Source organism: Phyllopteryx taeniolatus, chromosome 2 (assembly GCF_024500385.1).
Source record: "Phyllopteryx taeniolatus isolate TA_2022b chromosome 2, UOR_Ptae_1.2, whole genome shotgun sequence".
In the NCBI taxonomy this organism is placed as follows: domain Eukaryota; kingdom Metazoa; phylum Chordata; class Actinopteri; order Syngnathiformes; family Syngnathidae; genus Phyllopteryx; species Phyllopteryx taeniolatus.
This window is the reverse complement of record NC_084503.1, coordinates 37,835,473-38,049,072: the sequence shown is the minus strand read 5'-3', so window position 1 is coordinate 38,049,072 and position 213,600 is coordinate 37,835,473. Positions and strand designations below refer to the sequence as shown.

The window sequence follows — 213,600 nt, the reverse complement described above, 5'->3', positions numbered from 1 at the left end:
TCTGAGGAAGGCCCTAGTTACAGCTGAAGAAAAACTGCCCCAAAGCACGCAGGTGTGTGCTAACCCTCATTTAACACGAGTTTCAATGTGATTGGTGAATTCCGAACAGAGCCACATCTCAGTATATAAGAGTATATAATTGCTATAAGAAGGTGTGCACACTTGTGCAACCACACTTGTGCAAGCACATTTAAGAAAAAATTTAAATTTATTTAATTGGGTGAAAAAATTATCGAGATCCACAGTCAATGATACCCTTTTGTCCATTTATTGAGACAGGACAAACAGTCAAGAACCGTCCAAGTGCCTCGGTCACTGTAGACACACATACAACACTACACTTTGTAAAACCAGTTTTATTTTCTTCTTTTCACAAGCCATTACTGCAGTGAATTCACAATAGCACTAACACTCCGTCCATACTGCTGCTACATTCAAACATTCATGAATCCGCTGCTAAGGCACCCATAAACTCTGCCTTACTGGTATTTGCACAGTCTAAATTAATATTCTTTAGTATAGCTAATTTAGTATCGCTATAAATGTTGGTAGCTTGATAAACCTGATTGATTTAAAGCTACTGCTGCCACCTCCTGTTGACTTAGGGCACCACACACGCACACGCATATATATATATATATATATATATACTTTTTTTTTGTTGATGGTGAATTTCCTCTCTCGTCCTTTTGAGGGCACTAGAGTGCGACTAAACGCTTGAGACTGCCAAATAACGAAATCACGAAGCAGAAACTCCAAAACTATGGCTGTGCGCGCCACATATTTTGTCTGTGTGCTCACGTAAACCTATTTTAGTCGCCAATATATATATATATATATATATGTTGGCATTAGTGCATACGTGAGCCGTGTAAAATGTCTAGCAGAGCTTTGCGGAGGCTGAAAGGCAAACAGCGGGGTCAGGAGGCGGTTGTCGTGGAGGAGCTAACTTTGCCACATAACCCCGATGAGCTGGCTGAACCCGAGGAAGAGCAGTTGGACACGGCCAGTGTCAGCCCACCGTCACATCGAAAGTCAAAGAAAAACAAGGATCGTAAAGACATCTGTGCCATTTTAGAAATGGTATGGCTATATTAGAGCTCGTCTACACGTTGCTCGGACTGCACGTACGCCAGGACATCTAACATGTTAGCAGTGTGCTAGCTAGTGGTATTAGCCACACATTTAATTTGGAAAAACAAAACGCTTGAAATCAACAGTTATTATTAAGGATCCACAATGAGACCGCTAACCACTTGGTACACTAGCACGTTACCTATCAAGCTCAAAGAATACGAGGTGTGGCGGAAAAATTTCAGGACTGATTGACCTAAACTACGAGTTTTCCCCTTCAATGTGGACCAAACGTCAGCAAAGAGGTCCTGCTGCGTTTGCTTCGTTCAGTGCGCGAGAAGAGGCGAGAGTTGTGGCAGGGTAAGTCGTGACTGCGTCACCATGACAACACAACTGCTCATAATGCCTTGAGCGTCGGTCACTTCCTGGCTGGAGCAAAGTCCCTACTCAATCGATCTGTCTTCGTGTTATAGTTCTTCCCCTCTTTCTTAAGCTCAAGGAAGTAATCATGGGGATCTGTTTTGAAGCCACAGACAACATGAAGACTCCTACAGTGCATTAAGGTGTGATAGAGCAGGCTGGGAATGTGTGTTAAACTCCAGGAGGATTACTTCCAAGGGGAGAACTTTTAGTTTCTAGTTTTGGTCTTAAATATATCATTTGTGCCACCAGTCCTGGAACATTTCTGACACACCTCATAAACTAATGGCAAGACTGCTAACTACTAGTTATTTAGCCTCAGTGCAGCTCTGCGATTCTTAATATGGAATATTGTAGTTATTTTCACAGTTAAACACAAACTTAAATGTAATTGTATATTTGGCCGTTTGGCAAAGCAATAAAATAACTACTGGTTTAAACGAGTGTTTCACTTCAATTATTTACCAGATAAGTGATGCAGAAAAAGTCTCTGCCGATGAAGACCTAGAGAAACTCGATATAAACAAAACAAGTGACACAGGAAACATTGACAGCAAAGCAAACAGCATTCAAAGGCCAAATGAGGTAATTGGCAAGATGGGTGGGTGGGGTCTAATTGTTTTTTTTAAAAATCTAATTATTCTCATGTTTGTTGTTTATTTACAGCCTTTGTCTAGTGTTAACAAAAAGAAGAAGAAAAAGAAGACAAAAGTTAAATCTGAAAATGTACAGGTAAACATGAACTTTTTAAAATGTCTCTCCTTTAAACCAAATATGAATTGGATTTTCTTAAAACAGAAACCCCCCCTAAAGTATTTTATGTTCATTTCTGTCTGCTATCAGGAAGCACGAGCACTAGATGACAACATTGATTTATTGCTAGAAAACATGGAGCAGTCCAATGGTTTGACTTTGCAAAATGACTGTGGAGGCTGTGACAGAAGACTTGTTCTACATGTGGAGCATAGGTGAGCAAACCAGCATCTTTTTTATAAAGATCGACCATGTTCATCGGCTCAGATCCCAGTTAGACATTATTCATCTCCTTTACAAAGAGGATAATACTGTGTTTAGAGGGGTATTCATTTAACCATGTGTATGCTTACTATGATGATAGTACTTAGTATTATAGTATATTTTGAGTATCTTGTTCATCTCCATGAGAGGGACATGACACATTTTAGATTTATATTTAGATTTCAGTGTTGTACCTGAACAAGTCCAATGAACAAAAGTTCATAAACCCGTTCATATTTTGGGCAAACGTGAACTAAGATTTGTTCATTTCTGCCTGATGAAGGTATTTTGAGAAGGCCTCCTTTCTGGTGTCTGTGAACGGTTTTCAAACGAACGTTTATTTTCATTCAAGAGTACCAGGTTTTGTTAGGGACTTCCAGGGGGGGGGGGAATCTGAATTAACTATATACGAACCTCCATATGTCAGGAGAGAAACGCTGTATTTGGGAACCGATTCAGTGCACCAGCCATTCATGTTTAAATGCGCGAGGTGCTTTCAGGGACACTCCGTAAATGGGAAGAATGTATTCTTTGATACATAATTGTAAATAGTGATTACTAGGAACATTATTATTGGTATCAGACTGCTTCTTACTTCTTAAAAAACAAACGAGAAAAGACAGGCTATTCTCCACTAATTGTTCCTCCGTGAATGCATGTCCAGGAATCTGAACCCAGAGACGGAGCTGAAGAAATATTTTGGGAGTCGAGCAGTTTTGGGGGATCAAAGGTATGCATGGATTGGTGGGAATTTGGGGAGCTGTGTGGCATCATCTGTCGTCATCCCTGTCATCATCTTTTTCCAGACCGCGACAACGCAATAGACAGTTTCATCGGAACACGTGGATGACCAGCCCCAAGGAAAGTTGGCCTCGATTCAGCCGCCCAGGTTGTGCTAGCTTTATCTTATTAATCTGTGTAAATAAAGTTTCTCCTTACTATTACAAAGACTGCACTAGATTTATGTCACAAAAAGTTGCAAAAGTATTATTTTGACTGTAACTAATTTAAAATGAAAATATGACAAACAAGCTTCAAACTTTCTAATCAGTACTTAGATACGTTGAACTTATTCATTGTATTTAAATGTTCTATGCTTTAGCCAAACAATTTTGCTCAGTAGAATGTACCTTTTTGTAGTATATGTACTGTAGGGCTTATATCAATAGTATTACCGTAGGTTCCTGTGTATGAATGCGCATCCATGTATAATACGCACCCCCAAAATTAACCTCAAAATTCTGGAAAACCCTTCTACCTATGACATAGGGGGTAAAAATGCATTGTAATAATGCATTATACATAGGTCCGATGTATAATGCATTTTTGCAATGCATGCTTTTGCTTCTACCCATATGATCAAAACATGAAGTATTATCTCTATTTTGTTAATTTTTACAAATAACTCTGAAATTAAGCACACATTTTAACATATAATACTTGCTGTTTTAATTTACTTGGTCTTATTTTGAAATTCACAGCCCTACTTTTATTTAGTAAATAAGAAAACACACAGTTGTGCTCATATATTTGATTACCCAGGACGAATTTGTAAGATGAGTACAATTCTTTAAAGAAAACATGAAGGGCCAGGCGAAACGTTTAATTTTATTTTAATGGTATTCGAACTGTCAAGCATTTCAGAAAAGCATTATCATTAAACAAAACATAACCATAAATGTTGTTCCCAAAAAAATTAAATAAATAAATAAATATTTCACAAATTCTGCCAGGGTATGTAAACTTGGGCGGACGACTGGTTAGAGCTTCTGCCTCACAGTACTGAGGTCCGGGGTTCAATCCCCGGCTCGCCAGTGTGAAGTTTGCATGTTCTCCCCGTGCCTGCGTGGGTTTTCTCCGGGCACTCCGGTTTCCTCCCACATCCCAAAAAAAACAAAAAAAAACATGCATGGTAGGTTAATTGAAGACTCTAAATTGCCCGTAGGTGTGAATGTGAGTGCGAATGATGGTTTGTTTATATGTGCCCTGCGATTGGCTGGCAACCAGTTCAGGGTGTACCCCACCTCCTGCCCGATGATAGCTGGGGTTGGCTCCAGCACTCCTGCAACCCTAGTGAGGAGATGTGGCTCAGAAAATGGATGGATGGATGGTATGTAAACTTATGAGCACAACTGTACATATATCCAGTCATACCTACCCCTGTCATATTGGAAGGAAAGTGTGGGCTACACCTTTTTCATAACCTCTAGGTGGCATTGGCATATTATAATGAACGTGTACACCTTTCTCATAACCTCTAGGTGGCGGTGGCATATTGGAATGAAAGTGTACAGCTTTTTCATAACTTCTAGATGGCGGCTTACATTTATAAAATGTGAGAGGTTTTTTTTCCTGTTTTCCCCTATACCTATGTATAATGCGCACTACTGACTTGACAATTTTTTGGGGGGGGAAATGCACATTATAGAAATTACTGTACATCTATATTAACTTGACTGCAGTTTATACATCTGTATTAATCTGATATGACATCTTTTCAGGAATCTCAATGACCTTACTTGAGTCAAAAGATGGCATTCAGTACTTCACTTTTGAGCATAGTCGCGACTATCAACAAGTACAGTTCAAGTTCCTGGATGCTGTCGAGTCCATGGACCCAAACACCATTGTGGTAATAGTGCATTACTATGCTGTGCTCTTCAGTGAATAATGCAATAACACACAAAATTACCGGTGTTGTGTGAAATTTGCAAATAATAATAATTTTTTCATGGTGGAATCATTCTTCAAATTGTTCAATTAGAGATGATTCTGCTGAGTATCAAAATCTAGATCGGTTTTTGGATGTAAACCCCTTTTTTATTCCTTTAACGGAATGATTTGGTTTTAAATTGTATTCCATTCACTGTTTTAAGGTATAATAATTCAAGTGAAAAGGCCTTTAATTGATAACCCCTGACATTAAGTATCCCCCAAAAATCTCATAACATTCAAGTGAGCATTATTAGCTTTGCCTTAAACCAATTTTAAAACTTGGAAAATTATATTACTCTAAGATCTGCATGTTAGTGTGGGGATAATTGTACATTATAAATAAATCATATGTTGTGGACAAAATTCTTGACACATGATGCTACAACTGTAATGCATATTGATAGAGTGGTGATTAAAAATACACTCATACAGTAACATTTGTACAGTGTATATATCATTTGTTGATGTCTCTTCTTAGGCTCTGCTGCAGCTGAACCCCTACCACATTGACTCTTTGCTACAACTCTCTGACGTCTGCCGTATACAAGATGATCAGGAGATGGCCAGGGACCTTATTGGTGAGGATGTTTAACTTAAATGAAGAACGATGTCCTTCACCCTTGCATTTCAACTTACTTTAGTCCCAAATGTGCCTCTCCCTTTTCCGTAGATGTCGGCGCTCTCCGCTCATTAGCTTAATTTCAAGCAAAAAATATGAAGTAATTCAACCCTAAAATAATCACTTGCTTTGGTCTAATTTAATCAGTGGAATAGCCTCTCTGTCATGCCATAGCTTCCCTGTATCACTTACTTAGGTACGTAGTCTTTATGTTATTAGACCACAATTATTTTAACACAACTACATGTGAACCTAGTGGAAACAATTTGGTTTACTACTTATCCTTACAAGCTGAGACAACTAAAATAGGAGACTTGTGGCTTGTAACTACCTACTACTATCAGGAAGCCATTTTTAAAATCAAATCTGCTGAAAAATAAACATCCTGTTAACTTTGAGGGTGAAAATATGGTGCTAATTCTGATAATTATCTTATGTGCTGTGTTTTAATGGACTAGGTTTTTTTTCCTCCTTTGACAAAAAATAAACAGACAAAATAATGTTTTGTCAAGTCTCTTCCCTGGCTGTAGAGTTAAAAAAAAATTACTTTTTCAATACAAAATGCCAACGCGCACAAAAAATATGTACATGAAACATGCCGCTGCAAAGCATTGTTGGAGATTGTGGTCAGATATCGTTAAAGTATTAAAGTAGGAGGAGCAGGAAGTGGAGGAGTAGCAGCAGCATTAGCTTTTTTTAATGTAAAAAAAAAAACTTACACGCGCGCACACAGCGTCATTACAAAGTGAATACGCTGCAGTGTCCCAAATGTGAATCCTTGAAGGATTCATTCAGTGTTGATCTTTGAAGGATTCATACAAGCAGCGGCATGATCTTAACATTATCTAGTCTACACACATCATACCGTGCATTCTAACTTGCAATGGTAGGGTATATTAAAATGTAATAATTAATAATTAATTCATGTAATAATTTTTAAAAACAAAAAATGTTTCCTTGCGTATGAGGCGGCACTGCTCGTCGAGCTGTAGTCTGCATGTGGGTGTTTTCTGTTTAGGTGTTGGATCATGGTAGAAATGCTGCTGTGGTATGCCAGGTCCACTTTGCAGTGATTGCAGAGGACTTTATTTTTGCCCTTTTTTAATTTAAAATGATGATCCCTCACTGTCGACATCCTGTCGTTTTGGGTAGTCTTCTGAGCATCCATTATTTCAACACTGCGTGTCTGCAAGAAATGTCCCTGTGGAAAACACGGACAGCGGCGAAAACATGCTTCCGACAGAGCTTCAAGACAGAAATTTTGTGTCGAGCTAATTTTGTAGTCGGCTTATCAGATTTTTTTTTTTTTTTTTTTTACATATAATTTTTTTTATTTTATTTTTTTGTAATTCTTATATTTTATATATTTGATGGTTATTAGTTATTTTGCCCAGTCCTAAGTGCATATTTAAATAAAGAAAAGCTGACCTGGCTCTGGTGAGCATCCCTACTAATAATGCACATAACCAATGTATTTTTTTTATAACAAAATGATATTATTAAACCAGATGATACATGAACATAATACAAAAATGTGTGCACAAATTATTTATTTTAATTATTTTTGTTGTTGTTCCAGAGAGGGCCTTGTACAGTTTTGAGTGTGCGTTTCACCCCGTATGGAGTCTGACGTCTGGGACTTGCAGACTGGATTATCTCAGACCAGAAAACAGGTTAGATGGACGTTTGCTGTCGCTCAGTGTAAATGACTTGTACACTTTCGGTGTCTGAACAGAAACTTTAATTTTAAATCATAAAATAATGAATAATTGGTGACGTATTACGATTTAAAAACAAAGACGTTCAGTGACATAATAATCTGCTTTCAGGGCTTTTTATTTGGCTCTTTTCAAGCACATGATGTTCCTTGAGAAGAGAGGATGCCCCCGGACAGCTTTGGAGTACTGCAAATTGATCCTGAGGTAGGAGTAGAAGAGTACAAGTTTTCAAATAAAATAAAAAAAAAAGGTTCATAAGATGTCAAACATTTTAAAGGAGCACTGTTTGTTTATTTCCTTTTAGATAAACAAGAATCACTTTTACTTACTCAAATAATAGAATTTGTTGATCGCATGATAAGGGTTTGTAAGTTTAATTCTGTGTAGTGAGTTGTCACACAATCCCATCAAAAAGTTTGATAAGACCAAAGATAATAGGCTGTGTTAGTTGCCAAATAACTGCAATTATATTCATTCCTTAATTTGCACAAGGGTGAATTCATGAAAATTTATAATTGTTTTCATTCAATTTGGTATAGCAGAAGAGAAACAGTATATGGACTACCGCATATTCGTGGTTCTGCCTTTGCAAAGTCACTTATTTGTGGATTTTTTGTGGGGGGATTCTATCCTTGGTTATTCGTGAAAAGACTTGCCTTTTAGCAATTTTCTGCAACATGGCAGAAATGTCAGTTATTTTCATGGTTAATTACTGTCTACAGTATTTAAGATATTTATTCTACCGTTTCTTTAATGAGACAATGAATGGTTACTGTCTGTCATAACCACACCAAAATAACCCATCAAACTAGTTGTCCACTCAACCAAACTACTGCAGCAGAAGGCGCACTCTCGCTCATCCAATCAAAACGTTTACAGCATCTGTGTTAGATTTGTGATTTACAGTCAGCAGGAGTACTGTACATGGCACTGCCCGTGTCTGCTTTGGCTCATGATACCTTTGCCAAACTAGGACTAAACACAACATAAAAACCAGTGGAATCTGTAACAACAGCTCAGCGGAACATTGCTAAACCCTAGGTCTTAAGCGTTCATCTTTTTTTTTTTCAATAGGATTTTTACATTTATTGTTTTTCAGGCAAATAATTTTTTTCGGTGGAGAAATTGTCTTACCTTCCTGTCAGTTTTGGCTGTCATTCCACCCTTGTCAGAGCTGTCACTGCTTCCTGGTGTGACATTTCTAAAAACAGCTGATCGGTTCTGGAAATCTTAAATAAATTCCCCAACCTGACCTGTTCTTTCTCTTCGCAGAAAAAATACATTTGTCTAAACAATGGAAATTAAATTTAAATTTTTTTTCTTAATAAATGAAATCACCATTTAAAAACATAATTTTACCTGGGTTATATGTCTGATATTTATATTTGTTTGATGATCTTAAACATTACAGTAGGGAAACAATGCAAAAATATAAGAATTTGAAGGGGGCAATACTTTATCAGAGCACCGTATGTACTGTACATTGTGTATGTGCGTGCTTAGCTGTAAACCTTACTGTTGTCTAAAGACGTTTGTAAGCCTTTGAAATCTCGTTGAAGTGTTTTGGGATCATAGCTTGTGTTATATCTGTGTCTGTATATCACTTTTAGAAGCGTGTCAATTATTTGCGGAAATTCAATATTCGCAGTCCACATCGAATAGCGGGGGTCCACTGTAAGTTGACACACATTGGATATGTAGAATATTTTAACTTCACAATTCAACTTTATCAACTGAATATAGTCTTCGAAATAGCTGGACATTTTGAGGACTTTGCTGTCAACTGGCTTAGCGGATGCATTTAAAGATGTCGGATTTCTGACCCAAGTGTCCCCCTACCCCTTTGTACATAGTTTGGACCCAGACTCTGACCCGCTGTGCATGCTGCTGCTCATTGATTTCCTGATGCTACGTTCCAGACAGTACGACCCTCTCCTTCAGCTTTATGAGGACTGGGAGGTAAATTGTGCTTCACGTTCCGCATATTAGCTGTATATTTCATTTTACATGGTCAAGTGCTCAGTGCTAGTCATAAATTGTTTGTCTGAATCTCAGGAGCACAGAAATCTGTCCCAGCTGCCAAACTTTGCATTCTCCACCGCACTCTGCCATTTCCATCTCAGTCAGCAGGAAGAAATCAAGCCTGAAGAAAGTGATCAAGCAAAACACAAAGCTGACCAAATGCTACAGGATGCGCTCATCATGTTTCCTGCAGGTCAGAAATCTACCACTGTCAGACCTCTTCATACTGAGACAAGCATTCACAATAATGCAAGCGTGTAGGGAAAAAAATATTTTCTAAAAAATCTCTTTTTTAACCTTCCCAATGGCAGTGCCATCTCAGTTCAAATTCAAAAAACAACATGCATCAAATCTAGAATGGCAGAACAGTAATTTGTGAAATACTTATAGAAGGCCATTTCCACTAGTCAAAAAATAATAAACAATACGGTGGACCTCCTCATATTTGCAGTTCGGCATCCACGAATTCACCTATTCGCGATTTTTATTTTATTTTATTCTTATTATTTTGGGGGTGAACCAACCCCTGTTTTTTGTACAAACCGTTTATTGGTGGTATTTCCCGCTTAGTCACGTTTCTTTTTTTGGGGGAAAGGGTGATTTAAATTTTTCTTTTTAATTTATTTATTTTTTAATTATTTTTTCTCATGGAAATTATAATGGTCATCAGTTATTCACAAATATTTGCTATTCCCGGATAGTAGGTGAGCGCTGTATATACTGTATATTTTTTTTACTCGCGGTGATGGGACGTCACACATTATGTACCACATTTTGTCAGGCACAAGTACACAATACCCTCTTCATAAATCTCACTTTTAGATTTACATGGAGCACATCATCTACACGGTCCAAAATTTGTTATTGTGGTTGACCTACACCCTAATAAAATAAAGGTTCTACATAGTACAGTGTCCAAATGCAGTTCTTTGGCTTGTGCGCATAAGGGAACGACTTTTGAGTACTATTTATCACCTGTTCGTCGTGATTCTTTATAGAATCATTATTAAATTGTGCTGTTGTATACCGCCAAATCAGAATTGATACTTCGGTATTATATAACATCTAAACAACTCCATGCCACTATACAGAAGCATGGGTGTAAAAAATGATAAGTTAGTCATAATTATAAAACACTACTAAGTCATAATAAAGAGATATCATAATCATTTTTGGGTTACTTGGTCACTTTTGATTAATTGGGGGCTTGGAGGCAAAAGAATGGGAAACAGCCCACTTCAGTCCCTGCTGGTCAGTTCACTTTGTCTGGGTTAGCTTGTTGAAATGTATTTCATTTAAATGTACTGTATGTACCGGTATGTGTTTGTTTAATACAAAATAATTTATGCAATGTTTGTTGACTGGTTAACAATAAAGTCAAACAAAAGATTGGGTTGTATGTAGCCGTTTTTGCACTCCACTGGAATGTATAGGGTGTTTTATAAAGGTGTTATGTAATTGTACATGACAAAATGTGGTTAAAAGTGAATTGCCCCATTTCTGCCAGTTTCCTTTTTTTCTACTGGCAGAAACAGGGTTCCATAAATACTTAATTTTTATCCCAGGAAAACAAACAATGAAGTCATTGCATCGCAACGAATGACGAAATCAGCCCTGGGGGAATGTCAGTGTCATGAATCTGAATGTTTTTCTGCAGTCTTGATGCCTTTACTGGATCTATGCACTGTGCAGCCAGATGCCACCGTCACCTCACATGCCTTCTTTGGTCCGAGCAGTCAGATTGGGTAATGTAAACTTCTTTGTCTATCTATCTCATTTTTGCCAACCCTTAATCTCATCCATCAACCCTTTGTGACATCAACATTTGGTCTCTCTAGACAGCTGCCAGCCTTGGCTGAACTGACTGCTCTGTACGTGGGGAGGATGCACAGCCTTTGGAGGGAAGCAGCAGTTATGCTTTGGTTGGAAGAGAGTGTGAGGGAGGTGCTGTGTCGAATTGATGCAAATGACCCACTGGTGGAGGACTGCCAGAACAAGTGAGATCAAAGCTGGGCTGCTCATCTGACAGAAGTTTTCGTTCAATACAAGCTAAAGTATCCATCTATCCATGTGATTCTTTCCCAAAATTCCACGTTGAATGTTCCAATTTCTCCCATTTCATGATTACATAGAAGCACAGACACAAAAAAGTAATAATAATAAAACATTTATTTATAGAGCGCTTGGCGGCACGGTAGGTTAGCACATCTGCCTCACAGTTCTGAGGACCCGGTTCAGAAGAGAGTAACCAACTTTGAATCGCATAATAGCAGGCAAATTAATGTGTCTGGAGAGAAAATACTACACAGCGATACAGGACACCGTAAGCTCAAAAGTATGTTATTATTAACAAATATACATAATATGAGATAATTAGTTCCACAATGAGGAAACTTACATCATTTCAGTGGCGTTGGTGGATACACGAAATACAAAAACAGTATCCAAGAGAAGACATTTGTCCATTGCACAAATAGTAACCTAATCTATTGGCCGTGCATAAACTATCCAATCCATTCTATCAGCAGTGTTATTTGTTTTTTTGAAAAATAGAGGGATGAGTTTTAATTTTGACTTGAGATCTGATTAACATGAGTTGGTAGACTTGGTTTCTTTACTATGGCTGAAAACAAAATCAGTAAAGGCTCATTAATTCATATACATATCTTTGACTATCAGTCAAATTTTATTTATATAAAACTTTTTATACATAAGGAATTGCAACCCAAAGTACTTCACTGAGATAAAAACAGACAGTTAAAATAGCAAGATGAACCTCCCCCATCCCCACAGATAAATGCAGACACACCTATACAAACACAAATACACTACCTAAACACAACACATATATTGACAAACAATATAGAGATAGCACAGAGACATGACAAGGCGCACTGAGGAACCAGACAACCAGTGGGAGCCATCCACACCAAGAGGTGCCACAGCTCGCAACTCCAGAGGATGCCACCACAGAACACACCACGACCGGCATAGACTCGGTAGGACACCTAACGTTGTGCGAAAACCCCTAGCCCTCATGGCCCCTGGAGGCTGCAGGATGACATCTCGCGGGCAGACCAAACAAACCTCCCGGCGTAGAGGCGCCCATGAGGAGACACTGAAGTAGAACTTGGAAAGAGTGAAAAATAATAGAACAGGGCAAAAAAAAAAAAAAAAAAAACTAAAGTGCCATAAGAGATACTATAAAGGACAATTTGAGATAAAATAAAATGCGATAAAAATGAATAAATGAGTAAAATAAGTAATGAATAAATAGGTAAATGACTAAATGGGTAAAATACAAATGAGTAAATCAGTTAAAACTAAACCAAACATGTGAGTCTTGAGCCTTCTTTTGAAAACATCAACAGTCGCTCTCTGTATTCCTGATGCCCTCTGGCAGACTGTTCCAGAGGCGCAGGCCATAATGGCTCAATACAGCCTCTGTGGGTTTTTGTTCTAGTTTTTGGAATGATTAAAGGGCCACTGCCAGAGGACCTCCGTAGCCGTGAGGGTTGATAAGATAAAAACATATCAGATAGATATGATGGCCCAAGAGCATTAAGACTAATAAAAGAACCTTAAAACTAATAAAAGAACCTTAAAATAAATCCTGAAACAAACGGGGAGCCAATGCAGTGATCATCTAACCGGTGTAATGTGCTCCCGCCCTCTGGTCTTCGTCAGCAAATGAGCAGATGGAGTAGTCTTTTTTGGAAGACCAGAGAACAGGGCATTGCCGTAGTCTAAACGACAGGAGATAAAAGCATGCATCAGCACCTCCGTCTCAGCCTGACAGAGAAACAGGCGGACTCTGGCTATATTCTTACGATGGTAAAAACTTATCATAGTTACATTCTTGATATGTAGAATACAAGTAAGCTCAGAGTCAAAAATAACACCCAGTTTTTAACACATTGTGAGTGTTTAAAATCGTGTAGTTTTGGTAACAGTTTCTCTCTCCTGCCTTCAGGACCGATAACTGAAACCTCTACTTTGTCCTTGTTAAGTTGTAGGAAATTTACTGCCATCCATGACTTAATATTGAAAATACATTAAAGAACAGTATCAAGTGGCCCTGTGTCATCAGGAGACACAGCAATGTACAACTGTGTGTCATCTGCATAACTGTGGTAGCTGAAGACGTCCCCACGAGGAAGCATGTATAAATTAAAAAGCGATAAAATCTCTGCAGGATGCAACTGTGTCCACCATTACAAGGTTGATGCAATGAATACATTAAAATAAATATTGAAGTCTTAATGTATTAACGATGATCGAGTAAGTTGTTGTGCAATTGCACAGTATGTAGAATTCCTTTTATCCTATTAAATCCGAATCAGAATCATCTTTATTTGCCAAGTACGTCCAAAAAACACAAGGAATTTGTCTCCGGTAGTTGGAGCCGCTCAAGGACGACAACAGACAGTCAATTGACAGAACACTTTTGAGACATAAAGACATTGAGAAAAACAGTCACTGAACAATAAAGGGTTGCTAGTTATCTGGTAATGCCGGTACAATGAATATTTATTTATTTATTTTGACAATTGTGCAAAAAGATACAGAGTCCTCTAGCACTTAGAGCAGTTCGAATGACAAATCTCGCAATAGTCCGGTGCAGTAACCATTGTGCAAAGGGCGCCGAGACTTCAAGGAGTGTATGCAGTTTAGAGTGACGAGTAGTGTAGTAGTAGTGTAGGGATGAGAATCAGCATCTCCAAATCTGAGACCATGGTCCTCAGTCGGAAAAGGGTGGCGTGCCCTCTCCAGGTCGGGGGTGAGATCCTGGCCCAAGTGGAGGAGTTCAAGTATCTTGGGGTCTTGTTCACGAGTGAGGGAAGAACGGAACGGGAGATCGACAGGCGGATCGGTGGAGCGTCCGCAGTGATGCGGACTTTGTATCGATCCGTTGTGGTAAAGAAGGAACTAAGCCGAAACGCGAAGCTCTCGATTTACCGGTCGATCTACGTTCCTACCCTCACCTATGGTCACGAGCTGTGGGTCGTGACCGAAAGAACGAGATCCCGGATACAAATGGCCGAAATGAGTTTCCTCCGCAGGGTGTCCGGGCTCTCCCTTAGAGATAGGGTGAGAAGCTCGGTCATCCGGGAGGATCTCAGAGTAGAGCCGTTGCTCCTTCACATCGAGAGGAGCCAGATGAGGTGGCTGGGGCATCTGATTCGGATGCCTCCCGGACGCCTCCCAGGTGAGGTTTTCCAGGCACGTCCCACCAGGAGGAGACCCCGGGGACAACCTAGGACACACTGGCGAGACTACATCCTTCGGCTGGCCTGGGAACGCCTCGGGATCCCCCCGGAAGAGATGGATGAAGTGGCTGGGGGCAGGGAAGTCTGGGCGTCCCTGCTAAAGCTACTGCCCCCGCGACCCGACCTCGGATAAGCGGTAGAAGATGGATGGATGGAGTAGTGCGATAATCTGGGACAATGTTGATTGTGCAAATGTTGCAGATACTCGTCAGTCAGTGTGCAAATGGGGCAGATACTACTCTGGCATGAGTGGCCAGTATTGGTCAACAACAGATATGCAAATAGTGCAGCGTGGCGAGACTACTACAGTTAGTGCACGAGTAGTATATAATTGGCTGGACAGAAATGTGACAACAAACTCAGACAAAAGAAAATGGCAGCATGTTACAATGGAATTGTAAGTTACCTGTTTAAGAGGGTTTAAGAAGTTGATTGCAAGAGGGAAGAAGTTGTTGGAATGTCTGCTAGTTCTAGTTTGCATTGATCGGTAGCGGCTACCTGGGGGAAGGAGCCGGAAGAGCCGGTGACCGGGATGTGGAGGGTCAGAGAGGATTTTGCATGCTCTTGTCTTAGTTCTGTCAGCGTGCAAGTCCTCAAGGGTGGGTAGGGGGGTACCGACAATCCTTTCAGCAGTTTTGATTGTCCGTTGCAGTCGGAGTTTGTCCTTTTTTGTAGCAGCAGCAAACCAGACTGTGATGGAAGAACACAGGACTGATTCGATGACCGCTGTGTAGAACTGCCTCAGCAGCTCCCGTGGCAGGCCGTACTTTCTCAGAAGCTGCAGGAAGTACATCCTCTGCTGGGCCTTTTTGAGGACGTTGTTGATGTTGATCACCCACTTCAGATCCTGAGCAGCGGAGAGAGGACACAACCTCGGGGTGCCCCAGTGCTGATGCTGCGTGTGGATGAGGTGGTCTCTCCCAGCCTCACCTGCTGTGTCCTGCCCATCAGGAAGCTGTAAATCCACTGGCAGATGGCAGGCGAGACGCTGAGCTGGAGAAGCTTGGAGGAAAGGAGTTCAGGAATAATGGTGTTGAACACTGAGCTGAAGTCCACGAACAGGATCCTCGCGTAGGTCCCTCCACTGTCGAGGTGATCTAGGATGAAGTGCAGTCCCATGTTGACTGCATCATCCGCAGACCTGTTCACTCGGTAGGCAAACTGCAGGGGGTCCAGCAGGGTACCTGTGATACTCTTGAGGTGGTCCAGCACGAGACATTCAAATGACTTCATGACCACAGATGTCAGGGCGACAGGCCTTTAGTCATTCAGACCTAAGATTGTAGTTTTCTTGGGGACTGGGATGATGGTGGAGTGTTTGAAACAGGATGGTACTTCGCACAGTTCCAGAGATCTATTGATCTGTGTGAAGACTGGAGCGAGCTGGTCCGCGCAGACTTTGAGGCAGGATGGGGACACATGGTCTGGGCCTGCCGCTTTGTTAATCTTTTGTTGTTTGAAGATGTGTCTCACATCCTGTTCGTGGATGGTCAACGCAGAAGTCAGAGGTGTGGTTGTGGTCGCGGGTGCGGCCGGGTGGGTGTGGGGTGTGAAAGTGTCCTTTTGAAATCTGCAGTAGAAGGTATTCAAGTCGTTGGCTAGTGTGGTATTGTTCTCAGCTTGGGGGGGATCGTCGCTTGTAATTGGTCAGTGATTGTAATTCATGCCAGACTAATTTAGAGTCGTTAGCGCTAAACTGCTTTTCCAACTTTGCTGCATAGTTCCTCTTTGCAATGTTAATTTCTTTAGTCAGCTGGTTTCTAGTGCATTTATACAGGGCCCTATCCCCGCTTTGATATGCGTACTCCTTAGCTTGGTGAAGTTGCTTAAGTTTGGCAGTGAACCACGGCTTGTTGTTATTGAATGTGGGAAATGACTTTGTTGGTACACACATATCTTCACAAAAACTGATATAGAAGAAGAAGAAGAAGAAGATGGAACTCTTTGCTTCATTGGTCCACTTTTTCACTGTTTTCACTGTAGGCTTCACGCATTTAAGTTGCCTGTATGTCGGTATTAAGTGAATTAAGCAGTGATCAGACGAGCCCTGGGCTGCGCGAGGTTTGGCACGGTATGCGTTATTTAGCGTAGTATAGCAGTGGTCTAAAATGTTATTTTCCCTTGTAGGACAGTCAATGTGCTGCTTGTATTTAGGGAGTTTGTTGTTGAGTTTAGCTTTGTTAAAGTCCCTGAGAATAATGAGGGGTGAGTCCGAGTGTTTTTTTGTTCAATTTTGTTTACTTGTTTGGCGAGCATTAGCAGTGCGGCGTTCGTGTGCGCTTGAGGCAGAATGTATACACCAGCCAGAATGAATGATGGAACGCTCGAGGCGAGTAGAATGGCTTACAGTTCAAAAACAGCGACTCCAAAAGCTCTGTGACGTCCGTACACCATTTTTCGTTGATATAGAAGCATATCCCGCCGCCTTTTGTTTTCCCCGATGATTCCATGTCGCGGTCTGCCCTGTGAAGATGGAAGCCGGGAAGCATGACGGCGCCATCAGGTACACAGCCTCACAAAGCCAAGTCTCCATAAAACACCTGGCGGCGGAACGTCCGAAGTCTTTACTGGTCTTTATCAGAAGATAAAGCTCATCCATTTTGTTGGGTAGGGAGTGTAGATTTGCGAAGTGGATGGACAGAAACGCCAGCCTTTATCCTCTCTTGCGGAGTTTCACCTGGATGCCGGCTCGCTTCCCTCTGTGGTGTCGCCTCCGCCTCCATGCGCCAAAGGCCGCGGTCGCTTCGCCGGTCAAAAAAACTGAGCGGATTTGCGAGAGTTGGTGAAAGAAAGTCCGCAGTAGCCTCCTTGATGCTTAGCAAGTCTTCCCTTGTGTAAGTGAGTCGTGTAATGTCTCCAAAGACGAACGAAAAACACAAAAACAAAAACAGTATTAGAGAAGCGCGTAACCGAGGCAACCACACGGGTAGGCGCCATCTTGCATCTTGATAAATACATATATCATATATCAAATCATAAATAATATACTTCAAAAATTTTCCAGCGGTAATGCTCTCGACAAAATTTGAAAAATATGAAAATTAGGACAAATTGTCTGGAAATGAATTACTATCGGTTTGTATCTCAAGTATAAACAATAGTTTCAAGACAGTCAGTTTATTGTAATGGGCTGTGACATTTTTCTGTCATCTCTTTGTTGTAGGAGAAAGCAGAGATACCAGAATGCTCCACGGAACATCCATCGCCACGTTCTGCTGTCTGAAGTCAAAGAAGCTACGTCCAGTCTGCCTCTGGTAAGATACACAGCCTTTCATTCAAAACCGCTACAAAGTCTTCTCTACTGTCTACTGTAAAACCACAAGTGTTGGACATTAGCAGATTCGTACTGATACTTTCTCTCCGTTAAAACATTGAAGCCTCTTTAACATCCTTGGCGTTCAACTATTATGATTCGAAGAAGACATTTGGGGGAAAAAACATGGGGAAAAAAACAAAAAAAGGAATTACAGTAAAGTATGTCAATTCTGGGGCAATAGTGGCACATTCATCACCAACCATGGCATCTTGTGTCACAGTTTCTTAATTAGAAAAGCTGCATTAGGTACGATTCTTATTGTCCCACTTGACATTTTACATTACAAAGTTTGCTGTATAGAGGAGCAACAAATACAAAGAAATGAATACATTCATCAGTTACATAAGCATTAAATACAATTGAGCTGTATCAAAATCGTACATTGGCAAAGAGGGATGCTGAGTTTGTTGTATATGTGACTGTTACAGTGATTGACAACAATAGAAGTATTCATTGAACAATAATAGGGCTGAAACGATAAATAGAATAAATGGAATCATTTGATTACAAAAAAGTCAAAGCAAAATCTCTACCTTGAAACTTCGCAGGGATCATTTTTCCACATGGACTAACGTTACTTGGAGACTCACACACCACTGTGTGCAGAAATTAGTTGGTGCGTTGGTGGCGATCCAGGAGGAAAGCATGTGCAAAAGACAGAGAATTCCAGAAGTTTGGAATCGTTATCCTTATTTTTGATTTATTTATTTTAAACGCAAAAGAAAATAATGGTGCATGTGTCAACTGCAAAGCAAAACTAAGTATCGTACCGCAGCAGCACGTCTACGATACCCAACACAAGGTATCGATGTTAGCTAATTTAATACAGCCTACCCCACCACTAGTTACAACGCATTGTAATGCCCCCACAAGTGGTCAAGGATCGAAACAGCTGCCACTCTATTGAACAAACCGTAACAGAATAACCACATAATAAGCACATTCATACACAAGCTGCAATGGCCACAACTGATGCCCTCAACACGCAGACAGGATAACCTGAGCCAACAACACTCTCATTCACTGGCACAAGCACCACTCACCAGCCCAGGCCCGCCTTTTAAAGCCACACACATTCAAAATCACAGTAACTGCAGTGTAGAACGTGAGGATGGCAATCTGAGGCGGACAAAAATAATACTGTACAACATGGTGTCAAAGGTACGGCCCGCAGGCCAGAACCGGCCCATTAGGGGGTCCAATCCGGCCCGTATGTTATTTTTCAATAAAAGTAACTTCTGTTGCTAATTCTGTCCACAACACTTAAATGGCATTTCAGGTTTTAGGTTCAGTTTCAGGAGCACACTAATATAAAATGGGGTGCCATGTTCACACTGTTTCACTTCTTTGAAAATAAATATCTCCAGTAGAAATGTTTTAAGACACTGAATATTACAAAATTTCAGTCAAAAGCTTCACTTCAAAATAGGTTGGTTTATTGGAACCTTTTCTTTGTCTTTCCTCCATACACTGCCACAACTTAAATTTTGATGCATGCAATTACAAAGGATGCATACAGGTAACTGAACGGTGCATGCTCACTGATTCATAATATTGTTAAAAAAATATTTGGTTAAAAATTTCCGACTGCTCATATGATTTGCAACAAAATTTGTAACAAGGTCATAATGAATAAATGTGAATATTTTCCGAAAGTACTTGTAATTATTTGCACTAAAACAATGGGGAAAATTTTGAATAGCTGTTATTTATGGATTTTTAAGCCACAAATATTGTGGTCCGGCCGCTTGAGATCTAATTGGGGTGAATATGGCCCGCAAATTAAAATTAGTTTGACATCCCTGCTGTACATGCACCTCACGTACATGTTTTGCATTGGCGTTGTTGTTTAGTAATGCATAATAATTTTTCAATCAGCTGAATCAACGAATAAGCAATAATTAATAATAATTTATTCTGATGCGGCCATTAGAGTTCAACTGGCCTTTCTCTACTTTATGGTGAGCATTAGGCCTTTCACTGCAGGAGACAACTTTGACCATGCTTCTTTGCTCTACACTTTCAGGAGGTGACCACTCAGCCTGTGATGGGATTTGACCCTCTCCCACCAGTGGATTCTGTGATTTCATACACCAGGCCAGTGAGGTAATATAGCACATACATACAGTATCTTCCCTCGTTGGTTTAGTGACCAACGCTCGTCAGGCCTTCAGTTTGCTTTTTTTCTCTGTGTGCACATAGGCAGCATGTTGGAGCATCCAATGAGAGCACACTGTCGCTGTTTTTCCGTTCCTTGCTGCCAAACTTCAACCTTCAGGTAAATCCATCACAGAATTGGTTTTCAAATTCACGATGCCTTTGGTTAAACAATGAATCCATAGCCAGTGATCACAATTTTAAGTAAGTCTGCACATATAATGACATAAAACACACACGTTTGAAATCCTGCCTTTACCAAAATAATGCACAGTTTCTCCAGACATTAATTTGACAGCAATATGTTTATGATTGTATTTGTACTCTGGAGTGGTGTAGAATTGTTCTGCATCATATTGAAAGGTGATTCTTCTTTTGTTCTTTCTGATTGCTGTCATTATTGATGTATTTTTTTCTGTATTTATTCCACCTTATGTTCCACTTAATTTAGTATAATACCATTTTGAAACAGTTGTTGGCCACAGTAAGAAGAAGGCTAACATCAGCAATAAATCTGCTCTTTTGTTCCAAAATGGAAACCATGGATTTTAACAACGCAACGGACACAGTAAGCTAATGTTAGCTTGCCCTAGCCTCAGATCTTAACCGAATGCTTCTGAGAACTATGTCAAATCTGACACAAATCTGCTCAACAAATGAACGCCAGCAGTGGTCTTCATCACCCATATTGTGCCTTGTAGTATCTCGTAGAACCTAATTTTGACTATAGAAATTTGTCAATACGCAAGTATGACCGGGACAAGGTAAGTAACTACTGGATTGTGGCAAAAAAGCTTAATTTCCAATGTTAATCACTGTATCACCAGTACTACCTGCTACTTCAATGAACGGATGGAAAAGGTACAGTACATTTTGTACACTTTACAACTTTGATCAAAGGGAATACAAAATAAACATGTAAATACAGTGAAGAGTACCATATGTACTTTGTCCAAACGACTTCATTTTCCCCTCAGTATATGATATAGAAATCCATTAGTATGATGATCACAATGATAAACTGATAAATCCATATCTCTCTGACAGTTTAAATTAAAACAAAGCGTTGTTATAATAAAATGGTGGATTGGTTAAATCTATTTAATTGTTTTAACCTAATGAAGTGAGTAAATGTTGCAAAAGCACTTAAGTCAATTTTTAAGAGCTTTCAATAAATCATGTTAGTGCTGTTTAAAAGAAAGCATATTCACAAAAAGCTTCAAATTATGCCTTTTTACTAGTCCGCTAAACCATTTTTGGATGCTCTGGTATATTTCATGGAAACATTTATTATTTAGTCAAGGTTTTAGTTGCATTTAATGTTTATTTTTTTCCATTGTTGTTGGAAATTCTTTCACTTGTAAAAACTTAAAGTAAGCTGTGCCAAAATAATGCACTAATGGAGTAACTTGGGTGCACAACTAGAATGGTCTAAATTGGGGATTTCTTTCCTACGCTCATGATGAGCCTCATGACAAGTGAATAAAAAAATGAAAGGAGGCATATGACAAATATTTTGTTTCCTACCAAAGGCCCAAACAAAAACAAACATTGGTGAAATGTAAAGTTGTTAGAGGTTTTGGTCTAGTGATGCTTTATTGCTTATAATTTTCTTTGAAAAACATTTATGAGTTTAATGATTGAGTCTCCTTTTGCAGAACTTTAGGGACCTTTTGACTACTTTTATGTAACTTGTACCCAAATGTATTGGAACTGTGAGGCTAATTTCTTTATTGTATCTTATTTTGTAAAAGCAGATACCCTTCGGGTTTGTTGCTTTAATCAGAATCAGAATCATCTTTATTTGCCAAGTATGTCCAAAAAGCACACAAGGAATTTGTCTCCGGTAGCTGGAGTCGCTCTAGTACGACAACAGACAGCCAATTGACAGAGAACACTTTTGAGACATAAAGACAATGACAAAAAACAGTCACTGAGCAATAAGGGGTTAATAGTTATCTGGTAATGAACCTAAATAAGTGTCTGTGTAAGTTTAAATTGAATTGAATTGTCAAAAAAACGTATTGTATCCCATATCTATTGGGACATGAATTAATGTAAAGCTATTCAAAATCTAAGAAATCTGTACAGTGTTGATGTTCTAACTGTGCATAGTGTTAAAGTGGTTTACAATAATATGAAATGCATTTTTTTTTAGAATAAAGCCTCATTTTTGGGTGGTACTTGGCGTAAAGGTTTGAGAACCACTGATTTCATGCATTAAATTGTCATGTTTCAAGAAGCTGTACCTACGACTCTATTATGGTTACTATGCACTGGGGAGTAGGAAAAAAAGACCCACGCAGTACTTTACAGTACTGTCATCTGTACTTTGTGTTATAAATAGGAAATCAAAATGGTTAACAAAATTATCATTCAAATTACATTATCATGATCATTGTCACGAGAGGGGTTGGAAAAGTCACTAAATATAGCGACAGTGCCATTAAGTTGGGAACACTGAGGACACAAGTCGTTGCGCTTGCTTGTTGGTACTGCCCACACACATGCACAGCAAAATAAAAGCGCCCCGGTTTTAATTTATTTTATTTTTAATTTTTTTTAAACTTCATAAAGACTGCACCTGTCAACAAGCAGCAGTTCGGTAGAGTGAAAAGAGGCTTCAAGCTGTTTAATGCGACTCCAAGTTTACTGTTAAACCAAACATAAAACTAAAAATTCCGTTTTGTATTTAAAACAATCCCATAACTTTCCTTTAATGAAGTCGGTTTAGCTTAATGCTAACAAACGGTACCAGAAAGGCCATAAACAGGCTAACAAATAGCATCGCTGACGTGGTGCAATAAACCTTTAAGCAACAGCTATTTGAACACAAATGGTGGCGCATTACATGTCAACAATATTCTGATTCTATAATCTGAGAAAAGTGACTAATATGACTTCATCTTACTGAGCTTAGTTGTGTGTCTGGTTAGCACAACCGCCTCACATTATGGGTTCAAATCAGGGCTCTGGCCTTCTTGTGTGGAGTCCGCATGTTCTCCCTGTTTCTGGGTACTCTGGTTTCTTCCCACATCCCAAAAACATGAATGGTAGGTTGATTGAAGACGCTAAATTGTCCGTAGGTTTCAGCGTGAGTGTGAATGGTTTTTCGTCTAGATGTGCCCTGCGATTAGCTGGCAACCATTTCAGTGTGTATCCCGCCTCTTGTCCAAAGTCAGCTGGGTTAGGCTCCAGCCCACCCATGGCCCTAGTGGGGATAAGCTGTAATGAGAATGGATTGGTATATTGTACTGCGCCCAAGTGGCCAAGGCACACACACCAGCGGGAGCCGCTCACTCTTAATGACTGATGATGCACACACCGTTTCTTTACATTATACAGACATGCTAACACCAAAGGCATGAAAAAGGTGACCCCAAAAAAAAAAACGTTGTCGGAGGGTCTGGGGGGAATCCCCCAGCCCCCCGCACATAATTTTTTGATTTTAACATAAATTAAGCAATCTGGAAGACTCTGAAGCGTACAAAAAGGCAAAATAAATTTTTTTATTCAAGCAGAAAAACATTTATTTACACCGCTCAAGTACATGCTGATGTATAAATTTAAGATTAAAATGAATTTTGTCTCATTTCTTTGATCTTTTGTTTTGGCCACCAACTTGAGCCAGGCCCATCTCCACCTGCACCTGATGTCTGCTTAAAGCTGTGCCACATGAATAGCATCCTCCTCTTTAAGCAATCTCATTCTGGAAAATAACTGACTATAATCAGTCTGTTTCACTTCATTTTTCACTCTTACCAACTTCAAAGGCTCATCCCAAATGCATCCTCCAGGAAAGGATTAAATAGAGTACTTTTCCATTTTTATTGGCCATTTCTGAATTTGAAGTGAGTTCATTCTGTGTTATGACATAATTCCTAACGTCGCTCCATCGCTTAATACATTTAACATCCGGAAACTAATTAGATAATTGTAGGCACGTTTCTGTATGTACTAGCGGATCAGCTCTTGCCGCCGATGTTACGTGTGCTTCGCGGTTCCGCTGGGACCACAACTAGGGCCACAACCCGCAGCACCTCAACGCGAAAATACAAAAGACCAGTGGAAAATATACGACACTGGCCGATCTGATGAGCAAAAATGTTGCTTCAACGTAAGATTAGCATTAGAGGATGTACGCTCCAGAGGTGGGTTGAGTAGCCAAACATTATACTCAAGTAAGAGTACTGTTACTTGACAATAATGTGACTCAAGTAAAAGTAAAAAATAGTCCTCCAAAAAATTACTTGAGTAAGAGTCAAAAGTACACAGTCAAACAAGTACTGAGTATATAGTAACTTCAGATTTTTGTTAACCACAGCATGAACATCAATAAAATTAAAATAAAATATGTATGTGCAAATTCTGATATGGCTGTGTGTCTGTGCGCGCTCGCGCATCCGTACAGAGCCAAAACTACAACAAAACATCTGCAATTTACTGCACGGTGTTTTCGCAAGTTATAAGTGAGTAAGTAAGTATCCACGTTTGGGCAGACAGTGCCGGACAAATACTACAATACATGAAAGCTGTTGTTTTTGTTCGTCTAAATGTAAACACGAGTAGTGCGCCGTTGCCCTCATAGTAACGACAACCTTTCCAAGATGTCGGTCACATAGCCATTACGATCAGCCGGGCAGGCTTATCTACTGTTAATACCTATGTCCGGGAAGCCCAATGGAACATGTTGTGTGAAGTCATGTGACTTTCTTGTGTTGTTTGATTGGACGTAGACTTTTAACTTAAATGTCACTAGCACTTAAATTGGATTGGAGCAAACAGCGCCCAATGCGGAAGTCGAAGTCTCGCGCACGAAATAGTAGCTAAATAAGCAATAATTGATAAATAAAAGTAGCGAGCGAAATTTAGATCATTGTAACTGAGTAAAAGTACCGTTACTTCTTAACAGCAGACGCGGCAGAAGAATTTTTTCTGGTCTTGTCAACTCCTGTGACTTATCCAAAGCAGGTCCTGAGTGCACATGTGGAACCTCAGGCCGATGTACTCGCATATTAGTCTGCCGCGGTGTAATATTCAGAAATTACATCAGTATGTGGATGTGTGGAATGGATCTAGCTGCCAGCGTTCAAGGAATACAAAACAGCCTATGACGACAGCGACAGAACCCCCCCCCAGGAAAAACTCATCGGATTTATACATTCACGGAAATAGCCTATTTTGAGTTCAAAACGGCAAATTTCGCTGAAGGTGACTGATTTGCATGTATGATTATATTTAATAATGTTTGTTTTTTAAAGTACAATATTATAGTGCTATTTTCTTGATTAAAAAAACACTACAAAATTTTTTTTCTGGGGGAGGGGGGCTGGAACAGATTAATGGCATTTCCATTCATTTCAATGAGAAAAGATGGTTTGAGATACAAGTGTTTTAAGTTACATGCGTGGTCTGGGAAGGAATTCAACTCATATCTCAATTCACCACGAGATTATTTTTGCTCAGTTTTTACGCATCAACTACTCTCTCACAAAATCAGATGTATCTGTATAATGTTAACAGAAAGGCTTGAGGCTTATCTAAACAGCCATGTAGAATGAATTCTGATTTATATCATCCACTTATGGAAAGGAAGGGATCACAGTTGGATAAAGTAAATGTCATTAAAACTGCAAGCTTTTTTTCTCTTCTCTATAAATGCAAATCTACATATACTGTTAGAAAAAAATCCACATGGATGACCCCGCCACACCCAATTACAGGCAGTAGTTGCATACATCATACACTCAGACCATACTTAAAACCCATTAAGGTACCTGACAATCAATGTCAGAAATGTCCCATTCTTGGTATTTATGTTTTGATGTCTGTCACTTTCCTTGTCAAGGGTGGCCTAAGGCAGGAGGAGGGCGACATAGAGGTGGCTCGAGCTGGACAGGAGCTTAACCAGGAGGTGAATCGCCTTATGGTGGCGATGAGGGAAATGCTGGCAAACATCAGGTTTCAAGAGCCGCCACGGGAGGACCACCCTTTTAGAGATGAGGAAGAGTGGGATTGAGTGGGACCTGTTTGAAACTTGGAAGCATAGCTGATCAACATGTCTGTAACTAAATTGCTGCCAAATGGGTTCCTTTAAAAAGCGGTTCCTCTCAATTTTTTGAGCTTGAACGTTAATTAAAAGTTTAATTAGCATCAACCTCACCCTATGTTTTGCTTTTAACAATTTTTTTTCTAACCGTTTATTCTATTGTATAATGACTTAATTCACATTTTGCATTGAATCCAGTCAGAGATGGATGACATTTCTTGACCTTCTTTTAAAATTGTGGCGTAACTCTTCACTGAAGATGTTATCCTGAGTATGATTACGTACTTTGGGCTTGATCCTCCCGTTCGCGTGTCATTTTTACGCATCGGGGCTTGTGCAATTTTCATCTACGCATATTCTCCTGTCCAGACTACTGACACACTCACCACCTATAAACTGGAAATGATTGTGCAAACACCAAAGAGGTGTAACCTTTTGAGGTCTGAGGATGGCCGTAAATCATGGAGCATAGAGTTTTCCTGACATTTGTGATTTAATAGTTTAATAGTATTTCATTGAAATACATGATAATTTTTTTAGCACACTTTAAATATGAAAATACCTTAAGTAGCAGATGTGCCGTCAGCCAGTGGGGACGTGTGCACTGCTCCGGCTAACGAGCTAACACTGAAGGTGAGCTTTTGTTTTTATGTATGAAATAAATCCAATCAAAATAATTTCATCAGAATACTGTTCTTATAACTGAATGTATGTTTAGAGGTCCATTGATTAACAATTGGATAGCTCAGCAGATGAGCTGTTTCACTTTATGATGTAGACATTTTGACTGCCGGCATAGAAGCAAATAAAAACAACAGATTAAAAATCTAACTCTCCATTGCAACATTACTATGACTGTAGTTTTTGTAGAAGCAAATAAAAACAACAGATTAAAAATCTAACTCTCCATTGCAACATTACTATGACTGTAGTTTTTGTAATAGTGAAAGCTCTACACTTTCACTTTTAAAAAGCTCCAAAGTCTTGTAATGCCAGCCCCCGGCACTATGTTTGATGGTTAAAAAAAAAAAAAGTCAGTCAATATTTTTAGCTAATAAATAAGCTCAAAGCGCGTCTTTGGTCAGCTCAATAAAATATTTTTGGTTCATAAATCTCTTCATATATTTGACAGCTTTCTAGAAATTACAACGTATGGTGACGTATGTTGTAACTGAATCTGATGTGACATTTGACCCCCATGAGGCGCTGAATTTACTTGTGCTTGACTGGAAAATGTGCGGAAAGGCAGATTTGACAGGGAACGCCCACATTTTAGGGTTATGCCACCCAGAATGTGTTATCTGGCAAGTTGTTGCGTAAATGACAGCCCTATGTGGACGGGAGAATCTTCTTTCTGACTTAGTTGCATGGGAGAATATGGCCCTTTCTGACCTTTATAGGCTATTCAGTCCTACTTTATTTTCATCACCATTAAACATGAATTATTTGTGCTTTAGCTACCCATCACACAACAGCAGACTTCCTTGACAATTTCCAGTCATATGCTGATATGTCTATTAAGGCACATTTGGCCATATGTCAAACAAACCGAATGGTGAAGTTGTTTAAGGCTATAGCTCCACAACTGAGTACTACATAATTCTTTGTCTTCGCACGCTTTTACCAATTCTCTTCAAACGTACAGTATAATGTGTTCAGAAACAAATGTCTGAAATTACGGGGATTTTGTTCAAGACAACGACATGCCTTTTAATCACATTTGCAACATTCAAAACAGTCACAGAAAGTCCCAACGACAAACTAGGTTTCAAAAACACTCCCTGACGTCCATCCAGTTTTCTTATTCCTGCAAACTATCAGGTATTTTTGCCATGGAGAATCAGAGTTGATCATCCCGAGAAGCCGAGTTCATGAGGGATCAAAGCACTTTTTATAAATTTCTTGGAACTTCTCACTGTACTGCCCTCCACAGAGGATCTCACAGCTGGGGTTTTGTTCCTTAGGATGACACTTTTGGTAAGCTGTATCCTTCTATATATAGGCACACAATCCAAACTTCATGTCATTTGTTTGTGCGCTACTGTTTGTTTTTCCAAGGTCAAGAAAGTAAGTGTGACTTCTAAGTTTTAAATCTGGTTACCAAAGTAGTTGAAAACGCTCTCAATGGTGCAGTTCTTCACCACTGTAAACTGCATGTCAATAATAAACACATTTTAATATTAAAGGGGAGTTTACAGTGTTAAAACTGCTACCAAGATTTTAATGTAGCCTCATTTCTCCAATTTCCCTCCCCCGAGTCTCTGACATAAGCCACGCCCCAAACTATCGCCGTGATTGTAATGGCCACTCATAATGGCATGAGATTGTGAAAGTGGGTAGTTGTGATAAATTCCGACCACTTCCACTTCCGACACTGTCTGTCAAAAGGCAAAGTTAGTGAACTAATGAGCAGTTGCTGTGTGCATGATTGTTAAATGATATCAATGTTCTCAGTTCACCTGGAGCTACGGCTGAAGTATTTGAGGACTGTTCATGTGATCTAAATGCAGTTAAGAAAGCTCTTCATACCCAGTCCCCAGAAGCAGCTGAGTGAAGAAGGGAGAGACTGTTTCAGCCTTGACGGCGCCACCGCTGCTGTACAGCCTCATTGTAATAATTACAAAGGACCGACCCACACACTTAACGAGGCTGCAACTATCAATCAACCTCAGAATCATGAGGTCAAAGGAACTGCCTGAAAAGCTCAGAGACAGAATTGTGGCAAGGCACAGATCTGGCCAACGTTACAAAAAAATTCTGCTGCACTTAAGGTTCCTAAGGGCACAGTGGCCTCCATAATCCTGAAATGGAAGACGTTTGGGACGACCAGAACCCTTCCTAGAGCTGGCCGTCCGGCCAAACTGAGCAATTGGGGGAGAAGAGCCTTGGTGAGAGAGGTAAAGAAGAACTCAAAGATCACTGTGGCTGAGCTCCAGAGATGCAGTCGGGAGATGGGAGAAAGTTCGAGAAAGTCAACCATCACTTCAACCCTCCACCAGTCAGGGCTTTATGGCAGAGTGGCCTGATGGAAGCCTCTCCTCAGTACAGGACACACAAAAGCCCGCATGGAGTTTGCTAAAAAAAAAAAAACACCTGAAGGACTCCAGGATAGTGAGAAATAAGATTCCTAGATAAGTCTAGGAAAAGGGGTCAGGCAAGGCGACACACTATCTCCGAAGCTATTTACAGCTTGCCTTGAAGAAATATTTAAAAAGCTCAATTGGGACAAAGAAGGACTAAAAATTAATGCCGCTTATTTGAGCCATCTTCGTTTTGCAGAAGACGACATTTTATTCTCCTGCGATGCTGAACAACTACAGCGTCGTATTCAGGAATTAGAGTTGGAAAGCCGTCGCTCAGGTCTGAAAATGAACACAAGCAAAACGAATCGTTACTGTCCACAAAAAGAGATCAAAATGGAGGACTACGTCCGAGACGCCGTCGACAACTACATCTATTTAGGCCAACTTGTAACAATGGATGGAAATACAAGCACTGAAGTTGAACGCCGCATAAAGCTTGCCTGGCAGGCTTACGGAAGGCTTAGTGTTATATTCAAGAACAATCTTCCCATTTGCTGGAATAGAAAAGTTTTCGATCAATGTATTTTACCAGTCCTCATTTACGGTAGTGAAACTTGGACTACGAATGCCAAAGTTATACAGACTACCTGGAACCCAAAGGACCATGGAACGCCAAATGTTGAAAATAAGCATTCACGACAAGAAAAGATGCAGTTGGATAAGACGGCAGACGTGAGTTACCGACGTCATTCAAAAAATAAAAAGCCTTAAATGGAAATAGGCTGGCCACGTTGCCCCAAGAGCTGACAAAAGGTGGACCACAGAAACTATCAATTGGATACCACTGGACACAAAGCGACCACGGCGAAGACCTAAAAGTAGATGGATAGATGAAATAATTAAACACACCGGAATACACTGGCAACAAATTGCAAAATGTCGTAGTAGTTGGAAACGTGTAGAAGAGGCCTTCATCCTGCAGTGGCTAGATAATGGCTGATGATGATATATATTATATATATATACATATATATATATATACACACACACTGCAGGATGAAGTGTTTCCAACTACTACAACATATATGTGTGTATATATATATATACACACACATATACAAGTAATAATAGTATTTACGAGGTGTTGCAATCCATAGCAAGTAAAATATTATTCGTCACTTCTGCAAGGGCTGTTTCAGTGGTCTGAAGTAGTTCAAATAGATTACTAGAGGCCATGTGATCATTAAACTGTCGTACTGCAATTTTTTCAAGAATGTGTGAAATAAATGGGAAATTTGACAGCGACCGGCCTGTAATTGCAAAGATTCTCAGGGTCGAGGTTGGGTCTTTTGAGTAAGGGTCGAACAACGGCTGTCTTGAAAGCCGCAGGTACAGCGCTGGAGGAGAGTGAGATTGAGGGTCCTAAGATTAATAACAGAGTTTCCCAGAAAGAGGGTCTAGCAACCACGTAGTCTGTTTTGTGAGTCAGTTCAATACAAAAGCTGTATACAGAATATTCCATTTTGATTGACACCGTCATTTAACAATATGTTAATTATTATTATGGTTGTAGTTTGCAATGGTGTAGAACTGGATGACATAACTGCCTCACATTCTAGCCACACGCTTAGTCCGTAAACAAACAGTGCAACTCAGCTTCTGGCAAGCAGATGTTATAGCTAGCCAGATGTTTGAAAGAAAGCTACAAATGTAACTTTAAAGAGCTACTCCCGGGCTCTTCAAATGTCAACCTGAAAAAAAAAAAAGGCATCTTCTCGGAAGTGTTTGCTGTTATTTGGGCTCGCAAACAGGCGCTGGGGCCGTCCAATTCGCCACCACCTCGCTCCGTACGCCATGCGTGGTCATACACAGCAGCGACACTTCAGGGATAGTTAACTGTTAGTTACGTTCGCTAAGTGTGTGGGTCAACATAATAGAGATCCTTCAGGAAAGCTAACTGTTTGTTAAACACAGCGGCACACGTTATTCAGCCTGTGGCATGACTGTCTTGAAGTGACAGGTGATGGTCGAGTGGGGAATGTTTTCAGTATATTCGAATTTTGGAGCCTCATTTTAAAGTACTTGGGTTTTTTTTTATTCATTCAAATTTGACAGGCTTGTTAACAACACTCTTCTCTGTGGTGTGTCAAATTACTAAGCCATTTTTATTTTCACTTTACAGCATAACTGCGGAATGTTACAGTGGTTTAGCATAAGGTTGCAATTGTTTAGAATCTTAAATATAGTTTTTAAAAATAAAATTAGAAATCTTGTTTTTTGATGAACACTTAGGCCTACTATGCTCTTGTATTTTATTATATACCATTAACTGTTGTACCTATTTTTTGGGGTGGTACTCGGTGTAAAAAGCTTTAGGAACACTGATCTATCTGATCTCTCCAGATTGTGAAGTGTACCAAATGAAATTTCCTGTTGCTCCGTATGCATGCTCTACAGTGGTGCCTTGAAATACGAGTGACCTGAATTGCAAGTTTTTCTAGATATGAGCAATCGTTCGCCCGATTTATTTATGTATATATTTGGATTTATTATGACTTGTGAGCAAAAAATTGAGATATAAGTACTGTATGTAGAGAACTCAACCCAGCTCACTTCACAACAAGGAGCAGTTTGGCAGATAGTGACCAATTCTTCATAAAGAGGCTTCAAAATGTTGGTATTGCTGCTCCCAGTTGAAGTTTACTGTCAAACTATACATAAAACAAGCAAATAAGTTGGACTGGAAAACGTCATTGACATGCTAATGAATAGCATCGTCGTTGCGGTGGTATAATGCTCAGCAACAGATATTTCAACACAACTGGTGGAGTAACACATGTAGACACGTCTAATACTACTGTGGCTTACTGAGCAATTGTGACAGTCTCCTGCATGCATATCCGTACCTCTATATTATACTGCCCCAGGTCGCCAAGGTGCAGACATCAGAAGGAGCAGCACAATGTCCATTGAATAAAACAAAACATCCAAAACTGTTTAATTTCTCTGCATTCTATTTGAATTACATCATTACTCTACGTTTGAATACAATACAATAATACACTGCCATTTCTCTTATTAAGAAACCATTATAAACATCTTTATTGTTTTGGGGGGCTCTAATGGATGAATGTCATTTTCATTCATTTCAATGGCGAAAGATGATTCCGAGTACGGACGGAACCAATTGAACTCTTATCTCAAGGCACCACTATAGTTGAGTTATGTTTCCAAGTAGGAGCTCAAAAGATACATAATTAATGCTTGTCTACTATCTTTAACTACTGTTCGTTCTGACTCCTTCAACATTTGCTTTTGCCCAAGCTGCGCGCTCATCATCACTGCGTCAAGCCTCCTACATACGCCGGCATATGAGGAGGAGCCCAGTCAAGTCTCAAATGGTGCAGCAGCACTGGGCCCACATCACTCCCCTCCAGATATCAGAACACTCAACGTCACGCTGGTCCCGGTGCTTTCTGCAAAGACGCTGTCTTGTAAGGCGAGACAGTGTGCCGACGGGGAGGGAGGGGGGGAGGGGGGGGGATATGAATTTTGAAATGTACATTTTCTGGATGTTGGTGTTTGTCAACTTACATCGATAAACACGCCGAGGAGACGCACTTTTCACGTGGATTTCTACCGGTATGTCCGTTTCCATACTATTTTTTCTCCACCAGATCTTAATGTTCAGGGAAATAAAATGAAAGCGGATGCACAATATTTGTTCTAAAACAAAGTTTGACTCGAAAGAGGTTCCACTCAAGTTTGGCTCTCAATATGCCTCTTTTCTAGTATTATTATATACCTCTCAAGTTTTACGCTATAACTAATAACAAATTAGACTTTAAACTTAAAGATACTTAAAGATGATGTAAATGAAAACTCTTCATGTTGAACCCCAAAGATGACTCATCAAGTTTGACTCAACAGGATCCATTGTTATTTTACATCATGACTCTTTCCAGTGTTATTTACTGCAGGTCAACTTTAATTCTAAAATTCTTGCTGTTATTCAATCAAGTTTGGTTGTATTTGTCCGATTAGGTTCCTTCTTTCTTGAATTATCTTTCCCCCAATTAAGTTTGCCTCTAGAGGTGGGAAGAGGTTATTTCAGCACTGATCAAATAGGTTCATCTTGTCTCGTTAATCAAGTTTGACTGAAAATATTGACCATTATTTTACACTAGTTAACATACACTCCCCATATAAATTCCCCCAGACAAGAAGTTATTAGAGGAGCAAAATCCTCAATCCTCCCCTTCTGGCTAACGATTGTTTTATTGTTTTTCAACGGTCAATAATTTCATACCCCCTCGTCCAAAATTGATGATTATTTTTCATGGGGTATAAAACACAGTTCCATGCCCCTGGCAACAGTGCTTTGCATCCCAATGAGATCACCTAAAATTCTCACTGAGAGACCTAAAATTGGATGAATTCTTTTTTTCGCCTCATCTTTTAATGTATGTATATTGTATTGTGTATGTGTGCTATGTAAAACATTAAGAATGAAAAACCATTTCTGTGTTTGAGAATAGTAACATGTACTATGTTGGTGGTCAATTTCACTTTTTTGGAAAGCAGTATGTTCGCTGGTGGTCAAGACACAATGGGGGGGCTCGACACTCATCACAAGAGGGTGCCTAATAATCGGACACATTCTCCTCTGTGTCATTTTTGTGGTCAGAAAGATGCGACAGTGCCTGTTTGATAGAAAAGCTTTCCCTAGAAGTCATTTTCAGTTGAGAGAGAGCAGAAAGAAAGCGCAAAGGGCAGCAAGAGAAACGCTTTACGTCAAGCAACGGGCGAACTAGCAGTGGTTCTTGCACTACAGTTATAGTTACGTTAGGTTAGGGCCCTAAAGCGTTTTGAAAATGATAAAATTGTATGTTTAAGTCACCTCAGTATCATCCAAAACAACCAGAACTAATGTGTTTAAAATGTTGGTATTTGTGACGTGTTTTATATAAGTGCCCACACCCTCTTGTACAGTAACTGTGGATGTGGCTGCGTTCAGAATTCAAGCTCAGATTCAATGGGAGTCAGTGTAAAGCTGCCACAATTGTGAGAAAGGGCCTCTGATTAACCCCAAATAAAGTTTTGCTGCTCTCGTAGGCTTTTCCTGATATTTCTTTTGCTTTCTAGCAGAAGCGAGAAGGTTTTGTGCCAACCCAGACTGCTATTTGGAACTGTTCTTAATCCCTTTGACTAAGGCCCGTGTTCCAGTTGAAGAAAAATAGAACCAAAGCATGATTTTGCCACCACCATGCTTCACTGTACAATGGTGTTCTTTTGGAAATTAGCAGTGTTGTGTTCGCTCCAAACATACATTTTGAATTACAGTATGGCAAAAAAAGTTCAACCATATGAAGAAGATGGGAGAACGTTGTCACATGTAACTACCCACCAGAAATTTCTGCAGCTCCTTCATTGTTGCTGTCGGCCTCTTGGAAGCCCCCTTAACCAGTTTTCTTCTCGTCTTTTTATCATTTGGGGACATCCAGTTCACATTGTCTCAGTTGTGTGATTTTACTTCCCTTCTCTAAAGGTTTTCTTATTTTCTTTTTGAATTGAGTTGGACAGGTTATTACAGAAGTGTATTGCATTCACTTGGATGAAAAAAAAAAAGTACATTTTGAGGGCTTTGTTTTTTAAAAATATTTTTTTCTGTTTTCCCCTCCCCCCTCTGTTTTATGACTTTTCCCCCTTTTTTCTGAGTAATTTTTTTTCTGTTTTTCTGACTTGTTTTTTTCTAATGACTAATAACAATACCATCTATGTGACTCAAAGACAGGAGTATCTCCCAGTGTCTTAAACCCATATAAAAAAAAAACTTGATCAAACTAAATAAGCCGGTCGTGTTGCTTACTACAGAGACCGCGAAGAGTCACTTGCAGTTCGCAGGTTCTCACGTGAGTTCGATGGACCCCGATAACTCAGAAAGAAATTAGTCAGAAAAACAGCAAAAATATTACTCGGGAAAAAATAGTTATAAAAAAGTGGGGGGGGGGGGAGGTGAATTAGACAGAAAAATAATTAGTCAGAAAAACAGAAAAAAAATATTCAAAAAAAACAAAGCCCTCAATAAAATTACTCAGCCCTTACTAAAAAAAAATGTATCCAAGTGATTGCAATACGCTTCCGTAGGTTATAGGTGAATGAATGAATTGTGAAAAATGTTTTGAAATGATTCTCTTGGTCTCATTTTTTTACACCACAAAAACCTGGCATTTGAACAATGGTGTGTAGACTTTTTATATTCACTTTACATTTATATGGTTTTCACAGTCACATCGGCCTTCTGAGGTAAACAATGCGGTTCGCCACGTAAACTTGAATCTCTTCCTCTCTGTTCATGTCTAATGAAGACTCCCCCCCCCCCCCACCCCCCCCATCCCCATTTCAGGAGCAATGGAGTTTTCCAACAGTTCCCAGAACAACATCTTTATGCACCATGACTACTTGGATGACTTCCTGCAAGACAATGAGACCAACTCCAGCGGCGCAGAACCCACCTCCGCAGGCTGCTTCCAGCTGCAGATCCCACAGGAGCTCTTCCTGTCACTGGGCCTCATCAGCCTGGTGGAGAATATCCTGGTCATAGTGGCCATAATCAAGAACCGAAATCTTCACTCGCCCATGTACTACTTCATCTGCTGTCTGGCCTTCTCCGACATGCTGGTGAGCGTCAGCAACGTGGTGGAGACTGTTGTCATGCTACTGCACGACCACGGCCTGCTGGACGTGCAACCGGGCATGCTGCGCCACCTGGACAACGTGATCGACGTGATGATCTGCAGTTCGGTGGTGTCGTCGCTCTCCTTCCTGAGCACCATCGCGGCGGACCGCTACATCACCATCTTCTACGCGTTGCGCTACCACAGCATCATGACCACGCAGCGCGCCGTGGGCATCATCGCGGCGGTGTGGCTGGCCAGCATCACCTCCAGCATCTTCTTCATCGTCTACCACACGGACAACGCCGTCATCGTGTGCCTGGTGACCTTCTTCTGCTCCAGCCTGGTCTTCAATGCTGTGCTCTACCTGCACATGTTCCTGCTGGCGCACATACACTCGCGCAGCATCACCGTCAACTTCCGCAAGAAGCGGCGCCCGTCCACCAGCATGAAGGGCGCCATCACGCTCACCATCCTGCTCGGCGTCTTCATCGTATGCTGGGGACCCTTCTTCCTGCACCTCATTCTCATCCTCACCTGCCCCACCAGCCCCTTCTGCAACTGCTTTTTCCGGAACTTTAACCTCTTCCTCATCTTGATCATCTGTAACTCGCTTATAGACCCTCTCATCTACGCCTACAGGAGCCAGGAGCTGCGCAAAACTCTACAGGAGCTGCTCCTGTGCAGCTGGTTCTTGGGTGTGTGACTCATATCGTGGAACCAGGAACAACGGCACAGCCACTGTTCCACCAAGTGGTGTAAGTTCATTTCAGTTCGGAACGAGAAACTCTGATCTGGCTCAGGAGCGATAGCAGGTGTCTCTGCTACATACTTACACTCAAAAAGTAAACTGTTGACTTTATGTCAACCTGTTCAATGCAACAATGCCGCACAAAAACTGAACTTACACTGTATTTTACCTTTAACTCACACAATGTATGTTTCTGGGACAAAAATATTCAGTCGTTTTTTTTTTTTTTTAATTGTGACATCAAGGTGACAGACTTGAACTCACCAATGAATTCAACTAAGATGGACTCTGTTTACAATGAATTTAAGCAGTTTCTAGTCCTGCCTCTCTCATACTACACTGTATAATTTTTTTTAATGCTTATTTTTTTCTTTTCGATCTACTGTATTATAACCACAGGAGTAATAATTCTCTGTCACCCAGTCAATGAGCAGCAGTGTGTTAAGATGACTCCATGCTGAGATACCTTACAATGCAACTGCTACCACAACAAACGGGTACAATAATAATAATAACAAGAAGAATAATAATAATAAATAAGTAAAATACTGTATGTAAATGAAAAAAAAAACTCAACTGAATGCTAACCCCAAAAGTAGTGAGTTAGAAACCGGTTCCATGGTGTTCTTTTAGTTGGTCACGAAAATAGCATTAGCTTATTTAGGGATTTTTATTTATTTTTTTTTCTGACAAAATTCAATTTTGTGGACTAACTGGCATCAAATATTCCTTACAAGTAGTCTTTTATTCCTTGATCTGAATGACAAGCTTCTCTTTTTTGTGTGCGTGTTGTTAGAGACTCAACTGTGACTGTTAAAGTGATGCACGTGAAGAACAGAGCCTGGTATGTCCGGCAATCTATTAAATGCATGTCTTTGTGGATTTGAAAGTCATTTCCACGCACATGTCCAGGCACTGCGACTCACAGCACATGACTCTCAACTTTCATATTTTGTTGGATGGAATTTCCTCAACTAAACTTTGCTTATAAAGTGATCCAAATTGCTCCAAAAAAAAAAGAAAAGTTGAACTGGAATTAAGAGCAATTATGTTGGGAAAGAACATATTGTACTGCAATACCTGATAGACTTACGAAGCGAGATTTAGCCAGCCGCCACCAGGCCATACCAAGATAAGTATATATATTGTTTTACAATAATACTTAGCTATTTTTAAATTCATATGTACCCGTGGCTGAAAAAAGCGAAGCATGGAGTCTAATGGGGGAAGTTCCCTCTCTGGTGCAGAAGTTCAATGAAAAGAGCCAACAGCCTCTCCAGTATCCACACGCTCTCCTTTATTCTTGCCCGTTTCTTTTATAGTATTATAATACAGCTATTAATGCGCTTTTTCCTTGACGATTTAATAAAATAACACGTGGAGCCTCAAAACAGGAAATAGGGACACAGGAGTCACAGATTTTCTTTTGCAGCAAGTTGGTATACTGTACATGCTGTATGTAGAAAGTGCCATAAAAACTCAAAGTACTCCTCAAATAAAGTTCCTCCAAATGTAGTAATATGTTTAATAAAAAATGTGTTTGGCATTTGAGGTAGGTATTTTGACTCTAAGTGATGTTCATAAGTCCATGTCCCCGGATAAAGTGTTTTTTGATTTGTTATTTGAAGCTATAAACACCGTCAGAACTCCTCAAGCTTTTATTTTGGTATGTCCAGTTAGCCTAGTTTGAAACTGTATGTTAGCCAAATATCTAATTTACCCGAAACAATTAAATCCAACATTTTACATTTAGGTGTAACATTTAATATTTGTATTTGACTAATACTCTGTATCTCTAAGTTGACAAATATTGTTGAAAATGTGCAAAAAAAAAAAGACTTAAAAAAATGTTTAAAAAAAGTGTTTTTAAACATTGTTTGACGCTAAATGTAACAAAATGTTTATTTTCAGCCGCTTTACAAATGGCACGCCATGTAAAAATACAAATATTAAAAAAAAAAAGATAAAATGTATGTACGGTTCTTCATAAATGGGACTCTTTTAGATTACATTGATTTCACTTTTTGCTTTTCTTTCCCTTTAAAATAAGATAAAAATGATGTTATGAATTTAGATGTATTTATTGGAATGACTAATTCATTTAACGCCGCAAATAAAACTCCTTGTATTTTGCTGTATTTAAATTTCATATTGTATATAGGCAATTTCATTTATTGATGAATATTTAAAATTAGAAATCATGAAAATAAATGAAATTATACATTTTCTCAAATCATCCCATTTTTAAGTGACAAAAAATAAAAAAAAGTTGACACCATTTTCTAGTTGGATTTATTGATGATGGATATTTTTTAATATGCACATTTACGAACCACAAACATTTCTATGAAAAAAGGTGAAAAGAAGAAATTAATGTACATTTGTCCAGAGAAGAGTTATATACATACACATTACATTTCTTTGCATGAAATTCGGCGGATTTATTTTCTTACTTATGATTGAAGATTGATTTTTCATCCAAGCTTTTAATGTGACTGCTTTCAGCGCTTTTCCTCCAAAGGAAAAAAACCCCCCACAAATTAGCCTTGAGTTTTTGAAATTTGCCCTCCCTTATGTGGGTGTGCTTACTCTTAACATGGACATTTGAAGTCCATATACTGTAAAGTTCTGAAAGCATTTGCCAAGACTGAGAACTATGTAATACTGAATTATGGAGGGACGCACTAGCTGGGCGACCAGTCGGCAGTCACATTACAGTATATCCCCACCAATGTGTGTAAATTTGCTTGAGTGCTTATTTTATGATTACATTCCACAGTAATTATTCAGTTTTGAAGGCGAGCCTCTAACATGTGCATGTAAACACTGCTACCTACAATAGTGTTATTTGATCAAGAGCTGACAGTTGAGTGGGGCGTTCTTTCAGCTGACACGCCCACAGCATTTGAGAGTGGAGACAAAGGTTTGATCTTTCACCATTTTAAAGCCTCATTTTATACACCGCGGACCCCCATTATACTTGCATTGGAATTGTTGAATGAGCGTGGATTTATTTTTAAACATCCACGGAGAGGTGAAACTGCAGGTGCCGAACCGCGTGTATGCTGAGTTCCGCTGTATTTTGGGATTTTTTTTGTTTTTTTTGTTAAATCATTCATATTTAGCACTCTTCTCTGTGCTGTGTCAAAATTACAAGACATGATTTTTTTTTTTTTTTTGCTTTACAGTGTCTTTAAAGCACTGCTATGACTACTGGAAAAACACTTGCAACTGTATTTGCTGCTGAGTATTTACTGCGTGTGATGTATCTGAAATTTGTTTGAGACATTTTGTCATCGATTGTCTTTCAAGTCATGTAAGTGACTTTATTTAATTAAGGTTACTGTTATGTAAACCTGGCGCTACAAATGTGTGGAAGCTGGAGCTACAATTATGAATAATGTAAATATCCCATAGATGTTATATTGTTGTCATGTAACCCTGTGTAAAATATAATCATTAACATGTTTTCATTGTCTCAAATAAAGATACCACATAAGAAACAATTACCTTGTGTACATTTCCTTACATTTCCCAAAATTGTCAAAAAATGAAGAGTTCAAACGCAAAAGCTGACAACTCAACAATTTTATGTGAATAGAGTAAAATTTGTTTGTTTGTTTGTTTGTTTTTTAAATTTAATTTCTGGTTCCAGGTTAAAGCTAATAATTTTCATTTAGGGTATTGCAATTACCGTAATTTATCACCAAATTATGTGGATAATTAATTTAAAACAATATGTTACATTGAATATGCAATCTTTACATTGCTTTATTAATTCCAAGACTCAGAATGTTACAAAAAACAAACTTTAAAATACAAACACCATCAAAAAAGTGTAATAATTTTGTGTATTGTTGAACTATTGTAGGAGCAGCAACAACAGTTGCAGTATACTAGGGGTCGGCAACTTGAAATAGTCAAAGAGCCATTTGGACCATCTCCCAGAGAGAGAGAAAAAGAAAAAAAAAACACTGGGAACCACATATCTTTTTTTTTGTTAATTATTATTATTATTTTTACCTAATGCAGCCCGATGGGGGGCACAAGTCAATGCAAACTGTAGGCCGGTCCCAAGCCCGGATAAATGCAGAGGGCAGGTCGTGGCCTGGATTAACAATGTCCACCACCGGCGGCGTCAGCCTGCAGGGCGCCGGTGGAAATTCAGCTACTCTGGCTCGAAGTCAAAGAAGAAGAAGAGGTGGAAAGCGGGTTCTTCGGCAGAAAGAGTAGAGGGAAGCACAGAGCCTAGAACTGAATGTGGGGACTTTGAATGTTGGGACTATGACAGGAAAATCTCGGGAGTTGGTTGATATGATGATTAGGAGAAAGGTTGATGTAATGTGTGTCCAGGAGACCAGGTGGAAAGGCAGTCAGGCTAGAAGTTTAGGGGCAGGGTTTAAATTATTTTACCATGGTGTAGATGGGAAGAGAAATGGAGTCGGGTTATTTTAAAAGAAGAGTTGGCTAAGAGGTGAAAAGAGTATCAGATCGAGTGATGAGGCTGAAATTTGAAATTGAGGGTGTTATGTGTAATGTGATTAGTGGCTATGCCCCACAAGATTTCCTCCGAATCTTCTCTTTTCTTGGATTTATCCATGGTTTACCTACTGGCGGTCGAAAAGCTCAATAAATATGAAAAATAAAATAACTATTAAGAACCTTTATTTTCAAACAGATTTACATAGTAGTTGTTTGGTTTTGCAGTGTTAGGAAATACAACATCGAGCAATGATGCGATAGACAGTCTGCTAGTAGGCGTGGCTCTATTTTTTTGTCTAAATGGTGCCTGTTGGCTTATGTGTTTGAAATCTTCAAATATTTTTACAGTAGTACAGTAAATATTGGCTAACCGAGTGCCATCTGGCATTGCTTGTGGTTATCGCATGAAAATATTAAGTCAGCTCACTCCCTAGCGCCAAAGCGTAAGAGCGGCAGGCAGTCATGCAGTGGCATCTGCATCACGAGGCTCTCGTTCGATTCATCTTGCCCGCGGCATGTTTATTTGGCTCTTGTCACAACCATCCTTTCATCCAAAGCAAATTTCCTCTCTCAACTCAAACTACAATCACGCTTTCAAGAAGCACTTCCACTTCTATCATGTGCTAAGTAGCTGAAGGTATTGTGTACTCCTATTTTCATAGCAACAAATACAGCTTGGCATAATCCTCAATTACAACCAGTGGTGCTGCCAAAGGGGGACCCGTATGACCTCTGGGCACCCTTTGGGTATCTTTGGGAAAGTTGCGCTAAATATGGAATCTCTATCAGACAATGTTCAAACACATGAATGTATTTTTTAGGTATTCAGGTTTGCTTGCAGGAAAACATGCCACTTGGATCTTTTAAAGTCCAACCTTAAAGAACTCCCCTTTAAAATTGGATATTGAATGACACCTGCTATGTATTCTTTGTTTGCAATCAGACCAGCATACTGTAAATAAAACAAAATACCAGTTGTCAGGCTTATAAATTGTTTAAAACTGAGACAGGAGGGCTGATGTGGGATGATAAAAATTGATAAATAAATACATAATAAATATAATAATAATAATAATAATAATAATACAATTAGGCGGCACGGTGGCCGACTGGTTAGAGCGTCAGCCTCACAGTTCTGAGGACCCGGGTTCAATCCCCGGCCCCGCCTGTGTGGAGTTTGCATGTTCTCCCCGTGCCTGCGTGGGTTTTCTCCGGGCACTCCGGTTTCCTCCCACATCCCAAAAACATGCATGAATTGGAGACTCTAAATTGCTCATAGGCGTGGATGTGAGTGCGAATGCTTGTTTGTTCCTATGTGCCCTGCGATTGGCTGGCAACCAGTTCAGGGTGTACCCCGCCTCCTGCCCGATGACAGCTGGGATAGGCTCCAGCACGCCCGCGACCCTAGTGAGGAGAGGCGGCTCATAAAATGGATGGATGGATGAATAATACAATTATTAAACAATAAAAAGCAAATAAAAATTAAAAGAAAATAAATAAAAAGGAGTCTAGACAAAATCCTAATAGATCAAATAAAGAAATAAAATTAAACTAGATAGATAGATAGATAGATAGATAGATAGATAGATAGATAGATAGATAGATAAAAGTGGGGAGAAGACGTTTGTCTATATGTCCCCTGTGATTGATGCAGTGTCTATGTGCAACGTGTACCCTGAACATGATAAGTGGTACAAAACAGATGGAGGCATAGAAAGGAAACATCAGATCTAGTTTACTTACAGTGTCATTAACAGGAGCAAGACACTTTAATTGCAACATTGTTGTTGAACCCATAATTGTAATCAGTAATAGTTCTGGTCATTAGGTCATACTTTTCAATCTTCATTATTTTGGTTTTTTTTGATGAGACGTTCAATCTCCAAATCAGTAGCCTTGTGTTGTCTGTACTGGTAAGGAAAAAAAATGCGGATGACAAGAATTAGATATGCTTTTACCACTCGTATCCACTGAATGTCAACATTTTAACAAACATTTGATGAACATTTTGTAATATTTCAATGTAACACAACCTCTGTTCTCAACAAATAGAGGCACCATTGACGTACAACACTACTGAAGTGTTTGAAATATTTTTATTCAACCCATGATCAAGTGTTGTTGCTTTACTTTTCATTCTGAACTTTTTGTTTCTTAAATTTGAAAAACTGTTTTTTGTGATTAATAATGGATACAGTATATTATTTCACATTCTTAGTGATAAAATCACGATTTAAACATTAGTGGTATGTTTTCAAGACCAAAATAAATCCATGAATTTGCCATAATCCTGTATGTACAATATGTATCTAGCGCAGTAAAAAGTAGTTGTAGGGTTAGTGGAGCTATCTTTCTTGAATACACTGTTCTTTTGTTGGTAATGTTGCTTATGTTAAAAGGAGAAACTTTAATTTGGGAAAACTGAATCCTAAAATAGTTTGCTCTGCAGTCTCACACACTGCTGCTCAAAGTAGTTTGTCCCCAAACTTATTTTTGTTTTGTAAACATCCTACAGATTATTATTATTATTGTTTTTTCAAGTAATGAACTCCCTGCAATTGACTTATGACCAGTTCAGGTTGTACCCTCAAAGTCAGCTGGGATAGGCTCCAGCACGCCCGCGACCCTAGTGAGGAGAAGCGGAACGGAAGATGAATGAATTAATGAATGTTTTGTTGTTTGTTTCAGTGTGTCAACCCTGCAATTGATTGGGGATCTGTCCACCATCTCCTCTTGGAGCGCCACACTAGATGAACAGTGTAGCTAATGGATGGATGATATAAAATATCCTAAATAGGCCAAGACAACCTAGCCTTAAGGAGCCACACGTCTAGCGGGTTAGCAGTAATGCCTTGTTCATCTACTTGCACAAAGCAGCTCTGTTTACACCAAAGAAAATTATTCACAGTTAAGCTATCCAAACAATAAACTCACTCAAGCTTGGGAGATTTGGGCTATCCATTACAGAAAACAAAACAGACTTATTTGTGTCCATCCCCGGGGTCGATTCCCTGAGGGTATACACAAAAATGTATAAAACAAAAGCTTATTTTAATCCAAAACGATTTGAAAATAAGTGTGATAAACTAATTAACTCCATAAGAATGCAAGATGAAATGTATTGTATCATTTTGGGACTTAACTGACTGATTTCCTAATTATCTGAGGTTGTATCATAACCTCCATCCATTAATTTTCTATTGCACTTGTCCTTATTAGGGGTCACTCAAATACCATAATAGACAATTTATAGTCTTCAATTAATCTACCGCGCATGTTTTTGGAATGTGAAAGCTGGAAAACCTGGGGGAAACCCATACAAGCTTGGGGAGAACATGCAAACTGAGCTGAGAATCAAACCCCAAACCTCAGAACTGTGAGGCGGATGTGCGAAGGACGAGGTCAAAGTGTTGCCCTTGCTATAACCTAATACTCTTCTTCTCATATCTAATATACTCTGTTCGAGTTTCATCTGTTACACATTCATGAAAAAAACGCTCTACGCAGACGCTCTAACCAGTCGTCCACCGTGCCCATTCAATTCAATATTCATTGTTATTACAAAAATGTTTGTTGTTGTGTTTTTTTTGGGTGTCTGGAACTGATTAAGGGTATTTTTAATTTATTTCAATGGGGAAAGTTATGAGCATGGTCACAGGATGAACCCTATCTCAAGGCACTACGCTAGAAACACCCTTCAGCGTGATGCTGTGTAGTTTTACACCACTGCAAACTTCAACCACAGTAATGTATATTGTTATGGTAACCCCGCAGACCTCAGGTACGTTTATGAAATAATATTAGTAGCCATTTAAAACACAAAAATTCAACTGAGAGACTGATCCAGAGGTTAGGGGAACATATTTCCCGTAATGGTCCATAACAGCTGGGACAATCTCTTAGACAACTGTGTTTTAATGCATTATGTCCCAGATTAGTCAATTAAGCTGTGAAGCGATGTGGTCAGTGCTTGGTCGAGGACATTAAACTCTATAAAAAACTATGACCATGGGAAATTAAATGTGGAGAAAAGTCATAGTTCTATCGTGTCAGCAGTTGGACACATGCTTCAGAGCCACAAACAGCATTTCTCTCGTATAACTTTAAACAGAGCCTCTTTTCATTGGAGGGAACTCAAGGCCCTTTCATACACCCTCAAATGAGAAACAAGTTTTACCTTTAATGGAACACTGGCTTATCACGATAGTATTGGTTAAGTGTTAGAGCTGAAATTATATCCATATTATCTAGGAGACCTGGATAAGCTTAGAGATGTTGTTATATTTGCCAAAACACAGGCAATTGCAAAGGGCCCTGAGATTTTCGGGGGCCCTCAGTCGTCTCGTAGCAACTGATTAATAAAGTTTTCTTTATTTAAAAAAAATATATATATTGTTTTTGTCTTAATTCCCCTGCTTAAAAAAACTATCATGATTGCTTCGAGTGCTCCACCATCCCTTCTCACGCATTGGACCGTTCCATCCTCTTACTGTGCATGCACAGAGTTGATTTAGGAAGATCGTAGCACTATCAAAGCAAACTTGGTAGCGCATTGTGAGGAAAACTAATTATCCAGGTGAGGTGGAGAAGATCAGAAGGCAAGAGAAATGCAAAAAGTTCTTCTCTTTCAACTTTTTTTTTTTTGCAGTGATGCACCAAATGTGCGCAATCGACGACAGCAAGAGCCAGACGCCCTCGCAAGCGGCCGTAGCACTGCTGTCAGTGTCAGCCGAGGAGGATACAAGAAGATATGAAATGGAGAGTGACACGAGTGGTGCTTTTCATCGCGAAGGTGTGAGCGTTAAAGCGGTCGAAACGGTAAAGGATGTCAAATATTGATGAACGTTCTTATCAGTTCAAAAGTTACGTTCACTTGTTACATAATAATCCTCAAGAATGAGTTCAGGTGGTTTTATTTAGCTCAGGAAATTGGATAATTTTCTCAAATTCACGCTTTGTAGTTGATAACTACAACAACAACAACAATAATAAATCTTTGCAGTACATGGAGGTGGAAGCTCTGATGACTGCGTTTGCCTTGGGCCCCCAAATGACTAAATACGCCCTGGAAATAGCATCCATTCAGTAAACGCAGCGTACACACAAAGTCGTGGTTCAAGGAATACTTATCTCACCTTCTCTTTTATACATTTGTAAGTCACGCCCTATGACCTTCACTAAAAACGGCCTGTGCTGACCACCACTGTTTTCTCACATCCCTGGAAGATGGCTCCATCCCCTGGTTTAATGAAACGGTAACGCTGACCCCATCAAAAACATATGCAACCATTCATTAGTCAGCAAGTCGGCAAGTGTGAGACATAGATATCCATAACAATGTACTAAAATGTATCTATGATCATACAAATAAAACATCATTAAGGTACAAACACTTACCTTGCAGTCCATTCATTTCAATAGGTTGTTTTTAAACCAGTGTATGGAATGGGTTCTCTGAGGAAACTAAATTGGAACTCTTTTTTGTGTTTTTGTCTGTACATCCGGCTGCACCAAGCAATATATATATATATATATATATATATATATATATATATATATATATATATATATGTATGTGTATATATATATATATATATATATATATATATATATATATATATATATATACACACCGTGGTTAATATATATATTATTGCAAAAGATTATGGTACAACATTAACTCCAACGGATGGGGAAGAGATTGATAAAGTTTGAGGCAGTGCTCATTCCATCCTAAATGTAATATTTTTACCGAAGAGTATTTTATTTTTATTTTTTCTGGTTATGTCACAATAATTTGACTACTGGAACTTTGAAAATCACTTTTCCGCTTTTCCCATTTACTCCATATTACACAGCGATGACATTTGTGGTAATGCGGTACCCATTAGATGGACCTCACACAATTATTTGCCGTTAATATAAATTATAATGTGCCATTGTGGCAGTTAATCAATACCAGTGGGTTAAAATGATGGATTTAGACAAGCTTTTGTCTGGTGAGCGATGGAAGGAAATGAGAGCTCGGGAAAAAAAGATATTTCATTTCAAAATAAATTATAAAAGGGTACATTTAAGTGCAAAAATTGGCAATAGAGCGACGTATTATGTTATTTAAAATCCGACACACTCCTTTAAAAAAAAACCAACTCATATGATCACATAATAACGCTCCAATTAAGCAAAGATAATTTTGTTCTGAAAATATTCACCGGAAATTTGATGCTTATTGCATGGTCAAGTTTCATCAAGTCTTTGGCTGTGTTGGTGATGACACAAACTTACGAGCAGAACTACTCATTAATCCCCACACGCGTCGAACATTAAACGCAAATAAGTGGTGCCGACTGAATGACAAGTAAGATCGAAACTAGCTGAACTAATACTAGGTCACTGCCTCCCGTTTAATGAGCTAGCGATCTAGCATGAAAACATGACTGTTAGCTGTGTCGCTTGTTGACATGCACTGATGAGCCGATCTCCTTTATTCACCTTAAATGGTAACTACATGATTCGAAACAGTTACGGATTTTTCAGATAATCAGTAACGATATGTTTATTTCATTTGATGGAGTGATCATTTATCGTTGCCCAATATGCTAAGCTCGTTCAAAGAATAGGAGTGCAGTTCGAATGTTTTGATTATTGATCTTTTCCTGCACCCTGCATTTAGGCCTGGTTGCGAGATAATTGCATTTTTTGTTTGTTTGTTTGTTAAAAGAGATCAAATATAAGAGCTGTATAAAAGGGTTTTGATTGACACTCTCAGAGGGTTATTATTTATCAATATGTTTATTATTCTGGGTGTAATTTGTAGTGGTGTCGATATGCACTGCATCATACTGGGAGCTGTTTCTAATATTTTGACACACATGGACTGTAGCAAAAGGCGGTAACAGGAACAGTACTTGTAATGATCATCGCTGGTGAAAATGACCACAAGCTTTTGCCGTTTCATCCACTGTTACATCATAAATTATTATAAGTATTGTTGTAAAACACAACATATGTGTATACTTGCTCGCTTAAAACCTGCAAATGTTGCCCGGTCAGCTGAGTTGAGTGGGCAGGTACTTGAATAATGAGTTAACTTTTTACGTCACAAATAAATGGAAATATGATGCAGTCGTTTTGCAAGCCTCATTGCTGTTGATTGACTTTTGCCTTCAATGGACAAAGCGCATAGATGTCAAACTTAATGTCACAGACTCATTTTGACCTATGTTAAGCATAAAACAGTAGGAAAAAAATGGATTGTGATGGAAGGGGATCTTCAGGTTTCACACGTCTCCCTCCCTGTTGTGTTGAAAACAATTGTTGCGGTCCGAAAAGTATTTTACACATCGTAGCCGGCGCTGAAGACATCACACTTCTAATTATCAAATTGCAGGATGTCGTTCCATTGTGTAAAAGCATACATAGTTCCTTTGGCTCTTTTGAAAGAATTATTATTATTATTATTATTATTATTATTCATTCATTTTCCATACCGCTTGTCCTCATTAGGGTCGCAAGCATGCCGGAGCCTAACCAAGCTATTTTCGGGAGAGTATTGCTATTATTATTATAATTATTGTTATTATTTTGAGCTCCTGTTTCCTTGCCAGTGTTGCTTGTTGTTTCTCAGAATAATGCTGCTGTCGTAGTGCAGATGTAGCTCAGGCTGCAAACTACTTGAGGTTAGTTATCACCAGCGCCTCTGCTGGAGAAATTGAGCAGACGTAATATGACACTATAATGTCCATTATCTTCTGTCCTGTCTTACTCAGATGTAGCCGATGAAATGGAGTATGACGAGAGACTGGCACAATTCCGCCAAACCCGCCTCAATCCCTTCGATCGAGGAGAGAAAGACGATGGTCCCCAAAGGGGAAGGACGCCCCCACAGCAAGGTAATATTTAATATTTATCACGACTCACTGTTCTCAAGTGTGGATTATAACTTCACTTGAGGGTCATTGTTACTTTTCTTGGTTTATCCGAGAGTAATGCAGAAAAAACAACAACAAAAAAGAAGAAGACATTTAATTAGTTCCTAATGAATTTATCTAATTGAAGCCTAACAGAGAGTTAAAATGGAAATGTAGAAAAATGTGTCCTGATCTAGAAAAACAATGAAAAATAATCTGCTCCAAACTCAATCTTTCTGGATCATAAAACCTGTATTATTTGTGGCTTATTAGCAAAAACAAACAAAAACACAAGGAAAAAAAAAACGCTCAGTTCACTGAGCCAAATTTAATTCTAAGCTACTGTATATTTATTGTTATTATTAAATCATAAATGACGAAAGCATACTTCATTGAGTCTAGGGCTGGGTGATATGGCCCCAAAGCAACACAAACACATGCAACAAGATAATGTAATTTGGGGAGCAATAATTGTACAGATCTCCATCCATCCATTTTCTACCGCTTATCCGAGGTCAGGTCGCGGGGGCAGTAGCTTAGGCAGGGACGCCCAGACTTCCCTCTCCCCAGCCACTTCATCCAGCTCTTCATAGAACATAGATCGACCGGTAAATTGAGAGCTTCGCCTTTTGGCTTCGCTCCTTCTTTACCACAACGGACCGATACAAAGTCCGCATCACTAATTGTACAGATCTGAAAACTAAAAATTAAAACTCAGTCAAGTAAGGCTTTTTCTGGTTGACATATGAAATAACATACTGATTCATTCCTGGTTTTCCTGTTGTGTTATTTTCTCTCTTGATATATTCATTTGCTTTCTAATTTGCTTTTCAAAGCACTTATTCTGGTGTTTTGCTACTCTACATTTCTAGTTGGGTTAGCTGTTAGCGTGACTTCTTCTCCTTCTGCTCTCTCTTCTTGCTCGGTGTGTACATGATTAGCTTCTCCTTGTCCACCTTTAGTGATAATGACACATTTTAGAAGTGTAGTCTTATTCGCTGCCAAGGGTGCAAGGATTAGTGACATAGAGGACGCTCTGCACCGCGTTTAGCCGGAGTTGGAGTTTAGTATAGGAGTTGGCAGTGAGCAGCAAAGACAAAATAGTTCTGGCCCATGTATTTTTCTTCCTAGTAGGTCTACAGTAAAAAAAAAAAAAAAACACTGAACAAGAAGTAAAAGAGCTGTACAATTTCCACTAACATCAAATGCTCAATTAAGTAAGTGGAAATATTACATAACAAGCTGGTGATTTCAACAAGAACTAGTAGGCCTTAGTTATTTCTTAATTCTGTGACAGTTGAGCTTCTGTATAGCCCAGAGACTCGAATGTTGAATTAATTGTTGCAGTATGATTTCGTCTTGGAATAAGGATTGTGGAAATAGTTTATCTGAAATAATATAAAATGATGTTGATTGTTGACTGGACCCACTGGACATTACTTTTTGCCAAAAGGAAGGGAACGTTTATAGAGGGGAAACAGATTAAAGTGCTGACATGATTCCATGCAGCCAGCGATTAGACTGCAGGAGAGAAAACTGTCACAGTCTTTATTTTGTCATTTTGCTAGGAAGTCTGTGCACCCAGGAATTATAAGAGTTGGGAATGTTTTTCTTTGGAAAAAAATCATGGGATAGTGGATTATGAAAAGTGAATAACCCATTTTAGATCAGTTTATCATTTTTTTAAGGATGTTGCAAAGGCAATTGCTTGGCCAGAGGAATTGAAAATCCTACGCAAGCATTAGTTCAGTAACAGGAACAAGTTAAAACAACATTAGTAAGGGAATTGGAACCGTTTTGACTAAAAGTTAGGCTGTGCTGCCGGTATTTTCAGCTTCATTGCCTGCTCTTTATATGTTTTGCTCAGAGGTGTACGCAGGTAACGAGTATTTGTTTGAAAAATGTTTTTTGTTAATCTCTCATTCGTGTTGTTCCAGTTGTAGCCTGCTTTGCAAAATCCAGTCAATATGCAATGTGCACCCCCAAAGTTGAGCCCCGTGCCCCCCCCCAAATCAAGAAGTCTTCTTTTCATATACAATGCGCACCCATGTTTTTCTATCAATTCATGTTTATATGAGAAAAAGGTTAGTGGTGATCCACTTTTAATTAGTATTTCCAATCAATTCTAATCACTTATATTATTCGTACTGAGATGTACTTGCTCCTAAATAATGTCCTTAATACTGTAGTGCACTCTAGTGTTTAGTTTTGACATTGCGGCACATTTATTTCTATAGCAGTTTAACAACCACAGCTATAACAAAGTGCTGTACAGAAAACATAAAAGACAATATTTAAAATAATACAAAAATAAATAATGCAAATATTTTCCAATTAAAATGTACAAGAGCTCCTGTTACATTGTCATTTAGAATATTGCAGAGTATTATTCCAGCTTGCTGCACGTGTGAAGCTGTTGGTAGATGAGAGAGAGGCGCAACAATGAAGTCTCCAACAACAAGTATGAGGGCGCCAAAATCATCGGCTGGAATCATAGATGTCTCTGGGCGGGATGCTGAAATTATAATCTCGCTATCCCAGCATGCATGACATCACGCACGTTTTCTACAAGAGCAGTTCGAATGTAAACAAACAGCTGCAGTTTTCTAACACCTGATAGTTCATGCCTTGGTGAGTAACACACATACAAAAGGAATGGGCCAATTCTCCAGTCCCATTTAATCCTCTTTCTCGCTTTACTTTATCGCCGGCTCTCATCGCTCTCCATATCTCCTCGGGGAATGCATTCTTTGCCAAGTGGACATCAGCCGGCCAGCTCCATGCAGGCGAAGCTCATCGCGGTTTTGTTATCGTAGACAAACGGCGAAGGTCAGATAGCGCCGATAATCTCTGCTCAATAAAATACCACCGCTAAAACACCGCAATAGTGCAAACGGCTTAACATGACGCAAAAAGGGTGGAAAGTGGAAAGGGAGAAATTAACAGAGCTGTTGTAAAGAGGCTACCAGTGAAGGTGCACACAACAAGCACCGATACTCCCGATATGCCCATGAATGTTATGGCGAAAAACAGTCTAAAATGGGTTAGCATGACAAAAAAGGGTGCAAAAGTACAAATTGGGGAGAAAATTAGTGCATCTTTCATCACTCACAAGATTTTAACTAAACTAAATATAGACAATAATACACAACATCAAAGTCACAACATGAGGATTGACTTCAAGCAAAGCAGACGCAATCACATATTCACTGAACAGCTGGTGAAGATTGATATCAAAATGAACTGATTCTAAATAGGCTTTACACAATCAGAATTTTTGGGACTGATCAACGAGTTTAAAAAAACGATAACCGATCCGATCACAAGATGGAGGAATGTCTCTATTTAAATGACCTGTTCATTTACGGTATATAGTTGTGTGCTTAATTGCTCCAAAAATTATATTTACCGTATTTTCGCGACCATAAGGTGCACCGTATTAAAAGGCGCAGTCCCACTTACGGGGTCTATTTCTGTATTTAACACATACATATGGAATGCAACCCTATGGGGGCACAAACCACTGGGAACCACATATCTTTTTTTTTTGTTAATTATTATTATTATTATTTTTACCTAATGCAGCCCTATGGGGGCCACAAGTCAGTGCAAACTGTAGGCCGGTCCCAAGCCCGGATAAATGCAGAGGGTTGCGTCAGGAAGGGCATCCGGCTTAAAACCTTGCCAAACAAATATGAGCGTTCATCCAAAGAATTCCATACCGGATCGGTCGTGGCCTGGATTAACAATATCCGCCACCGGCGGCGTCAGCCTGCAGGGCGCCGGTGGAAATTCAGCTGCTGTGGGTCGAAGTCGAAGAAGAACAAAAGGTGGAAAGCGGGTTCTTCGGCAAAAAGAGGAGAGGAAAGCACAGAGCCTAGAACTGACTGTGGGGATTTTGAATGTTGGGACTATGACAGGAAAATCTCGGGAGTTGGTTGACATGATGAGGGGCAGGGTTTAAATTATTTTACCATGGTGTAGATGGGAAGAGAAATGGAGTCAGGGTTATTTTAAAAGAAGAGTTGGCTAAGAATGTCTTGTAGGTGAAAAGAGTATCAGATCGCGTGATGAGGCTGAAACTTGAAATTGAGGGTGTTATGTGTAATGTGATTAGTGGCTATGCCCCACATGTAGGATGTGACCTAGAGGTGAAAGAGAAATTCTGGAAAGAGCTAGACGAAGTAGTTCTGAGCATCCCAGACTGAGAGAAAGTCATGATTGGTGCAGATTGTAATGGACATGTTGGTGAAGGTAATAGGGGTGATGAAGAAGTGATGGGTAAGTGGGTAAGGGACAGATGTGGGTAAGTGGGTAAGGGACAGATGGTGGTAGAATTTGCAAATAGGATGCAAATGGCTGTAGTGAACAGTTTTTTCCAGAAGAGGCAGGAACATAGGGTGACCTACAAGAGCGGAGGTAGAAGCATACAGGTGGATTACATCTTGTGCAGACAATGTAATCTGAAGGAGGTTACCGACTGTAAGGTTGTGGGAGGGGAGAGTATGGCTAGACAGGATAGGATGGTGATGTGTAAAATGACTCTGGTGGTGGGGAGGAAGATTAGGAAGACAAAGGCAGAGCACAGAACCATATGGTAGAAGCTGAGACAGGACGAGTGTTGTACAGCTTTTCTGGAAGAGGTGAGACAGGCTCTCGGTGGACAGGAGGAGCTTCAGAAGACTGGACCACTGCAGCCAAGGTGATCAGAGAGGCAGGCAGGAGAGTACTTGGTGTATCTTCTGGCAGGAAAGGAGAGAAGGAGACTTGGTGGTGGAACCTCACAGTAAGGGAAATCATACAAGGAAAAAGGTTAGCTAAGAAGAAGTGTGACACTGAGAGGACCGAGGAGAGGCGAAAGGAATACATTGAGATGCGACACAGGGCAAAGGTCGAGGTGGCAAAGGCCAAACAAGAGGCATATGATGACATGTATGGCAAGTTGGACACTAAATGAGGAGAAAAGGATCTATACAAGCTGGCCAGACAGAGGGATAGAGATGGGAAGGATGTGCAGCAGGTTAGGGTGATTAAGGATAGAGATGGAAATATGTTGACTGGTGCCAGCAGTGTTCTAGCTAGGTAGAAAGAATACTTTGAGGAGTTGATAAATAAGGAAAATGAGAGAGAAGGGAGAGTAGAAGAGGCAAGTGTGGTGGACCAGGAAGGCATTAAAGAGGATGAAAAATGGAAATGCAGTTGGTCCTGATGACATTCGTGTGGAGGTATGGAAGCATCTAGGAGAGGTGGCTATGGAGTTTTTGACCAGCTTGTTCAATATAATTCTAGTCCGTGAGAAGATGCCTAATGAATGGAGGAAAAGTATGCTGGTGCCCATTTTAAGAACAAGGGTGATGTGCAGAGCTGTGGCAACTATAGAGGAATAAAGTTGATGAGCCACACAATGAAGTTATGGGAAAGAGTAATGGAGGCTAGACTCAGGACAGAAGTGAGCATTTGCGAGCAACAGTATGGTTTCATGCCTAGAAAGAGTACCACAGATGCATTATTTGCCTTGAGGAGGTTGATGGAAAAGTACAGAGAATGTCAGAAGGAGCTACATTGTGTCTTTGTAGATCTAGAGAAAGCCTATGACAGAGTACCCAGAGAGGAACTGTGGTACTGCATGCGGAAGTCTGGAGTGGCAGAGAAGTATGTTAAAATAATACAGGACATGGAGGTGGCGGAAATGAAGATGTTGAGGTTCGCTCCCGGAGTGACCAGGTTGGATAAAATTAGAAATGAGCTCATCAGCGGGACAACCAAGGTTCGATGTTTTGGAGACAAAGTTAGAGAGAGCAGACTTCGATGTTTTGGACACATACAGAGGAGAAACAGTGAGTATATTGGTAAAAGGATGATGAGGATGGAGCTTCCAGGCAAGAGAGCTCGAGGAAGACCAAAGAGAAGGTTGATGGATGTCGTGAAGGAAGACATGAGGGCAGTTGATGTTCGAGAGGAGGATGCAGGAGATAGGCTTACATGGAAAAGGATCACGCGCTGTGGCGACCCCTAAAGGGACAAGCTGAAAGGAAAAGAAGATAAGGCGCACCGTATTATTGGGCGCAGGCATGGTAAAACATACACTAGCTTAAAACATACGCTAAGCATGCATGCTACCGTATGTTTTTAAAAAGGCAGCGGGAGCAAAACTGAGTTTGGTTGTACTTTATTGAAGTATCTAACAATGTAAACAGTGAGTTCGGTTGTACTTTATTCTACTTAACAAAAGTATTTAACAATGTACTCACGTTATTTTTTTTAATCAATCCTCATCCATAAATCCATGAAAGTCCTCATCTTCTGTATCCGAAATGAACAGCCATTTGCCATCAAACATGCCGGGATCCCTTCCGTCATTGTCGGAGTCAGTCTCGTTGCCGGGGGGCTGTTCAGCAATGATGCTGGCTTTCGCGAAAGCTCGGACAACAGTCAAAGCAGATACCGTAGCCCAGGCATCCACTTGCGAACCATGGATTCGTTGATCTTGAATTCTCTCGCAGCTGCTCGATTCCCATGTTCCTCCGCGTAACTGATAGCTTGCAGTTTAAACTGTGCTTCCTAAAGGTGTCTTCGTCGGTGCCATTTTCAGGGGTCCTTAGCCAATATATACCTACTGGGGGCGTGCCTTTAGTGTCCTCTTTCACGCGCACCCTTCCCCCTTTAACGTCCGCATGCTGTCCTCAGTCACGTCCGCCTTCCTCTATATAATCAGCATGTCGGCAGGAAATGCTCCTAGTCAGTCAAGCGGCGCGCTCATCAAAGTCACACAACAACATTTACAGATTTTGGAACTCGGCGCACACATAAGGCGCGGCGCATTATAAGGCGCGCCGTCCATTTTGGAGGAAATTTAAGACTTTTAAGTGCGCCTTATGGTCATGAAAATACGGTACAATAAATAATGTATCTTTGTTCCTCTATTTATGCCAGTGAGGCTTAGTGACAGACAGAACAAATGAAGGGTCTTCTATTAGATGGAAGGACGTAAATACAGTAATTAATGTATCCACTTTTTGTGACATTTTTGTTTGTTGGTGTGCCGGGAGATTTTTCAATTGTAAAATATGTTCCTTGGCTCCATAAGGTTGGAAATCACTGCTCTTGTCAGATCGTGTATTCTAATCAGTCAGGTCAAACCAACATTACATGAAGGAAATAATGGGTGCTAACTTACTGAAATTAAATTACTTTATTTTACTTTACTTTTACTTCACTCACACCGAAACGTTAGAGCATGATTCGAGAGAACGGCGGCATGTTTACGTACAACCGTTCGTGCTACCACTAGCTTGATAGGCTACATAACGTTTTTGTTGCCTGCTTGCGAGCCGTATCGTATTAAAAGTACGTGAACATACCTCAAGCAAGCCTTAAACGCACGTCCTCTCCTGTCCTGAGCACCGGTGACCAGTGTTTTTAGGGCGCAGGGTTCGGAGGAACAACTCATTTACATGAAACTTTGTGCTTATTTCATTTTCTTTCTCTGTTGAATGTTGCATCCACCTTAGGATATTGCCAATCCTCGTTAAGGTTATAGTTTGTAGCAGCTTTTACAGACCATAAAAATATAACACCAGCTAGAGTAAAATCCTTTGCGTGTAACCACATTAAGCCTCTACTAAATACTAAAACATTGAAGACATATTATACCACCACAAGTAATCTCATATTCATGTCATAAGTATTTAACATTTTAGGGACAAAGCAAATGGTGGACATGGGAGAAAAATGTAAAACGTCAAGTGATTTCGTAACAGCTTGTAACAATATATTGGCGTGAAAGACACAAAGAGATGGAAGATCAAAGTTCAGATAATTGGTGAGCACCAGCGGTTTTAATGACACAGTGGTAGAGTCAGTCACGCATCTGCTTCTTTTAGAATATTAGAGAGGTGATTCAGTGGATGAGAATTTATATTAGTGACAAGTAATGTGTATGTATCTAAGTAACATTTTGTTTTTTGCCTCATGGTCTTGCTTTTGCAGAAACAAGACAAGAGCTGTTTACTGGGACCAGAATCCAAAGTTCAGACGGAACCATGGATCTTGGTCTAGCTGAGGACCACTTCTCCAGACCTGTGGTAACCAGTTCTGTATTTGGTTAATATTGTATGATATTCAAATGAACTTGGTTGCTAAGCGTTTACAAAACAAAACTGTGACAGTACACCAAAGTCAAGATTCAATTCGTATCTCGATTTCTGAACCACAGTAACTTTAATGCTCCAATACTGCTGACCTTAATGAGCTTAGAGGGGCTGCAATTTCAGGGTTACTAGTAGTTTTTTTAAAATTGATAATAATAATTATAACTAAAGTAACATTAATTCTGATAATAATAATTACATTTGGTAGCACCGTGGCGCATATCGCTGTTCTGCCATTTCAAAGACGACAAAGTGTCAGGATTTTGCTTTTGATACGTGTATCATTACAAGCTTATTACAGACACCAATTTTCATTCTATTCTTTGACCGCAGGGTTCATTTGTGGCCTACGACATAGAGCAGTTAAAACTGGCCATTGAGGAATGCAAGAAGCTGATCGTGGAGCTGCCAGAACACTCAGAAAGACAAAAGGACACGGTGGTGAAACTGATCCATCTTCGGCTTAAACTGCAGGAGCTGAAGGTTGGTTCTTTTGATATCAATCATACTCATATATAATGCAAGTTGAACAAACTGATGGCTGTAGTACATCTTTATATTGAATGTAATCAATATATGTGATGCTTCATCCACGTAAAGCGCTGTAAACCTAGAAACATTGAAATGGTACTGTAAATTGTGCACGTTTGTGTCTTATTATTATTATTAAATGCTATTAAAATGTGAAACTCATTGAACACAAATGTCTGTGGGCATTACATGTCAAGGAGGATGATCGAATGAATGTCAATACAATCTCGCTGTTTTTATTTTGTTCAGTTCGCGCGTCATTTGGCAGAATTTTTTTAACGTATCTGTCTGTTGCGGAAAATCACTACTATCCGCTTTAATATTGCACTATATTTGGCCTCCATGTCATTCAAAATCCCCAAATAGGGCATCTCACTCAAATGTATAATCACAGTACAGTATAGGGCAGTAAAGTTCAGTCTTCTTTGTTGAAGGAACCCTGGCAAAGCAAGTCCACCATCCCTCACAACAGCTGCTTGTCCAAGCCACCATATGCGTTTGTAACACTATTAACGGTGTTGAATATGTCCATGTTTTTGGAGAACACACAGGACCCCAACTCCTCATTCACTTAAAAAAAAACTGTCAATGGTTCTTGTGAAGAAAGAAAAAAAAAAAAAAGAAGCTCTTGTGTACTTTTGCTGCGATCGGCTGCTCTTCGGTCCCTACTATGCATTGCGGCATGCTTTTTCCATAATAAGGATGTTAATCATTATTGTTTGTGTGTTAATGTTACCCGGAGTTTGTTGAAATTTAACTACCTGGTTAAATTTATGTTGCACCTTGTTACACGAAAACCTTGACTGTGACTTGTGTGCAATATACAGTCCCCTCCAAAAGTACTGGAACAGCAAGGTCAATTCATTTGTTGTTTTTGTATACTGAAGATATTTGGGTTTCAGATCAAAAGATAAATATGAGACAAAAGTTCAGAATTCCAGCTTTTATTTGTTGGTGTTTACATCGAGATCTGTTAAACACCTCAGGACAGAGCACCTTTTGTTTCAAAACACCCACTTTTCACGTGAGCAAAAGTATTGGAACATGTGACTGGGTGTTTCTAGTTGCTCAGGTTTTGCGTTTTTGAAGGATTGCTTAAACATTATATAGTGCTTGTTTTTGAGTTTCACCTGTGAAAACTGCATTTACTGGTAAGCAAACATGAAGACCAGAAAGCTGTCTATGGGAGAAAAGCAAACCGTTTTGAAGCTGAGAGAAGATGGAAAATTGATCAGAGCTATTGTACAAACCTTGGGCATTGCCAATACAACAATTTGGAATGTTCTGAAAAAGAAAGAAACTACTGGTGTACTGAGCAACAGACATCGAACAGGTCGGCCAAGGGTATCAACAACAGTTGATGACAGAAACATTGAGAGCTTTGACACCCAAAGACAAGTCAGTGACATCACTGCGAACCTCCACAGGGCAGGAGTGAAGGTATCACAATCCACTGTTCGAAGAAAGAAATATACAGGCCATACATACCACAGGATGCAAACCACTCATCAGCAAAAAGAATCAGAAGGCCAGATTGGATTTTGCTAAGAATTACAGAAATGAGCCTGTTTTGGATCAAAGTTTTATGGACTGATGAGACCAAGATTAACCTCTACCAAAGTGATGGAAAGGCCAAAGTATGGAGAAAGAAAGGATCTGCTTATGATCCAAAACACACAAGCTGTGTGTCTGTGAAGCATGGTGGAGGTAATGTCATTGCTTGGGCTTGCCTGGCTGCTTCTGGAACGGGCTCATTAGTCTTGATTGATGATATAACTCACAATGAATGAATGAATGAATTCTGAAGTCTACAAAACCATTTTGTCTGGCAATTTACAGAAAAATGCATCCAAACTAATCGGGGAAAGCTTCATCATGCAACAAGACAATGACCCAAAACATACTGCCAACACAACAAAAGGACTTCATCAGGGGGAAAATGGCCAAGTCAATCACCGGATCTTAACCCAATCGAGCATGCATTTTACCTCCTTAGGAGACTGAAGGGAGTTATTATAATTAAGGTTTATGCCACCAAATATTAAATGTTATTCACTTTATTTTAATAATGTCTGTTCCAATACCTTTGCTCACTTGAAAAGTGGGTGACTTCAAACAAAAGGTGCTCTGTCCTGCGTTGTTTAACACATCTAGATGTAAACACTGTCAAATAAAAACTGGAATTCTAAACTTTTGTCTCCTATTCATCTTTTGATCTGAAACCCAAATGTCTTAAGTGTACAACAAAAACAAAGGAATTGGCCTTGCCGTTCCAATACACGATAAATTTTTTTCAAAATATTTTCACGTTTTCCCTTTTTTGGAGGACCCGATGCCAAAATTGCTGATTGGCGGTATATACCTGCTTATTAAAAAAAATTGGGGGGGTTAAACTTTTTTTTTTTCATTGCTGTTATAACAGGCACTAATTATCCGCAGATTTTCGCTATTTGCGGTCCGGCCCGGTCCATTTCGCTCGCAAATAGCGGGGATCCACTGTATTGTGGAAATCTGCTGTTTATAGCGATCGCTTTTTGAAAAAACAATTTTTTTTTACAGTGTACCGTACTGTAATGCTCTTACTGTAATGGGAAAGAATAGTCATAGTCGCTAATAAGCTTTTCAGCCGTTTCTTGAAAGCTGGGAGTACAGTAAAACACAAGCACACTCATGCAGGAGCTGCTGTCGACCACAGCTCACACCCCAGATACTCACACAAATACTCACCAAGGTCACACACCATCAGGCTCCACCTCTTAAAGGCATATGCATGTATCAAACAGACACTAATATAGGTACAGTATTTTCTATACATTCTTTGCTTGCAATTTTTGCAACTTTTCAAATAATGTTCTTGGCACTGTATTTCCTATCAGGATCCAGATGAGGATGAGCCTAATCTGAGAATGGTTCTAGAGCATCGATTCTCTAAAGAAAAGAGCAAGAGTGTCAAACAAACCTGTGACAAATGTAGTACCATCATCTGGGGCCTCATCCAGACATGGTACACCTGCACAGGTGAGGCACCCAATCCACTGCACAGTCCTGATATACCAGCTATTAGTACCATTCATTGGGACTTTCAATTACACAGCGAAAATTGTTTTAATCTGATGTTGCGCTTTACATGGGCCATTGTACAATTTTACTTTTTCTTACTTTTTTTGCATGTAATCCACCTATGCAATGTGTGTCATATATGCAAGAGTAACAACTTCAAATTGTCTTTTGGCCCAACAAAATTTGGCCCAACATCTACATCACTTCCAAGACAATGTGATGGGATGTAATGTCACGGGCATTCACTATTAGTTTTTGGCCTTGTTGCTCACGTGTAGAGATTTCTCCAGATTGTCTGAATCATTTGAAGATATTATGGACCGTAGATGATGAAATCCCTAAATTACTTGTAATTGTATGTTGAGAAACGTTGTTCTTAATTTGTTAGACTATTTGCTCACAGAGTTGTTCACAAAGTAATGAACCTTGCCCATCCTTGCTTGTCAACGACAAGCGTTTCAAGGAAGCTTCTTTTATACCCAGTTATGACACTCCCTTGTTTCCAATTAACCTGTTTACCTGTGGAATGTTCCAAACAGGTGTTTTGTGAGCATTCTTCAACTTTCACAGTCTTTTGTTATTCCTGTCCCGTGTTGCTGACATCAAATTTAAAATGAGAGAATATTTTGGAAAAAATAAAATAAAATCATCAGTTTGAACGTTGCATTCTTATCTTTGTAGTCTATTCAATTGAATATAGGTTGAAAAAATTTGCAAATCATTGTATTCTGTTTTTATTTACATTTTACACAACGCCCCAACTTCATTGCAATTGGGGTTTGTAATAGGCCTTCCCACCACTGGAATAAATATATATATTTTTAAAAAATACCTGTAATAACATACATCTCTTAAGTTTGGGATCGTGTCCGCTTGTGAAGGTGTACCTAATGTTGTGGTTGGTGATTATAGTTATTGCACATACTCGAGGTTTGATTCCATTCTCACTGTTACGGCTTTCTCCTATGAAGTTGTGTTTCATTTTGGAGCGTCAACTAAATGCACCAATTATTCGTTCATATCTTTTATTGTCTTCTTCAGGTTGCTATTACCGCTGCCATAGTAAGTGTATGAACCTAATCACTAAGCCCTGTGTGAGGTCAAAGGTCAGCCATCAGTCCGAGTACGAGCTCAGCATCTGCCCCGAGATCGGACTGGACCGCCAAGACTATCGTTGTGCGGAATGTCGGGCACCGATTTCACTGAGTGAGTATGAACGTGCATTGTGCTTTACCTCAGAGCACAGTAAATAATTCACAGGTAAGATACAAATTAATATCAAGTCACAGTATTCAAATGGTCTTCTTCATTTTTCTGGAATTTTTAGTCCATGCCAAAACAAGCAATCTATATCAGCGGTTCTCAAAGTTTTTACACCAAGTACCACCTCCAAAAATTACTTAGCTCTCCAAGTACCACCATCATGACCAACATTAAAATACAGTAGCTTAGTAGGCCGTAGTAAGTGTTCATCAAATATTAATGTGTTTCGCACATAAAAATTCAACACAAATTGCCCCTAAGTTAATGTTTAAACGCAAACCACTCTTTAAAGTTTAAATGGAGATGTATTGAACTTAAAAGTTAAATATACTTTAACTGTACTTTGGCAGTGATTCTTTTACACACCACTGCAGTCAGTAATTTGTATGATCCCTTAGTGGGGAAATTTGCTTTGCAGTGTAGGGTGACACTGACATCAATACCAATCATGCCAAAAGATATAAATACAACAATTAAAAACATATGAAGATAATCGTCAATAAAATTGGGAGCCTGCCGTACCTGTACCACTGAGAATCATTGATCATCGTTAATTATTCTTTTGGTTCAGCAACCTACTTGCTCCACTTCCCAATTTTCTTCATTGTCAAGCAGTGATTACTTGGTGTACTACACACTATCAACTGCGACGGTTCCTGAGGTTTGTGCATTTTTCATATCTGCACATCTAAAAATACAGATTTTTCGCTTTGAACAGAGAAGGACTAGAACTTCTTATAGAAGGAAATCCAACACAGATTACAAATCAAAAGATGATAAAATGTGTGTCAAGTGTAAGCAAAATGGTGGGGTTATTTAAGGAAAGCGTGAGTAAATAATGAATGACGGCATATTGTCTGAACGGCAATTTAGTAGGTACTACAATAAGAGTTGTGGTATTTCACCGGCGGCCCTTCCATTTATTTTACACGCCTCGTGTCTTCTCACAGTGCTAGACTAGTAAAACTCAACAGGGTCGTCTTTCCTCGCTGATTCCACCAGGCCTGTTCCCTTGGCTGTGGTTTTGTTAGATCGTGGGTATGGTCATGGCAATCTTGTTTGAATATTCATTTGCGTCACTAAATATATAACGAGGCATTTGGCTACCTCAGAGAGTCACAGTTACTTCTGCCGTTTACCCACATTTCTTTGAATTTCCTCACTTTGACATTCAGAGCCCTTGACAGAAATCACATCACATCAACGCCCGCCTCAAATTTGAAACAATATTCCTTGACGGATAAACAGGAGAATTGTAAATTGTGACAGAAGGGTAAGAAATCATCTGAATAAAATTATATTCGCTTGAGGAAAGATCTGATGATCTGATCTGGAAACAAAAGCGTTATAGTGGATGACTGGCTAAAAGTCATCAGTGATGAATCACTGTGCATAAAGAGATACTAAAAATGTTGTCAGGTGCTATGTTTCAAATGAAACAGTGGATATAAAGAGTCTACACGTGATCAAGTGATCATCAAGTGGAGAAAATATGGCACAACAATGATGTTTCCAAGAGCTGAACTTCTCCGAAAAAGTTATTAAAAGACAAGAACAAACGATGTCAGGGAGGCTGCCAAGAGGCCAACAGTAAAGTTGAAAGATCTGCTGGAATTTCTGAAAAGTACTAGCTGTTTATCTCCATTCTTCTTCATTGTTCTACATTATGGGTAGGGTGAAGTTTGAACTTTTTGGCCATAATTCCAAGAAGTATTTTTGCCGCAAACAATACTGTTCATCATCAGGAAAACAGCATACCAAAAGTAAAGAATGGTGGTGGCATTGGTCCCCCCCCCCCCCCCCCCCTTTTTGTTTTTATATCACAACATCCTGGCATTTGAGCAGGGGGGAGTGTAGACCTTTTAAATCCACTATACATTGGCATGCAAATATTCAGGCACACACTCATTCAATAAAATGAGAAGTCTCTTTCCATTTGATCTGAAGCCGTTTTGCCTGTGGACACGTTGTATTATTAATTAAAAATATTTTTTTTTAAAGTTAGACAGTCCTGTTCAATCAATATCATAACATGGTCTAAGGCCGGGGTGTCAAAATAATTTTTGTCACGGACCACATCGTCGTTATGACTTCCCTCGGAGGGCCTCTACAACTGTGAACCCATATAAATGAAATATTACCTCATATACTGTAATTATATAGAGTATACACAACACATTGATGCCAGCAATTGAAGCTTTCTTCAGGTTCCTTAGATTTATATGAAAAATTAACTCCATCCGTCAACAACGCATCTCGTCCTGCCATTCTTGTACTTCTTCTCTGACGACACAATGTAATATGGTATATCACGGTGCGTGACCATCGGTTGGCCACTACACTATGTAGGGCGCTGAATTTGATCACTAAGCATTCGGGCACCACTACAAACTGGCGTAACCACTATATAGTGATTAGGGAGTGATTTCAGACACAGCAAACGATTCTATTCCACCGCTGATCTCGAAGTCTCGCGTGGTAACATGTGATCTCACAAAACCGAAGATAAAGAAACACTTCAGCATACGTGCCGATGTTTCCCGAGTGTTCCCGAAGGTTGCCAGAGCCGGCAGCCTTGTAAAATGAACGTCGCGAAGGGGATAAAACGGCACAAAAACAAGTTGATTGTTTTTTATGTGTATTCCGGGCCTAAATCATCTCATGATGCTGGTCAACTATGATAAAATCGCCTACATTCCCAGTTGAACAGATCATGCAAATATGTCCCTGAAGTGAAATTCTTAATGAATATAATATATTCACTAGGCCGATTTGGTTCCTTTTGTTTTTTGTTGTTGGTTTTTCTGAACAAAAACGACATAGTCCAATATTTTTTTATAACCGTTTTCACAATTCACTTTGGCAAAAAGTAAAATTGTGCTTTTGCGTTGTATTGCATGTTGTTTCTTAACTAATAATTTGCTCATGGCAGATCATGACTTTTTCATTAGGATGTACACTATACTAGGGGCCACTGTGGTGCATAAAAGTAACCTGTGTCTTCACCTTAATCCTCCTTGCACATGCCTGTGTATATTCTCCCGTAATCGATTGGCATTTGGAACTGTTCACCTTGACTAAAATATCAGTTCTTGCTGAAGGAAAACACCCCCAAAGCATGATCAAGCTAGACCAAATTACCACATATTATAATTTAAAAAACAAAAAAGGTTTAGTGCTGACAAATTACATCATTTTAAAGAGGAAATAGTGTTCTTAAAATGCACATAAACACCGTTGACATGAAAGAAAGCAACCCGGATTTCAATCTTATTAAGACTGTCTGGACAAGAGTCCAATCTGGACAAGGGCCCATTCTGTGTTGTCGTCAATTGGTGTTTCTAGGAAGTCTTCATCAATCTGTAATGTTCAGCTGCTGAAACACAGCTGTTTGGTTCCATTTTGTTTGTTTTACTTGTGGAACAGTGTCTCCAATGTGCACTGTCAGGAAGTTTTGTTTAATGCAACATGTTATTCTGGTAGGGGGTGTACCAAGTGAGGCCAGGCAGTGTGACTACACTGGCCAGTATTTCTGCAGCACGTGCCACTGGAATGACACAGCCATCATCCCAGCACGAGTTATCCACAACTGGGAGTTTGAACCACGCAAGGTACCCTCCGATACTTCTTTGCACTTCATATCTGTTCTATAAAAGAGAAGAACAGTATATGGTGAGGTCAGCAGTGTAGCCACAGTTACCTTGAAAAAGTAACTTAGTTACTTTACTGATGACTTGATTTCAAAAGTAACCGAGTTAGAAAAAGGTAACTTTTTAGTTACTTTCAGCAGCTGCCGAGTGGCTTGAATATCACTTATCCACTGTACAAAAAAAATAGCATTAGCTTAACCGTACCCATTACTTGGTTATGTACGCCACACAAGTTACAGAATGATGTCATCAACATGAACAAATAGCTTAAATATTAGTGTAGTTGAAGCCACATTAAATCAGCAACTTAGATCAGACTTTACATTCCAACACAGTACAGTAAGTACCTAAACGTAAACAAGCACACAATTCTCGGTACATTTTTTTTTTTTTAAAGACTCTTAACTGATAGATGAATGCCGATTGTGGTCCATGAAGGCAACTGTGTGTGTGTGCATGTACGTAAACGTGAAAGTGAATGACACACACACACACTTAGCACTTAGCACTTACTACGTGAAGTCAGCCGTGCAGAATGTTAAACCAGCTCACAGTCTGGAATCCAGACAGAGTTGAAAGTTCTCACTATTCATTCTAAATATTTTTTAACCTCAGTATTGTAAATCCTTCAGTGAATCAGTCCTTCCCCCCCATGATCGATTTATGATCATTCTCTTCGGTATGAATAATTAACCCACAATGCATTGCACGTTTAACACGCCAGTAAAACTGGATACTGGATTCTTAATATGTAAATAAAAGAGTAACAACAATCAAATACACTTTTTACTAAGGAAAATAACAAAAATAGTGTGGCGACAGTGAAATTGTGCATTTCTTTGCACTTTTATGGTACTGCACCGTCACTGTGCATTGTGTAATAAAGAATCACGTCCCAATCGCTTTCTTCCATTTGTTGAAAAAAAAATAAAAGAGCGGTCTCTGTTAAGTGCTTCTGCACAGCTGGACTGGTTTTTTTCCCCCAAACACCTGCTGCAAATTCGTAATTTGACATTGATGATGCTAAAGTAACTATTGTTGGTTTGAAGAAGTAACTGTAGTCTAATTAGTTTCCCGGGAAAAGTAACGCGGTGCTTTCCTCGTTACTCAAAATGGCGGTATTTTGGCGTAACGCCTTACCGGCATCACTGGAGGTCAGCACTTGCAGATAGGGCACCAAAAACAAATGTAATAAAGGAATAATCTACAGTACAGTACAAATTGAGAGCTTTTCTTGTGTCACCAACAGTGAGTCAGCCAGTTGTGATTTATGATATTTACTTGGAATTGAATTACACGGCCTCATCTGAGGCATTTGGCAATTTAAAGAAGTTGATCTAGGGTCACCAGAAGGATGAAGGACAGTCACATGATGTGTGTTGCCAGTCTATGAAAGTGATACTTTGCGTGTGATATTTTTCAGACTCTTGACTGTTCCTCATCCAGGTTTGTCGATCCTCACTGCGCTACCTGGGCCTGATGATGTCACGGCCTGTGCTGAAGCTGAAAGAAATCAACCCGCTGCTCTTTAACTTTGTGGAGGAACTTGTTGAGATAAGAGTGAGTTGGCAGGAAATGTTTTGAGCCTTACAAAGATTTGAGATAAAAAAATGTTCATCAGTGTTTTCTAAAATAAAACCTTGGTTAACGTGTGATAATTTTTAGCTATGAATGTCCTACCACAATACAGTAATTTATTTAGACACAGTGACCTTTACTTAAAATGTATGCAACATTATTTTTTGGGGCAAACCAATTGGCCCACATATTTTTGAGGAGGCCGATAACTTAGATAACTAAGAAAAGTTTTGTCTGATATCTTCTAAGAAATGTTTTGTCTTTTCAGTCAACACAATTTTCATTCTCAGGTCATAGAGCACGTTAAAAACACCAAAGATTTTGTGATTTTTGTTTACAGAAACTGCGTCATGATATTCTACTGATGAAACCCTATTTTATTACCTGTAAAGAGGCAATGGAGGCTCGACTTCTACTTCAGGTGCAAAGTCACATTCCTTCTCGCTTTGACATACAGTGCATAGTTCTGCTACAGTGTCATCTCTCGGTAGCATGTCCTGTACAGCAGCACCATCTAGTTGGGAAAAGAAGATGTTGGTCGAACGGTAATCTCTTTATACCCAATGGTCCTGACTCCTCATTTTACTACTTTTTAATTAGTTGCACATTTTTTATTGATATATCTACCCATCCAACCATTTTCTATCGTGCTTGTCCTCAGCTGACTGGGCAGTCGGCAGTGTACACCCTGGACTGGTTGCCTTCCAATCGAAGGGCACATATAGACAAAGATTCACGCTCACGTTTACACCTATGGACAATTTAGCTAGAGTCCTAGATTAACCTAACATGGATGAACCACACAAGACCTGGTAAAACATGCAAACTGAAACTCAATCGAGGCTGCATTGTAACCCTGAACCACAGAACCGTGAGGCAGATGTGCAAATCACTGTCAATCATGCTCCTAAATATTTACAGAAATCATCAAAATATTAACTCTAATTGGAAAATGAACACACTTGTACACAAATAAGTCCAATGCCCATCTTGATGTAAAAACCTGAAAAAGGTCTTGATGTGCGTTCGTGTATTTGTGTGTGTGTTTTATTCTTTATGGTGAGTGCATTTGTTGTGAGACAGTCGTACTATGCGCACAGGATGCACTAACCTGCATTTGTTTTGGGTTCTCGTTCTAGCTTCAGGACCGCCAGCACTTTGTGGAAAACGATGACATGTACTCGCTACAGGATTTGATTGACATCTCCAGTGGCCGACTGAGCTGCTCCCTCACAGAAGTCCACACCACATTCGCGAAACACATCAAGCTGGATTGCGACGTGAGCACTCACAAAAAAACACATGTCACTATTGTCTGTCTTTGTCTTTTTTTATTCAATAATAATATTAGGTACGCCTGAAAAATCTAACGAGAGCCAATACATCAAATATATTGCCTTTACAAAGATAATAATGCTCAAAGTTGATTGACTCCGTCAGAGCACTTTTAATGCACTCGTACTAAAATTCAGTTATGTTAAGGTGTACCTAAAGAAGTGGCCGGTGAGAGTATGTGCAAGTGGAAAGCAGTCCTGAATCATTCCGTCCCATTTTGTCTGTGTGCCTGCAGCGTTGCCAGGCCAAAGGCTTTGTGTGCGAGCTGTGCAAGGAGGGAGACATCCTCTTTCCTTTTGACAGTCACACCTCGGTTTGCCACGACTGCTCAGCCGTCTTCCACAGGTTTGTCGTCAACGGTCAGCCAATTTTGAAATAAAAAAACCCATGTTCTTGAATTGTATTGAGGGAATTCTTTACATGATACTAATCACTCAATGGTGCACTTGCTGCTGGCTGGAATTTATGTATGAACTAGGAATAGAAAAGAAATATCCATTGTATATGATCTGTAAGATTACCATAAGTAAGTGGTGCCTTGAGATACGAGTTTGATTTGTTCTGTACATCACGCTCGTAATGCAAAACACTCATCTCAAATCGTCTTTCCGAAATTAAATGAATGCAAATGCCATTAATCCATTCCAGCCTCCTTAAAAAAAGGTTTATAATGTATTGTCTAATAAAGAAAACAGAACTGTATAATATTTACTTTATAAAAGGTAGAGTAATAACACAAATTAAATAGAATGTAAAGAATTAAGCAGTTTATGAATCACGATTGATTCATTTGAACTTCTTCGCGTGTGTGCGATATGGCCACATGGGGCAGTATAATACAGTAATTAAAAGAAATTACTAGAAAGAGTAACAACTACTGTAAGTGACTGTAAACTGCATTCATGCACTTTTTTAACAGAGTATAAAGAAAATACACCTGAGTATTATTATATTATCTGTCTACATGTGTTGATGAAGCATTTGTGTTCCAATATGTTGCTGAAAGGGTTTTAACATTGCGACAATCGATGATATTCGTTCAGGCGTCTATGGTGTTTTGCATTGTGTGTTAGCATTAAGCTAACGGAAAGCAAAGTTGTGTGATAGTTTTAAAGGTCCTGTATTTTGTAGTATCAAAGTTATTAATATATGATCCATCCATCCATCCATTTTCTGAGCCCCTTCTCCTCACGGGCGTGCTGGAGCCTATCCCAGCTATCATCGGGCAGGAGGCGGGGTACACCCTGAACTAGTTGCCAGCTAATTGCAGGGCACATACAAACAAACAACCATTCGCACTCACATTCACACCTACAGGCAATTTAGAGTTGTCAATTAACCTACCATGCATGTTTTTGGGATGTGGAAGGAAACTGGAGTGCCCGGAAAAAACCCACGCAGGCACGGGGAGAACATGCGAACTCCACACAGGCGGGGCCGGGGATTGAACCCCGGTCCTCGGAACTGTGAGGCAGACGCTCTAACCAGTCGTCCACCGTGCCGCCTTAATATATGGTAATATAATATATAAATTTAGTATAAAAGTGTCAAATTTCATTTGAGAAAAAAATACACCTTTGTTTTGTCATACGAGTGGCCAGAAAAGCCCCCTCTTGACAGCGATTTGTTTGGCCCAGTTTTGTATCCACTTTGTCCATATTTGGCAAAGCCCCCTTTCCTCTGATAGTTTGCCTCCATGTAGAAGACTTACTTGTGAGAACACAGGTGTTTGTTATGTTGACAGTGCTAGCTCGGGAGCGCAGAGGTAGGCGGAGATCTTCGGTAGTGATGTAGATAAGCTCAAGAAATTTTAATGACCTGATTTGAGGTGTCTTGGCAGAAAAACGTCTGGATCTCAGAATGCATGGACAATTTTAATTCATTTTCTCGTTTACTGAGGCACCGTAGAGGCAATATTACATCCCAGATACTATAACAAAGTTGGCTTGGCAAAATACGGGACCTTTAAATACACGTAATTTATTTTATGTTTGACAATAAACTTGAACTGAGAGTTGCAAAAAAAAAAACAGCTTGAAGCATCTTTTTTTTTTTTAAAGATTGTTCACTATCTGCCAAACTGCTGCTTGTTGTGAGGTGAATTGAGTTCGCCGCCTATACAGCGCTCATATCCCAGCATTTTGCTCATAAGTCAAAGCAAAAAAAATAATCAGCCGAACAATGACTTTCGGTTGTCTGGTCACTCATATCTCAAGGCATCAATATATTTTGTTATAATGTATATATTAACAATTTACATGATTTATGTAAGATAAAGTTAAGAATTTGAATTGCCTGTTTGAACCATTTGGACCTGAAGTAATTGTGCCCAAGTTGTAGTATTTAACACTAGCAAAGCCATCAATGTTCAGTGGATAACAGATGGTTTTCTTTCTTTAGGGATTGTTACTACGACAACTCGACAACGTGTCCACGGTGTGCCCGGATGACTGAACGCAAACAGGATGACGACACAAAAGATGCCTGAAGGACCACATGAAGGAACTTGAGGTTGCACTTGGCTGAACGAGGTTGTGTACATAGAGGAAACCTGGTTGAGTAGCAAGCAACTAACATTTTGTCATCTCCTGCTTTATTTATCATCCTGCACGTTACATGCAGGAATTAAAAGCGCCAATATTATTTAGCTTGAAGATTGGTTCAAATAAAATCTGAATTGTAAAGATGAAGATGCTACATATCCAGTGCTGGTCCATCTATTTAACACGAAGCAAAATGTATGCATTTTTGACATTCAAAGTTACAGGGTTGTTTGTCTATTATTCCTCATAACTTGAATTATAGTATAAATGTGCTAGTTTTAGTAAGGATACATATAAAGGTGCGTTAGCTTGCATTCCATATGGTGACTTAGTTCCAGAGAGATGTACCCAAGTGTATCAAATCCAGTAGATGTGAATACTTGTGCACAATGTGTGCCTATGAGATTTGTCAGGTTACAAGAAGCTGTTAACCAAATGTCACAATACTCTTGGCAATGTGTTAATGGTTTTTATCATAATATACCTAAATCACATTTTAGCCAAAGGATGTCAGAAGACACCTTTGATGATGTGGAAATGTTGACCTAATATATTTGTTTTAAAATAATGACTCTTTGCTGTGTTATTTTTCAGCATGATGCACTTACTTTTTTTTTTTTTTTTTTTCTCAAAACAATGGACATCCGTGGTGTCAGTGAATCCGATTCTGTTGTAAAAATCAATGTTTTGAGTGACGCATGAATAAAATATTGTAATATTTGAAGGTATCTGTTTAAAGTCACTGCCTCTTCCATCATTCTGGAGAAGGTCTTACCCTAATGTGCAATTCCTTGACACAAAGTGTGACAATATAGTTTGATGGTGTACTGATAACATTCGACTATAGAATATGTGCCTTGGCTCAGTAAAGGTTGGGAAACACTGGATATACTGTATAAAGGCCGCCTCTTGAGTCTGTCCTGGACAATACATTGTATAACCACCAATAATCTGTCCATTTTCTATCCTGCTTGTCTTTATTAGCGTTACAGGTGAGCTGGAGACTATCCCAGCTGATTTCGGGCGAGAGGTAATCTTGGACATATAACCAGTTGCACTGATTTTCACACATAAGACAGTTCACACAGCCAGAGTGGAAAGTTTAGGGGTTGAGTGGAGGGGTGGGGAAATTGGGGTGTCAAAAACAACCCCGACTCGAATCTCACCATTTGGTTCTGTATCCACATCTCGCGAGACTTCGTGCTTGTGCCCAGTCCACGAGAGCAGCACAGCAAACTCGTACGTGCGGTTCTGACCGTGCGCATTGAAGCCCGGGACAAAGTTGCCGACACAATGGGGCTTCTCGCTGGCGGCGTCGGCCGCTTTCGGAACCGAGTACGGTCGGGTCGGACGTGGAGTCGCGTCTTCATGTCCATTTCAACAAGTTTTCGCAATAGCGCAGCTCTCGCGCTGGTATGTTCATTGTTTATTTACACTATCTGTGTGGGAACTTCCTTTGTTTACTTTTACACAGAGATGCTCGCCAACGTCGCTAGCTAATTTAACGTTAATTAGCTGCAAAAAGCTGCATGTCTCATTCAAAGGTTGATTATATGGTCACCAAAACGGTTTTGATTTTACCCCAAAGTTTGATCATTTTGATCTGAAGGGGGCGTGGCTATTTGTGGTGGGTTCAGAACATTGAGGCAAATATTGATGAAATATATATAAAATACAATGTACAGTAACTGACTAGTAGCTCTCCAGCAACTAGTTGCCATCCGGCTCCGAAGCTCAAGTATATCACTTTTAACTTTAGGGATGCACCAATGGCCCATTTTCAGACCGAATATAAGTACTTACACTTGAGTACACTCCAAGGACCAATACTTGATAAATGATAATGCTACTATTACTCGCAATTGGGATGAAAATGTTTTGTTTTAATCAAATATTGTTCAGAAACTGAACACTTAACTTTTCTTGAGCATGGCATAAGTTTCAGTCAGACTCGCCTCCACACACACCTTGGGCTCTGGTACCAGTCCTCTCGAGAGGGGTTGGACTCTCTTCCACTCTGGAGTTGCCCATGGTGAGAGGCGCCGAGCAGGTGTGGGTATACTTATTGCCCCCCGGCTCGGCGCCTGTACGTTGGGGTTCACCCCGGTGGACGAGAGGGTAGCCTCCCTCCGCCTTCGGGTGGGGGGACGGGTCCTGACTGTTGTTTGTGCCTATGCACCAAACAGCAGTTCAGAGTACCCACCCTTTTTGGAGTCCTTGGAGGGGGTGCTGGAGAGCGCTCCCGCTGGGGACTCCATTGTTCTGTTGGGGGACTTCAATGCTCACGTGGGCAAAGACAGTGAGACCTGGAAGGGCGCAATTGGGAGGAACGGCCCCCCCGATCAGAACCCGAGCGGTGTTCTGTTATTGGACTTCTGTGCTCGTCACGGATTGTCCATAACGAACACCATGTTCAAGCATAAGGGTGTCCACACGTGCACTTGGCACCAGGACACCCTAGGTCGCAGTTCGATGATCGACTTTGTGGTCGTGTCATCGGACTTGCGGCCGCATGTCTTGGACACTCGGGTGAAGAGAGGGGGGGAGCTGTCAACTGATCACCACCTGGTGGTGAGTTGGCTCCGATGGTGGGGGAAGATGCCGGTCCGACGTGGCAGGCCCAAACGTATTGTGAGGGTCTGCTGGGAACGTCTGGCAGAATCCCCTGTCAGAAGGAGTTTCAACTCCCACCTCCGACAGAACTTTGCTCATGTTCCGGGGGAGGCGGGGGACATCGACTCCGAGTGGACCATGTTCCGCGCCTCCATTGCTGAGGCGGCCGACCGGAGCTGTGGCCGTAAGGTGGTCGGTGCCTGTCGTGGCGGCAATCCCCGAACCCGTTGGTGGACACCAACGGTGAGGGATGCCGTCAAGCTGTGGAGTCCTATCGGGCCTTTTTGGCCTGTGGGACTCCTGAGGCAGCTGATGGGTACCGGCTGGCCAAGCGGAATGCAGCTCTGGTGGTCGCTGAAGCAAAAACCCGGGCATGGGAGGAGTTCTGTGAGGCCATGGAGAAAGACTTCCGGACGGCTTCGAGGAAATTCTGGTCCACCATCCGACGTCTCAGGAGAGGAAAGCAGTGCACCACCAACACTGTGTATAGTGGGGATGGGGCGCTGCTGACCTCGACTCGGGACGTTGTGAGTCGGTGGGGAGAATACTTCGAAGACCTCCTCAATTCCACCGACACGCCTTCCCATGGGGAAGCAGAGTGTGGGTTCTCTGAGGCGGGCTCTCCTATCTCTGGGTTTGAGGTCACCGAGGTAGTTCAAAAGCTCCTCGGTGGCAGGGCCCCGGGGGTGGATGAGATTCGCCCGGAGTTCCTAAAGGCTCTGGATGTTGTGGGGCTGTCCTGGTTGACACGCCTCTGCAACATCGCGTGGACATCGGGGACAGTGCCTCTGGATTGGCAGACTGGGGTGGTGGTCCCCCTTTTTAAGAAGGGGGACCGGAGGGTGTGTTCCAACTACAGGGGGATCACACTGCTCAGCCTCCCTGGTAAGGTCTATTCAGGGGTGCTGGAGAGGAGGGTCCGTCGGGAAGTCGAATCTCAGATTCAGGAGGAGCAGTGTGGTTTTCGTCCTGGCCGTGGAACAGTGGACCAGCTCTACACCCTCGGCAGGGTCCTCGAGGGTGCATGGGAGTTCGCCCAACCAGTCTACATGTGTTTTGTGGACTTGGAGAAGGCGTTCGACCGTGTCCCTCGGGGAGTCCTGTGGAGAGTGCTTCGGGAGTATGGGGTACCGAACCCCCTGATACGGGCTGTTCGGTCCCTGTATAACCGGAGTCAGAGTTTGGTCCGCATATCCGGCACTAAGTGGGACTCGTTCCCGGTGATGGTTGGGCTCCGCCAAGGCTGCCCTTTGTCGCCGATTCTGTTCATAACTTTTATGGACAGAATTTCTAGGCGCAGCCGAGGCGTAGAGCGGGTCCGGTTTGGTGGCCTCAGTATTGCATCTCTGCTTTTTGCAGATGATGTGGTTCTGTTGGCTTCATCAAGCCGTGACCTCCAACTCTCATTGGAGCAGTTCGCAGCCGAGTGTGAAGCGGCTGGGATGAGAATCAGCACCTCCAAATCTGAGACCATAGTCCTCAGTCGGAAAAGGGTGGCATGCCATCTCCAGGTCGGGGATGAGATCCTGCCCCAAGTGGAGGAATTCAAGTATCTTGGGGTCTTGTTCACGAGTGAGGGAAGAATGGAACGGGAGATCGACAGGCGGATCGGTGGAGCGTCTGCAGTGATGCGGACTTGTATCGATCCGTTGTGGTAAAGAAGGAGCTAAGCTGAAAGGCAAAGCTCTCGATTTATCGGTCGATCTTCGTTCCTACCCTCACCTATGGTCATGAGCTGTGGGTCGTGACCGAAAGAACAAGATCCCGGATACAAGCGGCCGAAATGAGTTTCCTCCGCAGGGTGTCCGGGCTCTCCCTTAGAGATAGGATGAGAAGCTTGGTCATCCGGGAGGATCTCAGAGTAGAGCCGCTGCTCCTCCGCATTGAGAGGAGCCAGATGAGGTGGCTGGGGAATCTGATTCGGATGCCTCCCGGATGCCTCCCTGGTGAGGTGTTCCGGGCATGTCCCACCGGGAGGAGACCCCGGGGACGACCCAGGACACGCTGGAGAGACTACATCCTTTGGCTGGCCTGGGAACGCCTCGGGATCCCCCCGGAAGAGCTGGATGAAGTGGCTGGGGAGAAGGAAGTCTGGGTGTCCCTGCTGAAGCTACTGCCCCCGCGACCCGACCCGGATAAGCGGTAGAGAATGGATGGATGGATATATATATATATATATATATATATATATATATATATATATATAATTACAGTCTAAACTTGACATTACTGACACTTTTTTAAAATCCAGCTGCATGTTCTTCTTACAATCTTCCCACACGTTTCACTTAAATGTAGCCTGTGAAACAAGGCTTTTCAGTTATCTGGTCTCAGGCCAAACACTTGGAGCACCATGTAAAAGGGGTACATTGATAAAAGACAAAGTAGAAATAAGAGACGAAAAAGAACATCGAGTCTGGTGGATATATAAGTAGGAATACAGATTCCATTTTATGTTTTTTTTTTTTTTTAAGTTGGCCCCTGTGCGCTGTGCTGGTGCTTATTAATGAAGCCTAAACCATGCCTTCGCCATCTGGTGGCTTGCTGACTTAAGTTGCAGGCATTGCTTCATATGAAGCACTTTTCATATGCAGCATTTTAAATGTAAAAAAAAAAAATCGCAGATGATCAGGCTCATTTAATTGTGGCAGCCAAAATCGCGATCGCGATTAAAATTCAATTAATTGTGTAGATATAATGGAACACGTGTATTTCCCCTCCACAGGTTATTAAAGACCACCACTGTTACTTAAAATGTCGACCATCTTTATTGCAGAAGACATCACTGATCCAGAGAAAATGTGCTGGACTTCACCAGCACGGAGTCCCGTTTGTTCGTTTACTCAACTCAGCCAAACCGCCCAGAGGTATTTTACAGTACACGGAATTGCCTGTGCATTTTTGAGTCAAGTAAGGCTTTTTTGCTAATTTTGTTTTCCCTGTGCAATTCATTTAGGGTTTGAAAAGTTCTTCCCTAAGAGAACAGGGACTGCAAGTGCCAGCAAATCAGCTGACGGTGAGGTTTAAAGCAAAGTAGGAACAGTTTGTTGTTTCTGTTCTTCTTTTATGCGTGGCCCCTTTTTGTCTTTGTGGTGTAGGTGCAGAAAGCAAGGAGCAGGGACCTTTTGGAAAGCAGCAAAGGCAGATGAAAAATGGGGGCGATGAAGGACAAAGAGGAGGCAAAAAGGACAAAGAGTATGATTGGTGGACATATTTTCAGGTGCAGATGAATTTTAAACCTCAAATGTGTAAATCACTTAAAATCCAGCACCAGTTCAGCTCCTCTTTATCCAAATATTCTCACGTCTTTATTGAATAGGATCATTTTCGATCAGACGAAAAAGCACTATGGAACATTGCAATTGGTGTAGCAGGCATGGCCTCTGCATTTTTCTACTTTTACTTCCGGGAGACCGGCATCCAGATCTCCTGGAAGGACTTTGTGCATCACTACTTGAGGAGAGGCTTAGTAAGAGATCCAGATTGTTCAAGTTTTTTTCTCTTCTTGTTGATGCTTCCAACTGCAAGAACTAGAGTAACTTGACTCTTCTTTGTGCTTGTCTACACAGGTTGATCACCTGGAAGTTGTCAATAAACAATATGTCAAAGTAATTCCTGCCCGTGGCGTGAACACGTCAGACGTGGTTAGTAGTAATAATACTGAATGTGTCGTCTCCTAATTTCTTTTTTTATAGTATATTGCACACCGCAACAGACAGTGTGTAGTATTTCCACTCAGCAGTGAGAAAAAGTTGAAACCAAGACTGACAAAATATATATACAGTTACAGTACAGCTTTCCACTGTTATTGTAATTTACATGTGCTTTATTTCAGAATTATTTGTGGTTCAACATTGGCAGTGTGGACTCATTTGAGCATAACCTGGAAGCAGCTCAACAGAAACAGTGTTTGGACACCACATGCAAAGTACCTGTTCTCTACACCAGTGAGAGTGACGGGTAAGAATTATAATCGCACGATTACCAGCTCTTATAGTTGGCGTGTTTACATCACCATGTTGTCTGCCTATCCATAGAACGCTCTTATATAGCATTCTCCCAACCTTACTTCTGGTCGGCTTCTTGCTGCGGGGGACTCGGACGAGCCCGATGGCGGGACTGCGTGGCGGTGGAGGGCGAGCAAACCCCTTCAGTATGGGTCAGTCCAAAGCTAAGATAATCAAAGACGACACTGGTGTTCGCTTCAAGGATGTTGCTGGCTGTGAGGAAGCCAAACTGGAGATTTTGGAGTTCGTCAACATCCTAAAGAACCCTCGGCAGTATCAGGAACTCGGAGCTAAGATCCCTAAAGTAGGCTTGTCATAGGAATATTGAATATGGGCCTGTCTTCAAAGGAAAGTGAGATGTGTTAATGTCCTGTCTCTTGGTGCAGGGTGCAATATTGTCGGGTCCACCTGGAACAGGAAAGACCTTGCTAGCTAAGGCCACCGCAGGAGAAGCTCATGTTCCTTTCATCACTGTCAGTGGCTCCGAGTTCCAGGAAATGTTTGTTGGCGTGGGCGCTGCAAGGGTCTGTAACGTATTTATGTTTACATGCTTTAATTTTAAGTACAGTGGGCCTTATTCACCATCACAGTGTAGGATATTGGTGCCTGGCCTGTGGACCCTTTTCGGCCCGCCATCCATTTTTCAGTGGCCAGCGTCACTTACTAAAAAACATTTGATACAATTAAAACAATTAAAAAATTAAGGGTGGGGGGGCAGTGTGAAATGTGTGTGGAGGAAAAGTGGGGGGTTGTGACAACTACTACAACTGCTATGATAAACTGGTTTTACATAGGGCTTTTCAGGATATGCAGAGACACCAGAGAAACTCTTTACAACAAAATAGTAACAAAATTCCTTTTCGTAACGCCCCTGTGAATAAAGATAATTCAGTTTCAGAAAAAAAAAATGGTTTGCTCACCCTTAGACTACGTGTCACAGGTCCCATATGTGAACATTCACGGTATTGATTCTGAAGTAAATTGCTTGAAACATGGTCAACATACTACAGATTGCTCTTGTTTTTGTTCTGAATGTGGAGATCTGCTCAGTGCGGGGGCGGATCTATTCTTGTGGGATGCAGGGCCGTTGACGACCCCAAAATCCTGAAAAATCCTAAACAGTTTGCCATATCACCTTTTACAGAAAGCTGAGATGCAGCTTCAATTTCTTCAATTTCTCTATATGCAGCCCTTGGAGGAAAATGTTTGGCTATGTAGGATCAATATGTGTACCATATTTCCTGCAAAAGTCACCTCGCTCTTTTGGATGCTAAGCATCTATACGTCATATCGAAATAAATAAAAGTAAGTGGTGTAATTATCTTTTCTATTACCACTAATTTACAGTATATGTCAGAGTGACCGTCATGATCGAATTTAGACAGTGGTAGTTTCTTGTGGTTTGCTGTTCGTGACACAAACGTCCTGTCAAGCATAATTAAGTAGTGCTGTTGCTTTGATGAATCCAGATACCCGCAAATAAACAGAAGGTCTCCTTATTCTGTCTTATATTAGGTCCGGGACATGTTTGCCATGGCACGAAAGAATGCCCCCTGCATCCTCTTCATTGACGAAATTGATGCAGTGGGTAGAAAGCGCAGCAGAGGAAACTTTGGGGACCACAGTGAACAAGAAAACACACTCAACCAGTTACTAGTTGAAATGGATGGTAACCAGATTGTTGCTAATTATTGATCTCTGGGGGTCTCTTGCGACCTTTGTGTCAAATTTGATTTGTTTCATTTCAGGGTTCAAGAGCAGCATCAATGTGGTTGTTATGGCCAGTACCAATCGAGCTGATATCCTAGATCCAGCTCTGATGAGGCCGGGACGCTTCGATCGACACATATACATTGGTACATTATGTGCTCCTGTCTCTAATTATATTAAAAGCCTTACATTATAACACTGTCAATTAGATTTTCACAGTTAATGTAATATAAAAATGCTTCAGGGCTATTAGATTTGCCTGCTCTCTTCTTTGTCTGGTCACTCTTAATGTCATAATTTGCACCCGTCTTGCAGCCTACTGTATTCTTTTATCTTGGTGCTCAGCATGTTCTTGATCTTTTCCTGCCCATCATAAGATCTAATTTACATGCACATTTTACACTGAGGTGGGCAGGCGGCTGCTGTGCCATAGACACGTAGGTTAAACAGGAAAAAGCTAGGATTGGGCCCATGCAAAGTAAATTTAGCTGGCAAGATTGTTGTAGTCCTTGGGTTCTTACTGTATATATAAACAGTGCTGGTAAGAGTATTTTGAGGATATTTTCCTAGGGTCACATGATTAGTTTACTGCAGTTGTTTAGGCTTCTTGGAAATGCATTGCTACAGTTTTTCACTGTTGCATTTTCTCTCCAGGTCCACCAGATATAAAAGGCAGAGCTTCCATCTTTAAGGTGCATCTGAGACCTTTAAAGTTGGACCCAAGTATACAAGATGAGGCTTTAGCCAGAAAGTTAGCTGCGCTAACTCCAGGTTTTACTGGTAAGAAGTTATCACTCTCGTGTTGGGACGCCTTCGCTCTATGTATAAGTAGAATGTTTGTTAACCGCCTCAGTGTAACGTTTGTGTTGTTTTGTGTGTCTCAGGTGCCGACATTGCCAATGTTTGTAACGAAGCTGCTCTGATAGCAGCGCGCCATCTAAACCTGCACATCAACACTCAGCACTTTGAACAGGCAGTCGAGAGGGTCATTGGAGGTGCGTTTATCAACCACAAAAATGTCCTAACTATATACAGCTGAACCTCAATTTAACGGACTAATAGGGAGGAGGCTCGTCCATTAATTTGAAGCACTTTTTTCGTGGCCTCCAAACACCCAGTACAATATAAAATTATTGTAAATAAATGTCAATACAGTATATATGTATATAGACATCAAACACATCAAACTTAACTGCAAAAGCTTAGAGTTTTTCCTTACTCCTACGTATGTCACTTTTGTATTTTCGCGCTGTATTCCTAAAACACTGGCTACGGAAACTCCCGACTCCAACTTCTTGATAAGTTCCAATTTGTCACCAATACTAAGGTTAGTGCACTTCCTTTTCTCACCTCTGTTACGATTGGATGCCATAGTGAAGTGCTCGATTGAAAAGAAAAAAAACAATAAAATGTTGGAGAGACGATGCATGTGTGTACACGACGAGCGCTCAAATAAACAGCGGCTTTCCCTGGAAATAACGACTTTGCTTGCTACGCGCGGGCGTTTTGAATTCAAGCCAGACAAGTAACATTTCTGAAGATTTTGTCTGTTAAATCTGGAGTCTGTTAACTTGAGGTTTTACTGTACAATGGTGCCGTGAGATACGGGTTTAATTTGTTCCATGTTCATAACTCAAAATCCTTTTTTCTCAAATTTTTCCCCATTGAAATTATTCAAATGTCATTCATTCGTTTCAGCCTCCCGGAAAACAACCAACAAATGTGTTTCTGTTTTTGTGTAAGACAAATATCACTGTATAATATTATACTTTATAAAAGTGTAGATTAATGAATGAATTAATAAATGATTAGAATTAAAGACAAACATTTTTGGCCACATTTTGCGCTGCAATTCAATGGACATTGTGCTGCTCCTTACTGTGTTACCTTGGCCACCCAGGGGCAGTATAATACAGACATCCACTACCAGCATCCTGTACATTGAGCCGGTCTCAGCTCCATAGTAAGCGGCAGCAATATTGGTCGTTCTTTGCAGAGGATAAGGAAAATATGCCCGTGAGTCTTGTTATGTCTCCATGTATTTTTGATCTGTAGCTGTGCCAACCAGTGGTAGGGCTAGTTGTCGGACTGCACATTTTAGCAAGTACGCATTTTTACAATTTGATATGCAGAACTGTGGGAAAAAAACTGATGACGCTAATAATTAGTTCCACATAGAATGGAAACATTACGCCTGCCCCAGAATAGAAAAAAAAAAAAGTATTGTCCCGTCATCTTATGTTGTCCTCCATGAAAAACTCAGTGGCTTAACATTCAGCCGAATAAACAAAAACATCACTTTAGCTGAATGTTCATCTGTGGTGGAAGTCTGCTCTATACTGAGCCTCATTCTAATTGAGGACATTTCTTGGCTGTCAGGTCTGGAGAAAAAGTCTCGGGTCCTGCAGCTTCCAGAGCGTACCACCGTGGCGTATCATGAAGCCGGACATGCTGTTACTGGCTGGTTTCTAGAACATGCAGACCCACTATTAAAGGTAAACCACTTGCTGCCTCTCTTGTAGTTCTATTTTGTAACTTGTCTATTTTTAGTTTCTTTCTGTCATTGTCGAATAATCATTAAATTGAGTGTTATCCACTCTCAGGTGTCGATTGTTCCGAGAGGAAAGGGTCTGGGTTACGCTCAGTATTTGCCAAAGGAGCAGCACCTCTTCACACAAGAGCAGCTCTTTGACAGAATGTGCATGATGCTTGGAGGTCGAGTGGCTGAACAGGTTTTCTTTCGTCGGATCACCACAGGGGCGCACGATGACCTCCGGAAGGTCACACAGTCAGCTTACGCACAGGTGATGTCTGCAGCTACACACAATGAAAGTGTAAAAACTCAGATTGGTTTACAGTACTGATGTGTGTATGTTACCGTACATAATGTTGTGTGGAGGGTTAGGTTTGCGTGAAAACATTTTAATAATCCTTGACACAATAACAGAATTCATTGTTTTACATTCTGTTTAAGAATTCTGTTCGTTTTGAATATGTAAACTATTTTCCAAGAACATGAGTATGCGCCACCAAAATTGTACGATGACTTAATTTTCTTAAAAGACTATATTTTGCCACAGAATTGCTTTTATGTATTTTGCTATTATTTCAAAGCGGTTTGGTTAAGTTCCTCTCATGAAATGATTTAATGAAAAAACACTACAGTTAACCCCCAACATACATTAATATTCTACTTGTTTCTTTCTAATAGGTACATGTGGTACAGAATCAAACCAATGACACCCACTGTTAAATTAACATCTTTCCACACATGACTGTCTCAGTTAATCTACAACCCCAATTCCAATGAAGTTGGGATGTTGTGTTAAACATAAATAAAAACAGAATACAATGATTTGCAAATCACGTTCAACCTTAATTTAATTGAATACACTACAAAGACAAGATATTTAATAGTCAAACTGCTAAACCTTATTGTTTTTAGCAAATAATCATTAACTTAGAATTTTATGTCTGCAACACGTTCCAAAAAAGCTCGGACAGGTGGCAAAAAAGACTGAGAAAGTTGAGGAATGCTCATCAAACACCTGTTTGGAACATCCCACAGGTGAACAGGCTAATTGGGAACAGGTGGGTGCCATGATTGGGTATAAAAGGAGCTTCCCTGAATTGCTCAGTCACTCACAAGCAAAGATGGGGCAAGGTTCACCTCTTTGTGAACAAGTGTGCGAGAAAATAGTCGAACAGTTTAAGGACAATGTTCCTCAACGTACAATTGCAAGGAATTTAGGGATTTCATCCTCTACGGTCCATAATATCATCAAAAGGTTCAGAGAATCTGGAGAAATCACTGCATGTAAGTGGCAAGGCCGAAAACCAACATTGAATGCCCGTGACCTTCGATCCCTCAGGCGGCACTGCATCAAAAACCGACATCAATGTGTAAAGGATATCACCACATGGGCTCAGGAACATTTCAGAAAACCAATGTCAGTAAATGCAGTTCGGCACTACATCTGTAAGTGCAACTTGAAACTCTACTATGCAAAGCAAAAGCCATTTATCAACAACACCCAGAAACGCCTCCGGCTTCTCTGGGCCTTAGCTCATCTAAGATGGACTGATGCAAAGTGGAAAAATGTTCTGTGGTCCGAGTCAAATCCATCCATCCATTTTCTGAGTCACTTCTCCTCACAAATTGTTTTTGGAAATTGTGGACGTCGTTTTCTCCGGGACAAAGAGGAAAAGAACCATCCGAACTGTTATGGACTCAAAGTTCAAAAGCCAGCATCTGTGGTATGAGGCTGTGTTGGTGCCAATGCCATGGGTAACTTACACATCTGTGAAGGCACCATTAATGCTGAAAGGTACATACAGGTTTTGGAGAAACATATGCTGCCATCCAAGCAATGTCTTTTTTATTTCATTTCAGCAAGACAATGCCGAACCACATTCTGCATGTGTTACAACAGCGTGGCTTCGTAGTAAAAGAGTGCGGGTACTAGACTGGCCTGCCTGGAGTCCAGACCAGTCTCCCATTGAAAATGTGTGCCGCATTATGAAGCGTAAAATACGACCACGGAGACCCCGGACTGTTGAACAGCTGAAGCTGTACATCAAGCAAGAATGGGAAAGAATTCCACCTACAAAGCTTCATTCAACAATTGGTGTCCTCAGTTCCCAAAAGTCTTTGTCGTGTATTCAATTAAAAATAGGTCGAACATGATTTGCAAATCATTGTATTCTGTTTTATTAATGTTTAACACAACGTCCCAACTTCATTGAAATTGGGGTTGTAGAACTTCTTGTCCTCATTCTTCAGGTTGTACAGTTTGGAATGAGCGTGGCAGTGGGTCCGATGTTTTTTGAGCTCGCACAGCAAGGTCCTATCGTGATGGAGAAACCCTTCAGCGAGCCTACAGCCCAACTCATCGACCAGGAGGTCCGTCAGCTCATTGACTCCGCCTTCCAGCGAACACTCCAGCTCGTCAAGGAGAAAAAAGCAATGGTGGACAAGGTGAAAATTCTTTTTAACTATCGAGGTCCAGATGTGGCTTGAGGAGCCAGAAATTATACTCAAGTAAGACTACTGTTACTTTAGAATTACCCAAGTAAAAGTTAAACATTTAAGAAAGGCCGATGTAGACTAACATGATTCATTGATTGATTAATTTAGTTAATAATTTGTCCCACGTGTCACAGGTGGCAAAACGTCTCCTCGAAAGAGAGATTCTAGAGCAGTCCGACATGGTGGAGCTGCTGGGGCCACGCCCTTTTCAAGAAAAATCCTCTTATGAGGAGTTTGTGGAAGAGTTAGGGGACATGGAGGAGGACACGTCGATACCTGAGGGCCTGAGGAACTGGAACAGCGACACATGGGACAAAAAACACTCGCAGAAGGAGCAAAACAAATCAGCTGTTTATTTGATGCAGCGTCAAGGAAGCTTTGGATTCAGGTGAACTGTCTTGGTAAGGACAACGGTGATCATGTTTATGCCTTGTGCATTTTTTTTTATGGAGTCGCTGAAATCCAAGCTGGAATTTCAGTAAGGCCATTTGGTACCTGATGACTTATATTTTTACCAAATGAACTAATTAAGCTATAACCATCAACTGTATTAGATCATCTTCTCGTGTCATTTGATGGCATCTTTTTATAAACTATAATATTCATAAATTCACATTGTCTTAAAGTACACACACACACACACAAACAGTTTTTCAGCATACTATTTGCTTATTCTTGACTTTATTCTGACCATGAATGTTTCACTGTTTAATGTTATATATTATACACACTGTATTTCTAATGCAGTGTAATGCGAACTGAATTATCTTTATATTAACATCTTCCAATAAGGCTTTATTTTTATTTTTTTTAAAACAAGGTTGCTGTAGCATATCATCATTTCTATATTAGGGCCTGATTTACTAAATTGCGTGTTCACTCTTGCATACTCAATCTAACACATTGCTCGCGCTGTTGGCAAAAGGTGTAAAAGTTGTAGAGACTGCCGTATTTGAAAAAAGAATTTGTACATTAGGTAGCTCTAATAGTTTTCACCAAGGAAAATTTGGGAGCGCACCGCAAGTGCAAAATGACGTTTGAAGTGATGGACTTGGAAGTGGAAGTGAAAGTGAAAGAACAAACTTATTGCTGTGTTACAGTTGATAACTCGATCGCTCCTGATAATTTTAGTGACACCAGCAACCGCGCGAAAGCCATAATTTGCTTGATTTAACTCGCCCCAAGTGCGTGGCAATTGGATGTACTCGAAGTCAGCCCTTAAATCGTTGAGAAGCTGCAAAAGCTCCAAAGTTCTCCCCGACCTCTCATTTTGCCTGTGCTATGCTAGTACCGCGCTGGTTTGCGCCTGCCTTTTAGACACGCAATTTAGCACAAAATCTGGCACAAAATCAGCCAAGTTTGAAAAATCACCTTGAACACTTTTAAATGATGAATTTGCATATACTCTTCCCACTGTGCTAAATGAACTGTTTTGCAGATACTGTGTTGTACCCGGTTAGTAGATCAGCTTCCACATCAGTTTGCAAGTTTGTGCCCGTTTTTGCAAGTGCAAACCTTTAGTAAAGCTCAGGCACTTAGTGTTTCTGTGACAAATTACATTCACATTAAGTCACATGTACTGGAGAATCAGACTACCTCAAAGTCAAATTATCCAAAATGTAACGACAAGTACGTTTCTATATCATAGCCTACTCAGCTGTAATCTGGTTACGATGGATTAGATTTTGTTCTAAAACAGGACTCCTGTTTGAAATTGAGTTTGTACACAGAGTAAATAGCATTGCAGGTGTGCTCTTTAAAAACACTTTGTGGATTTCATGAGTATTAACATGTTTGACCTGCTTTATCACATCCAGTGGATTTTCAGTTTCATTGAAATCTTTTCAAGGTTTATGCCTTTTTATTACTTTAATGCTGTTTTGGCTTGAAGAACATTACTCCCTACATGTCCGTGAGGAATATCGGTCCATTAGGATGTAATAATGAAGGAAAATGAAACAATGAACATGTGAAACTTCCATCCATCCATTTTCTGAGCCGCTTCTCCTCACTAGGGTCGCGGGCGTGCTGGAGCCTATCCCAGCTGTCATCGGGCAGGAGGCGGGGTACACCCTGAACTGGTTGCCAGCCAATCGCAGGGCACATACAAACAAACAACCATTCGCGCTCACAGTCATGCCTACGGGCAATTTAGAGTCCCCAATTAATGCATGTTTTTGGGATGTGGGAGGAAACCGGAGTGCCCGGAGAAAACCCATGCAGGCACGGGGAGAACATGCAAACTCCACACAGGCGGGGCCGGGGATTGAACCCCGCTCCTCAGAACTGTGAGGCTGACGCTCTAACCAGTCGTCTACCGCGCTGCCCATGTGAAACTTGTGGGACACAAAAGTAAATTAAATATGTTTTATATTTATTAGTCTGCAGCTTTGTGCATTCATTTAATCAGGAGGTTTAAGAAGGAGTAATATAAATGATATCGATGACTAAAAAGGTGTCAAGGATTGTTAGAAACCATCTGTTTCGAAACTTTCCATGGGAAGTTTAGCTTGAGAATTTTAAAATATTAAAAGTTGGTTGCTTGATGAGAATATTGTATGTATTTAATTGATTTATTTGAACATCAAACATGAATGTTGAATATAATAAAACATTGAGAGTGATGAGAGTCACTGATGGTGTTGTGGGTCACGCACTGGACTTGCAGGCAATGCAAATTCACGTCATCCCCCGACCTGGAGAGGGCACGCAACCCTTTTCTGACTGAGGACCATGGTCTCAGATTTGGAGGTGCTGATTCTCATCCCAGCCGTTTCACACTCAGCTGCGAACTGCTCCAGTGAGATCACGGCTTGATGAAGCCAACAGAACCACATCATCTGCAAAAAGCAGAGATGCAATACTGAGGCCACCAAACCGGACCCCCTCTACCCCTCGGCTGCGCTTTGAAATTCTGTCCATAAAAGTTATGAACAGAATCGGTGACAAAGGGCAGCCTTGGCGGAGTCCAACCCTCACCGGGAACGAGTTCGAGTTAGTGCCGGATATGCGGACCAAACTCTGACTCCGGTTGTACAGGGACCGAACAGCCCGTATCAGGGGGTTCGGTACCCCATACTCCCGAAGCAGACAGTTATATTTTTACTTCTTAGTGTAAAGTGAAAATAATTGTCTTCTAAATGTAAAGTTTTTCAGGGATTTAATGATCAAGTCGTTATAAAATAGTCATTGTGGATACTCGACTTTTCCCTCATCCTAATACCTTTACTATTTACTAGTACGAAATTAAATAGCGAAACCAAAACAATGACAGGTCATAGTTCTAAAATAATTATGAAGAAAAGACACAAATAATAATTACAAAACATACAACAAAGCACAGTTTTCCAAGATGTTTAATTTCTCCTCCCACAGTCACTCACATCATTCAGGATGATCATCGGTCCAGCTATGGGCGAGCTAAATTGATTAAAAGTTAGTCAAGTAACTTCTGCTTGTTGTTGCGTTAAACAAGTGTTGGCACTTGATTTTGTGTTTGGCATTCATGCAAGTTCACAAAAGCACAAGATTGTCATTCCTCTGTCATTTTGACTTGACTTTGGATGACCAATGTAAATTAGATAGTCATCACTTTGGAAGATAGGGAAAACTATTAATTTAAAAAAAAAAAAAAATAAAGAAAGAGATCCTAACACACTATGATTTAGGCAGTTGTCATGACAGCACACCACACACTCGTCCTTCCTTGGCTCAAGTCGGTTCTGTCACTACCATGTCTGTCACTCCAAAACAAAACTTTAAATCCTCAGAGCAAAACAATTAAGGAGATGGAAGTGTGTGCGTATGTGCATGTGTGTGTGTGTGTGTGTGTTTACTGAAGATCTTAAGAACACTGCATAGTGTCCAGATTTCAGCATGAACTCATCTGTTCATCAGCACCATGAATCAGTGGCCCAGTGGTACGCTCTGGTGCTGGCTGTCCGCGCTGAGCTTCATTCCAGCGGTGTCGTGCGCCACGTCAAGGTTGCTTTGGCCTCTCCAGCTTCATTAAAGGCTCTGTGGTGGCGTCCGAGTCGCTGTGGTGCTTCCTCTCTCGGGGGAGTTCTACCTTGCTGCAGCGTGTCCATGAGGGAGAGCGCATGTAGCCTCCTTTGCCCAGCACTGCCTGTTGGGAACCTGACACACACATACACACATTTGAAAGGTCATCAGGGACATAATTCAGGATTTACATCTCAGACACACACCTGAAACGCTGTTATACACAGTACTAAAAGGCTCGGACACAAAAAAAATTCCCATCATATACAGCAGGAGAGTCAAACTCATTTTTGTCACGGGCCACATTGTAGATACGGTTTTCCTCAGAGGGCCATTATGATTGTAAAAACATATCCATGTTTAATCGCCTCATCATATTGTTACACATTGACAACAAATTGATGGATAACTCGTTTTGAAATCAGAAGTCAAGGTTAATGGTTTGTTCAACTATTGTTCAAGTAACTGTAATAGGGGTTTGGAGGCAAAACATACTTAAAATAATTCATTACTGTTGATTATATATGAATATACAAAAATTTGGAAGAGATTTTAGCAAGAATCATGGAAGTTGACACACATGATTTGCTTTCGCGGGCCAAATAAATTAATGTGGCGGGCCGGATCCGGCCCCCGCGCCTTGAGTTTGACACCTGTTATATACAGTATCAAAACTAGAGTTGGGAATTTCTGACACAGGGCCGATTCGATACATATCTAGAAAACGATATCTTTATGGGCGTAACGATCCGATACAATTCGATTCACGATGGGAGCGATATGATTCTCGATTAGATTCGATGCATAAAATTTTTTTATGGTTAACATTTTCACATGTGCTAATCATAAAGAATCTCGACTTAACCCAATTCTACAAAATGACATTTGTCAAACGTTATTTTCAAACATCTACAGTAAAAGACCACTTAACCCTGAGCATTGTTGCTTTATGGCACTGTAAAAAAAATATATATATATATATTAATTTATTTAAATAGATCGCAACAATACAACAATTAATTTTGAGGATTTTCTCTCCACAAACTGCACAAACAAATCTATAAAGAACCATGGGTGGTCTCGCACACGGTGCCATTCAAGCTAGCTTTTTTTTTTTTTTTTTTGCTGCTTGCTGAGCGCTGACTGACTTTTTGCACTTTAAGTCGTGATGACTAGCTTAGTTCAACTGGCGATTCTTATGTCACTTTCGGGACGTACCTGGCCGTGTGTGCTCTCGGAGGTTTCTTTTTAGGGTCGCACAGTACCAACACGAACGTATAAGTGGACCACGAGGACTCGAGAAGAAGCGAAGTGCTGTGACACTTTCAGTAGTGTGTGTGAGAGCATTTCTTTAGTATGTAAGCAAAGAAAATTCAGTTGATGTTTGGAAGTTTCGGTAGTGTGTGAGAGCATTTCGGTTGTATGTGTATGTGTCTACATCTGAGTCTTTCAGTAGTTCGTGAGAGCATTTAAGTATGTATGAGAACATTTCAGTAGGGTGTGAGAGTGTTCAGTAGTGGTGTGAGGATTTCCGTAGTGTGTATGATTCTTTCAGTACAGTGAGACACACACACACGCACACACAGGGTTACGCATGTTCATCAGCTGTACAATTAGTCTGCATTTTTTCTTTAATTGGCCACTGACCACAACTTTAGGTCCATCTGCACAACTTAATGAGATCCAACTGAAGAGTTTATCAACAAAGTGCTAATCTTTACACGTATTATAATAATAATGCACAGTTTTGATACCATCAGAGCAGCGGTATCTTCATTATTGCATTCATTTGTTTAATGTGCAGCATGTTGTAGGCCACGTCCGTAATAGTAAAGGGAGGGAGAATATATTCCATGCCATTTGCACATCACCAATTTGATCCACTGAAGAGGTTGTCCTAACATAAACAGTGACAGCATTAAATAGTGCAGTAGTGAAAATGTTACTGTAGTGCGACTCTACAGTGTTTTTTTTGCCATTCCTCTTTCTCGCCACCTGGTACCAATGTCCAACCTTTTAGAAACGAACAAATAAAAGTCACAGCCTCTCTCACCATTAGAGTCTTTCTGATGGCTCTCCTAAATGGAACAAATTCTCACTTCTGGATTATAAATCTCCCCAGAGAGACACAGCACAGCAATATCCTCACACGTTAGGGGTTGATGGATGCGTATTGACCTCGGATTAATGACTTCTACACAGGATGTTAATTAGAAGGACAGTGACCTGCAAGGCACAGTCTGCTGTACCACAATCCACAAACACTCTCCTCCACATAGTCACTGTGTTATCTTCAGCAACAACAACAATGTAATACCCTGACCTGCAGATTTTTTTTGGTATTTAAATGCGTCCATGTGCTTCTTGGTTTTGTGGTTATTTGCTTTCATGCCTTAACATATGTTCAGTGTGTAGTCTTATTAGTTAATAATTCATTTCACCTTGTAGTTCATCATTCCCTCCTGTGTCAGCCATGCTCATCCCCTTGTGTTACTCTCATATTGGTCACTTTATAGTTGTTTAGCCTTCTCTCGTTGCCTGGTCCTTCCCTTTGTATGGCTCAGCTACTCTGTTCCTCACCTCCCTTTTTGTGTCTCAGTCCCTTTCTCACTATACTACTTACTACTATAATAGGACAATTCGGAGCACTAGTAGAATGACTGTGTCTTACTCGTAAAGTTTCCCCCCCCCCCCCCCCCCCCCCACTAATGCCTTCCACTACTTTATGACATTTCAAAACTGTACTAGTTGACATCTGCGCACTCCTAGTACTACTAGTGTAGCGCTAGATGTTAACTAGTAAAATTTCATAATGTCACTAATAGTCCTACGAGCATGCATTTGTTAACTAGTGCAAGGTTTTGCCTCACTTTTAACATTTAGTGCCAATGTTGTCCTACTAGTGAGGAGCGTACTAGTACAGGTGGATCTTAATTAGAATAGCATCAAAAACTCTTTCTTTCAGTAGTTACGTTCAATAAGTAAGTGAAACACATTCTGTATATAGATTCACTAAAATAAACAGACTTTTCGATCATATTCTAATTTATTGAGCTGGAGCTGTATATGGATATCAAGGATATTGAATAAATACTTAATTTTATTAATAAAAAAATTCCACCCACCCTCCCATCTCAGCCTTTCACTATATGACATTTCCGCACACTTGTAAGACAGCTTTGGCATACTAGTAAGACAGTTACTAGTGGGGGCAAAACTGTGCACTAGTTCACTGCGCACTACTAGTATGGAAAGCTGTTTGAGCATTTATTTGATATCCTTGTTAAGGTCCATGTACTTGTAAGCTCTTTGTCGTCACTAGTGAAACAATTCAGTGCAGAAATATGTACATACCTCCTCAATCCCCCAAAATGCACGACGAATATAGATAAACAAACCGAACAAGCTATATATTAGCCGTTTGACTGTTTTTTTTTTCCCCGAGTAACACGGTTTGATTCCATCTGAAAAAAACATGAATTATTTAGGGTCCCACATTTAGCATAAACTCCCTCACCCATCCACCTCTCGTTCCAGCATTAACATCTCACTCTACGGTCACATGGTCTGCATCCAGAGGCACAAAGTCGAACTTCTCCTATTTAGTCAACACTAAAGTGTAAATCGTTATTAAACTGAGGGACGCCGGAGAACCGCAGGGAGTGGTCACAAACATGGTTCAATTGTACCAAGATGACGAAAGGATAAAATGCTAAAGTTGATGTTCAACTTAAAATACATGAAGAGTCTAAGACATGTCCTCAGAAGGTCTTGCTTGTGATTCTGAGAACACTTTGCACTTATCATCAGTGTGCTTTTTGGTTTAAAACTTTCAGCATAATTTCGAGGAATTGAGAGCAGGAATGAAAATAAATGACTGAGGTGAAACATCAAGGAGACTATCTTAGCGACTGAATTTTTGTGGTGTATGTGGGTGGGGGGCCAAGCAGGTAAAAGTCAGCGACATTTGGAAACACGATGACAAAGACAAATGATACATCTAAAGTCAGAATGTCACAGGCTTTCGACAAGGTAGGAAAGTTTGCTATGTTTCACACTCAGATCTATTTTTAGTTTTAGAAAATAGAATGCTCATTATGAGGTTGCTACTTTAACTAATAGAAACAGACAGATTATGCCATTCTGAGTGAACAAAACAAATTATTTGGCTTAATTTTTCATCCACTGATCTAAAGCTAACTATCATCTAACATTGTAACTGTGGTTTGCGGAACAAGGATATGACACGCATACAAAGTCTACACACCCCTGTTCAAATTACATTTTCCACCACTAATGTGGCCGATAGCCTGCACAACTCAATAGATTTTTTTTTTTTTTTAAGTTTTAATTACTTGGAGAGGGGAACAAATAAACAATTGTCCACAACCTCTTTTAACTGGAGATGTGGCACATTCAAACTCATGTTAAATAGGAGTCAGTACACGCCTGCCACAATTTAAAGTGCCTCTGAATAACTCCAAATAAATGATGTTCTAGTAGGCTTTTTCTGACAGTTTTTGCTTTCTAGCAGAATCCTGAAGGTTTTATAACAAAATCTCTCAAACTCGTGGGAAAATGTGTTGGAGTCCGATTAAACTAAGACTGAAAAAAAGGTCAGGAAAAGCTTTCTAGAACATCTGAAATTTATTTGGTGTTAATCAGAGGCACGTTAATTGGTGACAGGAGCGTGCTGACTCTCATTTAACATGAGCCTGTGTTTGGTTATGTCTGAACACAGCCCAATATAAGAGGGTGTGCACTCTTGTGCAATCATATTATTTCAGTTGCTTATTTGTACTTCCCCTCTCAAAAAGATTGTTGTTGTTTTTTTTTAATTAAGTTGAGCTTTACAGTTTATAGGTCACAATAACGGTGGAATATGTTTTGAAATGATTTCTCTCGGTCTCACCATTTTGTACCACAAAAAAAAAAAAAGGCATTTGAACAAGGGTGTGCAGACTTTTTATTGCCACTCTATAATCAAATAAAATAAATATAATATTACAAAATAATACAATATTAGATAGATTTAAAGTATTTCTTCTTTCTTCTGTGACCAAACATTTTGTCATATATTGCCCTGCAGTTCCATTCTAGGAGACGGGAGGGCGCTTTGCGTCCTCTCTCTCTCTCTCTCTCTCTCTCTCTCTCGCTGTCGCTCTCTCTCTCTCTCTCTCTCTCCCCCCTCCCCTCTCTGTTTTCAGCACCTGTCTCCAATCAGCCTCATCACCACCGGTATATAAGCCTGCCTGTTCCAGTAAATCCTCGCCAAAGTATTGCGGTACCACGGCCCCTTTACCTCCAAGTAAGCTGCACTAGTCTTCGTTCCCATTTTCGACTCCTGTGTTTCCTTGTTCTCAGTGTTCCTGATCCACATCACTCCTGCCAGCAAGCCAGCCGCCTGTCCTCCCCACTGCCTGCCACCTGTCGACGCCACCGCCTGCCAACACACCCAGGACCACCTCCATAACCTTTACTCAATAAATTGTTCATCATTTTACATCTGCTTCCGCCTGCTCTTGGGTCCAGCTACTCCCCATACGTGACACATTTTATGGAAAAATATGCTTCTAAACTAAAAAAAAACACAAAAAAAACAGCCATCGTGGATAACGTCACGCAAGAGGTCTTTCATAAGCATTCACCTATTGACTAACTACTCGTTACTGAACTTGCCTGCCTTCGACCTGCTTGCCTTGTCCACACACTTCTGTTGTTGTCCCTCAGTATCCCTACCACGCAAGATACTCCTACTATTCATCTGCAGTGGATGATATATAACACATTTGAACACTGCAGATGCCCCACTGGGAAGCTAACTCACACTTAACAAGCAGCACCATAATGTATAACAAAGACGGTGAGGAAATTAACAAAGCAACACTTTTTTTTTAGGCTACTGTGTGAACATTAGGGATTGGACTAGCACTCTAAATCCCAATTTGTTACACGAGTTGATGGTAAAGAATGACTTCCGAATCAGAATTGGATCATTACTCCTTGTACTTTTCTGAAATAAAGACACATGTACAACAAATGAAAAATCCAATTTGATCATTTGAAAACTATGGATTGGACCAGAAAAAATGCTGGCGCATTTTGGCCGCTGCGTCTCCCTCCAGATGTTTTTTTTTTTAGTTTTTAAAATGTTGTTTTACACCTGTTTTACACCTGTTGGTGGGTGCTGTAAATCCTCGCTGGCTGGGACCAGCTGCCTCCTTTCTACCTAGCTAGCTAGCGGGCTGGCAAGCGGGCTAGGTCTCGTCATCTGCCACCTAAGTGTGTCCTATTCATTCTGTGGAGGTTGCCGTCCGCCTCCGGCGCTGGCTCCTTTCTGGCTTTGGTTATGGCGCTGCCATGAACGGGCTCAGCTATCGGACACCTCCTTCCGCAAAGATAAACGTCTCTGTGAATGGCCGTTTGCATCCGTGTTCCGTGATCAACTGCAAGAACCAACTACAACTGTGGACATACGCAGAAGCTATGCGCAGTAAGTCAAAATGACATTGAATTCTGATTCGATGGTCACTTTTTCAGGCACACTGATTCGTGCACAGATAGTGAACATGCTTTAAATGCCTTAACAAACAATGGCCTCGAAGCAAGCATTAACGTCTAAGTGAATCGGAAGCTCGGCTGGCCAAATGTCCGGACCAAAAGAACCACATTGAAGCCGCAGCTGAAGCACTATTGCGTTGAAGCCAAAAGATAAGCAGAGCTGCAGTGTTAGAGCACATTATTGTTAGCTAGCAGCGAATTAACTAACCCCAACCACTTTCAGTGTGCTTGGCTGATGTAACAATTTGTCTGCCTAAGCAAAAAAAAACAACAACAAAAAACGACAGACATACAAACTGCTGAGGTTTTGGAAGCTCCATTTGCTAATTCCACTCCAGCCCTTGAGGTGGCAGCAGTGGTGATTAAATTGTGAATGTCTTCCATATCTCATCGATATTTTTTTCCAATGATAATTAAAAATGTTACTTCTTAATTATATGTAATGACACTTGAGTTGGCCCATCACCCAGGGGGTTGTATAAAAAGGCCGCTGGGTGTCGACAGCAGGAGTGAGTGCACTGTATGCATGCAGGATGAGGCATCCAGGTCATGAATAAAACATAGGGACATTTTTGCCTCCTTTAGAAAAATGTGGATGGTCTTTTCACCCACCCACTTCTGGGAAACACAAGCAGGATGGACTCTCATGCACCTTTTCCCATCATGCATAGATGCATTAAGCAAAAAGGAATGTTTCCCTCACATTCGGTTATTTACATTGTAGGAGTATTCCCAGTTTTTTCAGTGTCACTCATGGCTAAAATAGACCCATATCATTTTATAAGATTAATAAATATTAGAGAGAAGAGTGTGCACCAGCTGCTGTCAAAGTGTCCTTGAGCCAGTCACCAGACCACCTCATGTTGCCTCACTCTTTAAAATATTCTAAACATTTTATCAGGTCTTGTGGTGAGGAATGTGCAAGTGTATCAGAATTGCAAATACTATATTTACTTTCTTCTTACCATTGAGTGCCTCTGAATATCAAGAATTCCCTTAAATGCTATTTTTTTCTTTCCTTTCTGTTAAGCCCAAACAATATTGGCAATATTAAAAGTAGTCTCACATACCAAATTTATTTTAAACAATAAACTATATTTAGTGAGTCTTTTATTTCCTCGGAAAGAGAATGCATGGAATCTCAACCTGGAGATTTCTAAGAGCAAATAATAACTTCACTGGTTACTCAGTTTCCAAACCCTACTGCCTTTTTTGTTTTGTTTTTTCCTTTGGGTGGGGAGAGGGGTGGTGTTAAATGTTAGAACCAATCCCTTAATCAGAAAGAGGGGTATAGTTGGTATCAAAAGTTTACACACCCCTGTTCAAATGCCAGGTTTTTGCAAAACAAAAATAATCATTTCAAAACTGTTTTCCACCATTATTGTGACCTATAACCTGTACAACTCAATTGAAATATGAAGTAAAAATAAGCAACTGAAATAATGTGGTTGCACAAGTGTACACACCCTCTTATAACTGGGATGCTGTTTTTAGAATGAACCAACCACAGTTGAACTGATGTTAAATGGGAGTCACCACACGCATACCACCATTTAAAGTGCCTCTGATTACCCCTAAGTACATTCTGATGTTCTTGTAGGCTTTTCCTGAACATGGGCTTCAGGGATCTGATAGAAAGAAGGTTTTGTGCCTACACTGACTATTTCGAAATGTTCATAATTCCCTACACCTTTTCTAAGGCTGAAGAAAAGCAAAACCAAAGCATGATGATGCCACCTCCATGGGTCACTGTAGGTATGGTGTTCTGTTGGTGATGAGCAATGTTGTGCTTATGCCAAACATACCTTTTGGAATTATGGCCATAAAGTTCAACCTTGGTTTCATCGGACCATAATAAATTTTTCCACATGTGTTTGGAAGATTTTGTTGTGGTCTCATTATTTCGGTTATTTATTTGTACTTACCCTCTTGAAAGATTGGTCATATTAATGGTGGAATTTTTTTGTAAAGATTCATCTTGGTCTAATTTTTTTTTAAATCACGAAAACTGGTGTGAAGAATTTTTTTATGTCCACTGACTCCATTTCGGTCCCTCAAGCTATAATCAACATGGATTAATTAAATAGGGCTAATTGCTAGACTCCAACGTAACGATGTAGCCAAAAACCTAACGTTCCAAAGTTGGCAATATACAAAAGCAATACTTTTAAGGGTACTGCCCCATTGACACGCCATTATACGTTGTACGTTGGATTCGTACTTTCTTCTTCTCAGAGTGTAGAACAGTAGGAAAACCAGCAAACAGTCACATTCCAAGATGTTTATTGGTTGTGTGTAGGTGTTAAAGTGCTGGATCAGTTTGTGATTGTTTTCTGTGACTGCTTTGTGTGCATCCCACCTGGTGGAGACTCATTGTGGTTCTCCTCGTCAGAGTCAGCAAAGACTTCAGCCAGCTCCTGGTCTGACATGTCGGTCAGCTCGGTCAGATCCAGGAGGTCGAAGTGGACTTCCAAAGAGGACACACTGCTCAGAGGTTCTATAGGTGACAAAGAAACAGTAAATTAAGGAACTCATTTAAACAAAGGGGTGGACAAACATGTCATTCCAATCTCGACTCTCAAAATGGATCATGTCTTTCTGTATTCAAATGTATGCTATAGGATGCTTAGACTGCCTCCAAAGCTGAAAATACTGATGTTCTCTCTCTCTCTCTCTCTCTCTCTCTCTCTCTCTCTCTATCTAGCTATATACATGAAAGCAAATTTACGATATAGTGAACCTTCATTTTATATTTTACCATGACATTTTAGAACAAGGCGGCACGGTGGCCGACTGGTTAGAGCGTCAGCCTCACAGTTCTGAGGACCCGGGTTCAATCCCCGGCCCCGCCTGTGTGGAGTTTGCATGTTCTCCCCAAAAACATGTTAATTGACAACTCTAAATTGCCCGTAGGTGTAAATGTGAGTGTGAATGGGTGTTTGTTTGTATGTGCCCTGCGATTGGCTGGCAACCAGTTCAGGGTGTACACCGCCTCCTGCCCGATGACAGCTGGGATAGGCTCCAGCATGCCCGCGACCCTAGTGAGGAGAAGCGGCTCAGAAAATGGATGGATGGATTTTAGAACAAATATACGTCGCCAGCACGCATTGGTCCGAAATGAATGACCTCTGACCTGACCTCAACTTTGTTTTTGTCCATGTGTCCCAAAACTGATGTCCCTCTTAGTTGTGTGCTTCATAGCTGAGCTCGAGGTGTCTGGAGAACGTGCTGAGGCAGATGGAAGCAAGTCTGTGTTTCCATGTGAGTCAGTCTGCCTGCCAAATCTGGATTAAAGACGCCACAGGCTGCGTGGGCATTAAAAAGGCTTCTGCAACAAGGTGCTATCATTCCCCTGTCCAGGCTGTTCATGGTTGCAGTAAGGCTACAACAACGCTGCATGAAAACTGTGGGATACTAAAAGAAGGTGGTAGCCCTTTTATTCGGCTTTTCAGTCTGTGTGAAGATGCACGGGGAAGTGTTCTTCTGTGGAGTTCAGTTATGACATTCTAGTCACCTGATACAATATTGCAATTTTGAGCTTTGATCTGTCCATAGCTTCTCTGCCTAAACTCCAGAATGTAGAGTAATGATGGAAGAAGAGGTGTAGCGATGAAACAAAGATGAAAGGGAAGGGATGTTGGAGAAACAAAACAGGTAAATAGAAATAACGATAAAAATGAAAGAGGAACAATGGAGACACAATAATTTGTTTCTGTCGTCTCCTTTTGTGTAGTAATCGGGTTTTATTTTTTTTATAACCCTCCCGTCTTTCTCTCCCAATCTTCTTCTCCTTAAATAATTTATCACAAGGGTTTCTCTTACAGACAGAAAAATGGCCTCTGTGTGTGTGTGTGTGTGTGGTAACTGACATGTATTACCCCACAAAGGGATGATGTAAAGCTGTAGTAGCCTGCAGTCAAATGGATGTCTGCCTACAGTATACATTTGTCCCATTTGTACTCTTGGCGGCATGTCTTTAATCCTACACTCGATATTCATACTTTTAATGTGCGTAAAATAAAGGCCTCTTAATTCTCTATAACAAATGATGACACTTCATTTGATCCAGAAATTCAGAGTAAAGAAAAGCAACATTTTCATGTAACGCTCTATATTGTTTTAGAAACTAATATGGAAGGTCGATGAAGAGGAATGGTAGATGGTAATGATTCTTTAATGGCCCAACGGTACTGAGAGATCATTGGTCCACCGTCAACATCCGCTAAGACCGTGGTGCCTTGAGATATGATTGACCTTATGAGTTTTTCCAGATACGAGATACGAGACGATTTTATGATTTAACTTGCAAGCAAAAAAATGTAGATACAAGCGCTGTATGGTGGCATTGAACTCAACTCAACTCACAACAAGTAGCAGTTTGGCAATTATAAATGCTGTTTAATGTCACTCCCGGTTGGAGTTTACAGTCAATCTAAACATAAAACAGTGAATCACATATTGTGTATTTAAAACAACCACAGTACAATTTGGCTTCAAGTCCTCTAGCTTAATGCTACACACAATGGGAAACAGCATAGACAGGCTCACCAATAGGCTCTATGTGGCTGTGTAACCCTTTAAGAAACAGATATTTGAACACAAACGGTGGAACAACACATGTAAACAGACAATACTGACAACCATATATTGTTAATCCTCTCGGGGAAAAAAGTAATTGTGAAAGCCTTCTTCATATTTGTTTGCCTGACAGTAGTATATTGCCCTCTGGTGGCCAAGTTGCACACACCAGAAGGCGCTGTAATGAATTAATCATGATGCACAAACTGTTTAATTTCATCCAGCCATTCATTGTCTGTACCGCTTTATCCTCAGAAGGGTCACGGGCGTGCTGGAGCCTATCCCAGCTATCTTCGGGCGAGTCAGTATACCCTGAATTGGTCGCCAGCCAATTGCAGGGCACATACAACAAACAAACAACCACTCGCGCACACATTCACACTTCGGGGCAATTTAGAGTCTTCAATCAACCTACCATGCATGTTTTTGGGATGTGGGAGGAAACCCGAGTGCCCGGAGAAAACCCACGCAGGCACGGGGAGAACATGCAAACTCCACACAGGCGGGGCCAGGATTTGAACCTCAGACCTCAGAACTGTGAGGCAGACGTGCTAACCAGTCGTTCACCATGCCACCACAAATTTGCTCAGATTACCTTTATATGTTATTAATAGTTAATAATCATCTGGGAAGACTGATGTTATGATTTCTGACCGACCTGTTTAATTCTTTACATTCAATGTAATTATGTTATTACTGTATACTTTTATGAATTACAATATTATACAGTGCTATTTTTTTCATATTAAAAACATTATATATTTTTGTTGCTTTGAGATACAAGTGTTTTGAGTTGTGAGTGTGGTTACAAATTTTTCTCAAGAAACCAATGTATACCATACATTGACTCTGTCTGCTTACTTACTTACTACTATACAAGATCTGATACAGCAAACTGACAACCTGCTCTTCTACGGGATCATTCCACACGACTAGCAAGCACCATTGTGGTCCCGTTCATGAGTGCATGACTGCGGCACAAGTAAAGTTTTCTTTATTACTGTGAACTGTGCCACCAGGCACACACGGCGAGTTGTGCTGCCAGGTGGCAAGGCTAGCCAATGGGTTACAGACATTAGCCTCTGGATGAGCTGTCGCAGTGAAAAACGGTTTACTTAGTGAAGCAGATAAAAGCTGCCTTGTCACATGTCGTACCGATGCACAATGAGGCCTTTCAGCATTCAAGCCTGTGCTGCAGCCATCTTCAAGAATGTAGGAACAGAATTCCTAAAAGGGTCTGTAATCATTAAAAAGGTTTAAAGTCCAGGGGAAGATTGTTACATAAAATGGTACTTTATGGCTCAGAATTATGTTTTTAAATCCTTAAAATGTGAGTCAGTAGGGCAGTAGGACCATGGTAAGAGGTTGTTGAAACCTAGACTGTCTCTACTACAAAATCCTCCATACCTTATTTATTATGATACACATTTAGTATTGATTAGTAATCCTACTCAAGCAATCATCCATCCATAATTAACTTACAACCCATTTTATATCGCAGTGATACGTTTCAGACCCAATAAGTGATAATCGATTTTTTTTTTTTTTTTTTACTCCTCCCACATGCTTTGAACACATTTAAACCAAGAAAAATACACTTCAAATTATTACAACACACTTTCAAAAGTATTCCTTAGTGCCTCTTCACAATCTCTTGCTGTCAAGAAATGCGTACTATTTGTGTAACAACACTTTCAGAAATCAAAAAGATGAAGACATTCTTGCTTGGACAGGTCTCTAAATAAGAGGCAAAGTCTGCTGTTTATTTGTCACTCCCAGTTGACGTTGGCTCTAAAAAAGATGCATTGAACAAAATTTGAAAAAAATTAAACATATATTGAAAAACCACAATGTTCCACAATATAATTTCTCACAAAACTTTGCTAGTTTAATGCTAACATATAATGCAAAATGCCATAGACGGACTAAAGGAAATTAGCATAGATAATCATAATTATAAATCGTCAAACAACTGCTACTTTAACACACATGGTGCAGCAACACACGCAAACACAGGATACAGCATTACTCACAAGCATACATTGTAATTTTCTCAATATCCTAAGTAGGTTTGCCCCTCCTCCCCTCCCTCTGTACTCACGTCTCTTCTCAGAGATGTGCAGTAGGCTGGCAGTGTGTCCTGTCCAGCCGCCCTCGTCCTCCTCTTCCTCTCCTGCAGCGTACTGCTGGAACTGCTCCTGAGAGAGGTTCCCTGAGCTGGAGGGCTTTAGCAGCTTCTGGATGTCTTTACCGGGCTCTAATGGAGCACAACACAGAGGGAGCATGACTATTTACGTGACTAGGCATCTAAATGCGCTTCAATAGATCTGTCAGGTGATTATTATGTATTTAACCTTTATTTATCCAGGTAAAGAATCTGAGAACAGATTCTCATTTGCAATGCCGACCTGGAATCCACATGGACAAAATGCACTGTTATTAAAGTACTTATGTTAATAAAACAACAGCAGGGTTTAATCCTTACACTGTATGCTCCTTATAATAAAAAATAATAATTGTAATAATGCATTGGACATTTGTATATAAATTATATATCAAATTAATCAACAAGTCATTTGATAATTGATTTATCATTGAGAGATATTGTTGAACTTAAAATGGTTCAAATCCTTGTCATTTCAATTTCTCAACAGTAAATATTCTCAGATTGCTGTAGTCCTCCATGAAGGCAGACTGATTCTCTTTGTGTTTAATCAAATAAGACTTTTTCAAACATCTGCCTTTACTTTGGAAAACAAACTGACATGTTACAGAGAAAACTAGTAAGTGAATTGCAACTAATATATGTTGTTCTTTTTATACACTGTCAATTTGAAATAATGTCCTGTTTTTTAATAAAGGGGTGGAAATGAAAGTATCCAATTCAATCCAATTAAGGTTTATCATTGACTAATCGAAAAAAATAATAAACTATTAAAAATAATCATTAGTTGCAGCTCTACTCTTGCTCCATTCCAAGATTTCAATCAAAAATTTTCCAAATTTGAACCATATAATTTATACGCTAATATAAATGTTGCAAACATCTGCCACTGACAGTTTAAATACAGAATTAATTGATTCATTTGCACATTTTTAGGTAACAATTGCTATTATATTTACTAACAATCAGTGCCTTCACTGTCATATCTTAAAAAATGTAGACCCGAGAGTCCTATTTGACAGGACAAATGAAGTGTCAAGAAAATGTATAGTACTTTATTGACTTTTGGAGTGGACACACCATATGGGCATTCAAGATAGTGAATCAGCACACCCACTTTCTGAATACTTGGACGAGCATATCTCACATCTCAGTACACTGTGCTACCCTGTATGAATGCCGAAATTTCAAAAAGTCACTGAATGCTTTTATATGCACCACAAAAACAAAACAAAAAAAAACAGTATTGATATATAGACCAGATTTGGTTGGAATTGATGGAGAATGTGAGGAGACAGGAGGTTTGAAGCACTAGCGTGTATTATTTTTTTCATGTGATACAAACAGTAACAGCTGCCTGATGGGCGGTGCCAGATGGTGACTACCATTTATGTTTGCTATTTTTTTTTGTCTTCCTTCAGATGAAAAAAAAAGTGAAGACCAGAAGAGAACATAATGCATGCGTAGCGCTTGTTGTTGATATTGATTGATTTCCCCAGAGAGAACCAACAATCGGCTATTATAATAATGAGTTTGCTCAATATTTGGACCACAAATCGGATTTGATTTCTGTTTTTAACGAACCTTCAAGTCATCGTACTCTGAGAGGAGTGACATCAACTAGGATTTGAACCTGCTGTCGTTCTTTAGAATTAGAATAATTTTTTACAACTGTGGTTAGTCTGAGGTTCGAGGGCACACACAAGGCAAACCCATTCATGGGAGCTTATTAAAGTTTATCATTGACTAAAAGGTGTAAATTGTAGATAGTTTTCTTATTTCCTGAGCTAGATAAAGTCTTTAAAATCATTCTAGGAGATTATTATCTAACAAGTGAATCATCCTAAAGCTTTTTCTGTAATCGATAAGAGCATCAATCAACAATAAACAATAAATAGTTTGAAAAGCGGCGGCACGGTGGCCGACTGGTTAGAGCGTCAGCCTCACAGTTCTGAGGTGCGGGGTTCAATCCCCGTCCCCGCCTGTGTGGAGTTTGCATGTTCTCCCCGTGCCTGCGTGGGTTTTCTCCGGGCACTCCGGTTTCCTCCCACATCCCAAAAACATGCATTAATTGCCTCGACTCTAAATTGCCCGTAGGCATGACTGTGAGTGCGAATGGTTGTTTGTTTCTATGTGCCCTGCGATTGGCTGGCAACCAGTTCAGGGTGTACCCCGCCTCCTGCCCGATGACAGCTGGGATAGGCTCCAGCATGCCCGCGACCCTAGTGAGGAGAAGCGGCTCAGAAAATGGATGGATGGATGGATAGTTTGAAAAGCGTTACTCGTGTTACCCTCCACTTCATCTCGATTGCATCCTCCTTGGCTGACACTGACAGCAGTACTACTGCAACTGGCAAGAGTGTCTGGCTCTTGCTGTAGGCACATTCCCCCGGTAAAAGGTTGAAACCTTTGGGAGTTTTGATTTTTTTTTTAAGTATTCATCTGCCTTCTCTTCTCCACTCCACAGGGATAACTTCATTTCCTCCACAGCAAGTTCGTAACTTTGTTTTGCTCCCCTCTTCCTGAGTCAAGTCTGTACATGTGCAGTAAGGAGATGGAATAATCCACTGCATGAGAAGGGAGGCGGAGTACTCGAAAGGGTCATGGTAGTTAAAGCATTTTTATGTTTTGAAGAAGGCGAATTAGGACTAAAACAATAATAATTGCTTAAAATTGAAGAACACATTATTAATCAGTTTTTATGTGATGTTTGGATGTTTCGTGGCGCCACGGTGGGTGACTGGTTGACACATCTGCCTCACAGTTCTGAGGACCGGGATTTAAATCCCAGCCTCGGTTGTGTGGAGTTTGCATGTTCTCCCCGTACCTGCGTGGGTTTTCTCCGGGTACTTCGGTTTCCTCCCACATCCCAAAAACATGCATTAATTGGAGACTCTAAAATTGCCCGTAGGTGTGCATGTGAGTGCGAATGGTTGTTTGTTTGTATATGCCCTGTGATTGGCTGGCAACCAGTTCAGGGTGTACCCCGCCTCCTGCCCGATGACAGCTGGGATAGGCTCCAGCAGCCCGCGACCCTAGTGAGGAGAAGCGGTACATGGATGGATGGATGGATGGATGGATGTCTTGTTGCCACAGGCAATTGCCGCCACTAGTTACGGGTACTCCTCCTCTGGCATTGATTAAAATTGGTGTCTGAAGTGGGATAGTTAACTGTGAGGTCATCTGTAGCGTGCACAGTTGGACAAGTGACCTCTGTGCGATAGACTTTGATGATGGGTAAGACACTTGGATGATGGGAACGGGGCATGGGTCATGAGCCTACCTACTTGAAAAGGGATGTATTGCGGTGCCGCATTTTGTTTTTTCAATACAGTTGAGTATCCAGTCTCGCCCCAATTCCTCAGACCCATTTTGTAGCTTTTTCAACCCAATAATCCTGGTTTTGAGTATGCCTCAGACTTCGGTGGCAAATTCTGTGAGAGTTTTTATTCCCATTAGTGGTTTTCCCACTTGGAAAGGACCCTTGGATGACCCCTCTGTGATAGAACCCATTGATGGACAAGGAAGCTGGATAATTAAAATGTGGCACCTGTGTGAGACATGGGCCTGCCTCCAGAATGGGGAAGTAGTGTGACGGAATGTGCTTTCACTGCAGTTGTGTAACTGGTACATGGTTCTTCGGTGTCATCCATCCATCCATCCATTTTCTGAGCCGCTTTTCCTCACTAGGGTCGCGGGCGTGCTGGAGCCTATCCCAGCTGTCATCGGGCAGGAGGCGGGGTACACCCTGAACTGGTTGCCAGCCAATCGCAGGGCACATACAAACAAACAACCATTCACACTCACAGTCACACCTACGAGCAATTTAGAGTAGTCAAATAACCTACCATGCATGTTTTTGGGATGTGGGAGGAAACCGGAGTACCCGGAGAAAACCCACGCAGGCACGGGGAGAACATGCAAACTCCACACAGGCGGGGCCGGGCATTGAACCCGGGTCCTCAGAACTGTGAGGCTGACGCTCTAACCAGTCGTCCACCGTGCCGCTCTTCGGTGTCATGGTAAATGTCAAATTACTTGTACAATTAACTACGTACCCTCCAAAGCTAATCGACATTGTCAAAGGTAAATATTTGTACCTTTTCAGGGCCAAAAAGGTACAAGTATGTTCCCAAGCTGGAAATGTCAAGTGTTTAGGGCAGTGGTTCTCAAACTTTTTCCAACAAGTACAATTTCAAAAAATACTTTAGACCACCAACATTAAAACACAGCAGAGTAGTAGGCCCAACTATCATTTTCAAGCCACTGTAACATTATGCACAGCTTGAACATAAGCACCGTGGTAACAAAGGAAAATAAAAAAAGATGTGCTTGAGTAATGATTTAATTGAAATGTATTGCACATAATTTAAAATGTCTCACTAGTAAGACATCTCAATTCACTAGTAAAACAACTAGGACAACCTAGTAGATTGGCTGTTTTACCAAAAACCTAAAAAATAAAAATAAAAAAAATACAATACAGCTTCCACAACTATATCACAGTTCTGCATACTAGTAGGACAACTACATGTAACTAGGGAGGCAAACTGCACTAGTTGACATCCGCATGCTACTAGTATTACTAGTGAAGCACTAGATGTTAATCAGTATCCATCCATCCATTTTCTGAGCCGCTTCTCCTCACTAGGGTCGCGGGCGTGCTGGAGCCTATCCCAGCTGTCATCGGGCAGGAGGCGGGGTACACCCTGAACTGGTTGCCAGCCAATCGCAGGGCACATAGAAACAAACACCCATTCGCACTCACAGTCATGCCTATGGGCAATTTAGAGTCTCCAATTAATGCATGTTTTTGGGATGTGGGAGGAAACCGGAGTGCCCGGAGAAAACCCACGCAGGCACGGGGAGAACATGCAAACTCCACACAGGCGGGGACGGGGATTGAACCCCGCACCTCAGAACTGTGAGGCTGACGCTCTAACCAGTCGGCCACCGTGCCGCCTGTTAATCAGTAGATTTTTATAATGTCACTAGTAGCACACAGTTGTCAAGTAGTGCAGTTTTTCCTCACTGGTAATATGTAGTTGTCCTACTAATATGCCAAAGTTGTCCAACTAGTGAGGACAAAGCCATATTCAACACATGGATGTCTAGTAAAGTAACTTCTCAAGGAACACTGAACAGTATGCACATTTAAACTGTGTTGGGAGAGTACATGCCACCTTCTAAATTTGCTTCTCGATAAAACAACTTCATCACAGGCTCTTATCGGCCATGTCTGTTGTCAAGACATTCGTTTATTTGATTCAGACTGGCAGATGGCGACAGATGAGAAAATGAGAATGGGGAGGAGAATGATGTGTTGTATGTTTGCCAAAAGTCGAGCCAAATGTCTCCGCACCATAAATCAATATATGTTTAGCACAATTAATATGCTCTTGTCTTGTTAATAGCCATTAAATGATTTCAAAGTATTTTTTTTCCCCCATCTCTACACTCACTGGACAATTCTTGAGGTACAGCTGAGCAATCTAATAAAATCTGCACTTCATCATACTGACAGGTGTTTACCATACTTTACTGCAAATCAGACTGGTTCAAAAATAACATTATATAACAATAGGATTACTATTTTTGTAAAGGCAGATTTGTATGATGCAACTCTTAAATTGGGTCTTAATAGATATTGCAGGTGTACCTAATGAAATGGCCTGAAAGTGTACATGTGCTGCACTGCTGTCACAGTGGAACTATTTGTGACTTGCTCCCGGATGGATCGATTATTTTTTTTTTCCCTTTGGTCTTCTTATTGAATTGAATTAACATAAATGAATAACATTAAATCATCAAGTACCAACATGAATGTAATGATAAGTAGACGAATGTCTTGGCCGGCTGAGTTCAGTATATGCTGACTAAGCAACCTAAGACTTGTTTCATGCAAATATAGTCCAAAGTCAAAGAGTATTCTGACACTTTGATAAAGCCTCTGCGTTTGAAGCCAGCTATGTAGTTAAACCTCACTTTTTGTCTACCTGATTGTGGACAGTGGATATAAAAAGTCTACACACCCTTCTTCAAAAGATGAGACCGAGATAAATAATGTCAAAACCTTTACTATCATTCATGTAACCTACAACCTGTACAACAAAATTGTTTTTTGAAAAAAACATATTTTTAAGAGGGCAAGCAAAAAATAAACAACTAAAATAATGTGGACGCACCAATGTGAACACCCTCTAATAACTGGGATGTGGCTGTGTTCAGAATGAACTAACCACATTCAAATGTCATCAGCACACACCTGTCACCATTTAAAGTGCTTCTGATTAAACCCAAATACATTTCAGTATTTTTGTTTTTTTGTTTTTAGTAGGCTTTTCCTGACCTTTTTATTTATTTTGCTTTCTAGCAGAAACCTGAAGGTTTTTTGCTGACACTGACTGCTTTTTCGAACAAATAACAAAGAAGTTCAACCTTGTTTTCAACAAACCATAGCAAAATCTCCTGAACACATGGCAAAAGACATGACAACACTGCTCATCATCAAAGGAACACCATATCTACATGAAGGATGCTGGTGGCAGCATCATTTTTTAGTTTTTTTTTTTTTCACCTGAAACTGAGGCCGTAGACAAGATGGAAGGAATTTTAAACAGTTGGAAATAGCAGTGTTAGCACAAAATATTTTGGTTTCTGCTAGAAAGCAAAAAAAAGAAAGAAAAAAGTCAGGAAAAGCCTATTAGAACTTCTGAAATTCATTTGGAGTTATTCAGGAGCACTTTAAAATGGTCGCCATGCATTTTAAAAATTAAAGCGATTGGCTCATATGAGCCACACAGCCACATCCCAGTTGTAAGAGGGTGTGCATACTTGTGCAACCACATTATTTGAGTTGTTTGTTTACTTTCCCTCTTAAAAAAAAAAAAAATTACACAAAAATGTATTTGAGTTGTACAGATAATAGGTCACAATGGTGGGAAAAGTTTCTAAATGACTTATCTTGGTCTCATTTTTTTGTTTTGTTGTCGTTGTTGTTGTTGTATTACAAAAACCTGGTTTTGGAACAGGGGTGTGTAGACTTGTAGTATCCACTGGGATTTGTGATACCACCACTTGACCAAACTGTCTGACGTTAGCATGAAAGTTGGTGTGCCTATATTTTCCACACTATCAACAATGCAGTGCAGTACAGGGGCATTGTGTGAGGCTTCCCTACAACGGGCTTCCCTTGATGACCTTTGCACAATGCATCCACTATTGTACAGCAATTTGTCTCTCATCAGTACACTTTCTGCATGGCTGACCTATGGTGTGTATGCATGGAAGGGGCCCTCTTCTGCAATGAGCATGCAACTTGAGAGTGGAACCTCCACGGCATGGGAGGACAATGAGCACAGTGTATTGGTTCTCTGTGAAGTAACTCTTGAAAAAAGGAGGGTCAAGCGCATGCTGTATTCATGTAGGATGACCATGAGCAGATTGTACATTCAAGATAAACAAACAAACCCCCAAAAAACAAGTATGATTGTAAAGAAGATGCAGAATTGTGTCCTTACCTGGGCTGGGAGCCCCTCCCTGTGCCTCCATACGTCTCAACCAAGAGAATCCTGCTGTTCACCACACCAGCATCCGACAGGAGAGGAGACGAGCAGGGTGGGAGCAAGAAGGGAGAGGCAAGTGTGTGTATGTGTGAGCTGTGTGTGCAATGGAGAGCGAGGAGAGGGCGGGTGGTTAAGCAGAGTAAAATCTCAGTTCCCCGAAGACCTTTCTCTTTTTTTGTCCTACGTTGTCACAGATTTCCCAAACAGGTGTAGTCGCTGGCTCAGTCCACCTGCCGAGAGTGTCCATCAGAGACTCAGACAGTTGGTCCACCGCAAATAGGCGGAGTGGGGGTCCGGGAACAACCACCTTACAGCAAATTCCTAAGCTCACGCGTTTAGTAAGCACAGCATTGTGAGGCTTTGCTTGACATGTATAGAATCCACTGAGATCCAGAGCCAGAGAAAAGAGAGAGAGAGAAAGAGAGAGAGGGGGGGGGGGGGGGTGTCGCTTGGCTCCCTGCCCAGACAGGGAGTGGGAGGCTAGGGGTGTCAATAGTATCTGTCTGCTGAAGGATGCATAGATGGATATGAATGTGTGTGTGCGGAAAAGAACTGCATATAGTTGCACCTAGCATTAAAAAAAATTAAAAAGCAGGGCGAATGATGATAGGTACACCAGCACCATGGAAGCTGTAGCAAGTCTGACGTGTGACATAACCAGCCGTTATTTTCTTTCAATGAATTAAATTGAAATGTATTTTATCCTATGATATAATATGGGGGGGGGGGACCACACTACTGCCCTTTTGTAATTTGATGTAGAGGCCCAATGCCACACCTTGGCTGAACAAATGATGCTCTGAGGGAATTTGCTGGTAGAGGTTACCCTCTTGTGGCCAAAACCTGAGTTTGCAAGTTGTCACGTTGAATTTACCATTTAGCTCAGACATGTGGCGAGAGTGAGAAAAACATACCGAGAAAGATAATTGAAAATGTCATAGTGATTATTCTGGCCGCAGTAAATGTATACTTAAGTACAAAAGTAAGAGTAAACATTTATTTTCACTGTCAATTCTATGCAATACACCTGCGTTGATAACACACAGGCACAGCAACAAAAATGACTTTGGTGCAAGGAAAACAGTTTCCCTGTTTTATTAACTTACATATAGTGCTCAAACTGGGAAAAATAAAAAATAAAGTTACATTTTGCATGTTGTTTTTGTTCTTTTTTTTAACCAAGCACTGCCTAGTTTTGGCACAGCTTCTGCTATCAAAACAATGCATTCCGCTAGACAAACATGTATCTCTATCTACCTGTGGTTTTTTGAAAATGTTTATATCTCGACTTAAGACTTATTTTTACACTCTTGCATTTAGTTAAATCACACGTAGTATGCAAGTTGCCTCTTGCTGTGCCTTACTCCTGATGTGGATTTTGGCCTGTTTTACTGTCGCTTCTCCTCTCTCCACCCTCCCCCTCTCCTGCTTGGAGAAGGGGCGTCGTCCTGCCGTGCTTCATCTCATTACATTGACTCCTATGCTGTTTTAATTAACACTGTACAGTAACATACTATATGTGGAAAATGATGTTGTCCACTCAGCATTCATTGCAACCTCGTTGTCGTGGAAGGAGTGTCATCCTTGTAACAGTGGTTCCTTCTCATGGTTATTTTTTTTTCCACAAATGGGGGTTTGATTTTGTTCCTTGCCCGTGTGTTGTTGTTGTTTTTTTTAAATCAGGGAATGTCGCCAATCTTTGTCAGCTGTGGGCCTGTGCAGCCCATTGTGACTCTTGTGATGTACAAATAAACTTGACTTGCCAGTGCGAGGAGCAGGTTATCCGAAAGCAAAGTTCTATTTAAAAAAAAAAACATCATAGACGATGAATATCAAAAGTTAGTCAGGGTTTTAAATGAGGCCATCTAAACTTACTGTAAAAGTCTTCCCGTAAAACTTTTGAAAACCGCGATGACTATATATGGACAAGGCTGCAGTTCTAAATGCAGGAGCAATGGAGTATTCCTTGTCAACGAGCAAATAATATGCTCTTTAAAGTACGACCAATTAATATAAAACGATGCTGGTTAAACCATTGTATGCGTTATAATGTCCTTAATTTTTTTTTATTAACGACGGTTGCGTATTGTTCGAGGGCCACTGTGATTGTGTGACCATATTCGCCTTTTGAAAGGTTTGACCCTCCCGCGTCGCCGTACACAGCATCAATATTGTCACGCAGCTGTCGCTGTCGTTTTACGTTACTTGCAGATCTCACGTGTAAGCTCTTACTTCGAAAAATAACTTCCAGAAAATTATTATTTACATCGCATAACATCATGGAGCCCCTCGTGAAAATCAATCCAGGTAGGTTCAATGCGAAAATGAATCCGAGGCCGTCGCTGTCGCAACCTGTTAGCAAATACCGTCATGTAGCTCGCTACTTTCCTTTTCCCCACCTGCAGGAGTAACAAAATGGGACATTCGTCAAATGATTTGGGACTATATTGAGGACAAGAATCTGGCTAATTTCCCAAGGCCCGTCCACAACAGAATCCCAAATTTTAAGGCAAGTTTTTAAACTGCGACAGGTTTAAGAACCAACGTGTCTCCCGTGGAAACAAAAAAAAAAACGTTGTCACATGCTGCTAATCTGACTGCTAATGTTTGTTAATCTTCTTATTGTGAAATGTATCTGCTTGAATCTTCAGACTCAAGCAACCTGAAGTCAATATCTCCGCAAGTGTAGACTTGAATTATTTGAGACGCTACATTCCTGTGTGCTCCGCTCTCTGCTGAAGTAATGACACCAGTGGATCAGATCAACTCGGCAGTGTTTGCTACAGTATTTGTCCTGTCCTTGTATTTTCCTGGCCAGAGTGCAGTCGAAGCGTGCAACAGGCTCACGGTCCTGCAGGAGTTCAATTGCAGCCAGACAATCAAAATAAACCCAGACAGACCTCAGCAGCATGCTCGCTTTATCACACTGGAAGTAAGTTGACGAGTTCCGTAATCCGACGGTACACTTTGTTGTTTTCCAACCAGGGGGCTTTCACCGCCTGCCCCAAGGTGTCTGAGCTGGAAGTGTTTACCCAGACAACTGAGGTCAAGGTGGATCCCGATAAACCTCTCGAGGGGGCTCGACTAGCAGTGCTGCAGGTGGACACGCGCACACCAATGCACAGAAATCACCACCGCAGGCTGTTACAGACATCAATTATGCCTGACATTCTGTTGTGTTGGCCTCAGATCTGTTCACATTAAGAATGAAATGATTGAAAAGAGAAACATTTAGTTTTTACTTTTGAGTTCACAGCTGTTATTAGTACATTTCAACAATCAAACACTGAATCCAAATTGAATGATGAATGTCAAATGTGAAAACTAATGCGATTTGTGTCACCGATATGCCTCACACCTTTCACCTTTTCACAAAAAAAAAAAAAAAAAAAAAAAAAAGCAACGTGTCCTAAATTGATTCATTGATGCTCGCTAGCGTGTTGTATTTTTTTTGCCAAAATGTTTGGTGGAATTCTTAGGCAATAACAGGCACATTTGATTTTAGAGCTTCTGTATATTGGCTGAATTATTTTTTTAATATATTTACCAGCAAAGTAGAAGTGCAATGAAAATCCCTAGGTGGCACGGTGTACAAATGTTTTGCACAGCCGCCTCACAGTTCCGAGGTCGGGGGTTTGAATCCGGGGTTCAGCCTTTGCATCTTCTCCCCGTACTTGTGTGAGCTCTCTCCGGGTACTCTGGCTTCCTCCCGCATCCCAAAAATATGTATGTTAGGCTGATTGAAGACTAAATTGTTCTTAGGTGTGATTGCTTGTTTGTCTCTGTGGACTGTGATTGGATGGTGCAACCTTAGTGAGTACGAGCAGTATAATAAATAGATCAATGGATTAATACCCTAATTGGTATAATTCAATATTGCTGTACTGCATTGTAACATTCTTCATTCCGTTCAATGCGAGTGGCAGATAATGTTTCATTCTGTTTATTTCTTTTAACAGGCACACAAAACTTTATTGGTCCCAACTCCTCGTCTTCGTTCTGGCCTTTTTAACAAGATAGTCCCCCCACAGGGAGCCAACAAAGAACAGCTGCGTGCATGCGCTTCCTCTCAGGTTTGCGCCTCATATGTTACATTTTCACCCAGTTACCTCATAATCACCCCGTTAAGCCAAAATCAAAGTGTTTCCCACCTGCAGGGCGTGAAAGAGTTCAGCGTGCCAATCGGCCTGGATGCCAAAGTCAAGGTCGACCTTGTGGTTGTTGGCTCTGTGGCTGTGTCAGAGAAAGGTGAGGAAGTACATGTTTATTATGGTGTTTTAGAATCACAGTGTGAAGGGAGTAGGGATAATTCTCAGGAGGTATTAAGTTTTTAATAAGTGTGCACTAAACAGGTAATTGAGAGCTTGACTCACAACTGAAATGTTTGGCATCCCTGCGCATTGCACTCTAGTATTCAATGTTGATGTAATTCGCATTGAGTCTATATCTATTGCAATTGGTGAATCGTCAAGGAAATATTTTCACAGAAATTGGGAGCACTATTGGAGATTTCATTTTAGGGCTATCGTGTTGTGATCACGACATACTGTGTACATTGTAGCTCCACCTAAAGACAAAGAAATTTGAGTCGGAACAGACATGAGAATTTTTGCAGATTTGTTTAATCAGATCAATTCAAAGCGGACAAAGCCACATGGTTTTCATTGAAGCAGTACTTGCACTGGGTTTAGCTGTTGTTTGTTACCAGATATTTTTATTATTCTAAAACTGTGTTGCAACCTCACCATCAAAATCATTGTGATAAGATTATCTGCTTTTGTTTCCCGCTTCAAAACCCCATGAAAAAAAAATAAATGGCGGGTTTGCATACATATAACATATTTTAGTTATGTTCATGTTGAGTGTGTATTGTTACCTTAGCATAACAGTGCCCTTGTAATTATGCAGTGGTGCCTTGCGATACGAGTGACCCACCTAAGTCTTTCAAGATGGCATCCATCATTCAGCTGCTTTTTTTACATGTGATCAGAAATGAGAGAGAACGAGTGTTGTCAACTCAACTGACTTCACAATATGCAGCAGTTTAGCAGATAGTAAACAATTCTTCCCCCCCAAAAAATTCTTCAAGCTGTTTAATGCCACTCCCAGTTGAAGTTTAGTCTAAACTAAACATAAAACAAAGAGGATTACATATTGTATATTTAAAACAATGACATAGCTTTGCATCCGCTTCGCTTAATGCTAACAAACAATAAAAAACGGGATAACGGATAGCATCTATGTGGTGGTGTTAGAATCAGTGTTGTACCTGAACGAGTTCAATGAACAAAAGTTCATGAACTAGTTCATATTTTGGGTGACCATGAACTGAATTGATCTCATTTCTGGCTGAAGAACGTTATTGTGATTAATTCTGGCTCCTGTGAATGGTTTTTGAACTACAGTTCATTTTCATTTAAGAGTGCCAGGTTTTGTTAGGGACTTAAGGACAAAACCCGTCTGAACACACCACATACGAGCCTTCATACGTCGGTAGATAAACACTATATTTAGCAACCGATTTCAGTGTGGCAGCCATTCATGTTTCCATGCGCGAGGTGCATTCAGGGACAGGCTGTAAATGGGAGTTAATGTGTTCTTTGGTTCTTTTGTAATACGGTACATAATTGTGAAAATTATTATTTGTATCAGAATGCTTCAGTCAAAACACTGTACAATCACACTCTCATAATCTGGAATTTGTTTTGTAATATAAGAATAGATGAGATTAAATATTTAGTTAATGTAACCAGCCAGAGCTGCTTGGAATGCAAAGTTATTGATGTGCTTTCACCATCGTCCCTATCATACTGTGTTGCATGTTTTTGTTTGAAGATTAAGGACAAAAGTCCTATTTTTGTTTTAATTCCTCGTTCAAAAAAGACAATTGAAGGTGTTATTCTTTTCCTCATGAGATTTAGGGTGAAAGCTACACCTGGCTTCTAGTGTGGACTGAATGGGTGGTGGAAATGAAATGTCATGTTTTGAGGGTAATAGCCCGTCAACAACATTTTAGCAACAAGCTGTTCTAGACAGTGATACAACACCTCAATTGAACTGAAGTCATCTGGAGACACTGCTAGATATAAATGTGTGTCATCTGCAAAGCTATGATAGTCCAAATTAAAGTTCTGAAGAATTTGACCCAAGGATAGCATATACAGGCTGAACAGGAGGTATCCAAGAACTGACCCTTGATGGACCCCATAGGTCATTGCCATTTGATGAGATTGGACACTTCCAGTGGTTACAAAATAACAAATTTTCCTCCAGGTAGGACCTGAACCATTTAGTCTTACCAACGTTTCCAACCTGTTCAGCAGTATATTAGGATCACCATATCAAAAGCCGCACTGGGATCCAACAAGACCAGAATTGACACCTTTCCGGAGTCAGTATTCAACCTTATATCTTTTAGCACTTTGATAAAAGCAGATTCCACCGTACATTTTTTTAGAAGAGGCTTAATGGTAGCTAGTTTAAGAGCTTTAGGAAACTCGCCTGACTGAAGTGAGCAATTGATTATTTGCTGCAAATCAGCTAGCACAGACTTCGGAAAAGCTTTGAAAAAGTCAGATGGTATTGAGTCAAGACAGCTCGTTGATGGTTTCAGCTGCTGAACCGTTTTTGCTACAGTTTTTTGGTCACCTGTATCAATTTCTGACATGGTAATAAAGTTTTTCCTGGGTGGCTTCAGATGTAGTATAATTTTATCATTTTGCTGATATTTAACCTGATGGATTGTATTTTTTCACAAAAATAAGTAAATTCATTGCGTTTATCTGTTGTTAGGAGTTCTGGATCTATCTGATTCAGGGGGTGGGGGGGTTGTGAGCTTGTCAACCACAGCAAACAGAGTGCGAGTATTGTTGAAATTGTTGAATTAATCATAACTCTTTTGCTGTACCTTGAACTTACGTATTATTTTCCAGAGCCTCCACTTATGAGTTTGCTTTTATTTCTTCCCTAAATCTCCTCTCAAATAAAATACATCTCTTCATAATTTTGCCATTTTCTTAGGCATGAATACCTATTCTTGCTGTTCTTAGCAGAAAACTGAACAGGTCTACCTGATGCTCGGAAAACATCCTAGTACCTCTAAGTTCCTTTTTGGAGTGATACCAGCTTTACTACTCCAGCATTGGGGCTGACTCAAAACATAAACCGTTGGAGTAATTTGTCTGTGAATCCCATCATGCAAAACAGCTTTTAAAATGTTCATCTGCCTTTTCCAGGTTTCCGCATTGGAAAAGGAGAGGGCTTTGCTGACCTGGAGTACGCAATGATGGCCTCAATGGGAGCTGTGGACGAGTCCACTGTTGTGGTCACTGTTGTCCATGACTGTCAGGTTTGTTTCTTTGACATTTGGAAAGAAAAAAAAAAAAACTCCTAAAGGTGTCATTTTCACCAACACAAATTAGAAACTGCAGGTGTACCTAATGTTGTGGCTCAATTTTTCGCAAGTACCATAAATAAATGCTTGTACTTCCACTTGTTTAAATACATCCAAATGTGTTACCATATTCTTTCCCACCTTTTTAATATGATTTGATGAATGAATTCGTAAACTTTCAAAATAGCATCAACCATGAATTTATTCTTAACTTAGTGTATTTGTAGGGTTGGCACTTTAGCCATACTTAGCCAGAAAGAATAGAGTCACAGGGAAGCCGATAAGCTTTAACAATGTGGGCCCAATTAAAACTACCTAGTCATCAATCAGGAGTAGGGCTGAACGATATGGAAGAATATTTTGAATTTTTGTTTGTTTTAAAAAAAAATATTTCCATTGCGATTAAGCATGTGATTTTTGGGGAGGAAGTTTATCTTCAGCATTATTCCCTTAACACAAGAAATAAAAAATAAAAAAAAATAAAAATAAATGAAAAAAAAAAAACTATACTATTCTATAGTTGACCAACACAACATTTGATATAGCCAACAAATAAACAACTCTTTCTTGTAGGCCAGGCCTAAATATTGTGATGAATTGATATGAACAAATCTGCATTTTACCAGTGAATTGGAAAAAGAAAAAGCTTCAATGACAGTAGAATATTGGCTTATTGATTTAACTTTATGCCTGATAAAAATGTAACACTGTATAATGATGCTCTTGCCAGTAGCAGTAGCACTGCTGTCAGTGTCAGCCAAGTATAGCGATAAAGTGACACTTTTCATCACCAAGATGTGAGTATAAAAGCGGTTCAAATTGTAAACTATATTAAATGTTGATTAATTTTCTTATCAATTACAGTAAAAATGTTTAATTGATTCATTTATTTGATAATTCTCAAGAAGGATCTTAAGGACTTAATATAGAATTTTCTCAAATTCAAACTTTTTAGTTGAAGATGAACATTAATATTCCCAAGTCCTTGGTGGGAAATATTAGTAGGCTAATTTGTAATAGAGTTCAAAAGCAGGACAAAGTGGTCTTAATTATATAAGGCAGGCGGGGGGGAGGTCCTGACTATGTTTGCCGTCAGTCCCCAAATGACTAGCTAGCTACATACGGGCCTGCTTCGAGAAGGACACATTGACCGCCAACACTTCAGACGTACATCGTGGTAATAAATATGCATGCTTCAATTCGGCGCCAAGTGGCATCGGGTTTTGTCTTTGCCGATGTGGCGCTCCCCGCAGCTGGGAAAGCCCGTGAGCCCGACTGCTTAGCCAGCAGCGGCTGAACGGTGGATTAAAGTAGTTTACGAAGCAGAGGAAAAAGTCAACCACCAACACAGTTCGCACACGGCAGAATGAGCGCTCTCACTTTAACTTTTATCAGGAAGGGCTTTTGAGTTTTGACACAGGCAATTTTGATTCGCCTGCGTGGCGAATGTGGGCAATATTCGCTTCGCCACATCCTGTTTCAATTAGCCAGTGGCGAATGGGTAGCGCAAACCCTGATTTCGATGTAACAATAGCTGTACCTCACGGCTCGGTTTTATCATGGTATTAATCTCTAATCTAAGACTAAAGGAATTGCGGCAAGCGTCATTTTACAGATGGGGCAAAGAGAGTGTTCCTTTTGTCAGATTTTGTTTCTTTCTTTGTTTTTGTTGACAAAAATCCTTAGCTCAAAGCTGAAAATACCATTGATGAGTTCACGAAAATTAGCATTGAACTCACACAACTTATCTGTCTAAAAATAATGAATAATGGTACATAAACGCTGTATAACCACATACAAACAGGCTATATAACAATACTCTCTTGCATATATTATTTTAACTCTGTGAAAAACGAGGTATAATAAAAATTTTCGACCGGAACTACTTTTATTCATTTATTTATATAAGTGTGTATCTCTTTGCGTGTCACACCGCCCCTTAGAGGCCAAGATGTGCACAGCAGGGGTAACGATTGTCAATAAAATTAAACCGGTTGTATCAAGAAGTTCAAGTGTGTTGCCCCACATGCGGAGAAAGCAAAAAATGCATACGTTAAGCAGTTGTTATTTTGCCATTTAAATAAATATTTTTATTATTGGTTTTATTGAAGTTATTTTTCATGATTTCAAAATATATATATATATATATTTTGGATTCAATTGTAATACATTCTTCATTTTAAAGTTACTTTATTTAACTCATTGGTTAATAATAAATCGGTCAGTTTTTCCTCATTCTTGCTGTTGCTGATTATTGTTCTCTGTTTGAGTAATATCACGTCATCAAGCCTTTTCTAACATTCCATACTACAAAATAAGTAAAGTATTTATGATTATTCAAAATTCAAGGCTGCAATATCGGTATGCGATCGGAAGTGAAAATGTTGGCTCGGGGCATCCCTATTTAATACCACAATCTCGTGAATATTGTGGCATATTTCGTCTTCAGGTGGTGGACATTCCCGAAGAGCTCATGGAAAAACATGACCTGACAGTGGACTACATACTCACACCAAGCAGAGTCATTAAGACAAACTGCCCGTCTCCCAAGCCACAAGGAATCATCTGGACCAAGGTAAAGGATTCAGTGGCAATTTATACAAGTTATACAGACTTTTGTAATATTGACGTTAAACAGCAAAACCAATTTATACAAGTTACAGTATTTGGTAATAATGACATTAAGCCGGAAAAAAAATGGAAACAGCTCCATTACAGGTTAAAATGGATATTTATTGAATTAAATCCATCAGAGATTAAGCATTTCCATTTCAAAACTTTTATTATTCAATATTATGTTCTCGATATAGTTCAGGGGGAAGGAAATTTCTCCTCAGAATCTTTTGCTCACTTTTCAGAGCAACACTGCCCTCCACAGGCTTGTTGTTTCCACACCTTGTTCAAAAACTGAAACAAAAACAAAAAAAAAAAGAACCAAAATAGCAGGATTAAAAAAAATAATAATAAAAAAAACGCCATCGGAAACATTTGTAATCTGCAGGTATAACAGTTTATAATTTAACTGGGAAGACTTTGGACAAGGTGTTGGAGTTTGTGGGAATTTGTCTATTTATCTAGAACATCTGTGAGTTAAGAGGTGTCTGACGGTGGACCTGAGAGAGGGTCTCAGTCACAATAGCTGTTCTGAAAATGTTTCACGTAGTTGAGGACCAAACTCATTTGAGCATGCATTTCATGATTCTGGAGGGGTGTCTTAATACTTTTGACATGTATATTGTCTGTATTTTAAATTTCAGAGAGACGGCACATTTTTTTTTTTCGCCCTGTGATAATTTATCTCGCATTAGACACGATCACGGCGTTTGTCTTAAACAGTTTGTGTGCAAACCTCTGGGCTACTCAAGACACTTGTACGTAAACAGGACCCGCTGACCTCACTGGCAGGAAGGCCATGTGTGATCATCAAAGCGTCGTCTGCGCGGGCTCCACAGAGGCAGGGGTTGTGGGGGGCGAGGGTGTTGTCAGGTCAAACAGGCCACTGTAAAAACAATAGCCTTGTATATTCTCGTCTGGACCGGTCAGCATCAAAGGCTGCCAAACACACTCCAAGATGTAACAAATCAAGACTTCGGTCTTATTTTTAACTGCTTGGGAAGTGAACTGTCCTGCTGCTACAAAGGGACGTAATTGTTATTATGACACGGGTTTTAGTCATATGATATGGGGCACATAATTTGTTGGTTTTCTTTCATTTTTTTAACTTGCTGACGTGATGTTTTGGCTCAAACTATTCGATTCGCAAACTAGTGGTATACGGGCTCCCTATAGCTGTAAATGAAAGGATCACCGCCTAAGTACAGTTTAGTTGTATTTAACTTTAAAGTTGATTCCGTTTGGAATTAATATTTTCAAACTGTTCTTTATTAATTATTTATAAAATAAAAAATATTAATATTGAATCATCAAGTATTTTTTCTTTGTCTCTTCCCATATATATTTAAGTGCAGTGTTAATGTTTAAACTATTCCTAATATTACAGTGGCTCACAATAATAGTACGTATACGTTTTAGGACTAAAACGTATTTCTTGTTTTTTATGATCACTTAGACCAGGGGTCACAAACATGGTGTCCGTGGGCACCAGGTAGTCCCCAAGAACCACATGAGTAGCCCGCAGACCTGGTGTAGCTATTTTTAATTAGCAAACTATCTTTTGCTGTTTTGTTTTGGGTTTTTTGAAAGTCATACTTGCATTGGCGAAAATGTCGAAATGACAACATTCACAAAAAATAAAAGCTCTAGTTCAAAGTTCAGTATTTTATCACATGTACAAACCAAAGCGTTCGTGGAGTTAATCGAGTAGGTGCAATGACGATGAGATGCTTTTCCCCCCCAAATAATTTCTCTCAAACTGGCAACCCTTTGCGTTAATCAGTACCCAAGAAGTAGCTCTCAGTTTCAAAAAAGGTTGGTGACTCCTTACCTAGGCCTACTCTGCTACTGTATTTTAATATTGGTCATGATATTGGTACTTGGAGACGAGATGTACTTTGTCTAATAAGTTTGAGAAGCCTTGCATGTGTACCATAACATCACCGCACCCTCTTTCCATACGACTGAGATTGCCGAGTTTTGTGTCCTCAGCTGGACACAGAAAAGCTGGAGAAGATCCCCATCCTGAAGAAGCTCCTGGCTCAGGAGGAGCTGGCAGGGAAGGACGTCACGTTGGGGGCGGGGCCTCCCTCAGCTGAGCCTCTTTCGCAAACCGGTGCCCCTAAAAAGCAAAGCAGACGCAAGCCGAGACAAAAAGCGGCCCGTCAGGATGCCCAGGAAGAGTCCAAGGAGGAGAAAAGCGGGGAGCCACAACCGAACGCCAGACAGCGTCCGGCTCGAGTGAGGAAAGAAAGTAGAGGAAGTGAGGGAGAGGCCACCGAGAGCAGGAGAAGGAAGGGCCAAAGTGGAAGGAATATAAAGGAGAAGAGTCCAGAAGAGATTGGTGGTGAAGTTGTGACCCAGAGTAAGATCCCTCCCAGTGTGACCACAGTATATCTGGGTGGGATCCCCACAGGGCTGCGTGTCAGCGAGCTGAAGACATCCCTCCGAGAGAGGGAGGTGGCCCCGCTGCGGCTCACCTGGCAGGGAGCGCAGCACCGCGCCTTCTTGGACTACAGCAACCCGGAGGCTGCCGAGAAGGCCCTGGAGGCTCTGCAGGGGCTGAGCCTGAATGGCCACAGTGTGCAGGCCGAGCTGGCCAAGAGCCAACGCCGCAGCAAGAGGCCCGGCCCGTCCAATAAGAAACCCAGACCGGCACCGACATCTGACGCGGAAGCGGTGGATTCGAAGAGTGAAGTTCACGAGCAGACTGAGTAGTAAAAGCAGAATAACTGCACTAACCTTGAAATGCCTTATAACACTTGAATTTGGTTATATATATATATATATATATATATATATCCAGATTGATTATAGTAGGGCCACAATTTTATATAATGTAACATCTAAATAAAATATGCAACAATAGCACATCTAAATGTGAAAATAATCTCCCTTTGTTTTGGTCGTTTTAGTAAAATAACTAAAATGCACAAGCAGCATGGTAGACTAGTATTGAGCACATCTGCCTCCCATTTGAGAGGTTCTCTGTTTGAATCTCAGCCAACGTGGCGTTGACATGTTCTCTCTACGCTTTTGTTAGGTTTTCTCCGGGTGTTTTGGCTTCCGCTCACGTTCCAAAAACATGTTAGGTGAATTAGGCTTTCCTTAACCGGTACCAAAAGCCCTGCTGGTGGTCTCCACATGGCTACGGGCCAAGCATGTGCAAAACACCACCCTCATGTGGCCAGATTTTGCGTGAACGCCTTCCACGCGTTTCTTCGCCCACTTTTCCAGCTCTCCTGTTTGGCCATCCTATGCAAGAGCTGTATCAGAAAATATGCCTTTACAAAGACACAAAAGCTCAGTTTGGATTGATAATTTTATATTCGTAATCTTTGTTGTAGTTTACATTCAAATATTAGAAACCACTCTGTATACTGTCATGTAGTTTTACACCACTGCAAAATAGAGCCTCTAATTATTGATTTAACAATGTTTATCCATTGTTAAATCATTGACTTTGGCAGGACATTAGTTTTATGTGAACATGATAGCGCTTTTTATTTCTTGATTTGGTCTCAGATTCATGCCTTAATGTGGCCATTGTGTGTCATTATTAACCTTGTTTCTCACAAAAATACAATGTTGTATATCTGCAATGTAATTAAGAGAAGTAACAATAGAGTGACCACAGCTCATCTGCCTGAAGTGATTCAGTTAAACATAAATGACTATTGTATCCCCAGTTCATAAGATACAATAAAATTTCTTGTATTGTTGGTTGAAATTGACTTTTTTTTTTTTTTTTTTTTTTTCCCCCAGCCAAGATGTCTATCTGATGAGTGTTAGTGTTCACCAAATTGATAACATTTTCGCAATGGAATGTAATTTTGCTATACCAAAGATTTTAAGTAATCTGCATAAAGTTGAATTGCATGGAAAACCGAAACTTGCCGGGTTCTTTTCACGCTGCATCCATCACGTTGCAATGAGCGAAACGTTATAGATCTTCAGCAACACTATTAGTTTTGAAAATGTTCTGTTTCCCCAACTCGTGAATTAGTATGAATATTTATTTAAATTTTCTATTTATTTTACTGCTGCCTCGAATGCAACCGACGTAGAGGTCAGTCATCCAACAACACGCCTGCCACATCTGCCCTTGATCACAGCATCACGTCACTTTCTTGTTCTGTATAGACTGTGTACCTGCTTGTGTCTCGTACTCCACACGCACACATCCAGCAAGTCATGTCAGTCTGCACCCAGCAGCCTTCTTCGGGGCTTTTTATGGAGCTGGCACGCAGGCCTGCATGCAGGTCAGGGGAGCAGCTGTGGTTAGTCATCTCTCTCTCCCGTTTGCCGTGCCACACCTCGGCCAATGTCATCAGTTTGAAGTGAATTGAGATTCCGCTGCTGCTCAGCCATATGTGCATATTCTCCACGGTGTAGCCAGCGTTGAGGTGCTGCTGTTAAATGCACTGCATTTTACAGCCCGAGGTGCAATGTGCATGTATGCTGACCCGCCTTGATTGCCTGGATGCACATACAAGTGAGCATGAACATCCTCCATGTAAATTCCTCTGACTGTGTTCCCCCCCCCCCCCCCCCTTTTTTTGTTATTGTTTTTTAAAAATAATTTATTTATTTAATTTTTGACGTTTTCCTCAAAATATGTTGCCTTAACTTGGAAGAAATGCACTTTTAAACTGTGTCCTTATTCCCTTTAATTGCAAATAGTCAGGTGTTGCTTTTCAGGTCAACTTGCTGGTTAATTTCCGCTCTTCCGCGCCACATTATTAGTTAACACCAAATGAAATGAAATCCATAAAGTCACGCAAGGTCAAAGACAAACAAGTGAGTTAATCCATTTTCCGTTTTGATTTGACACGATCAAAGATGTATTCGTTGTTTACAGCACAGGGTGGAACCGCACTACATCATGTTTGAATATTTTCGTTTCTTTTATTTTGCTATTTAATCGGGACAAAAATATTAGGAACAGCTCTGCAGATGCAGTACAAATATACACTTTGAAACAATATCACAATAAAGGTTTTGTTTTTAAATGAAAAACCTCCGAGATTGTCAGTCCAAAAAAAAAAAAGATTTCTTATAAAGCATAGTTTTTGATGCAGCATTTGTATTTGATTATATGTGTGTAACGCTTTCATACGTGTTTAGATATGAATTTAGTAAAAAAAAAAGTACATTTTATTTTATAATCCTTATCAAATACGGCAGTTGTGTTATATTTCATTTTAAAAGACATTTTAATTTAGAGAAGGATTTAGGTTCTTAACAAAATGTCTCTCAGTAATTATAGTTCGTTGTGACACATTTTAAAGCTACATTTTTATTATTTATTTATTGCATTTGAAGGGTTTAGACAAAAATGTTTTGACACGTGTTCCTGACCTGTTCAAGAAATCCGACTGACATTGAAGTCCATCTAATTTGTTAGGTTAGAATTAATTTTGCGTTTCTGTTAAACGAGCAAAATCAGGAAAAAAAAAATCAAATCAAATAAATACATGGTGATTTTCTCATGTTGTTTCAATTTGTTAACGTGTTTTGAGTGTTCAACAAAAATCCAAGCGTATCCCTTTTGAGAATTTAGGTGTCTACAACCCAACAAATATTTTATTTCTTTCAGATTGTAATAAAGGTGACCCTCGTTAAATTCTCCAACAATATAGAACAGTATACAGTGCTGGCATTAATTCATGGTCTACATATCCTAACGACAGAAACGGTGCTTACAATATATCCTCCATTTTCATTTTAAAACAAATAACAAGCATTCTGACAAATATTGCCAATAAAGTTATAACACCTCCTTGGCCAATTCGCCTGAAATTAAAAATATGCAGGCCTTCAGAATAAATTAAAAAAAAAAAAAAAGTTGCGCTTATAGGCTATTCAAAAAGTGCCTTAATCATTTTTAGACAGTAAAAATTGGACATATCGAGTACAATGTCCGCAAGAGTTCATGTCACTGGAAGTCCAACAAAATAGTGTAATATGCCAAAGAAAGAAAACACAGAAAATAGAGTAAGTGTGCCTTTTTTTCTTTTTCTTTTTTTATCTTTTTTTGTTGTTGTTGTTTTTTTTTTTTTTTTTTTACAAGGATGATGATGAAGAAGAAGAAAAACTGGACAAAAAGTGTGAAATTGTAGTCCTCCGCGCTGCAGGACTTAGTACCCAACGTCAGCAGACTGTCACCCCGCTGCTCCACGATGACGGCACGGAAAAGTTTGTATTATTATATATTATTATTATTATTATTATCATCATCATCATCATCATCATCATCATCACTACAGGGGTTGCTCTCGTGTGAGACGATAGAGGGGGAAGGAAAAAGTAGTCCGGCTTGTCTTTTTCGAGGCCTTCACATCCCCTCAGTGGTTTTCTTTTCCTTCTGGTTTCAGCCGAACCGAACCGAACCCGCATCACATGACGCACGGCTTGATGTCTTGGTAGGAGACCTGCTGGTGGTGGTAGTAGGAGCCGTTGCTCGGCGAGTGCATGGCCGCCGACGTCATGGCGTTGAAGGAGAACACGAACTCTTTCCGGTCACACATGCTCGGTGACTGCGAATGGTACCGAGGGATGCCTGCAAACACACACACATGCAGGCGTTTACAAAAACATGCTACAACATGCTTTTTTTTTAATTCAGCTGTCTATAATCTAGCAAACCCCTTGGGTATTGACACTTTTTTTTTTTTACATATTTTTCAAATTGTTCTCGTTCATTTTAAATTAGAATAAAAGTAATGGTCATAAATATCACAAATGGATAGTAAGCAAGAAATACCTCAAATAAGTAAAATAAAATGTCAATTAAATTGAAGGTGCGCACGTTTGACCTCTATGAGGCAATACATACATCCCCCAATATTATTTTTGTTCCCCGTATTTAGATGGACCCGAAAAATATTCTTAATTGGCATCGGCCCGAATTGAAACATGTACTTCGCCAATACGTGCAAGTTCTCTTTTCAAATAATTACATGCTTCACCGTGTTTCTTTAGTGTGTGCGTGTGTGTGTGTTTTAAAATGTATTAGATTGTTTCAAAAAAGATGGCGGCTTAATTGGCATTGCGTTTCTAAACCACGATATTATATATATTTTTTTCTGTGTTCTTATATTCCATAGCTGCCTCAAGCGTCTATGATTAAAACTGCTTTTTTCCCCTCCATTATTTAAAATTTTACTCGGAGTCAAATATTCATTTTCAATTCCAGCGTTTAGTTTTTTTTGCCACTAATCGTGAAATCAAGTACTTCCCATAAAGGCTGCGTGCTTTGGCGTCAGGTCAGTGGAGCACTTCAACTTTCGCCCAACACTAATAATTATGTGGCTGCTCTTTGTTTTCATTTTTTTCCCCCCTCCCCCCACCCCCACGCGATGATCTGCTTGAGTGTCGTCGTCGTTATCCTTAGTGGACGCCTACCTTGCAAGTCTGCGGCCGCGTGGCCGTTCTGGTGCATGTAAGGCTGGTCCAACGAGTGCGCGGTGGGCAGGCTGGGCTGCAGCGGGTTGGCGCCGGCGTTGCACGGGGACAACGGCTGCTGTTTGATGTAAGACGCTCCGTTATTGAGCGAGGCCGAAGCGGGCGCCGGAGCCCAGGCCGAAGCCGGGCCGGAGTAGACCGGGTGCGGCTCCATCACGCCGCCGCTGGCGAGCAGAGGCGAGGCGGAGTTGTCGTGGTGGGGGTAGCCCCCCTCGGCGGCGGAGGCGGCGCAGCTGCCCATGTACGAGTGGCCGCCGTTGGCCGACAAGTGCGTCATAGAATGGCCGGACAGAGCCATGCCGTCCATGTGTCCGTTCATCATCCCGATCCCGGCGTCCAGCGACAAGCTGTTGGGGGCGCACGACAGCCCCCCGCCGCTCCCCTGGAAGTTGTACGACTCTGGGATGTGGTTGAAGCCCAAGCCGTTCATCATGCTGTACATGGGCTTGAGCGCTTGGCACTTGCGCCTGAAGCCTCTGGGTCTCCTCCGGAAGGAGCCCTCCTCGAACATGAACTCACTCGCCGGGTCGATGGTCCAGTAGTGCCCCTTGCCCGGTCGTCCCAGCCCCTTGGGCAGCTTGATGAAGCACTCGTTGAGGGACAAGTTGTGGCGCACCGAGTTCTTCCAGCCCTGGTAGGAGCCCCGGAAGAAGGGGAAGCGGCTCTGCAGGAACTGGTAGATCTCGCTGAGGGTCAGCCGCTTGGTGGGAGAGCTCTGGATGGCCATGACGATGAGGGCGATGTAGGAGTAAGGGGGCTTCTCCGGCCGGCGGATTCCAGCGTTGGTCTTCTTGGCTTTGGCGCTGGACGAGGACGACGACGAGGAGGAGGCGGTGTCCATCGCGGCGGTCTTGTCCGGAGCAGACATGGGGCCGCTCTGCGCTCGAGGCTGCTGGACTTCTGCCGTCATTAGTTAGACCGGACGGCGCGCTGCGGGTGGAAGAAGACTCAAATGTCTTCCGCCTCCGCACCTTCTTAGACGAGACGATGTCAACTCACCGGCATCCAGACGCCCAAATAAATACACAAATAATAAGAAGAATTAAACCCCCAAAATATACCCCCAAATTTTTTTCACTCTCAATGCGGGGAGGATCCTTGACAGAATAGCTCGTCCAAAAGTTTTTTTTCTTTCTCCAAAGCGGGATGAGGAGTAACTAGAACGGGAGCCGCTTTCCACTTCACTTGCTGTGTGTTGTCCTGCTGACTTTTTGACTTATCTGCTTCCATCAGCGCGATGGAAGCTGCATGTCTTGGCCATCCCGGGGAAAAAAAAAAAAACAAAGTGGGACCCGCCCAGTTCCCCGCCTATTCCAGTGGTGGGCTGGAAATGCACATCTGGGTGCACTCACTTTTTACTTTGCTTTTTTTTTAAATTTTTTATTTTTTTTTACTTTCGTTGAAAAAGGTCATCTCTTCCATAGAACCTCAATAACTACTTCAATGACGCAGAATTGAAAATTGTGTTTTAAGTGCTGTCATCGATTTGTGCATTAACATCGAAGTTTTTTTTTTGTTTTTTTTTAAATAATGTTATTCCAAATCCAAATAAAATACTATTATAATAATCCATATCTGTGCTTTTAAATAAAAGATGGGTGCAAGTTCTCACATATGCCTCATGTTTGTGCACCAGCCCAGGAAAGCAACTTTTTAAAAATTTTTTTTAATTGTTTAACCTTATTCTTTCTATGACAGTGCTCTAACGAGTATCCCCCATATTCAAAACCACCCTCCATATTTATGAACAAAATAAGCAGGCGGGTGGGCAGGATGTTTACACAGCAAAATGTAAACATGTTCACTTCTTGAAATAGAAGAAAGAAAGAAAAATCAACAAAAAGCCCAGTTCGATCAGCTTAATAGTCATTGTGATGCGATGCCCCCGCACAGAGAAGTCTCTGCACGTTTTTTTTTTTTTTTAATGCACCAGAATATTGTTTGTGTAAGTCATAATATTTACGCAGCACTCGCCCGGGGAGTGACGTGGAAGCTCTGCCGTACTCTGAGCGCAGAACCTCGGGTGGAGACCACGGACCGACTCCTCAATTGTAGACACACTGGGACCTTAAGAATGAGCCAGAAAAAAAGTAAGTTACATTAGCACCACTTTAATTTAATTGGATTGTATAGTTACTATGCCTCGTGGTCATGGAGACCACAACAAGGTAATTGCGTTTCAAGCTATTTCTCATTTTATCTTTCAATCTTAAAAAGGTGCAGTCCGATTTAAATGTCGAGAGCTTTCATTCTTGACTGACATTTATGCAGACAATGCTGAAAACTGATCCGGTTCTGAACTACAGCTGTTGACAGTAGCTTGCTTATTGTCCCCTGGAGGGCTCCATAGCTGCAGTATGCAACCTTTCCCCTCACAGGGAGCTCGAATCAACTACTGTTTCTATATATATATATATATATATATTTTTTTTTTTAAAACACACACACACACTCACAATTACGCCTATATATTTTTTTCTGACTCCTCACTCTAGTTATTGACAGTTGTGCTTCTGTGTAAAACAACGGAGTGGATGCGTGAAAGTAGCTCTCATTCTTAAAGTGACAGCATGCCGCAATACTGATATTTTCCACTCCGAGTGACACCCAATGCCTTATTCGTGTGTATAATACGCACGCAGTTTTTTGTTCGGCGCTTTGGTTCATGATGGAAATGTCATTGTCAGGCTGAAGGTGACAGAGGTGCCTACTGTTTGGTTTGCCGCTGAGCGCGCGCGTGTGGATAAATGAACGTTCATATTGTTTTAAACGATGACCGCTGCAGGCATTGGTCTAGATTTTGTATAGGGTGGTGTTGTGGGGAGGGGGGCTCACATTTATCAGCGAATGGGACCACCCAGCGCGCACCACGCAGGGGCATGCGCGGCTCGTCCTCCCTCTGCCCACTGTGTTTCATTAGCGCCGATGACGTTACTGCACGAGCCCCCCCCCCCCCCCCCCCCCCCGCACTCCTTTAAACACAAACGCATATTCTTGCTATGTTGCTGTGTCAAGATCAACGTTAGAAGGTAATATCTGCTCGTTCCAAAATAAGAAGTGAGCAAATTAGTGTCAAATATTCAAATGACACATTGATGAGATATACACGCACTTATAACCAAATACAATTAACTGTATCAACATGTCTGCATTACCACAGATCATTATATTACACTATTAACACAATGATATCTTTGTATACAAGCGCAATCTTTTGACGTATGCCTTACCAATACAGCAGTTATGTCAGAAATTCTACATTTAAAGACAAAAATGCTCAGTTTTCATGTCATTGCCATTGCACTGTTAATGCACGACTTTGGCTTTATATGGGATATATAACGTTGAGGCCCTGTGCCAGTAGTATTAACATACATTTATTTTCACGACATAAAGACGTTTTATTCGTTAGGATAAATAGCAGAATGAGGGGAATAGTTGTTAAATGTATGTAAATGTAATCTTAACACTCTTCATGTGTTTTCTTCTGAGCTCCTCATTTGACCAAGAAACACAATCCCCTCTCTCTTTCCTTTTGGTTTAATATATTGTTGCCATTTGGAGCTCTACTCCCCTTTATGCCGGCAAATTTCTTTTCAAGTTACTTTGAGTCTGCGTGTAATTCATAGAGAATGAGCTGAATTTAATTCGGCCAAATAGAAGGTTAAAACGTGTGACTCTCATACACACGTTGGCCGTACATAGGGAGGGGGGGGGGGGGGGGGGGGGGGGACCCCGTGATAAAATATTTCCCTCTCAGTGCTGAATGAGGCAACAGACAGCAACAAACAGGTGGACGCTAAATATAAATCAAGCGTTCATCAATTATGAATCAAATCTTTTATCTTTTCACAGTCATCACGTGAAAAAGAGGAAAACTTATTTTAGGCTGACTCGAAAGCATACTGTGAAACTCATTTCAAGAGATATACCATTTAAAAATGGATAGATAGATAGATAGATAGATCGAGATTTCATTCATTCATTTCCGTGAAGGAAATTAAATTAAGTAATATTCACAGTTGACCAGCAAAGTGAAAAAAAACACAAGAGGAGCATTTGAGGGGGAAGGAATCGAGCAATAAGAAAAGGAGAGAGAGCCTGTTGGTCAGTGGCAAGTAATAAAAGTGATAATACTGCACATATTGAACGTCAAAAAAAACCTTTTTCTTAGAACAATAATGCATTTCTTCAAATGCATTATTGTTCTAAGAAAAAGTTTGGTTTTTTTTCACTGTAAAGGGCCCATGACATTGCATATAAAATGAATGTTACTGTCCAATCGTACACGCAAAAGGTCTTGTGACATTTTCAAAGTGATGTAACACAAATGTTACCTCGAATATTATTATTATTATTATTTTTTGAGCTTAGTGGAACTCAACACCAATAAAATAAAAGCTCAGGCACTAGTTTCCAAAAATGCGCATTGAGGTTTGTCCCAATATTATATATTTTGAAGGAAAATGTACACATTTGAACCATTTCAGATAGATGCCACCCACAATATGAAGACTACACATGTTTGTCCTCAAGTATAAATTATTTTTGAAGCTATTTTAAGTAGAAAGGCGTTTGTAAAGCTTGTATTGACGTTGAGTTCATTGTCGCTTTTAATTGAAACCAGTGTGATGTAGAGCCCTCATCACTTTCCCTGCGCTGTAGGTGGCCGTGTATATTTTCCTTTAAGTGTTGTTTATGTGAACGAGAAAGGACGGGAAAGCTCGCAGACCGCCGATTTCCCTCTTTTTTTTTTTTTTTTGGGTCACTACGTGAACGTGAAGTGGATTTGATGGCCTCCTGCCGCACTATAACTACACCGAGCTATATGCGTGCATGCGCCTTTTTTTCTTTCCTTTTCACGCAGGCCACAGCGAACGAAAGGACATTAAGCACTGCAAGAGGCCATGAAACCAAATACAGTCAGGGGCCATAACATTAGGTACACCTGCAACCCAATAAAAGTGCTGGAGCAAAAAAACGTTGTCTTTACCAAGAAAATCATGTTCTGTGTTTAGTGACACTGTGTGAATATTGTTACTGTTTATAGCATTTGGGTTACTTAATATAAAAATAAATAATAATAACAAATTCCACCCTAAGAAGTATCGTTCAATGAATATCTGCAGTCCAGTCAAACTCGGCATTCACATTTTGTCAATAAAAATGTCAACACAGCCCCTGTAGCTCCGATCAGACACAACATATGAGCGTACAGTATACTATGTACAGGGAGTCGGTGATATGTTTGAATGCATGTCTTTGAACTCCGCATCATATTTTAAAAGGAAATGTGCACCCAAGTAATTATTATTTTATTTCCCTTACCATAAGGGATTGTAGCTATTGTCTTGTTTACCATGTTGTCTGTTTTCGCCAAATGGGACTGCAGTATATTCATGTTGCTGTTTCTCATTTCGTCTTGCGCAAGCAGGATGCGCGCAACTCACTTCATTCCATTCACAAAGAAGCGCTGAGAGTGTACAGTTAACATATAGTGAACAAATTACTGCACGTTTAACTACTCAACGCATATTTTAAGTCAACACATTAATCCACGAGTTTGACGCTTTTCAACCGAAAATAAACAGAAAAGTCATGAGGGAAAACAAATGACAAGTTCCTTAAAAATCGTCAAAATATTTAAATAACATTTTACACTGCTTGTATAAGTACCTTGAAAATGTGTTGAATAATAACAATAATAATAATTTAAAAAACATACTGCGGACCAAGATAATATTCAAGATTCCACATTTAGTATATACCAGGCATACAGAAAATCTAAGAAAAAAAACCTTTTCTCTCCGAAATGACCCACACAGCAGATATAAAGGTTAAAAAGCCTAAATGATCAAAATAACCAAATAGTTCAAATATAAAAGCAATCGTGCATGAGGTACATATAAGGCTGTCAATATAAAAGCAATAAAAACATGCTGTGTAATTCAATGGATCAACATAATTAGCTGTGCACAGTGGATGTCACAGTTGTTCACAGTGTGCAGAGCTCTTTAACGTTTATTGAATTGGATCTATGGGTACATATTTTTTTTTCAACAGAGCACCCAGGATAATAAGTTTCAAATTCATTATTTATTTTGAGATCTCATTGCTGCCCATAATTTGACATGAAGGACACAATGAGGAGGATTTGGCTAGTTCAAAAGTGACCCAAATACCAAACGTGTCAAATGAGGTTTGCACTTGCAAGAACAATCAGCTCCAATTTACCAGCTAAATCCTCATGAAATCTGTATTGGTGCAAATAATAAAAAAATCAAAATTATTAAACAAAATGTTTAAAATACAAAAAGATGATCGATTATGTTTACACATCAAGGTTACATAAATGCTGAATGTGAAAATAAGGAGGCTGTGATGACTGAAAATAGTTCATCGTCTATGTGAAGAAGTATGACGGCGTATGCATGTAACTACATGAATTCGATCTTTTTAAACTTGATCTGTGGTACTTTTACTTATATGCACTGACGCACTGAAACAAATGTGCACAATTTTCTTTTACTTGTGAAAACTTGGGCAGTCCACAAACTGAACAGTCTGATAATAAAATACAACATACAAGGTATACAAACAACAGATATGTACCTTTTTTATTTATTTATGTGGATGAATTTAAGTCAATTTTGTCTTTGAATTAAATCCACTTGATACTGTTTCTAATTAAATTGGGAAACTCCTGAGTTGTTTTGTCGTAATTACTTGCCAATAACTCATTCAAATAAAACACTCTAAATCAAATCATATTTTTCTGTTTTTAAATATTTTTTTAAAATGAATCATAATGCATTTTATTCTGTACATTAGTGATATGTCCATGAAATTTGGCCTCCGAGTTAGAAATTGGCCTCCTCTCCGAAGTCCCAAACTTGTCTATGATGTATCATTGTCACAATGACATACAGTATACATAAAACAATACAAATAATAATGACACACACACAACTGAATTCATTTTATGAATCAAAAAGGCATTTGCCAAGAATGTTTGCCTGCTTGATGGTCAATAGCTTACAGCATTTTACAGAGACAATTTGTGACCCAGTAAAACCTCATCCGACATTTCAAGACACAGAGTTTGACAATTAATATAAATACATCCATATAAAATAACCTCTTTGCTTAATGTTTACTCTGCTTTCTTTTCCTACAGGCATTGAGGCTCTGTCCCACACAACGCACAGGAGCCATTGAATGGTGCCCCACCCTGCGGCTGCGCACGCCTCCCATGCAGGGCCGGTCCGTCACAATGTTTCTGATCCTGTCTGAGCCATCAATAATATGAGCTGAGACATAAACCACAGCGGCCAGGGCATGAGCAGAGACTTGGTGGCCCGCCATTGCAGGTTAGTTTGCCATGATGCCACCCTGATGGCAGCAGGATGGGCCGCGTACTGCAATATGGGCTCCAGAAACGCGTTAAGACAAAATCTGTTTGTTTATGTTTATGGGTCACCTATTCTCCTTTTTTTTCTGCACTGAAGGGGGATTTTCCTGTGGTAAGCTGATTTGGAAAAAAGCAATTGAGAATTCCCAAACACTGCACCACAATGGGAGCTATCGTTCTGACAACCTGAGTTGGATATTTTTAATCCTGCACCCAACAAGCCACCTACATACAAACCACAAATGAAACAAATGTGAGTGGGGGATGGGGGGGGGGGGGGGGGGTATGCTAGTTTCCTGTCATGCAGCTTCTGCCATGAAGAGCTTTGGTAGCGCCCAACCTGATACTTTGAATTGAAGGCAAGTCCTCGTTGTCTGTGGGAAGACACGGCCAGGCAGCGGTCGGAATCAGTCAGGAATGTTCTGGGACGGTAACTGGATTCGAAGTGTAATGCCCAGCTCTCCACAGTGGAGCACGAGGGTGGGAAAAAGGCCGAGAGCATTTCCTGAGTGGAGGGGGGTCCCAGCGAAGCATCACAGACGTGGGCATTATGTGACAGCCACCCTGCCAGGTCTCAGCCTTCCATCCCACATGAAGAGCGGCGGGGACGGAAAGAAGGCAGGGAGAGGCTGCAGTTAAAACATGTGGCAGTTTTGTGTCCAATGCAAACCTGTCAGTGGTGGAAAGATGAAGAGCATGATGTAAAATGTACTGACACACACACACACACACAAACAAAAACAAACAACCCCTCTGTATTTTGTAAAACTTTCACGGCACCAGAAGTCATTGTGAGTGAAGGTCAGTAGTTTTTGTCCACTCATTACAGTGAGTCTCTGAGGTTATAAAAACACAATGCAGTGGAATATCCAAGGTCGAACAGAATCCAGAATGCTGGTCGACCTAACCTTAGAATCTTACGAAATCATGGAAATCCAATTAATCCATTCAAGGACCAAACTGTCAACATCGTAAAACCTTTATTTACCGGACAGGTAATTGTTTAAGTACCGTAATTTCTCGTGTATAATGCACATTTTTTTCCCCCAGAAAATTGTCAAACGTCAATAGTGCGCATTATACATAGGTATAGGGGCAAATGAAAAAAAAACTTTCACATTTTATAAACGTATGGCACCATCTAGCGGTTATGAAAAAGCTGTACACTTCCATTCCAAAATGCCACAGGCACATAGTGATTATGAAAAAGGTGTACACTTTCATTCTAATATGCCACCGCCACCTAGTGGTTATAAAGAAAAGTGTAGCCTACACTTTCATTCCAATATGAAGTGTACGTATGACTGCATATATGTACAGTTGTGCTCATAAGTTTACATACCCTGTCAGAGTTTGTGAAATATTGTTTTTTTTTAATATATGACTGATGACTGAACAACAACCATCATTAATTTCTTTATGGTTATGTTTTGTGTAATGTTTTTCCATCCCTGTCTGGTAGCTACCTTCTTGAGCTTCCGTTTGTTTTACTTGCCAGTGGAACTGCAAAGGATCATTTTGTCCTCTCTCATGTCAACAAATCGCTTAATATGAAGATAATATGGTGTCACCGCCTCAACTTACCTTACAACACGCATCAGTTTGGCTCATATATTCAAAAATAATATGTAATATTCTTAAAAAATAGGCTTCAAGCTGTTTTTTCACTCCTGGATGAATTTTACTGTCAAACTAAACATAAAACTGAGAATTACATGTGAATGTCTGCTAGCTTAATGCTAACACAATGCAAAATGCCAAGGATGGACTATGAATATTCTCTACATGGCGGTGTTATAACGCTTTAACTAATGGCTATATAAACAAACGGTGCAAGAACACATACAATATAGACAATATAACAATACTTACAGCAGGCATACGTTCTTTAGAATCTGCGAAAAATGACTAATATTGCTGCAGCTTACTGAGTGGCTTAGTTGTGAAACTCTTCTTCATTTGTGTCTGTGTGACTGCATTATATGCCGTCCCCTTGTGGCCAAGGCGCAGATAGCAGAAGGAGAACGAGGGCTGGAATAGGATTTCCATTCATTTCAATTGGGAAAGATGATTCGAAATGCGACTGATTTTAGTTACGAGCATGGGCACGGAACAAATTAAAATTGTAAGTCAAAGCATCACTGTACCTGTCAAATCTTGGACACATTGTACACACATTTGTGTCGGTGGGTTCGTGGGTGTGCGTGTGAGTGTGTGGTTGTGTGTGCGTGTGCTTGTGGAAATGTTTGGCTCATCCTGGGAATAATCCTCAACCCTATGCTGTAGTTGTCAAAGCGTTTTTATTTCCACCTGCTACCGGCCTATTTCCTGCTCTATAACAATGGCACTGGGGAAGCTGTGGAGTGCCAAGTGATTGATGTTGCACTGTATTTGGCCCTTCTTCACGTTGGGGCCTGACGGGAAGTTTCTATCCCCCTCCACCCCCCCCCCCCCCCCCCGTGCTGCCTCCACCAGCTGGTGTCAATGTGAGGCTGAAGAGACTACAGTACTGATCAGGGATTACCAAACATTTTTTTTTTTTTTTTTAAACACGTTGTCATTCTTCTCCAAAGACAAGCTGGCAGCTGCACGTAAACACACTTTCCATGTCTTATAAATCAGTTTGAGAATGAATGAAGTTAATTCCCGCCACGCGATTGAACTTAGCCACATCCCCTTCATGCTCGCATCCAAGCATCACTCTTTTAACGCGTCCTGCCTCTGGAAGGTGAGCAGAAATACTTCACATCAGCATTCTTTCCATGCGGCACAGCACAGAAGACAATCTATCAATTGGATTGACAGTGTTCTTTCTCATTCTCTATTTCTAACTGTGTTTCTCTTTCTGCTTCCTCTAGACTGGAGTGGGCAGGCGTGCGGCTTTGGCCGCAGGAAGCTGTGAATTCTTCGGAGAATGGAAGATGTCTTACAGGGAGACATACGAGGCCCGCCCACGCCCATTCGTTACCCCAAAATGACCCCTGACCCATCCGTATGTTTATATCAGAGCATGGAAGTGAGAAATAGTGATGAGTCACTCCGGCCGTGTGTTTACACTCCAGAGTCACGCAAGGAAGGAAATCAGCCACGGTCTGCTACAAGTGGCGAGCTGGAAGAGAGAATAGCTGCGGCTCCCTCAGCGCCACTGAAGTGCGCCTCGATCGAGCCGAGCCGGATTTGAGCGGATTTACTTCACCTGAGCACTGCTGTAAACTCTGTAAGCCCGCGGAAAACTGCAAACTGAGCAGTACAAATCAATCATATTCAATCCTCTCTTTTGCTTTCACCTCAAGGACACTGCATGGCAAAATATTGTCTCCTATTTCCAAATTATACACTGTGGTGCCTTGAAATACGAGTGACCAGACTTAAAGGCTGTGGCGGTACGAGCCGTCGGTCAGAGGATTTTTCATTTGACTTGTGAGCAAATATTTGAGATGATTATAGAACAATGCCCACGGGCACATATTCTTTATCCTCTGTGAAGTATAAGCAATATTACTGCAGCTTACTGAGGAGCTGTGACTGTCTCATGTATATCCCTATTTCTGTAATATACTGCCCCTGGTGTCCATGATACATACACCAGAAGGAGCAGCACAATGTTCATTGAAGCAAAAAGTGTGGCAAAAATTAATTACTTATTCTATTCTATTTAATTATCTCATTGCTGTATTATTTATATAATAAAGTACAATGTTATAGTGTGCTATATTCCTGATTTAAAAAAACCTGGGTGGGGAGACACTAAAACGGATTAATGACACTTCACATTCATGAGGAAAGATAATTGAAGATGGTGGTGTTTTGTGTCACGAGCAATGATCATGGAACAAATTAAACACATTTCTCAAGGCACCACTGTATATACAGTATTTTTGTATCATACCCAGTTGTGTTTTTATTGTGGAACCTCCAAAGTCAACAACCATCTGTTCCAGGAAGCTGGTCAACTTTCAGTTCCAATTCTTCTAATTTTATCTCCGTAAATTTTCCCACAGGTTTGAGTTATAATTGAAAATATAATCTGCTCCAAACCATATGAATTCTACAATTGTCTGTCCAACACAATATGTCTATGTAGGTCAACACATCTGCAAAGCATTTCCTCATTATGTCATACATTTGCATGACAACTTGTTGCCAGGCAGAATTTGTGGAGCACTCACCCCAGCCACTTACAGTACAAAATTATAGTTTTGCTGCTGTCCAATGAAAAGCATGTGTTTCCAAATGTTAAGTTTCTTTTTATCTAAAAATCATTTTTGTTATTGTTCTTTAAAAAGTAACTCGTATTGCTCTTTGCCAAATCTCCTCTCCATTTAAAAAAAAAAATGTCTCATTCATAAATTCATTAAAATTGTCCCTCTTGGCCAATCTGCTCTGTGATCATTTGATTATAAAGCTCTTATCAACATAGGTCGTTACTGCTCTTATGCTCTATAAATAAACGTAACACCTCATTGTTTTACACCTATATGGTCACACACACACACACACACACACACCCACGCACACACACGCACACACACACGCGCACACACACACGCACACAGCCTCAATAAGAGCCAACAGTTCTGACTTTGGCAAGATTTCTCCTGAATTGTTACTCTTGTCAGGGGCTTTGATTGATACTTGTGTTTATCACCATATTATTAAGTAATCAGGCTTGCCGCAGCAGGGCCTCAAACTCCTCAATTCCACTTCAGTGCAAATTAAAGGTTTGGTTCATGTTTATTCTTGTGATTGAAAAAAAAAAGATATATATGAGGATTTTATAGGAGTGTCCTGATTACTCCAGACGCTTTGGAACATTTGGTGGGACGCATGCTCATCACAGAGACACATCACATAGATCCGTGCAGAACACACACGAATTCATGCTGTAAAACTACATTCGGAATGTAAACATCCTGCCTTTCAATACCCTTAAGACACTTTTGCATTGTTGTAAAAATTGTGCAAAATGACCATGCGGGATGCGTAGGTATATATGCAACTTTCTGCGTGTATAAAATGAGAAACACCCAGCAGAGGTTTGTGCTTGCTTCGTTAATAGATTCTGCGGCCAGCTGACTTTGTGTACGGGCCGGGTAAACACAGTCACGGCAAGGTGGACATGCTGTTGAGTCTGTCCTGACTGGAGACAGGTAGCACTATGGCACTGCACTTGACTGACGCACTGGCAACATGTCGATGAATGGCCACTGGATCATTGGCCATGTTTTTGGTTCAATGGCTCTAAAAGGTTTAGCAATGTGCTATGGGGCAGCTTGATTCATAAAATCAATCAGGTCATCAATATGAGTAATTTTATCCTAATATTTTAATTGGCGGTTCCCTTTTGTACCCATACATTTTGCCTAAGGATATTTATTGGTGAATTGATACCCCTTTCTCAATTGGCTCTTTGTGTGAGACTTTTGTACTACAAATTGTCCTCATTCAAATTGTTGCTGTTCTTTTTTTTTAAATTTTACGTTAATATCAGTCAATTCACTAAAACGTATTGTTTAGTGTAATAATGGCATATTGACCCAACCCCCATGTTTCCCCCCCTCCAACGCCCCACTTTTTCATGCATTTTTTTGGGGAAAAAAAAAATCATGGTAATTATAATGAGCGTCAATTTTGTGCGGATTTTCTTTATTCGCCATCGGGCCCAGTCCTTATCTCTTGCGAATAGCAGGGGTCCACTGTACATTAAATTAAGATTCATAATTACTAAGTTGCAATAATTGCAATATATCTACTCTGATTTGATGCGTTTGGTAATTCCCTTTCGTGTTACTTGTTCGAAAATCTTAATATATTTGTTTTTATCTGTCCAATGAATGACCGTCACTTACGAACTTGAATAAATGAACAGTATTTTTATCGGTGCTATCGTATTTTTTTTAAATTCTACATTCTGTACAATGTGTCCGCATTAGAACGATGAAGAACAGCCCAACATGTCACCAAAACTGTTTTGACTAAGACAGGCATTTATAGTTGAAACCAGATGTTTATATACATTATATATAAATATAAAAAAAATACTTTTTTTTCTTACTGACATCACACTAAACCTTTACTGCTTTAGGTCAAATAGTATTTGCTAAATGCCAGAAAAATGTGAAGTATCTTTTTAAGACAACCTTTTCATCACTTTCTTAAAAGTCACAAGTTTGCGTAAATTTCATTAGAATTTTGTACAATTGCCTTTAAATTGTATGACTTGTGTCAACGTTTTGGATATCCCCCCCACAAGCTTCTCACAATAGTTGGCAGGAATTTGGGCCATTCCTCCTTATAGAACTGGTGCAACTGAGCCAAGTTTGTTTGTTTCTTGCCTTTTCAGGTCTGCCAATGCATTTTCAATAGGATTGAGATCAGGGCTTTACAACAGCCACTCCAAAACATTGACTTTGTTATCTTTGAGCCACTTGGTAACCAGTTTGGCAGTATGTTTTGGGTCATTGTCCATTTGGAATACCCATTTGCGCTCAAGCTTTAACTTCCTGGCGGATGTCTTGAGATGTTGCTTCAGGATTTCCACATAGTTCCTCATGATACCATCTATTTTGTGAAGTGCACCGTCCTTCCTTCCTTTATCAAAATGAGTCCACAATAAGATGATGTCACCCCCGTATTTCAAAGTTGGGATGGTATTCTCAGTTGCAAGCTTCCTTTTTTTCCCTCCAAACGTAGCAACGCTCATTGTGTCCAAATAGTTCAATTTTAGTTTTGTCAGACAAAAGGACATTTCTCTAAAAATTAAGGTCTTTGTCCCTGTATGTATTTGCAAACTGTAAACTGGCCTTTTTCAGTTTATTTTGGAGTAATGGCTTCTTCCTGGCAGATTGGCCTTTCAGCCCATGTTGGTACAGTACCTGTTTCACTGTGGATAATGACATACTCTTACCAGCAGCAGCCAGCATCTTCACAACATCTTGTTTTTGCTCTTGGGTTGATATGCACATTTCGGACCAAAGCACCTTCATCTCTGGAACACAGAACCTGTCTCTGTCCTGAGTGGGATGAAGGCTGGAGATTCCTATGTTGTTTATAGTTGCGTATAATCGTTTCAACAGATGAACATGGCACCTTCAGGCATAACTCCATAGGGAGGGTGTGTCACAGGGACCAGTTTTAGCCCGCCCCCAAAAATCAGGAAAACTGAAATGGTGAAAAACAGTATAACGCTGTATTGCCACAATTAAGTACGATATCGTTCTCAGTCTGCACATTTTCAGAAATGATCTTTAAACATATTTAGAAACAAGTCTCTGAATTCAATTTACAGGGTCCTTAATGACCAGTTCATCAAAGGTAGTATCTCTCTGATTTGATTGCTTCTGTACTGAAAAGAAAACATGTTAGTGGAATAACTTCATGTTTTTTGCGGACTATATCGTGGGCGTTGAGGGAAGACAGACAGATGGTCCGACAGACAACCACATGGTTTCGTTTGACGTCTGCTAATTCCAGGGAATCAATCCTAAATGACACCTATGGGATACACAGGGTGGATTTGCTTCTGATGTAGATTGTGGTGTTTTGCAGATGAAAGACAGTCAAATAAATAAAGCTGTGGCAAGCCGGCAGAGCTTTTCTGTCCATGCAGCCCAACCATAATGGGATACATACTAACACCCCGAGCTGGAGCCGTGCTCCTGCTTTCTCCAAGGTTACTAGGCAAATGTATGTCTCTTTGGACAGAAAGGAGCAAGTTACCTAATGAGAGGACTAATTATCAGGAAGCAATTCTGCTCATTGTCACACTCGGCTGAGGCCACTTTATTCCCCCAAACACGTCATTGAATTAAACTCAGCCGTATCAAATAGCAATTTAACCTCCTCCAATCAATCTTTTCATCAGCTTTTGTGTCCGCGGGCTGCCTGGAGTAAGAATAGTAATGGTAAGACAATACTGGCTTGTCTCATCCTGGCTGGGATCACGCATGGCACTCCTAAAGTAACCTCCTGTTCCCCACAGCGCCGCCACAATATTGCGGCGCACAACAATGCAGTTGGGTTTGTGAAAAGCGCGTGGTGGCTTTAAACCCAACGGTGGCTCGACAATTGGCTTGTGTGTTGTCTCTATGTAATTAATGGCTGTTTGTAAGTGCACACACATGCATGTAAAAAGTGGGGCATTATCAACGTTGGTGCCACGGAGTCGACGTATTCCGATTGTGGTTGACTCCCGTCTGATGCGCTTCAACAAATCACAGCCTGAGGTCTGGCTAGCCCCACAACACACTTTGTCTGCGTCCCCTCCGCATGACCCCCACATAGATTGTGAGTGGACCCAGTTTGGGACATCACTCAGGGGCTGTGTCTGCATGCAAATAACTTTACCTACAGGAAACACAGATGATTTCCTTGCATATTTGTTTCCTCTTCAATGACTTACTGTATGTGCGCGACTAACATACACCATTTAACAGTCCCGAAGTGTGTTTTTGTGATAATTTAGTCGAGCGTGGCCACCAGCAGTGCCGCCTGACCCATGGGCTCAGGGTGATAAGACCTCCATAACTCTACTTTATCCCCCCCGCTCATTATTTACCTCCATCCCAGATTTGCTGTGAGCCTTCAGGCTGTTTGCAAGGCCATCTTCCCCTCTCACATCCGCAGACCTCGTTGGCCTGGAGATTAGTCTGGAGACACACCGGCTCAGTTGAACTAACCCCAGACACTTGACATCCTCTCTGTGCGAGAAAGGGTTAAATAATAATTAATTTAATTCAATGTCACGCAGACCAAGAACCGTTTAATTCAAACATGTAATAGGCGGACGACATTTTCAAAATGAGAAGCCTAATCATTTTCAAATTAGAGGCCTAATCTCACTGTTGGCTGGAGCTCAGGTCACTGTCAAGCAGGACATAAATAGAGTTCATTTTTTCGAGTGTCAAACTGACCATCATACGGGTAATATAAATGGCACAGGTAATATTTGAAATAACATAGCATTTTAAGCTATCATACAAGTGTACAAAGAAGTAAACTGCTGAATATTAAAATGTAATCATAAATTAACAATAACATACTAAGTTGTGTTTGAGAGAGATTCTATTCAAGTAGAGATTAAACAAAGACTACTTTAATGAGTTCCATTCTTTTTCTTAGTTTTGTCTAAATTTAGTCAAAGACAGACGAGCCACTCCAGAAGTATATTTTAATTAGAACATTTATATTATTCTATTATTTATTGTTTTTTATGTTTTATTTTCTATCTTTATTATATACAGCACTTTGTTACAAAAATCACTCTCAATAAATATAGTTGAATTGAGGTGGTACTGCATTTATTTATTGAGCAACTCACAAAAAAAAAGTTCACTGCTGTGAATTCTTTGGTCATCATGTTATTCCTCTTTGCCATTATTGCTACTGTTCGGCGATGGCACAAAAAAAAGCTAAAGAAAAAAGCAAAATGCTCAATCCTTTGTGTCACAAGAGATGCTTAAAGTCTTGTGTGATGTCATGCAAGACAGTTCAGAGAGACAACTCTGAAATTAGGTCCAACGTTTATTAGAAAATTTTGCTAAAATTCCCAATTGTACAGCTTTAGGGAAGAGTGGCAAAAAAGATTGCACAAAAATGCGAGGAAGAAGCAGAAAGACAACAAAAGAGCGAAACAAAACCTTATGGTGATCTAAATAGACAGGAGAAACAATACGCAAAACCAGACTGAGAAAAAAACCCCTCAAATGTTCATTTATTTTCCATCCATCCATCCATTTTCTGAGCCGCTTCTCCTCACTAGGGTCGCGGGTGTGCTGGAGCCTATCCCAGCTGTCATCGGGCAGGAGGCGGGGTACACCCTGAACTGGTTGCCAGCCAATCGCAGGGCACATCGAAACAAACAACCATTCGCACTCACAGTCATGCCTACGGGCAATTTAGAGTCTCCAATTAATGCATGTTTTTGGGATGTGGGAGGGAACCGGAGTGCCCGGAGAAAACCCACGCAGGCACGGGGAGAACATGCAAACTCCACACAGGCGGGGCCGGGGATTGAACCCGGGTCCTCAGAACTGTGAGGCTGACGCTCTAATCAGTCGTCCACCGTGCCGCCTCATTTATTTTCCATGCATAATAATTCGGCACACTTCCCTTTCATATCCGAGGGATAAGACCTGGAAGTACTTGGAGGAAAGATTGTTTGACTTGTAAAAATGTTTAGGCAAGGTGCCTGGATGGAACCTTTAACCCACACTGTAAAAAAAGAGTCCTTTGAATTTACTTAATTTGAACATGTACAGGCGGCCCGGTGGACGACTGGTTAGAGCGTCTGCCTCACAGTTCTGAGGAGCGGGGTTCAATCCCTGTGTGGAGTTTGCATGTTCTTCCCGTGCCTGCGTGGGTTTTCTCCGGGCACTCCGGTTTCCTCCCACATGCCATAAACATGCATTAATTGGAGACTCTAAATTGCCCATAGGCGTGACTGTGAGTGCGAATGGTTGTTTGTTTGTATGTGCCCTGCGATTGGCTGGCAACCAGTTCAGGGTGTACCCCGCCTCCTGCCCGATGATAGCTGGGATAGGCTCCAGCACGCCTGCATCCCTAGTGAGGAGAAGTGGCTCAGAAAATGGATGGATGAACATGTACATCGTTTGCACATGATTAAACTGTGTTAAAATGAAATGTTTTTTTTAGGAGAAGAGGGGTAAATTATGGAATTTTAACACATTTTAATTATGTTCAACCGATGTACATTTTCAAATTAAGTAAATTCAAAGGACTATTTTTATCAGTGCACCTTAAGCATTGGTTACTCCTAATCAACTTTTACGAAAGGATGTTACGGACCCCAAATCCTTTACGGCAGCAATATTTAAAGCAACAGGCCACTGATGACGTTTGCTGACTTTAGGCGAAGATGCTCGAGAGTAAGAATCAGAGAGAAGAAAAGAAAAGAAAATATGTATGAAAGTAAATAAAAATTGCCAACCTCACTGTAGGAAATAAACAGAAGTGGAAACAGCACAAAGTAACACAGACAACAAGAACACAACAATGTGCAAAACCTAATGGCCTTTTTTTCAAATTGTCCTGTCAAGTTGCACTTCTGATGCTTGGGAGGCACTACATAGTTCCTTAAAAAAATACGTTTTACCAAAAGCCATTGCAATTCCGAACTCGACAAAGTGGTCCAACCACACATATGACTTGAACTGCTCTACGTTGATGTTTTACTTACTTTACTAGAGCTTCTTTTACCTTTACTTTGATCCCTAATCTTATTATATCTATTATATCTTACATCCCTTTGACTATTATAGATTTCATGTGTGACAATATCTGGACAGTATTTTAATTATCTAGTGCTGATGAGCCAAAGACAATTTTCATTCTTGGACAAATAATTACTCTATTCTATTCTATTCTATTCTATTCTATTCTATGGCCGGGTCGATCGCCTTCTTCTTGATTGCTGCTTAGGCAAATGTTGCATTTTCGGCAAATGAGCAGATACAAATGCTTCAATGTTTTCGGATCCGATTTAAAAATGTGAACAGTTAACACTTCATTGATGACACACTCATCAATTTTACCAGGGTGTAGATTGGAAGAGAAATGGAGTCGGGGTATTTTAAAAGAAGAGTTGGCTAAGAATGTCTTGGAGGTGAAAGGAATATCAGATCGAGTGATGAGGCTGAAATTTGAAATTGAGGGTGATATGTATTATGTGATTAGTGGCTATGCCCCACAGGTAGGATGTGAACCAGAGGTGAAAGAGAAATTCTGGAAGGAGCTTGACAAAGTAGTTCTGAGCATCCCAGACAGAGAGAGTCGTGATTGGTGCAGATTGTAATGGACATGTTGGTGAAGGAAATAGGGGTGATGAAGAAGTGATGGGTAACTACGGCATCCAGGAAAGGAACTTGGAGGGACAGATGGTGGTAGAATTTGCAAAAAGGATGCAAATGGCTGTAGTGAACACTTTTTTCCAGAAGAGGCAGGAACATAGGGTGACCTACAAGAGCAGAGGTAGAAGCACGCAGGTGGATTACATCTTGTGCAGACGATGTAATCTGAAGGAGGTTACCGACTGTAAAATAGTGGTAGGGGAGAGTGTGGCAAGACAGCATAGGATGGTGGTGTGTAAAATGACTCTGGTGGTGGGGAGGAAGATTAGAAAGACAAAGGCAGAGCAGAGAACCATGTGGTGGAAGCTGAAACAGGACGAGTGTTGTGCAGCTTTTCGGGAGGAGGTGAGACAGGCTCTCGGTGGACAAGAGGAGCTTCCAGAAGAATGGACCACTGCAGCCAAGGTGATCAGAAAGGCAGGCAGCAGAGGACTTGCTGTATCTTCTGGCAGGAAAGGAGAGAAGGAGACTTGGTGGTGGAACCTCACAATAAAGGAAATCACAGAAGGGAAAAGGTTAGCTAAGAAGAAGTGGTACACTGAGAGGACCGAGGAGAGGCGAAAGGAATACATTGAGATGCGACACAGGGCAAAGGTAGAGGTGGCAAAGGCCAAACAAGAGGCATATGATGACATGTATGCCAGGTTGGAGACTAAAGAAGGAGAAAAGGATCTATACAGGTTGGCCAGACAGAGGGATAGAGATGGGAAGGATGTGCAGCAGGTTAGGGTGATTAAGGATAGAGATGGAAATATGTTGACTGGTGCCAGTAGTGTGCTAGATAGATGGAAAGAATATTTCGAGGAGTTGATGAATGAGGAAAATGAGAGAGAAGGGAGAGTAGAAGAGGAAAGTGTGGTGGACCAGGAAGTGGCAATGATTAGTAAGGGGAAGTTAGAAAGGCATTATAGAGGATGAAAAATGGAAAGGCAGTTGGTACTGATGACATTCCTGTGGAGGTATGGAAGCATCTAGGAGAGGTGGCTGTGGAGTTTTTGACCAGCTTGTTCAATAGAATTCTAGTGCGTGAGAAGATGCCTGAGGAATGGAGGAAAAGTGGGCTGGTGCCCATTTTTAAGAACAAGGGTGATGTGCAGAGCTGTGGGAACTATAGAGGAATAAAGTTGATGAGCCACACAATGAAGTTATGGGAAAGAGTAGTGGAGGCTTGACTCAGGACAGAAGTGAGTATTTATTTATTTATAACAGTATGGGTTCTTGAGTCGTCACCTTATCGTGGTGGAGGGGTTTGTGTGTCCCAATGATCCTAGGAGCTAAGTTGTCTGGGGCTTAATGCCCCTGGCAGGGTCACCCATGGCAAACAGGTCTTAGGTGAGGGACCAGACAAAGCATGGCTCAAAGACTCCTTATGATGATGATAAAAAATGGACTCAGGTTTCCCTTGCCCGGACGCGGGTCACCGGGGCCCCCCTCTGGAGCCAGGCCTGGAGGTGGGGCTTGAAGGCGAGCGCCTGGTGGCCGGGCCTGTACCCATGGGGCCCGGCCAGGCACAGCCCGAAAGGGTAACGTGGGTCCCCCTTCCCTTGGGCTCACCACCTGTGGGAGGGGCCATAGGGGTCGGGTGCAGTGCGAGCTGGGTGGTGGCCGGAGGCGGGGATCTTGGCGATCCGATCCCCGGCTACAGAAACTGGTTCTAGGGCCGTGGAATGTCACCTCTCTGGCAGGGAAGGAGCCTGAGCTGGTGTGTGAGGTTGAGCAGTTCCGACTAGATATAGTCGGACTCGCCTCCACACACAGCTTGGGCTCTGGTACCAGTACTCTTGAGAGGGGTTGGACTCTCTTCCACTCTGCAGTTGCCCACGGTGAGAGGCGCCGAGCAGGTGTGGGTATACTTTTTGCTCCCCGGCTCGACAACTGTACGTTGGTGTTCACCCCGGTGGACGAGAGGGTAGCCTCCCTCCACCTTCGGGTGGGGAGACAGGTCCTGACTGTCATTTGTGCCTATGCACCAAACAGCACTTCAGAGTACCCACCCTTTTTGGAGTCCTTGGAGGGGGTGCTGGAGAGCGCTCCCGCTGTTGACTCCATCCTTCTGCTGGGGGACTTCAATGCTCAAATGGGCAATGACAGTGAGACCTGGAAGGGCGTGATTGGGAGGAACGGCCCTCCCAATCAGAACCCGAGCGGTGTTCTGTTATTGGACTTCTGTGCTTATCACGGATTGTCCATAACGAACACCATGTTCAAGCATAAGGGTGTCCACACGTGCACTTGGCACCAGGACACCCTAGGTCGCAGTTCGATGATCTACTTTGTGGTCATGTCATCTGTGGCCGCATGCCTTGGACACTCGGGTGAAGAGAGGGGTGGAGCTGTCAACTGATCACCACCTGGTGGTGAGTTGGCTCCGATGGTGGGGGAAGATGCCGGTCTGACGTGCCGGTGGAGAGAATACTTTGAAGACGTCCTCAATTCCACCGACACGCCTTCCCATGAGGGAGCAGACTCTGGCGTCTCTGAGGCGGGCTCTCCTATCTCTGGGGTTGAGGTCACCGCGGTGGTTAAAAAGCCCCTCTGTGGCAAGGCTCCAGTGCTGGATGGGATTCGCCCCGGAGTTTCTCAAGGCTCTGGATGTTGTAGGGCTGTCCTGGTTAACACGCCTCTGCAACATCGCGTGGACATCGGGGACAGTGCCTCTGGATTGGCAGACTGGGGTGGTGGTCCCCCTTTTTAAGAAGGTATCCATGGTAAGGAGGGTCCGTCGGGAAGTCAAATCTCAGATTCAGGAGGAGCAGTGTGGTTTTCGTACTGGCCGTGGAACAGTGGACCAGCTCTACACCCTCGGCAGAGTCTGTGGACTTGGAGAAGGTGTTCGACCGTCTCCCTCGGGGAGTCGTGTGGGGGGTGCTTCGGGAGTATGTGGTACCGAACCCCCTGATATGGGCTGTTCGGTCCCTGTAGGACCGGAGTCAGAGTTTGATCCGCATATCCGGCAGTAAGTCCGACTCATTTCCGGTGAGGGTTGGACTCCGCCAAGGCTGCCCTTTGTCAGCGATTCTGTTCTTAAATTTTATGGACAGAAATTCAAGGTGCAGCCGAGGCATAGAGAGGGTCCGGTTTGGTGGCCTCAGTATTACATCTCTGCTTTTTGCAGATGATGTTGTTCTATTGGCTTCATCAAGCCGTGAGCTCCAACTCACACTGGAGCAGTTCATAGCTGAGTGTGAAGCGGCTGGGATGAGAATCAGCACCTCCAAATCTGAGACCATGATCCTCAGTCAGAAAAGGGTGGCGTGCCCTCTCCAGGTCGGGGATGAGATCCTGCCCCAAGTGGAGGAGTTCAAGTATCTTTGGGTCTTGTTCACGAGTGAGGGAAGAATGGAACGGGAGATCGACAGGCGGATCGGTGCAGCGTCTGCAGTGATGCAGACTTTGTATCGATCCGTTGTGGTAAAGAAGGAGCTAAGCCGAAAGGCGAAGCTCTCGATTTACCGGTCGATCTACGTTCCTACCCTCACCTATGGTCACGAGCTGTGGGTCGTGACCGAAAGAACAAGATCCGGGATACAAGCGGCCGAAATGAATTTCCTCCGCAGGGTGGAGCAGACTCTCCCTTAGAGATAGGGTGAGAAGCGCGGTCATCCGGGAGGATCTCAGAGTTGAGCCGCTGCTCCTCCACATTGAGAGGTGCCAGATGAGGTGGCTGGGGCATCTGAATCGGATGCCTCCCGGACGCCTCGCTGGTGAGGTGTTCCAGGCACGTCCAACCCCAGGGACGACCCAGGACACGCTGGAGAGACTACATCCTTCGTCTGGCCTGGGAACGCCTCGGGATGAAGTGGCTGGGGAGAGGGAAGTCTGGGCGTCCCTGCTAAAGCTACTGCCACTGCGACCCGACCTCGGATAAGTGGTAGAAAATGGATGGCTGGAGTATAGTTTCCTGCCTAGAAAGAGTACCACAGATGCATTATTTGCCTTGAGGATGTTGATGGAAAAGTACAGAGAAGGTCAGAAGGAGCTACATTGTGTCTTTGTTGATCTAGAGAAAGCCTATGACAGAGTACCCAGAGAGGAACTGTGGTACTGCATGCGGAAGTCTGGAGTGGCAGAGAAGTATGTTAGAATAATACAGGACATGTACGAGGGCAGCAGAACAGTGGTGAGGTGTGCTGTAGGTGTGACAGACGAATTTACGGTGGAGGTGGGACTGCATCAGGGATCAGCCCTGAGGCCCTTCCTGTTTGCAGTGGTGATGAATAGGCTGACAGATGACATTGTGATCTGCAGTGAAAACAGGGAGCAGCTGGAGGAACAGTTAGAAAGATGGAGGCATGCACTGGAAAGAAGAGGAATGAAGATTAGCCGAAGTAAAACAGAATATATGTGCATGAATGAGAGGGGTGGTGGGGGAAGAATGAGGCTACAGGGAGAAGAGATGGCAAGGGTAGAGGACTTTAAATACTTGGGGTCAACCGTCCAGAGCAATGGTGAGTGTGGTCAGGAAGTGAAGAAACGGGTCCAAGCAGGTTGGAACGGGTGGAGGAAGGTGTCAGGTGTGTTATGTGACAGAAGAGTCTCTGCTAGGATGAAGGGCAAAGTTGATAAAACAGTGGTGAGGCCAGCCATGATGTATGGATTAGAGACAGTGGCACTGAAGAGAAAACAGGAAGCAGAGCTGGAGGTGGCGGAAATGAAGATGTTGAGGTTCGCTCTCGGAGTGACCAGGTTGGATAAAATTAGAAATGAGCTCATCAGAGGGACAGCCGAGGTTCGATGTTTTGGAGACAAAATTAGAGAGAGCAGACTTCGATGGTTTGGACACATTCAGAGGAGAAATAGTGAGTATATTGGTAGAAGGATGATGATGATGGAGCTGCCAGGAAAGAGAGCTCGAGGAAGACCAAAGAGAAGGTTGATGGATGTCGTGAAGGAAGACATGAGGGCAGTTGGTGTTCGAGAGGAGGATGCAGGAGATAGGCTTACATGGAAAAGGATGACGCGCTGCGGCGACCCCTAAAGGGGCAAGCCAAAAGGAAAAGAAGAAGACCACTGATGTGAATGTCAAGTTCTTATATAATGGGGAAAGTGGGACTCATACCCCATGCCGAAGTGTATCACTGAGCGCTGTTTTACATGCTCAAAAACATCAGGAAACCTGAAATGGTGAAAAACAGTTTAACGCTATATCGCGACGATTGAGTGCTACATATTGTACTTCTGTCTTTGCACATGATTTCAGTAATTATCCTCAAACATGTATAACGTACATATTTAGAAGCAAATCTCTGAATAAAGTTTACAGGGTCTTTAATTAAGCAGTTGTACCATTACCTCTGCTGACTTAACAATGATTGTGCAAAATCATGGGTGCTAAAATGTGACAGGGAATTTAAAAGTGCTTTGTCTGGATCTTTTTTTACACTCTAAAACCCAACACCCAAACAAGTGTGCGCCCACAGAGATGCCAGCACCTTTTACATAAGACCTTTTCCTAGATGAGCGGAGGGTAATGAGTACCTTGAAAGAGTCAATGATAGACGGGGTAAAGATCACCACACAAACAAATCGTCAAGCTCAAAACAAAGGCCCTAAATGAGAAGTGTACTGTCAGGTGATAGTGAGCGGCTCCCAACGCTACGGCGGACGGGAGATGTTGGCTGTGTTTGTGTTTTCCCCGAGACGGCAGCCGCACCGGTGTTTTCCAGTATTTACATGATTTACGTGAGTGTTTACACGTGTGTACAGGTCCTTTGAGAGGTTTACATATTGACGGTAATAGGATAACTTGCCGGGAGAGACACAGGTGCTTATCTTGTCAGAGCTGTTGTGCTAAGCTGATCTTTGACCCCAAAGTTAAGAGCCAATTGAGAAATTAAAACAAGAAATTTGTGTGTCTACCCTCCGCTCTCTTCTCCTCTTTCATTCATTGGAACAAAAATGAGTACATGTGGTAAAGGTCAGCTAGATGGTGAATCATTTTGTAACTATTTCCGAGAATCCAGAATTGGTTTTCGTTAAATGAGAAGAGAGAGAAAAAAAAAACCCTACAGGATATTTAGGTTTCGACACAGAATTGGACCACTGGCTTTGGGGTTTCTGCCATAATGCGGAGGACGGGTAAGGGGGAACGGACAGGAAAAGCTCAACGCTGTGTGGGGTCCGTCTCTTTTGTAGGGTCTATTGATTTTCAGGATTCAAGCAATTACAACACAGCAATACAACTGTGAAATGTAAAAAAAAAGAAAAAGAAAAAAAAAGAAAAAATCATGCTCTGTAAACTGGGTTATTTACAGTGGTTCTTTTCCTTCCACATTCTACTAGCACCATAAAATATGTATATATACTATACTTAAAAACACATCACATTGTTGTGGCATAGCTCAGATATTTTCACTCCCTATGTTGCCTCCAAAGTCAAATACGCCCTTTGGTGCCTCGCTGTTGAAATAAACCCTGTATAGGAATATACAGTGGGCACGGAAAGTTTTCAGACCCACTTAACGTTTTCACTCTTTGTTACATTGCAGCCATTTGCTAAAATCATTTAAGTTAATTTTTTCCTCATTAATGCACAACCAGCACCCCATATTGACAGAAAAAAAACTGAATTGTTGAAATTCTTGCAGATTTATTAAAAAAGGAAACTGAAATATCACACAGCCATAAGTATTCAGACCCTTTGCTGTAACACTCATATAGTTAACTCAGGTGCTGACCATTTCTTCTCATCATCCTTGAGATGGTTCTACACTTTCATTGGAGTCCAGCTGTTTTTGATTATACTGATTGGAGTTGATTAGGAAAACCACACCCCTGTCTATATAAGAACTTACAGCTCACAGTGCATGTCAGAGCAACTGAGAATCATGAGGTCAAGGGAACTGCCTGAAGAGCTCAGAGACAGAATTGTGGCAAGGCACAGATCTGGCCAAGGTTACAAAAAAAATTCTGCTGCACTTAAGGTTCCTAAGAGCACAGTGGCCTCCATAATCCTTAAATAGAAGACGTTTGGGACAACCAGAACCCTTCCTTGAGCTGCCCATCCGGGAAAACTGAGCAATCGGGGGTGAAGAGCCTTGGTGAGAGAGTTAAGAAGACACATGAAAGCCCGCATAGAGTTTGCTAAAAAACACCTGATGGACTCCAAGATGGTGAGAAGTAAGATTCTCTGGTCTGATGAGACCAAGATAGAATTGTTTGGCCTTAATTCCAACCGGTATGTCTGGAGAAAACCAGGCACTGCTCATCACCTGTCCAATACAGTCCCAACAGTGAAGCATGGTGGTGGCAGCATCACGCTGTGGGGGTGTTTGTCAGCTGCAGGGACAGGACGACTGGTTGCAATCGAAGGAAAGATGAATGCGGCCAAGGTCAGGGATATCAGGGATATCCAAAAAGACAATGACCCGAACCACACAGCTAAAATAATGTAGGAGTGGCTTCAGAACAACTCTGTGACTGTTCTTGAATGGCCAGCCAGAGCCCTGACTTAAACCCAATTGAGCATTTCTGGAGAGACCTGAAAATGGCTGTCCACCGTTCACCATCCAATCTGACAGAACTGAAGAGGATCTGCAAGGAATGGCAGATGATCCCCAAATCCAGGTGTGAAAAACCTGTTGCATCATTCCCAAAAAGACTCATGGCTGTATTAGCTAAAAAGGGTGCTTCTACTAAATACTGAGCAAAGGGTCTGCATACTTATGGCTGTGTGATATTTCAGTTTTTCTTTTTTAATAAATCTGCAAAAATTTCAACTATTCAGTTTTTTCTCAGTCAATATGGGGTACTGTGTGTACATTAATGTGGACAAAAATTTACTTGAATAATTTTAGCAAATGGCTGCAATAAAACAAAGAGTAAAAAATTTAAGGGGGTCTGAATACTTTCCGTACCCACTGTACATGTGTTAATGCAAAACCAAGTGTAATGTTTTTTAGCGTTTGAATGACAATGGAAATGAATGTTGGGAAATTACACCAAAAAGTGCACGTGGATGTGTACGTACATAAAAAAAATGTGATTTAAACCTTTGGCCACAACTGCCCGAAAACATAAAGGGCCTCTTCAGAAAATCAAATCTCCTCAGCTTTATGCCACCTTCCCTTAACTCTTGTGGAAAACATCATTGGGTCAAGGCAAGATGAAAAGCTGCTTCCTTTGAAATGATTTTGACTTCATTTGTTCCATCCATGTTCCATTGTAAATTATTGTTTTGTAGCATAACAGTAACACACACACACACACAATGGATCCTCAATAGAACGGACTAATAGGGGCAGGGGCGGTCGTCCGATATTGCCAACTGTCCGTTCCATTGAAACACTTTTTTTTTTTTTTTTTTGAGGGCAAAATGCGCCAATATCACTGTACACTACAAAGTTATTGTTGTGTAGGTTTTTTTTTCCATGGCCTAAAATGCCTAGTACAGTACAAAGTTATCATGTATATATAGTGGAGCGGCGGCATGGTGGTTGACTGTTTAGAGCGTCAGTCTCACAGTTCTGAGGACCGGGGTTCAATCCCCAGCCCCGCCTTTTGTGGAGTTTGCATGTTCTCCCCGTGCCTGCGTGGGTTTTCTCCGGGCACTACTGTTTCCACCCACATCCCAAAAACATGCATGAATTGGAGACTCTAAAATTGCCCGTAGGTGTGAATGTGAGTGCGACTGGTTGTTTGTTTGTATGTGCCCTACGATTGGCTGGCAACCAGTTCAGGGTGTAAAATGGATGGATGGATATAGTGTAGCTGTAAATATCCATCCATCCATTTTCTGAGCCGCTTCTCCTCACTAGGGTCGTGGGCATGCTGGAGCCTATCCCAGCTGTCATCAGGCAGGAGGTAGGGTACACCCTGAACTGGTTGCCAGCCAATCACAGGGCACATAGAAACAAACAACCATTCGCGCTCACAGTCATGCCTACGGGCAATTTAGAGTCTCCAATTAATGCATGTTTTTGGGATGTGGGAGGAAACCGGAGTGCCCGGAGAAAACCCACGCAGGCACGGGGAGAACATGCAAACTCCACACAGGCGGGATCGAGGATTGAACCCGGGTCCTCAGAACTGTGAGGCTGACGCTCTAACCAGTCGGCCACCATGCCGCCTAGCTGTAAATAAATATAGAAAAACAGCTTGAAAATCTTTTAAAGTTTCACATTTTAGCCAAACTTACCACGGTGGTGTGCTTGGTCATGGTGACATTTTGACGTACAGTAGTCATCAGCGGCAAGTCGCTTTCATGAGCCGCAAGAAAAGTTGTGCGCTTCCTAGTTCCAATTCTGTTGCCAAAGGCGAACGGCTTGACAAAAAAAAAAAATAATAATAATGTTACTGTACCAAGACTAGCATGTTCCAGACTCAAGATACTTGCATTTTGGTAGTGTAGTGGTTAACACATGTTCATACCTAGCTTGTCCTTCAATGTACTATTCATCCATCCATCCATTTTCAACACCAGTTACCCTGTTTAGTGTCACGGGGCGCTGGAGCCTATCCCAGCTGACTTCGGGCCAAAGGCGGACTACACCCTGAACTGGTCGACAGTCAGTCACAGGGCACATATAGACACAGACAACCATTTGCACCATCACTGAGTGGGAACTGAACCCACGCTACCCGCACCAAAGTCAGGCGAGTGTACCACTACACCATCAGTGACATGTGTACTATTCAATTCAATTCAATTCAATTGTCAGTCCAGTGACTGACAATCCAGTCTCGTTCACCCAAAGTCGGCTGGGATGGGCTACAACCGCCCTCACCTTGGTGAGCAGAATAGAAACGGATAGATAGAATGTGAGTGACTAAAAGTACTAGTTGGACTCCATTCCCGAGATGTGACTCATAAGTATATGAAGTCACTGATGAGACTCCGGAATTGACTAAGAGAGGCACACAGAGGTGACGGGACTGGGCAATGGTAGAGGGGTGGATAAGGCAGGAATTCCCAGAAGAATACATAACTTAGGATGTTTCTTATTGAACTTTGGTATTAATGTAGTACTTCAGTTCTTTAACGAGCAGTTGGGCAATTGTAAAAAATAGCTTAGAATTGTGGACTAACTTTATCTTGGCTTTGGTTTCTTATGACAGTGACTAATGTTAGGATTTGTCACAAGATCTTTTTGTTTTTGTATCTTTAAGTGCTGTTTTGTGGTTTTTATTTTTTATTGGCCAAGAGTTTGCTTCATCTCGATACTGATTGTGGTGGAGGTTGTAGAATTACGACCAATGCAATTTAGGACTGTTCCGCTTTGACTCAGTTATGACATAACAGAGTTTATGACTTGGCAGTCTAGTGTGCGATCATGTGTTTGCGGCTCTGTTTCTTTTATGTACAGTATTTTACTGACCGCTAAGCTATAACACACTATGCCCAGCAAAAGATGGACTGAAAAAAGTCATTCTTGGATAAAGATAAAGATAATCCCATCTATAGACAATATCAATATCTGCTGCAAAATTTTGCGTTGATTTGCATCTAAATTATCTTTTATTTTATGTAAAACAGATGAGTTGGGGCAGATTGCAAACCAAAAAGTCATAGCTCTTAAAACACATGACACATATATATTTATTCCCTGTCAAACTAACTACTGAAGGCAGATGGCTTCCCAGTAATAGGTATAAATTATATTCTTTTCTTCCTGTCTGAATGGAGTCTGTTGTCACTCGAATTATAAAGAGCACATATCGCTGGCGTCCTCACATCTCCAAAACAATCACTTTTCAGGAAACCCCCCAAAAAACTGGCATGTTTGTTGAGCCACTAACATTGCATCATCATAGAGAGCAAGCAATTTTCAGCACTTCATATTGGTTTGTAAAAATAATATACCCGCGTAGGGACTGACCAATATCGATATGACCAATATGAAACTGACCAAATTTGGACTTAGGAGGTTTCACCCTGACGCCAGTCATACTGGAACACATGCTCCTTTTTTTGGTGCTACTTAATTAAAATTAAATGGAAGTGAACTCAGCTGTGTCACTGCCAACTCTATGGTTTCTTTCTTTCTTTCTTTTTTTCTGAGAGCCAATCAGCTACTTTGATCTCTGCCTACTTAGATCACTTACGTTCTACCGAAATGTCACTAATCAGTGATGCTTGATGCTCTGCTTTAATGTTAATATAGAAAACAAAATGGATTGTTTGATTAATGCTTTTCTAAATAGTTAATCGAGGAGATTTAGTCAAATGCCCATGTCTAGTTTTAACAGCATTGCCATGTTTAATATTTAAAAAAAATTAAGCAATTTCTGTGACTGTCTGTCTTGGCGAAGGACTGTTACAGTATATTTTCACACTTGGGTGAGCCAAAACTCCCAAAGCCAGACTCAGAAAAATGTCAACGATACGTTTCAAAAAAAGTTGCCTCATTAATGTGTTCTGCGGCTGCTCTAGTGTGGTTTGATTGTTGTTTTTCTAATGCAGATCAATTAACTTCCTCTTACCATCCTCCATGTGTGTTTCCTTGGTCTTCATCTCCACTCAAATGTCATTTCTGCAAATAATTCTCATTACCCTGTGGGATTTGCTACTGAGTCCCATCTGTGTGCGGTATCCTCCTCCGTGAGGAACTGTTTGCAGCTCGCAGGCATTCTTGCTAATCCATACATGAGTAAAAGGTCAGATTGCTCACAAGTGCATGCGTGCATGTGTCTCGCCACACCATTCGATGTTAATTAGGTCTGGAGATGTTGCAGGCGAGGATGTGATTAAATGCAGTAGCTTGAATGTGAGGCTTTACAGAGACACGAGGAAGCAGTCACGAAAGCCATCTCGGCACTCTGCGTGTGTGTATGTGTGTGTGCGTGTGTGAGCCGTCACTCCTGGCCTGGCTGGAATGCTCCCTGCCTGCTGTGGCCTTTCACTGAGCCCGGGCTTTATTAATCACCCTCCACAAGGCCTGATTTCTTGGCCTCCCGCTCTGCGAATGGGGCCTTGACACAGGAGCACGCCGTCCAAGAGCTCAGAGTCAGCACGCTTTTCTTTCCCACCGCATGTGGTTTCACATGCGTGTCAGTGCAGGGGAAGGAAAGCAGAATTGACGTATGTAGTTGACGGCGAGCGGGGCCGAGGGGGAGGAGAGCAGGAGGAGGGTATGCGGCAGCCCGAACTGGCAGAGGCGATAAGACGGGTCAGTCCAAATGAATGGGGGTCAGGGCTAGAGTGGTGTCATGGATCCAGCCTGGCTAAGAGGGGCACACGGGGTCACTGAATCACACAGACGGGGTGTGTAGACGTATATTGTTCTGAGGTAGCCTGACCTGCGAAGCGGGATTTCACAATGAAAGCATTTTCTCACAATTGTCCCCAAGAAAGTCTGCACTCATGGGTTTTATGCAACAGTGTTGTTAACATTGAGTGTAGCTGTCCCTACACTGTATGTGAAGGGACAGTCTTGAGTCACTTTATTTGCAAATTGGTACAATCACAAACATGTGCAGTCATTAAACACTTTGAAAACTATGTACAAATCAACACAATATTACTTCCAGGATCAAGAGAAATTACAGTGAAAGATTTGACCTTGTTCCGCTTCACGAGGGTGCTGATCAAAGAGTCAAGATCTTAGCTTTGTTTCTTCTTTCTGTAGCTAACATTCAAAGATGAAAATGTGAATGATGGAATGATGAACACATTTACATAGGTGAACGTAAATAATGTTTACATTTGTCCTGAGATTCAGGGATTTTGATTCCTTGCTCTATATCCTTTTGCCTTTTACCCTCTAGGATCATCTTACTTGGAGATGATGTATTAAGTGTATGTGTCATTTAAGAGCGTGACATTGCCTTGACTACATGGCACGGAGTACATGTTAATCACACACAATCAAAAATAATCAATGTCAATCATTATAGCATCACTCTGTGCACAGTTCACCTAGTTGGAGCAGCACCTAATGCTTGCCTGGCATTGACGGGTTTCACTGCTTCAATTACACCATTTGGCCAAACGGCATCTTCTGGAAGTTGGCTGTGGTCATGGCCATGCACACAAGTAAGACTGAATATAAAATGTGTCCGATTTTATTTTTATCCTTCCATCCATTTGCTTCTGGTTTTCCAGCACGCCGGCAACCCAAGTGAGGAGAAGCGGTACAGAAAATGGACGGCTGGATCTGTGGTCAGATCTCAGGGGCAGCAGGCAAAGCAGGGAGGCCAAGACTTCCTACTCTGTAGCCACTTCGTTCAGCTCTTCCGGGGTGATCCTGAGGCCTTCCCAGGCCAGCTGAAAGCCATAGGACTGCACATCTGTGGCGGGGCACAAATGCTGGAAAATTCAGATTTTTGTTCAAGGCTCACTGCACATGTTTGACAATTTGGCAACCTAGTGGGAGAAAATCGATCCAAACGAACGTCTGCTCAAACCATGTCTAAGTCCTGGCACCGGGTAGACCGCTGGTCTAATGCGAGTTCAGTGAAGGCAGGCAGACAGCTACTGAGAGATCTGTGGACATATTTAAGTCTCCAGTGCTCATTTTGTATTTATTAAGGGTACCCACTCACATTGTCTGTTGCCACTGACAAGATTCAAGTCATTTACAGTAAGTATAATTTGCGAATGAGCAGGCACACTGCTCTAGTGCTGGTTTATAGACACACCAGATGACTTGGTGGTTGGTAAGGGTGACCAACCACCAAGTCATCTGGTGTGTCTACTCTTCCACAGAGATTCTCTTTGTGGCTGATCTTAATTTCTGGGATGGCAGTGCCTCTTTTAGCTCCCCAGTTTTAAGCCCACGTCCAGTGTATTTTTCCTCTTCCACAGAGCTTTTGTCTGAGCATTCCTGTTACTAGGCAATTCTGACAGTGTGACGTAGCACAGGTTTATCTTGGCTGCTACTCTGCAGCTATGGGCGACAGATGTTAACAGTGTGTGTCTGTTTCCCAATTAAAGCATTAATCCAAATCAACCCCAAATGATCGCACACAGTGCAGTGATGAACATTGAGGCCCCACTCTTTCCTTCCCCTTCCATCTCTTCTCACTTTAATTGTCTCCATCACCTCTTCACTTGTTCAGCGTAATCCACCTCCCTCCCTCTTGCTCCCCGCCGTGATTACTCATTCTGCATTCCTTCAGCATGCCTCAAAGTGGTCGATGTTAAATGTGGAAAAAGTGAATATGCACAATAGGACGACAAAAATCGTAGTGACGCTCAACTCTGACGACAATTTGACGTTTCCAACATTCCAAAGTTTTTTTTGTTTTTTTATGGGGGGTTGTTATTCTATTCTTTTCTTGCAGCTGCGCTATATTGTACATTACATGACTATAGGAGGCATGTCATTTAATACAATGACAGATTTCAAACCTCTCAAATATAGCCTACATTCTCGCAGTATGTTAAGTATTGTATGTTAAGGTAATTTTTCTCCCAACTCGTCCTGCGGCCCACCCACTCACACACTCATGCACACTCACACATGTTCAGACCCCAAACATCCTGTTGGTGCTAACACTAACTCATCATGTGTACAAACAAATGTCTCAAGGAGGCAGCGGATGCTTCGTCCAACGACACCCACCTGCGTAGGTCAAACGGTTCACAAATTAGCGGCCTCAAAGAAACATTAGCACACCCAACAGTCCCACTTTTCTGACCTACTAAGACTTCTGAGTTTACTCCTTCATTTTCACACACCACAAGCAAAAATATTGTAACATGAATTTCTAGCAATGTCCATTGACCAAGGTGATCACACAGGATCTGGATTACATAAACAAATATTTCCACAACTATGCCAGCTTTGCTAACAGTTTTGGGAGAGCTCTGCCATCTACCGTGATGACGTCGTAGTAACTGTATTTGTCGAGTTCAAGTACAAATGCCGACAAGCGACATTTAGACAAAAATAGAGCCGCGCCTATCAGCGGACTGCCTATCGCCACATCGTTCAATGTTGCGTTTTCTGACCCTGCAAAACCAAACAACTCATGAAAAACAATAAAAATAAAAATAAAGGTTTTATTTTACAAACTGACATGTGCCATACGCATTTTACCGCAGCTAGTGTCGATGTCCATTGAAGCCAATCACAAGCCCATATGTATTTACATCATCACAAACCCGTCACTGGTCACGTACAGACTCAAACATGTTTGCACCTGTTATTTCGGACTCTGTTTAATCAATGTGACTTGTCTCTCCTTTTGTAGGATTAAGGGTTAATTTAAGAGTAAGGGTTATTTCAATAAATTGTTGTTCTTCACAAAGCATACTACGTACCATTTCAGTGTAATTTTATAGTAATGGAAAAATCTTGACCTTTTCTGTTTTTGAGGAAAATTATTTTCTTGGAGTTGTCTGGTTTACCAATGAAAGGACATCAAAGACCCGTTTGAAAGACTTTTTCAATCAAAACTCCAAATTAGCCTCTCAATTGTAACATTAGGTTAGAATACCCAAACTTGAAATTGAATATTACTGTATTTGGTTTAACCTGGAACCACAAATTAAATTTTACTCAATTGAAACACAAATTATGTTCTCGCCATGCTTTGCGTGGGTTTTCAAAAACATGAATGTTAGCTTAATTGAAGACTCTAAATTGTCCATAGGTTTGAATGGTTGTCCACATGTGCCCTGCTGGCAACCAGTTCAGGGGGTTACCCCGCCTTTCACCAGTGGCGTGCAAAGCTCCGGTGGTGCCCGGTGCACAGAGATTTTCAGCCCTAATCGTTTAAACCAAATGTCGACGGGGTGGGCGGGCGATCGATACCCACTCTGAACTGTTTGGCTTCCCCACCCAAAGGTGGATACCTGGGGCCACCGCTGCTTTCAGTTTAACATTTTGTGATTAGTGCACTACACTACTATCTGTGTATGTGTTACGTGTGTGTGTGCGTGTGTGTGTTCATGTACAGTGAGGATGACGGGTGTGTCAACCTTACGCATGCATGCGTGCCATTGTTCCCGTATTTCTGCATTCCCTTGTTCCCGAGTGCAGCAAGAACACTTTCCAGTAGCCCGCTGTTCCAACAGTCTGCCAATATTCAAAGGAGGTCAATGTTCTTTTTTAACAGGCAGAGAGGAGACAAAAATGAAAACGAGGCCAAACATGACTGGAACCAGCGGCACTCTGGTGAAAGAACGTGAAGGCTCTCATGACAAAGTTTATGAGGTCATTAAAGTTTGTATTCACATTTTTTGACTTCATGTTGTGTGTTTGTCTATTCTTGTTTGTGCTTGCTATAACCATGGAGACAATAATCGCTTTCGCTTAAATTAGAAATCGGTCATTTTGGTCTATGGTGTTTAATATTAACTGATTACCAGCGCTTCAGTCCTATTAACCCCCCCCCCCCCCCACACACACACACAAAAATCTAGTTTTTATGTGATTGTGACTCAAATTATTGTCATTAATTCTGATCTTCTTCACATATCAGACTGCTGCATAAAACAGGAGAAAAGTAATCAAACTCACAATCACCCGTCTTCAATTCGCATTTCTTCAACAAACATCTCTGCCTACTTTGTAATGATAAAATATTATTCCTACAATTTTCTCCGTTTTGAGATGATGAGTTACAGGAAGACTTATAGGTTGGTGTCACATATTTTGTCCAAATAATTAGCTTTGCTATGAATGATCTTTATGTAAAAAGATACTAAGTACTTTCTGTGCACTGTTTTATTTTAATCTGAATATAAAAACTGAAACTTGAAACACCTTCTCAACATGCTACTCAAAGCATTTGAATCCCTTGTCGTATATTTTCTATTCTCTTTACATGGCGCCAGAACTGACTGTAAATGTATGCATTAATTAGTGACATTAACCTGAATAATTCCCCCCAAAACGTATGTTTTTCCCCAGATGTCCATTTATTTTACATAATGGAATATTTTATGTGATTTTACTTTCAGAGCTGAGCATTATGCTTAACAACATTATATCCTGTTTTGTTAGTGCTGTGTGAGGCACGTTGATTGTTATCGTGGCGCTGGGCTGGGTTACAAGGTTTGGGGGTCACCATCTAATCCCAGGGTACACTGTGGATCCCTAAATTCAGTTTTTCATTTTTATCATGTCTCTAATTCACTGTAAATGTGTATTGTGTTGTAATACAGCAGCACCTCAGTCAAACACAAATGCTCTCCAGTTTGCTCCACTGTAAAATAAATTAATCAATCCACTACAGGGTCAGACTGCCATTACAGTACATTTGTTGTTACAGGCAATGTTTTAAGTAATATTATAACAAAATAGTAGTCAGATGATAATGTAATTCCACTTTAAAACAGTAAATAGTGCAATACTCTTACTTTACTTTTAGGCATGTAGCATATGGATGTGGAGACTAGAGAAATTATTACTTTGATAATGAGGTGGGAGATTACTGCTGTGTACAGCTCTTGCGCTTTACATGAAGCATTGTGAATTCTGTTCTTTTAAACTATTTGGGTAGTCTTCTTTTTTAGCCAAAAAAAAAAACCTAAACAAAAACAAAGCAAGAAAAAAAGCAGTTCAGTTTTACTTCTGGATTTTTGTACAAATTTAAAGGCATATATCTCCCAAACATTTAGGTTGAAATCGGAATTGTACGATTTTTAGGACCATTCGACTTTAGAGGTTTCACACAGCATGTTCCAAAACACGCTGTGATATTGATTACAAAAACGCAACCTGCAAACATAATGGATCGCCTCTCGGTGGTCAGGCTGAACTTGGCCGCCATTTCGTTGGACATTTTTCCATGTCAGGCCATAGGAGTCAGTACAGCAGAGCCAGCTGCTGAGGCTCATAGCCCGGCCTCTAATTAAAACAGTGGAAAATGAGATAACTCGGCAGATCCATCATGGCCGCCGTTGGCTGTCAGAGCGCTCGGGGGCTGCCACCCACCGTATGTTTACATCAGGGCCACTCGGCCTCTCTGCTCTCAGGGTGTTTTTAGAGTCCCGGCCTGATTTCTCTAATGGGCCGAGAGGTTTTTTTAGCCTCCTTCCACCCTTGCTTTGCTGCAAATGTCTCGGCGCTCCCACCACCCCCTCGCCTTCAAGTGTTCTTGATGGAGTTGACAGAGGCATGAGGTGGCGGCACCCCCGTCGCCTGCTCCTATATTTCCCACCCACTCCGGCTTGTTAGGCCTTCATTTATTAGGCACTAATGGAAGCTGGGAGTGCTGTGATGTCATGCAGTGGTGCATGGAGAGGACAACTTTTTTTCTTTTTTGGTTTTTCCATCTTCCCTCTTCTTCGTGTTGATCTGCAGCTTTTGCCAGCAGCCTTTTGCTTCCGTTTGTTGCGTTCGCTGATTGTTTGACTTGAGGGCTCGCCAGTTAGGTGGTTATTAAGGTTTTGCGTAGAGCACAAAAGCCTGACTATCAAGCGGGCCTGTTGCAAGGTCGTCTGCAAAGTATGATGGTGGCCATAGAGATCTCCAGCATACCAGGGTCAGCAATCATGGACGTACAGAGAATTGGAGCATGTCCCTGCTGCCTAGCTAGTGTTATATGAACTATTTTGACAGCTGCCTTTTAAAAAAAGAGGATAAAACTAGCAACGTGATTAGTTTCAGGGAAAGGCTGTGTTCATTCTTACTGGATAATAGTGGCGTGTTCAGCAAATCTCTTTCAAACTCCCATGCCAGCCCCACTAATGATCTTAAGGCCTCTTCCACAACTTTTGCCAGCACACAGGAGAGGAATCCAGCTTCTAGCTCTGTTTCCTCACCATATTCAGAGAACAGAAGCCTTTACACTGGAAGGAATGTGGAGGTATTAAATTGAAGGACTCAGCTGAAGACATGTTGGTACTTTGAAACTTGTGGCTTTCTGATCCTTCCCACCTTTTATGTAATAAAATGTAACAGGTCCTCATCCACCACCTATTCGTATCATGGAAGTTATCAAGTAACTGTTGCAAACTGCTGCTGACAAACATTTTTTCAACCTGGAGTTCTTGGGGGCGGCACGGTGGGTGACTGGTTAGAGCGTCTGCCTCACAGTTCTGAGGACTGGGGTTCAATCCCCGGCCCCGCCTGTGTGGAGTTTGCATGTTGTCCCCATGCCTGCGTGGATTTTCTCCGGGCACTCCGCTTTCCTCCCACATCCCAAAAACATACATGCTAGGTTAATTGACAACTCTAAATTGCCCGTAGGTGTGAATGTGAGTGCAAATGGTTGTTTGTTTGTATGTGCCCTGCGATTGGCTGGCAACCGGTTCAGGGTGTACCCCGCCTCCTGCCCGATGATAGCTGGGATAGGCTCCAGCACGCCTGCGACCCGCGTGAGGAGAAGCGGCTCAGAAAATGGATGGTTGGATGGAGTTCTTGGGAGTTTCCCCCACTTTTTAAAAAATCTAATCAACCCTGACGCACATGCTCTAGGGCACCTTGGCAGTGCTGCTGAAATGGGCTAGCGTTTCTCCAACCACCTGTCCCAATTTCCATATTGCAGTGGTTCTCAAACCTGTGACCTTCACGGCCAAGTCATAAGGTATTGCTGCCCTAAAATGTCTATATCTTTGGAGTATGTGTGAGTGACAGTGTGTGTGCTTGTTTGTATGTGTGTGTGTGTGTGAGTGGTGTCCTGCAGGCCACCCAGCAGCAAAGCTCATTAGTTTCCGTAACACATTAGTTCATGTTATCGCCACACAAAGGCCATTGATCAAACTGCAGCACACGCTGATGACAAAGACCACAAATGTGATACTTTGTTCTGTAACGAGATCTGTGTTTTTGTTCCCATTGCAGCGGCATGCACACCCAAAGCGGCATTTAGAAATCAAGCAGGGATCATTACGACCGCCCTCGCCCCCATCCCACTCTCTCTCTCTCTCGCTCGCTCTCTCTCTCTCTCTCTCTCTCTCTCTCTCTCTCTCTCTTTCTCTCCCCAGTTGAGGTAGCTAATACTTTTTCAGATGTCAGCAGATGTCAAACGACTCCACAATTAGCCCAGCGGGCCACACTCTACCACTACATGGTGGGCTTTTGCCAAATAAGAGACTGGTGGATCAGGCTTTTGATTTCTATAAGATGACAAGTCATCCATCACACTGAAAGCCCCGCCAGCCCTCCTCTCACTCCTCATCGTAAGCGCTCTGCTTGCTGACTCTCTTTTGGTCTGACCTCCCTCTCTAGTCACTCTTATTTCTGCACCCACCCCTTGACTCCATGCCCCAATCACTCAGTCAGGATAAAAAAAAAAAAAGTCAGAATGAGAGACAACAGGAGAGTAAACAGTGCAGGGAGATCAAGAGCCTTTTACACCCACTGTAAATATTTGCATATACGTGGTCAGAACACGTGGAACACACATGAAGAATCTGTGAGAGATCCTGTCCGAATTTTTGCACACATGCATGAGAGCCACACGCAAACATTCATCCGTACAATAATCAGCAACATTCAGGCTGATTTAGGGCTGTTGCATTTGGTAGTAGCACCAACAGGAACCTGCGTTGTGCAAGTTCTAGTGTCAAGGTGATAGCCATGCTAGCTACAGCGGTGTAAAAAGTCATCACACCCCTGTTAAAAAGCCTACAACAACATCTGAAATGTATTTGGCGTCAATCAGAGGTACTTAAAATGCAGGCAGGTGTGTGCCGAATCCCATTTAACATGAGTTTGAATGTGATTAATTAATTCTGAACTTCGCCATATCCCAATTATAGGAATGTGTGCATAATTATGTGTGCAACCACATTATCTCAGTTGTTAATTTTTGTGTCCCCTCTCGAAAATATTTTTTTTAATATTCAATTGAGTTGCACATGTTATAAATCACATTAAGGGTGTAAAACATTTAAAAAAGATTTATGTTGGTTTCATTTTTCTGTATTGCAAAAACCTGGCATTTGAACAGGGGTGTGTAGACTTTTTACATCCACTGTCCATGAATAGAAAGGAGCCCCATGCTTTTTGTGACACAGTATATACAAATGGGTGCTATTACAAGTAAAAAGTCAGAAGACAATATACACAAGAAATGTTGTCATTTCAAAGCTGTAAGACTCCTCAGTATCAACATACATGTCCTCATTTATTGTCATTTAAGGTTATTTATTGTTTTGATGTTCTGTTTACACTTGCGTCCCAATTAAGAATGTTAAAATGTTACCTGTACAGTTCATAAGGGGTTAATATTGGTTTTATGGTTCTGACAGTTGGACCCTTACGGAGAGTCCCCGCTCCCCCATTATTTCCATTGGGGGAAAATTGTTTCCAGAGTCTCGAAGTGGATTTTTTTCAACCTTGGAGGCTCCACTGTAGTGAGACATCATTACAAATGTGACACACTATAACTCGACAATGACCACGTCTAAAAATCCAGATTATTTGTTACAATTGTGCTTTTTGAGTTCTTCATTCCTCTGGCCCAAAGACAGCTGGGCTAGGCTCCAGCACACCCGCAACCCTAGTGAGGATAAGCGGTATAGAGAATGGATGGACGGAGTTAACAATAACAATAACAAACAATAAATAACATACAAATTTGGCTTCTTTCACCACGTTTGACAAGGGAAATGCCTGCAGTACCGAACTCAGCTTTCATACTTAGTGGGCTCCTTGAACAATATGGTGATTCTTGCAACACTTCCATCTGCTTTGGACCCAAGAACTTGCAATGTGCAAATCACTCCAGGTTCACTTGATTATTAGACCAGGGGGGAAAGAAATCCCAATCCAAACCCAAAATCCAAATCCTACAGCGGTCCGATACAGCTGGTTTCAGTCTGAACCCCCCCACCACCCCGAGCCCCTTGCCCTAATTACTGATAAACATGCTACGATACGTCTTGGGTCTGATGGATAGACAGGTGAGGAGATGCTGTCACCGAGGGTGCGATAGCCCTTGAAACCAGCTGAGTGTTGACAGGGAGATAAAGTCTGGATGATGGATCACATGACAGTCTCGTTAAGTCAGACTTGAGTAGTCATTTCTGTGGGTAAAAAGGTTAAGAGGTGAACAAATCACTTTGTATCAGGATGGAGCTCTGCTGCACCAAAGGTGGGGATGATATTTCAAGCATATGTTTCTGACAATTGATTTGGCATCGGGGTCAATACTTTGGTGTCCTCATCAGAATCAATCAGTCATCATGAAAATGTAGCAGAATAATCTTTCTGTGAGGTTTAATTTAGAGTGGCCAAACATTTGCACGCATACCAGTACAATGAATAGTCTCTTAAAGCTATAATCTATGATTTCTGGCGCCCCGTAACGCTGGAATTCAGCATTACAACAAAGCCTTCATCGCTTCGATATGACGTAGGCTAAATGCTTGTCCGGCCTCCTCCTTCCAACCTCGCACTACCTCCCCACCCCCTTTTTTTTCTTCAATGCTCTCCACCAAGGAAAAGCGTTGCCTAAAACGTCAGTCACTTTCCTTCTTTACTAATAATCCGTTACCTAAACGACAAGCAGACTTTTTCTTTATGTACCATGTCTCTGATGTTTTTTAAGGTTCTCCTCCGACATGATGCTTCAATTGCTTTCAATTTGCTTTCTCTATTGCTCTGTCGACCTGCGCGCTGTCCATATATGGGCCTGCCCGTTTGTAGAGAAAATGCGTCATTTCCGTTACATCATTTTAGAACGCCACCAAGTGATCCAGCTCAGGTATGTATAGGATAGTCACTAAATATAAAAAAAATACAACTCTGAAAAGTATAGCAAGCTGTGTCAGAAGCTGATCAGCTTAATCAGCATTATGTCATCTACTCTTGAAGTGGCATGGGTGAAAATCTTTTTTTAACAACAAATTGTGTATTGTAGCTTTAAAATGTGTTGCCTTCATTTTATAATTCACCCCCCCCGCCCCATTAGCTGATTTCGGCATCTACCACACACTCCTCTACTAACTACAGACCTAACTAAGCAATAACTACCAATATGCATTTCTATCAGCACAACATCTACTTAATACAATGACTATTAACTTTTTGGGTGAAATGGGGAAGTTGCATCTTATAATGATACTGACTCATATCTATATCCTGGGAGACAGATTAAGTATTCACACTCAGGAGCTGTGGCTTCCCTGGAAATCTGTGCAATCCTGCTAATTTGCCATTGCTGCACAGCAGAACAAAGCTACCCCACCAGTGCTGCCTTAAAAGGAGGGAAACAAGAGACAGACAACATGTTCTCTGTGCAGTCCTCCCTGCTCCAGTCACCACACTGGCACCTTGTGATTGCAAATAGAATGTATAAATATGAGCAGCAGATACTCGTCTTTTCTAAATTCATGAGAGTCTCAGTGAAAGAGGTCAAGAGAATCGTATTTAGTAGAGATGTGCTTAACATCAACATACATTATGCCACAACAGTAAAGAATGTTGTTGCATACTCACTACACAGTATTATATTACACCACTTTTTTAGTTGTGTGATTCAAAACACCTATAATTAATTAGAGGCATTTTTTAAAATTAATCTAAATGATTCACATTGTAGTCGAACAAAATATTTGACAAAATAAGTAGTTTTTCAAATCAAACATTTTTTTTGTTCAGCAACTAGACAAAAAAATGGGATTTTTTTCATCAGGTTATATACACAAACAGATTACTGCAATTTTTTTATATTTCTTTTAACAAACTACAATTAAAGACTGCCGCACACCGAGCGATGCAGCTGAACCCGACTCAACTGTTGTGCAGTGTGCGGGGTTTGGCAACCTTTGTCATGAGTGGCTGATCAGTCGCAATTCAAAATTTGAATTGATGCATGCCGGTGTGACGTCACAGATTACAGCCAATCAAAATGCACATAAGATTTCACTCACGTTAAAAAATTTCTGGGTTTTAAGCAAGCGAGGGGCAGAATGTCCACCGCGTCGCCCCAAGCCATATAATTACAGTATCAAATATTGTGTTTTACAACAATACTTATCAATATTTCTAATTTATAATGTGCCCGTGGATAAAAAAGCGAAGCTTGTGGCCAAAATGTATGCGCGCGGTACGTACAGTGCTGGATACGTTCAAACGAATGGGAGCAAGCGAGCCTCTTTTAAAATATCCTCACTCATGAGTGAACAAAAGTGTTCGTGTAATTAACAGTGACCGATTGAAGGTACCAAATCTGTGTTTTGGGAGGGTTAAAGAGCCCTCAGCAAGCTTGCGCCTCCTCCCAGTTCAACCTCTAGCAGGCTGTGTTTGAGGCTACCAAAAGCCTCTGTAACACAGGGTAATTGAGTGGAGACCAGATAAGGAAACTGGCTGATGTGCTGCTATGTACAGAGAGACGACAAGGGGGGATTAAGGGTGGTTGTTGTTGTCCTCAGAGCATCAGGATCATTTGACTGCTCTCTCTGGATTGGCAAAGGAATGTCTGCAGCAACAAAACACATTTTATTGGCCCCATTCGCATAATTGAGACTTCGTTCGAATGAGCAGTGTGTCTTTGCTGGTGAAAACTTTTCTTTGTAGTAAAACAAGATATTTTAGAATGGCACTGGCACATTTTTCTATACAGAACTAGATCCATAACTTCCTGCATGTACAGGAACTGTGAAAATGTTTCATGCTTAAATTCAAGTCAATATCATCAATACACTTTGACACTTTAGGTTTAATTCAAAACTTTTTTTTATTGTTGTAAAATGTATAAAAGTATGACAAATACACAGGTTGTGTGTTTTGTGTTTTCTTTAGGTTTTAGCAGCTTTTTTTGACATCATGGTAGACATCCTATTATTGCAGGGATCCACAACGTATTTGTTGCATTTGTTAGACAGTACATAGTCAGCAATCATGTTGCTGTGTGAAGGTGCCACCATGTTCTGAGTCAATGCTGACCAAAAATATCCGCCCTGCTGCTAGTTAACCCTGTCACTCTCCTCACCTCACCTCAGCTCCGTATTTTGAGTTTTGTTGCTTATTCCAAAAAAGTAGTTTCCACCAGTCTTACCGTGTGTGTCATCACTTCTAACAATAATGTAACATTAAAAATGTTAACAAGTGGCTGTCTCACCCTTCCATTTTCTCTTATGTTCCATCCCGAGTTTTACGCTCACAACATGCTGGTATTTTAGTGACACTGAGAGCTAAAAAGAAATCAGCTGGTTCGAGAGCATTCTCTATTATGGATGCATACTCCGGAATGCCCTACCTGTGGAAATTAGAGCGGCTTCCACTTTAGAAATGTTTAAATGTTAAATTTTTAACATTTTTTTCTACACTCTTGGTTTTGGTTAAACCACACCTAGTCTGGAACTAATCTCTTGTCCTTCCTCAAGCATTGACATCTATATTTTGGCCTGTTTTACTGCCACTTCTCCTCTATCCCCCCTCCTCTGCTGCTCAGAGAGGGGTCTAGTTGTTGATGAGGACTCTGCATTGACTGCCTGGGAAAGGTCCTGAGGAGAACCCCTTTCCCTGACAGGTCTGCCTGCGGCACTTTAGTTCATTAAATGGACTCTCATGCTGTCTAAACTAACATTGTACAACATTATATCATGTGATAAATGTTGCCCACTTGTATCCATTGCAGCCTGGTCATTCTGGAAGTGGGATCTCTTCATCTGTGATCCCTTCTCAAGGTTACTCCCCCCCCCCCCCCCCCAAATGGGTTTCCTCAGAGTTTTTTCCTGCCCAGATGGGGGGTCTCGAACAGGTGATTTAATTTTTGCACACTATGACGATTAAGAATGTTGACAAGTTACGTAAAGTTGCTGGAACAGTTGACATTTTATAATGCTGACAGTTTGAACTGGGAGTAAATTATTTCAATTAGAATAATTATTTCCATCCCTCCATTTTTATAGCGCTCCTTATGAGGGTTGCTGGCGACTTGGAACCTATCCCAGGCTGACCTCGGCAAGAGGTGGAGTACAATCTGAATTGGTCACCAGCCAATCACAGTTGTACAATATTAGTATTTCTATGGGGAAAATGTTCATGCTCCACTTGGCACTCAATTGAACTTCAAAACAATGGAGTGGGTGAATCTTATTTGCTGCTAACCAATAAATAATTGTCTCCTCTCATGTCTTTTCCTGTTTTCCTACTGTTGTCAGTACTTGGGCACTAAATAGCATTGAGTTGTCGCTTTTCTATCCAGCTGCTCTTTCTATCAGCTGTCATCACTTTCATGAGACCGTCGCTGCCAAATAATTATCTGCGTCCCGGCTTTGCTATTTCAGGGCCACAGCTCCGTGATTTTGTGTACTATTCTTGGGCGCTCCATCAGTAGCGTTCAAGGCTATGACGTCACCCTGTCGGCAGCTGTTGACATCTTTCCTCAATCCTCACGCCCACTCGCTCTGCTCGGCGAAATGCTGAGCAATAGCTTAATGCTGTTGAGGATAAAGTGCGCGTTCTACCTCCTACACTCTTGTAAAATTGGAGAATGAATACCGTGGAACTTCTGAGGTCAAACCTAATATGTTTGGGGATGCTAATCCATTTTGTTTGGATTTTAATCTCTGTTAAAAGTTAAAAACAAACTGCTACAGGGACAGATGCACTTTACACATTTCACTTTTTAACATTCTTATTCTTACTGTCAATAGAGACAACTGTAAAAAAAATTACAGAATACTGTCTTAACATACTATGAACAAAAATAGAAACATAAGACTTTTGGTTTTGTTCCCATTTTTCATGAGCTGAAATCAAATACATAAATAAGACTTTTTATATGTAGATAAAAGGCCTATTTCTCTCAAATTGTTCACAAATCTTTCTAAATCTGCATTAGTGAGCGCTCCTTCTTTGCCGAGATAATCCATCCACCTCACAGGGGTTGCATTTGAAAATGATGATTAGACAATCTGCCTTTGGCTGCCCGCAGTGTCATCACACAGTACAAGGTCACAGATGTTGCAAGTTTTGGGTGAAGCATGCAAACGGCATGCTGACTGCATCAATGTCCATCAGAGCTCTTGCCTATATGGACCGAATGTCTCCCACCCCACCAAATAAATAAATAAATAAATAAACATATATATATATATATATATATATATATATATATATATATATATATATATATATATATATATATATATATATATATATATATATATATGGGTGCTTATTAGTATTTCACATTACATTTAAATTGATTATTTCAATAACCAGTAGTGGGCCTGCCTTATTTTTGTCATCATCATGTCATTAGCATCACAAGATTAATCAATTTTTAATCAATATGCCATTGTGGCGGTAATAACATTTCTCTAGGGTATCTGACAAAAAGACCAAATAAAAAAAAAATCTTTATTCAATATATATATACATAAACAGATTCTGACTCACAGAAAGTTATATACAGTTTTGAGAAAAATGAAAATCAAAAGTTTTTTGTTTTTTTTGACCAAAGCAGGTTGATTATACCTTGACTACAAAAATCTACCGAAATGTCATCATTTCCTTGATTTTGTACATTTTCAGTGTTCATGGAGGACCAACTGGATTGGTCATAATATAATCTTTACCTGATCCTAAATTTACAGCTGCACTTAAAATTCATTAACATTGCCTTAGTCAGATCACTTGAAATGAATATAACACTTCAGCATTAAATCAAGCTGTGTCATGGGTGTGTGTTGAGGATTATGTTGTGATACGGTCACAAAGCGAGATTGGAGGAAAGGGGTAATGAACCCTGGGGTCCAGTGCTGGCCAACTAATAACCCAGTTTTATCATCGTACAACTTCCTGCAGCCTCCTCTCCTGGGAAGGCCTGCTGGAAGACCGCTGATAAAAACCCTGGCTGTGGTTCACATGCCTCTGGGAACAAGAGAGAGAGCAGGAACAGTTTGGTGAGAGAAAAGGAGTAGGTGAAAGACTGTTTAATAGTCACAGAAACATTTCAAGAATCCACTGTAATAAGCAGTATACCTCTTAACATGCTCAAAGCAATAAAATGATGGGAAGTCCTGCCCACGACGAGACATTTTGTTATAGCCGTGTTAATGTTGAACAGTAGCAAAGAGAGTGAGTGAACGAGGGGAGGGAGGATGGTTATTTTGGTGTTTTGGGGCCCCCAGATGACAGTATAAGTCCAGTCAGAGGATCGGCATGCTGGACACCAGGCACGACAAACCATGGGAGCAAGGACCAGGAAGAAGAGCAATTATACTCACAGAGCTTAAGAGGATCCCAGGGTACCACGTTGGCTTCCTATGCTGGGAAAGACAAGCGCTGACGCAAAAAGAAAGGAGTAAAGTTGGACATTTTGTGGAAGTGCTGGAAACTAAATGTGAGAAATGTGTCAAAGGAGAAAAACAGAATATTCACTGGTGCTTAAAGGCTAAAAAAAGAGGGAGGAATTTTTTGTATAATTAATCACTTGTGGCTTGGTATAAATGAGTTATTGACACATTGTTGAGACAAAAGTGATGTACAATTGGTGTACAACCCCAATTCCAATGAAGTTGGGACATTGTGTTAAACATAAATAAAAACAGAATCTAATGATTTGCAAATCATGTTCAACCTATATTTAATTGAATACACTACAAAGACACGATATTTAATGTTCAAACTGATAAACTTCATTGTTTTTAGCAAATAATCATTAACTGGTTACCATTGTGTTACAAACACCTTTTCTTTTAACAACATTCAATAAACGTTTTGGGAACTGAGGACACTAATTGTTGAAGCTTTGTAGGTGAAATTCTTTCCCCATTCTTGGGAACAGCTTCAGCTGTTCAACAGTCCGGGGTCTCCATTGCCATATTTTACGCTTAATAATGCGCCACACATTTTCAATGGGAGACAGGTCTGGACTGCAGGCAGGCCAGTCTAGTACCCGGACTCTTTTACTACGAAGCCACGCTGTTGTAACACATGCAGAATGTGGTTTGGCATTGTCATTGGCTTTTGAACTTTGCGTCCTTAACACTCCGGATGGTTCTTTTCCTCTTTGGCCCGGAGGACACGACGGCCATAATTTCCAAAAACAATGTGAAATGTGGCAGCACGGTGGACGACTGGTTAGAGCGTCTGCTTCACAGTTCCGAGGACGGGGGTTCAATCCCCGGCCCCGCCTGTGTGCAGTTTGCATGTTCTCCCCGTGCCTGCGTGGGTTTTCTCCGGGCACTCCGGTTTCCTCCCACATCCCAAAAAACATGCATGGTAGGTTGATTGACAACTCTAAATTGCCCGTAGGTGTGAATGTGAGTGCGAATGGTTGTTTGTTTGTATGTGCCCTGCAATTGGCTGGCAATCAGTTCAGGGTGTACCCCGCCTCCTGCCCGATGATAGCTGGGACATTGTCCTTAAACTGTTCGACTATTTTCTCACGCACTTGTTCACAAAGAGGTGAACCTCGTCCCATCTTTGCTTGTGAGTGACTGAGCAATTCAGGGAAGCTCCTCTTATACCCAATCATGGCACCCACCTGTTCCCAATTAGCCTGTTCACCTGTGGGATGTTCCAAACAGGTGTTTGATGAGCATTCCTCAACTTCCTCAGTCTTTTTTGCTGCCTGTCCCAGCTTTTTTGTAACGTGTTGCCGCCATAAAATTCTAAGTTAATGATTATTTGCTAAAAACAATCAGGTTTATCAGTTTGAACATTAAATATCTTGTCTTTGTAGTGTATTCAATTAAATATAGCTTGAACATGATTTGCAAATCATTGTATTCTGTTTTTATTTATGTTTAACACAACGTCCCAATTTCATTGGAATTGGGGTTGTATGTCCTAAATATGAAGCCCCGCCGCACATCAAAGCGACTGAATGTGTTGTGACCCGTAGACAGTACGTGTACCAGTACGCTACAATATTTCATCATAATACATCCATCCATCCATCCATCCATCCATCCATTTTCTGAGCCGCTTCTCCTCACTAGGGTCGCGGGCGTCCTGGAGCCTATCCCAGCTGTCATCGGGCAGGAGGCGGGGTACACCCTGAACTGGTTGTCATCATAATACAATGCCAGGAAATGGATATTTGTGAGACAGTTGGCAATGATCGGCACATTTTAGCCACAAGTACATATGAAATTATAAATATTGTATTACTGGAAAACACAATACTCTATAGGTCCTGTATATATTGTATTGGTACAAACCACTAACGTTGGGAATTGCAGATCATTGCTTTGAATAAATAAATAAGCGAGGCTAGTGAGCAAATTTTAGGGAGACAGTTTTTTGTTTTTTTTCCCCAACATCTTAGCAGGACAGACAAAGGCTGTATCGTAATTCTTTTGTTGACAGTGCAGTGAGAGCGGGTGAGAATGTGCATCCAGTGCATCACAGCCTAACACGTAAAGAAGATTTTCAGATTGCGGAATGTTCTCACATGTCCGAAGGGTGTCTGCTTTTCTTTAAGATGATATATTCTGATACAGTCCATCATATTTGTCTCCGGCATTGTAATTCTGCGTTATCACGTTCGCATGAGTGTTTTACGCCATTAATAAACCGTATCTCACCGGCCTGTTTCTGCCCCATCTCATTAATGTGGAGGACGTTTTAAGTACTACTATATTTGTGCCTGTAACATTAGCTATGAACTGATGAGCTATGCTCCATTAATTTTTCTGTTTTATGATAAGAATTATAGCTATTTTTAATCATTTTTCTCCAGCCACATTTGTTAAGGTAAAAATATCATAACTAGATGTAAAATAACCATTTATGCCATTGCCAATGATGGAGTTCAGTATATTTCATGTGAAAAGCTTTCAAGTTTTTTTTTCACTCTAAAAGAGCTTTTTCCCGGTAATGCTATTTTTCAGAGAAATACAAATTACCCGAGCTGTCTCATGTTTAAAAGCTGTTTTAGACAAATAAATGATTGTAATTTCCCAACAAATGTGTTATAACAACCTCACCGAAATGACTTGACAGTATTGCTTGCACAATATCTTTAAACGTTAATGTTAAAAAATATACTGTCCAAGTGCACTTAATGCAGACTTAGTTTGTATCTATGTTTTTCTATTTAGGGGCATTTCAGGAGTAAGTTTGAAATACATTTTCTGGGGGTTATTCTAGTGTCTTTCTTCTTCGTATGTTGCATTCTTAAAGTAGAACTAAAAGTGCTCAAGAAGAGACTGGCATGCTCTTGCTATTTTCAAGGATTCAGATTTGAGCAATTATCCTTTACAAATGAAATGTTGACTTACGGTACCTCATTTTTATTGCTTAGTCGCCTCACCCATAGTTCAATGTTTTCTGAAAACAAGAAAACAAAATAAACAAACAAGAACAGTCCAGTTCCCTCGATTGAACCGACCTGGATGATTAAGATTTTAAGAAAACAATTTTTGCAAACACACTGGTATTTTGTATTGATATTTTGACAGTAAATTAAAAGTGACTTGGGCAATGACGGTATTAGGCTAACGATGTATTTATTTAAACAACAATATCAAATTCTTGCGATTTCTTTAGGTTTCAGAATTAAATGACATTACTGTGTATAGTGGTTCAGTTGCAGTGACTCTTCATTGCAAGTGAAGCCTGCTGAATGTTTTATTTTTTTTCGAAGAGAAAAAAAATTTGAAGCATGGCGTAAGCGGAGAGGGCCCTCAACGACGCTGTCTGTCTGTCTGCGTGGGCGGGGCTGACGCACAATGTTGAATGAATTCCATTAGAGCCTAAATTACCTTTAATAATACAACAACAGGCAATTAGTGGGGCGCCATTAGCATGGTACCGAGGTGTTTGCTCGTGCGTGTGGCACAGGCCAAACATATGGTTCGGCTCACGGCGAGCCCGCCGTTATAAAGCTAACATTGTCATGACTGATGTATGGTGGCGTGGTCGTGAGCTCTGAAAGATCCATTTGTCTTCTCAATTAAAGCTGAGAGGGGGAAGACAGGAACGGGATACGGGGGCAGGGAGGTTGCGGTGGTGGGATTCTACCCCCTGTGCGGTCCGCACTTAGGAACATGTGGCGGGGGCCGAAGCCAGCCTATGTATGTGTGTGTTTGTAAGAGACTGAACAAGTGTGTGTCAGACTGTTGGATGCAGGCCAGATGAAGCCTGGGAGTTGTTTTGGCAGCTTCTTTTTTTTTTAACCTAAAAACGTCCCCCCTACTCCCGCCCATTTTCCCGCCTCCTCCCCTATCTTTTCCTTGCCATAGTCCCCATTTTGCCATGGAGTCAGGAATCTCTTCCCCAGGGCAGGGACCGCTTTAATGTGGATAGTCCGGCAAAGGCAATCAGAGACCCAGACCCTTCTACGCCAAACCCACACACGCACGCACACACACGGACGTGCACACACAAAAACACAAACTCATGACAAACAAACACACACATGCACACACACATTAATACACACAAAAACATACAAACACACACGGGATCACAAAAACATGCACAAACCACAACACTCAATCACATGCACAAAAACACACATACACAAAACATAAACATGCAAAATAAAATCACACACATATGCAAACACAAAAATGCACAAACACACACACAGACAGAGACAAACACACACACACACACACATGCACACAAAAACACACAAACACAAAAACACACACACAAACGCAAACAAAAAACACCCACACAAAACACACCCACCCATACATACACACGCACGAAAACACACAAACACACACATATAAACACAAAAACACAAGACAAATACAAAAACACACATGCAAACACACTCACAAAAAGGAAACACACACACACATGACTGAACCCAAAAAACAAAAAAATACAAACACACACACACACACACACAATTATAAAAACACACTACCACAAAACCACACAAACCCCAACATACAAACACATACACAAAAACACGAGCACACACATAATTACACACAAAAACATACAAACACACACACGCGATTACAAAAACACGAAGAAAAAAATGCACAAACCGCCACACTCAATCACATGCACAAAAACACACACATACACACACATTAACTCGCAAAATAAAAGCACACACATATGCAAACACAAAAATGCACAAACACACACACAGATGCACACAAACACACACACAAACACAAACGCAAACAAAAAACACCCACACAAAACACACTCACCCAAACATACACATGAACGAAAACACACAAACACACACATATAAACACAAAAACACAAGACAAATACAAAAACACATACGGGCAAACACAACTGAACCCAAAAAACAAAAAAATATACACACACAGAGACACACACACACACAATCATAAAAACACACTACCACAAAACCACATAAACCCCAACATACGAACACGTGCACAAAAACACGAGCGCACACAGACACACACACACACACACACACACATGATTACACACAAAAACCCCAAAACACAAACAGACACATACGATCACAAAAACACACTAAGGCAAAAATGCACGAACCGCAACACCAAATCACATACACAAAAACAAAAACACACACATACACAAACAGGCAAAATACACAGCACACACATTTACCAACACAAAAATGCACAAACACACACACTGACACACACATACACACACACACGCAAACACACAAAAACACAAACGCAAACAAAAACACCCACACAAAACACACCCACACAAATATACACACGCATGAAAACACACAAACACACACATGTAAACACAAAAACACAAGACAAATACAAAAACACAAGAAAAATACAAAAACACACACGCAAACACAAACTCACAAAAAGCAAACACACACACACAACCGAACCCAAAAAACAAAAAATACACAGACACACACACACACACACACGCAGAGACACACACACACACACACACAATCATAAAAACACACTACCACAAAACCACACAAACCCCAACATACAAGCACATACATAAAAACACGAACACACCCACAAAAATTACACGCATACACAAAAACACACACACACACACCACTTATCTGACTTGACGACATGGCGTGTATGTTCTCTATTTCCCTCCTCCACCTCACACTGTCTCACCATCAAGTTAGCCAGATAAGGCCTAATTAGGGGAAAGAGGAGAGAAGGGGGCAATTATTTCAAGGCTTTTACTCAGCCAAGCAGTATTCATCCATTAGGGCATCGTTCTTAACAGGCGCTTCAATAATTATTCTATCTACAAAGACATTCTTTGATGCTTGTCAGCTCATCCGGTTCATACATGCTGTTTTTTCCCATCTGACTTTATCAGAGGAATTAACCCAAGCACCACAGCACTTAGAATATGTTATTTATAGCCCCCCTTTTTTTCTTTTTTTTTTTTTTTTTTGGTAACTGATGGTTGTGACTTTGGAAGTTTACTGTGTGATTCATTCACCTACGCCTTAATGGAGTCTCGGTGGTTTCTAAGTCATCACCATATTGAAAATGTGCCTAAACGGTAGGTAGGTACAAAGGAGTAGTACCATAGGTTTTGACAAAAAAGAAAGACAAGTCTCGAAGAATAAAGTCAGAATTATGACAACAAAGTCAAAATATTATGACAATGAATATTTCCAAAACAAATAAAGAAATGTGTATTATTTTGAGAAAAAAAGTACAGGTAGTTACAATATATTGCAATAAAACAGTCACAACCTTTCAAGTCACATCAAGAGCATCAGCATAGACACATTTAACTGTTCCTGAGAAAGTATCAAAATATGACAAGTCTCTCGTGAGCAACAGCAGCTACTTTCTGTTTGCTTACTACTTATCCTCACTAGGGTCACGGATGGCTTATAATAAAAATCATAATTTTCTGCCTTTTCAGGGTGGCCCTGATACTCCTAGTTAACAAAAGGCTCGTGGATTCACAATGTGGTGATATGAAATCATTACCAATCTAAATAATCACTTAGTGATTGACTGTTATGGTAATGTTCCCACTTTAGCTACTTGGTTGCACCCAGCGAAGCTGCAGGGTGATTGGTGTTCGTTTAATTCTCGCTATAAGACACGCATGAGAGTTAATAATAAATACAAAGACAAACCAGGGCACTCCTGAACATGACAAGCTTGATTACTGCCATAAGGGACCAATAAGAAAACACTCACCCAAACACAATCTGTCATGTAGAGCCCAAGGTGATCTGCAACATTGTGACTAAACAACTCTTTGTAATCTCGCTCTTTAATTACAGTTGTTCACACTTTTACTGTGGAAATTTTGATCACGAAAGATCCCTAATGGGACAAGCCTAAGGAAAAAGAAGTAGATAAAGCAAACCAAAGTTGAACGTTTCGGCCATAATTCTGAAAGGTATTTTGGTCGCAAGCACAACACTGCTCATCAGAAGAACATCATACCTACAGTGAAGCATGGTGGTGGCAACATTATGCTTTGGGGATCTTTTCCTTTAGCTGGAATAAAGGCTTTAGGCAAGATGGAGGGAATTATGAACAGTTCAAAATGACAGTCACTGTTAGCGCAAAACCTTCAGGCTTCTGATCAAAAAAAAAGCAAAAAGAACATGTCAGAAAAAGCCGGCTGAACTTCATTTGCAGTTGATTAGTGCTGACTCCCATTTCATGGGTTTGAATGTGATTAGTTAATTCTGAACACAGCTATATGGGTAACCACATTATCTCAGTTGTTATTTTTTACTTCCCTTCTTGAAAATATGTCCCCCCCCCCCCAGTTAAATTGTGAAGATTATAGGTCACATTAATGGTGGAAAAGGTTTTGAAATCATTTATCTTGGTCTCATTTTTTACATCACATAAATCTGGCATTTTGAACAGGGGTGTGTAGACGTTTTTATATCCACTGTAGATGATAATGATAAAAGATGCACCTAACTGTATGTTGTTGTCTGTATGTTGTTTGTTCTGGTTGGAAAAAGTAAAGCACTTTAATGAGTTTGTGCCAGAACCATTTTTGGGCTATCTGAAAAAATGTTTTGTATTTGTTTAGGATTTTTGGTACTCCAAGTTTGTCCAGTTGGAACATTATTATTATAATTATTATTTTAACATATTCCCAGTAAATTCTCACCTGAGTCAGCACTTTGAGGATGTTTTGGAATTGTAGATACTTTCATTTGCGCAACATTAACACAATGTTAATGGAGGTCAGGAGAACAAGCTTACTTTGCACAATATAATACTGTATATAATAAATGTCCTACAGTAATCCACCCTCCATTGCGGGGATTTCAGACCACCCTCGCGATAAGTGAAATCCATGATAGAAAAATTCCCAATTTAAAATACACCCTAGAGATGAGTTTTAGGCACTTGAATTTTTCAAGGTCTTTAAACACACTTTTAAAACAACACAAACACATTTAAACTCATTTCATATATTGAAAGAGAGAGAGAGAGAGAGAGAAATAAATGGATAACAGAAAAATATTGTAACAAACAGTATTAATAATTAGAGTAACAGCTGTAATCACACAAAAAATAAATCTGCGATATGGCGGGACAGCGAAGCGTGAATGTGATATAGCGGGGATTTACTGGACATGCTATTTAAAACATCAGGTGTATAAGGTACAAGCTGGAAAAGTTCCTTGCACGCCTATATGATTATTAAGTTAAAACACGCATTATGATGGTGACCGTTTGACCCTGAAACAGATTATTTATTTGCCATTATTTCCTCACAGGAACAATAGAATCTAAATTTAAAAAAAATAAAATAAAATTGGAGCATCAGAACATCCTGAATAGGATTGTGTTCGACATTGGAGGTTCCAACTGTGTTCAGATCAGCTCAATTTCTCTCTTAAATTAAGCAAAGCAAAGCTTACAGTGATGTCGGAGGTGACTGTAATTCCATCTTGGACATGCACACGCGCACACATGCGCACACTCGGACAGGTTGTGCCAGAGCTACAGAGAAATCCTAAGAAAAGCTGTATTGTTCTCCAAATTCTCATGCTGTCCAACAGCTCCTAATTGGCCCTTCTCATTATACACGGTGCTGGTGGTATGCAGTGAAATGGAATCGCACTTCTAAGAGGTGCAGAGGAAGCGCACTGTATGCTCAGCGTGTGATGCTTTTTAATTCAAGGTCTCATCCAATTCCCCGCTGCAGCATATGTTAGAACATCTGGAGCGCGCCTTCGCCGTCTCTCTGTGTGCGTTGTATGAATGTTGGCCACTTGGAGTGTTCGGAACTATTCGGTAGTCTCTGCTTTTGTGTGGGACCGTATTGCAAGCATATCCGATGCTCTTCTACGGAGCTGTGGACATACTGTACCGTTTAGAAAGGATAAAATTATAACAGCATGGATAAAAACCTGTAACTGGTTCCAAAAAAACAGACATTATGAGGGCAGTCAAAGAACACACATCTCTGCCAAGGCTGAAATATTTGCCACCTGAAAAATTAATAAGTGAAGACTGAGGATCCCTAGCCAAAAGCAGACATTGAGATGGACAATTTCTATATTTTTCCCCTTGGATTTTGTTCTTGATCCAAGGAATAACATTTAAAAAGATCCTACATAATTACAACAATTTACCACCTGAACCTGAAAAGAGGACTACTAAGTGTCTCATTTTTCATATTAAATTTAAATTTCAATCCACAGTCTGGATCATTTATCCATTTTGTGCCACTTATACGGCTCAAGATTGAATAATTTCCTGATCAGCAGAGTTGGGGAGTAAAAAGCTACATCTACTCCATTACATTTACTCAAGTAACATTTGAGATAAATTGCACTTGTCAGAGTCGCTTTAATAAAACGTATGTTTTACTTGTAATTTTTTTTTAAAAGAAGAAACATACCTTTTACTCCGTGACATTGAGCTCTCTACTTGAGGAATCATGTTTGACTCCATTTGACCAATCAGACAGAGCAGAAATCTATATTCGCCCTACACATAGGCTCCAGTAAAGGAATATATGGAATACAAAAAAAAAAAAAAAACAACGGCTACTGTATGTCATGTTCTTTCATCTGCATATGCTTAAAAAATTTCAGGATTTCAGCCTACAAGAACGCCACTAGGAAGTAGAGAAACATACTAAAACCCCAATTCCAATGAAGTTTTTATTTATGTTTCACACAACGGTGTGAAACATAAATAAAAACAGATTACAGTGATTTGCAAATAATGTTCAACCTATATTTAATTGAATACACTACAAAGACAAGATATCTAATGTTCAAACTGATCAACTTTATTGTTTTTAGCAAATAATCATTAACTTAGAATTTTATGGCTACAGCACGTTACAAAAAAGCTGGGACAGGCGGCAACAAAGACTGAGAAAGTTGAGGAATGCTCATCAAACACCTGTTTGGAACATCTCACAGGTGAACAGGCTAATTGGGAACAGGTGGGTGCCCTGATTGGGTATAAAAGGAGCTTCCCTGAATTGCTCAGTCATTAACAAGCAAAGATGGGGCAAGGTTCACCTCTTTGTGAACAAGTGTGTGAGAAAATAGTTGAACAGTTTAAGGACAATGTTCCTCAATGTACAATTGCAAGGAATTTAGGGATTTCATCATCTACGGTCCATAATATTATCAAAAGGTTCAGAGAATCTGGAGAAAACACTGCATGTAAGCGGCAAGGCCGAAAACCAACATTGAATGCCCGTGACCTTCGATCCCTCAGGCAGCACCGCATCAAAAACCGACATCAATGTGTAAAGGAAATCACCACATGGGCTAAGGAACACTTCAGAAAACCAATGTCAGTAAATACAGTTCGGCGCTACATCCGTAAGTGCAACTTGAAACTCTACTATGCAAAGCAAAAGCCATTTATCAACAACACCCAGAAACTCCGTCGGCTTCTCTGGGCCCGAGCTCATCTAAGATGGTTGAAAAGTGTTCTGTGGTCCGACGAGTCAACATTTCAAATAGTTTTTGGAAATGGTGGATGTCGTGTACTCCGGGCCAAAAAGGAAAAGAACCACCTGGACTGTTATGGACGCAAAGTTCAAAAGCCAGCATCTGTGATGGTATGGGGCTGTGTTAGTGCCAATGGCATGGGTAACTTACACATCTGTGAAGGCACCATTAATGCTGAAAGGTACATACAGGTTTTGGAGAAACATATGCTGCCATCCAAGCAACATCTTTTTACTGGACGACCCTGCTTATTTCAGCAAGAAAATGCCAAGCCACATTCTGCACGTGTTACAACAGTGTGGCTTCGTAGTAAAAGAGTGCGGGTACTAGACTGGCCTGCCTGCAGTCCAGACCTGTCTCCCATTGAAAATGTGTGACGCATTATGAAGCGTAAAATACGACAACGGAGACCCCGGACTGCAATTAGTGTCCTCAGTTCCCCAACGTTGATTGAATGTTGTTAAAAGAAAAGGTGAGGTAACGCAGTGATAAACATGACCCTGTCCCAGCTATTTTGTAACGTGTTGCAGACATAAAATTCTAAGTTAATGATTATTTTCTAAAAACAATAAAGTTTAACAGTTTGGACATTAAATATATTGTCTTTTTAGTGTATTCAATTAAATATAGGTTGAACATGATTTGCAAATCATTGAATTCTGTTTTTATTTATCTTTAACACGTCCCAACTTCATTGGAATAGGGGTTGTAGATGCCGTCTCAGTGTGCATTTACAAAAAGTAATGCTCTGCGGAATAAAAAGCAGCAGGTGAACAAGAGCACACGAATGCAAAATGTAGTGCGACCCCGTCAGTCCCGTTTGAGCTCTCAGTTCCTCGCTCTAAGAAAGGGAGCAGGGCAAAAAAGCAATCTGCAACGTATGCACGGCGCCCAAGATAAAGATGTAAGATGTGCAGAACTCACATTGAATTTGAGTAATAAAACAAACGTCAGCATAGCTGATTAATGGGGGTAAATCCACCCGAACTTAAACACAATCAAATTATTACATAATTATACAACTAACAATCTCTGTCTTGTGAGATTATTGTCCTGTTTCATGTGTAAACAAAGAAAAATAATTTAAAACCATTAATTGTAGCTGAATTTGCCTTTGTTTATTTCATTTTAAAAATGTTGGTTTTAAAGTGATACTGTTGAGCAACATTTGAATTAGCGTCTTGCACATTTTTGTCTAGTTGACATTCATGCGCTATTTAAAAAAAATAAATCATAAATGACTCACCAATTAGTGAGAACTAAAATGTTTACTTTATATTCTAAACTAACAATTCTCTCATTTGAGTAAAATTTTTGGCTACTCTACCACCCTCTGATGATCAATAATCAGTTAAAGTTTCATCCATTGTATAATTTTTTTTTTTTTAAATATGACGCTTATATTTTAGAATACCAGCCCATTGAAAAAAAAATGACATGACATCAAAATCTGTAGCAATAAAATTGGACACAAACAAACAAATGGGCAGCCTATGCCAATGTAAACGTACTCCTTGACGGAGGGGATAAGTTGCACACACACCAATCTGTCAAAGAGTAAGGAAACACCGCGCGCTTTGACGTGGTTTTCGAACTAACCTCCTTTAACGAGCCTCTGGCCACCCTTGCCATTATATTCATTGTGAAAATGTCTAATAACTTAACCCAGTGGTTAAGTTAGGAGGAAATGGTTGGAGGAAATGGTTGGAACGTGCTCCTCGTCTGTGAAACGGAATCCTCTCCGGCATTATGGAAATGTGAGGCTCTGAGCGAGCGCAAAGCAAATTGAGGCCGTTCTAATAGTGTGGTGCGCTCTAATGAAATCAGCCACCAGAGCAAACCTCATGAATGAGGTCTATGCATTGGCTTTTCATACCCTACGCCCTAACCCAAGTGGTCTCTTCAATTGGACGTTCCTGTGCTGGCGGGGAGGAGAAGAGCTCTCATGGTCTCATCGGCTAAAAGGCTTGGAGGCCTATCTTGGAATCAGCTTTGGGATTTTAGAGCCTCCATATTTCCTATCCGAGTACCACTGTGGATTCAATCCATAGGCTGCTTTCTGGGTTGAAACTTTATCTGGATGAGACACAGGAACGATTTTTCTCGTGGTTTGAAAGCAAGTGTGTCAAAATGCAACTATTAGTTTCATATTACCACCATGTGTTAGTCCAACTAATGACTGTTAAAGTGAACCTGCAAATTAAGATAAATTGGCCCACCTTTTAAACTAAATGAAAGAGAAGAAATTGCAAATACGGCTTCACTGGAAGATTATAACTTACTAAGTATCGTTGATCAAATTGTTTGGGCGTCCTCTCTATGCTGTCCATAGTCTGGTTTTCATGGTATGTGGGAATTACTGTGATTGCATTACGTTCCCCGCAATTGGCTGACGGCCCGTCCTCGTCCCCAAAATCACTCTAGCTCGGTGTTTGTCAACCTTTATTGCGCCAAAGCATCCATTTTACATTAGAAAAATCATACAACACACCATGAATACTGAAATAATGATGATCTTTTCTTAATTCACTTGCATATTTATTTACTCCGTGTGAAAGCAAGGCCTTCTTAGTTGAACACAAAGCTGATATGCTGGCAGGAAGCCATGACTTATTCTGTTGTATAAATAACAACAATCACCTTCTGCCATCTAATGAAAAAGCATTTCATTGTTATGCTTGTCACTTTACGTCATTGGAATAGACAGATGAACGATGATATATTTGTAATTAAAATGATGATACATTTCTGTCAAATTAAGTTGGTTAATTTGCCGCGGCACCCCTGATGAGCTCTCACAGCACGCTAGAGTTGTTGGGAATCACTCTAGTTCACCCCCGACCCGAATAAGGACAAGCAATGTACTTGTAGGAAATGGATGAATGGGCGGCATTATGGTCCTCAATTCCTCAGTTTTTGTGACAGCATCTTATAGAATTGGAATTTATTATTTTTTTTTTTTTCATTTGTTTTTTTAAAGTTACAAATAAATGCAGCTTGGAATGCTTTGCAGGTAAATTAGTCATTTCTAGAATTCACACATAAGTGCAAGAAGAAAGTCATTGCCATGTTATTGATTGGATTGAAATAAAGTAGAGTTCAGTATCGCTCACCTGTCTAAAACATGCCATTAATTTTCTTCTTTGATTGAGTTGGCAACCATTCAGTTAAGGCTATAAAGCATGGTAAAACCAGAGGAGAAACATTATGGGAAAGAAATTGGGGCCCGACTGATACGGATTTTTTGAAGATATTTCCGTTAACCAATTCATTAACTGCTTAATTTAAAAAAATATATAATGAATCATATAACTTCTTTTTTGGTCCCTTAATGCTTACAACAATAAAATTATGAATTACAGTCAGAATATTTGACTGTTTTACAACACTTCATCTTCTAGTGTTTGTTGAACTTTAAAAATCGCCAAAAATCAACCAATTGTTGCCAATATTCTTTCTGATTTGAAAAGAGCTAATGTCAGCCAATTAAATCGGCCATCCGATTAATCGGTAGGGCCCTACAAAAATACGTCTTAACAGTTAACAGCATAATTTTTCTCTCTACATTTACACAATAAATAGAATCTTTGAAAAGTAATCACTGTAATCAACACCCGCACAGTGAAGTAAAATCAAATCAAGATTTATTGATGAACTGATTTATTTATAATTTACGTATTTACTATTATCTACGAGTTTACACCATTTATTTATTAACCCAAGTGTCTTAATTGAGGACTCAGACCCTTTTAAGTAAGTGAACTGCGATGTAAAAGACACCCACGCCTCTCTGGAGACAAAGAAACCCTGAGGAAGTTCTGGGTTAATTAGATTTGTCCTACAATGCAGCACAGCCCGTTCCACTTCAAATATTTACGGATCACACGTCAGGAAAACAGACATTTGAGACCTCTCTGCGCACTGACTAACAGGACTTAACTCCTCACACACACGCTTGCAGTAGAGGCACACAATACAAAAAAAAAAGCTGTAAGACAAGTACTCACGCCGTAGTCACCCAAAAAACACCACTCTCGTCAACAAAGGAATTTTATAGTTTTAACTTGCTGGGTTTGCCACGACACGTTGTGCTGCGTTCATGTTTGCGTTGGTGCTAACGTTAGAGATCAGAGTAGTGTTTGTATAAATTTTGCAGAATGCTAACGCTATCGGTGTTTATTTGCATACCTTGTATGTCATATTAAACACTGTTACTTCAACAATACACACATCATTCATATGGGATACATACAGTATGATAGAGTAGTATATACATATCCATAGTTTAGTACAGAAAAATAAATGAAAACTGAATGAGTGAGAAAAGGAGGGGAGATTAAAGTGACAGCAGGTGGACCTGCCCAGCTACCTTTAATGTTGTTCAGTTGTGTGCAGTGCTTGTACACATGATGTTGCATGCTAAAATTATGTTAAACACGACCTGTTATAACGCTGAGAAGTTTAGCTAGGTTCATTGAAGACTAAATTGTCCGTAAATGTTAACTTGAGTGTGAAGGGTTGTTTGTGTATATGTGCCCTCCGATTGGCTGCCGACCAGTCCATGAAGTACCCTGCCTCTCGCCAAAAGTCAGCTGGGATAGACTGGAGCACACCCGCGGACTTAATATGAACAAAGTGATTGAATAAATGAATGAATGACAAATAAAAAAAATTGTTAGGGGAAAAAAAGGTAAAACTTATTCATACCCCAAAAAGCATATCACTTGACTCGACTCGACTCGACTCGACTCCACAGCTCGAAAAAAAGTTCCGTAAACGTACAATCAAACATGAGCTCAAAAACAATTTAAACAATAAAACAAAATAAAAACACAAAAATAGGTGCAAAGTCCTGCGATTGGCTGGCGACCAGTTCAGGGTGTACCCCGGCTCGCGCCCAAAAATTGCTGGGATAGGCTCCATCACGTCCGCGACCCTAGTGAGGATAAGCGGTACAAAAAATGGATGGATGTATAGGTGCAAAGTCTCAAGGGCTGGAAGTCTAAAAATAAGGGTTTCAAGACAATTTTAGAAATGGGAATGCTCCTGTTAGGAGGCGAGCAGCAGGATTTTGAGCCAAATGGAAAGATTCAAGGGAAGACTGGATGACTCCAAAATGAAGTGCATTACAGGAATCCAGTGGAGATGTAATAAAGGCATGGATTACACGCAACTGGAAAAAAAGTGCTAGCCTCTGTATTCAAGTTACTCTTTGGATTTTTATGCAGCGCTTATTCAGAAATTATCACACACTAAAATAATCAGACAATGTTTGTTAATCAAAACAAATCTCATAACACATTTATTAGCTTGCATTAATTAAATTCCGGGGTTGTCTTTGTCGTTTTACAAATGCATGAGCCTAATAATGTGAGTTTGTGTTTTCAGCACAATAGATGTAAATTTAGAAGTGTATGGTAAAGCCAGACAATATATATATATCAATAAATTAAATATCAGCTTGCATAGTATTACTTAACCATGATAAATGGTTAGAAAAACTGCATACATCCGTATAACTGTATACAGATGTACTTCATATACTTTATGCAGTTGATATGTGAATGACAGCACACGTTGCTGAACTCTCTGCTGCATGATGGATCACAGAACAATCCAGAGTCCCTGTGAACCCATCCGGCACCTTCCGGCGACACACTCTGGTTACTGTTTCCCCAGACTTCTGTCTTAACCCTCCACGCACATTCGCAAATGCACGCACACACACGCACATCCTTAAATAGCCCTGTCAAAGCCTTCTTGCATGCCTCATGGGCCAGAAGAGCCTCAGCGAGACAAAGTACTAGAAGAGATGTCAGGCAAAGAAAAAAGAGGAGCGTGCGAGAGAGAGTAAAAGAACAAGTGAGAGAGGGAACAAACGAGGGCGAGATGAGGGAAAAAGTGACGAGACAGAGCAGCGTTGAAGGCAGCCAGGCGCATGTTTGCAGCCTGAGAACAGGCCTGTCCCACTATCTCTACTTGGTCCTTTACAGCTCTACAAGGCCTGGGAGACGTTTTATAGTAGCAATCACTCAGATCCCCTTGGCTTTTATTCCATCTCTGGATTCCACAGTATTCCATTTCACGTTCTATTAATAGATGAAGGAGAAATGTGGACACTGCAGCAATTAACAAACTTCTTTTTAAGGTACTAAAGAATGGTTTTGCCCCAGGACAAGTGCAATATTGTCGAAGGTGTTTGCATGTTGGGGTGACACTGACCTTGTGTGTTTTGTAAAAGCTTGTTCTGTCCGATATTGAGTGACATAACAGCTCTTTTGTGCCGTGGTGAGATCTGATGTGGACCCCAGTGCTATGCTGCCATTTGATCTGCAGAATGAATGTTGTTTCTGTCCCAGAGGGGGGCTGCCTTTCACTGAGTCTGCTGTGTCTCCTCAAGACCACACAGCCAAAAAGCTCGGGACCCCGGGACCCCAAATCATTAGATATACGGGCTCTGTAAGACTCTTGCCCCATGCAACACCCCCCTTCTCTCTTCACAGGACCGTTTTAGCGTAATCATGTGCTGCAAGCTGACAGACAGATGCATCAATTATGAGCATTTAGTGCAGCAGATATGTGAAAATATGTGAAAGGCCAACAGACACACTAAAGTGTTTCTGAATGATGACCCGGTCATCGAATGTGTTTGTGAGAGAGATACAAGCAGGCAGGCATGCTCTTCACTCGCGGAACATTTTCAGTTTTTTTGAATAGGCAGTTGACTGAAAATAACAGGCTACTTAACAAACATATATGGAAATTAATTCAGATGTTTATATCATTAGAACCCCACAGACCCTAAAAGCATGCTAACGCCCTCTAGAGGTCCTTATCAGCAAGACCTTCACACTTATTGCACTGTGTTCTCTTCTGAATAAACAAACCAAAAAGAAAGTTGGTCATCGGTATTTGAAACTCATTTTGGTTTTAATGTTAATGTGCTAGTATGTGTGGATTTCTTTCAAATTGTGGATGTACTTTTCTCTCAATAAACAAAAAAAACTGTATCTAGTCTAGAAGAGTGGTTTTCAAACTTTTTACACCAAGTACCAGCTCAAAAAATGCTTTGCCCTCCAAGTACCACCATAATGACCAACATTAAAATAAAGACGCATAGTAGGCCCAAGTGCTCATCAACAACAAGGCAGTTTTTTTTACAAGTTTTTATTCCTAAAAAGTATATATAATATTATTGTAAGCCACTGTAACATTAACACTGTAATTAAACATAGGAAAATAGACTGGCCTTAAATGAATCAATTAAAATGTATTGCGCATAAGTTAAGTGAAAATTGTACCGGAATGTTTAGCAACAGTTTTTAAATGCAAATCTATTTCGTTTAAAAGTTAAATATAACTGAACTGCAACTGCACTTTAACATGTATCTCCCTTCATTTTCTTGTCATCGGTTGATAACATATTTTCATTCATTCTTTTATGTTTCACATATTTGTCTTAAATGTATTTTTTTTCAGCCTATTTGTATTAAATTTAACAGGATACGCAATATAGTAAAAGGATAGATTGCTGTATTTGATTAATTGATTCTTCTACACACCTGTACGCCATAAATCAACCATGCATCACGCAGTCATTACTAAATGTAAACGTTATTATCTCATACGCGTACTTTATTCATGAAAGCACCCCTTTTTGTGACTTCATGACGACACCGTTATTTGTATTTGTAAATGCATTCCTTTTCACTCGATTCAAACAAAATGACAAAAAGGACACAAATAAGTAAGACGTAAGAAGTCACATTTGTTTTAATGCTGTAACCGGGACGTATGTGTCACAGTTCCAGTGTGGGTGCTATTTTCAGCACAGCCTGTAAAGGTTTCATGCGTCATGCGTCGGCCATAAACCGTGCAAATCGCCTTGGTTGTGAACAAGACAGAAAAACTAAAAACTGAGAAAAAGAAAAAGGATCCACAGTGAAAGGTGGATGCTGTACCTTATTGCTCTCCTTTCCATATGTGCGCTACAAGCATTGACATGAACACTAATATGGATTAGATAGGGAGGAAAAAAAGAAATTTAGTTGGACAACATAGGCCAGCAAAACAGTAAAATTACAACAAGAGCAAATATACTACAGTTATCAAAAACAATGCTACTTAAAGAGCTCTGGACTCAATCAAGGCCAGAGCATGCTTATTTGGATTAGTACAAATTCTACACCTTCATATATACCAGCCTCCTATATTGTTCTAAACTGTATTATAAAAAAAGATATTAACAGAGAAATTAAAAAAAATTAGCTTGTCTTTGGATTGTTAATAAAAGTGTATTTGATGTACTATACACCTTTTACGTGATCTGTACAAAAACATTAACAGGTTTCTAATTAATCGACATTTGTTAAGTAGTTTCTTAAACAAATTCATGAGATAATATTCGAAACAAAATTACAATGAAATATAATTGGATTTTTTTTTATTTCAAACTAAATATTTTATTGGGATTTTTTGATGGGATAAAATCAGAACCTCTTTCAAGTTGGACAGTATGTACCAACACAGTATATGCATATACACTTACTGTACATTCCCTCATACTCTATATTATTACACATACCAGCAAATTGGTGACATTTTTGTTGCCATAACACCAGCAATGTCCAAATGAGTCCTGTTTGTCGTTGCTCCCAATGAGTCACAAGCGTGACTCCCGCTTGTTCGTTTTCCCCGCCAGTTGGGCTTCCTCTTCCGAAGAGGAACCAGAGGACAAGCTTGGGGATGTCGGGGTTGAAGGGAAGTGGACTACGTGCGAGTTTCATAAAGGACCGGTTCTGAGTCTCCTGTTCCGTCGAACAATAGCAGAATCGGAGCCAAAGTCCTTCAACTTTTAGTCAGCCTGAGTGTTGCCTCAGATGTCAGTATTGGAGGTCAGCCCCTGAGTTATTTTGACCAATGCTTCTGTGTACAATACATTATAACATTACATAGCATTACATAGTGCAACTTGTATAAACCTTGAGTTTAAACAAACAAACATTGAGTTTCATTAAATAAAGGCACACTTGGTTAAGTTTCAATTTCTGAAATGTTTCCAATTAAACAAAAAAAGAGAACATTCTACAACATTTGCATCAATAGGCAATTTAGTCCCTTGTTGGAAAGAGCACATTATTTGTGGTAATAAATATGTAAATAATAATTAAGGATAAATATGGGTAAATAGTTAATACATGGGTAAAATTATCACATTATGGCACCCACTATAACTGTTAATAAAATGTTTATCCATGATTAAATATTTTTTTGTCAGTAAAGTCAATGTTTTACTTTAGATTTATGTGTGAATGCTGAAAGTAATGGATTCTAAAAAAAAAAAAAGCAAAATGAAAATTATTGTAACATATATTTCTCCCTGGATTTTAGCTCAGTTAAAGAACTTAAATATGCAGCGTTACAACAAAGCTGTCAGAAATAACTTATCTACAACATTTCTAAATTGTCCCCTTGCTTTATGTCTAATATAGTGAATGGAAACTACGCTCTATAACAATGTACTTTATAAAAACGTACTGTAATAACATAATTAAATTGAATGGAAGAATTAATCAGCTTTCTCAACAGTTTCTGCTTCAATTCAATGGACATTGTGCTCCTCCTTTTGTTGTGTGTGCCTTGACCACCTGGGGGCCGTATACTACAGACATACATATATACTGTACGTACATAGAGCTGGTCAAAACACATCAGTAAGCCACAGTAATATTCGGCATTCTTTGGAGAGGATAAAGAATATAGGTTTCTCTAAAAACGTGTGTGTTTGTTTTTAAAAAGGAAGATAGCAAATAATATTTATTTGATAAATATATAGTAATAACATCAAAAATAGCCAACTGTTTGCATATCACGATTAATTAATTTCAACCCCTTAAGGTGGTGGGGGGGCGCAGTATAGCACAGTCATGAAGACACAAATGAAGAAAGACTTTCACAACTACTGCAAGTGGCTCAGTAAACTACAGTGATGTTTGTCGTTCTTCACTGAGGATAAAGAAAATATGCCTGTGACTAATTATTACATTGTCTGTCTACATGTTTCGATGCACCATTTGTGTTCAAATATCTGTTGCTTAAAGGTTTATAACACCCCAAATATGGATGCTATTCGTTAGCCTGTTTATGACGTTTTGCATTGTGTGTTAGTATTAAGCTAGCGGGGGGCAAAGTTGTGTGACTGTTTTAAATACATAATGTAAAATTCTGCTTTCTCTTTCGTTTGACAGTAAACTTGAACTGTTTTTTTTTTAAGCATTGTTCACTATCTGCCAAACTGCCGCTTGTTGTGAAGTGAGTTGAGGTGAGTTCACTGCCCATACGGCACTCTTATCTCGAATTTCTGCTCACATGTCAGAGCAAGAAATCGGTAGAACGATGGCTCCTATCTTGAAAAAGTCGAATCGCTCGTATATCAAGGCACCACTGTGAAGAACGTTTGCATTTGTGCTGCATTTCCCAAAATATTCTTGACTCATCATATTTTGAAGGAATGTGTGGTATACTGTATGTGTGTGGCGCATGTTCATGCGTGAGAACCTCCCCTCAGCCTGTACAGGCCATGACCCCTATCCTGCCACCCGTCGGGGACCCAGACACTCTTGTGGCAAGTCAGGAAGGGGTCTGTGTTAAACTTCCCTGGTACCTGACAGCAATATTTCACTTGCTTTGTGTGACCTTCACCAGCTACTTGGCAGAAGATAAGCAATGTTCAGCTGTAAGTCTGAAAATCACAACCCTCAAAACACTTCCCACAACCCTGACCCAAGCTTCTTCTGCCTTTGAGAATGCTGCCCTTCCCCTCAAATGTTCATCTATGACCTCCAATCTCAGCCACTTGTACCCCACCTGACCCCCAACCTCCTGCCCAGACTCTGAACCCTCCTTCTGTCCTTGCCAAGCATGACCCCGACCCAAAATGTGTACGTACAACAGTTTTCTCAAGCTACACAAACGCAGACGTCAGCGTCGGCTTCAGAGTTCAATTAGTTTTGTCATTTTTTTTTTTTAGGCAGTTCAACAAAGCTCCTGCTAAACAGCACACAGATTAGTAGCAAATCTTGCACTAATTGCTCATGTTAATCTCGCCCACCTTGTGACAAGGACATATGAGGGATTGAAGAGCCAAGTGCTGGATGGAAGAATGTAGCTCGTACCATTATGAGATAAAGACCAGAGGGGGAGGGATCCAGCCCCGGCTACCTGTCATTCGTTATCACAAATGCAGTATTAAATGGAGAGATAAGCGATGAAAGAGGAGGGAGGCAGGGTGCTGATACACACAAGGGTGTGTGTGTGCCGCAAGCGGGCAGATGGCGCGGTCCGGCCCGGCTCGGCCTGATCCCGCCGACAGCTGCATGAGATCCTCATCGAAGGTGAGCTCGGACCCCGCTGCTTCACATCATGTGTTCGGAGGGAAAATGCTGACCTTGTGTTTCATTGTGTTGGTGTGTGTGCGTCGGTGTGTACGAGATGCGAGGCGGGCAGCGTGACTGGTGGCAGTAGGGAGTAATTGTGATTGAGAGCATTACTCCTCACTCCACCCATGTGCATGTCAAACACATACACACACATGCACGTATGCACAACAACACACACGTACGCGTGCAGCCTCTCCCATGGGTCATTCTGACACTGTCCAGATAAAGAAAGAGACGGATGGTTCGAGGGAGAGAGAAAGGGAGAGTGTGTGTTTGTGCGCTACATTTATTTTTGTTTAGCTTTCATGTGTTAATGTTTTTGCCATCTACTTTCAGTGTGTGTGTGTGTGTGTGTGTGTGTGTGTGTGTGTGTGTGTGTGTTTGTGAGAGAATCAGAATCATCTTTATTTGCCAAGTATGTCCAAAAAACACACAAGGAATTTTTCTCCGATAGTTGGAGCCGCTCTAGTACGACAACAGACAGTCAATTGACAGGGAACACTTTTGAGACATAAAGACATTGAGAAAAACAGTCACTGAGCAATAAAGGGTTGCAATAAAGGGTTGCTAGTTATCTGAAAATGCCAGTACAATTAATTAATTAATTAATTAATTTATTTATTTATTTTTGACAATTGTACAAAAGTCCTCTATCACTTAGAGCAGTTCGAATGACTAATCTCGCAATAGTCCGGTGCAATGACAATTGTGCAAAGGGCGCCAAGACTTCAAGGAGTGTATGCAGTTTAAAGTGACGAGTAGTGCGGTAATCTGGGACAATGTTGATTGTGCAAATGTTGCAGATACTCCTCAGTCAGTGTGCAAATGGGGCAGATGCTACTCTGGCATGAGTGGCCAGTATTGGTCAACAACAGATATGCAAATAGTGCAGCGTGGCGAGACTACTACAGTGAGTGCACGAGTAATGTATAATTGGCCCCACAGAAATGTGACAACAAACTCAGACAAAAGAAATTGGCAGCATGTTGCAATGCAATTGTAAGTTAGCTGTTTAAGAAGTTGATTGCAAGAGGGAAGAAGCTGTTGGAATGTCTGCTAGTTCGAGTTTGCATTGATCGGTAGTGCCTACCTGAGGGAAGGAGCCGGAAGAGCCGGTGACCGGGATGTGGAGGGTCCGAGAGGATTTTGCACGCTCTTGTCTTAGTTCTGGCAGCGTGCAAGTCCTCAAGGGTGGGTAGGGGGGGGTACCGACAATCCTTTCAGCAGTTTTGATTGTCCGTTGCAGTCAGAGTTTGTCCTTTTTTGGAACAGCACCAAACCAGACTGTGATGGAAGAACACAGGATTGATTCGATGACCACTGTGTAGAACTGCCTCAGCAGCTCCCGTGGCAGGCCGTGCTTCCTCAGAAGCCGCAGGAAGTACATCCTCTGCTGGGCCTTTTTGAGGACGGAGTTGATGTTGGTCGCCCACTTCAGGTCCTGAGAGACTGTAATTCCCAGGAACTTGAAGGTCTCGACGGTTGACACAAGGCAGCTGGACAATGTGAGAGGCAGCTGTGGCGAAGGATGCCTCCTGAAGTCCACCATCATCTCTACAGTCTAGAGCGTGTTCAGCTCCAGGTTGTGTCGGCCGCACCACAGCTCCAGCCGCTCCGCTTCCTGTCGATATGTAGACTCGTCACCGTTCTTGATGAGGCTGATGACAGTGGTGTCATCTGCAAACTTCAGGAGTTTGACAGCCGGGTGCGTTGAGGTGCAGTCGTTCGTGTAGAGAGAGAAGAGCAGCGGAGAGAGGACACAACCTTGGGGTGCCCCAGTGCTGATGCTGCGTGTGGATGAGGTGGTCTCTCCCAGCCTCACCTGCTGTGTCCTGCCCGTCTGGAAGCTGTAAATCCACTGGCAGGTGGCAGGCGAGACGCTGAGCTGGAGCTGGATGCAAAGTGTCCTGCACAATATATTACAGGGAAACCTCTGAGATGGAACACAATCTGTTCTTGGAACACTCATCGACCTCTTCTGAAACTTTTCCGAAATTTTTTCCCATGGAAAATAATAGAAATGGAAATTTATGCCAGGATCAAACTGTTCCTTGCCATCCTAAAACCTAAAGTATATTAACTGTATGACGTTAGTAACATCTTAACATTCTTAACATTCAACCAAGGCTAAGAATTAAGGTAAAAACAAACCAAAACACTACTGTAAAGAGAAGCTAACAACTAATAATAGTAACTATCCATCCATCCATTTTCTGAGCCGCTTCTCCTCACTAGGGTCGCGGGCGTGCTGGAGCCTATCCCAGCTGTCATCGGGCAGGAGGCGGGGTACACCCTGAACTGGTTGCCAGCCAATCGCAGGGCACATAGGAACAAACAACCATTCGCACTCGCAGTCATGCCTACGGGCAATTTAGAGTCTCCAATTCATGCATGTTTTTGGGATGTGGGAGGAAACCGGAGTACCCGGAGAAAACCCACGCAGGCACGGGGAGAACATGCAAACTCCACACAGGCGGGGCCGGGGATTGAACCCGGGTCCTCAGAACTGTGAGGCTGACGCTCTAACCAGTCGTCCACCGTGCCGCCTAATAGTAACTAGTAATCATAAATTGTAAAAAGAAACAAATGGCAACACATAGTGAAGCTCGAGTATTACTGCTTTAAATGTGATTCTGATGACCTCACACACAGTAGCTATCAGTGTTTATTCGTGTGTTTTCTTCTTAGAGGCCATTCCACTGAATCGGTGCCATTTTGTATTTTATTTATTTATTTATGAAAAATAAATATTAACATTACCCAGTCACACTACATATTATCAACATGTGAATCTTGACAGACAATTTTCAGGAGCACCTGTGATCTTCCTAGAAGCTACTTAATGGATGGACAGTTTTATAAATTTTTAACATAAAACATACAAATTGCAATCCAATGCAAAAATAAAATAAAATAAATTACTTTTGTCCCCACAATGTTTGTTTTCTGATTGCATGATAAAATTAACCAATATTATTATAAATATTTTTTTTAGGATTCAAAGTGTCCTGCACATTGATCTGATTGCATATTTATTAAATACAATTTAAAAGCTAAATTTAAACTATCTTGAACGCTAGAAAAATAGCATTTTTTGCCTGTCTAAAATTAGACTTTAAAGTGTAATACAATAATTAAAATCCTTTATAAACATTAAAATCATGGCTCAGGCCCATTACCAAAATTATTTTTTGATGTAATTTGTTTACTTTTAAAATACTTCTTTTGTTGTTGTTGAATCACCGTAACGTGTTAAGTGTCAAAGTGCTATTACCATAAATGCCATGTGGCTATAGTTCATGTATTTATTAATTCTTTGCTAAAACCTCACTCTCGTTTCTTTCAATCCTGGTACTCAAATAATGAGTTTAAGTAGAATAAAACAATTACATAAAACATGTTGTTGCCTGATATGGGTCAGAACACATTTTGAGTGTTCAATAAGTGTATAATCAGTTGAAAAAAGACAGATTTAAGTAAATTTTGACAGTTACAACAAGCAAATTGCACTGATTCACTGGAATGGCCTTTGACACTTTGACTCTTCGTTGAGGCTGGTCCTTCTTCTTGGATGTGTTGCAAAAACACCACATGAATCCAAAGAAAAAGAAAAACATGTCTTTTGATCCCTTGCTGAACTGATTGACAATCCATGGAGGCGGTTCCAACTAAGACGTGTATCTTTCCCCAGAATTCCAACTTGTGCGAAATCCTGAACATTCAAGTTTAGAGGTTCCACTGCACTCATGTATTTTTATTCTATGGCTTAAATTTCTAGGGAAAAGCCACTCTATCCCAAACCAGTGATTAAACAACAATTTAACTCGCTCGATGTGGCTAGGCTCCCCGTCGGGGCATTTTGTTATACAAACCACAAACATAAAACAGATTATTGAAATATGGTTATATGCCACAACTTGTTATTTGAGTCTGTAACGTCCCCCAGCTGAGACTCTCAAAATGTATGACTTTATGGTAGTGGAAGAGTAGCATACTTTGGAATCTTTTCAGATTTAAGCAATTTGATTACTGCATCACGACGGTCAGTTTCTCTGTCGGAATGACTCTGTGTCTTGTGTGTCATCCACGAGGTGCCGACCATCTCTGTAGCAGTCTGTTGTTCTACACTGTTCTGCACCACGATGCGCCGCCCTGACCTGCAGCGTGCTTTTGCCCACAGGGGAGCCCTGTTGATGGGGCGTGTGTTAGCTTGCGTAGGCCCCTGAGCCCTGGCCCTTGTGTGGTCTGCCTTTACGAGTATGTGTGTGGTCCTCCCGGCCCCCTGCTCATCTGTCCGAGGCCTGCTAACGGCCTGCCCAATGACCACGGCTGTTTACTTTACTTCTGTCTGCACCAACTGAACTCTGATCGCCCGCTTCCTCCAGCTGGGCTGAATCAGACCCCGGCTCAGAGTCTCAGCAGCCCGTGGAGAGCCCCCAGAGTCTAGGACATGATGGGACATTGGGTTGGGTGCGGGTGGATTAAGACACCTTCAGACCCACCGCCATGTCCCGTCTTAGCCTCCTTTTCATCTCCTGTTGACCGCACCCTGGCATATGGTCGCCATGTTGAGATGATGCCGTCAGAGGCCTGTTCTCACTCGAGTAGAATAATCCTTTAATTGCCCTACAAGGGCAAAATCCATGGACACTATAAGGTGGTGTCTTGAGATGCAAGTTGAATTCCTTCCATGACCACGCTCGAAACTCAAAGCACACAGTAACACATATCTGAAATTGTCTTTCAACATTGAAATGAATGGAAATGCCAATCTGTTTGAGCTTCCCCCCCCCCAAAAAAAAATTTCAATGATTAAAACAGCACTTTACAATAGTTTACTTCATAAAAACATACAGTATTGACATAATCAAATTGAATGTAAATAATTAAACCGTTTTTGCCTACAGTTGAATTGACATTTTGTTGCTCCTTTTTTATAGGATAAAATATATATGCCTGTGAGCATAGTAATAGACTGCACCGTTTGTGTTTAAGTATGGATTGGTTAACGGGTTATAACTGTGAGACACTGATGATATTCATTAGCCCGTCTATGGCTTTTTACAGTGTTCTTTAGCATTAAGCTGAACTGGCTGCTGTAAGGCAAAGCTATGAGGTTGTTTTAAAATACACAATGTGTAACTCTTTGTTTTGTGTTTTGTTTGGGAGAAAAATTCAACTAAGAGTGGCATTAAACAGCTTGAAGCCTCTTTTTTGAAGAATTATTAATTATCTACCAAACTAGTACTTGTTGTGAAGTGAATAAAGTTGCGTTCATTGCCACCATTCAGCGCTCATGTTTGACATATTTGCTTGCAATTCAAAGCAAAAAAAAATGGCCAGATGACGGCTCGCTTGAAAAATTCATAAGTCAGGTCACTCGTATCTCAAGGCACCACAGTATTACACAATTCTTCAGCAAACTTGCATGCAAATCTCAGAGTGAGGGGGCTGTGGCAAATGGTGTCATGCCCCGATGCAGTGCTCAGGAAACGCATCAGCATCTGTCCAGCAATCGGCCCCAGATTCTGTTTATCTTTTCTTTTTTTTTTTCTTCTTTTTTTTTTTTTTTTAACTTGTACCCTGTTCCTTCTGCGCCCCAAATCCTTACATACTGTCCGGATAATTTGGTTCTATGTTAGCATCAGCAGGACGCAAAACTCACTCATGTTTAAGTGCATCCATGCTTACCACCAGTGTACTGGAGTTAATATGTATTGATATACAGTAGCTGACAAAGTTTATTTGTAAATATTTTATTATACTGCATGTGTTTATGGGACAGTACTGAAGAAATAATACTTTGCTACAATATAAAGTAGACTACAGTATTTTACCCGTTCCTGAAAATATCTCAGCACAAAGCCATTAATGTCACAACCAATGGCAACAAAAGTGAATACACCTCTAAGTGAAGATGTATTCCCACCATTGCATTTTAGATCTGGTGCTAATCCGAGAGTCCACCCTAATTTGGCTTCATGAGTTTCTTCCTATCTGGAGTCCAGCTTTGTATTTATTAATTTACTTCTTTACAGTGAAGGTCAAGAAGTTAAGCGTTCAAGCACGCCACTACACACAGGGCAAATTATCCTACATAAATCCACTGAGTAATGAGGCGGAGATGGCGGCATACCTGCTCCCCCTCCTCTTCTCTGCCGTCCCTGCCCGGGGTAATTCCTCTTATTAAGCACGTATATATGTGTGTGCGTGTGTGTTTGACTTCAGGTCTTGGTTTGGGATGGGGGAGACAAGCAAAGAGGGGAATTCGAGGGAGGCTGGTAGTGTTTAAAACCTGTGTTTGGCCAGGGAAACCAGGAGAGGCCCTCTGGGGTCACCCTGTACCGCTTTACAAATTGAGGGCTGTGCCGGCAGGCGCCAGGGCAGGGTAGAATGAGCCAGCAGACTGACCTTTGACCGCAGCCCAGCCCTCGTGCAGGAGACCCTGTAACCTAGGAGCGGGGACTGCTGACCTCCGGGGGTCACATATCTCCTCTTCCTCCTCCAAAGCTGCAGGGGATTCCGAGTTCTCCCAGCACCCATCCTGTAGAAATTTGATTTAACGCAGACCATTCCAAAAATAAACAGCTGGTTTATGCTTGAAATTGTCCTGAAGACCATGAAGTTGGATAAGATGACGGTCTGCGTAAGTCCAGCACGAGGCTTTATTGACAAACCGTGAGGGGAGGATGGTCATGTTTTGCTTTTAAAATGAATTTTTTTTTTTTATTATACAAACAGAACCTTTATATCCCTTCTGCATTTTGTATTGCTGAATGCATTGGAGAAGTGTAATCCAATATTCCATATTTAAAATGCTTAGGCCGCTCACAATAAAAAGCTTGGTATGTGGTAGTACATTTAAGCTGTACCCATTACTCTGATATGTAATCTTGGAAACATGCTTACAACCCAGAAGGATAAAAAAAAAAACGATTTTTGTTAGCAAATTACCTTTTCTGTGAACATCTTTGGCTGCGCCTGGTGTGCTTGTCACCAAAGCTCCCCCTCCTCTGTCATGTGCCCCATCCACTGCTTCTTATTAGTAATTGCAACAGGAAGTGTGATCACCGTGGTTCAAGGACTTTCTAATTCTATCCCAGCACAAGAGAAGGACAAGAAGGTCGAAATGCGATGAGAGGCTATGTGAGAAAGGCTGGAAAGGCTTCAGTTGAGTGGCCCGTGAGAACAAATGTGTGGGTAGTTTGTTGGACTCTGAAGACTGCTTGTCACGCTCTAGAAACACACTCATATTCTTGTCAAAGGAAATCAATGTCCAGCGCAGTGGGAGCAATCACAATCCTGTGTGGTTTATCAATGCTACTGACACTTTTATTGCAAGCGTATTGTCCTAACACTACTAGAACCGTTCTGCTTGGTGAAATCTGGGTTTACGTTTAGCGTACCTGCACACATTAGTTGAACTACCACCATGATTTTACTACTACATTTAATACGACTACAACTGTCTTTGTCCTACTTAACAAGCATAGAATATGTCTCCTCTCATTTCGATTAGCCTTGTTAAGCAGTTGAGCGATGATGATGATGATGATGATGATGATGATGATTATTATTATTAATATTATCATCACATCAAAGCAAGGTGCAGTAGAACCTGTAAGATGGAAAATAATGTTTTCGGATAGGCATACTGACTTTCCCTGATTTGTTCAAATGTAGACGCATCCATCCATCCATTTTCAACACCGCTTATCCTGGTTAGGGTCGCGGGGCGCTGGAGCCAATCCCAGCTGACGTTGGGCGAAAGGCGGACTACACCCTGAACTGGTCGCCAGTCTGTCGCAGGGCACATACAGACACAGACAACCATTCGCACTCACATTCATACCGTCACTGAGTGGCAACTTAACCCACGCAGCCCGCACCAAAGTCAGAAGAGTGTACTACTAGTACCACCATCAGTGACTTGTAGAAGCATAATTAATAATAATAATAATAATAATACATATTTCAATTACAAATGTAATTTACTCTAAATTTAAAATACATTTATTTTCTCTCATGGGATGATTAAACTCTAACTGGCTACCTGTCTATCTATATGATCACTTCCATCATCACTCAGCGGTAGTGTGTGTGTGAATGTTTGATTGACCGGTGGTGACCAGTCCAAGGTGTTGTCGGCCTGTCACACAAAGTCATCGTTGGATAGGCTCCTCCAGCTGCCCGCCACCCTCCCAACAGGATAGGCGGTATAGAAAATGGATGAATGGGACACGTTCCATGGTCAAACTGTCACCATCATAAGTAACTGAACAGGTTTTAAATTTTCACAGTTCATAGACCTACAACCAATTGCATACTATGCCTGGATTTTGCCATTCTGCAAATCACATTTGAACATGGATCAACCTCCCCACGCTCACCCTAGTGGAAAAAAAATCTTATAATCCTATAATCGTTAGCCTAAGTACAGTAGCATAATAATTTCAAATGTTTAATTAAGTGGAATTACAACGTGGCAGTTACCTATAGTAAATCCCCTATCATTGCTAAAACGCAGGAAGGATTCCACACGACGAATACGCCAAATTCGAGAAAGAGATGCTTGAAGTACCAGGTGTGCTGTGTCACGGAGACGAGTCCGATGTTTGAATAAGATGCGTGTGGCCGAGTGCTCCTGACACTCATGAGACAAAAGAGGCCGAGGGGTGGTGTGACTTTCCCCCACAGGTTTCAGAGCATGTCCCCACGCACGGTTAAACCTCACCACTGGAAACTTATGCTGTCCCATCACGTCACTCTCCTGGGCGGTGGCGTTTGCCCATAGCTGACCACCAGACAGACAGCGGGAGGTGTTAGACCAGAGGCCTCGGCTGGTGATCCTCACGCCCGTACGCAGACCCGGCAGCTAATCGCTCTCATTTATCCCTCGTCACGTGTGTGTACAGTATGTGTGTGGGTTTTGTTTATTCGTGTACAGTATATGCATGCCAAGTGTGCAAAGATAAATCTCTCACCAGTAAAGGTTCCATAACTGCTCCAACAGGCCTTTAGTGACATAGTAGGAAAAGGGGAACGAAGGCTGCAGGACTTTGGTCAGTACATTCAACTTTAAAAGGCTCCTATCTCATGTGTATCACCCGAGGCAACAAATTCTAAAAAGAGTTAAGAAATCATATGATTAAAACTCTATTAGCGACATAGCATAGGTTGTGTCGACCAGTTCAGTACTGACTACCTTGGGCCATTTTTTTAAAAGAGAAAAACCAAGTCGGTGTGTATAATTATTCATATTTGTTTGTGTCATTGCGTATCACTTTCTCTAGCTACAGATAGCCATAATGTAAACTCTGAGAACAACCTTGGCGAGCCGTGATGGATAAAGTTAAGATATTTACTGCCGAGCAATCTAGGGAGGTGGTCAGTAACGTTCTATGTGTTTATTTAAAAGGATCGCAATTAGCTTGTGCTGTAGCGGTTCGCTAACCTTCTTGGCCTCCACTATATTTTCTCCCTTACATTTATTTAAGTAACATTTTCAATCTATTTTACTTGTCAGAGTAGTTTTATTGCAACATACATTTTACTTTTACTTGAGCAATTTTGTTTAGAAGGAATGTTACTTTTGCGTCGTTACACCAAGCCACATTCCGCGCGTTACTTTTAAATATTTATCCATTGATTATTGCTCGCACGATCTATTTCTTTTAAGTTTGTCAGCGAGACCTCTACCTCGGGCGCCGTCGCACGTTTGTCTCCATTTGATCCGTCAAGAGAAGCCAGGCGGTCAGATGACCAAACACAAATTCTCCGAGGACCCGCACTGAAGCAAAGTTTTCTAAGTGAAGCACGACGGCAGAAACCGTGGCGTGCGACTCCAGTCAGAAGAGGCACAATGCCCCTGGCCTCACCTACAGTATGTGTACCAATAGACTACGAAAGATGACAGCCATGTCATGCGCTCTCATCGAAAACTGTCCACATTTTAGCCAACAACAACTCCACTCTGAACTCATACTGTTTCTAAACAAAGACAAGTGAATTTAATTCAAGACCATTGTGGCTGAAATTGGTTCAATTTATGTTATTTTATGAATATTTAATTCATTATTGTTTTAGTTCAAGGTGTATTGTTAGGAAATATCAAAAATTGTACATTCCTATTTTATATTTTTGTCTATTTGACATTTCTGGTCTGACTAAAAAAAAAATATTAATCAGAATTTACTCACCGTTTAGTACTTGACTATTTTATTTTTTATGTGACTACTTTTAGATGACTACTTTTTACTTTTAGTTGAGTCATATATTTTTCTTCCTTGAGTACAATTTTTGGTTACTCTGCTCACCTTTGGTCTATCCCACCACTCGCTCAAAATCAGTTAGGATAGGCTTTCTGTGACCCAGATCAGGATAAGTGGATGGGTTTCGCCATAATTTAAAAGTGGTTAGGCTTAGGCATTAAGAGTTAGGGCATATTATTTTAATGAACTATAATATTAAACTGGAATGGCACTCATAGACAACCACCTGCTGCATATGCCTGAATGTTGAAGAAAGTAAAAATGCATCTCCTGCTAAACCTAACGGGAAAAAAGATCTGCATCTAGTTTAATGAGTTCTTGGTCCATGCACCCTTCCCCTCAAGCTCTGGTGGGAATTTTTGTGTGTGCTTGACCCTGTTTGGGGAACAAACGAACAAACAAACAAACATATACAAACAAATGCATCTTGTTCAAGGAATTCCAAAACATTGCACTATTTGTGTACTATTTTGTGTATTCCATTATTCCATTAAGTTTCCTGCACATCATCCATCCATCAGTCTTTGAAATAGAACAGCGATTGTGAGACAGGTCTTTGAGGCACAGCTATTTTGTGAAGCTTCCATACAGATTGCACCTCATCTGTTGTGGGATAATGGCAATAAAGAATGTCTGCAACTGCCAATGAGCTGACATCTTGTTGCCAAAAATGTATCCCTTGAAAATCTAGTTTGTTTAAGAGTAGAGTAATTTTTTTTCACCTAGGTAACACCTCTGTGGAAGAAAAATGTGGTTTGGTCCACTTTGATCATGTCTTAAGATGAACTTAATACTGTATTAGAGCAGAGTCTGAAAAGCTATCTGGACTTAAACATTTCCTTCCTCTTAACAATTTGTTCCTATCGGCAACTTCCTGCTTGGTCTCTGCCTTCATGTCAACTGGCTCTAACTTAGATACATGATACCATATCTCAATTATGATCCTGCAATTTAGATTATTGTTCTGCACAGAACAGTGCCATCTCCTTGAGGGAATGGAGCCATAAAATCTTCTGATCTTCACTGACGAGGTGGCAGCTTGCAGACATGTCTGTTGATCTTATTTTTTTCACATTATTATAAGTGAACGGCCTGTAGAAATCACCTTAAATTACAATATGCCCTCATTTCACCCCTTTTCCTTGCTACTCGTCATTGATCACTTTTACTTGTGGTCTGCGCACTTGTTGTTCTTTGTGACACATTTCTAGTTTTTCTAGCTGACTGAGAGTGTGTGAGCATGAAGGAAGAAGCAAAGGTGCACCCGCTTGATAGGTTCTACTAAAATGAAACTGTGGAAAAAAAAAACATAGCTGCTCAGTAGCCCCCACCCTGCGTATCTCCTGTGCTTCTCTCCCTCACTGTAGACTATTTGTATTTAGTACCAGAGATACGGAGAGCAGGGCTGGAATGTACCGAGCTCTGGTTTCTGAGTGAAAGGCGTTGTAATACATTTGACACTAATCATAGAGTTCACATATTGGTTTGATTTCTGTAGCTCGCGCTCTAATGGCCAAACACTCTCAGAGTTAATCAGTGTATGAGTAGACAGCTACATTTGGGCCTCAGAACCACACAGGTTGCAAAACGTGTCCGTTTGCTTGTTCCAACGGCGTGTATGCAATAAAAGATAGAAATTGTTTACTAATAAGTTCACGTCACATGTATGAAATGTAGCCGGAATAAAAGTTTCCAAATAAGACGTCGCTTTCAAGAATGTCGCTACATCAAAGAGTTAAGAAAGAATATGATTGTGGTTGACATTTAGAGGGAGTTTGCAAAGCAGAAGAGGAAACCAACACAAGCTTCAAACAACTTTGACAGTTTATTACTTCTCTGAATTGTTAATCAATGAGAAAGATCAAGCGATTTAAAGGATGTGTATTTTCTGTCTCTGTGTCTATAGCTCTTTGCATTGTGTGTTACCATTAAGCTAACAGACTTTAGTGTATTATGTGCACTGGTTAAATACTGTACAACGTTTAATTGTCTTTGTTGAATGTTTCAACTTTAACTGGGAATGGAAATAAACAGCTTGACGCAAGCGTTGCATATTGAATCATTCACTATCTGTTCACTATCTTGTTGTCACGTTAGCCACCACCATTGCGCGGTCATAACTTCAATTTTTGTTCGCAGCTCAAGACAAAGGCTCGTATCTTGAAAAGCACCAGCACAAGTTCATTCGTACGTTGAGGTACCACTGCACTCACTCAAGTGTTAAAGTTCAAGTTATCCCCTATAACGAGCCACTGCTGTACTGAGACTGATTATCTGAAACTAATTTTAATGCTGATCCCAGTTCAGTGGGTGCTCATGAGTGCGTGAGGCGTGCATTGCAGCGGGAGGAGGAGCCTCCATGCTGCACATGGACCCAGCTGGATTTACAGTGTGCTAATGTGCTGGCAGTGAAGACAGCCCAGCTGCTTCCACAGCACAAGCGAGCTGGCTGCAGCACCGCCGACAAAGTAAAGGTCAGCGGTTCAGCTCAAGTTTAGCTTTGAGCTAACTGGAATCAAACATTCATGTCCACTGCTTAAACTCCCCAAAAAGCTCTATCAGATATGTTCAATCAAATATTGCTCCGTCCACGCATTCTTCAATGCTAGCTGATATATGGGAATTTAAAAGTCATGCAGCAATGACAAGCTGTGCTCCAGTTACATGCCACCCACTGTCATTGTGCCTGTCTCAATTTAAGCAACTCTGTCTTCCAAAAAAAAAAAAACAACGTTCTGATCCTTTGTGGTTGAGGCTTGGGACACAGTGGTGGTTAGATTGTGGTCTTATTTCACATATGAGTGTAAGCAAACAATTGACAGAGACTGATGGAAAATATACAGCACAGCGGCGCACGCACATTTTAGCATTCTGAACAAAATTTAAGAGCCACCTACAAAGCCCTTAATTAATGGTCAAGCTCCTCCTTACTTGGTGGATTTGGTGTTGTTTTATTGTCCTGTTAGGTCGCTGCAGTCTGTTGACTGAATTTATATTTTCAAAAAATTTATTTGTTGAATTTTGAAGTCTTTTTTGGGGGGGGGCTAAAAGAGGGCTCAGTGGCGCACTTGGGGTCCGGCATGAGTCCACCATCCCCCACTATATAAGAAACATCATGCACATCATTGTTAATCCAGCACAATTGCGGTGCGCATTTAGCTAGCTAGCTATGCCTGCACCAAAAAAATGCATCTCACCCTCAGGTATACCGCCATCATGATCACTTTAGAGCGCCTCATTGTCACGACAACCAAGTGATATATATCCCAGCCACCGGAGGGTTTGAGTGGAAAGATTTTTTGGCTCAAACATGTACAGAAGTGTAGCCATAAGAAACACGCTAAACGAAGTAGCAACGATATTTTTTAGTGGGGTGTGGTTTCATTCATTCAGTGAACACGCCCATTTGAAAGCGCAGACTTGCTTGATTTTCCATGATTTTGAAGTCTCTTTTCCTTTTACTGTATACATGTTTCATTTTTTTTTCATTTAAATTTGGTAGGGTTGTTAACGATACTTCGCTTTGGTGTGTCAAATTTAAAACACGTTTACATTCTCTTTACAGGGACTTTCATTTCATGTGAGGGAAATAAAAGTCCCTGTAAAGAGAACTAAAATTATAGAATGCACTTCCTTTTCAGCAAAGAGATGTCTCTTCTGTGGACATTTGTTCAGGCAGGCATTGCACTAAGCCTAGTATTTCTTATTTGTTTTATTTATTTTGATTTGATTGATTGATTTGTTTTTATTCCCATGGGCTCACCACCTGAGGGAGGGGCCATATGGGTCAGGTGCACTGCGAGCTGGGCGGGGGCCGAAGGCAGGGACCTTGGTGATCTGATCCCCGGCTACAGAAGTTGGCTCTAGGGACGTGGAATGTCACCTCTAAGGCAGGGAAGGAACCCGAGCTGGTGTGACTAGATATAGTCGGACTCGCCTCCACACATAGCTTGGGCTCAGGTACCAGTCCTCTCGAGAGGTGTTGGACTCTCTTCCACTCTGGAGTTGTCCACGGTGAGAGGCACCGACCAGATGTGGGTATACTTATTGCCCCCCGACTCGGCACCTGTACGTTGGGCTTCACCCCGGTGGACGAGAGGGTAGCCTCCCTACCGCCTTCGGGTGGGGGGACGGGTCCTGACTGTTGTTTGTGCCTTTGCACCAAACAGCAGTTCAGAGTACCCACCCTTTTTGGAGTCCTTGGAGGGGGTGCTGGAGAGCGCTCCCGCTGGGGACTCAATCGTTCTGCTGGGGGACTTCAATGCTCACGTGGGCAAAGACAGTGAGACCTGGAAGGACGTGATTGGGAGGAACGGCCCCCCCGATCACAACCCGAGCGGTTTATTCATAACGAACACCATGTTCAAGCAAAAGGGTGTCCACATGTGCACCTGGCACCAGGACACCCTAGGTTGCAGTTCGATGATCGACTTTGTGGTCGTGTCATCGGACTTGCGGCCACATGTCTTGGACACTCGGGTGAAGAGAGGGGCGGAGCTGTCAACTGATCACCACCTGGTGGTGAGTTCGCTACGATGTTGGGGGAAGATGCCGGTTCGACGTGGCAGGCCCAAACGTATTGTGAGGCTCTGGCGGACTCCTCTGTCAGAAGGAGTTTCAACTCCCACCTCCGACAGAACTTTGCTCATGTTCCGGGGGAGGCGGGGGACATCGAGTCAGAGTGCACCATGTTCCGCGCCTCCATTGCTGAGGCGACCGATCGGAGCAGTGGCCGTAAGGTGGTTGGTGCCTGTCGTGGCGGCAATCCCCGAACCCGTTGGTGGACACCAACGGTGAGGGATGCCGTCAAGGTGCAGAAGGAGTCCTATCGGCCCTATCGGGTACCCATCGGCCTGAGGCAGCTGATGGGTACCGGCTGGCCAAGCGGAATGCAGCTTTGGTGGTCGCTGAAGCAAAAACTCGGGCATGGGAGGAGTTCGGTGAGGCCATGGAGAAAGGCTTCGAGGAAATTCTGGTGCATCATCCGGCCTCTCAGGAGGGGGAAGCAGTGCACCATCAACACTGTGTATAGTGGGGATGGGGCGCTGCTGACCTCGACTCGGGACGTTGTGAGCCGGTGGGGAGAATACTTCGAAGACCTTCTCAATTCCACTGACACGCCTTCCCATGAGGAAGCAGAGTCTGGGTTCTTTGAGGTGGGCTCTCCTATCTCTGGGGTTGAGGTCACCGGGGTGGTTAAAAAGCTCCTCGGTGGCAAGGCCCCGGGGGTGGAAGAGATTCGCCCGGAGTTCCTCAAGGCTCTGGATGTTGTAGGGCTGTCCTGGTTGACACGCCTCTGCAACATCGCGTGGACAAATCGGGGACAGTGCCTCTGGATTGGCAGACTGGGGTGGTGGTCCCCCTTTTTAAGAAGGGGGACCAGAGGGTGTGTTCCAACTACAGGGGGATCACACTCCTCAGCCTCCCTGGTAAGGTCTATTCAGGGGTGCTGGAGAGGAGGGTCCGTCAGGAAGTCGAATCTCAAATTCAGGAGGAACAGTGTGGTTTCCGTCCTGGCCGTGGAACAGTGGACGAGGTCTACACCCTCGGCAGGGTCCTCGAGGGTGCATGGGAGTTCGCCCAACCAGTCTACATGTGTTTTGTGGACTTGGAGAAGGCGTTCGACCGTTTCCCTCTGGGAGTCCTGTGGGGGGTACTTCGGGAGTATGGGGTACCGAAGCCACTGATGCGGGCTGTTCGGTCCCTGTACGACCGGAGTCAGAGTTCGGTCCGCATATCCGGCAGTAAGTCGGACTCGTTTCCAGTGAGGGTTGGACTCCGCCAAGGCTGCCCTTTGTCACCGATTCTGTTCATAACTTTTATGGACAGAATTTCAAGGCGCAGCCGAGGCATAGAGGGGGTCCGGTTTGGTGGCCTCAGTATTGCATCTCTGCTTTTTGCAGATGATGTGGTTCTGTTGGGTTCATCAAGCCGTGACCTCCAACTCCTCCAGTTCCCAGCCGAGTGTGAAGCGGCTGGGATGAGAATCAGCACCTCCAAATCTGAGACCATGGTCCTCCGTCAGAAAAGGGTGGCGTGCCCTCTCCAGGTCGGGGATGAGATCCTGCCCCAAGTGGAGGACTTCAAGTATCTTGGGTTCTTGTTCCCGAGTGAGGGAAGAATGGAACGGGAAATCGACAGGCGGATCGGTGCAGTGTCTGGAGTGATGCAGACTTTGTATCGGTCCGTTGCGGTAAAGAAGAAGCTAAGCCGAAAGGCCAAGCTCTCAATTTACTGGTCGATCTATGTTCCTACCCTCACCTATGGTCACGAGCTGGGGGTCATGACCAAAAGAACAAGATCCTGGATACAAGCGGCCGAAATTAGTTTCCTCCGCAGGGTGTCCGGACTCTCCCTTAGAGATAGGGTGAGAAGCTCGGTCATCCGGGAGGATCTCAGAGTTGAGCCGCTGCTCCTCCACATCGAGAGGAGCCAGATGAGGTGGCCGGTGCATCTGACTCGGATGCCTCCCGGACGCCTCCCTGGTGAGGTATTCCGGGCACGTCCCACCGGTAGGAGACCCCGGGGACGACCCAGGACACGTTGGAGAGACTACGTCTCTTGGCTAGCCTGGGAACACCTCGGGATCCCCCCGGAAGAGCTGGATGAAGTGGCTGGGGAGAGGGAAGTCTGGGCGTCCCTGCTAAAGCTACTGCCCCCGCGACCCGACCTCGGATAAGCGGTAGGAATGGATGGATGATTTGTTTTTTTCCTGTATTAATTGCAAAATGAGAACTGTTGTGATACTGTATTTTATATATGTATGACTGTATTTTAATTATGTCAATCGCTTTGTGAGTTCTCGCTGTGAAGGTACTATATAAATATAATTTACTCGCTTAATAACTGACTTGCATCAATTTAACAGGCAGCAGAGAAACAGGCTTGTGAGCAGTTTTATCCCTGAAGAGAATATGAACCATAAATGGTATTTTTTT

The 213,600-nt window shown here is 41.1% G+C and overlaps 7 protein-coding genes and 2 long non-coding RNA genes across 18 annotated transcripts; 7 read left to right on the top strand and 2 right to left on the bottom strand.

Annotated features, from left to right (window-relative positions):
* The first annotated feature begins 725 nt into the window (after positions 1-725).
* tcf25 (transcription factor 25 (basic helix-loop-helix)) lies at positions 726-26,485 on the top strand. The gene is made up of 18 exons (XM_061766100.1): positions 726-1,083; positions 1,963-2,079; positions 2,161-2,226; positions 2,338-2,462; positions 3,176-3,241; positions 3,318-3,400; positions 5,013-5,143; positions 5,705-5,804; positions 7,425-7,518; positions 7,675-7,767; positions 9,417-9,522; positions 9,619-9,778; positions 11,243-11,330; positions 11,424-11,582; positions 18,019-18,109; positions 20,198-20,277; positions 20,374-20,449; positions 26,177-26,485. The coding sequence occupies exons 1-18, from the start codon at positions 877-879 to the stop codon at positions 26,345-26,347; spliced, it is 2,013 nt and encodes a 670-aa protein (XP_061622084.1). The 5' UTR covers positions 726-876; the 3' UTR covers positions 26,348-26,485.
* A 4,130-nt stretch (positions 26,486-30,615) lies between these two features.
* On the top strand, positions 30,616-40,308 carry mc1r (melanocortin 1 receptor). The gene is made up of 2 exons (XM_061766097.1): positions 30,616-33,042; positions 35,807-40,308. Exon 2 carries the CDS (start codon positions 35,812-35,814, stop codon positions 36,781-36,783), a length of 972 nt encoding a protein of 323 aa, XP_061622081.1. The 5' UTR covers positions 30,616-33,042; positions 35,807-35,811; the 3' UTR covers positions 36,784-40,308.
* A 7,226-nt stretch (positions 40,309-47,534) lies between these two features.
* Positions 47,535-72,054, top strand: def8 (differentially expressed in FDCP 8 homolog). 4 transcript variants are annotated; one of them, XM_061766093.1, is made up of 12 exons: positions 47,535-47,668; positions 49,080-49,202; positions 57,210-57,304; positions 57,704-57,853; positions 60,778-60,919; positions 62,003-62,167; positions 65,708-65,835; positions 67,321-67,434; positions 67,793-67,873; positions 68,592-68,732; positions 69,023-69,132; positions 71,188-72,054. In XM_061766093.1, exons 1-12 carry the CDS (start codon positions 47,662-47,664, stop codon positions 71,273-71,275), a joined length of 1,344 nt encoding a protein of 447 aa, XP_061622077.1. In that variant the 5' UTR covers positions 47,535-47,661; the 3' UTR covers positions 71,276-72,054. The 4 variants fall into 4 exon arrangements, with proteins under 4 accessions (XP_061622077.1, XP_061622078.1, XP_061622076.1 ...); XM_061766094.1 differs by having other exon boundaries at positions 47,548-47,810; positions 69,023-69,146; XM_061766092.1 differs by having other exon boundaries at positions 47,550-47,810.
* A 504-nt stretch (positions 72,055-72,558) lies between these two features.
* On the top strand, positions 72,559-105,785 carry LOC133474396 (AFG3-like protein 1). Of its 5 annotated transcripts, none has more exons than XM_061766086.1 (18): positions 72,561-72,743; positions 76,720-76,810; positions 76,900-76,959; positions 77,042-77,163; positions 77,263-77,412; positions 77,513-77,587; positions 77,779-77,903; positions 77,981-78,254; positions 78,337-78,474; positions 79,466-79,619; positions 79,699-79,806; positions 80,315-80,440; positions 80,545-80,655; positions 82,040-82,155; positions 82,264-82,464; positions 84,444-84,638; positions 84,824-85,090; positions 105,685-105,785. In XM_061766086.1, exons 1-17 carry the CDS (start codon positions 72,624-72,626, stop codon positions 85,079-85,081), a joined length of 2,424 nt encoding a protein of 807 aa, XP_061622070.1. In that variant the 5' UTR covers positions 72,561-72,623; the 3' UTR covers positions 85,082-85,090; positions 105,685-105,785. The 5 variants fall into 5 exon arrangements, with proteins under 5 accessions (XP_061622072.1, XP_061622070.1, XP_061622069.1 ...); XM_061766085.1 differs by lacking the exon at positions 105,685-105,785 and adding an exon at positions 86,705-87,313; XM_061766084.1 differs by lacking the exon at positions 105,685-105,785 and having other exon boundaries at positions 84,824-87,313.
* Positions 88,028-109,937, bottom strand: dbndd1 (dysbindin domain containing 1). The gene is made up of 4 exons (XM_061766098.1): positions 109,515-109,937; positions 101,932-102,087; positions 97,612-97,749; positions 88,028-88,826 (listed from the first exon to the last, which is right to left on the bottom strand). The coding sequence occupies exons 1-4, from the start codon at positions 109,543-109,545 to the stop codon at positions 88,669-88,671; spliced, it is 483 nt and encodes a 160-aa protein (XP_061622082.1). The 5' UTR covers positions 109,546-109,937; the 3' UTR covers positions 88,028-88,668.
* Positions 109,938-111,698: 1,761 nt separating this feature from the next.
* On the top strand, positions 111,699-123,295 carry mthfsd (methenyltetrahydrofolate synthetase domain containing). Of its 2 annotated transcripts, none has more exons than XM_061766091.1 (8): positions 111,699-111,866; positions 111,965-112,068; positions 112,378-112,491; positions 113,519-113,632; positions 113,717-113,807; positions 116,795-116,907; positions 119,402-119,527; positions 121,558-123,295. In XM_061766091.1, exons 1-8 carry the CDS (start codon positions 111,839-111,841, stop codon positions 122,281-122,283), a joined length of 1,416 nt encoding a protein of 471 aa, XP_061622075.1. In that variant the 5' UTR covers positions 111,699-111,838; the 3' UTR covers positions 122,284-123,295. The 2 variants fall into 2 exon arrangements, with proteins under 2 accessions (XP_061622075.1, XP_061622073.1); XM_061766089.1 differs by lacking the exon at positions 112,378-112,491 and adding an exon at positions 112,545-112,658 and having other exon boundaries at positions 111,700-111,866.
* A 1,817-nt stretch (positions 123,296-125,112) lies between these two features.
* foxf1 (forkhead box F1) lies at positions 125,113-128,248 on the bottom strand. The gene is made up of 2 exons (XM_061766096.1): positions 126,973-128,248; positions 125,113-126,127 (listed from the first exon to the last, which is right to left on the bottom strand). The coding sequence occupies exons 1-2, from the start codon at positions 127,940-127,942 to the stop codon at positions 125,964-125,966; spliced, it is 1,134 nt and encodes a 377-aa protein (XP_061622080.1). The 5' UTR covers positions 127,943-128,248; the 3' UTR covers positions 125,113-125,963.
* A 740-nt stretch (positions 128,249-128,988) lies between these two features.
* Positions 128,989-138,815, top strand: LOC133474403 (uncharacterized). Its single transcript, XR_009787487.1, has 3 exons — positions 128,989-129,122; positions 134,210-134,402; positions 137,302-138,815. It is a non-coding gene; the product is annotated as an uncharacterized LOC133474403 (long non-coding RNA).
* A 29,765-nt stretch (positions 138,816-168,580) lies between these two features.
* LOC133466237 (uncharacterized) lies at positions 168,581-172,167 on the top strand. 2 transcript variants are annotated; one of them, XR_009784901.1, is made up of 5 exons: positions 168,581-168,609; positions 168,700-168,855; positions 171,547-171,624; positions 171,733-171,855; positions 172,007-172,167. It is a non-coding gene; the product is annotated as an uncharacterized LOC133466237 (long non-coding RNA). The 2 variants fall into 2 exon arrangements; XR_009784900.1 differs by having other exon boundaries at positions 168,592-168,855.
* Positions 172,168-213,600: the final 41,433 nt, after the last annotated feature.

Excerpts from the sequence above, each read along its gene's own strand:
- tcf25 (XM_061766100.1), top strand. The coding sequence starts at position 877 with ATGTCTAGCAGAGCTTTGCGGAGGCTGAAAGGCAAACAGCGGGGTCAG. Across the intron at positions 5,144-5,704 it reads TGGACCCAAACACCATTGTG|GCTCTGCTGCAGCTGAACCC; the intron begins GTAATAGTGCAT and ends GTCTCTTCTTAG. Across the intron at positions 7,768-9,416 it reads TACTGCAAATTGATCCTGAG|TTTGGACCCAGACTCTGACC; the intron begins GTAGGAGTAGAA and ends CTTTGTACATAG.
- dbndd1 (XM_061766098.1), bottom strand. The coding sequence starts at position 109,545 with ATGGAGGCACAGGGAGGGGCTCCCAGCCCAG. Across the intron at positions 102,088-109,514 it reads GGGAGGGGCTCCCAGCCCAG|AGCCCGGTAAAGACATCCAG; the intron begins GTAAGGACACAA and ends GTGCTCCATTAG. Across the intron at positions 88,827-97,611 it reads CCACAATGAGTCTCCACCAG|GTTCCCAACAGGCAGTGCTG; the intron begins GTGGGATGCACA and ends TGTGTGTGTCAG.
- mthfsd (XM_061766091.1), top strand. The coding sequence starts at position 111,839 with ATGGAGCCCCTCGTGAAAATCAATCCAG. Across the intron at positions 112,069-112,377 it reads ACAGAATCCCAAATTTTAAG|AGTGCAGTCGAAGCGTGCAA; the intron begins GCAAGTTTTTAA and ends TTTCCTGGCCAG. Across the intron at positions 113,633-113,716 it reads GTGCATGCGCTTCCTCTCAG|GGCGTGAAAGAGTTCAGCGT; the intron begins GTTTGCGCCTCA and ends TCCCACCTGCAG.
- mc1r (XM_061766097.1), top strand. The coding sequence starts at position 35,812 with ATGGAGTTTTCCAACAGTTCCCAGAACAACATCTTTATGCACCATGAC.
- foxf1 (XM_061766096.1), bottom strand. The coding sequence starts at position 127,942 with ATGACGGCAGAAGTCCAGCAGCCTCGAGCGCAGAGCGGCCCCATGTCT. Across the intron at positions 126,128-126,972 it reads CGCGGCCGCAGACTTGCAAG|GCATCCCTCGGTACCATTCG; the intron begins GTAGGCGTCCAC and ends GTGTGTTTGCAG.
- LOC133474396 (XM_061766086.1), top strand. The coding sequence starts at position 72,624 with ATGGGGCTTCTCGCTGGCGGCGTCGGCCGCTTTCGGAACCGAGTACGG. Across the intron at positions 76,960-77,041 it reads TGCCAGCAAATCAGCTGACG|GTGCAGAAAGCAAGGAGCAG; the intron begins GTGAGGTTTAAA and ends TTTGTGGTGTAG. Across the intron at positions 79,620-79,698 it reads GTTACTAGTTGAAATGGATG|GGTTCAAGAGCAGCATCAAT; the intron begins GTAACCAGATTG and ends GTTTCATTTCAG.
- def8 (XM_061766092.1), top strand. The coding sequence starts at position 47,780 with ATGAGCCGATCTCCTTTATTCACCTTAAATG. Across the intron at positions 57,305-57,703 it reads ACCACTTCTCCAGACCTGTG|GGTTCATTTGTGGCCTACGA; the intron begins GTAACCAGTTCT and ends CTTTGACCGCAG. Across the intron at positions 57,854-60,777 it reads TTAAACTGCAGGAGCTGAAG|GATCCAGATGAGGATGAGCC; the intron begins GTTGGTTCTTTT and ends ATTTCCTATCAG.